Consider the following 288358-nt stretch of genomic DNA (forward strand, 5'->3'; position numbering starts at 1 on the left):
GCAGCCTCACCTTGTGTAAATGTAAATCGGTGTAAGTTGGTAAGCTATATAAACCCCCCCACCCCCCTACAATTTTCATGAATGTTGAAATTAGCTAAAGAGACCTTGTTAACATGTTGATTTATGGTGTAAAGTTGGGTGTTTTGACATGGAGTTCATTGGGGATTGACTCGCTTCTGAAGCCAGCCTCAAGTGGACATTCAAACAACTGCAATTTTTGGCACCTCCACAAGCTGCTGCTTGGTCCAGTCCAGTCCAGTCCATTTTATTTATATATAGCACATTTCAAAAACATGAAGTTACCAAAGTGCTGCACAAAAATACACATAAGCATATACAGAAATATACAGAAATCCACATAAGAATACACAGAATATCCACATAGGACTATACCGAAATACACATACGAAATATGCAGGTCATAGATACAGAAGCGATATGCTCAAGGGATAAACAGACACAGAGACAGGTTGGTCTACTCGTCGACCAGAATCAAAAGCCCAGGAAAACAAGTGGGTCTTGAGGCGGGACTTAAAGATTCTACAGTGGGGGCCATTTTGACATGGGCACCCAGGTATCCATAGCCTAGGGGCAGCTACCGAGAAGGCATGGTCACCTCTTGTTTTCAAACGGCTTTTTGGGACCACAAGCCGCAGCTGATCGGCCAGCCTCAGTGACCTTGAGGGGGTGTATACTTTAGGAGGTCGACGATGTACTGGGGAGATCGTCCATTCAGCCTGAGTGTCATGTTGACATTACTGTCTATCGTAGCTGGAGCTGATAAATACCGTGTCTATTGCAGAGCCATTTGTACCTGGTATGAATGTTAATTGTAACCATATCCAATAAGGACAAAAGCCAGATGTAAGTGGGTGGGGTTTCTATCCAGTGGTAAAGGGTCTTTAGCAATGTCATAGCAAGCATGTAAGCATGCTGACATCAAAGTTTAGCTCAAAGCACCACTGTGCCATAGTACAGTCTCAAAATGCTGGTACAGTGGCTGTAGACTCTTCGACTTGATGATTTATGTTTACATAGGTCTTCAGCATCGGTACAGACTATTTTGCGCTGGATGTCAAATTGTTTGATTTCTCTGGGAGGTGTACTTTACTGGCACAGTTTGAAGGCAGGAAGGGAACTGCCCAGTGGTTCGACAGCCCATTGGTTCGACATCCCATTGTTCCGACCATATTAAACTCATTGTTCCGAAGTCCGTTCCGAAATCATCATGATGCCCTGTGGTTAAGGTCTGGTTAGGTTTAGGCACAAAAACCACTTGGTTAGGGTCAGGAAAAGATCATGGTGTGGGTTAAAATGAAAAAGAAAGTGACAAACTCATAAGCCGTGAGCCTGCTCCGCCTCAAGCCAGTCGCGGCGCACCATACGCCTGCCACGAGCCGTTCAGCACCACAGACAGTCGGACTAATGGGATGTCGAACCAATGAGCTGTCGAACCAATGACATGGACCCGGCAGGAAAATCCTTTCCTGGCTAAGTAAACATCAGTCAACACATAGATATGTGAATAGTGTGCCTTCATCATCTGATATTAGTTTTTCTATCAGAATGCAAATGGCCTGTTCCAGGAGCGGTCACTGAACAGTGGACACGATTATGAAAATGGTGGTAAAACAAATGCAGTCTCTGCAGTAGAGGTCCAGCGAGGCAATAAGTTCCACCAGTGTCAACAAAACATGAAATTTCTCATTGAGGAGCGCTGGGACTTCTCTCTGCAGCCCGGAGAATCTGATCCAGAGTTGAAGCTCACATTGTTATTTATTTCAGCCTTTTCTAACACTGAAATTCAGTAGTGTGGAATACAACAGAGAGGAGGTTAGTTTCTCTTTTTGTCGTGTGTCCCTTTTATTTGAAGGACCTCACTGTGATAAGATTATTGCTTCTATACTATCTGAATAATGAAGGTGTACTGTTGGGAGGAAAATCACAACAGAAGTGTGAAAACATAATGCATTTCGGTAAAGTTAATCATCTGTTAAATGCATAAGGAATTGTTGGACGGAGTGTTCTGGTGTATTCTCCCAGGGCCCAATTAAACAGCTTCGCTTTTTGCCTGCAGCATACTGTAAGTAAGAATGTGTGTTAAGTCTCAGTGCAGACACAGAGGCTTGATGCTCATTTCCATCTTCTTAGATGGAGCTCGTCATGTCACGGTTGTGTCTTTATTCAAACAGGCACCGACAGTGCTCTCCATAGTCCATGGGAATAATAGCCTGAATTCAAAAACAGAATGTACAAATATACATGATAAACAAGAGGCATTTTTAATGAGCACATACATTCTTTTTTCAATGTGAACTTTTTTTTTACAGACTACAATCTGTTTTGACTGTCGGTGAAACAGTCATGGGACAATACAATCAGAGGTGGTCTCACTTTATTACTCAAGCCATCTATCGGGTCATGAAACCAGTACAAAATATTTTCTTTCTATTGTCAATATGTGCTTATGTTTATGTGTGCAAACAGTAAGTATGTGCATGTGGGCATTGGTTTAACAACAAATGAAAGCCAACAGACTTCAGCCATGCATAGAAATATTTTCAACATGTTTTGGCCTGACCTTATGCTCCTTCTGACTTTTCCTCCAGCACAATGATGACATTAGAAAGCAGGTCAGAAAAGGTCAACCATCTGTTGACTTACAAAATCCAAATGGGTCTTCCCTTTATAAAGCCCCTTATTTATATTAGAGCATGAGAGGCGGTATGAAGTCTCAGTGCCTCATTTTATTAGGAAGACTGTGTAACTGTTATGACAAGTATCTCTGACATATAAAGTTCTCTGGAGCTGAGACACAAGGCCTTGATTTTACTCATCAGGCCTCTCTGAGCTCAGAGTTATGAATGAATTAGTCAGGAATGAGGATATAGTATCTTAGCCATGGTAGCAGTTAGGCCCTGGGGATGGCAATGTCAATCTGTTTAGTGGTCGGATCATCACTTTGCTCCGAAGTATCTCAACAGCTATTGGACTGCAGACATTCACAGTGCCAGATGATAAAGCCTCCTGATGATCCCATGTGTTTTTCTCTAGTGCCACCAGCTGGTCAAAGTTTTCACTTACATAGTAAAATATATCAACATCTAAAGATGGTCCAAATGGTTAAAAAAACTGTACAAAATTAATGGTGCCCAAATGATTAATCTTATTGACATTGATGATCCCCAAACTTTTTCTGTGGTGCCACCATGAGGTGGACATATGTGGCTTTGGGTAAGATATCGTCACAACTATTGAATGGATTACCATGACATTTGGTTCAGACATCCATGTTCCCCTCAGAATGAATTGTAGTAACACTGTTAATCCTCTGACTTTTCATCAGGTCAACATTTTAATATATCCAATACTTTGGTTTATGACACACTTTATACACTTCCAAAACTTAGGCCATTCCCATAAACCTCACCTTATGTTTGGTGCTAATTAGGATATGTTAGCATGCTAGCATGTGACAACTTCATTCCGAGCATGTTAGCAGGATTGCCTACACATGGTTCTCAACATGGAGGTGGCTGAGCTGGCAGCTAGCAGCTAACAGGGCTAACTTAATAAACTAACAACACCAACAGTGCTGACAGAGCCAATGGTGTTATCTGGGGGGCAAACTGAATGGTGGGAGTGTCACTTTTGTGACCATGCCGTTTTGATATCAGTGGTAACTGTTGTATGAGCAAATGGCCAAGCAGCGGTGATAAGCTAGCCACTGGGGCAAACTCACAAGGACACACATGCACTTAGCCTCATGCACGCACAGCAAGGAAGGCTACCACAGAGAACAACACACTAAGAACGACCATAACTTTGTTCTCTGCTTAGGAAGCCATCACACAACTTTGCATAACAAATAGTGGTTTGCTGCTATGTTACTGCTCTGAATATCGCCCACGGCTTTCCAGCCTTCGACCAGGCATGTTTTTAAATTTTTACTTGTAGAGGAGCTTGCAACCTTTTCAGTTTAAGTTCAAAGACAAATATGCTAAAAGTGGATTTTATTAAGTATTAAAAACAGTGCAATTATGGACTGTGACTGTCTTTATGAAAACATAGTATATTTTTCTGACTATTTCTTGCCCCAGCCAGTAGCAAATACTTGCACAGTGGATAATACTAACCAGGTGACATTTTATGTGAGAAACAAAAGCAAGTTGCTCAAAAGCTTTTTTTCTCATTTTCCATGATCATAGCTCATTAAATGGTGTTCATTGCTGTGTGTTGTAATCATTCTCCACTGTGACCGGCGCAAATTGACTTCTTATTGACAGCCCTTTCCAAGCCCATATGTGTGTGCTGAAAGCGGAACATAGTTACAGCTCAGACAAATATGGAGCCAGTTTAGTTGCATGATGATGGGCTGAAAATGAGCAGTGGACAGTGAGTACTCACACTGTTTCGTACTGCTGTCAGGTACAGATGATGTGAAATGTCTGCTTCTGTGATGCAAGGGTATCTTGTGCTGTTAACAACAAGTCCTACTGCAACACTGGACCTGAACTAACCAGCAAGATTTAAATGAGAATGCTGCCTAACACTGATTTAATGCAGCTTGAGTTTGACATGGCACATTGTCAGTGAACATGTCTTTTAAACAAAGCTAAATGCAAACAGATTGTCTGAGGTGAGAAGCTCTTTTGTCTTCCACAGCACAATGGATCCTGCTGAGAGTGTCCGTTGATTATTACACCTCATTTAAAACATACACACTGACCCATAGCTGGCTAAGTGGAAACAGACAAAGGGTATTGATTGGATTGGAAGAACAGAACCTCTTGAGAGATTCAACATCTTTACAGGGAACATGCCTGGCTCACTTGATTTGTGAAAGCAGCGCATTGATTTCTGGAGATTACACACTGCTGTTATTCCCTTTTACTTTGTAAAGCAGGAAACTGAATCATCAGATGTAATTCAACACATGTGAAGTCCTAACCTGAACTGAACCTGAATATGCATACATTTTTTTGGGTTCTGGTCATTTCATTTGACCAAGCTGTGTATTCTAAATGTTAATGAAACAAAATAACTACCATTTCATGAGAGTCATATTGCTTTCTTTGGATGCTCATGTTAACCTGAGAAATTACTGGATACATTTTTAAGATTTCATTTACAGATTTCTCACAGAGCATGATGGGCTGCTACGTTCTAATAACACTGTCAGTAGAATGCAGTGGTGCCTCCAGAAATTTTTCATAGGGGTGGCCAGATGGGGCTAATGACAATGTTGGGGCTGCACACAGAAACCAAAAGCCATAACTGAATTTCAAGAATTCAGTTTTGCTGTTAAAGCATTTAGGCAAATTGAAATCTATGTCAATATGGAGAGTTAAGGAATTGATACTAATTATCTGATGTGCATCAACTAATACTGGTGCAGTCTATATTTTGAGTTCCACAACAATCCTGATTTAATGTATTAAGTACCATAAAACTTCAGTTAAAAGCCTAGTCCAATTAAAACGCCCAGTCCCTTTCAGTAGCCAGGTGTAGCTACACATTTTGACAACAAAAGGCCTGTCTCTATTAAACAACTGGTCTAGTTGCCAAGCAGTTAATTTTTATACAAGTTCTTTGGATGTATAAAACCAGATTATTGACTACCCACTTGAGCTAACATTAGTTAGCTGTTTGAATCACACATACAAATGTTTAAACTTTTGTCAGTATGGAGATGCTACACATTGTTAGCCTGGTTGATTTCAGAGAAGATCGCAGGTCATTCAGATTTACCTGCATGATGAAAAAACAAGTGGTGACTCCCTTCCTTCTGAAGCTGTCATAAAGTCAGAATATGTGTCCATTCCTCGATTACCTGGTAAGTGTAAACTGAGTGTAAGGCACAAAATATTTACTGGGAACAAGCCTCAAGTTTAGGGGGAGACTCTTAGGTACCCATAAAATCCATTTTCATTCAGATATCTTGAGGTGAGAGTTGAAGGGACCCCTTTGAAGATGACCACACCAGTTGTTCCGCCAAAATTTAGCCTAGCTTTAAAAAGCTATTAATTTCCCCTCCCAACAAGCTATGCAGACATGGTTGGTACCAAGTGATGCCTTAAGTTCTCTGGTTTCACAAGATATCACCACCTAGCTGAAAAAACAAGCCTCTTAAATACAGTATCCCCCTCCAGTTATTTTTGCCACTGACATCCAAATAATCACTTTTTCCATTTTAAATTTGATCAGCACACTAAATTACAATTTTTCCTCTGTGTAATCACAAAGATTATTGTCAGTATATGATTTTAATACAGGCCTGCTGATGCTTGTCCTGTTGTTTGTGTTGTAGCTTCAGTTTTTCACGAGTACACTGTGTTTGTTTCACCTGTGGGACAGCTTTGGTAGGAAAGCAGAAAGTTTAAATAAAGAAACACAGATCTTGTTGTTCTTGTTGAACAGTCTTGACTAACTTGTCCCTTTGTAAACTTCAGTCATTCTTCAAACTTGGAGTGAGGAGCTAAATATGATGCTTGCCTCAGGAGACTGATGAACTCCCTTGAGTTTTCACTTAATTGCTTTGCAAAATCTTGTCATGTGAGTGAATCACACTGTTGCTGCAGTTGCCTGGCAGCAGAAGACAGCACCCAGAAGTCTCGTGGGATGACTGCTGCAGGGGGGTGCAAATGCAGACTGAAGTCATCTTCCTATGAACTGTGTTTTCACTCAAAAGTTTGAATGCAGTGAAATTGTTGTTTGTTTGTTTGTTTGTTACTGTGCCTGAATCTTTCTTTATGTTTTTCACCTTGATTTTAAAATAAAACCCCTGAGTTTCTCGTTCCTCTGTGTGACTGTTCTCTGCATATCTGCCTCCCTGTTTGTTGCATTTTCTTTGATGGCCTTTGATGAACCCAGTGGAGTAGTCAGAAAAAGCTCCTTTGAAACCTCTTGGGTCAACTCATTATAATCATGTCTACTCAAGCTGACAAAGGCAGAAGAGGGAAACCTTTGAAATATCCTTTGTTCTCCACTGACAGACCAGACAAGGGTGCATCCAGTAGGCCGCAGTGCAGCTTTCCTCACAGGCCGAGAGAGGCATCGCAGCCAATTTGAGGCCAAGTCAATCAGCACAGTAGCAGAGGGAGTGCTGGACTGTTGTTGATAATCTCCCCAGAGAGCATGCTCTATCATGCCTTTGCTTCATTAACTCCCCAACCAATTGTAGTCCAGCCTTTAAGTCCAGCGCCTTTGTGTGTGTATGTGTGTGTGTGTGTGTGTGTGTGTGTGTGTGTGTGTGTGTGTGTGTGTGTGCTCTCATTAAAACCAAAGGATCCCTGACAACTGGGCCCATTAAAGACCCCCAACAACCTGCCCTCATCCTGCAAGAGAAGCTGTTTCACCAAATGTCAAGTCACATTATATACCTCCGGAAAGGTCCTTTGAAAGACAACAAGAAAACAAATGAACATAATGTTAAATGATTCAATTAAAGTACACGCCCAGAATTAAAATGAAATCTTCAAAATGTTGTTAAAAGTCATATTATAAATGTTTAGAGTGGGTGATGGAAAATACAGTGCCTCTCTATATCTTTTGGACAAGTAAATTTACCTTTGACTTGGGCAGGCAAAAAAATTTAGGCTACTTTTTTCTTTGTGTTTGCGTGGACTGCAGAATTCAAACAAACAACTGAAAGCATCTAAACAGTTTTAATATACAAATGATTCAGTAAATGAATTATTAAAATGGCTATACTTAATGTTTTTTTTTCTTTTTTTCATTTTGAAAGGTTATGATTTCATCTGTTTTGAAATTTAAAAAAAAGAGAAAATACACTTTTTACTGATATTTTCTTTTGTAGTCATTTATAAAAATCAGCTGCAGTAAAAAATAATCCTTTGTCTTATTATTCTTAGAAAACATACCATGCACACTTCTCTCCTAGTTGACAGAGAGTCAAGGGAGGAGTCTCTCAACTGCCAACACTGCCACTGACAATCAGCTTGGCAACGACATATCAGTAATCACAATAGCTCTCTCAGTAGCTCTCCTCTCCAGTTAGCTATGTTGATAGTTTAGCTTATCTCAAAATGTATTGTTGGGTCAATGCAAATGATTCAGTAAGAGCAGGTCACAGTTCACTGGGTTGGTGTTAAGCTTACTTTATTGTTATCGACTGAATTATACAGCTGCTAACACTAGCTAGCTAAGGGCCCGAACACATGCCCCATTTTTTGTACCCTCAAATCCATTGTTGTCAGTGTAGTGGTGCAAAAGATGCTCAAAGCGGGAGCAACTTGGTAGTGTTGTGCAAGCATTCAGAAGAGCCAGTTTTAGGGGCCAGAAGGCTGCAGCAGTATGCACTGCATGTCATATTTATTTATATATTTAAAAGGATTCCCATTAGCTGAAGCCATGGACAACAGTTAGTCTTCCTGGGGTCCGAATTTCAGTGCATCATATTCATCACACACATGCTGTACACAAGTGTGTGTGCGTGTGGTGTGCATCTGATTAATTACATAGAAGCTGTATACAATATCACCTCTGTGCTGCACTCTTTTCATCACATATGCACCTTTCATTGTGTTATATTATGTGGATGTAGAAGTTCACTGACACATCCATACTGATACACGTTCAATGATATTCTCATTATCCAATTAATCCTGCAATTAATCCATGAGTTAGCCACCAGGGGCCGTAACCAGGGAGCAGGAATAAGTTGTGGCCAACACTGGACCATTGATCAGCTGTTTAAGTAATGCATCCGTAAATTAAATCTAAATGAGGATTTATTATTGGATTGATGTATGTAAAGGGGGCAGCTATTCCAGTGACGGATGACTTAATAAGTAACTGCCGTTAAGCGTTAGATTTTGGGCAAGGGGACATGATTTGGCCAGCATCTGCTGTTCTGGTGAAATAACTATAAAAGTTGCTATATTTGGTAACTTGACTGTGTAAAAACTCGGGTTTTGTGGAATAAATGCAGTTGCTGAAGAAAGAGACTGTACTTAGGGTGAGCCTTTTTTCCACTGGTAGCCATAAGTGCTATCTGTGTTCATTCTTAAAGGGCAATGTGGGACAAGTTTAACTGCACTGTTTTGTGCAATTTGAAGTTTCCCGATAGCACATACATACACACATACAGGTGAGCAATAGTCCAGGTGGTTTACAAAATGTTACTACTTGCCCCGGAATGTGCCATATGACATGGAACAATCAATAACAGCAGGCAGATTCCTTTTTTTATTCCATTAATATCATCAATTTGGTAAATGTGGGGGAGAAGTTGATCATTTTAGTGCAGGGTTACGCAGAGGTTTACGATCTACCCCATAGACTGCAAAAATGATAGACATAGCTACCGAGACATCGCCCATTGGTTTGTGAGGTTTTGACGACATTTCAGTCGTCGCCATCTTGGTTTTTAGTTTGAGAGGCAGACACTGTGGAGGAGCGAGGCATGGATCATCAGACTGAGACAAAGGACGGAATGTGTTCTCATCCCGACTCATCAAATATAACCGCTTTGTCTGTGGGCTTTCACGTCTACATATTACGTGCTAGTTATCCTCCTGCGTCTGTTGTTGATGACCCAGTCTCAATTTACGCCGGTTAAATGCATTGTGTCTTTTCAAAATACTCTTCTGTTTTCACAGGAACTGTACAGTTTCTGCTTGATAAATGCATAGTCTTTTCAAAATAAACTTACAACATCAGTAAAACACCTTGTATTTACATTTATTTCCTTCTGCAAAAAAAAGCACGTTATTAGATTTAGAAAAAAACATAATGGTTTGGTTCAACATTCACACAGGAAATAAATTGCAGGCTCCTGGGTGAAAGGCCAGAGTTTGTTGGAACCATCCACCTCCCATCCCACCCTATAGGACTTTTAGTCTCCTTATATTCAGTTGTTACCAATGGCATTGCAAACTGCTGCCCACCGGTGCATTTCATAACACCGTTGTGCACTGGTATCTTATACAGACATCCCCTGGCATAGGGTTGGTATTTGATGACTTCAGTCGGTGGCCACTGCGTCAACAACTGCTGCGGCAAGGTGAGAATTATACTTCCGCAAAAGGTGTCAAAGCATTGCACACATGCTGTACACAAGCGTGTGTGTGGTGTGCAAAGCTGTGCGTTGTGTTAGTGCTAATTAGCAAACGTCAGCATGCGACCAGACTAAACTAAGGTGGTACACATGTCTGTTGTGTTTGTTGAAAGTTATTTCATCTTGTATCATCTAACTGCGGAGCACAACAGTTGAGTCATGAAGCCCACGTTCTTTTCGGCAGTAACCTCCTTTGATGTTCAGTCAGTCAGCTGTCAATTAGTTAATTGTATCATTTTCTTCTAACATTTCAGCTTGTGATTGAGTATGCAATCTGTGAAACCTAGATGCAGAACTAACAACTGACAGCCCTAATTTTGCCCAAGGACAAAGATGAGGGCTGATTCTCAAAGGAAAATCCTTGGTCACTTGTGTGCAGTGTGGAAATGCCAGCTGACAATGTGACCTCCCCCCCATCTGCCTCAGATAGCCGCCAGAGAATAAACCACTGCATATGAATTACACCATGGCAACACTGCATCACCACAGAGAGGTTAAGCTTGAAAACTCATACCCATCACTTTAGTATTTACTGGGATTAAAGAACACACAACATTAATTGTACACCAGTCTGGAATCACCTGACAGTAGACACCAGAGTTCGGCAAACTCAACTGTGTAACTGAGAGAAAAGGCCTTGAATCATGACCCTTCTCTCAGGCCTAAACACCACTGTGGTCTGTTTGTCTGAGCTGCTGTGAACCCACAGACAGGCTCACATTCATGTTTTCAGCTTTGTTTGCCCATGTGGGGAGTCGGAATAATGCTCTTTGGCAGTTAAAATGCTTGATCTTGAGATAGAGTGAAGAAGAGTGTAAAAAGGAGGCTTCATCATTAAAGAACACTTAGCCCTTTAAGAAGATAACATATATTAACCTACTTAATTACAATTTCATGTGTTTGCCATATTGATTCCTTCTATTTTCATTCAGCTATTTCAGTCCATGTCACTTGCTTACTATGCAGAAGTTTAGCTGTAGAATCGCAGGAGGAATATTAGTATTTTGCCTAACTAGTACTGCCATCTGCAGGCCATATGTTATTTCTGCAGTTGTCTTTTGGATACTATAAAACTGCGTGGGCTTGATGGTGATGATGCAAAACTGGAGATGTAAGGACAAATACTGAGCAAAGAAAGAAAAGCATTGTTGGGCAAATATGGTAGCCTATAAATAAACAGAAAAAAAAGGTGTGACACCGTGAGACCACATTTCTAATGCTCTCCAGTTCCTTCCTCACAGTAGTTAAATGAAACAGTTATCTCATGCTGTGCTGTATTTGTCCTTAATGAGCTGCTGCCCACTTTGTCCTGAGTGTGGCCAGATGGCCAAAGCACATGGTTTATAATTACAGTGTTGTAGTAATACAAATACATCACTTGAGGGAGCTAGCCTGTGATTAAAATACCGGAAGTCACAGCTATAGGAAGAGGAACCTTTTTTTCAATTGCATAAACTTTATTGAACAAACTGCACGTATCATACATTTTGACAGTAAGAAAAACCACTGCAAAATCCAGGTAAACTACAAAATAAAAAAAGGAAGAAGACAGAAAGAAGAAAGAAACTAAAGACACATTTATAATGGTATAGACTATTTAAGAATCACGGTACATATACAGGCAGTGCACAAGTCATAGATAGGAAACAAATGTCTCTTTTCTAATCCAGTCCAAATTTTAAAGTCCAGAGATTATTCCAAGAACTCCATTCCTTCACAACAATGGAGGAAAAAAATGAGTGGAAAACATGCATTTGTAGCGTATTGCTGCCACATCTCGAAAAACATAATGGATCAGTATTACGTTATAATGTAAAAAGTTTATTGTTTTAACAAGAAGTTTTTCACGTTATAACAATATATTTTCACATTATAACAATATAGTTTCATGTTAAAACGTGAACTTATATTGTAAAAACATGAAAAGTTTACAATATATTTTCATGTTATCCGTGTTTTGGGCCATGTTGATGTCTGTTCATTGAAAATAGCCAAGTGTCAAACCACAACCGGAGTATATGGGTTCACCTCCTCCCGAGACCACATATTGCATTATATTATTATATTATGGAATTTGTAATGTCCTAACAATATAAATTATCACGTTATACCATGAAACTTTTCACGTTTATACAATATAAGTTATCACGTTTTAACGTGAAAATATATTGTTATAATGTGAAAAACTTCTTGTTAGACCAATAAACTTTTCACGTTATAACGTAATACTGACCCATTATTTTTTTTCCTGGTGTGGCAGCAATACGCTTCCGTACATTTAAAATTGGTTTCAGGGAAACTAATTTTTTAGGTTATTGTAAGAAACTGGGCTGATGTTTTTTCTTTGTTTTGTTTTGTTATGTTATGTTTTGCTTTTACCTTATTGTATTTTATTTTACTTTTATTTAACCAGGAAATCCTATTGAGACCTGAAAATCTCCTTTACAAGAGAGACCTAGCCATGTTAGCAGCCAATCAAAACACATTTAAAATGCAACAAATACAACATATGATATAGAAATCCACAATAAAACAACAACTATTCAAACATAGTGGCTTCTCAGGTCTCCATCACCACATTCTTTATGATGTCCTTAATTCATCAATGGATATAAGTGTTTCTAAGAACCTTTTTCACCTTTGTATAAAGGGACAGAATGCTGGTCCACACTCCAACACTGTAGGTGGCGGTAATGCGCCTCCATCCGGTTGCCACCCCACGTAACACCAAAAGAAGAAGAAGAAGAAGCTTTTCCGACATGCACATCCCAGCTGCTCTCCCTGACGCTGTTTCACTCTTACTTCGGATATGAATATTGACAGAAATGTGGATTTAGTGGATTTGAGCAACGGCCTCGAAAATGTTCCTGTTTTTACTGAACGGAGTTCAGCCGTAATGACGTTTCCTGAATTTCAGGTAACGTTACGTAGCATAAGTTGAACACATGTAACGTGAGCCCCTGAAGTCCAATGCGTTTTAGTTATTTATTTTGCTAGAGGAGTGCTTTAAGAGTAGGAACGTCTCCTTAGGAACAATATGATGTCATAATGTCATGTGTTTAGCTTTACAGTGAACTAGTACCTCAATTAGATACATTAACACCTGCAAGTTAACTGTTGTTTTCCACGTCATAGCAAGAAACACACGGGTGTTGTTAATTACATTATGCCTGTGTTGTGTTCAAGTGTCCCAGGTGACTTTGATATTGAGCCAGCATGTTCAGTACCAGGACCCTGACACTGCAGCAGATGGAGAGAGCCATCAGCCATCATGCACTTTATCATTCAGGGGAGACCGGGGATGGTTGTAACAGCACCACTTTCACCAAGAGGGGATGACATATGAGTCATGTAATGCATTGTATGACCCCTTTCTTCCTGACCTTGCATGGGACATTTCATAGCTATGTAAAGAAATATGCAGATTTTACAGCCTAAATAACAACAATAATAATAATACATTTTATTTATAAGCACCTTTAAAGACACTCAAGGTCACCTTAACAGTGAAAGTAGAGAAAATAACAACCGATTATTCAAGTCAACAAGATAAAGAATACAGTAATGTAAAAAAAAAAAAAAAATTAAATAGTATAGTAATAATTACATAACAACAGATAAAGATTTGGCAAAACAAGTTAACGTTGAATAAAACTGCTGTTATTAACCTCCTTCCCATCAAACTATCATGACATGGTTGGTACCAAGGAATTTCTTTAGTCGTCTTGTTGGATATGATACCAATCCTCACCATATCATCACCATATCTTCACTGGAGCTTTAAATGTGCCCAGCCGTCTGCAGTCTCTGAAAGACAGTAATGTTGGCTGAGGATACTGGAGTGGAAGAGGTTAAATCCCTTTGAGGTGTTAATGCCAACTACAGCCAACTTGAACCAACTTCCTAGTTTGTTTTTTAATATAAACACATAACACAAACATAGAATTTGTGTATGTTATGAAGTGGAAATTTTGTGAAAATGAATTATTTCTCAAAAAAAGCTTGTGAAACATACAGTATCTTAACTATGAATAACTGTTATATCTGCATTAAGCTAGTACTGGCTACATATTGGTCTGGCTCCAAGAAATAAATAAGATGTATACAAGATCTTTGGCACTGCCTGAGATACACTGCAAAGACTCTGTTGACATGTGTTTGGAAAAAATGAGATAATAAAAAAAAAATACAATGCATTTTATTTATGGTCAAAGTCCTACTTAAGCTTTGTCTAGCAAACCTAGAAAAAAACTTGCTGAAACCTGGTGTTATCAGCTCTATCACATGAAATACTTTGCTTCACCAGCAGATGACAGCAAATCATTACAGGCTACAGACACATCCTCTGACTCCAGGGGAGGGAATCGAAAATAACTGCCTCTGTAGGACCAAAGGAGCTGTCCTAGTTAACACGGCCTGCTGGCCACGATGCTCCAGAGGTCCTCTCTGACTGCATTAAAATGTAACCAATTTTTAAGAAACATCCTGTAGACATGAAAGTCATCATCATTGCTGAATGTGATAAAACTATAGTTGTATGTGGTAATGCATTAAGTCATTAAAGAAGGTTGATTTCAAGTTCAGCTATTACTTTTTATTAATAAATTATCTCCAGATCATTTTCTCGATTCATCGTTGATGACAGAACAGAAATGTCACAGTTTTCCTAAGCTCAAGGTGGCGTCTTCAAATGTCTTGTTTTGCCCGGTTAGGAGTCCAAAACCCAAATATATTCAGTTTCCTGTCTTAAAAGACGAAGACAAGAAAACAAACCTTCTCATTTAGAAGGTGGAACCTGTGAATGTTGTTTGAGAAACTGACTAAAATGATTTATGATTGTGGTTGATTTATTTCTTGTTATTTACAGTTTTAAACTTGTAAAATTTGTTTTCATTTCCAGTATTCCCCAGATAATGTTCAGGGACCAGGTTGCACCATTGACCCCAGTGAAGTAACCCTTCCTGGATGCTCCTGTCTCTCCCACTCCTGCTTCACTGAGAGCTGCTCCTGCCTGCAGACTCATGGGCAGGCGTACGACAGTGCAGGCACAGTGCTGAACCTTAGCAGGACGAACTCTGGCTACTGCTTGCCTGTGTTTGAGTGCAATGCCCTTTGCACCTGCAGTGATGCCTGCTGTAACCGGGTGGTGCAGAGAGGGCCAAGACTCAGACTAGAGGTTTACAGCACCGAGAACAGGGGCTGGGGAGTAAGAACATTAGAGGCAATCCCACATGGGACATTTGTGTGCGAGTATGCAGGAGAGGTGATCAGTTTTGAGGAGGCCAGACTCAGACAGCTTGCCCAGAGATCTGAGGAAAATAACTACATCATTGCCGTAAGGGAGCATGCAGGTACAGGCTCCATCACGGAGACATTTGTGGACCCTGCCATGGTGGGAAATGTAGGCCGTTTTCTCAACCACTCCTGCCAGCCCAACCTGTTCATGCAGCCAGTCCGTGTGCACTCTGTGGTTCCCAGGCTGGCGCTGTTTGCTGGACGGAACATTGATGCGCAAGAGGAGCTGACGTTTGACTACTCCGGAGGATACAGTAATCAACCACCTGTAGAGATGCTGTCCACACAAAATGATGCTGCCATACAGGCCAGCAGGACAGATGGACTCCAGAGGAAAGAGTGCCACTGTGGTGCCAACAACTGTGTTCAGTTCCTCCCGTTGGATTTATCGATTATCAAGTGAAGTAAATGAAATTAAATGTCGTGTCATATTTGTTTTTATCTGAATGTATAAAGATGGATTCATTTCTGAGAGATGAAGAAAAGATTTTTATCAAACCTAATGCCTCTAATTTCCTTTAAACCCATCCTTCTTTAGTCTTATCTTGGTCTATTTTCAGTTTCCCTTACATCTCGGTTAATTTAACCACTCATTAGAACAAGACAATGCAACTCGCTGATGGCTCCACAAACACAATGAGCTGGATGAGTCATGTCTGTGCCCGTCATTGTTTCCTGTTTGGTCCCCGCCGTGTCTCCTGATCTGCCAGTGTCTCCCACTCAATGTAAGACGATGCAATGAAAACTAAATCTCAAGGCATGAAAAATAAGTTTAATTTTTCTGAAAGGAGAAACTTATTGACACTCCTGTCTGTTCTTTCACTTTTACAATTCATTTCATCTATCGGGGGATGCTTGTTCTGTGCATGACATTTCCCACCAGATTTACAGTCTTGCAGCTCTCATCTTGTCCTGGCACATTGAGGTCCCATTTCTCACACAACACATGAATCTGGAAGGAGCAGAAGCATCATTTGCACTGACAGAGATTGGTGGAATGATGTTCAATAGGTTAAAGGTGGTTTAATAGCCACATTCACCATAGAATGAATCCTTACACCCTTACAGCTGCTGAAGCTAAATGTCATGTCAGTCAAAAACAAAACACCCAAATTCTCAGTAGAAGTAATAGCTGTCATATGTTTCCATCAACTTGACATTTCCGTCTTCATGCAATGCAGCCTCCCCTTGTAGATATTCTCAGCTTCTCATTGCACTCAAACCTCAAGAGAGGTAGGACCAATTAAAAAGAGCCAGGGGGTGTTTTTTATATAGAAACAGCCTTTATTCCCCTGTCAAAGGAGGGGCGAAGGTGTCCCACTTCAGTGTGACCATTCTGAAATCAGGACCCTCTCCGCTCAATCTGCCCTGTTTCTAGTCTAGACCTGCTTTCATCTTATTAATATCCACATCTGGGTTAATTAGGATGGAGACCGTGTTTCATCCAGAAATGGAACCAGTGCTCCAGCCACACTGGGCTTTGAGAGAGACTAAATGGTGGGGGGTGGAGGGGGTGGAAGCCCTCAGCCGATCAGAGGCTGCTGTCAAGATGATTGGTTTTTGTGTCACCCAGCGGGGAGGCGAATGGCGCAGGATGTTGTTATTTCGACCCATATTTTCTCCTCTATGAGGGTTACCTGAGATTTTTTTTAAATGGGTTGTTCTTTGCATTGTGCCTGATCTGATCTATACTCAGGAATTAATAACAAAACTTTAAGAATTAATTTATAGGGCTGGGCAATATACTGATAGCGTGATATGAGACTAGATGTCATCATCTTTATATCATAAGTTTTTTCATTTCCTGGTTTTAAAAGCTGCCTTACAGTTAAGTGTTGTAATTTATTGTAGTTACCAGACTGTTCTAGCTGTTCGCTTTTACCCATGTATCATTATCTCCACATTACAACATAAGGTTATCAAAAATCATTATTGCCAAAATCTTTTGCAAAAGCACCAACTGTCAACACTACAATGTTGTCGCACTATTGATATTGTGGTATTAGGCCAAAAATGTTGTGATATTTTATTTTCTCCATATTGCCCGGCCTTTAAGTTTTACATTTTTCAGAAATATGCAAATTTACTTGCCAAGAGTGAGATGGGAAGACTGATACCATCCATACTATATACCAACCAGTAGCAGCTTAGCTTAGCTCAACATATCATACTTTAGCCCTGGTGCTAAGACTGAAAAAGAGGAAATGCTGATCTGGATCTATCCTGAAAAACAAAGTCAACCACCACCAAAAGCTACTAATTAACATGTCATATCTTGTAAAACTAACATGTAAAAATGAGGCACTAACTCTTCTTGGAGATCTTGTCGTCACGGTGACATTGTTGAATATTTCAGCACATAACCCCTCCTAAAACCACAACGTGTTATTTTTATACTTGGGTTTTGTATGCGTTAGTGTGCTTTAAAGGTGCTGGTTGGTGGATTTTGTCACTGGTAGATAGTCAGGCTACTTTTTCTCCTGTTTCCAGGTTTTGTGTGAAGCTAAGCTAACCAGCTGCTAGCGGTAGCCTCATATTGAACATACAGTCCTAAACGTAGCATGGATTTTCTTATCTAACTTAGGGCAATACTAGGGTGACCATATTTTGATTTCCAAAAAAGAGGACACTCGGCCGGCCACGACATAGCCTACTTAAATGATTACTCGCAGTTCACTCAAAGATGCCTTAAAATTTTAATATATTTAAAATTTATATGTATGGATAGAAAATTCAGTTATATTACAAAATAATATCTCTCAAAGACAGAAATTCAGATAGGCCCCTATAGGGGACACATAGCCTACACACACTAGAGTGTGGTGATCTGAGCCTGACGATACCTGACGGGTTGGGCCAGGTTTGGTCAAAAATGTAGCTATAAATTGTATTTGGGCTCGGGTCGGATTCGGTCAGCTTTCAGTGAAAATGTAGTGTAAAAATAAATAAAATCCTATTGTCTGTCCTGTTTATTGCTTGGGCACTGTTATTTACGTGACAACACCTGAACATAACACACACAGACACACATTGGCTGTTTGTTTCTACCTCTCCCCTCTCTGGAAGTCTCAGACCTCCAGCCGCCCGCCTCCGCCTTGATTAAACGCTGAAAATAAAATAAAAGAGGGAGACAGGTTTTTCCTATTTTATCGTATTTTGTTTTATTTCTCCCTCTCCTCTCGCTGGAAGCGTTGGGCCTCCCGCTCCTGTCTCAAACACGGAGGTCTCCCTCTCCGCAGCTCAGCACCCACGGCGCACGCCCGGCCTGTTAAATAGCCTGTAACCACTGTGTGACACAATGGTCATGGTCATGCTTTGGTCATTAAATAATGTCGGGCTCAGTTCGGGTTCGACAGAAATATGCTGCCCGTGCCGTACTCTAACGCACATACAAACACACGGAAAACCGGACATTATCATCAGTTTATAAACACCCCCCAGATGCCCCGGATGCCCCGGACGGGACGTGAAAAGTGGACATGTCCGGGCAAAAGAGGACGTTTGGTCAGCCTAGGCAATACAGCAAAAAATACAGCTTACCCTGGAAGTCAAATGTTGGAGCTGTAATAGACGTCACACCTGAATTGACCATGTTTTAGTACAAGAAGTTGGAAAAGCAAGATGTTATAAGCAATACCAGATCTAGCTAGGTTAGCAATTGTACAACTGATAACCTATGAAAATGCACATGCAACAGTTCTTATGATCCTACAATTCACATTAGCAGCCCATTAGTGATATTACTTCCTCAATGTAAAGTTATGTAATTAACATAAATTATGTAGGTTAGGTATACAAAGATCAGGTTTAGGAAAAGAAATATGGAGAGGCAATACCTTAAAATCACTCCAAGGACACTAACACGGCTCCTAACACCAGTTTCCTGGGGAAAGTCTTGGGAGAAAGTCCTGTGTTTTGTGACCCATCCACTAACCTAGTTTGCCTCCTAATTAGACCACTTGAAACATCTTCGCTCTTTACCCCGGTCAGTGCTTTGGTTACGTGATTGCTACCTCAAAATATGGGGGTTATGCTAGGCTGACCAAATGTTTACTTTTGCCCGGACATGTCCACTTTTCATGTCCTGTCCGGGGCGTCCGGGGGGTGTTTATAAATTGATGATAATGTCCGGTTTTCCGTGTGTGTGTGTGTGTTTCTGTCCGAACCCGACAGTCATTCTGTTTTGTTATGTCCGAAACCAAACTGAGCCCGACATTATTTAATTACTAAAGCACTGAGTTTGTGTCACACAGTTGTTATGGTTACAGGCTATTTAACAGGCCGGGCGTGTGCCATGGGTGCTCCGCGGAGAGGGAGACCTCCGTGTTTGAGATGGGAGCGGGCGGTGGGAGGTCCGAGTTTCCAGCGAGGGGAGAGGGAGAAATATAACAAAATAAGATAAAATAGGAAAACCTGTCTCCCACTTTTATTTTATTTTCAGCATTTAATCAAGGCGGAAGCGGGAGGGGAGAGGTAGAAACAAACAGCCAATGTGTGTCTGTGTGTGTTATGTTCAGGTGTTGTCACGTAAATAACAGTGCACAAGCAATAAACAGGACAGACAATAGGATTTTATTTATTCTTACACTACATTTTCACTGAAAGCTGACCGAATCCGACCCGAGCCCGAATACAATTTATAGCTACATTTCTGACCAAATCCGGCCCAACCCATCGGGCTCGGATCGGGTAGCCACACTCTAGTGTGTGTATATGTCCCCTGTTGGGGCTTATCTGAATTTCTGTCTTTGAGAGATATTATTTTGTAATATAACTGAATTTTCTATCAATACATATAAATTTTAAATATATTAAAATTATAAGGCATCTTTGAGTAAACTGCGAGTAATCATTTAAGTAGGCTATGTCGTGGCCGGCCGAGTGTCCTCTTTTTTGGAAATCACAATATGGTCACCCTAGGTTATGCACAAACTTACATGAAATACAAAGAATTAAGTGCATTAGAAAACATATGCATATGCATGGGAAAAGCCTGTATTACGCAGTAGTATTGTACTGTAGCTTTCACAGCTGTTGATGCATAAAGCAGCCATCTTGGATTTTGAGGTTGGGGATGATGAGGTTCCTTTGACTTTCTGAGTTCAGTTGTTTCAGTTTAAATTTCCACCTAGGAAATTTCCCAGTGCAAACAAAATGCTCTGTAAACATATTTGCCATGTACAATGTCAGACTAACCCCTTGAACTCATCAAATAGTAATCGAGTGTGATAAAACAAAAGATAAATTCTACGTTTATTGGCATCTGCAAGGTGTATGATTCACCCTCAATCTGGGAGGAAGAACAGTCAGTGCAGCAGTAGAAAATGTAGTTTTTATAATAGATGCTATATATTATTAGAATTACTATACTGCCATGTGGAGAAACGTGGCTGAATGTACTGTAGGCTGTGCCTGTGGCCTTGGAGAAAACTAGGACAGAGATTATGCAGAGAAAAAAAATACCCAAGCATTTCTCAAGCCGAAGGATAGAAATGTATAGAAAGTTCTGGGTCAGGGTTTTGCTCTCTCCACCATCAACTAAATCATGTGTACAGTGGCCTGGTATTTATCTCTGCTACCTATAGATTCAACATTTAATTTGGAAACGAGAGGCAGCCCTTATTCCTCTCAATTTGCGGCCCTGTTTGTTGTGCCTTTGTGATAAATCAGATTCCAATGCCTTTCAACACATGTACTACGAGTATAAGAAAAACAATCTCTTCAAGTGTATGACTCATGTCATTTTTGAGTCAGATGTCCCTGGAATCTCTATGGCAACCGTCAACGTGTACAGGAGGTGATTTGGACAGCAGGGGTTTGGTCGGAGGTGCACGAAAGGCTGTCCTGAAATCCTGACTGTTGAAGAGCTGGACAGCAAATGAATAGCTCCTTTCCAGGTTGGTCACCTAGCAACCACCAGTTAGTCACATGAGGTGAACTTCCCCACTGAACCCGCTCAACACCCCCTCTGTACAAAAACAAGCATGTTAGGGATGCTTTACAATGCAGGAGCACTGCATTTTGAGAATGACAACAGATCATGTATCTATCTCATGAAATAATTCTCTGGAGAAAATAAATGTTTCTAGAGGACTATTGTCCTCATTGTCTGAATGGTATTGGAGGAATATATGTTGGCTGTGCATAGTGGTGGCTTCAGCATGCAAACACAGAAAACTGCTTGAAAAATTGTAAGACCCAGACGTTTTGCAATATTTTGTTTCATACCAGTAGTGACCAGGCAAACGATCAATTGAGTTTTGGTCAGAGAGATATCTGAACTAATATTTCAATTTCATGTTTAAGTTTTGTCACTTCTAGTTCGTGCAAACGTCACCTAAAATGAGACTATCTAACTTTTAAAATAGGAAATAATCATCTTTCTCAGAATATAGTTGAAGTAGCTAGCTAGTTGCTAATGGTGGCTAACCTTAACTAATGTTAGCAAACTTTAAAGAGATATTGCTATGTAACTGAATGTAGTTCATCAGTTTTGAGATTGTGTGACTGTTCTCTCTTTGTTACAATGTATAAAATATATTGCTTGTGGTCTCATGGTGTGTTACATTTTCACAGGGAAGTCGGACGTTCAGAATTCTTAGTCAGAAAATTCTAACAGAAGTCAGATTTCCAAATCGGAAAGTCCAAGGAACCTCATCAACCCCAACCTCAAAATCCAAGATGGCTACTCCATGTGTCAACAACAAAGTTTCAGTAATATACTGTTTATTTTTTATGCTTCTGTCTTATTTGTGAAATAGTCGCACACACAGAACTGTCCAACTTATATCTGGGGATGTGTTGCTATGGTGTGTGTATGTGCAAAATACAACGCAATGCGTTATGAACTGATGTTGCTAACAGTGGCTAACCTGGCTAACATTGGTATTACTAACAACATCTTGGCTTTTCGATCTACTGTAAAGTAGTCAACTCTGGTGTGACATCATTCCCAGCTCCGACTTTTAGGTAAATGAAATGCTGCATTGCTCAACCTGCTGTCAGTTACGTCCCCAAAGCAGGGCTTGACAGTATGGTTGCCAGGTTGCCAGTGACAACCATTTTGAGAAACTGGCGGTCAATTCTTAGCCTTTATTGGTTGCCAAAAATGGCATCTACTTTTCAACCAATAAAAAAACAGCAAAATCTGCACCCCAAAACAAATACATTTTTGATATTAGTTGTATCTGTGATATGTAAATATTTCACTTACAGTCAGAACCTGAACCAGACAATGCTGCATGTGAATTTGTGCATGTACTCGCTGTTTTAGAGACAATGGCGACTGTGTGAAGAGTTCAACTAACTTGTCAACATCACACACAAATGTTCCCTTTAATTCAACTGACCTAGAACCACATGAACCCGAACGAAAGATACGATTAAAAAAATAATGCAAATAAATTGTTCAGCCATTGTAATAAAGCTTTTAATGTCATGCTGAGGTGCTGTTTAACCACATGGTATCTTAACTAATCAAAATATAAGGCAACTAAAAATAGCATCCATATTTTCAGTTACAGCAACCAAAAGCTCACACCATGTTACCAGCCTGGCTTTACCACTTTCAAAAGTTTTTGTTTGCCCTGTGTTTAAACCAATAGTTTGATGTTTTGGGAAATATACACATTCTCTTGTTAGATGAGTTAGATGAGAAGAAGATACAGTTAAGACATGAGAGAGGTACTGATCCTCTCATCAAGTGATGACGATCTAAAGCTTCAAAATGTTGAACTATTCCTTCAAAGCAAATGAGTCAAGATAGCCTTAAAAATAAATGGAAAGCCAGTGTGCTGTTATCTTGTAATTGCCCCTTGTGGCTACAGTGGAAATGACATAGTCTTGCTGTAAGAACAGATATTGTTTCTTATAAACTGGCTGCATTCTTACCATGGGAGCCTTTTGTTGCAGCCCTACTTTGATTTAGGCCAATAAAACTTCTCCCTAAATGTCTTGCCAAATGTAGCTTGAAAGGACAAAAGATACAAAGATGCACCTTATGCTTATGAGACCCATGCATCACATTGATTAAGAAGCGACACGCTATTTCAGGATGAGTGACCAGTGGAGATATTACAACTGGCAGTCCATTTGTTCAAAAATAGAGCACCTCTCTGATGAGGGAGCAGATGTCCTTGCCTTGAATCCTGCAGCCAAGTCAAGAAAAAAAATAAATGAGAAAACAGCGGCGATCTGCTGGGCCTCAGCTGGCAAAGGCATTTCAAAGTCCAATTTCAAACATTTTTTTTGACTCTTTGACTTTGTAGTGATGTATGAAACCTGTTGTTTCTTTGAACTACACGATGCTGCACATTTTCTATGATCTGTTCCTGTTGTATTGACTAAATATTGACAGTAGAACAGCTGCATTAAATTTGTCTTTTGAGTTGCTCAGTATCCACAAAATACTCTAACTGCTTAAACTAGGTCAAATCAAATGCTGAGTTTTTTTTCCTTCAAGATAGAAGTTCAAGAAGCTATTTAGAAATTGTTGGGGCTCTTCAATCACCATCAACACACTAGATCTGACTTTTTACAATAACCCATCCTGTTCAGATAGGGTGTCCAGTGGAGTGGGTTGTGTTTCACAGCTTCGCTTCAGTTAGTGGAAGAGGAAGTCAATGGGTATTTCAAACTGGTTCCTCCCATCACAGATCACAGATGTTAAGTTATATTTAGCTTGGGACACCTGCAGTGGGCTCAGCAGGAAGTTCTGGAGCCCAAGAAGCACCCACCTCCACAGCTGCTCTCACCACCGATCAGACCGTCACATACGTACATATCTTAATTACACCTACGTTATACTCACAGCGCACAAATTCTTTAAGCTGTAGTTAGTAACGTTTATAAAAGTAACTTTTTGTCATATTCGCATTTTTCTAAAAACATTCGAGACAGAATCCTGATTCATATTTGATCAGCACTGCATAGTTTGACAGTGTGACAGCAGCTCATGAGCAGTGACTGACATGACTGACAGCTGTATTACAGACTCCTCAGCTCTGATTGGCTGTTTTCATTCAGGCAAGGTGGATTCTTGTAAATGGCATTAGCAGCACTATGAAAACAAGAAACAACATTTGTCACAGATTATCTATCTCATGTACTACTGTCAGGGTATAGTAACAGCCAACTTCAAGCATAAGTAACACTGCAAAACTGCTTAATTAAAGCTACAGTCTACTTTTATTAAAAAAAATATTGTCATATTTGCTGAAACTGAGTGTGATTTGGAAGATGTAAATAAAAGGGAAACACAGGTATGTATGAATATAAGGTATTATCCTGATAATAATAGGTTCCAACATAACATATCTGTCATTATGTCCCACTGCAGTCACAGTCTTAACTCAAATGATCCCACTGACATGCTCAGTGGAGCGTGGTAATGCATTCGACAGTGGTGCTGCAATTGTGGAAGACACTTACTGTGCATGTCAGGCTGAGACTAATCATGTGTGGATCACACTTCATTTTTAAACCTTGTGCAACAGCTCGCTGACAAATAGACCATCCCAAGTGTTTCGCTGCAAACTAAGCTGCAGCAATCCCATTACCAGTCCTGTCTTACAGCATCTAGCATAGACTTTGAGTTCATCCTGGAAATGTATTGTTGTTTGTTACTGCTGTTATTTAAAACTCTTATGTGAAGCAGCAATATTTCTTTAAATTAGACTTCTTTTATGAATTAAAGGTGAAATGAAGTTAATCAACTAATTTAATTATAATGTGTGCATTGAGGTCAGAACACTTATTGTGCATTGATAGTTTTTTTCATATATTCTGTGAACAATTTAATACTTATGTACACAGACTGATTTAGATAACCAGGCAGGTTACAGTGAAGTGTAGTGAAAGTGAAGAGAAGACCCTACTGATCCTAATGGATTACCTGCATTTAAAGCAGCTTACAGAGCATGTTCTGCAGGTTAAATAAGTGACTTCAGACCACTGCCTCTTTGGATATTGCTCTCCATGAGCAAGACTAGCTCAAACAACCATGTTTAAAACTCTACTTGCATCTGTCTCCATAAATCAAACGTCTGGCAGATAATTTTGGGGACATACAGTATATGTATAGTCTGGCATATTGATCATGCCATAACCAAGGAGATGTTGTGAACTGATCTTCCTTGCTGTGCACAGTGTCTGAATGGGTATTTGATCAGTACCCAGCCTGTTGTAGGAGCCTGACAGAAACATGTTATCATTAATACTATTATCACTGATACACTTCTTTATGCAGATTGGCATACAAGGTTCAATGAATCCAATATACAGCACAGTGTGAAACTTATTTTTTCCTATATTGGTAAGTTATACCACAAAATCACAAGACCTAATTAGAATATCTCTGCAGCTGGTCTAATCAGACTATTTCCATTGGGAATATGCAGGCCATTATGCCAGCATAATTGTCTTTTATTTTTAGTGAGGTAGATCTCTACCTTTTACTAGGGTGCTGTAGCAATACCTGTTGTCTTGCAGGCAAGTCATGTTGAGGGACCTCTCTGTAATAAAGGAGCCTCAGCATGAGTATCGACTTGAAGACTGCAAGTTTATAAAAAAAAATGAGGAACACAAAAAGTCTTCACTGTGTTCTTATCTCATGCCTGATGGTTCAGCTGTGTGTTCTCCTACCCTACTTCTTGCTCAGTGGTTGCCTGTGGTCTGTAAAACAACTGCAAAAGAAGAAGAGGGCGCTTTTTTAAGCAACCTGGTTTCACACAGGGTTTCTTGGGAGGGGCTGATAATTATGTGACAATACTTGGGTCCATGATCTGGGCAAAGTGAGGTATGGCTAACCTCTTAAGCTTCAACTGTGCAACTTGACTCTGAGGGGACATGATGTCATTAACTGTCTGCGCACGTCACAGCCTCAAAAAGGCTGGCACAGACAGAGGATAATAGACTGTTGTTTGTATGACCTTCTTTTCACACAACGATGGTAGGTCCTGTGCTCAGTGTGTAATGTCAAAGTGTGTTTTTACCCTGTACTAATTCACACCATGTAGTTCTGTCCTCCAGTTGTGGAGGTTACGTACTGATCCTGAGACGCATTGTTCCAGTTGTCAGATAGAGCAAATTTGTACAGAATATACAACTGTGGATGTGAGACTGCTCAAGTTAAAAGACATTCTGTCAGTATTCTACATTTAGCTTGAAATTGCTAATAAGCCATTATCTATGGTTCTTGCTCCCAGTGGCATCATGTCTTCAGTGGTTCAGTGTCCCAGATCCAGAACAGCAGTTACAGGCCACCATATTGTTTGTAAAGTTATAGTTACAGAGACGTCCATCTCTCCTTTTAAAATGAGTGGAAATCATATGGACTTAAAGGGTAAAATCTATATGTTTCAACGTGAGCCCTATTTTCCCTTGTTTTTGTGTCTAAGTGACAAATGGTGACAACAGTTTTTGAAACTGGTCTGGTTCTGAGTGAGAGCGCTGCAGCCGGTAGCCACGAAACAGGCTGCAATGTAATCCTTCGGGGCAATTGCCCACCGTCAATGTATGTCCACTTGGGTTTTGGATACACTTACACAGGTCAGGCTGTTCTCGTGCACTGTTCATACATTTGCCTACGAAAATTAATGCACCAAATTTTGTACATATCTTACTTAATCATGAGGCAGCTGTCTTGTAAGTAGGCAGGTTGGGGTGGTGGATGGATCAAAAAACATGGGACTTTTCCCCAGGAGACCAGTGTTCTGAACGGTGTGAACTTTGAGTGAGCTTTGGGTTATTTTAAGATTCATTGTCACCATGTGTCTTTTGCTAAACCTAACCACAGTAAGTTTCCTTCCATAAACCTAACCTCCATAACTTTACATTAGGTACCTAGCGTCATTCGAGGGGTACTTATTCACAGGATACTATAAGATTGTTGTGCATACTTTTCATCCAAACGCAAACTGCATTTTAGGTCATTGAAACTGGTTCAGGGTGAAGATTTTCAGAGACTCTTTTTTCAGTGTTGAATTGTGGACAATGAAAACATTTTTTTGGGCTTGTAACATCAGTGTGCTCAGTTATTTTCTTTGTGAGGCAACATTTTGTACAAATTCAGATGTGAGCTAGCTCAAGCCATGCTAACAGGTAGGTCACTACATAGGTCACTGTTACAGTTACAGCCTTCCTGTAATAGCTTTGTTTTCAGGCTTCTGATTGGCCAATATCTTCTTCTTCCTTTTTGTATGGATTTAGGGTTACGGTCATTTCGCTGCATGTTAATTTGGCATACTCTTGACAGGTTTATTAAGCCACTTGTTAGCAACCGTCTCTATGAGACAGATAAATTCTTTCAAATTCAGTTGGGTATTGGGGCGTCGGTGGCTTAGTGGTAGAGCAGGCGCCCCATGTCCAAGGCTGTTGCCGCAGCGACCCGGGCTCGACTCCAGCCTGTGGCTGTTTGCTGCATGTCACTCCCTCTCTCTCTCCCTTTCACATTTAACTGTCAACTATCAATTCAAAAGGCAAAAATGCCCCCCAAAAATATCTTTAAAAAAAAAAAAAATTCAGTTGGGTATTTACTGAGCTATTCTATGTCATAGAACCAAATGTGAAAATTTCTAAAGCATGGGTAAACCACAGACTGTATTTCAGGCATCGATCAAAAAACCCATCTAAAAAATTCATTGATTTCAAGATAAGGGAACCAGAAGTGCAAAAATGCCAAGTCAGCTCCATGTTTCAGCACTTGTTCCTGCACCACTCTATTACAATCTGAGCCTTATAGTGGACGTAAATAAGAGTTCTCAATCACAACCTGAGCCTGACAGGTCCCGAAAAAGCCTGACTGATCGGAGTTTGGGCCGATAACGTGTGCTGATTGGCCAGGTCGTGCAGGGCTTGGGCTGTGGAAAAAATAAATTTAAAAAACAACAAAATGTTCTAATGTTTTATTTTTATGTGATGATCTTGGACGGGTCAGGTTCGGTTCAAGCTGTTATGTTTTTTGGCCCACTGAGAACTCACATTGACATTGTCAATTGCCCCCAGGGATTACATTGCAGCCTGTTTCACACCTGCTGGCTGCAGCACTATACTCAATACTGGACCAATTTTTTAAAAATATATAGTCCTCATTAGTCACTCAGACACAAAGACATGGGGAAGTAGGGTCCTGGTTGAAAAATAACAAAGTTATCCTTCAATTTCAGATATGAAATCAAGATTGAATATTCCTTCCAAGAGGAATAATGACAACACAAGAGACTCCTTGCTCCTAATATATTTAGCTCTAGTCTGACATTTCTGATGAATGCCAGGATTGGTTTGCAGGCATGGCCCACACAGAGGACCATCAGAGCCTCAGACAAGCAAACTACCAACCATTGTGCCCACACATCCCTGCTTAGGGAAGGCCTGAATCTGCACACAAGAATACTCACTTGAACACATGCACAATGATGAATCTCACAATCTGTGCACCCACACAGATGGCCACTGCATTTTGTCATCCCTCTGCCTCTGGTGCATTCTGAGCATGCAGATGCTGTTTTCGTTAATTTGTTAGTCATGTGTTAATTCTGTTAGAAAAACCAGCCCATGTCTCTGAGTCCACTTCAAGTCAGACCACCAATCGGGATGAATCACTGCTCCCTCCCACCAAACTTGTGCTCTTTTTCATGACCCTTAAGGTATTTTTGAAAAACAAGCTGCTGCGGTCATGCATTGTGTGGGGAAGCCTTCCGGCAGCAGACAAGCTCTTAAGGTTCAGAAGGGTACTATGATGAACAAAATACCCAGAGAATAAAGAAAGCATTGTGTTCATCAAGCTGCAAATCAAACTGTGTCTGACATCAGAATTACTGCTATTCAAAGCAACAGCTGTGTCCAGTTTTCTATATATACAAACCCTTTTTTTTGCTCTGTGGTAGAATGGTAGCCCGTTGTCTGTACACTGTATCCATGACAACTGAGTATTCAGTGATCAGTATTCAACTTCACTTAATGTCAAATTTAACCAAAGCCTGGAAATACTTTCAGTGGAATAAATGGAGGCTTCGTAGAAATTGTGATGTCATGACTTTGACATCATTGCATTTAGACACACATGCTGGTGTCAGAGATTGATGTTCGGATCCACACACACAGACACACTTACTCTTCATCCTTCCTTTTCACATTGATTATGATTCAACATAAAAGCTAAAACTATTTTTTACATAAGAGGTTCTGAATGTACTTTTGGTAGAATTCTTTGATATAATTTGATAATGATAACTGATTGCATAACCAGTAAAAGGAAGAGAGTCTGGTGGTACAGAAAGTGGAGTCACATGCATAATAAGTGTTTTTTAATCCCTCACTGCATCATATCGAGCTGGGTTTTATGTCACCACAAATACAGCACATTAAAACATGAATCACAGTGTAGAAGTTTTTGTTGGCCTCGAGCACAACATAGCAAGCTGCAGCCATTAACATCTCTAAGATATTACTGTGCCTTGTGAAAAGCGGATGTGGAATGTGGAAAAGAAAAGAAGCACTTTCATGGTAATGGATACTTGTGTAACCCCACTTACTCCATTCTTATCATCCCTCCAGATTCTGTAGCTAAGAAACCAAGTTAACAGCTCATCAGTGCGTTTGGTTAATGCAGCTGAGCTCATTTTAGGGAGGAAAGTGCTCTTTCTATTCCTGTGCTTCTTTGTCTCTCGTCCATGTTGCCATGAGGAATAATTAAGTTTTTACACATTTTCAGATGTAATCATTTAGTGTATGCAGGCTTTCATGAGGAAATCTGAGTCTCTTCACTGTCTTGGATGAATAAAGATCACTGTGAGGACAGTCTGCCTACACTGTTTTATTCATATGGCAGGTTATTTGTGAGTTCAGTATCGTACAATGCTTCTGAATATTTCAGCACAAGAGTCTGTTCCAATTCTAGAAGCTGGAAATGTCAGTGTGATTGTAATGGGTCAACTGCAAATAAACCAGATCACTCAAAGTTGCGAGACTGAGGTTTCCACGGCTAACAATACAAACTTGGAAACTTGCTGGTCCATTGGCAAAACCAGAGGATGCTATCTCTTTGTGCAAGTATGGTGCATAGACCCTGCAATAGACTGTTCAACAATATTCGTTAGAGAAAAAAAAAAGAAAAAGAAACAAACAAAAAACATGGACAGCTAAACAGACAGGCGTGTCCTCATCACAAACCTGGAAGTCAGACTGCCAGTTGCAAAATCAGTGTTTCTGACAGGAGACTGCACACACAACTGATGTCTTTATCTTGTGTCCTTTCACACTTGGACATGCACAGCATGACCCTCTCTTTGTAAGGCAACATGTGTGCTTCTGTTTTTGACATTATATACATGACATAATGTAGACATTGACAAAAACCTCTAGTCACATGGATTTGATCAACATTTTTACTACAGTCCACATGTGACACCACTGAAACCATCTGCAGTTTGTCAGTAGAGATGATGCTTGTGATCTAACAGAGCTGGGAGTTCTGTTTTCTACTTTTGCAATTGTTTGATTATTGAGGTGTTCGCTACTGGAGGTTCAGACAAGATATTCTGTGACGCTTTACGTAGATATAGTGGTGCTTTCACTTAAATGCAAACATGGTCACAATAACAATGTTGACATACTGATGTTTAGCAAGTATAATGCTTACCGTCCTCACCCACAGCATGTTAGTGTTAACATCCAACATTTGCTACTTTGCACTAAACACAAAGTACAACTGATGCTGGGAAATGCTATTAATTTAGCAAGTAACTGGTCATTAACCAAAGCATTAAATAAATGGAAACTTGGAACTGATGTTGGCACCAGGGGAAAAGTTAGGGGATCACCGAAGTCATAGGATACATCCTCTGGGGATTGGTCTGGGAGATGTTGAGATTTTTCACAGGATAAGTGAGACCTTTGTCCGGATGACGGCATAAGAGGAAAAGTTTGGGGATCCTACGTCACTGGGACTCATCCTCTGGGGAGCATGAATATCTATAAGACACTTTAACGGCACCCATCCAATAGCTGTCATAATATATCTGTTTATAGCAGTGTATCGGACATGTCACTCCAGATAACAGAGAATGTGAAGTTAAAGTCATGCTGTGTTAAATTTTTTGGGCATGGCGGCCATCTCATGAGGACTGGCTAAGTTGTCATGATAATGAACAACATAAATCCATAGGACTTGGCAGTTCAAGGCTGGATAATGGACTGGATGCACTTCCTCCACTCACACACCTGGACATTGTAAACTATTTTGTTTTTGGACTGAATGGATATACTTTGGTAATAGAGATAACTGCCCATACCTAGCAAGATGGCACCCCCAACCCACATGGCATGATGTAACCTAACCTCACATTCGCTACAAAAACACTGATTCTTTTTTCTTTTTTTACTTTATCTATTTATACATTTTTTTTATTTTTTACTATTTTACAATTATACCAGTGAACAACTAGCAAACCACATTTTGTTGTATGTGTTTTGGAAGGATTACTGAATGGACCTACTAGGCACAGCCCTGGGGCCCAAAGTGGCTAGTTCTCTTTACCTGCAAAATGTCACTCAGATTAATGTCCCGACCAGGTAGAGACTCAAATTGACCACACAGACTCAAACAGATGCAAAGAAACTGCAAAGAAATGCAAAAATAACTACCAAAATGAGCTAAACAACCACAAAGGGACACAAAATTATGGAAAAAGACACAACGTTACCTCTAAAAGACACAAAAGAACAATAAAGAGACACAAAATGACCTCAAAGAGATAGAAAAAAACACCATCAAAAGAGGTAAACCACCACAAAGTGTGTGTATCCTGCTCCTATGTCAGGGAGGTGGTGGGTCCCTTTGCATATCTGTGCTCAGGGGCCTATTGTCTCATAATCCGCCCATGGCTGAAGATAAATAACGTAATGAAATTAAACTGAATTGAATAAGACCACCAGTATCTTTTCTGAAAAAAAATAAAATAAAATAAAATAAGATTTAACAGCAGGCTTGTTCCTATCAAGTCTAACAGACTACATTACCCAGAAAGCTCCGCTGTAGTATAAATAGTAACGAAAGGGGCGTTTCCTCAGTGACATGTGGAGGAGGTAAGAAGCGGATTGTTGCCGAGGACGCATTCAGCTGTCAGAGATAACGCCGCTCAGCCTGCTCTTACCTGGAGTTTCACTACCATGGACTTAACCGAGGATAGCGCTGTGGAAATTATCCTGTGCTGACCCAGTTCTTCACACGTTGTTCTCTCTCTGTGTCTTTGACGCCTTCTTTCATCTCTGCCGGGTAAAGTCCTTCTCTATCAGTAGTTTTCCAGCCAGGGCATTGTTCATTTTGTCACTGAGCTGTGAGCATCCCTGTCAAGGAAGTAGCCCACGCGCTCATTTGTTGCTGTTGTTTTGCTGCAGCTCGTGCGTTAAAAGAACGAGGCGTTTTGACATTTAGTTTAGCTAGCAGAAATGTTTGGGTCCCATTTGCCAGCTCTGAAAACAGTTAAAATGTGTCACAAGACGCTCAAATCAATTTTAATATGATGGCAACGGGCTTTATAGAACAAAATACAAAGTTTGTGTAGTGAATGTGTTGTATGGAGTGGTGAATGTGGGTAAATATGACCTTCAGTTTCATACGGACTAATTGATACTGTAGAATCAAACGTATACTAAATGAAAAATGCCATTAAATCAACTGAGACCTTAATGTTTGGTGTTACATTGCTGCAAGCTGTGAGTTTATATCAAATTTCATGCTAATATTATGGTAAAATTGAGTGTTTTATCAAGAACAGCATCTTTTCTAACAGAAAAAGAGCTGAGCGCGTTGGTCAGGGTGCTGGGTTCACACAGGCTCCTGTTCTCTCGACCTGGACACAGACTGAAGAATGGTGACCTAAATTTAAGATGTACATGTTACACACAGCTAACAATAGCACAGTGCTTGCACAGAGACTTAAGTTTTAGTGGCATGTGTGTTTAATTGTTTTATTTCTAATGTTTAGCAGTTTATTAACTTTGCACAGTCATGGTGTTAATATCTTTCTTTTTTACTTTTTTCAAAATACACATAAGGTCTACATAATCTCCTTCTGAACAAATATGCACGAACATTTATTAGTGCAAAGAAGAAAGAAATACATATACACATCCATGCACACATATAGTAAAACAATTAAAAAATAGATGTCAGAGATGTCATTGAAATTAACACTTCAATTATTAGTCATTGATATCTTATTGACAGCTTATATAGTGTTGCCATGTCAAATAGACTATATTCACCCCTCTCTTCAATTAGAATTAACTTTTTTCTTAATGTAAACGTTTCATCACATCTCTCTGCAAAGTTAATTGGGCTGGTGGGTTTTTCTGTTTCTAGTTTAACAAAATCAGTATTTGTGGCAACAATGTCACAGAACATATGTTTGTTATTTGACAGGTTTATCATAACAGCTTTCACTCCGAACACTGTCAGAGCCGGATCTGGTTCAAGTCGCTTCTGTATAACCAGACAGAGTTTGGTATATATTAGTCCAATAATGATCAATCCATATGCAGTTTCAAAATGTGTGCTCGTGAAGCCGATGTTCATATTGATCACAGGATGGATTTACTGTACGAAACTTCTTGGACAGTCAGTGTTTATAAGTACAGTCTGTGTAATATTTTGAATTGCAACAACCCATGTCTGGTGCATACAGAAGAAGAATGGATGTTTTCTTTGGCCTTTCTCCACCTATCTTCCTTGACTCCCACTCCTAGGTCATCCTGAGCGGCGTTAAGAGCAGGCTGCTAGGCCTCTCTCATATGGCTCAGCGTGGCTGTAAAGTCTATTTGCATCAGTCGGTCATGAATTTCAGATATGGCTCCTGTAATTGAGGGTTGGACAAAAACAATGTGTCCATTGTGCAATCAGGTGGCTAATTGGAAAAGGATGGAAATGTTCTTTCAACAAAACTTGGAACTCAAACTTTTTTTCTTGTAGTTTAGAAAATGTGGGTAAGATCTTGTCAAAAAATATATCTCATATGGAATGTATACCTTTGAGGTACCGCTGATGAAATGTCAAGTGAATGTATTCTTGTCTGTCAGCAGAGCTAATGCCCAACATTTCTGGTATATATGTCTGTATTTATGCTTTAAATTTAAAAGGACTGAACCATTATTAACAAAATACACAGGACACATTCATAGAAGAGCAAAGATTAGCTTAAAAGCTCAGTTATAGATGTCTAATTGATTTTAGGTCATTGCTCTTTTTGTAGTTGTTACTCATGGTCTTACAGTAGATGGTGCTCTGAGGATGGGCTAAAAAATCAGATGTTTTGGACCCAGCCAGCCACAAACAGTCCACAATCTCATGTAAATAATGATGGATCTTGACAATCATAAGAGTTGCAGTTTACAAATTATTTTCAACTTGATCAGCTATTAACAACCTGTGTGTGCAGGAACATGATACCGTACAGAGCAAATGTTTTGTATTTTCAGTTAAATGACAATAGCGGTTCCAGGTGTGTGATGTGACTGGGCTGTGCTGTATGTAGCAGCTGCCCTAAAGACCTTTTGGTGTCAATCTCTTGCAGGTGCAGTCAACCCTGAGGAACCATGTCGGACAAGATGTCCAGTTTCCTCCATATTGGGGACATTTGTTCCCTGTATGCAGAGGGCTCCACCAGTGGATTTATCAGCACTTTAGGGTAAGTCTGCTTGTTTTATGTGGATTGTTTTGACCCATTCCCTGCTTCCACATCCCTGCTGAAGGATTCCAGGTGAGCGTAATAGAAGGATGGAGATTCAGACAGTGTTGATTCACGACGCAGAATACACAACTATTAAACAGAAGAGGCTGCAAAATAAGTTCAGTAACTGTGTAGATTATTACTTCACATTACATTTTAATGGATGGGGCAGTATAATGGATGGATTCATATGATGGAGTGATCTAATGCCTTTGTTTGTTTGATGGCAGTTACTGTCAGCACACCCATTACCCATTTGTTTCCTTCACATTTTACAGTCAATAATAAGTCATCTGATTTCAGTGAATCAACTTGTTTTCAGGCGGAAAACAAGTTTTTTTCAGTCGTGAGAATTTAGTCGAGGTATGTAGAGACAGAGACGGGCATAGATTAATAGTTAAACTAGAGAGGGAGATGAAGAACTGCAGAATACCTTTCTATCTTTAAACACAGTATCTGGACTGAGCCCTCTTTAGACTCAAGCTCACAGTAATAGTCCATTTGCTCTGCTCAGCTGTGATTTATAAATTTAACAACATCTACATATTTGGTGGCAAGTCATATTTAACATAGTGTATATGCGTTTTGTGAAATAAGAGTGTCTTGTAATCCCATGTGGGATGGGCCACATGTTTGGCATGACACAGAAATAGAAAACTTAACTACTGTATAGGGGATTCTGTGGAAGAATAAATTAAAGCTTTTACAGCAAAACCCGATGAAGCTTGTTTTTTCAACTCTGAAGATCCCTTCACTCAAAAATGTTTTTATGCCCCTGAAATGTCAATGCCATTGACTATACTGACTTGTATTTATGCAGAGTCAGTCGCAAGGGAGGTGTTTTCACTTTCCGTTACTGAAGGAGGAGTGTCTGTGCATTACCCTGAAAATCTAAAGATTCAAACGTACTGGGCAAACTAGATTAGCTATGTCACTGATGTGAAAGCCAGTCGCAGTCTAATCACGGGGGAACAGACTTTGACGCAACACCCGCAGCGGCAAAGAAACCTGGAACGTCCAGTGCACAGTGGACTTCTCAGTACAGAGAGCAGACTTTGCATTAGCTCAGCAAAAGTTTTGACAGCAAACATGGTGGAGTGTGATGTTTGTAGATGTAAGCCAGACCCTGGAGCTTCCTTCCACTGTCCACCAAAAACCCCATTGTAGCAGATATTAGTGTACATTTCACAACCATCTACACTGTCAGCCAGTGTTAGCCTACAAGCTAACAAGCTAACAAACAGCATAAACCAGTGAAAGATGCTAACTACACTTAACATTCTGATACATCTGCTAATCATCAGTTTTGGCACACGGCAGACTCCATCTGAGTATTGGTCTGACTGAGGCTGAAAAATGTATTGCTTAATGTCTCCAGTGTCTCTTCATATGCTAACACTAGTCATCTTGATGCGCACTGCTCTTTCACCCATCACTTAGTGCGAGCAGTGTTGGAAAAAACGGAAAGCAAAACCTACCACATGTGGTGGTGGGTGCGGCCAGGGCCAGATCCAGAATTTCTCAGTGAAGGAGAAAGAGTAAATGTGAGCCTTTTCGGAGGATTTTTTTCTTTTTACTTTTTATGTGGGAAAACCAGCTCCCCAGGAAAGCAGCTTAGCCTTGCAGCAAATTTTTCCCGGTTATTGTAGTGAAAATATCCCATGCGGCCCAAAAAGCATTCTCCCCATAGACAGCTATAAAAGAGACATCGATCCCACAGGACACCTTGAAATACAAACAAGGTCAATTATGATTCTTTCTATTATGAAGTTTTGATTCATGAAGGTTTTATATTTGTTAAACTTTCCTGGTTGTCTCCTCGTCTCCCCACATGCTGCTGTAGCTCATTTTGTTATGTTGTATTGTTCATGGACGAACTGAAACTGAAACTTCCACCGTACATTTACTGCCACTTGACAGCTTCACTGCTAATTTTTCCTCTGCTCTGATCGCTGACACCATCACACTCTCTCTTTTGCTAAAGCACACACACACACACACACACACACACACACACACACACACACACTACGCAATTAGGCGCTACATTACTCTTACCAATTGACAACAGCCTGCCAAAACTTCTGTAATTCATCTGAAAGTTTGAAACCACGGTTCGGTTTGATACGGACTGAGACCACGTCTTTTTGTCAGACCATGGTATGGCTGTTTGGTCCGGGGGAGGTTTCACTCCTGTAATTTTGGTTTGGATCAAACTGAAAAGTGTACAAGTCTTGAGCAAACAAGGTAGGTGTGAAAGGGCCTAAGATAGAAGTTAAGTGGCTGAATGTTTTGGACCATCACAACTCGCCGAAAAATGACACGTTTCATGGTCAAGATTTGGTCTCCATTCACGTTAGCGTAGGGCTAAACTGCAAGTTAGCTGCTCGACTGGCAAAAGTCTCCAGTGCACTTGCTCTGTTTGCGTTATGATGTGGAAGCACAGCAAAATATCTAGTAAATTTTACAAATCGAAGTTGAAATTTTTTGGCTTCATGCGCCACTGAGCAACTTTGAAAGGAATGGATGGGGTCCCTGCCTCCAACGCTGTTTCCAGTTCTTTTCGTACAGCTACGGGAAGAACCATATTAAACAAAATACTAATCATAGCAGAGTATTTTACATACTTTACAACATGTCTGGAGGGAGAGTTTATGGTTAATGACTCCAACATTTAAAATATAATTGAAACTGACACCAAAAATTATAATGAGGTGCTGATCACTGGCAATAGACATGATTGTAGAGAACAAGTGTGGCACACTCGGGCTCCATTTGCATTTCTTTTATTTTGATGACGTTTCGGCCTTTGGGCCTTCTTCAAGATCATCATCATCAGGTGTGTAACAAAGGTGTGGCCCATATAACAGATCAGTGCACCTGTGTCTCAGTATGCTTCTTGATCTTGAAGAAGGCCCAAAGGCCAAAATGTCATCAAAATAAAAGAGATGCAAATGGAGCCAGAGTGTGTGACACTTGTTTTCTACAGTAATGACTCCTATATGCCTGTTGCAGCTGCGGTCAGCCTATCAATGGGAAGGTGACTGTAGTCAAATGTCTATTGTCTCTTTATCTGGTTTGTCTTATCTGTGAATACGGAGCAGAATACTGAATTGCTCTCGTTAACAACGCCTGACAAATGTAAATGTGTGAAGAATAAGGCTATTTTATTTGAGAAGTTGAAGATCCTCTTGTAGTCGTTACTCTTTCCTTTATTTCCTTGATGTTCTGTGCTCAGTTACTGTGGCCTCAAATTACCCTGTCTCTTCCGGCTACATGCTGAGCACCACTTATTTAGGTTCCTGACGTCTTTCCTCCTCCCTAATTGTAGGCAACGAGTTAAAAGTGCATCTCATTATGTGCAAATTGAGCAAATCTTGACGTACAACTGACAGTAACAGAATCAGAAAGCTAAAAGATGAAGATAAAAGAGTGGGTGATCATTGATGGGCATGTTCCTGTCCAGCATATGTGACAGCATATCCAACATGTCTGGCTCCATTTTACGAACCTCATTGTCTTGCATCAAGCCTGTCTCTTTCCTATTTTATTCATACTATATTCTGCCCCAAAGGTGTTTGTTTTTCTTCTCCTGGGGCGAAAATGAACACACCTCCTTCCTCTCCTTTTTAAGTGCTGCAATCTTCCTCCTCTTGCCATGTCACTATTCTGTTTACCACTCTTCACCGTGCGGAGCCCTCCTCCTCGCTAGCTCTCAGAAACCATGCTCTTTCACAGTTTAGTGTGATGCGTCACCCACCATGGCAACAAATGTGTGCTCAGCTTTGAAGACTGCCACCATGACAGAGCTTGTTTGTCAAATCTCACATCTAGTGTTGTTATGCCTTGTAATCATATCCCGCCACTGCTGCTGTGAGCGCTCACTGTTAAAAAGACGAGCATAGAGGATGCGTCTATAAATAGCATCATTACATTAGGTGTTTCTTTTGCTGTCAGCGTACTGAATGTGACCCCCTGAGAGACAGCTGCAGTCACCTGGACCACTGCTGGCTCAGAGAGGAAAGTACCCAATGTCTTGATGCTGGGACAGTGGGATACGACCATTATGCTGCATCCCAGAATGCAAGAGGAGGTTATTGACCTTGCACACAGATGACGCTTGAAACTCCGGTCCTCTTTGGACCTTGGCCCATCAGTGCATCAGTGTGATCAAGGCTCTTCATTTCCACAGAGGAGATTCTCACACCATGTGCTTTCTCCCTTCATCATCACAGTGCTCCTGCAGTGCAGGTTATACTGCATGAGCTATAAAAAGATGTAACTGACTGGACCAGCTTGAGCATCCTACTGAAATGTTTTATTTTTGCTGCTCTACTATCTCATAGTATTCCCAGGGGTTTCCCCAGAGCTCCTGGGTATGGTGGAACTACTCATTTCAAAAACATGTTTTACCAGCATATTACTGTAAGTATATTATGTGGAAAGACAAGGTGGAATAATGGTGCTAAATTAGATGACGATGATTTTGGCACAGTTGTTGCATTCTTTCACAAAGCCCAAGTTCCTCTCTTGGGTACAGGTACAATGATAATACAGTCTATTTACGTGTGCCCCAGTTTAGTCCTCAGCCTCAAAGGCATATTTCCTTTCACGATACTCAGTATATTAATGTCTGGGCAGAAATGCAGAGAAAACCCGTTACCTTTGCTCCATTTCTTTATGGCTTCAGAAAGGCTTTTTCCAACCCAGTCCAACCCATAAATGCTGACACCGTATGTTTCTGCTAACCCTGGGTACATTACATTTGTTCGTTTATTAAGTAGGGGATATGTTGAAACTTATCATTTCAACAACACTGTGATTAATGTGAAGTTAGGTTTAGGCACAAAAACCACTTGAGTATGCTTAGGAAGAGATCATGTTTTGGCTTAAAATTGCCCTGATTTCAGGGGCACTTTCACGGCTGTAAACTATTTTAAAAATCACGATTTATCGATCGTAGCGATTCTGAATATTTGAAACTGATTCAATACTTATTTTCCACAGTATCGGTACTATCTTCTCAATCTCCTCTCTCAAACAGCGAGTTGTTAAACACACACTGCTGCAGTGCCCCCACCTTCTGTCACTCACTCACTCACAGTGCTGTCTTCCTCATCACTCGCCTTATTTGCTCTGGTTGCATATAGGCTTTTGCAGCATGGTTTTGTTTTGTCCTTTCTTGCACTTTATTGCATTTTGAATGTGTGACAATCTCAGACCTTTAACATGTGCACCACAGCAGGGATAATATTTTAATTGCTGTAAAAGTTTTAATTTATTGTTACTTAATTTATTGTTTATTGCTGTACAGTCATTCTGCTGTTCTCTGCTACTAACCAAGAAGAGAAATAAAAGTTGTCATTGTCATGTTATAGTCTTATATGAATTTTTTTTTTTTTTTTTTTTTTTTTTTAAATAAAAAATTTTAAATTGTATACCCTTTTTCCTGTGGTATGGAACATGGTATTGGATATCGATACTTTTCAAGGTATTGTATTAAGTTAGAAATTCCAGTATTGTGACAACACTACTGGCAAGTGGCAACACAGTAGTGTCTTGAACAAAAACATCCACTTTTTTTGGCACTACCCCTGCTGGAAAAACCGCAAAGGGTCGCTAAAAACAGCTACATTTGGTGGCTAAAAAGCTGCTGGAAACTCAGTGACAGGTTGCTACAAAACAACCAGTTTTGTTGTTTGTTGGTCTCTAACAGTGGCTTGGCAAACATCTTACTCACAGCTGATAAAGCATCCACTATCCTCTTCACCTCATAGCGAAATAATATCAGTATATATACTACATCACGAAATGTTGATATGACTCATATAAAACATACAAACGTAACATATGCATTGTTTACAGGGATGTACAACGGCAACATTTTATTTTGGTGAGGTTATCCTGTGTGGTGGTGTGCATGTCTCCAGTGGGTTGCAGAGATTTAGACAGTTTGAAACTTTGAACTCACATCTTGAAATTATACTTCTGAACTCTTAAATACTGAACTCAAGAGTTCCAACCTGATGTTTATTGTAGCTACACTAGAAACACTTTCTTTCTTTATCCTGTTTTGTGTTTATGAATTAAGAAGCACAGGTGTTAGTAACACTGTTAACAATGGCTCTTCACTGTCCCAGTAAGCCAGGCCCCTGGAACTGACTGTTTATGTGGAATGCAGCCAAGCTGTTGAATACACCTGAGATTTTACAGCTTTGACGTGAATACCGTTTAACAGGATATAGTAACTGTAATGGTGTCTGTGAGTTTATCTGTCTGTAATTGCTGTGAACATGTAGTGTAATATGTTATTGAGAAAAAAAAAGTTAATCAAGAATACCATGATAGAAACTTGATACTTAACTGACAATTTGGAATCAATGATAGTGTCAGATTTTTTTAGGTTTTGGGTACATGAGCTGTATGAAATGGCAAAATAATTCAAATGTGTGTTGGTTTCTGTTAGCCACATTATTACCTTCATTAGCACAAGGGTTATGTTATAACATTAATGTCAGTTTGATTATTGCTCATGTATAGAAAATGAAAGCTTTTAGAGGGTGAATTGAGTTTTAAAGTCTTAATAAGTTGCCTGTGTTTTGAGTGAATGACTCATTGTAATAATGGCTGTTTCCTCAGGCTTGTGGATGACCGCTGTGTGGTACAACCAGACACGGGCGACCTCAACAACCCACCCAAGAAATTCAGAGGTAAGGCCTCAAAATCTTTGCCTCCAACTTAATGATATGTTGGTCATGTGGTATAGGTCAGGGTGTCCGGCAGTTTAAGTGTATTATGTCAAACATGATCTTTTTACTTATTGTCTATTTTCGAGCGTGATCTTTGGTGTTCTCTCAGACAGGTCAGCTGTAGTTTAGCAGTTGGAGAAGCAGGTGTGCATTTGATTCCCCCAGAGAAAAAACAGAGTTTGGAGAGTAAATGAAGTGTAAAAGAAAAAGAAAAGAAAAACGCTTCACATTAACTTTGCTTCTTCAAACTAATCCAGCAGTTTCATGGTACTTTTACAAAAGGTCCCCACCAAGTATGAGCTAAAGGAATTCTCATCTGCTGAGGGCATTGCTGCCTATTCCAACAAAGACATTTTTGAAAAACACACACAATAGAAGCCTTTAGTGCATCAGTATTTGGTCAAACCATCCAAATCAAGGCTGCACAAGTATATAGACAGACACTGGCTTGTGCCAGAGCTTTTAATTTGGCCGCACATGTTGTAGATGGTTGCAAGTTTTATGGGGCATTTGTGTTACAGGAGTATATATTTAAATACATTCATAATTCTGTACCAATAGTGCTGTTATGTCTACTCATTAGTAACAGTGGAGTAAGCTCCAGGTAAGAACCCCTTTTGCCTTCAGAGCTGCTTCAGTTCTTAAAGGCATTATTTTTGCACGCAGTGATTTTGAAACCATACATTCATGCTGTGACCTTCCTCCTCAACCAAAAGGTGCTTCATTAGAGCTCCAGAGTGTGACGATTTTGTTGCACACGTTATTAAAAATCTGTCAAGTGTGACTGAACATTTTCATTGGTTACACCGGTGTGCTTGACATTTATTACATTGATGCACGTAATGTGGAACCAAGTTCTGCTCAAAAACTTTTAGCTGTACGCTGTTAGCAACATGTGTCAAGGTTAGCATAACAAGCTGATTGGCATTCCAGTCACACTGCGGGTTCCTAGTACGCTACAGCAAAAAGGCAAGTTGTGTGTAAGATGAGGACGGTGTGTCAGGAAAGTGTTTGTGTAGTGTTTGTACGGTGTTTGAAATGTTTCTTATTTTTATAATAAAAAAAATTGAACAAAAATGTAAATGCAACACTTTTTTGCTCACATTTTTCACAGGTTTAAGTTAAAGAGCTAAGACTTTTTTATGCACTCAATAGATGCATTTCTCTTGAGTTTTGGTTGCAAATTTTCTCAACTCTGTGTTAGTGAGCGGTTCTCCTGTTTCCAAGATAATCCATCCACCTGACAGGTGTGACATATCCATTTGGTGATGAAACAGCATCATTACTACACAGGGCTTTCTTGTGATGGTCACAATAAAAGGCCACTCTAAATGTGCAGTTTGATCACAAAACACAATGCCTCAGATGTCCCAAATTTTGGGGAGCGTGCCATTGGCATGCTGACTGCTGTCCACTTAATGTTCATTTCACCACCACAAGCCGTCCCCAATATTGTCTCTGTGAATTTGGCTGTACATCCAACCTGCCACACAACCGCAAACCACGTATAGCCACACCAGCCTTGGACCTGCACATCCAGCATCTTCACCTGTAGGATCACCTGAGGCCAGCCACCTGCACAGCTGATGCAGTAATTGGTGCAGTAATTGCGCCTTGTCCTCACCAGGGTCTTGACCTAACAGCAGTTTGTCATCGTAACTGACTTGAGTAGCCAACTACTCACTGTCAATGGTGTGTGGCACTTAAGAAAAGTGTTCTTGTCACAGATGAATCCTGGTTTACACTATGCATGGCAAATGGCAGCCGGCATGTATGGTGTCATGTGGGTGAGTGGTTTGCTAGTGCCAACATTGTGAACAGAGTGCCCCATGGTGGTGGTTGGGTTCTGGTATAGGCTGGCAAAAGCTACGGACAAAGAACACAGGTGCATTTTATTGATGGCAGTCTGAATGCACAGAGGTACAGTGACAAGATCTTGAGACCCACTATCACGCCATTTGTCTGCAACTGTGACCTGACGTTGCAGCATGATAATGCACGGCCCCATGTTGCAAGGTTCTTTACACAATTCCTGGAAGCTGGAAACATCCCAGTTCTTGCATGGCCTGCACACTCACCAGACACGTCACCCACTGAGCATGTTTGGGATGCTTTTTTTCCCCCAATTCCTGCTAATATTCAGTGACTTCACACAGTCATTGAAGACCAACATTCTACCAGCCACAACCAAAAACCTGATGAACTGTGAAAGAGATGTGTCGCACTGCAAGAGGCAAATGACGGTCACATCAGATACTGACTCATTCTTTGGGGTATCTGTGACCAGAAAATGAAGTGCTAGTCATGTGAAACCGTAATAAAGACAGAACTGCACATTTAGAGTGGCCTTTGATTGTGACTATACCAATGCACACCTGTGTAGTAATGATGCTGTTTAATCAGCAACTTGATATGTCACACCTGTCAGGTGGATGGATTATCTTGGAAAAGGGGAAGTGCTCACTCACACAGATTTTAACAAATTTACGACCAAAATTTGAGAAAAAATGATCTGAGTACATAAAAAGTCTTTGTTCAGTATATGAGAAGAAATGAACCCTTACATTTATTGTATTCTGGTTGCACAGAACTTGCACTGGTACGTGACTCCTAGGGATATGAACAGCACCGTGACTTCGGTTTACTCTTACACTTCTAGTTAAGGAAATACCGATGTGTATGGGAACTGACAAAAAAGGTGATGCTTAAAATGTATCGTTGTGCACAAAAGCAGTGGTGAAAGATTTGTGTGCATCTACATTCTGTGCTGATATGCACCTCTATAAAAAAAAAAAAAAAAAAAAGGGTTACGTCCACCAGTGCATCCATGTCTGGAGCCTTGTTCACTGCACAAAAGCATTGGATTAAAATAAAGTCACTTTTGTATTCCTGAAACCACTTAGAGATGGCATTGGTTATATTGGCACATCATCTGATTGGAAGCAATTATTTAATTGAATAATTGATTTGCCTTCAGACATGCTGCTTATTAGGAAAGAAAGGGCCTGGTGAAACATTTGGCATATGCACACTATTCCATGACCAACAGCTGTGTGTTGTACACAAGACAGGATAGATACATAAACTTGTCCAGTTTTTATGGCAAATTCTGACCCTGCCATTAGTCTGTAATAGAAATTGTTGATCATCTGAAAGGTAATAGCTAATGTAGTAGCTAATGAATGAATCAAATTGGCTGCCACTTTCTAGCAAATCATTTGTAGATGTTTTGGCAGGTATCTGAGGGAAGTTTTTCGTTAATTAGTTAAGACTGCCAGTGTCACTTTCATTTCCTATGAACAGTGTGCTTTCCAAATTGATTAAATGCAATTTTTACACATGGTAAGACTTCATGTAACATGTCCCTGTCATTGTCATAGTTGGTGCACTCTTGAGTGTCATCCTTAAATGATGATAATCACGAAGAGGATGATGCACTGACTGTAGAGGACTGTATTCTGTTTTAACACAATTTGTTATCATTTAACATTTCTTTACATATTATTTGGGTTGGTCTTCAAAAAGCTAAAAGCTGAAAAGAGTTGGTGGACCTTCATTGAATCTCTGAAACAGAATGATGCTGTCTGAAGCCATTCGTGACTGAAAATGGAGATTATACTAAATGCTGTTGGCTGTTTGACTTAAAAGGACCAAAAAAGTGAATGACTTAGAAGAGAAGCCTTTTTCGACAGCATGCTGTTTGACATTGTTGGTTTATATCAGTTGCATGCATGTGGAAACTCCTTATAGTCCCCTCTTGAGAATTTGCAGTAAAATTTTGATATAAAAAATTTCTTTAAAATGGGTCAGTCAGAATACGTTTGTATAAACAAATGAACAGAGTTAAGAATTTGATTACTATCATTAGTACCACCCACAGCAAAGCGGGAACCAACCTGGTGTGCCACTGGCAATGTCTTTGCCAACTCAGCAGGGAACAAAGTAATTCATCAAAAAAAATTATCACCAAAGCAAACAAAAATCGTTTTCCCTACTATTCAGCGTTCAAATCTAGTTTCACACTGCCAGCAGGAGTTTGTAGTTGCATCGCAAACAGCAGTCAACATTTATGAGCGCTGCTCCATGGGCCTCTACCTGTGTGCCTGAAAGATTGTTCTGTATGGCGACTACATTTACACCGATGAAATGTGAGGAAACGCCACAGCACAGTGGTGCAGTGGTTTGCATAGTCGCCTCACAGCAAGGTGTTTGAACCCTATGGTGGGGGAGCCTTTCTGTGTGAGGTTTGCGTGTTCTTTCCTTTTCACCGTGGGTATTATTCGGGTACTCTGGCTTCCTCCCACAGTCCAAAGACATGCAGGATCATTGGTGACTCTAAATTGCCCATAGGTGTGAATGTGAGTTTGAATGTTTTTTTGTCTCTGTTTGTTAGCCCTCTGATAGTCTGGTGACCTGTCCAGGGTGTACCCTGCCTCTCGGCCAGTGACAGCTGGGATAGGCTCCACGACACCCACGACCACTAACAGGATAAGCGGTTACAGAAAATGAATGAATGAATGACTATGTAGCAATTAGGCTGTGATTCATTAAGAACTGGCTTTTTCATTCATATTATTATTAGAATTCCTAGAATATGTTGCTTGTAAAAAAGTGTTTGCCTGAGCCAGTTGAAATCATGGTACACATGCATGTGTGAACACATGATCGTATGGTACCACCACCGCTCCATTTTGAGTCAGGAAAATCCCTGAGATAGACATTTTTATTTTTTTGTCTTAGGGTGAAAAGTTTCCCAACCACATGGCAGACATTTTCAGATTTCTATCAAGACTGTTTTTTTGTTGTTGTTGTCTAGGAATAAGTAATAGCCGTGTAACTACCACATGCAGTGTTTTGATATGTAGTTTCAGGCAGAATGCCGGGCGGAGTTAAGTACCAAGCCCATGTCAGCAACCTGCCATTACATCTTAACATCTAATAACAGGCTCTAACCTGACAGAGCACAGATTAGCTACCAGCGAGCAACTAAAAATACACTATCTTTTGTTTTGTGAAGACCAAGAGCAGTTCTATTGTTGAGTTGTTTCAGCTCTCCTTACCCATTAAACTATTGTCTTCCATGATGCATGTATTGCTTTTACTTTGGACTAATTACAATCTAAATGAATGGCTTCTTGAGGCATGGTGACCTGCTAGTATGAAAGCTGGTTAGGTTGACAAGTTTGACTCATTGCTTGATTAAGTGCCATGCTTATTTACAGACAATGAAAGAATGTCAGCTGCTTTATTTTTCCCTTGCGACACTGGTTCTACACATGGCCCATTCACAAACCTTTTTAACAAGTGTGTCCGAGCTGGGACCAGTTAGCCAAAGAGTTCTGAAGTTGTTTCATTCGAAGAGTTTCAGAGTCCCAATGAGGTAAAACACTGGTATACCTCAAGCTACAGCAAAGATTTCAATAAAGTCTGAAAAGCTAAAAGTCCCATATTGGGACACCATTTCATCTTGGGAGGTCTTTACTCCACATTGGGAACCAATGCCAATGGTCTGTAGGTGCAAATAACCATCAGCCACCTGATGTTGTTAGCCAGTAACATTTATACAGGTTTTAAAGGTCCAGTTTGTAGGATTTAGATTAGAAGCATATATTGGAAGAAATTAAATATAACATGCATAATTATGTTTTCATTAGTGTATAATCATCTGAAAATGTGTTTTCTTAGAATGAGCTGTTTACATCAATATACCAAGCAGGTCATCTTCCACACAGTCTGCCATGTTTTTTCTACAGTAGCCCAGAACAGACAAACCAAACACTGGCTCTGGATAGGGGCATTCAGCCTCAGTAGTTCTCCTACATGCTTGGCACACGGGAGAAGTTTCAGTTCTGCACCATCACTGCTACTAAATTCTACATACTGGACCTTTAAGATCTCTATAAATACACATGTGATGGATGGTAAATGTGAAGTGTCCTATGTACAGCATGCACCACTTTAGCACAGGTGAAAGGGAGGAAAGCAATAGACCGAATCACAGTGTTTCTGTACAGAAACTTCTGTGTAGAACCCCCCCGCATCATGTACATAAAATGAAAGGGAGCTGAGCAAACGCTGTCTTTACTGATTACTTTTTGGCCACCTAAAATCAAAATCAGTAGTTTAAGTGTAAGCTATATTTGGAATGCTTTCAGCACTTAACCTTCTCTACAGGTAACTGAAGCTGTAATCTTAAGGCCACGAGACGCCATTAACAAAAAAAAAAAAAGTAATTAACTATCATTGTCTATCACTGCCTCCATTGTTTAGTATGTAAGGTGAAGTGGAAAAAATATTCCAAATATAGTGTACACTTAAACTGATCTTTCTTTTGGGTGGGTCTTTTTAGGTAGGTTAAAATACGTTTTGCCGCGGCCCCCATGTTCATAGCAGTACATTGTTTAACTTATGTGCCTGGTGCTAACAAAGCAACACATTATATACAGTAAGCACAGCAGCAATGTCAAATGGATTTGACCATCGTGTTGACCAATATATATTTAAAGGTTACAGTTACGGCTGAAAATGACAATAACAATAAACATGTTTGCCGTCTCCCCAAAAGTGGTTTTCCCTTGTTGGGAATCTATCAGAAAAGTGCTAAACTGCATGGTAATTGTTTAGGCTGTATTTTGTATTTTTGTAGTGTTTTTAGTAGAGTGCAGCACATTTTAATGTGTTTCCACACTTAACAGTTTGTTAAGGTCCATTTCAACACCACCAGAGAGCTGACTGCATTGCATTGCATTATTTCTCACAGCTGTCTCTATTTTTCTGGTTACTCTATGTATATCTGGAAATGGTGATTTGTAATGAGACAGCTGCTGTGTCAGTTTGTTGTGACAGTATGCCAGCGTGTGCCCTGTTCATATGATTTTGCAGCTCCAGTAAGTATATGCTGCTAGTTGGCTCACAGCAGGTGCAGAGTATGGCTGTTCATCAGAAGTGGGATTATTACACATGGATTCTTCCTAGAACTGACACAACAGTTACATGACTGCTGGACTACAAGACAGCCTTATTGTTTGAATTGCACACTGTGCCCTGCTGGATCTTAATCAATTCATGACCAAAAGAGGTGTAAACACCATTATTTTAAACAATCTTAGAATGAGTTCATTCATAAATAAGATGCATTTCCTTGTTCTCTCAAATTGATGATCTGCCTTACAGAATTTGCTTTAAACCTACCATAAGGTAGGTTTTGTCTTTCTTACTAAGCCAGCCACTTAAATCAAGACAAAAAAGAAGGTAATACACTGCAGAGCACAAAATTACTTTACTTTTGAACTAACTGAGTCAGCATGCACACTTTTCTGGGCCATATTAAGTAGGGATGCACAATAACATTGGCATGCCCTGGTATTGGTATCAGCTTTCAAAAACGAACCAGCCAACATGCTTTTTCGTATTTAGCACAATGAATGAATATTACATACATTGGAAAGTATTGTATTTCATGTCTCTATCTGCTGGCGGGCCATCACAATAAGGGTATTCATGCATAATATGATGTCAGTTTCACCACAGTAGAGACTTGATGGTTAGTAAAATTAGGGTTTGGTATCGAAATTCGGTACTTTTGTACTTGGTACCGATTCACATCGGTACTACCCAGTACTGATTCACTTAAAATGAATTGGTGCCAAATTTCGGTACCTGAGGTGGAGGTGGAGTGAGAGCGCATGACTTGCACCTCAGACTCAGCAACAATGGCGACAAAAAAAAAAAAAAATGTGCAGACAAAAGTTAACGTGCAGCACTGTTCCTAAATGTTCTCAATAAAATGTTGAAACTGAGAAGTTTAGACTATGGGCCCGAACGACGCATAGTGTGTCCAAATTCACACCCGTTCTTCTCTGTGGATCTTCTCCGCCAAAGTGTGTCATAGCAAGAAGCCACGCATATCACCTGAAACGGCAGCTTTCCGACAAGGCTAAGCACTTGTCGGTAATCCAGTGTTTTCACAGCGAAAAAAATTGATAAAGTTACAATAAAATGATGTATAACAGAGCTTTCATACAGCTTTGCACACACATTACTGTTGGATGGATTACTCGTGAACGCAGGCTTGCACAGAAATGCCACGCATGTTACATGAAAGTGCAGGACCACACACATCATTGTGCGTCATCCCATCACGCTATAAATCCAGATTGATTGTCTACAAAATAAAAACCTGACGAATTTCTTTACAATCCATGATACAGATCTTGTTATCAGTCACTTCATATAGTGAGGAATATTGTATCTTACCACGTCTTAGGCTTGAGTGTGTTTCTCCCTGTCTATCCACATTTGTAGTCCGGCTTTCAAGATGCAAATATCTCCATATTGTCCAGTTGACACTCCATCAAACTTTGTATGACAAGACAAGCGCACTTCACCTTTGCGCACCCAGACAACTGCAGCCTAATTATGCATGCTGACAGGGCTGTAGTCACCATAAACATTGAGGGGGACACGTCCCCCCCACCAATGCCCAAAATGCCCCTCCAATATATAACTGAAACTGAAAAACAAATATTATCTTGGAGGACATCATTGCACTGGGTTGACTATTTTTCTATGGTCTTAGATGTAAATATTGCATGTTTCTTTCAGATAAAACACATTTTTGACTTGTGAATGAGTCAATGGAATTTCTTGCAATAATGAAAAAATGCTGGCAATCATGTCCGCCTGGTACAAACCACATGTTTTGGACAACTGTGAAGTGTCAGAATGTCCCACCATCATGGTTCTTACATTGCCAGATTCCAGAGAGTCTCCCCTCTTCAGATATGGTAGAATATGTCTTTTTCCAACTTGCTATGCTGAGATACATGTAAAAATGTAAGAATTTAGGCACACAGATTTGTTTTTTCATTGATATAAAAATTAATATAAAATACAGGCACATAGAAGGACATGGAATGAGGGCAAGTTTGTTTAGCCCAGATTGTCCTGAAAAAACACAAGATATAGCATGTGTATGTAGCCTTTATAATGACTGTGATATGAGCTTAAAAGTAAAGGCAGTAAAAATACCCCAAAAAGGCCTAGGGCCCATAGGGTTAAAAAGTACTGAAATAAGGTACCGGTACCGAATTCCAGATACCGGTACCAGTACCGTATCGGTTCAATTATGAACGGTACCCAACCCTAAGTAAATTTAGGGAGGGAAAGAAGTGTATATATCTATCAGTATCGGTTGTCAGTCAAGTGAGCTGTTACATATTGGCATATCGGACATTGGCAAAAAATCCAACATCGTGCATCCCTAATATTAGGTTTCATGCAAGAGTGTAATTTTCACAACCACTCAGTGGACGGCATCTTCTTAGAACTGCTCATGCCACTAAAATTAAATCTTAAGTGACAAGACTGGATTGTTCTTAATGGTGTACTTTTTGTGTGCTTATTACACACACACACACGTGCACACGCACACACGCAAGCACGCGACATACTGGTCTGAGGCACTGAGAAAGAGGCATGTTGGCTGCGATTCAAATCATTATTTTTTCTTTGTTGATTTGAGACGAATGTGTGACTTTATGGCCCAATTATTCTGAAATTTTAGTTTAATTTAATACTGCACATTTTAGGGCTTTGACTTTGCTAATTCACACCTGCTGCTGTTTTTGTTGCTCTCATTTTTCTTTGCATTGGTTGTCCTGATTTTGAAGACTATTACCCTGCAGACCTTAAAGATTCAGCATTTTTTTTGACTCACGCACCAGTGTGCCAGTTTTCAACACAGTTGACTTGAACTCATGAACCTCTGGTAGTTGCCTAATATTGCTTTGAAAATGGCTAACTGATTTTACCAGTTCATGTAGAAAGACACTGGGTACGTCCCAAGTCTCTTAATTTTATACTGCTAACTCCTAACTCCTTACTTGAACCGGAAGTCATTTGAGGTCCGCCATCTTTAAGGCCGTCTCATGTCTCTTATTCCCGCCAGTAAGGAGTTAGCATTAGGAGTTAGGAGGGATCTGTTAGATGCGATGAGTAAGGTAACACGAGAGGTTCCTAACAGGAAGTCTTTTTCAGCTTGAGGCCCTGACGTATAAATACCCACCCCTTACATCTGGCTCATTTGAACGAGATGGCGGAGAAACAGCGCAAGTGTACCCGTTACATGCATTCTTTGCAATGAAACGCTGTAATTCACATGCCTACGTGACTACAAAGAGTAACATTAATGATATTTCGTGCAAGACTGTCATGTTGTAATTAAGTTTATTTCATTCACAACCGGTTGTGTTGTTCAGCGGACTGTTGGTGATGTGTGGCTGTTAAATGTGCAGCTGCTTATGTCCAGAACCACACACACACACACACACACACACACACACACACACACACACACAAACACATTTGCCCATCATTAATTGTCCTGCATGTCATGTGAGTGGAATAATGTTTAATAGCTTGTAGGTAATATTAATTATTAATATTAATATTAATATTAATTAATATTATTACTTTCATTAATGCTGTTGTAAGCTACTGTCATTACCGTCTGTCCTACATCCCTCTCTCTCTCTGTGTCTCTCTCTCTGTTTCTCTCTCTCTCTGTCTCTCTTTCTGTCTCATTGTGTCATACGGATTACTGTTAATTTATTATGCTGATCTGTTCTGTACGACATCTATTGCACGTCTGTCCGTCCTGGAAGAGGGATCCCTCCTCAGTTGCTCTTCCTGAGGTTTCTACCGTTTTTTTTTCCCCGTTAAAGGGGTTTTTTTGGGGGGAGTTTTTCCTGATCCGCTGTGAGGGTCCTAAGGACAGAGGGATGTCGTATGCTGTAAAGCCCTGTGAGGCAAATTGTGATTTGTGATATTGGGCTTTATAAATAAAACTGAATTGATTGAGGTAGACTGACGGGTCTGATATGTCTTATTCACTCAGCAGCTGACTTGTTGAATGATGGCGAGTGGATTTAATAATAGTGATAATAATGATGATGATAATAATAATGATAATGATGCTCATCACAGTGACAGTGGCAGGGCTACAGACTGTTCTTTAATTGCGACAAACTTCGGTAAATGACTGAGTAACAATGGTAATACATGCAAAAGTGTATGACCAAAGTCATGACGGTGGGGGGTGGGGGTTACGGCTTTGATCAGGAAATATAATGTGACTTGGGCCGTCTCATGTCTCTTAATCAGCAATCCTCGCTCCTCACTCCTAACTCCTGACTCCTTGCATGTTTTCCTAAGTGGGGGGGACTAAACAGTTAGGTAAGGTGGCTAGGTAAGGTGGTTAGCAGTAATTTTAAGGGAATTGGGACGTACCCACAGAGTAGCACCAGTCATCAGATAAGGTACCCAACAATAGAGCCAACCATCCCCTAAATCATTTTTTTTTGGGCTGAGGTTCCAGATGTGTTGCTAATAAATGCCAGGATACCAGGATGACCATATCATACATGTTCTACCAAGACTGAGGCACTAAAGGTACGAATGCAAGCTGTTACTCACTGTTAGCTGCTGCTAGCTGTACTGACATCATGTATTTAGAGGCCTATGTGCCAGTTTTCTATACTGGCAAGAGTTCTGTAGATTGGGTGAACAGCAGATAGGTTATACTGTTTTATGGATTTAAACAGCACACTGCCTTTCCTTTTGGGCATGCAAAGAGCAGCTTCACTTGTCTGTTTCTAACTGAGCTATTCAAATCATATTCAAACTGTGGCTTCACACTATAAAACAGCAGTAACAGCAGAGGCACCCAGAATAAGCTAAATGTGCTTTTGACAAGTCACCCATGACTATGCAAAAGCAAAAGGAGAACTTATACTACTTCAGATATGCAACCCCTCAAAAAAAGTAAAATGCATGGTGCAACATGTTGCACTGTTTCTGTTATTTGGTTGTGTTGATTATTATTGTAATGAAAATAGTATTATAACATAGTTTCCACATTACATATTATGGCACATTTAGACATTGACACTTAAATTACAGATCATTGATGAGTAAAGTCAGCATTCAAATGATTTATAGGTAATATGAGGACATGTCTAACTCCACCACAGGTTGCGGCTCTTCACTTTTGTGGGGGTGCTGGAGGGGTCATGGGAGTTTGTCCATCCAGTTTACATGTGCTTTGTGGACTTTGAAAAGGTTTATGACCATGTACCCCATGGAGTCCTGTCGGGGTTACCCGGGCCGATGCTACAAGCCATGCTGTCCTTGCATAACCAAAGTAAACGCTGTGTCTGTATACTCACCACAAAGTCAAACAGGTTTTCAATGGGTGCTGGTCTTGTCACAGATTCTGTTTGTGATATTCATGGAGGATCTCAAGACACAGCTGGGGGAGGATAGTGTCCCATGTGTCTCTGCATTTTGCAAATGATGTGGTTCTGTTGGCTTCATCAGTCTGTAACCTCAAGCACACACTGGGGTGGCTTGCAGTCGAGTGTGAAGATGCTGAGCTGAGAGTCAATACCTCCAAGGCCAGAAAAAGGTGGATTGCTCCTCCTGGGTTGGGATTGAGTTATTGCCTCAAGCAAAGGTATCTTGTTCAGGAGAGGATAAAATGAAGCATGAGACTGACAGGTTAATAGGTGCAGCTTTAGAGCTGCTGCAGGCAAGGTTCCAGTCTGCTCTTGATTTACCGGTCCATCTACACCCAAACCCTCATCTATTATCATGAACTTTGGGTACTGACGGAAAGAATTATATAATGGATAGCTAAATGAGGGTGGCAGGGCTCAGCCTTAGAGATAGGGTGAGAAAAGCTCTGACATCCAGAGGGAGCTCGGAGTAGAACTGCTGCTCCTTCACATCGAAAGGGGCCGGTTGGGGTGGTTCGGGCTTGTGGTCTGGATGCTTCTTGCTTACTGTCCATTCAAGGTTTTCTGGGCATGTCCATCTGGTAGGAGGCTCTGAGGTCGACCCAGAACATGCTGGATGGATTACATATCTCATCTGGCCTGGGAACACCCCGGTATCCCCCAGGAGGAGCTGGAAAGTGTTCCTTGGGAGAGGGACATTTGGAATGCTTTGCCTGCGGTCCCTGCAGCCTGGCCCCGGATAAGTGTAAGATAATGGATGGCTATATCACAGGGAGCTGTAGAACAGCATATCTCACCTTTCTTATGTCTCTCTGATCTGAGTGGTTATACATAGATTGCAGTGTATATGTGTGTGTGTGTGTGTGTGTGTATATTTTTATATACTCAAACACAGGTTGTTTGCATGCTGATGCTTTGGTAAAGATTAGTTTGTCTACATGTATCCACAAAGAGTGGAGGAGACCTTTACACATCTCTGTGTGCAAAATAAAATCATCACTTAGTGGGCAGTAATATAACTTTGGCTTGATGTTGTCACACATGTTCCATTTGGTAAATGTGTGGCAACATCAAGCCAAAGTTATATTACTGTTCCATTGTAAATAATATAAAAATAATATAGACACATGTGGGCGGCACGGTGGTGTGGTGGTTAGCACTCTCGCCTCACAGCAAGAGGGTTGCCGGTTCGATCCCGGATGTGGGAGCCCTTCTGTGCGGAGTTTGCATGTTCTCCCCGTGTCAGCGTGGGTTCTCTCCGGGCACTCCGGCTTCCTCCCACAGTCCAAAGACATGCAGATTGGCGACTAGGTTAATTGATAACTCTAAATTGTCCATAGGTGTGAATGTGAGTGTGAATGGTTGTCTGTTGTCTGGCGACCTGTACCCTGCCTCTCGCCCGATGTCAGCTGGGATAGGCTCCAGCCCCCCCCCGCGACCCTCAAGAGGATGAAGCGGTTAGAAGATGAATGAATGAATGAATGAATAGACAGACACATGTTGGATTAGGATGCACATTGTCAGTTGTGCTGTGTACTGCATCTTGATTGTGTTTCAGACTGTGTTTGTATTGTGTCTTGGGAACTTTGCAGGAGTGCTGTGTATGATTTTTATGCTGATTTAGTGCAGGATGTAAACTTCAAGATGTTTTTAAGCAATACTTACTTAATAATACAATACACATAAAATACAAGATAAGGATATTTCTCTTATATTAAGTGGTTCTAATGACAACCATTGACATCAGGTTTTGTGGACTTTTCAGAATAATCAGGAAATTGTTTTTAGTAAAAGACACTCTGGTCTTACATGTGCAAAACAACACGTGCCCTCTTGTGGGTGCCTGAGGATTAACATAGAAGCAGTGTTGTTTGGTCATAATTTTGTGAGCATATGACTGTTTGGAACATATGAAGCATATTGTTACAAAGTGGGAAGGTGAATTATGGTGCAGGAATGTTTTGCCTTTTTTAAACTGTGAAAGCCCAGTTGAAATTATGTGTTACTGCTTTGAGTCCAAGATTACCACTGTCTCTGTTCACTGTGAAGGAACAAACGACAAACTTTAAACTGTCTCTGAAGACTACTGTTAGTAGTCAGATTCAAACTCTAAAGCTTGTATTCTTCAGTTAAGTATTTCTGAGGTGGAGAGGTTTGTTTATTATTTGTGGGACAATCTCTGTTCTAAAGTATAACATTTTCTCATACCAGTAGAGCTTTTTCATAGCAGACGATCAGACTTGTCATATACAGGTGTAACTAATACCATCAGTGATGACTGCCCTCTGTTTATTTGTCACAAAACCCTGCCATTCTTTGTGTGACACTGACTCACTGGCAGGCCTGGAATTTCGTCATTTTAGGGACAGTGCCACATGGCCTTTCACGTTGTCAATTTTTTGAGGGCACAAAGGCCAAAAGCCAGGGCAGCGAGGCCATACAGTAAAACAATGATTTTAAGTCCACGTCCATAATGAATTTAAGGACTAAGGATGTATAACTATCTGTGAAATGAATAAATAAAATGAGCTCAAGTAATAATATTGAGTATAATAAGTAATAATTTGATTTATTTAATAGCACTAAACCCAATGTGTTTTAAATATAGAACAACCAGGTTTATGTATTTATAAGCAAACAATCTTAAATATAAGGTCTAAATATTTTTTGAGTGTACATGATAAACTGATTCACTGAACAAGACTGGCTTACAGTTATTTTTGATGTGTTGTTAGATAGCTAACAAACAAACAAACTACTGCAGAGCTATTCAAATACTGTTTCAACTGGGCCGCATTTCAAAACCTGATCATGTTGGTGGGCCACATTTTTAGCAGCGAGCAACCGATCCACTTTTTTTTTTTTTGCATACATATATATATTTATACACACAGGCATGGCCCTCCTCAACATGATGCAGAAACAGACTAAAAGAGAGCTATCAATGCACAGAAGCATAATAAGTGACATTAACAGTATCTAATAACACACACACACACTATCTCTCGACCAGCATCTCCCTCTCTCCTCTCCTCCACACACACATGCACACACCTCACCTCCTGATGTTTTCCTTATAGGTCAGCTACACAGGTTATAGTTTTATACAGTCCATGGCAGCAACAGTTATGTTTACAACAACAGAGTCACAATTTAAAACCCAGTAATATCTCATTGGAATATAAATATACCTCCTAACATCACAATACTGAGTGAAGAAAGTCACGTTTTCTCAGGATGAAGACAAACATCAGTATCAGTCATTCATCCTGCTCTCTGTCCCTCCTCTACTGAGGACACTCACTGTCTGCAGGTCGGCTGCCTCAGGTACATCTTCAGATAAAGTGTTAGCCTACAAACAGACAGCTTTCATTTTAGTTTGTCTTTAACACCTTGCTGTTAGCGCCGCGAGTGCGATGTGCTTGTGTCGATCGCGATCATAAATCATAATAGCGGTGAATGAGAGACTGCAGACCAAGCAGATTGAAATAGGCTTTCTACATGCTGATCACATGTATCACAAGTATTGGCTTGGCTGGTAGAGGTTTTATTGCAGTTACTCACAGTAACAAGCATAGTTGTCGTCAACTAGAGTAATCTTGAAGTTATATTCCCTTCATCTGCACCACGGCCTCTCTGCTGTTGAGTTTGTGTGTCTGTGTGTGTGAGCGCGCTGTGAGGGGTGACATGCAGAGAGCAGGAGAGAGGCTGCAGAATGATGATACATGAAACCCAAACTTTAAAAAGTAACGCAGATAATAGCAGAGCTTACTATTATTACGGTGTTGATTAAACTTGCCTTGGGTTGTTTGATACCGGGTCTTGGTACTGATCCCTGACAGGGCGTTAGACTGGTGTCAAACTGTCGTTACAGCCCGTCCAAGCGGTTCATGCCAGGCTCGAATCAAACCCCCCCACTGGTGATGTACGCATCGTCTCATTTGATGTTGCCCAATGACTCCAGAATGTCATCACATTATTTTTTTCTCAATAGACGCAGGTATCAAAGCAGTGTTGACAGGAAAGAGGCAGAGGAGAAAACCAGAAAATCACTTGGGGCAGTGTGGGCGGGGCATCAAGGCCACCGCGGCCTTAGGGCAGATATTTTTTTCAAGGGCACAGGGCCAAATGAGGAGGGCACGAGGGTCATGGCCCTCATGAAATTCCTGCCCTGCTCACTGGTATTGCTCACTGACTCTTAAGTGGAATGGAACCATTGTTAATGTTATTAGAGCAGATTTTCCTGTGATGACACATAACAGTGTTTCCCAAAGAATTAAGTCATATCTGTGGTGGTAGTTAATGGGGGTCGTCAGGCGTCTGATCCCAGAATGCCCTGACTCCCCGCTGGATTAGCAAACTTTCTGTTGCTGCCGTTACACAGGTTAGACCCAGCACTTCTGCTGGCCACCAGCCCACTGTGTCCCATGCCGCTGGGGTATGAATTTGAGTTGTTACAGTGAGGCTCTCTGCAGGACAGTTGGGTCTCAAGTGTCCAGAAAATGATTTATAAACTGTGGCTGTGTCTAAAATCACTCTATAAACCCTTTTCATAACAGACATTTTTACTTGTCACAGTAGGAAAAGTACAGGTGTAAATAATCGGGTGTCAGATGTCTGAATTCCATTTAGCTGCTTCAGTTTCAGGTTCCTGTATTGAGCATGCTGGCTCACTGTCACTCTCACTGGGACACTTGAATAGAACAGAGCCATCGTTGGTGTTATTAGTGACACCTGTGCTTTGCTGCTATGACAAGTCAAAATGTTTTCTCTGAGAAAGAACCATTGTTCACTCCTTCACTACTCCCGATATGGGAAACCTGTCCTCACTGACAAGTGTAGAGTCACAACTGCAATTTCACAACCATAAAATGCATCACATTAGACTGTGGGCTTGTAGGGTAAAAGTAGTATTCATACCATGGCATGAAACAGCCATGGTATGAAAAGTCAACATACAGAGTATTAATTCCACATTAAACATAAAACAAAGGACAGTAAGTAGTTTACTCTTTATTAAACAGAGGGTGATTCAGTTGTTCAGATTCAGTCACAGTCCTTAACTTCTGTACCTACAGGCTGGTCTACTCAGTTATATGTGTACCAGGTGTGTTGTAATGGCTGTGAGTTTGGTGTCAGAAGAAGATTGGATTTGTCTTTGTAAAGTTGGTTTAGCAGTTTAAACCAAGTTATACTGTGGACGACTACAACAAAAATAATGAATGCATAATACAGAGCTGCATTTGTTAGCTGACAGTTTAACAAATACATTAATTTACCTGCATTATTCACTTACCAGCCTTGTGCTATAAACGTCCTCTCTGCCAAATACTTTCCTGCCCATGAAATTTACATACGTCCCACTTTATCTTCTTTTTTTCTCCATAACCCCAATTCCTCATCCCTGTCAGACAGATGTTCTCCCAGTGCCCCATTTTCTCTGTTGGTCCTTGGCCTCCTCTCTTCCTGTCCTCCACTTCATGGCCCATGATGGCTAAACTCTGGAGACTCTTGTGTTGGCCACATTTCAGATGGAGGCAGCCACAGTAGCTATTTTTAACCCTGATTTTAGCTCATCAGGTTCCCTGTACCAGTTTGCATATACTTACCTTTACTGTATATGTATGAATACATTGGCGACTAATTAAGGACACAGTTTTAAGATATTCAAGTTCTACATAGTGATGTTTAGTAGTACAGTTTCCTACAGTGTTTACTTCCAGTTTAAACAGAGGAAGTAAAGCTACACAAGGACAAATTAGATTTCATTAACAAATTAAATATCTTTCTCTCTGTCTCCCCCCCCCCCCTCATCAACTGTCCTGTCTTTAAAGCAAAAATTCATTCATCTTCTAACCGCTTCATTCTCTTGAGGGTCGCGGGGGGGCTGGAGCCTATCCCAGCTTACATCGGGCGAGAGGCAGGGTACACCCTGGACAGGTCGCCAGACTATCGCAGGGCTGACACATAGAGACAAACAACCATTCACGCTCACATTCACACCTACGGACAATTTAGAGTTATCAATTAACCTAGTCCCCAATCTGCATGTCTTTGGACTGTGGGAGGAAGCCGGAGTGCCCGGAGAGAACCCACGCTGACACAGGGAGAACATGCAAACTCCACACAGAAGGGCTCCCACGCCCGGGATCGAACCAGCAACCCTCTTGCTGTGAGGCGAGAGTGCTAACCACCACACCACCGTGCCGCCCCCTAAAGCAAAAATATTACAAAAAAAAAAAAAAGTATTACAGTAAGCAAGACAGTGAGTTCTTCATCTTTACAAGATTGCCAACACACCTATCGCACTTTAAGGTTAGCAGAGATTCTTTCCCCCAAATATTGTAAATCAATATATTATTACTCGGCAGCTGAGCAGGTGAACCAGGAGGACTAAAGGCCCTATCTTACATCTGGTGCAAACCCACACACAGTGCAGCGCAACTATCATTGCTAGTTTTAGACAGATGAAGTTTTTATTTTAACTGCTAGCACACTCATGTTGTAAGTAGCTGCTGTACTTGTTCCCATCTGTGTGCCCATGGGCATGTAGGCTTTAAAATGATGACTGGTCAGGCTCATTGCTATTGTTAGGGAGCAGAAAGTGATTGTACCATTGACAGATATCTTGTATGAAGTCAATGGCAGAGTATTTTCCTGTTATTTAAAGGGCACATTATTCAGATAGTAAGACGAGACTACATAGACAGGCTCACAACATGTGTTCACTTTGCTAACACACAGTGATGCACAAATGGGTTGCAGGTGGGTAAAATAATTCATCATTAATAAGGGAAATATTAATTACATTCTGCCAAATGTGAACATACCAGAGTAGAGCTGCGGAGTGCTAAAACCTTACTATTTAAAACTGAACTGAAAGTGAAACTTATCTACGCTCTTTTTACTTGCTCTACAAGGCCGGGCTGAAGAGAGGCTGAGAGTTTGTAAACGGATGTTTTCATATCGTTTTTTTGTTGTCATTTATTGGCCCCCAATCAATTAATATATCAACATGTTTTCCATGGAGGCATGCACGAAAAACGTTTTCTTTAGGAATTGAAAGTAACACTGCATGACTTATTGGTTTACAAATGGTCATTTTGTGGGTGAAGTATTCCATGAATGTATTTACAGATATGTTTGTATTGGTGGAATTTGTTTTTGTTTTTGCAGTTTTGTTTATTAATGTTATTTTATGTTTGTAGAAGGTGTTTTATACTTACAGATTACACATTTACTATATGACTAATATTACCGGTGGACCGATTTTCCCAAAATGTTGCTATAGTCTTTTGAGTTGCGTTTCTTTAACATGAGGTCAGGCAGTCTGGTATTTTGTTCAGAACAGTAAATGATGAGGTTTGGTTTTTCTCTTGTCTTCTTTCCACAGACTGCCTTTTCAAACTGTGTCCCATGAACAGATACTCAGCACAGAAACAGTTCTGGAAGGCGGCAAAACCTGGAGGCAACAGCACTACTGACACAGTCCTCCTCACCAAACTCCATGTAAGTGTCCTCTTTACCTCAGTTTGTCTGCTCTTTGACTTTTGTCATGGTGAAAATAATGGATTGGTGTAGCAGTGACATTAAGCTACAGCCTTGTATTTATGAGAAATGCGTTTGTAGCATCATTCTTTCCAGAAATAGTATTAAACGCCTTCTGTTTCTGCTTGAGCATCTGTGCTCCCTGCTCTGTGTTTCAGCATGCTGCTGACCTGGAGAAGAAGCAGAATGAGTCTGAAAACCGCAAGCTGCTGGGAACAGTCATCCAGTATGGAAATGTCATTCAGGTGTGTTCAGGAACCTATGAGATAAGGTGCTTCGGTTAATAGATCTGCAGCAACGTTTAGCACTATATATGACACTGTGTGCTTGATAATGTTGACTGTAATTATGTTGTAATCGGAGAGCAGTTTTAAATAACTGCTACAGCACAAAGGTGTGCTGTAAAGTTGTCTATTGTAATGTCTTAACTCGCTCTGCATATTGCCCTGAAATAGTTTGCACACAGGTATGAGATCATCTGAAACCAAGAATGGTCATGCATTCCTACTCAGTGATGTGTACAAGGGAGACAGTACATGCAGTGTTGGATGTTGTAGTTGCAGTGAACTGTCATACTAGTAATAATGAGTGCTAATTGGTTCCTGGTTTGCCATAGGAAATTATTTTTCACAATTAACTAATACAAAGAGGTGCACTTGCCTTTTTTTCATTTGGGATGCACCAATATATTCACAGAACATCAGCCAAACATTTGCCTTGTTGACCGCCATTAGCAGCAAAAACACATTAACTGATGGCAGTAGCCGAAGCCATTCTGTTGTGTCACATCAATTTTGCACAGGCAAAAAAGAGTAACGGCAACCCGCTGTCCCGTTGTCACAGGGAAAATAGATAACGTGTTTAGGTCAAACAGAGGTCTTCCTTGGGATGCCTTCTTTGGGAAGCAGTTAACTCTTTATCAATGAGTCAGGGGATACACCCTTTTTTCCATGAAAACAACAAAACTTTGTTTAAGGAGGAGAGCTACTTAATGTCAGCTGTTAGCTGCAGGTGACAGAAACTAACAGCTAATGGAGACTGCAGTGAGTTATGTTATGATTTGTTCAAGCTCTATTCAGTAAAAATGACTGTTGGGCAAGGTGAATTACATGATGTTATCATGATGGGTTCAGTCGTAATCTTGTAAAATGTAGTTTTTGGTGAGAAACTTGAATAAATACAGCTTTTTGAAGGAGAAATTTGTTGATGTTTTTACAGCAATATAAAATTCATATTAGAGAGGAAATTATATATTACATACCTTCTTATACCTTATATTACCTTCATGAAATTTCACCAGGGTATACAGTGTATGGCAGTTTTGTATGTGTCGGTACCCTCACACTGCCCAACTTCCCCTTTACGCCAGGGCCACACTGCCAATGAAGTGCTGCGAAGTGCTGCTGCGAGCCCGTTCACATCAGACGCACATTTCTCCACGCCGGTCGACAAGCGCTTCTACTCCCAGCTGTTGTCTCTGTCACATTTGGGGCTGTTTTTCCATCATGGGTATCTCTCTGTTTGCGTGTGTGTGCCCCAACCCCCACCCCCTATAGCCGGCCCACTCTGTGTATCTCTCTCTCTCTCTCTCTCTCTCTCTCTCTCTCTCTCTCTCTTTCTTGTGGGTGTGTGTTTGTGGGTGTGGGTGTGAGTGTGTGTGTTCATCTCTCTCGCGCTCTGTTTAGATACCACTGACTAATATGTATATAAACACACACACACACACACACACACACACACACACACACATATATACGTCGCATTTGTCAAACGGGGTGTTTTACTTTGAAATTTGTTTTATTCTGAAAATTGACCGGATGCTGTCGCGCAAAAAATAGACCAGACGCCAAAACGATCGCTGCAGGGCCGGCCGCGGAGCTGCACGGCATGGCCGGTGTGGATGACACAATCGGTTAACATGGGTGCCGAAAGGAAACTGGCTTTGCTTCTCGCTGCTTCGAGGCTATTCGCAGCGCTTACGCGTCCGGTGTGGCCCTGGCGTTACAGTGCTGTAACATTATCCCCACCACTTTGAGTCGAGGTGCCTGTTCCACCAGTAGAGACTGGAGACTGACTTCTGGTGGTGCGTGATGTGCACTGCATATGATGAGTTTAGTAAAGAGAGGAGCGCCTGTATTGTATTGTAATACCACCCAAGCCTACTTAAACGATTGAATTTGTGCTTTTTCAAGATTGTGTAGTAAAGTGCTGAATGATTTTAAAACAGTTATGTTTTTTTATTGAGGATTTCTTTGTTTCTCTAGCACAAAAGGGGAATAAATGACAAGAACAAAACATTGGCTCTGGCTGTTGGCCACATTGTTCTTTTAAACATCTGTATTGGTGGCCCGGAATTGCACAATTGTTGCATCATTATTTTGCAGCAAAGCTTCAATTGGTCTACTTTGTGATGCACATTCACTGGTTCTAAAACCATATATTAAGATTAAGTTTGGCATTTAGTCAAGTTGGCTGTGTGCCCCAATAATGTGCAGAGCTTATATGATTCCAGTCTAGTTGGGAATAGATTATTTTTGACAGGGGTGGGAACTGGTGATTAAATGGGTGAATCAACAGAGGTCATGAGAAGCATTTAAGAACAAGATATTTCAAGTGCTTGAATAACTTTGAGAACAAATAGAGACACCAAACTGTTCCGGAGATGCATATTTTCAGTGAAGTGTTTCCTCGAGTCAAGTAGTTCTACACTGACATATTTTTGTCTTTGCTCCAACCTCTTATTGTTTCCACCGTCTGCATTATGTCAGTGATAATGATTACTTGTCTTTCAATCGTGTAACGCTGTTTCCTGTTATGCCAACAGTTGCTGCACCTGAAAAGCAATAAATACCTGACAGTGAACAAGCGCCTACCTGCACTGCTGGAGAAGAATGCCATGAGAGTGACTCTGGACTCAGCGGGAAACGAGGGATCCTGGTTCTACATCCAGCCCTTCTACAAGCTGCGGTCCCTAGGAGACAGTGTGGGTAGAGCGGGGTGTAGGATTCTAGTTAATTGTGATCAGCAAGAGAAATTAAGGATGTATTTTTAGACTTTTCACAAGTTGAAAACAGAAGAATATGAACTCATGTGTAGCTTGGTTTTATAAGACAGAAAGAATTATAGATTAGAAGACAATTAGCCCCAACTGAGCACCAGGTCAGGCTGCAGTGTGCCCTTCCTTTTGTTTAGAGGGAATTAAAAAGATATATATATATTTATATGCACAGATCAGCCACAACATTAAATCGCTGACAGGTGAAGACAACAGTATAAATCATCTTGTGACAATGCAATGTTCTGCTAGGAAACCTTGCATCCTGGCAAACATATGAATGCCACTTGACATGCACTACCTATCCAAACACCATTGCAAAATAAAGTACACCCTCTCATGGCAGCAGCGCTCCCCTGAGGCAGTTAAGTTTCTAATATTAGCTGATGGAAGTTGATAGAGTTATTAAAGTCATGTAGTCATGGACGTAACTTGTTACGCCGTACACCTTAACTAAAACAAGTGTAAGGTTTGAAACACTCTCAGAAGGTGGTATTTTTCTCAGTTGCCTGCCAACATACTGTGGATCTTCTTGAACTTGTCTGAAAACATGTGAAGTCATCAGTGTGAGCAAACACAAATAAGTTACTGATGATCAGACCAAAACTTTTTATTGACTCTTGCTGCTGACATTCCTCTGGTTAGAGAGTGATGCTCAGGGTCAGGGCTACACCTTAATGATTATCTGTCTGATCCTGTCCTTTCACACACAGTACGGTCCACAACTCCCCCTAGTGCGCACCTGGAGGCTAGCATGATCCAGTGTCTCCAGGTCTCCCATTAGCTGGGTGTTATGTTAACCTTGTGAAGAAAGGGAATTGGAAGAATGATGGCTGATATCCTGGGAAGTAACCTACTTTTGGGTTGGAATTTAAATGGAGCGCTCAATCCCACACAGTGGCTCTCAGAGCAGCAGTATTTCATCTTGTTTCAAGATCTTCTCTTGCCCTTCACCAAATGAGTCTGTATTTAAAGGACACCTACATTCTAGTCCATGTTGCATGGTCTCATGTCTTGTTCCTGAGTAGCAGAAACACATTCCTGTTGATTTTATTTGTTTTATCTAAACTGAATTTGAATGCAGTATGAGCCATGTATTTTTTAAACATTGCTCTTACAGGTGGTGATTGGAGATAAAGTGGTCCTTAACCCTGTGAATGCGGGTCAGCCTCTACATGCCAGCAGCCACCAGCTAGTAGACAACCCAGGATGCAATGAGGTATATGAACACTTCCCTTTCAGGGCTGTGCAGTATTGTAGAGAAAACAGCTGATAGCTGATTAACTGGCCAATATCCAACCTCCTACAAATTCTTTTTTTTTTTTTTTTTAAGAAATTAATCTGTCAGAAATTAACAATCTTTGACATTATTAAAAACTGGATAACTGTTCAACTAAACATCTATGTCAAAGTAATAAACACCTAAATGAATATATACACATTGAACTAAACATCAAATTAACCACAAAATATCTCACAGTCACACAGCAGAAGGGACCTGCTTTTTCTGGAGCTGTACCCGCTGATCATTTAACACAACCCTCCTCTCTTTGGCTCCAGTCGGTGATGTACGTCTTTGTGTGACTATTGGAGACTGCGCAGCCATCCGCGACTATCAGAGCCAAGTGCAGTCAATATCAATAGTTATTAAAACATCCTTTTGGTGCCAGTTAATCTGCCAAACTGATAAATCAGAAGACCTCTTGTACAATAAATAAGAGGTTGGATAGATTCCACATTTGCTTTTAAAAATGAAATAGGAAATTGAGGTTTAAAAGTTGGTATTATATAACAAGACATGCATTTCTGTTTTTTTTTTCTCACTCACTTCTCTCCTCTGTCTGTCAGGTTAATTCTGTAAATTGCAACACGAGTTGGAAAGTTGTTCTGTTCATGAAATGGAGTGACAACAAAGAAACAATACTTAAAGGGGTAGGTACTCCAATGTTTCTGTATTACTTATAGTAGTCCATTTCCAGAAATACCTTTGTGAAACACACTTTCATTAACTGGCTATAAATCAGACATATCTTCAAACATTGGACACAGAGTTTTTAAGATGAATTGATTATCTGCAAGAGAATAAAAACGACAACAATATATTGTCATGTGTGGAAAAATGTTAATTTCTATCTGTTATAAACTGTGCATGTATATGTGTGTGTTTTTGTCTGTGTGTGTGTGTGTGTGTGATGGCAGGGTGATGTAGTTCGGTTGTTCCATGCAGAGCAGGAGAAGTTCCTCACATGTGACGACCACAGGAAGAAGCAGTATGTTTTTCTTAGAACAACCGGCCGGCAGTCTGCCACTTCTGCCACCAGCAGCAAAGCACTGTGGGAAGTAGAGGTTAGCACAACATGTTCTCCAGATGAAAGCTAATTTACTCTGTGCTGTTTGTCTCCCATTGCCCCTCTCGTAACTAGCTTAGTTTTAAAAGCACAGTGCCCCAGCTGTGGAAGAGAGTTGGCATACAGTTGTTTATGTTGCTTTAATGCAGTAGAAATAATCTTATTACCATACCACAAATAATGCAGCCTTGTTACAATTTCACATATCAATGCTTTCTTTTTTATGTCTCTTGCATTGCCAGGTGGTCCACCATGACCCATGCAGGGGAGGTGCAGGCTACTGGAACAGCCTGTTCAGGTTTAAACACTTGGCCACTGGGTGTTATTTGGCTGCTGAGATGGGTGAGGTGTGTGTCAACTTCTTTGCATTTGTATCTATCTCACAGGGTTAAAATACTGTACCTATGCATACTGTTTCCTTTCATACAGTAACACAGTAGCATAAAGCCCAGATTTAATCAGCTGATCTGACATGTGACATGGGTGATCTAGAGCCATGTGGTGTAGACACAAGGGTAAATTAGATTTCTGGAGCAGTGACCTGAATTTGAAATGAGTGATGCTGAGGATGATTTTGACATGTGGGTGTGTTTCCCAGGTGAATCAAGACTTTGAGGAGGAGAGTGCTGAGCAGCAGTCCTCGGTAAGACTTGATCTCTTCTCCTCTGAGTGCTTAGCAACGTCACGCTGGTTGCCCAGCTCTTATCGATCTAATCTGATTGATTCTGTGCTGGATCTTTGCTCTCTGCTCTAGGTGGTGGACTTTACACCCTTTAATTTCCAGGTACTGTCATATAATCTTTATTGTTCACAGCAACCCAGCAGAAAAATCACTGTCAGGTCTGCACGTGTCGTGCTGTCTTTGCTGCTTTGTTGCTCAATTTCTCTCTTAGCACCCTTAATCATCAATGCTTTTTTCATCTAGGTTGTGTGTGCCTTCATTTTAGTAGCTGTAGATCACCACAGGGTGTCACCATGGCATCATCTCAGCTGGTGTATGTCCCACTGAAAACCACCATTAGGCGGCAGTGTTGCACAAACCAAACTGACCCAAACAGGGATGTTATGTGTACTTGTAGTTCTACCTGCCAGCAAGGTCCAACAATCCGTAGTGATGACTAAAGTATATTTCACTGGTTTGCACTACTCCAGGAAAGAGTCAGGACTAATCTGTGAAATCTGCTTCAGTGGTGACCTGTAGGTTAAAGTGAAAACATGCCTCCTTGGCCTCATCACGGCTGAGGGTTGATAGCGTGGCTTTATGTGTTTTGTGGACTTCACTGCATTTTGGAGCCAATACTTTGCTCTCTCTCACTGACTGTTTTCTTGCTCTAACAGGATGCTGATAATGAAGCTTTACGAGGTCGTCTGCGAGCTCCACAGGAGAAGATCATGTACACTTTGGTGCCAGTTCCTGACGGCATGGACATCTCCTCCATCTTTGAGTTGGACCCTACCACTCTGAGAGGGGGGGACTCCATGGTGCCCAGGTATAATATACAGTATACCCATGCACCAAACATGCAGTTCTTCTGGTGGGCTTAGACTCATTACAATGCACCTAACATTCAGATATGCCAACATTACTTAAAGGTATAGTAAAGATGTCTTGAAGTCTGGTTGTATTTTTCCTTAGTCAGTATATTACATGAAGTAGATGTCAGGCAGCACTCCCCTATTTTGGAGAATCAGGCAAGAGTAGTGACAAAGACAAAAGGGGTTAGTTCAAATTCACCAAAGTCACACAATAACACAGACTAAACTGATCTAGGCAGCAGTAGACCAGCAGCTTCTGTGTTCTGCAAGTTTTGATTACTTCTTTTGTCAGTCGAGCCTGGTGGCTGTTATAGATTTTTTAGGTGAGACTTTTTTCAGGTGGATAAAACACATTTTGTTGCTGCCCGCCATTCACAGCAGTACATTGTTACATCTGCTTCTCCAAACTCAGGGTGCACCGACTGCTACCTGCTTATGTAAAATTGCTCAGGGCTGTTAAATACGATGTGATATTTAATATGTCAGAGAACCTCTCAGGGGGAACCATGTCTCTGCCTATTAGTGGAAAAAATAACATCAGGGAATTTGGAAATTATGGGGGGAAAATGTGTGAAGTGACAATTATCTCAACACCACAATGTCTAATCAGAGAGACCACAGTGATGTCAGGACTGCAACAAATCAAAGTGGCAGTAGTAAACACTTGACTCATGTGTACAGTTGAAGGGGAATTTGGAACATTGCTAGGAAGGCAGTTTCTGAGGTGATGAGAGTTTGTTTGGTTTTGCAACTAAGGACACTTTTTGTTATGTGTGCTCTGTTATGTCTGGGCTACCAGTTTGTTCTGGTCACTTATTGACGGGACATTCAACTAAGAGACAGTTGCCCAGTTTTCTGTGTTTAGCTGACTCACAGATCGCAGGAAGAGACACTGATAGGAAGGATGTGCTCATGTATGATTTTCATTTTTGTTTACAGACACCAAAAGTTAATTACTTTGGTGGCTTCTCAGTTGGATTAATGTATGCAAAAAAATGTCCCCTACTATAATCGACCATTTCTATCAAATTATAGCCTCACCAGTCTTGTCAAAACATGTACTGCTACTATTGCTACTAATAGAATTCCAAGTTATACAGCAGTCTATAGTCTATATTGTCTTATAATATGTGTGTGCGTGTGTGTTTGTGTGTGTTTTTGTGAATGACAATGTCCTGATCACCTTTGGATGGTGTAATACTAGCCAAGGAGGACAAGGAAAGTCCCGGCGTGGCATGAAACAGGAAGCCATTGTAATCAGGCTGAGAATAGGCATGGACAGTGGGCACGGGAGGGGAAAAACTACATTTCAAAATGCCATCTAAGGCCATTGTTACATGTCTGAGCCAAAACCTCAAACTAGATGTTGCATAAACACTTTGTTTTCACACATAAACGCATCATCTGGCAGATAAAACTTTAATCAGAAATATACTCTTTACTCCCAGTTTAGTTTAAAATGAGTCACACTGAGTTAATGTATTTGATGTATCAAAAATATTTGATAATGATAAAAAAGTCACAGTGTTACCTAGTATAAAAAGTGATATTTCATGTATTCATGGATAAAAGCAGGTTGTTTCTGAACTGTGTTTTTAGGGTGTACATTTGTATTGAGCCTCTGTTTTGTTCCTCTATTCTTGTTGACAGTCTTGTGTGGGGATGAATGTATGGTTCTAAAATTACAATAGTACATTTGTCCCTGTCACCGCATATTAGATAAAAACAGAGGCTCTCCACATTGTGTCAAAGCCTCCATTGTGTCACACAGTCAGGTGCGTGCCTGCATGCTGCAGGCTACTACCGCTAGCTCCGCCCATATCTACCTGAAATAACCCTGTCCCTCAAACTTTAGCCGGGGGGATTAATTAATTCTTCGGAGAACCGGTACACAAAGGTAAGCCTGTTAGCCTCAGTAGGCGTTTACGTAACACCTGCCAGGAATATGGCTACTGTCTGCTGTCTGTCCTGAAGGCCTGACATGCAACACACACACACTCACACCTACGCTAACACATGTGGGGCAGGTATGAAAGACGTAGTTGGCTCAGACTTTACTATGTGTAAAGGTTTAGTGCTTAATGGAGGAGAGATGATACTGTGCAGGTCACTACTGGCTAATCTGTAATGCCACACACTTGGCTGAAGTAGTCATTGTAAGCAGTCTCTCCCCGACTGTGGAGGTTTGTTTACATATCCTGCTCCTGTTTTACCTCTGAGTCGTAAGGATAGAAAGTGATGTACCAACGTACCACCTTAGCATATTTTAGGTGCACATGTCAAATGCAGTGTGCAATAACTCCTGTCTTTGTGATCATAATCTGCTGTTACTGGCACAGTTTGAGACAGGTTTTAATTTTATGACCATATTATCTTCAGTTGTGAGACCGTAGAAAATGGTGGAAGACTATTGGCCTGTGTTTACGCATTTTCTCACCCTAATGTATGTGAAAGTGATGTTTATCATGTTGTAGTTACTGTACTTGTGTAGAAATGACTAGTGACTGTATTTCAGCCTCTAGGTGGAGACAGATGGATGTCATTATGTTTCTGCCCATTCTTACTGTATGTATTTGTGGTACTTTATAAATACACCCAGTCCTGCCAAGACTGGTACTGTCTGAAGACCAGCTGCTGGTTAAATAGACCTGGACTCCAAACAATATTATCGTCTTACTGGAGATTTTAACAAAACGGCATTGTTGACAGGTGTTGATTTGATGTTTACGACAGTCTTTTTTTTCTTTCTTTTTTTTTTTGCCTTTTGGCTTTATTAGATTAGTCACAGTCAAGATACAGACACAAGATGGTGAGGGAGAGGAAGTGGGAAATGACATTGCAAAAAAGTCCCCGACTGTAATCGACCGTTCAATCAAAGTATATCCTCATCAGTCTCATCAGAACAAATATTACCAGCTGTTAGCTTCAAATAGAAGTGCAAGTGTTCTTCCCCTTGAAACTCTTGATCAAATTTATGCACATTTATTGTTCTGAGTATGGGGCTTTTGGGACAAGAAAATCAAAAGTTTTCATTCCCCTGAGAACATAATAGTGCTCGTCACATTTCTTGACAGTTGTCCTTTTAGATTGTAAGATATGGTGTGGGTTTATAGTTTGGCATGAGTGTGGCTCTAGGGGAAAGCTCATGGGGTGTCTAAATTGAAAAGGGTTCATCTGGAGCATCATTGTGCTCTGTAAATTTATTGATAAGGTTCCCACGGTTGTGAAATTCCTGGAAAAGTAACAAAATTAGAAAAACTTTTTTCCTATGCTTGGAACAGGTTCAGAATTAACAGAAAATATGATCATAAAAATCCCAAAACATGTTATGCAAAATCTGTTCCTTACTGTTTACTGATTTAAAATCTAGTCCACATTTAACACGATTCTTCCTCAGATCATGTTAAGAAAGCTGTTAGAATGTAACTACTACTACTCAATTAGATGGTACTCTGCATTTCTCACTAAGAGACAGCAAAGGGTGAGGTTCAAGTCAACCCTCTCTAATACATTGGAAATAAGTACAGGGGCCCCACAAGGCTGTGTAAGTTCCGCCTTTTTGTTTAGATTAAATACAAATAACTGTCAAAGCCAGCATTCATGTAACTACATCATAAATATATGATAATAATATATCAATCTTTAGATCAGAATTAACGGATGTTTTTAAGTGGTGTGAGGAGCATAACCTATTGTTAAATGTCAAGAAGACAAAAGAGTTGATCTTCGATCCCAGGTCAGTGGGCGACCACAGCCCTGTGCTTATTAACCAGGAGGAAGTTGAACAAGTGAGCACATTGAGATATTTAGGACTGTACTTTGACTGTCAGCTTGGATGGACAGATCAGGTAGAGCATGTATGCTCAAAAATTAATCAGCGTCTGCACTCTTTACATAGGCTCAGGCTATATGGTGTCAATAAAGAAATTATGCTATTGTTTTATAGGGCATCAATTGAATCAGTCATCAGATATGATATCGCAACTTGGTTTGGTAACTTGCCTGTTAAATTGAAAGCACAACTCCAGAATTTGATTGGACGAGCAGGAAAAATTATCGGCATGCCACCCCCATCCTCTCTCCAGGGGATATTTGAGGAGACGGTGAAGAGGCAAGGCCGCAAAATTGCTGGTCACCCAAACCACATCCTTCACAGCGAATATGAGTTGTTGCCCTCAGGCAAAAAGGTACAGGGTGCCAAACTGTAAGTTGAATAGATACAAACTGTATCTGTGTGTGTGTGTGTGTGTGTGTGTGTGTCTGTGTGTGTGGGGTTGCGAGATGGAAGGATTGTGGACATCTGGTGCTGTTTCTTATGTTTCTATGTTGATATGTGCTTTTCTCTTGTGTTATATGTAAACATAGGGAAAACAAGGGAGACAATAAAGTAACTAACTAACTAACTAACTAAATGATTGGGATATGCAGCCAGTTGGCAGGAGCAATGTCTGCTGAGCAAGTAAAGTTAGTTAGTTAATGTTAGCAAACACTAGAAGTTTGCTCATCTACAGATGCCTGGGAAGTGTGTGTTTAATTATGTATGGCTTTCAAATCACAAAATACATGGCTCAAGAGAGAGGCAGACACTAGCTTCACTGGATGAAGGTTCTTTATCAAAACGTTTGATGTTGGCAACATGTTGGAATCGGCTCTGGTCTAAAGGGGAAAAGCATCAAGACAACCAAATGACTTTGCAACAAACTGCCAGCTTTTGCATATATTTCACACCAGCTGTAGCTAGGCCAGATATCGTTACCACTTTGTGTCTACTGTATGTGTAGACACAAGGCCATTCCAATCCAGTTACAGTGTCTGTCTTAGCACACTGGTGCAAGAGCCTCATTATTGTGCCCTATGATTGCAATATAGGCCAAAAGTTACATGTTTTATACCTAAATAAAGTCTTGGAAATTGGGTTAATTATTATGGAAAAGTTTTGAAATATATTCATACAAATGTACCCTGTGTTGAGTATCTAATGCATACTGCCCTCAAGAAAATCCAATATCAACCCTACAATGGAGGTCCCCTTCTTAATGAGCCTGTTAAACCTCCTTATATTTCTTTTCTGATTACTCCCACACAAACACAGGTGTAAATAGTGTTTAAAAATGCTCTGAAAAAAAAAAAAAAAAAATAAAAATAAATAAATAAAATTGTGACCCACTAAAGAACAATGTAGGTTCTTGGACATCCTGGTCAAGGCATGTCCAGTAGTCGAAAGTTAAAGCAATTCCAAATCAGGTCCACCCCCAGAGGGACACTGAGGTTGTTGTAGGAATGTAAATATATGACACCTTAAATTGTGCCCTGCAGTTTTATTCAATTTTTTCATTATCACAGACAAATTTCCTCTGTCCCTTTCAGGAGCTCGTATGTAAGGCTAAGACACCTGTGCACCAACACGTGGGTTCACAGCACCAACAACCCCATCGACAAAGAGGAAGAGAAACCTGTTATGTTACGGGTGAGTAGCTGACAGCCAGGTCAGGATGTACAGCACGGCTGAGGTTTTCTTAAAAAGATAAACTAACAGTAATTGATTTTTCCAGATTGGAACATCAGCTGTAAAAGAGGACAAGGAAGCTTTTGCCATTGTACCAGTGCCACCAGCAGAAGTGCGTGATTTAGACTTTGCCAATGATGCGAGTAAAGTGCTGGCATCCATCGCTGGCAAGCTTGAAAAGGGCACCATTACACAAAATGAAAGAAGGTATGTAGAGGCGTATATAAACTCTGGACTTAAAATATTACATTACAATATGTTATATAGCGCTACTATGTATATACTTGTAAATATCTACTGTAGGGATACTGAGATTTCACTGCTGAACTTTGTCTTTAAAGTGGCCTGTGATGTCTGTTTAACTTGTACACTTACTGTATATACGTCCACTCCTCAGGTTTGTGACAAAGCTCCTGGAGGATCTAGTTTTCTTTGTGGTGGACATTCCCAACAGTGGGCAGGATGTTTTGGAGATCATGGTTAACAAACCCAACAGAGAAAGACAGAAACTCATGAGAGAGCAGAATATCCTGAAGCAGGTTGGTCTTAAACCTCAGAGACAGTAACTGCACTAATTTTAAAGTCTATGATTAACTACATTTTTGCATATTTAAACTTTCCATTCCAGATTTTCAAACTTCTCCAAGCCCCTTTCACAGACAGTGGAGATGGTCCCATGCTACGACTGGAGGAGCTTGGAGACCAGCGTCATGCTCCGTTTAGACACATTTGCAGGCTTTGCTACAGAGTGTTACGCCATTCCCAGCAGGATTACAGGAAGAACCAAGTAGGTGGACACACAACTCCACTCTGACCCCTGACACTATGGCCTTCTCTTTGCAGTAATCACCCCCCATTTCCTTGTCTTTACAGGAATACATAGCCAAACAATTCCGCTTCATGCAGAAGCAGATAGGATATGATGTGCTGGCAGAAGACACAATAACAGCTCTGCTCCACAACAACCGCAAACTGCTGGAGAAACATATTACTGCTGCCGAGATAGACACATTTGTGACCCTAGTGAGGAAGAACCGGGAGCCGAGGTGAGGCTCACAGGAAGGGACAGGCTTTGGCTGGTATATAAACTGGCAGAGAAGAAGTGGCTGCGGCCAGTTTGGGTCAGATTTGTTTGTATAACGACTCCTGAGGAATGTAAATGTATGTTAATGAATTCAAATGTGTGCAGAGGAGTATGAGTGGAACTGCTTGTGCATGACCTTGGCACTGGAGCTAATTTGCTGACTGTTAGTGTGTGCTTGTGTTATGTTTAAGCCCTGTCAAGTGCTGTTAATGATATGTGAATCAGGCTGATTCAGAGGTACAGACAAAGGACAGCCTCACAGTTTCAACTGTTATACTGTAGTACTGACAGAAGGGCATCAGTTTTTCCTGTACTTGCTGGCATATGCTGGTAATATAATCTAAAAATTGCCTATGCAATAACTTAACCCTTAAAGAGGACCTACTGTCATTTTTAGGTTCATACTGTGCATTTAAGATTTCTGTTTGAGCATGTTAACATGCTTTAATGTTCCAGTGTTATTTTCTTTGTGCTGTTTGTGCTGGAGCATCTGCATTCACCCTCTGTCTCTTAAAGCTCCCCCTCCCTGTAAAGCCCAGTCTGCTCTGATTGGTTGGCGTTTCTGAGTCCTCTGTATCTCAGCATCTCTGCATTGTCATTGCAGCCAGGCAATGACTGTAACAGTGTACAGCAGCAATTTTCACCATGAAAAGTCCCCAATAAAAGCTTCCAAATACAACCGAAATGAGGAGAAATTTACAACATAGGCAACCAAGATTACATGTTTGCCTGATGCTAGCATGTAGCTGCATGTACGTTAGTAGTGTACTTTAAGCTGGGGAATGACTGTGTATTGTGGCACTTTCACAGTTGAAGAAAATCCCCAATAAAAGCTTCTAAACACAACCGGCACTAACGACAGAATTTAACGTATGATCATCATCAGCATCAGCAACAAAGAGTACATGTTTCCCTGATGATAGCATGTAGCTACATGTAACTACATGTAGCAGTGTAGGCTACTTAATGGAAACACCTGCAGTAGTGTGCCAGGACAGGTGACTATATAAAGAAGTCCAGCACACTGTGATGTCATGCTTTAGTCAAAGTAGAAAAAACTGTTGAAAAAAGAGTATTCAGAACAGTCAAAAGCCTGAGGTTTTTTTGCTCACAGGGATTACTTATACATATGTTTATCTTAATATTTGAGACTTTGGCCATGTTTAATATAGACATCCTTCATTGTAACACTATATTTAAGACACAAAATATGTAAAAGTGTAATAGGTCCCCTATAAACTACTGTCTATGTAATATAATTAAAAAAATGAATCTATTGTTATCTCTACCCAGGTTTCTGGACTACCTCTCAGATCTCTGCGTGTCCATGCAAAAGTCCATCCCTGTGACACAGGAGCTGATCTGCAATGCAGTACTGGACCCTACCAATGCTGACATTCTCATAGAAACCAAGTAAGTCTCCCACTTTTTTATGTATTATTAGAAATCTTTTGCTAAACTGAAATGAAGGTTTTGAAATAGCATTTATGCTGTCCTCCAGATTGGTCCTGTCGAGGTTTGAAATTGAGACGCCGACGAATGGAGAAAGTCCAGTGGAGGCAGAGGATGAAGAGGAGGTCTGGCTGTTCTGGAAAGACAATTGTAAGGAGATCCGCAGTAAGAGCATTCGAGAGTTGGCTCAGGATGCAAAGGAAGGCCAGAAGGAGGACCAGGAGGTGGTCAGCTACTACAGGTGAGATGCTTTTGATTATACTCAAGGGTTGGGTGCTGAACTTGGTATTTTGCAGTGTACTGACCGAATTACATCATTACTACCGAGTACCAATCCACCTGTGCCAAATTTTGGTACCTGAGAGCACATCTGGGTTTGAGCGCTGGGTTTAGACCAGAGGCGAAAGTGCCCTGAAGCCTGGAAGTCAGCCATGTTGCTCCAACACTGGCAACTGAGTTCCATGGAGCCACCAGGTTCTACCTCAGACAGGAGGCGGTAGCGCCCTAAAGCCAAGAAGCAGGCCATGGCAGGAAATGAAGCTCTATGGAGCCATGGGGTTCAACTTCAAAAAGGAGGCTGAAGTTCCCCAAAGTCAGGAAGCTGGCCAGGGAGCTCCGTCAGCTGCTTCGTCAGTCACTTCATCAGCTTCTCAGTGAGCCAGAGCTATCGCTGCAGAGACTACCTTCTGTACTTGTTTCAGTGTCTGGTCTATTTTTCTTTATTATTTTAGTAACAGCCTAGTATGCTAGATGGGCAGCATTAACGCACACAAGCAGACAGACGGAGACAGAGGATTAGCTCTGTGGGTAATTAAAAAGGAGAAGAGGAGCAGAACTGCATTTTAATTCAATTCTGTTCAACAGAACTTCATTTATCTCGAAAGAAATTCTTGTGCTAATGAATGCTTCAAATTACGGAACTGGTACCAGTATCAGTTAAAATGTAAATGGTGCTCAACCCTATTGTGCACATGACAACATATACACAGTAATGCAGTATCCAACAGTCATAAACTAGGAATTTCAAGAATTGCTTGTTCATAAAAAATATGACGTGTGCAACCAAAGTATGATCTTCTGCCTTTATTTTTAAGTATTTAACTGCAAAACATTTTTTTATAAACAGAAATGTCATACAGTTAGAAAGTTATATACAAGGATATTGAATGTGACAATAACTACATTTTTGTTAAAATAAAGACATAATGCTAATAATTCCAAACTCACAGGTGTCAGTTGAATCTCTTTGCCCGAATGTGTCTGGACCGTCAGTACTTGGCCATCAACAAGATCTCTGGTCAGCTGGATGTTGATTTGATCCTGCGCTGTATGTCTGATGAGGACCTGCCCTTTGACTTGCGAGCGTCTTTCTGCCGCCTGATGCTGCACATGCATGTGGACCGTGACCCTCAGGAGCAGGTCACACCAGTCAAATACGCCCGTCTCTGGTCTGAGATTCCCTCTAAGATCGCCATTGATGAGTGAGTGCATCTCATGAATACTTTCAATTGTCTCGTACTGCCATTCCAAAGATGTCCCAGCATCTGTTAGGTGTGTTTCTTCTCTAATTATCCAGCTATGACAACGATGGAACCACCAGAGATGAGATCAAAGAGCGGTTCTGTCTCACTATGGATTTTGTGGAGAACTACCTGAGAGAGGTGGTGTCGCAGAATATTCCCTTCTCTGACAAGGAGAAAAACAAACTTACCTTTGAGGTAATGGTTCTTTGCGGACGGTCTGAACAGATAATTAGTTGCATTGTTTAAATGATATTACAAGTCACGATTTTTCCTTTTCTTGTCCATAGGTAGTGAACCTGGCAAGGAACCTCATATACTTTGGTTTCTACAATTTTAGCGACCTGCTGCGACTGACAAAGATCTTACTGAACATTTTAGACTGTGTCCATGTCAGCACCATTTACCCCATCAACAAGATAGAGAAAGGAGAGGAGAACAAAGGTAACCATCCAGCTCCTTCAGGCTTAACTTGTTTTATTGTACATCAGTTAGGAACCTTTTCTTTTACTACCTTGGATGTTGCATCACTGTACAAAGCGAGTCTGTTTTTTTCCCTTGGTCTCAAACATATTATTCAAGGACGATGCATTTATTTTAACACTGGTCAGCTTCTCATTTTCGCAGCAATGTACAGATACAGAACCTGCAAATAACTGAAAGGTCAAAACCATATCTTGATGTGTATTAGAAAACAAAGTATGACTTACCCTTGAAATGTTTTTAACTATGGGTCACAGTGAAGTTTTGTAAGCAGTAAAATGATTTTGTAAAATCCATTCTAAAAGTGACTTTTTAACCATAGTATTACTCTTTTCAAATCCATCTTCATTTTTATTTTTAATTCCCTATAGTCTCTTGTATAAAAAAGTAAAAACAAGTAAGATCAGTCTTTACAAGTAATCATACCTTATGTAGATTAGCATGTTTGGTAACATTTTACTTGAAGGTATCTACATAAGGGTGACATGACACTGTCATAACTATGACATGGCACTGCCATGTACCAGTCATAAACAATTTTGTCATGACAAAGACATCTTCTGGTAATGTCATCCTGGATAATGTCAAGTTGTCATAATAAGGACACCCCAAACACATTTAATGTCAACTTGTCATGACAAAGACAACTTCTGGTAATGTCACTTTAATTAATGTCAAGTTGTCATAATCAAGTCTTGACGCAAACAATGTCAACCTGTCATTACAAAAACCGATTGACACTTAATGACAGCAGCCATAAACGTTTATGACATGTACATAATGTTTATGACAAGTTCATGACAATGTCATGTCACCCGTATGTAGATACCTTCAAGTAAAGTGTTACCACATGGGTATATTGCTCTGTTTTTGCATGTACTGTAGCTGGCAGTAATGTGATGAAGTCCATCCATGGAGTCGGGGAGTTGATGACCCAGGTAGTGCTGCGAGGAGGCGGCTTGTTGCCCACCACACCAACTCATCAGCCTGAGGGAGATGTGGTGAAAACACAGATTGAACCAGAGAGAGAAGACATCATGGTCATGGACACGAAACTCAAGGTCATAGAGATTCTACAGGTGGGACATCAGGACACTGCTTCTTCCTTGAAAGCCAACACTTTTTGTATTTGCATTGTAACTTTTTATCTTTTCCTTCAGTTCATTTTAAATGTACGGCTAGACTACAGGATCTCCTGCCTGCTCTGTATTTTCAAACGTGAGTTTGATGAGAACAACCCACAAGCAGACAACACTGCCAGTCAGAACGGAACCAATAATGTCGCAGGTCAGATGCCGGGTAAGATGCCACCTGATTTAATGGACTTTTTTTTTTGTCATAGCAAGAAAAGCGTGGTTATAACTGTAAAACTGGGGAATTCGCAGGATCACTATTTGCAAGACTACGACTAGATTCCTTTTTGAGATTATTTTCAATCCTGCCCCAAGTGGAAAATATTACGCCAAACTCTCTTTCATAAATATGGCATAATAACAACTTCTTACTATCTGCAAAAACACATAACTCTAGAAACTGGAACGTGTAAAGGAACAGGGCAATTTTTGATGAAACTTGTTTCGTCTTTGCTTTTCCTGCAAATTGGAGCTATTGTTATTTTATTTTATTTTGTCTCCCAACAGCTTGAAATGGATTTCACTGAAATATTAATTCTTTGATATTTTATAATAACTCTAGGAAATCTTGATTTTGAGAACATTGAAGAACAGGCAGAGGGGATTTTTGGAGGAAGGTAATCTTAGCTTAAAAGTCTTTCCTAAGCTATTTTGAGATAAGGTAACACAAGATAAATTTCATGTAACTTTTTTTCCAATGACTTCTTAGTGAGGAGAATACTCCCCTCGACCTGGATGACCACGGTGGTCGTACATTCCTTAGGGTCCTGCTGCATCTGACAATGCATGATTACCCTCCCCTGGTGTCTGGAGCGCTTCATCTGCTCTTCAGACACTTCAGCCAGAGGCAGGAGGTTCTCATGGCCTTCAAACAAGTGGGTCTTACCACTCTTTAATACTTCATTATAATATCTGCACATGCACACATCTGGGCCAGCACTCATAAATTCACAAGTACAAAACTGACAACAGAGAAATGTAAGGATTTCTGAGATGAAGTTGATGCAAATCCTGTTGACACTCCTCATTTACTGTAAATGTAGGTTCAGCTGCTGGTGACCAGTCAGGATGTGGATAACTACAAACAGATCAAGTCAGATCTGGACCAGCTGCGTTCTATTGTAGAGAAGTCTGAACTGTGGGTTTATAAGAGGCAAGGAGAAGATGGGATGGATGGAGATGGACCTTCAGAATCTGACAACAAAAAGAAGGTATGATGTGCCGCAAATGAAAACATAAAACGTTTGTTAAACTGAGGAAGACAGTGAGTTCATTGTGGAGCCTACCAATGCTGACAGTCATTCCTTTAGGAGTGGCTCCTAAAACCTGAAAATGAGCTAGCATGTTTGCACTTCCAGATCCCTTGTCTCAAAGTCAATGGATTTTTTGAACTGGTCTTTTGTTACATACCTGAAATGAGACCTGTCATTAACACAAGCTTAGGAGACTTTCACATTTGTTCTACGACACAAAATATGTCAGTTAATAGCCTACCTGTGAATTTTGCAATTTTTATCTGTCTTTCAACAGACAGTTGCTAACATGTGGCTAAATGAGAGTACAGAACATGGTGGTGATGATGAAGTCATGTGACCATGGAGTAGTTTGTTTATGGCCTAACATTGTAGCTTGCAGTGTTGTCGATTGCATTTCTGCTTCAAAATGTATTAAAGTGGTGTCAATTTGTGAAGATTTTCTTGCTGAACAAAACGTTTAAGTGTCAAATTCTGTTTGTCACAGAGCTTATTTCCTACAATAATCCAAATTGTTTTAAAAGCTTTAATGTGCTCTCTTCCTCTCACTTGGTATAGTCCTCAAAAGATTAGAAACTACTTGAATTGCTCTCTCCAGCTGATTTAAAGCGTTCTTGTCATTGTCATTGTGCGAAGGTGTTGTAATATTTCTACATGTTACTGTATATCTTTTATGTTTTTTTATTGTGGTTGTTGCTTGACTGTAACGTTTTCTTATGCTGCTGTCTTGGCCAGGTCTCCCTTGAAAAAGAGATTGCTGATCTCAACGGGACTTAACTGATTAAGAATGGGTTACATAAATAAAATAAAATAAAAAATCTATCGGATTTTTGTCAAGGGAACTGGGGCAATCTCCCAAAGCAACTCCAAAAAAAAAAAAAAATCCCTGCAGCAATCTGTTAGTGAAATACTGTAAGATTCAGAGGATTTTTCTCCTTATTTCTTGTTTAACAGGGAGACTCACCTACATCAGACAAGAAGAATTCAGAAAGCACCAGCAGTTACAACTACAGGGTTGTAAAAGAGGTATGCTCATTTGTATATTAATCTTGTATTTTCATGTTGGTGATTTGTTGCCTGTAATTAAAATCCTCCTGCTGTGTCTGTGTGTGTGTGTGTTCAGATTCTGCTGCGTCTCAGTAAGCTGTGTGTCCAGGAGGGGAGCTCAGGGAAGAAGAGTAAGAAACAGCAGCAGAGGCTGCTGAGGAACATGGGAGCTCACAGTGTGGTGCTGGAGCTCCTACAGATCCCTTATGAGAAGGTGCAACACTGAAGCTGACAGTTGTATCACATGCAGAATAATTAGGAAGCATTGCAGTTCTTCATAGCGTTTACACAATGCATTACAGTTCCCCATTAATGTAAAGTAAATTAACAGGAAGTCTTACCGTGTGTTTTCTGTATTAGGGTGAGGATGTCCGAATGCAGGAGATCATGAAACTTGCTCATGAGTTCCTGCAGAATTTCTGTGCAGGGAATCAGCAAAATCAGGCTCTTCTCCACAAGCATATCAACTTGTTTCTCAACCCAGGGGTGAGTAGTGCGAACATCTTGGGTTTACTCGTAGGGATTGATTTCTACAGTTGATGTGGTTCAATTTCCAAAATACAGTAGTACCTTTGTCAAGGAAAATTCACACGTCATTATTAATTTTTACAGACTGTCCTTCTTGTCCCCTCTTTTTCCAACTCTCTTGCAGATTCTGGAGGCAGTCACCATGCAGCACATCTTCATGAATAACTTCCAGCTGTGCAGTGAGATTAACGAACGAGTGGTTCAGCACTTTGTCCACTGCACTGAGACTCATGGTCGTCATGTCCAATATCTCAAGTTCCTGCAGACCATTGTGAAGGCCGAGAACAAGTTCATCAAGAAGTGTCAGGACATTGTCATGGCGGAGGTCAGTTCTGTGATCTTTAGGCCAGATGAAAGAACATTTGTGGCACTAGTCATATCTGCCACAGAGGAGAGAGGAGAAATAAAGCTGAAAAAAGTGGTAGAAAGGGTGGTGATAATGTATGAGGTTTTTGTGATGCTACCATTAATGCTAACTTACAGATGAACTGTTATCTTTTGGTAATAAGACTGTACTCTCTGCTGTGACTCTCCGTCACTCAGCTGGTGAACTCAGGCGAGGACGTCCTGGTCTTCTACAACGACCGTGCCTCCTTCCAGACCCTGGTCCAGATGATGCGTTCGGAGCGGGACCGCATGGATGAAAACAGCCCTCTAATGTACCACATCCACCTGGTGGAGCTGCTGGCTGTCTGCACTGAGGGCAAGAACGTCTACACTGAGATCAAGTGTAACTCCCTGCTGCCCCTGGATGATATCGTACGGGTCGTCACCCATGAAGATTGTATTCCTGAGGTATAGATAATGACTTTTATTTATTTATTTTGAGGTGAATAGTGTCTTATTTGGTATTCAGAATCTTTGTGCACGGAAACAAACTGCTTGAGGGCTAGTTTCTATCCATGGATTACCAGTCCACCCGTGATAAATGTATCTTATTTAAGTGTGTTTGTTTGGATCCTAATAGGTGAAGATTGCCTATATCAACTTCCTGAACCACTGCTATGTGGACACAGAGGTGGAGATGAAGGAGATTTATACCTCCAACCACATGTGGAAGCTATTTGAGAACTTCCTGGTGGACATTTGTAGGGTAAGCCACCATAAATTTGGTCAAAGTGAGTTTGACTATTATCAAACGATGTGGTCGATAGAGGAAGAGCGCTGTTCTGCTTTATATTATGTCATGGGTTTGGGGGACTGTGTCAACACAGCATGCAGTAAATATGTTACCTGCTGCCCACATGCAGGAAGTGTGATCCAGTGGCTGTGCGTCATGTTGATGTCTTTTCTGCCCTTGCCTAGGTGTGCAACAATACCAGTGACAGGAAGCATGCGGACACCATGCTGGAGCGTTATGTAACTGAGACCGTCATGAGCATTGTCACATGTTTCTTTAGCTCTCCTTTCTCTGACCAGAGCACAAGCCTGCAGGTAATCTGGATTGTGTACTACTGCATTTGAAATACATATTACAAACACTCTAGCAGATGCTATTTGAAGTCTATGAATCATGTATGCATATGTTAAAGTTGAACTGTTTGACAGAGGGGAACCATGCTCACATACCACTACATACATATCTATATACAGTATATATATTATAAAATATGATTCTTTCCTGTGCATAGATGGCTCGCCGTTTGTATGTAAGTAACGGTAACTCTCCCCCACGTTTTGTTTCCCAACCCTGTGTGTTTATTAACAGGCTCTGAATCTTAGGAAGTATCTTCTCTGTGTGGGTTTACACGTTCTCATAGCTTAGTCAGCACACAGACTCTGTTGTTCCCAGATCCGTGGGTGTGTTGCACAAGGTTTTGCTGGGACGTGGTGCAGATGATGCATTCACGCATCGTGGTCACTCCTTTTCTTAGACCTTGGTGTTACGGTGTCCTTTCGCCCACAACTTTCCCAGTAAATCATGACCATTACGCCTCATAGATGGCTAAATCCCTTGTGCAGTAACATTGTGATGTAGTATTACACAACTGGCACCCTGATAGCTTGTTCTGTGGAATTGTTTCATTCCGACTTGGCCCCAGTAGAAATGGTTGATTTACTTTCATGTTGGCCTTTGCACATCCTGAGAATTCTGCTTGCTGAGGTTAACCAATAAATGATGACATCATAACCCTCTTTTTCTTGCAACAGGCAGCCATTCTTGGAAAGATAACGGAGGTATTTATTGTATTCTAAGGCTGTGGCCAGCTCATAGATGTTGTTCTTTTGTCATGGTGGGAAAAACAAGTTTTACTCTGCTAAACACTGCTCTGGTGTAATGTGTTGGGATTGCATATGATCATAAACAGTTGTCCGACTGGATCCAAAGCTGCACTGTAGACCCTTCCACCATAGATGCTATAGTATCCTCACATTAAGATCTCTGGCACAAAGTGGGTTATGCGTATATCCTAGTCAGGGAGCACAATTGACACTTATTCAATCTGTATTCACTGTTTTTGTACTCCATCTCTCCTTTGCAGTATTTGTTTTGCTTTGAGTTTTTACTCTCTTATTGTGTTTTTTCCTTTGATTTGCTCTCTCTGTCCCTGTCTTACAGACTCGTCAGCCAGTATTTGTACAACTGCTTCAGGGAGTGTTTAGGGTGTACCACTGTAACTGGCTGAACCCGGTTCAGAAGGCCTCAGTGGAGGCTTGTATTAAAGTACTCTCAGACGTGGGTAAGATACTGGCCTAACATCAATCACCTGTCTCTGCTTTCATTTTATAAAAGGGCATCGTGGCACATGATAAAAACATTAAATATAAATATCTATATTCTTACCTGTAACCAGCTAAAAGCAGAGCCATTGCCATCCCAGTGGACTTGGACAGTCAGGTGAACAACTTGTTTGTGAAGTCCAATAATGTTGTGCAGAAGAGCATCCTCAGCTGGAGGCTGTCTGCTAAGAACACCTCCAGACGAGACTCGGGCCTGACTTCCTCCAAGGACTACAGAAACATCATTGAGAGGCTACAGGTCGGGGGCATAACATGCTGTACTTTTTTCCTTACAATTTTTAGTAGAATTAATTTATTTGTTTGTTTTCCATTCATTTAAATTTATTTGATACTTTAACCAGACGTCATCTGACAGCGACCTCTCAAGCAGGAAGGTGGCGGGATGGCAAAAATAAAACCCACTGGTTAAATAAAACATTGCTTTGTTTGAAGAACAACTGTTCAGTCAGACGTTTGTAACTCAAATTTATTTATACGTATATTTTATATCGTTTATCTCTCTGTCGGCCGTGTGTATTACACAGGCCAGTTTATTAAGGACAACAGGAAGCAGTAATGGCTTGTATAAAATACATTAGCTACACGTGATTGCAGAGTGGTACAACATATCAAGTTCTTTTAGTAGTGGCAAGATGGTCATTTGTGCCCTCGTCAGTCTGGCAGAAAGGAGCTTGAAGTGGACTAAAGAAGGTGCAAGCATGCACACGCAGCCTTGACTGGTTTTGTATTGATTAGATATTCGACCAACTAGTAGCTCCATGTTTATACTAATTTAATTTAGGCCACTTTTACACTAATTACACAAAAAGAATAAATGGCACATCAAATATGTCTTGTATATCATTTATACAAATCATAAATTTAAGATGTTGTAATTAATATGTTAAAATATAATTTATTAATATATTAGATATCAGTACAATTACGCTGTATACACTGTATACAGTTATGTATACATACATGTACTGTACATATTTACCTACTTCATACAGTACAGTTCATAAAGTAGTCTATTACATTACCAATTCAGTATGTATTCCAGCACTCTTTGCACTATTTAATTCTTGTTTACAAATCACAGAAGCAGTTCGACTTGTATATAGGCATTGTATGTTGTTCATTGTTGCTTTATACATATATTATATACTTTTTTCACTTATTTGTAGATAATGTAGTTTATTTTGCCTTTGTTTAGCTTTCTTGTCCTTGTTTTTAGCTGTTCGTCTATTTCTATCTATTGTTCTGAAAATTGTCCTTGAACAGTGTGAAACAATGGACCTTAGTCACAGACAGTGTGTACACACAAATTGGTGCTTAAACGGTGTGTGCAAACTTTTTGCGCACTGATCTGGGATTCATAAATTTTCCTATTAACAGGCATGCAGGCTATAAGATTCTGATTTACAGCCAAGCAGATGCCTTGCTGAAGAGAGCGCTTCTTCAGAAACCACAATAACATATACGTATAATAGAGGTGATGAATGGTTTATCAGATGTTTTTGATTAATAAGACAAGATTAGCTGCAGCTATGTAATTCTCTGGAATAACGTTTGAGTCATCGGACACACCGTCGTCAGTCTGTCCACCATCGGTTTCCTAGCTACAAGGACATTTCATAAGAAAATAGCAGATTGTGCTGGGAAGTGTTTCCTTTCATAGAGAAAGGTGGATGTGTGCTGATTGCAGATAGCGGGCACATGCCTGTCATTTTAAAATTATTTGGATTCACTAACATACGCACTGTAGTAAAAACAAAATTGGCTGGCCGCACATGTCATGAGTCTGACAGTAATTTTGCATGTGCACTTATTTTGTGTGCAAACATTTCTACACATAAAATAGCAAATGAGGCCTGTTGGGAGTGACAAAACCCCGTGAGTCAGATTCCTTGCAAACATACTGGGCCAATAGAGCTGATTCAGATTTAAAAAAAAAAAAAAAATCAACAATGATTCGCTTAAGTTCAGACTGCTTTTATATCTTAGTATATAAAAGTGGTGTGTATGTGTGATTTTTGGTAATATCCCAGGAGTGCAACCAAGATAAAAGAGAAGTGGTTTCTAATTGCATCCTGTTTTTAGTCATTGGCTGTTACACCCTTTTTTCTTGGAAGACATGACTCAGTATTCACTGGAAGTCTGAAAAATGTCTGAATTGTCTGGTTCAGTGCAGCTGTTATCTCTGCTTACACAGGTTAAGGGTGCGGATGAGGAGTTCATATTATTTTTAATCAAAAATAACGATTCCAGTTATGAGACCAACCCAGTCATAACACTGAGTTTCCAAGGTTGTTTTGGGTATTTCATCAACCCATTCCTAGGCAGAGATGATCAGGTTCCTAAAATGTTTTCCTTCCCATTTCTTGGTTGCCTTGATTTAGGGAACAACATTTCCTAGAATGTATGCTTCAACACTATTCATTGTCTGTTCTGTTTTTTCTCAACTTCTAATAGCCCTTTTATTCTGACACTCACTAGACAGCCCACACAGTACTCTAATCATCACCAGACCAGCAGCTTTCATGGTACACCTTCACATATTTACATATTTTCAAACTAATCATCACCAGACGTGACAGGAAGTACATAAAGAAGTGGAACATGGTGGTGCATCAGACACAGGGTTTGCTTTGTTTAAGTACAGTGTGTAGTCTACTGGTTATGTTACTTACTGTTTCTCCAAGATTAAATTATAAAGCTATATTTGGCTGGATTTCTTAGATAAAATATCTGATGTGGATGCATGTATGAAAGATGCTGACAGATTGGAGTCAGAAGCAATCCTTTAACTCTGCACAACAGACTATCTAATAGTTCTCTTAAAGATTTAATGCACTTTAATATACAGTATGTAATAGTAAGTGGATTGCAATTTTTAACAGGAACCTCCCTTGTTCTTCAGCCCATTGTACATAAACATGGATTCATGTCAACATTTCGATATTTGGTCATTTGGTTGTTTTTTTTTTTTTTTTTTTTAAATAAACAACAAAGTTTTGTCAGTCAGAATTTTGAACCTTTCTTCTGATCATAAATACAATTTTATAGCTTGTAAAGGCAGGATGAGAAGCTGCAAACACTTTTTACCTATACTCTGGTCCTACTAAGTGCCACTCTCCCTCATTCAGTCTGTGTCTCCTTGAAGCTATGAGTGACAGTTACAAGGCAGAGTCTGGACTATGGGTTTTCATCTAATTTCCAATAATCAGAGTCATGGCTTTCAGCATATAAAAACCTCTTAAAACCCACTGGGTTACTACTGGCTTGGTCTGATTCTAAGCGACCTAGCATTGTGCATCAAAATATAACATTAAATGTTTACATTTTTGTCAGTATGGACATGCTAAACACCGTTAGCCCAGTTAGAGTCTTCTTAATTCAGTGGCTCAGTTCAATATACAGAGACGATGAGCACCATGAGTTGGTTATTCCCTACCTTTAGAGTGGTCCTGAAGTCTGAATGTGTGTCCAATCCTTGATTATTTATATTCGTTTAGTCTGTAAAGGTCCATCTATCAAAAGAATCAAAAGGTTTTTCATAAAATTAATCCAAGTTGTGAATATTTTCATGTGAAGTCCGTTACCAACTGTATTCTAACTTTGTTAGTTAAACGGGCCACAGCTCTTCAGACATAAACAATATTTTTTCATCCTCCTACATAGTGTTATTGGGTATGCTGGTTTTGTTACCTTGTTGACTAAAAAATAAAAGTGTCTCTGAGCTTTTCTTTGTATTTTATCTTCTTTTTTTTTTTTTTTTTTTTAACCTTAGGACAGCCCCCAGAGTACAGCATGTGCTTCTAGTCTGAAAAGCCATTGGGCTCTGTGATGTATCTTTGCTGCCACCGTACTGCAAACTTTGAAGGCATATTTCTCCAAATGATTTCTTGGTGACAGTCATTATGTAATGTGACGCATAATATGTTGGGGGGCAAAAACTGATATCATTAGAAAACTAAGAATGTCTTTTTTCCAACAGTGTCTGGGTCCGGACCCCAGATGGAGAGGGATGGCAGGTTAATAAGGGGGATGCACTTTGGTCATTTTGCTAACAATGGGGATGGTGTCCCACCTCAGATTGCAAGAATGGACTTTTAATTGTCTTTATCTTTATCTTTATCTTTATCTTTACCACTGGATTTCATTACAAAAAGCCGCAATAAAAAGGATGTAAAATCAGCAGTCAGAAAGTAACAATCAAGTGTAAAGCTTCATTTCCTGGCCATGTCTAAGCTCTGTCTGTATGTCTCTTTCCTCTGTAGGACATAGTGTCAGCGCTGGAGGACCGACTGAGGCCGCTGGTCCAAGCTGAGCTCTCAGTGCTTGTTGATGTCCTACATCGTCCAGAGCTACTCTTCCCTGAAAACACAGATGCTCGCAAGAAATGTGAAAGTGGAGGATTCATATCAAAGTAAGTGTGGTTTGTTCTTTGGGTTTCATTTTACCATAAAACTATGTTCTAATTAATTTACATTTTACATACAACTTAGAGGTTCAGGACTATTAAGCTTCCTGCCATGAGCACACCAGAAAGCCTGCTGATTTTTCAAACCACTTTGCCCATTAGTAAAGTAATTTTGACCAAAGAAAAAGAAAGAAATCAAGCAACATATTCACTATAGTGGATACATTAGATTTCCCATCAGCCATAAACCAGAAGGGTTTTTGTGTGTTAGCAAAATTAAAGAAAACAAATGGACTAACCAACTATGCAGGAAAAACATGTAAGAAATTCTGAAAATGTGAGATGCAGTGGAAATGCACAATAGTAACAAAACATATGCAATAAATGTAAAAACATATTGTTGAGCCTAACTTAAACCACGGACATACCTTTAAATTTTGGACACCAATATGCTGTAATTTATTGTGTTTTGTTGTGTCTGATAAGAGCTCAGATTGGATTACAGGAATCTGGCTGGATGTATAGAGCCGCAATCGTTACAGGGATTATCCTGCTACTTATGGCTGCCATTGTGGACTACAGTGGTCTGTGGAAAAGTGTGTCAACCCTCACTACTTAATGTTAATCCTTGAGCTTTCTATAGGTCCCTGAGAGCTCAAAAACGTCGTCTCTGGTGTTGAGAAGTTTTCTAAAAGCACTCTAAATAACCTCCTACTTGGTGGTTGTCTGTAATGTCTATTTACATCCAAGACATTTAAGTGTGCTGTAAGGTCCATATCATCCAAATCTGTTGTTATGGGCTTCAAGAAGATCACTGTATGAATGAAATCAGTAATAAATTGTGATGTTCACAGGAGTTGAGGTGTACTGTGGTCAAGCTACAACCTCCATGGCTGAAAAATGCAGCCAATGTGGAAGTACAAAAAACTGCAGTTTCTCTAACGGCCACTTGAGGCTGGCTTCAGGAGCGAGTCAGTCCTCATAGCCCCCATGATATAATGCCTGACTTTACAGCGGAAAGAAACATGTTTAGAACTTGGGACAGTTTTGGTCTCTAAAGCTAGTTTTTCCGTACGTGGGCTGAATTTTTATATTAGTCACCAGTTTAAATGTTATAAAGGGTCAAAGTTAGGCATGATTAAGGATATGGCTGCTTTCAATAACAGGCGGGTGATATTCGTTGACAAGTCCCTGCCACGAAGTTGGTTAAGTATCGTAACCAGGGCGTAACTTCACATAGACAAAATCTAGGCATAAAGCTGTCATTATTTCAGTGTGTTTTCACTTCATTAAAAGTTAATTGTAACATTATGGTCCCCTAAAAGAGTCTTGTTCAGTGTTTTGTTGTATTAAAAGACCCTTTAAGGAGTCAGAAGTTTTTCCAATAAGTACATTATAGTACATTATGTTCATATGGTTTTAAGCCTGTTCTTTTGTCTTTCGCTAGCAAAAATTAGCATTAGCATTAGCATTATCGCAGTTAACCATAACTGTAAATGCACCATGCTAGCCAAGCTAGCAGCTAGGTTTAGGGTTAGCTCCACCCTCTCCTCCCAGTATGGTCACTTCTGGTTGAAAAAAAAACCTAAGATAGCAACAGCCAAATGTCAAACTCGAGGCTTCAAAAGAGAAGTCCACAAACCATTGGGTGACATCACAGTGGCAACATCCATTATTTTATCCAGTCTACTCACTTTTCTTTCTCTTTCTCTGACCAGACTGATCAAACACACCAAGCAGTTGCTGGAGGAGAATGAGGAGCGTCTGTGCATCAAAGTACTGCAGACACTGAGGGAAATGATGACAAAAGACCGTGGCTATGGGGAGAAGGTACAATACCCTCTGTGATCCTGTTTTTCATCATCTGCTTGTGATCATGCCCAAAATTCACCCACACATGAGATAAAAGACTTTACTGACTCAGGATACAGTGTCCCTGTCCCACTGCACCAAACTTACGTAAGATCAAATAACGGTAAAGTAAATGAGGAGGCTGAGCTGTCCTTGTATGCCTTAGGTGTCTGTATAGCACACTGAACAGAAAAGATCCATACGTAAGTCATCAAGTCACTGCAAACAGGGCAGGTTATGAGTACTTGGTTTGGCAAACACTGGCACATATTTAATAAAAGATTAGTTCCCTTATTGCTTTCTCCCCACTATAACATACTTATTTTAACCCAAACTATGATCTTTTCCTAACCCTAAACACATAGTTTTGGCACCTACACTTAACAAAACTGTGACTGTTTTACAACATTTGATATCTTCTAGCCTCCTGGTAGGTACAGTTTTCCTTGTCTGAAGCATTATAATTGTGGCAATAACAACTGATAATGGCCATTTAATGAGCTGATAACCTACAAAATGGGTGGGGCTTAACATCACACATGCTTCATCTCTTTCAGCCATTTTACACAACATTCATTGGCTACTAATGAAACTAATCTTTTATTGATTGCTTCAACTTTGTCAGCTTGTTTTAACAATAGCAGTATGTCTTCCCTAGACTTTAGGACTGGACTTTTGGTACATGAAATTGAAAGCATTATTTTTACTTCTGATGTAAAGGCAGGTACTGCAGTATGTTTTCAAGGTACTCTGTGGAGTTTCTGATGACTAGTAGCATGTTCTTATGTTCTGTTTGTATTCAATGCATGTGCAATAGTACACACATGCAACAGGATGCAGGCACTACCAAAAACTGTTGACAGTAAAGGCAAAAGAAAGGGAAGAAGACAAAGACTGATAATGTAAACAAGGATATAACAATAATGTGGAGCGGAATGCATTCAAGAATATGGAAATGGATGGAATGAATGGAAATACACAATAACCGTTTGTTAACAAAACCTCCACAGGGCACCTTTAATAGGATAGATTAGCCTTCATTCATGAGTCACCCCTCAGCACATCAAGCAAAGAGGTGTATTGAATATACAAGCATACAGAATATTAACATACATTAAATACAACATACATCCTCTTATATTACCAACATGGCATGCTCTGAAGACCAATTCAAATAGAATTCAAAAGCGTATTTAGAGCTAAAGAAATATGTATTGTATTGTGGTATTATTAAAAGTAGCTGAATGTGCCTAGGAAAACAGGAGGGTAGCCCTGCACTGCATCAACATACCTAACTGTAAGCAAAGGAAGAACAACTAAGCTTTTAAAAGGGAACCTATTTTAGCCATTTCCAAAGCTCTGTTTTTTGGCACAAACTCAATAAAACACTTGCTTACTACTCCAGAGACCTCGCTCCAGCTGCACTGACTGGAGCAGAGAGTATGAAGTTTAACATAGCAGTGCAATAGAGTGCTGCAAGAATGAGTCCTAAAACTGTAGAATGAGTTTGCATCTTTGCACTCCTTGTTTCCTCATCTTGAAGTCAGTGGTATTTTTTGAATGGGTTTTTGGTTAGATGCTTGATATAAGATCTGTGGTTAACACAAGCTTAAAATACTTTTGGGTTTTATTCTACGGCATAAAATACGTCAGTACCCACTCAAAAATTTTGACGCTTTTAGGTGTCTTTAAAAAGGCAGCTGCTTACAAGTGGCTAAATGACAGTTAAGAAAGTCATCATGCTGAACACGGCTCAGCAGCCTCGTTTTGGTGGGGATGTTGAGTCATCTGACCGTGGTGGAGTTAATTTATAGCTTTACATTAGCTTTTTACTTCTGGTGATTGCATTTACACTTCCGAAGAGATGAGAGTTATGTTCAAATGTGAAGATTATCTTGCTGAACAAAATGTGTAAGTGTCAAACATTTGTTTGCCACCAAACTGATGACTAATACAAAATCCAGTGGAAAAATCCCATTGGATTTTGGATAAGAGAACCAGGGTGACGCTAACTTCTGGGTTCGCCTACAAAAATAAAGTTTAGGCTTTATTTCAGTTTATACATGCTACAACTCCTCAGAACCCAAGCTAGTGTCTTTCTTGCCACCTGCTGATTAAGGTGAAGGGGGTTAAGTTAAGGGGGTGGTGGGGTTAAGTTATCGAACAAAGTAAGCCTCCCGTTGGAACTTGCACAGGCTCACTTAAGGTGGACTGTTAAAATGGATACTTAGATTATTTTTAGTCATGTCTGTGTCACCGCGGTGTGGGGAGTGCTACCAGCTCCAGGAGCTCTGCCTGTGCCTTGAACAAAAATCCACTGCATGATGCAAAACATGTCATTGATGTCATTGATGTTGTGTTTCCCATCATCTGATGGTTTTTGGCCACTGCTGGATGGGAAGCTCCTGGAGCTGGCTGCACCTCGAGGCACCGTATACCATTCATTTGCACACACTCCCCACACTGCAGTGACACAGACATTGTTTAAAATTTTAGCAGTATCCCTTTAAGGTAAGTATCCCTTTAAGGAGGACCAGCTTTTATCATTGTAGTGACCATCTCAGCTGTTTCTAAACAGATAATGGAGAAATCTGTGGAAATTGAGTCTCTCCTGACAACTGTTGATCCCAACTCAAAATTTATTTTGCTTGTAATTGTTATTCTGTGTTAAATTATTACAGTTGGGTTAAGATTTAATTATTATGTGAATTTAATATTGTTTTGTATTTATTTGTATTTATATATTTAAGTATACTTTAAAGTGTTCAGGGACAAAATATTGTTCAATTTCGTGTTTAAATTTGCCTTTGAAATTGAAAAAGCCATTCCTTTATGTCGTTGACCGTCGTTTTGTGCTTTATTTTTATTTACTTTTATTTTAAAAGTGTCGGTTCAGGCATCGTCACCACCAGTGACATTTTAAAAGCATTGTTTTAACACCAGTGTCGGAAAAACCCAAATGATACCTATCTGTAGACTACAAGTGGGAAGCCTGTGAGTGGGCGACAGTATTTGTACTCATGAGTCTCTTCTAATGGCAAAGCAGATACATTAAGTACATCTCTAAAATGCAGCAACTTTTTTGTTCATCTACGTTTACTTTTACTTCCTGGTACGTAAGTTGTCTACTGTTTTAGAGACTAGAACTTCTGTATTTCATCTGCTTACACAATGACAGATGACTTTAAACATCCATACAAAGCATCTCACACTTTATTCATGGACATAAAATATTTTAGAACATTTGCATTTAAGCCATGAAGGAACATGAGTTAATCACAGAGCATTCACAGTCCACTTCAGTCAATATGTTTTACATGTGGTTGAGTTTAAAAAAAGGTTTGCTGTAGAGGGTTGTGGAGGTTGAAAACATTTTTTTTTTATTTTCAACCTCATGGAAAATGCTTATGTAAAGTATTCACCCCCACAGTCTACTTTATTTTTTAATGTTAGACGTCATCAAACCACAATGGTTGTAATCAGGATAAGCATGTTTTATTTATAGACTGATGAGCGAGAATTAATACTAGAGACAGGTCATTTTAGGTAAGACATGTATGTACCTGGAAGATGCATTCAGGGAGTGGCAGAAGAGTAGTTCTAAGGTTCTGAGTGTCCCTCAAGGTAAAGCAAGGTGAACGACGTAAAGCAGGAAGGAAAGAATGTCACATTGCTGCAAATTATAGAACAGACTGTCCTCGAAAACTGAGCCTTGCTAAGAGGAAGACACTGTTGTGTAAACTCACAGAAGACTTCAGCAATTGTTGAAGACATACAATGTGTACTACGTTTTTACAGTTGTATAATCACTGTGTTTGCTGCCTCTTAACATTTTTATAGACTTAAAGGTGGTAAATACCGTTTTTAACATTTAAGTCTTTTTCTGTAAATCAGTGTCAAACAAGCTTTGTATGTGATTTCAATGTTGTGAATGAAAGTACGAAGGCAGGGGGTGTTTTAACAGTTATTAACATGCTATCCTGTCACATCACTTTTTTACCTAACTTGACATGCTGCGCGTTTGTAGCTCACTAATCTAGCTCTACTAACTTTCTGCTCCCTATACTCTTTCTCTTGCAGCTGATTGCCTTTGATGATGAAATGGATGTGGCTGAGGTTTATCATTTTACTTACTATCACGATGTACATTTGGTTTGTCTCCCACTAACAGCATTAGACATGCTTGTGCTGCAAGTAGACGGTCGACCATCACATTCTCATCAGTGACACCTGTTGGTAGCTCAGGCTGCATCCACACTAATATGTTTTTGTTTTAAAAAGCATAACTATTGCTACCATGACGCTTGGCATCAACACTACTCTGGCGTTTTGGAACCTCTTAAACTGAGACTTTTGAAAATGCTGCTGACCCCGTTTTAACTCCAGGGTTGTGTTTTAGTCTGCATGGGTGGACCGTGGACACTGAGACTTTTGAAAATGATGACGCAGGCACCCACGTTTGCGGGTATTTCTTTCCCACACAAGTCCTTTTCACAATTTGCTTTCCACCGCCTCGATCACCTTATACTCATGGGTTACTCTCAGTTAAAGTTCCGCCTTTCCGTTGGGCCAAAACAAGAAATCTCCGGTCTTACTTTTCGCTATCTTTGTAGGATTTTCTGTAACTAAGCAGGCAGCGGCAGAGTAGAAAATCTGCCTCCAGTTTACCTGCATGCTCAGTGTACGTAAATGGTCATGGTCATTACTTGTTGAAATGGTGCTCAAACACTTGTGTACAGAGATCATTTTTGTTTTGAAAGTGCCATTTTAAAATGATAACGTATTAATGTGGATGTTGCCTCAGCCCATCCCTCCTTGTGTTGTGCCTGTAAGAGTTGCTCCAGATCCCCATGTTAGAAATGTAGCATACTGCTAGCATGTCCAGCTCGCATTATGCACATACCTGTCTGTTGTGCCTGTAATGGTCGTGTACTTACTTGCTATGTTGGAGTGCACTCTTAGGTTTTAGAAAAAAACAATTTTACTGAATACATCTGGAAAATGCAGGCATACAGCATTTGAACCTATTTTAGGTGTACTGTTGTTAATCCCCTTCAACAGCTTTATGAAGTCTGTTCAGTCCCATAGCTTGCATGTTATAACACCTATCTGCAGCTAAGATTGCTCATCACAAATTACGTGGGACTTTTGGGCCCAGGAATTTCCGTAGAGGGACAGAGGGTGATTTCCTTTTTTCTTTCTTTTATTCAGAACACAACAACCTGCTGGAATTTTGTCTCTTTAAACTTCATGCTCCTGTCCCATTAAGGAGAAGTGTGTCTCAGTCATGCAATTTCATTTTTCATTATTGACTTGCCCTTAATCTTTAGTTCATAATCTTGATTACTGTTATTATTATTACTACCAGTCAACATCAGTGAGATGTTTCTGTTTTTCTTGGTCACTCAGTCTACATGGTGCACAGCCCCCTTTTGATGGATGGTGGTGGCAGAGCATATTGTAAGCCCTTTGCCACCATTACAAGAGCAGGTGTGAGTGTATATATAGCTTGGGATAGTCCACCATTAGTTCACTCCAACAGAAAGCTCATAACACAGAGGGGCTGGACTGTGTGTGGGGCGGTGTGCATGTCATGCGCATGCATTGCAAAAATATGTTTGTGGTCACGACCTGTAGCCTTAAGGAAGTGGATGAAACAGGTTTCTTCTTTCTGTTTGTGGTATGTCACAGGGATTATGGGTGTGATTACAGAGAAGCTGTATCTCACATGTCACTCGTGACTAATGTCATAGGAGGGGACCTATTCTAGACAAGGCTATTCATAGTTTTAGGAGAGTTGTTTTCGAAACATTTAGTTAAGCCATTAGTTTTCCTTTTTGTTGGCTTATTTTGTAGGGGTGATATTTTTTAAAGAACAATAATTACAACCACCAATAGATTTTGGCTTAGTTTTAGAAAGCTGTAATAACCAAAAATTGTTTTTAACACCCAGAAATTTTGTAAAAAGTGATCTGTGTGTCCACTCATCTGGACTGCTGGGGTTCTCTTTACTTAGACTTAAAGTTGGTCTGCTCTACTTGACCGAAATAAATTGATTCAGAACCCCCAGAAAGGTGGCTCACAGCTCGAGCCAAAAACTAGCACATTTTCCTTGACCTGAAGTGCAAACCATGACATCAGTAGGCGTGTCTGTAGGTTGGACAGAGAGGATGGAAAGTCAAGTGCGAAATCATTTCCTTATCATTAATAGTTGGTCCATGCATATCTTCTGGATAAAACAAATATCTGTAATAACAGAACAAACGCTTGCTGGTGATAAATGCGATTGTCTATCTTGCTACTACTGTTTACTTCTGTGACGCATCCATGATTACAATAGTTCCATGGCTCAGTGCCTCAAAACTGGTGAAAACACAGGCTGCTTCGAGAGATAGCACCGAGGCTCCCTGAATCCTAAAGAGAACTGGTTCAAGAACCAGAGCCAATCTAGTGAAAAGGGGGCATTGTTTTTTTTTTTTTTTTTTGTATTTATTGCTTTTGTTTGATTAGTTTTTCTTATTTTAAAAGTTTTTTATTTGTGTTGCTTTGCTCTCAAATCAGTTGTTTTTTATTGTAAAACTCATACTTAATTACTTTATTTAGAAATATACAGTAAAATTTGACAGAACAGTCCTTATTCAAGGTCCGCTAAGTTTTCTGCTGGAGCTTTCAACCATATCACAAGGTCTTCATCAGCAAATGGAGCTGCCATGTGATCACAGTAGCTGTTACAATTTCACTAAAAGATATACTGTTCAAGGTTTCCCTAAAAAGCAATGAAGAGACTCGTACAGAAGTAAACCCTCTCAATCATCACTTATTACACACTCTTAGTGTGTGGGGGTGTATCTTTCCATATATTTCCACTCTGCCCTCTCCCTGTATTTTCTTATTTTCTTCTTATTTTCTGTGTTCGGGACGTTTATGAGCATGGACCCCCACAGTGCTCAGGTAAAGTTGTTGTAAAGTTGCCAGACTGAAAGCAGCACATGTCTAAGAGGCACGATGCTGAAAAAAATGCAAATAAAGCGAGGCGAAATACCAAAGGAGAGGGAATCTGGGTTTGACTTTTACTTTTGCTGGCGAGCGAGTTTACAAACAGTAACTGACAGTCCTGTATAGTATACCTTTAAGGTTAAGTATCTTAGTCCATCCTTGACTAACCCTGGAAACATTAGTTTCACAAAACAGTCGCAAATCAATGTCTTCTTTATCTTTTTACTGGAGCTTTTGTAGATAAGAAGTCCTAAAGGTGCTATAGAGAAAATCACAGAGGCTACTAAGCTCACATGCCAACAGATTAATCTCCAATGGAGCAAACTCCATGGAGTCAATGGAGTCCACTGATTAGGGGTGTGTAATGTGGTTGAATGCTCTGGAGAAAAGCTAGTCTGTGGACTCCGTGTTTGGATTGTTTTACAAACTTTGTTTGGCACAGCACCTTAAAGTCCCTGTAAAATGGAGGTTAAATTGTCTTTAGCTTCTGTGCTGTGATGTATTTCTCAGTGAAACTGTATATCTGAGCGTTTTACAATTACAAGAGGGATTTAAATCAAATCCTTCTCATTTGATTGGATTGCTAAGAAGTGGGCAGGCTTAGAGTTGAGTGCGATACAGAGCTACAGCGGACTTTGCTGCGGACTGTTGGCTCCACATACACACCCCTCGCCATTAGATCAGTAGGAGGACAAGGGAGAGATGAATGATTTAGACCTCAGCCACGTTATTTTGAAATGAAAACATAGATTTTGCCTAATATGTAAACACAGGGGGCACGGTGGTGTGGTGGTTAGCACTCTCGCCTCACAGCAAGAGGGTTGCCGGTTCGATCCCAGGCGTGGGAGCCCTTCTGTGTGGAGTTTGCATGTTCTCCCCGTGTCAGCGTGGGTTCTCTCCGGGCACTCCGGCTTCCTCCCACAGTCCAAAGACATGCAGATTGGGGACTAGGTTAATTGGTGACTCTAAATTGTCCGTAGGTGTGAATGTGAGCGTGAATGGTTGTTTGTCTCTATGTGTCAGCCCTGCGATAGTCTGGTGACCTGTCCAGGGTGTACCCTGCCTCTCGCCCAATGTCAGCTGGGATAGGCTCCAGCCCCCCCGCGACCCTCAAGAGGATGAAGCGGGGTTAGAAGATGAATGAATGAATGTAAACACACATCTACTCCTATGTCTTTCCATAATGTTCTCTTAGCTAGCTACTACAACCCACCAACGGTGAAGTGCGGTTTTATATAACTGGTGTGGCCAGTTAGTTACCCAAAGTCTTACTGGACTGGACTTTTTACATATATTTGGCATAACAAGAGACAAATGTTCAGTTAAACCAGGGGCATGGGAATAAAACCGGGAAATTTTCATTTCGTGGGAACTTCAATGTTTGTACACCTTTAGGGAGCTTCTCTTGAAATAATTGAATTAGTCAAACTGAAAGTGCACGTTGTCAGAGCAGGACAATAACCAGCAGGAAAATAACACTGAAGACTAGTCACTCAATCCAGAGTGTGGTGAGTGCAAGGGAAGTGAGCATGATGTTAGTTGGGGGGGAATGGAGAAATTGTCTGAAAGGGTCTTTCCAGAGTTACCAGGAAGCGATCTGCTCTCAGTCTCTCTGTTGTGCCTCTGTCTTTATTTCCCTCCTTCCCTCCCTCCCTCCTTACACATGCCACTTGGTGCTGTAGAGATGGAAATCCCCAACTTCCACAAAAACAGGGCTGTTCTCAGAGACCGGCGCTTTGTCTCATCAACTCCTCCCATATGCATTTTAAGAATGTACACATACTCCCTCAGCCCCCCCACAGCACATGCTGTATGTCACTCATTCATGCACACACTCACGTTAACACCAGCAAACAGTGTTCTGACTGACGGCTGGCAGCATGTGTGTGGATATCATTCAGGTGGGAGACAGTCAGGCCAAAACCCCAACTTCCTTTTAGCAGGAGGAAGATAAACTGCCACGATATCTGTTATGCAACCCCAGTGTTTAGCCTGCTGCTGCTCCCTGACCTACCATCACACACCCAGCTCCCACCCACAGGCCTCGAGGAATGACTGCAGCTGTCAGTTTCACTACTGTCTGACAGACCCCATCATACTTCGAGTTGTTGCATGCTCAGTCTGTGGGTTGGATTGCGTGTGTGTGTGGGTGTGTGTATGCAGGAGGGGTGATGAGAGAGCAGGATAAAGCACAGTGACGGTTCAGCCATTAGCAGAGGTTATCTCATTCCTCCAAAAATAGAAATGTGATAAAATGCGAGCCCGGGGAAAACAAGACATGAGCGGCCTGCCACTCTCATTGTCAGGCCTGATCATATCAATCCTTGCACGGGTTTATGTTTTCCTTTACTTGCGTGTGAGCGTCTTTATTTGTGAGACTGTGGAAGGTCAGAGAGGTCAGATGAAGACGATGTCTCGGTCTTACTGTAGTGATGTAATACGGTTTGCTGAAGACGGTGCTGAGGTTACATAAGGGACTATTTCTATGCTAGTGTGGTGGTGGTCTTTGTGTGTGTGCTTGAATGTGTTTCTGTTGCTCTCCGTTCATCTATGTTTATCTCCTCATTATCCTGACCACACTTTTTGTTTAGCTCGAGATTTCTAGATTACTGTTTCCTTTTTTTAACTCGTGCATTTTTCAGACTACATCACTGCTGCTCCTTTGACAAATATTTGTCCATTTTACTTTCACTTTGTCAGCCTTGTCTTTCTCTCCTCTACTGTCTTGTCTAACTTTTCCAGTATGCAGCTTATCTAGCTGCCACTCCCATCACTCACTCTGCCAAACTGCCCTCAGATAGACTCTGCTTGTCCTGGTTTATCCTCCTGCCTGCCGCTGTGGGTGAAATCAGGAGACTCTGGGCTGTTGTTTTTTTTCTCAGTCAACAGGGGGAGCTGCAGACGTGCCACAGCAACATGGAGCGCTGGCCCAGTTTCCTTAACTTAATGCTGCACGATTCTTGGGCTCCAGCCAGCTCTCAGGAAGCAGTTACATAAGAGCCAACAATTTTCTTTCCCTTTTTTTTTTCATCTTACTCAGTTTTCCTGGAATTTTAAACTCTCCACTGATGTGTGACCTTCAGTGGTAATTGGCAATAAAAGTGCAGCAGAGATGTCTTTTAGGAGACAGTAGCTTTGGTGCACCTCCACTTAGGCAGGGGAGGGGGTGGCATTGGAAAGTTTGGGATTCACTTTGGGTGGTGAGTGTGCCCTTCAGCCAACATAACACCTGTTAATTGTTTGACGTTCGCCTCACTTACAGGCCAATTCATACTATCAGCAGAGTGCTATTTAAACCGTGCTTCTGGCCTTCTTCCTGAACACTTGTTTTCTTTATCATGAACAGCCAATTTCCTTTATAGCTTCCCAGTGAGGTGAGGTAAAGCAGTGCTCACAGTGTCTGGCTGTTGAGGAGTATGGCGAGGATCTTAGTTATGTTATTGTAAACAGAGAGATAGTGTGACTGCTGGCTGTCCATCAAAAGGTGCAGCATCCCCGGAGGAATATACAGATTATTTTGGGCAGTGACATCACCTTAACTGCCTCTGTTTCCACAAATGCCCGGGAAACTAATTGTGTTTATTTGTCTGTGGAGGTTTAATCACACATTCTGGAGAGCAAAACAAGTGGAACTGATGGTAACAATTATGGGGTCAAGCCGTCCAGCTGATACACCTTTTTATACGCTTAAAAAGATTCCAGGCGTGTTGTTCATGGTTGTCAACACTGCGAATGAGGTCATATTGCACATATGACAGTTATCATGTTCCACCAGTGGTTAGATTTCGAACTAAATTTGAAGAAGTTAGTGCTGGTGGTGATTATAGCTTCAGTTGCATTCATGAGGCATCACCGTTTTTCTGTGGAAATCAAAGTGTTGACGTACAAGGGGGCTTGTTATGGGGAAATTCCTGTCCAGTTGCACAATGAATCAGCATAAACCAGCATGACTGGGTCACAAAGGAAGGTATAGTGCATGCCCATGTTTGTTGTGTAGTTTCCCACATTTGCTGCCCTTTCTGCAGTGAGGTTTTGTGTGTGTGTGTGTGTGTGTGTGTGTGTGTGTGTGTGTGTGTGTGTGTATAGGTTGTTGTTGTTTTTTAGCTTTCTCAGTTAAATGGGTCGTTAACTTCTTCGTTGTTAACAATTTGAATGCCTTTATGCTCTGTAGGCTATTACCAAATTGTATTTTATTCTTTTGCTTCATTTTAAATTAAGTTTATGAATTTAAGAACTTGTGCAAAGTGACAAGTCACTCAACCGTTAACTGATTTGACTGTTAAGTTACTCTCTTCAGACTGGTACCTTTTATTTATGTTTCATTATTTGGTTGTCAATTTTTAGATTATTTTTTAATTATTGTTATTTAATTGTTTTTCTTGCCATTGGCTGCAGCAATCAGCAACATTTTATGTTTATGATTTTACTTGTTTTTCTTTTTGACCCCTTTTTTTACTGAATTGTTGAACCTGGTTTTTTGGCTTCAGATTTTTTTGAAAATGTACTGAAAATGAGTTGTTTCTATAACCCATGGCAGCTCTTGGCATATAAACCAGCATTCACTGTTCCAGGATTAGTTGAGCTTCTTAATCAGATTTCGGAAAAACGTGACATTTGGTGATTAGGTCATACATGTTTTGTTTTTCTTACTACTGTCGTATCACTTCTGTTTTTTTTTTTTTGTTGTTTTTTTGAGACAAACTTTTCAACAGATAATTCTTATGTGGTCTTTATAACAACAGACATGCACGCTGAGATGAATGTACATACTGGCACACAGATGACAGTGCATATTTTTGCTTTATTTGCCCTGACCTATTGTCATGTAGAGTGACAGCCAGACAACAACACTTTGCAACAAGTGGTTAACAGTGAACCACAATACTAAACACGCCACAGTAGCCGGAGGTCTATAGTGTGGTGAAGGTCAACACACAGTGTGTCTGCTTTCTTGCTGCACTAGGTTAATGCTGCTTATCATCCATGCTGTCCCATCAGACTAGCTCCATGAAAACACATAACACGAGACACTGAACTAAAATAATTCCCCACATACTGTAAGCAATCCATTATCACCAAGGTCTCAACTTGTTTTTGTCCGCTTCCTCTCTGCCCCCGGCTCTGTAAGTCACGCACATTTATGATGTGCAGACGTGCATGTGACTGAGCAGTAGAAAGCCAGATAGAAGCGTCAGTGAATAGCAGCTTTTAGGGACGAGAAGTTTGTTAGAGTTTTTAAGGAGGGTGCTTCTCTTCGGAGGCAACATAACTAATTCAACATCTTCAAACTCTGACTAACATCATCCTTTTATTTCCAATCAGCTGGCACCTCCACCCGAGCCTGAAGTCCCTGCTGAGGTGTGTTAAAGACCCCTATTGGCGTGCTGCCAGCTAATATGGGTCACTGCTGATCAAAGATCATCCAACTCCATCCCATTACACTTGTGTCAAACATCTCTTTATCTACATATAGATAAGAGTCACATCCCATCCCTGTGTTATATCTCCTCTTTTGAGGGCCCCCTTTGTGCATATAGCCCTTTGTGTAGCTTCAGTTATGCTACATATCGACCCTTGTTTGCACCGCCTCCCATTTGTCCACTCATCCATTCTTCCCTTGCTCTTAGTAGTAGTACCCTCTTCCTCTTGGTCTTTGAGCAAATTCCAGTGTCCTGACCTTCTCTCAGTGGGGTGGGTGGGTTGAAGTCATGGGTGAGGTGTTTTTCCATGCCAGATTGGTGCTTACAGTGTGTGTCAGTAGCTCACGGCTCTATTATGTAACCTGGACAGAGTTTTTTTTTTTTTTTCGTTCTTCATTCTCATGGTTTGTGTTTCTCCCCCTCCGGCAGCTTGTCATTCTCTTATGTAAATAATTTGGACTCTTTTGCCTCTGTGACTGTGGAGTTATGAGAGAGGCACCACAGGCCAAAGACGTCAGTGTTTGATTTCCATACCAGACTGTTAAGAGTGGACATAAATAAGCTATGAAATGAACTTTAACTAACTCTGTGTATGATGAATTAGAATGAATGTCAGTCCGTCCTTGCACGAAGCCTTGCATGACTTTGACTCAACCTCACGTCTTCCCTGAAACAACCACTTCCCTCTTAACTGCGTGATCTAATTTGCACCCAGTTTCCTGCATGCTAGTAGGGTAACTAATTTGCACTGTATTAACACCCTGTTTTGTTTTCTAATTTCTTTCCCAAATTTCCTTTCCGACCCTTTCTTTATTATTTTTATTTTTTTTTTCTTATGTTATTGCTTTCTGCTTACTCACCTCACCTTTAAGGAGCTTGATCCCAACCAGCCACAGAAGCAACTGGAGGATCAAAGGAGGGTAGGTACTGAGTTTGGTTTGCTGTGGTCTGGTGCAGGCCTCCGTCATATTGATGGGTGACAATTGACTGACTGTTAAGATGCACTGCTTCCACAGCATGGCGCTCACTCACTCCCCTGTCAGTAATACGGACGTTAACTTTGGGTGTTCATCTCTTCTTTGATGGCTTGTGATATGTTTGGCCCAGAGGAAAAGTATAGGTAACTGTGCTGCACAAACTTACATCAAACCAGTATGGGGAAACACTGAATGTTGCCTTTGAACTTCACTGACTGAGGTCAGAGGGCAGAGGTCATATACAGAGATGCAATGTGCTGGGTTCTTCAAAGGTTGATATCTTATTAGGATTAGACTTCAAGTCTATGGCAAAGCTACTTTTATGGGTAATTTAGTTTTTATGCCTTGGTGCTGGAGGCATGATCTTACGCATGTGCATTCATCACTTTCTTGTGATCATAATATCTCAGGAACGCCTTGAAGGAATTCCTCAAATTTGGCACAAACGTCCATTTGAACTCAACAACACATAGAATTTGGAAGTCGAAAGTCACTGTGCGCTCACAAAAATTCAAACACTGATTATGAAACATTTTACACAAATGTCTAATATGATAAAATGATGAAGTGATGACATTTGATATCCAAAAGGTCAAAGGTCGATTTCACTGTGACATCATAACGTCCTGTAAAAACCCTTTTCTGTCCATTATTCAACACCGTGTATCAGGAAGAGAAGGGAAACCATTTGTTCAGATACTGAATTGGTGACACTAATCTCAGGTGTCCACCTTGAAGCTGTGCTGATTGTATAAATCTTCTGTGTTTTGGAATTTGTAGCTTCTTTGCAGCAACATCCATATTTGAGGCATTGTCCTCTGGGATGGCTACATAAGAGTCCGGACAGACATGATGTAAACTGTAACTGCAGCTCAACTGTTTGGCAGAGGCATACATACGAAAGGAGGCAGTAATTGTAGTTTTAATATGTTTTACTTTCTTTTGTTAATACACAATGTCTTTACATCTACAGAAATTTTAAAGTCTTTCTTTTATTTTATTGCCGTGAGCTTCTCCAAAGGGAATCTAAGAAGTTCTTCCAAAGAGGCGTGTATGTGACCTTGTTACTTTTCACAGCCTTATAATGTGGGCTTTTCGATGTTGGACATCAAACTATTAGTAGGATTAAGTGTATTCTTGCATTCATTTTCTAGTCTTGCACTGCTGCATTAGAATATTAAACAGTGACTTTTGGGTTCCAGCTCCATTTCTGTGACATGGTAACTCATATTGGACTTCTTCTCCTAACGTCTATTTTCACCGATAGGGCGAAGCTCTGCGGCAGATCTTGGTCAACCGATACTATGGGAACGTCAAACCTGGCCAGAGGAGAGATAGCCTCACAACCTTCAGCAACGGTCCACTGTCTCCTGGAGCACAGGGAAAATCACCTACAGGTGTGTGTAACAATACAGTATCTGTGTGTCTGTATGGTTATGCTCATAAAGATAAGATGATTCTGAAAATGATTTACTTTGAAAAACTGGGTCAGTGCTGCAGCAAGGTTAACACACAAAGCACAAAAGAACTGAACCAGACACTAAAATAGTTTAGTTAAAAAATACATCTAATAAATAAACAATTATAAATAATAAATAATGTATTATAAATAAATGCTAATGAAAAATATGAAATCTTTGAACCTTAGTCATGCCATTTAAACTTGAATTAAACTGAAAACAAAAGAAATAGCAGCTGGCCTAAACTGTTGTACTATATAGTTTCATCAGCCAGGAAACAGTGACTCCATCTGCATGCACAAAATACTCCAGTTTTTGTCCTGATTCTGGAAGGACAATATACCTACTAAGCTGTTTACATGCAGCTGTGCATACTCCAATTAACGTATCCTAATAAGTTTATTGTGTCAAAAATATGGAAAAGTGGAATGGCTGTTCCTTGTCCCAGGATTTTTTTCAAAATGTTCCACCAGTGTTCGACTTGTTGAACCGTGTAAACACAGCCTCCTTCTCAAATTCCTTCAGCTACCTTCTTGAAAAGGTCAGTGTCGCGATATTTGCTCATATTCAAAAACCTCTTGATATCGAGGTCCTTCATAGTAGGTGTGTTTCTTCTTCCGACCAGAACTATGGGCTTCTTTTTTTTGGGCAGCATCTCTACACCGGCCTTATAAACTGCGAGTTGGTTTGTGGACAACTGTCCATGAAAACACACAGAGCTGACTGTAAACTGACAAGAGGCCAAACTGCCAATCGAGACTCCTATTACGAATGCACATGTCCAAAGAACGCTCATAAAACCTGATTAATATTAGCTAATTCCACATGTCTTAATGGGAAAATGCTATGTTGGGAATCAGGCCTAATTCAGAATTATCCAAATGAAATATGCTGTTTATATGACCTGCATCAAATTCGGAATATTGTCATATTAGTAATAATAGTGGGATATTAGTGCACATGTAAACATACCCAACCTTCCAGAATGCTGTTTTATTAAGCTTTTATTTTTCAGAATTGCTTTATGTCGTCCAAGAAAATCTTTTGATCCAAATGTGGAATCTGCTAAAAGACATAAGGCACCAGAACATATAAAGATCTGGAATGATGATCTTTATGATAATCCATGCAGATGTGGAGTGTTTTTTTAAATGATAGCATATCATGCACAAGGCATTCTCTGTTTCACTGATTAGATGTTATTTTTTAGTCAAATCTATGTGGTAGATAATCTCTTGACAATCAAATGTTGATTTACACATGAATAAATCTGTTATATTCATGCATTTGTTAGTGAAACTTGTCCACATTGTGGTTTGAATGAGTTAGAAGTTCACAGGAAAGTGTTTACAGATTATGTGGAAGTTCGAAAATGTCTGTCTATTAGTTACACAGGTTACAAAGTAGTCATAGTGACAGACGTCGCTGACAGTTTCCGCAGGGTAGGAGTTAATGCAACATAACCTTTATGTGGGTCAGCATCACTCACCTAGACAATGCTATGTTATATACAGCAGTAAACATTTTAGGCCTATGTGCATTGGGTTTACAAGGACACATTTCTCCCTCAATCTTTGTTTAATCAAGACTGACATTCACAAATGTAATAGATTGTCCGTAACTGACATTTGTTCATTCCAGCGAGTCATTCCGTGTCTCTCATCACAGCTATGACTCATCGTTCATCTCTAATGCTTTAGAGCGGAGAGGAAAAAAAGGAGATCTTATTCACAGCCATAGCCTTGTACTCCTTTAAGCCCTTGGACCTCAGCTGTGCTACTGAGCATACTGGCTCTCTCCTCAGCGTAACGTGGGCTGTGTTGTTGCCAGGCGACCAGAGAGCCAAGCTCTGTCTAGAATGGGATGTGTTGTTGATTCAGTGGCTCGCCCAGCCAGAGATGGCTCTGATGGGTGCTGTTATCTCACCACCGCTTCCCTGGCTGGCTGTGGTAGCCAGCAGCAGCAGCAGCAGCAGCAGCAGCAGCAGCAGCAGCAGGAGTTAAAGTAGCTCCACGGATTACAGAGACATCTGATGTTATTTGTGCGCTATGGCTGAGTGGATAAAAAAGACACCTGTGGTTCATTCTATGCTGCGCACCTCCTTTGATTAAATGGTGTCTAATATAAATCTAATTAAAACAACCCCTGCACTTGTTGTTTAAGGATTACTTCACACCCAAAATGGTCATGTATATATCACTTACCCAACCCCTTATATGTTGAATTCATGAAGACTGAAGTCTCCATGGTGAACAAAGAGTCCAAATAATTCTTGATGAATCAGAATTAAAGGGGTTTGCATTTAACAAATGCAAAACCATATCAAAACATTTGTTTACACACTCTCAAAAAACTTGTGCAGTTTAATCCAAGTCTCAGTTATCCAGTCGTAGGCTCAGTACTTCCCAAACCCATTCATTTAAACTAAAATCTTACTATTTAAAACAATTCTGCATACGGGTAGTGCACCCGGGCAAGCATGTGCATTGGAACTCTGCTCCTGCATTTTATTGAGTTGATGAGGCTCGCTACTCGTCCGTGCGTGAGACTGTTAATGCAAGAATGTTTAAAATAGTAACGTTTTAGTGAAAATGCACGTGTTTGAGAAGTACTGAGAGTATGAATGAATGAATGAAACCTGAATTATACTGCGCAAGTTGTGTGAGAGTTTGTAAACAGACATTTAGATTAGTTTTGCTGTTGTCAAATGTAGCTCCCTTTTAGTTCAATTCAGCAAGAGTCTTTTCAGTATTTGGATTCTTTGTTCAACGCAGAGACGTGAGGAAAAATGTTCTCTTCACAAGTTCAATGTAACGCTGGATGGGTAATTGATGTAAAAAAGATCATTTTTGGGGTGCCACTATATGTAACATTTTCATGTAATAATATCTCAGATTCAGATTACTTTATTAATTACCCGTAGGTAGATTTGTTTTGCAGTTTTTGGAGAGCAGGCATCCATAGTTTTGTGAGTGAAATAATCCTGGTGAAAACTGTTGCAGTCTGAGTTGCTTGCAGTCCTTTAATTTCCCCTTTATACCCTCACTGGATCTTGATAATCATTCCACAGCTAACTTAGCATTAATCAAGGAAATATGTTGATTTAAAGAGGAACTACGGCCATTTTCAAAATCCTTACATGTTATCCCTTTAGTCTAAGATAGTCCAAAAATATTAGTTAACATGCACAGCTCTCTCCCGAATCCAAAAACTAGCGTGCTTAAGCTCAAATTGGATATGTCATATGGTATACAGTCTTGAGCTGCTCCATAGACAATAATGGTGTAAGATGTTCAAGATGATATTAAGAGCACCCAGACGAATGTTCTGACCATATTACATGTTCTGTTTTAGAGCTGAGAACACTACAATAGAATGAAGTTGATTTTTAATGTCAAACAGAAAAGAAAGAAAACAAACATTCTGTGGATCCACAAACATTTATTTCTTGTTATTAGCAGGCTATGGCTAACAATAACACTACCTTAATTTGTTCATATTGTGGCAACACATTAGATATGACTATAGAGATTATGACTATAGATTGTGACCCATGTTCTGATATGATGTAACCTGTCTGAAGTCTGAATACATCAGTGTTGTAATGTAGATGATAATCATTCACACTTCTGTGTCAGTAGTTGTCAGCTCCGGAGTTGGAGGTCGAGGGGAGCTGAGTTTGGCAGAGGTCCAGTGCCACCTGGACAAAGAAGGGGCTTCCGATCTGGTAATTGATCTCATCATGAACGCTACCAGCGACCGAATCTTCCAGGAGAGCATACTGTTGGCCATCGCTTTGCTGGAGGGTGGAAACACAGTCATCCAGGTAAAGTGCGGGTCACTGGGTTTAAGAGAACTAAGCACAAACAGCTCAGACAAGGGTGGATGTGAAGTGTTAATGAGGACCAACACTCACATGTCCAACCCGCAATTAAATGGGGCTACTAAAAGCATTCTCTACAACGAGGCATGAGCAGAATCTTAACACGAGGATGTTATCTCCGGGCTTCAAAGCCGTGGCGTGAAGAATTTAAATTATTCCCCTGGAGGTCCATTGCTGTCAGGAGAGGCAAACGAAGTGACCAAGGATGCTTTCAAATGGGAAAAGAAAAGAGATTAAGTTGTCAGTGTAGCAACCTGGGCACATTTTAAAAGCAAGACTTCAGAGTCGGGTCCAGAAAGACTCCTGACATGTTTGAACTTATTGACATTTTGAATTGTGAAAAAAAAAAAAAGAAGGGAAAGTGAGTTTGGGCAACGTAGAGGAGAAAGGGAAGTCAGAAAGGAAGAGCAACAGTAGTCTGCTGGGAGAGGTCAAAGCTGTACAGCCAAACACGTCATAGCCTCCCTACAGCCAGCCGGGGGTTGCTAAGGCAACACTAACTCTTTGCGAAGCTCACAGCAAGCAGGTTGAGAGGAGAGAGAGCTGCTGTGTTTGCAACTGCTTCATTTCAGCTTTGCAGGGTGATGTGTGTGTGTGTGTGTGTGTGTGTGTGTGTGTGTGTGTGTGTGTGTGTGTGTGTGCAAGTAGGCTTGTATGTCCTCATGCATGGAGTAGAATATGTGCATGCATGTATTTCTGACCAAGTGTGTGAGGGCGTGTGCTGCTTGTAAGCCGTCTGTCAGTGTATTCTGGTTTTGTGGTTTGCGTGTGTGTCTGTGCTCCTTTGTGTTCTCTTGCATAAACAGGCCTGTTGCATAATAGGCTCCTATTTGCATGGTGTTGCTACGAGTGGGTGGGAATCTTTGGGAATCCTATTGATCAATCCGATTCTGATTCTGATTCTCACTGTCAGGATTGAATAAATAGAAAGGGGTGCACTATTTTCAGACTCTTCCTTCACTGAACAGTGATATGAAACATAACTTGCAGGTAAGCTAATTTAGTGATAAAGGTCCCTTTCTAATGACAAGGGAAACTACGAAGAAAAGTGTGGTCATGCAGGTTTTAACTGCACAAATGAACTTCATTAATTTGGATGCATTTTACTGTTTGCAAAGAATATTAAACAGCTTTACTGGTTAAACATCTCTGTGCACACGATGTACACAAAGGTACTGACATGACTCCTGTTACATAAGCTGCTGCCTGCCTCTCTGCCTAGCTGATAGACGGCCAGAGCCCTGGGCCTCCTAACATTCCAACCGGAGCCTAACTGGGTCATGCTCTGCTGGTGGAAAGATGGCAATAAAAGGTACAACCCCTCAGAGACCTCCTGAGAGAGAGCCAATAGATTTCAGTAGCTCTGTGGTGCTACCTGAGGAAAAGCCGCTCCTTACAGCAACTCAACGATTAAAGGAATGATCGCTGTTTTTCCCAACGCCAATGTAAAGTCGATTTTAACTAACTTACTATCAGAACTTTGATGTTGTAAAAATAATCTCCAGAATCTATGCCTGATTGTGCGTTTATAGATGTTTGTGGTGGAGCAGCATGTCTGCCTGCTGAGCCCTGTTAAAGCTGTGGTTAGTAACTTTTCTAGAAATAACTTACTGTCATATTTAATGAAACAGTACTATATCCTCACAGCAGTACATGAGACAGATGATCTGTGAAAATAGTCATATTCCTCTGCATGTGAACGAAAACAACCAATCAGAGCTGAGGAATTTCTAACGCAGCTGTTAATCATGTCAGCTACCACTTGGGAACTGCGGTCAAACTGTCAAAGTAGGCAGCGCTGATCGAATGTGATTGGCAGCTGCATTAGAGACTCCTCGTCTCTGATTGGTTGTTTTCCGTGCATTATAGCAAATGAGAAGCAATAGCAGGAGGAGGAGGAGGGACATGTTTTTTTTTTTTATGTGGATGTGGATGAAGTGACACTTTAAGCAAATATGACAAAAGTTATTTTCATTAAAGTTACCAACTGTAATTCTTAATTCTTCCATTACAAACCAGTTTTCCGTCTCTTTTCTATGGATCTGACACCCCACATCTCCGTTCTTTATATGCCTGCTCACCAGCATTTTGCTCTGCGCTCTTTAAGTGTAGTTTGTGTTCTGGCTATGATTTGGATTATTATGTGAAAGATAAGATAATAATGGTAAATGGAATATGATGCTGGAATCTTGTCACGCCGACCACACATGGACCTTTAAAAGGGAGCTGTAGTTCAAGCAGTTTTTACCTCACGGGGTCCCCCTACAGACAAAAAACGGTATTGTCTGTTACAACTGTCAAAAAAATCTTTCTGTGTGTGCATTTGTTTACAAGCCAACAATACCAGTGAACTTCCTGAAGCTGGCCATGTAATGCGCGATCATCATGTTGATTGATTTATTTATTCATTTTCGAAACTCAGAAATAAGTTGCTCTCTGCATGTCAGGGCTGACCTCCTCCTCACAGTGCATGTGCGCGCGCACACACACACACACACACACACACACACACACACACACACACACACACACACACACAAACAAACTCAACAGAGTGAAGTCAGACAACAGCAGAGAGGCTGCAGTGCAGATGAAGGGAATATAACTTCAAGATTACTCTAGTTCAGGGGTCTGCAACCTTTGCCATTAAAAGAGCCATTTTTGACCAAGAATAATTTGAAAAAATCTGTGTGGAGCCGCAAAACATGTTTGAGCCTTATAATCAAGGTAAATAGCCTATTAAGTCTAAATTAGCATATACTTAAGGTCTAAATAAGCATTTGTTAATATGTTTTACCACAAGGTGGCCACTGTGCAGGGCACTATTTATGATTGTTTGGTACTTAAGTTTTGCAGAGCTGGCAGTGAGCGCAAACAAATCTGTCCACACACTACTACATTCTCTATTTTATTCAATTTACGTTTTTGGATTTGGCATCCATAGCTAACCAGCCACTGCTATCGAGGTTCAGCAACATTTGGATTCATAGAATGAATTTCCATAGAATTCTTTTCTCAAAGGCTCAAGGAGCCACTGGACAGGGGCTAAAGAGCTACATGTGGCTCCTGAGCCACAGGTTGCCTACCCCTGCTCTAGTTGACAACAACTACACTTGTTACTGTGAGTAAGTGTGATAAAACTTCTACCAGCCAAGTCAATACTTTATCAGTACATATGATCAGCATGTAGAAAGCCATATTTCAATCTGCTCTGTCCGCAGTCTCTCATTCACCGCTAATATGATTTACGATCGCAGTCAACACAAACACATTACGCTTGCAGTGCTAACAGCAAACTGTTAAAGACAAACTAAAATGAAAGCTGTCTGTATGTAGGCTAACACTTTGTCTTAAAATGTACCTGAGGCAGCCAACCTGCAGACAGTGAGTCTCCTCAGTAGAGGGTAACAGCAGTAACAGTGCCAGGTCACCACCGGTCGGGCATCCCTCCTCCTCTTTCAGCTCTCACCAGCGTGTGAAAGCTGGGCCAGTATTAATCCTTGTTCGAGCTCTTGTTTTCTCGCTCTCCCATTTTCTTTTCTTTGTCACCTTGGACAACACCTTCACCTTCTTCCTTTTCTTTGTCACTTCAGCCATGACAACCACGTCTAACATTGTTCACCTCAGTTCGGCTACGCAACTCTAAAGAGAGGAGGGGGATATTGATGTATGCCGTAAAGCAGCCAAATTTTGTAGTCCTTTTTGTGTCTGGGTTCCTACCCGAACCCCGAAACTGCTTAAGTGCCAGTGCAAGTGAAACAGACGCTCTCAAGCAATGACAGAGGTGCCATTCAACCTATTGTGAGTTGATGTACCATCACAAAGATCTTGGTTATATTTTTTGAGGGCTCAGAAACTCCAATGTGTTGCTTTAAAATGGACAGTAACAAATTTAAATGGAGAGGTTTCGGTTAGATGTTATATTTTTCTTTGACACGGGTCATCCATGCTGACATTTTCTGGGTTACTGTAATGTAACTCCCTTATCCCCTCCTATTTCAGCTTGTCCTTGGTGATCAGATATTAGATAGTAACCACAATTGGATGATATGAAAATAGAAACCATCACCCAAACTGACCTGCAACCCCCTCCTCAGGACAGATCAGCTCATCTGACATATGGACTAAGCTGTTATTTCATGTGTGCTGAACTTTTTTAGGTCAGGGCGTGATGACGAAACAGTGTCCACTCTAAAAGTAGCCTGTAGCCTTCATTTTCAACAGGGTGTGGAACTTGTTTGTTTGCTTTGTGCACCTGAGGCCATTGTAAATGTTTGTGGAGATCTTTCTTTTGTTGGAGTGAATGTAATCATGTAACAGTTACTGTACTGTATAAGGAAATAGCACCGAGTTTTTGCGTAAGTTACAGAGAATTTCTACCTTTGCCTGTGACTGTGGTGTTGACTTCCTCTGTGCTGGTAGAAAATAACCCCAAAGTGAACTTGATAGGAAGAGCAGTTTAGTGGCTTAATCAGGGAGGAAGGAAAAAGAAAAATCAAGAAGTTTCTTGTTTCAGAATTTAGGTTAGGTGTTTTTCTCCTTCTTTGGCATGGTCCAGGGACAAGTGAGCTTTGTTAAGGATCATGTATGGTCTAGAGTGAATTTACAACATATCAGCAGATGCACCACGTTTCCCTGTGTTACATAACGATGGGTTGCCTGCCCCTTTTTAGGACAGAAGGCTTCTTGTTGTCTAAATGAAAAGCAGGACAAAAACATGCCCACAGATTTTCTCCAAGCAGTCTGTTTATTTGTTTTTGAGTTAATCCAGGGTCGTAGCCTAGCCAACAACATTTCTGGGGAAAAAAAAGTGAGAGAAAGATGGCGTTAGGTAGTTTCAGAAAGAATTCATCTAGGGCCTACAGCTCAGTGCTAGCTGGACTTGATATGGCACCCCTCAGGGACAGGATAAGTGTGTTAGTGACTACAAAAAGAAATGGGTCAGGACACAGTTCTACCAGGCCTTCTTCTTTTGGCTTTCTCCCTGCATGATGTGTAAGAGTAACACACTGAATAGGCCACTTCTTCCCTCCCCTGAGTTGTTTATCTGCTCCAAAATAATTAGACACTTGGCCATGACGCCACACAGTGGAATATTAGATTGCAGGTTCCAGCCCTTTCTTAATCATCGTAATATTAAATTCTATTAATTGAATTTGTTGGGTTGTCTGGTGATACCCTTTATAGCCACAAACATGTCATTCAAATACTTTCATTGGGCTGTATTTGCAGACTAAAGATTAGATTTCACTCACACAGTTACTGGTTGTACCAAAACAACAACAAATTGCACTTGTTTGTCCATGTAGAAAAATATACAATGTAAAATGCCTTTCTCAGAGAATTTAACCCAGCCATACTTGGTTTAAACTTTTTTTGTAATTCCTTATTTTGGCATCTGCCAAGTGGCAACTTCCAGGGCTGGAAAATGAAGCCAATGAGGAAGTGCAAAAAACTGAAGTTCCTTAAATGGCCACATGAGGCTGGCTCTAGCAGTGAGACAATCCCCACAGAACCCCATGTCAAGGTAAACTTTATTATGCCCGAGGGGGCAATTTACAATGTTACAATGCCCAAATCTACAACAGAAAAAAACATGTTTACAGCCTGTTCTAAAAACACGATTTTGGTCTCTATAGCTAATTTCATTGCCGAAAACTGTATTGGGGGTGATTTTTTTTTTTTTTTTATAGAACTCACCCAATTTAATGTTCTTAAGCCTTCAGTTTACTCATAATTAAGGGCCTGGCTGCTTCAAGTGACAGGTGGGTGCCGTCTCACGTCACTACCACAGCGACAGGGTTGGTTAGATAAGGTAACCATGGCATTACCTCAGAGTGTTGGAGTAGCTGTGGCTGTTGCTTTTGCAGTGTGTTTTTAGTTGATAAAAGTTAATTGCAACATTTTGGTCACCTCAAAAAGTCTTGTTCAGTATTTGGTTGTACTAAAAGACCCACTCAGTAGTCGGATTTTGGATTTTTCTAGTAAGTACATTTTGTGTGAATGGTTTTCGCCTTTTTTTTTTGCTAGCAGAATTAGTGTTAGCATTATCAAAGTTAATCATAGCTGTAAATGCGCTGTGCTAACCAAGCTAACAGCTAGTGTTAGGGTTAGCTCAACCCTCTCATCCAAATATGGTCACTTCTGGCTCCACAAATCCAAGATGACAACGGCCAAAATGCCAAACTTGAGGCAACAAAACAGGATTCCACAAACCAGTGGTTGATGTCACAGTGGCTATGTCCATCATTTTAAACCGTCTTGGCATCTGCTAACATACTGAAAATGATTATTTCATTATTCTGTTTTAACCATACTCATAACTCAAATCCAGGCCTGCTTAAGAAGGTACAGCCAACCCCTCATACACACAATGTGTTCATTACTTCTTTCGCAGTTACCAGTAGCAGTTGTTGCTTAGCTAATCTCAGAATTATATGTGACTTAAAAAACATGAAGTAACAGTAGAAACCTAAATAAAGTGAGTAATTGGTGACTGTTTTAACAGACAATAATGTACTGACTTGTGGGCAATTTTGGCTTTGAAGAAATCCGTTAATATGAAACACTACTTGACAATGGTCCAGACATATGTCAAATTATTGTCCTACATGACTTTCCATTAATAACGTTAACCTGCGTAGATTGTCATGGACAAGCTAACATGTTGTGCGACACGTACTCTCCCACTCTCCAGGTTGTTGTTCTGCCATAAGCAGCAAATACTGACACTGATAGCGAAACTCTGCCAGACATGAAGCACACGTACTGTATCATAGCATAAAACTAGACTCTTGCATACTCATCTGTGCATCCCATTAGAGCATGCACACATACACACGCACACACTCCTGGATAAACTTAGAGGCTTCGAAGCTTATTCCAAAAACAGCCGTTTGAGAGAGCGTGTGTGTTTGTGCGTGTTATGTAAGAGAAGATGTGTAGACGCTCTGCTCCTCCCAGCCCACCATCCATCTACTCAGCGCTGTCTTCGTGACCTCAGATCCTTAACTGTCACAGGACCAAACAGGTGCCACCGCTCTTACTCAATAGGCTTGTTGTGGCACGCCGACACCCTCAGCCACTTCCAGGCGTGAATAACCCCCCCCCCCCCCCCCCCCACCCCTACCTCTGCACGGTTCATGTTCACTTTCCAGCTACCTCTTGGAAAGCTTTAAAAAGCCTCTGCAGAATGAGTTTCCAGGCAGCAGTGTCATCAACATACCAGCTCTCTTCTAACTACAGAGTGAGCAGGGGATTCTCCTTATAAAATGTGGTTTATAGAAGTTTAATTACTTCAATCCTGCCCGCTGCAGCTTTTCAGTCAGATCAGTGCATTTACATTGTTGTTGTTTAAGTCACTGGGTACATTTTACACTTTGCTTGGCTTATTGCCTGCACAGAATCTTGACAACACACTCCTGCATTTCACTTTCATTTCAACCTCCTGTCTAGCGGTGTTGTCGTAGCTTCAAAGAGCAGATCTCCGTGGTTACCAGCTGGGCGGTGGCAGAGTACGCCACCCGAGCCTTCCAATAAGCACAGAGATGGCTTTGTCACTCACCAAGGTGTCAGGCTGGAAAGGCGGGAGACGGATAAAAAGGAAGAGTGAGCTGGTGGTGTAAACAGGCCTTACATAACTGGCCCTTGTTGATGCCAGGAGCCGGGGTGGCAGCTGACAGGGAGTGGAGAGAAAAGTAGGAGCGCAGAATAATCAGAAAGGAGGCCCCCGCTGTGCCGCCATGTTGAACGTGTAGAATAGGAGAGTGAATTATGAATCGACCTAAACCTGCTGTGTTGAACATGACTGACAGTGGCAGGATCAGCAGAGCTCCCAGAAGGCTTAGTGGCTCTGTAGTGGGACACGTAGAGGGCTAAGCTGCCTCAGGGGGAAAGGCTGAGGCTGATTGGCTGACTGACTATTTTCTTTAAGAAATGACTCAGCAGTCAGTGGGGAGAAGTGGGGGATAAGTTAAAGTTACACATCGTTCAAAATGGTTATTGAAGTTGTTCTCTGAACCGGCTTTCTTATGTAAGATGTGAGAAAGTCTTTTAATCCTGTTCCATCACATTCAGCACAGATACTAAACCTTTTGTTGGTGCCTTACTTCGAGACATTTAAAACCTGTTTCTCTACTTGTATAAAGCCCTCTTTAAATTAAAGTAGTCAAAGGGTAAAGGTTGCATGTTTTCTAACACAAGCAGCCATACAATAATTCAACATGAAATACAGTCTGTTTGATTGTGATTTAACCTGTGTGAAACTATGCTGCAGACACAGTTTGATTGGTACTTAAAAGTTTGATCCCCAGCCCTAGTTTAACTGACTCTGCAGGCAGAGCACGGGGCAACAGTTGTTGCATTCTGTTCCTTTCGCCCAGAGCATACATGACAGACAAGTCAATATTAAACAAAAGACAAAATTATTCCCTTCACATCAGCGTTGAAATTGAGTTTTTCTGGCCACAGTCATGAGGTCTATTTAATATGGTAATCTTGTAAAGCTGCTATCCTGGAGCTGTTGTTTCTGTCTGCTTGCGTAAGTCTTCTGCTGACTCTTAATCAGATCACTATCAGCGAATGAACCCAACTTGTCAACAACATGATGTTAACAGCTTGAAAAACAAGCAAGGAGACACTGTTGAATAAAAGAGAAAAGGGCAACAAGTTGGATTTGCTTAAATGCATTAAGTGTTGTGCGTCCCTGAGGACTAGAATCAGGTGGTTCTGCAGAGATTGTCACTAAATAGATTTTTATATTTTTAAAGATTCTCTATGCAGGTAAAGTGCAGTGCACTGCTTATCGTTTCACGGTTTGTCTTTCCCCTTTTTCAGAAACCTGTCTGAGTTGAGCTAAACCTGGAAAGAGTCTTACGTAACATGCTTTCAAAACTGCCCCAGAATCTATGTATGTGATAACTCCTGCTTGCATTGACCCCCCACCCCACCCCCACCTCTCCTCCCATTTTCGGACCATCCCTCCTCCCTCACACACCACACACACACACTTCGTGCCGTTCTGGCACTGAAAAGTAGGGCAGGGTTTTCCTCTCTCCCTTCCCCTCTCCCTCACCCCGCTGCTAGCCCTCTGTGGGCTGATGTAACAGTGTTAGAGCTGAGGCGCCGTGTGCCCTCACTGTAACCACTCAGCTGATTACAGGTCTTATGTAAGGAGGGATTGTGGAGAGGAAAATGGGACAGAACATATGAGCCCTTTGCAGGAAAAACAACAGCTCCACGCATGCATGGCTTTCAGACGAGATTGCCCTTTGTGCGGTTCAGCAGAGGCTCACCTTAACTTCACAAACCTCTTACTCATGCTGAATCAAACTTTTTACTGCTGCATAGTTTAAAAGATCATAAAAGCAGAAATTTGTGGTCGCTTTCCAATCACACAAATACTTTTATTGCAATGCAAGTGAGTCACATTCTATGAATGTGTTTTCACAGCTGTGTACCTGTGTGCATTTTGTCGGCATGCCTTTGTCTGTGTGTCCACAGCAGGGTGTGTGTGTGTGTGTGTGTGTGTGTGTGTGTGTGTGTGTGTATTTGTGTGTACTTTTCCTGTTGTGTGTCTGTTTGTAAGTGTTACTGCCTAACATAGTCCTCAGGGTGCCAGAACCGTGTTGTGTTGTGGGGGCAGAGAGCAGATGGTGTGAAATCAGGTGAGCACGGTGAAGCCTTGCAGCGTGTCTTGCACTGTGAGAGGAGGCTTATGTAACTGCTTCAAACAGAACCTCTGGCTGTCAGCATTGCCTAGAAACCACAAGAAAGACAATGACGAGAAGTGGCAGCAAGAAGTTAATAAATAAAAATTGTCCTCCCACCTTCAAGACTTTGAAACCCTGATTCTCCGATCAAGTAGAATTTTGGAAAGAAACATTGCTGATAGAATGTTGGCGTTAAAAATCAACCATGATGAATCAGCATTTTGGTGGAACATGAGGTTTAAAAAAAGAGAGCAGAAAGTGATGTGTAAACTCGTCCATCTGGAGCAGTAAACACACTTTAAAACACAGAGAAGTGTAAGACAGAAAAAGTGGAGTACAAATAACATGCATTGTCCTCTTCTTGCTTATTTTTCTCCAGCGGTCATTCTACCATCGTTTGACAGGGGACAACAAGTCCGAAAAATTCTTCAAGGTGTTTTATGAGCGCATGAAGCTAGCTCAGCAGGAAATCAAAGCCACTGTGACAGTTAATACCAGTGACCTGGGCAGCAAGAAGAAGGATGAGGAGCCACCAGACAAAGACACACCAGCACGCAAGAAAGGTTAGGGGTCAGGTCACAAATTGGAAATGTTAGATCAGATTCTAAAAGGGTAACTTTGGTATTTTCTAAGCTGGACCCTATTTTCACATGTTTTAAGCAACTGCAAAACTGGCTGCAATGTGATCCCTGAAGGCAATTGAGCACCTTAAATTTATGTCACCTGTGCTTGTTTTTGTGTTCTTGACATCATTATGGAAAGGATCCCTACAGACACAGACCTTTTTAATTAACCAGAAGTGACCCAAATGTGCCATCTTGAAACCCACTAGACTCTATTTAAATAAAGAGTGATTTTAACTTTTAAAGAACAAGCATTTTTTTCCCATCTAACTGAGTGAATTAAGGGTTGATTTAACCAAACCAGCATTAGTGATTATTAGAACAGTGGAAATACTAACCAACACAAATTTTGTGAGTTTTGTCTTGTATCTGTTGACTGTATATTTAAATGGAGTACGGTGGGTTGGTGACGGCAATATTGGGGCTGTTTTTCGATAAACAAAAAGGATCTTACTCTTTAACAAAAAGGTCTGTCTCTGTAGGGATCATTTTCATAATGTTGTCAAACACTTCTAATAACAATCTGAGCCTGTCAGTGACAAAAACAAGCACATCCAGTGGACATAAATTGACTGTGCTCAGTTGCCTGGAGGGATTACATTGCAGCCTGTCTCACTCAGTACTGGAACAATTTCAAAAACTTGTTGCTCCCTTTCGTCAAAATGGAGTCCAGGTTGAAAAACAAGAAAGTTAATCTTTAGGGTTGTATGAGATCATAAAACTGTCCAAATAAACATCTGTTGTCTTCTGTGTACATGGCATGTAGTCTGTCTGCATACTCAGTCTCTAAATATGTATTTAAACAGAACCTGCCACATCAATCATTCCATTTATTAGTTTATTTATTCTCATACATTTCTTAGACATTTGATACAATATTGAGTCAGAAAGCCTTTTTTTATTATTTAAGACTTGATAATGAAACATGATAATATTTCCCTACAAAAAGTCTATGCACACAGGTGATCATACAAATCAGTACATGACTTTGTGACCTCTCAAACACAGTGTCATGTCTCCAACGATCTGTGTTTCACTCACTCTCCCATACCTGCGTTTAGTCAAAGATGTGCCCGTAGTGGCAGTGGTGACCGAGGAGGTGAAGGAGCAGCTGGTGGAGGCCTCCGTTGTCACCAAGAAGGCCTTCACGACCTACCGCCGCGAGGCTGAAGCCGAAGAGCACCAAGCGGCCGCCGATGGCACTCCCGTCCCGACTGCTGATAAGGGTCAGGAGGAAGGCGAGATGAGTGTCATCATCACCATCATGAAGCCCATCTTGCGCCTCATGCAGCTGCTCTGTGAGAACCACAACAGAGATCTGCAGGTCAGCCATTACACCAGTTTGTTGTTGCTGTTTGTTTTGCCTAAACCCCTGCCGCCCCCATCCATGACATGTTTCCTGACCTGTGTTCTGAATTTCTATCACCACACTCAGTTATACAGAAACGAAACCATGTAGAAAATAGGCACCATTTGCAGAACTTCCTGATGCAGCTGTTTCCATATCTGGTATGTCTTGGTCTGGTTTCACTATGAGGAGTGTGTTGGTGTTTAGTAATGGCTTGATCCAGCAGCGCAGACACAAGACTTCCTCCTTGCATTGATTCAGTTTGCACCGCAAACCGGGGCAGGCCTTCATTAAATGATAGTTGGCTCTGTGCAGAATCACTCTGTCTCGTCCATCCTGCTGACCCAGCGTGGGTGCAAGATATTGATTTCCTGCTAGCCATGCAGCACAGATGATCAATTCATTGAGATGTTTCTGTTCCTTCCAAAGACATGAAGTAATTGTCTGGCTGCCGTGTAGGCTTACATGCTTAAAACAAAGACAAAAGTAGAATGAGCCTCGTGACTCTTGATGTGATACATTTTTTTCTCACTTCAGAGTAGAATAAGGCATTTGCTCACAGGTTTGGCTTGCTGATTTGTAGCTTAAAGTGAGATTCTGGGCCTCATGCAGCAACATTGTTTATCTCTTAAAGGTTCTCTTAATTTTGCCATCCAAATCTGCTCTTACCCAGGTATCCTGAATAATGAATCTCACCTCATGAGTATCCTATTAGCATAGGTAACACCCCTGTAACACTATATAAGGCAGGTGTTGTGCAAGATGCAAATACCCTGGTATACGCCCAAGAACTGGAGAGATGCCATCAAAAAAGGCTGTAAGACAAAGAACTTCTGCAGCAGTGAAATCAACTTACTGTTAAATAAACTTAAAGTAAACATGATTTTCCAGAAAGTCAGCACTGGTGTTACAGGAAAATCAGAACCCAAAAAATGTCAAAAGTTTTGTGATGCTGTAAATGCTCGGTCAGCATCTGTTACCTAAGTAAAATATTAATACCACACTGTAAAAATACTGTAACTTGTAAAAGTCCTGCATCAAAAAATGTTAAGTAAAAATGTGTAAGTACAATCAGAAAAATGTATTTGAGTATTAAAAGTAAAAGTACACAATGCCAACCAAATTAAATTAATTTAGTAAATCAAAGCAATTAAAAGAATTTAAAGAGAATTTAATTTGTAAAATAACTTGTAAATACACAATTACAGTGGAGTAAAAAGTACAGTATTTCCCTGTGAAGTGAAGTGGAGAAAAAATAGAAAGTGGCATGAGATTAAAATACTAAAAATAAAAATACCAAGTAAATCAAGTAAAGTAAATTTACTTGGTTACATCCCACCACTGGTCAGCAGATTCACACACTGTTAATGAAATTAAAAGACAAGCAGTGCTCTTGGTGATCTGAAACAGGTCAGCAGTAAGTAAGCCATTTAGAAACTAAACATACGCAATACGTACGTACATACATACGTATCATCCCAGGGTTTTTATAGTCTTAATTATGATCAGTGGACCATTAGCGTTTTTTTTTTTGTTTGTTTTTTGTTTTTGTTTTTTTAAATTTTATCATTATAGGTACTCTAAAACATAATGATCTGGACAACAATTTGTGGACTGCAAAAATGAAATGTTTTTCTCTTATCTTGGTTAGACCACTTGTAAAATTTCTCTTACAAAATCCCAGAATTGAATGTGTACTAAGAAAATAAGAACAAATCGTCGATAAAAAAAAAGTTAAGGGGATTTTGTTCATATACTGTTTCCTGCATGGAGCCCACAGATATGCCTAGTTAGTGTAAAGTTTATCTCCATCCATCTCCAGAACTTTCTGCGCAACCAGAACAACAAGAATAACTACAACCTGGTGTGTGAGACCCTTCAGTTCCTGGACTGTATCTGTGGCAGCACCACAGGGGGACTCGGGCTGCTGGGACTCTACATCAATGAGAAGAACGTAGGACTCATCAACCAGACTGTGGAGAGCCTGACTGAGTACTGCCAAGGTCCCTGTCATGAGAACCAGGTGATAAATGTACACTCAGAACATCAGTATACAAGAACACTTTGAAAATGTACTTTCATCAGTATTTTTAGTCTGCAGTTCATCTGTTTTCATCCGTCTTTTTTTCATTTGATGTGGTTTTCTTGTCAGGTACTTGAGCAAATTATCCTCAGCTTGCGTCAGACTGACTTTTTCATTTTAGTCATCATACTCGTGTTATTTTGAGGGGGTAGTACTGTAATTAGTCCGGAGCATTTCTCTTTTCATGCCCAGCACTCAGCTGCCACACTAAAGCTATTCAGTCACTTGTCTTTCTTCAACAGCGTAACAGCAGCCAACTCTGGGCAGCGTGCCTGTGTTTGTTCTTTGGTATGGATTAGCATTGCTTGGTCTTCTCACATGATGGTGGCATCCTCTGTTCAAGCCGCTGTGGGGTCATTTTATGGCAAGTGTGAAACTGGCATGACTAAACAGACAACTGGCTCAATGTAGTCGCTGTTTGAACTGATTTCAGTTCCCTCAAACAGTGCTAGAAGGGGCGACTGCCAGACTAAACAAAGCTCTTTGTTCATTTCTACAGAGAGGAAAAAGACAGAGACAAGTGGTGGAATTATTTTTGTTTGTGTTTTGTTTGTGTGCTATTAGTATATTTGTTAAATGGCATCAGCATACTTTCTCCAAACCATTTGGCTGCAGCAAGCTACTGTTTAGTTTTAGGGTGTGGCATATGGTTGGCAAAACAAACTCTAACTACTGAGTACGAAGCTAGTAGTCATGACACTTGTTCACTAAATATGAAATGTGACCCAGAAAAGAAAAGAGACAAATAGGCCTGCTTGTTAAATATTTAATTGTTTATTAGAATTTAAATCTGGAATCAGGGCTGTACCTGACTCAAAATTTTGCCAGTTGAATCAGTTTTGGCTGTTCAGTAGTATTATCGGATTATTTGTCCGTTTGTTATGCCTCTGTGCTGGCCATAGCAAGCACCAGAGGCATTATGTTTACGGGTTGTCGCCCATGTGTCCGTCTGTCCCATTCTCGTGAATGCGATATCTCAATAATGCCTTGAGGGAATGTCTTCAAATTTGGCACAAATATCCACTTTTACTCAAGGATGAAGTGATACAGATTTAGTGGTCAGAGGTCAAAGCTCAAGCTCACTGTGACCTCATCTGTCATATTCTTGTTAACGCTGTATCTTAAGAACACCTTGTGGGAATTTCTTCAAATTTGGCACAAATTTTTATTTGGACTTAAATAAACTGATTTAGAATTAATGCAATTCGATCTACTTGTACAGTCTGTACTGGATAATTACCGACACCAGGATTCTTATTTGGATAAAGCAAACCAATGAACGAAGGTAGCTCCTAGGGTATGGTTTAAGACCTGCAAAAGATTTTACCTTGAGAAACATGTGAAAATGTTGAAATGGGTATCATTTGATCCAGAGTTTATACCTTCCGGTCTAGACATGTGGATTAGGCAATGGGCATAAAATGGTGTAACAGCTTTCTGCACTATAGCTAATGGTAATGACTTACAGTCTTTTGACCAGATTTCAAATGTTAATAACCGTGGGAAAAAGATTTTTTTCAATATCTCCAGGTCAGAGATTACTTCAATAAAGAAATTAAACAAATAGAGGACAGTAAACCCAATTTGATTTATATATTCACTGATGTATACAAGACAAAAGACAACAGACATCTTATATCACGAATATATAATAGATTACAAAATTCCAAACATTATTCTAGTTTCTAGGTCAAACAGAAATGGGAGAGGGAATCAGGCCTGGAGATATCTGAGGACTTTTGGAATGATATTTGGGAGGGACAAACGAGGACCACCAATTCAAGATCCTGGCAGGAGTTCTGCTGGAAAAACATAATACGATATTTTGTGTCTCTTAAATTGAAATTTCTACAACAGGGGTCCCAGGGGCGGGATGAATGCTGGAGGCCATGTGGTAAATCAGTGGTGGACCATTTTTATATTTTTTGGGGATGCCCACCTATTTATCCATATTGGCAAGAGATTGACAAAGAAATGAGGAACATCTTTGGAGTAGAAATTGACTGTTCTTTTGTCATATTGTACTTGGGCAAAACCCCAGACAATCTCATGATCCAGGACAAATACCTTTACAAAGTACCTTTGGCCGCAAGCAGGAAAGCCATCACACGGAGGTGGCTACAGACAAGCCCCCACCCCTTCAAAGGACGACTTCTTTAAGACCACGATTTGATCAATATATAAAATATTGGAAAAAATGGACCGTATACACGAAGGGATGTAACCTATTGACTGGTTAGTTGAAAATCCCTGTTCTGTACCTTTTTGTGGCTCCTACCAACCTCTTTTCCCCAACCCATGTTTTTTTGTTTTCTTTTTTTCTCCTTTTTTCTCCTTTTCCCTTCAACCTGAAAACACTAATAAAAATAAAGTAAAAAAAAAACAAAAACTCAAGAATTCATATGCTAATTATGACAGTATTTCACACCAATGTCTAATAGGATAAAATGATGAAATGATGACATTTAATATCTAAAAAGGTTAAAGGTCAGCTTCATTATGACGACATAATGTTCTACAAAAATACTTTTCCGGCCATTATTCAGCGTCATATCTCAGGAACAGAAGGGGAAATATTTGGTCAGATATGAATTGATGACTGTAATCTTGGGTGTCCACCTCGAAACTGTGCTGATTGTATAGATCTTCTGTGCTACTGAGTGGCAGATGAGTGTGAAGCATCCATGATTTCACAGACATGAAGGGAAAAGACTGGTGTGCAGAGGTATACAGCCACATGGGGGTGATTCTGGTTTCCATATGAAGTTTGAGAGTTTGAGCAGGGTTCAGTGGGACATTCAGGGTAATGGCGACGTTCACGACATATAGTAAACAAGCCAAGTTAGCTCTCCAAGGCAATACGTGCTAACTACACTAACGACAGATCAGAAATGTGCTACAATTTTGTTTTGCGGAAAACTAGTCACCAAACAAAAGCAAGAGACTGTATCCTATTAAGTTACTGTGAGCTGTAAATTCCCCACCTCCAAGCAGAAGGAAGAAGAAAACATTATCTCGGAGCCTGACTGGGCAAAGACTCTTTGCTTCTGGGCAGCTGCCTCCATCTCACTCAGACTCACCCTGGATCTGCGTCTGCAGCTGCCTGTACCAGAAAGCAGTGTGAAAGTGAGGAGCACTCACTCTGCAGCTGCATCTGAGGACGGAAATGTTACCAGAAGTACACTAATCACTGACTGAAAAAACAAACTGCTCGACTTGAAGAATCTTAGTTAACTGATAACTCTCATCTTCGTCTTTCAGGAAGCAGCCCTATCTGGAATACTGCAATATTGACATCTAATATGACTCTAGAGCAACAGATTGTTTACCTGATCATAACTGAAAATACCAGCCTGCTGTATTACTGTGTCAACCGAGGATGCCAAGAAAACTCCAGATATCATCAAATATTGTATTGACTTGTTGAGTGTTAGCCTGTTTAAAAAAGTCCTGTCAATCACAATTCTGTCTTTACTAATAATGTTTCTACTGCTGAAAAAGAGGAACTTTCCTGTTCCGGTCTGCTCTTTGACCTAAGCTTGTTTCATTTGTTCCTCAGAACTGCATTGCCACTCATGAATGCAATGGTATTGACATCATCATTGCGCTCATCCTCAATGACATCAACCCCCTTGGCAAGAAGAGGATGGATCTGGTGCTAGAGCTCAAAGTGAGTGATCATTGATATGAAGAAGTGGAAAAACACTTCTGGTGTTGCATAACAGGCATGTTAGTCTTTGTTTTAATTCTGTATGGTATGTTTTTCTTATTTCTGTTAAGGATTTTGGATTGCTTAATATTAGTGAGAGTTTCAAAGCATAAGCATTGGATGTGACATTTAAAGGGAGAAAGTAATCATTGAATCGTAGAGTTACTGTACCAGTGACATCACTGACAGCAGCTCTAACAATCAAGTCAAGGTTATCAAGTCATTACATGAAATCACTGACTGAAGAAAGTCTTGAAACAGTGTTGACTCAAATTGCCAAAATGTGTTATTACAACACAACATCATAAAGTACTCCACCACAAATTAAAAAGGACACATGGCAAAGTTAGAATATTTACAGTTTGATTTCCTCTTTAATGGTCCTTGGTTTACTCCCTGTGTACAGTTTGGAATGCTGAACATCACACAGAAAAAAATGAACCTAGGTTAATTGTGTTCTGGGTGTTATTTATACTCTCATCTCGTCATAGAATAATGCCTCCAAGCTTCTTCTCGCAATTATGGAGAGTCGCCATGACAGCGAGAATGCTGAGAGGATACTGTACAACATGAGGCCTAAAGAACTGGTGCGTGTCACATCATGCAAATCCTCTTACAGAGTGAAGTGGATGTTACGTGACAGTCTGTATTCTTGCAGGTGGAAGTGATCAAAAAGGCCTACATGCAGGGTGAGATAGAGGTAGAAGAGCCACCAGAGGGTGAAGATGGAGAGGAGGAGCACTCTGCATCTCCACGCAATGTCGGCCATAATATCTACATCTTGGCACATCAAGTAAGCCGCCAACTGTCCGTAAAATCAGCATGGAGACAGACACACCCGTGAACAAATGCTGTAGCACATGCATTGACACATAATACAGCACATAGCCAATGGATTTTCGAGGCCCTGACTGTTACTGTATGTTTGTTTCATTTCCTGTGGCTACCACAGACATGTGATACCTGCCATTCTACGCTCATCTCTTTTTCAGCCCTCAGGCTCTGCGCCGCTCAATGGCAGAGTGTCTGTTCAAACCACAATTTAGTAACGACTACAATTATAGTTGTGTAACACCCACTGTCAGTCCACACCCTGCAGCCCTGTGGTTGAATGGACGGAACATTGTGCATTCAAAGGAAAAATAAATAGCATGCACTGTACCCAGCTGTGAAGTACCAGCAGTGTTGGCTCAGAAATGAAGCACATGCCAAGATAACACGTGTACACATGCAAGGCAAATCATTTTGAAAACAATAGAAACAGTCTTTGTGATGATTCATTGATCTGTTTATCATTGATTTGATGGTGTTTGTTGCCATTTCAGTTAGCCCGTCACAACAAGGAGCTGCAGGCCATGTTGAAGCCAGGGGGGACATACGGAGAGGGGGACGAGGCCCTGGAGTTTTACGCCAAACACACAGCACAGATTGAGGTCAGTGACTAGGTCAACGTCTGAACCAAACTGTGCCACTTTGGATCTGCTGTTGTCATTTTCATTTGTTGTATTTGATTCAAAAGTTTAACTGAGGAATGTTCCCAAAATGTCACTATTGTCTGTCCATTACGTTGCATGTTTTATAAGTCATTCGTGATAGCTGCAAAAGATTGCCACATGTTTTGGCATCACAGCTGAATCACAGCATGTGATGTTGTTTTTGTTGGCCTGCTTTCAGTCTAATGGCGTTACTTGACAGATTGGCAAGCACCTATGGCATGGTTGCACATTTTCCTAAGAAGAAATGTGGATTGTTGACAGTGTTCTTGTCAGTTCAGTTAGCCACTTTGCAAAGAAAACAACCCGTTGATATGCAAAGTACAGTATGTGACAATAACCAGTTTGAATGAATAACTGATCTATAAACGCTTGGTGCTAATGTAGGGATGCACCGATATATTGATCAAACATCAATATCAGCTGATATTCGCCTGGTTGACTGCTATCAGTTTTTTTGGCAAATAAGAGACAGTCATCAATGGCAGTGGCTGGTGTTTTTTCTGTGTGTCAAATCAGTTTTGCGCAGGATGAAAAGCAGGGCTTGAGACTAATGGGGTTTAGTCATCATGCATACAATATAAAGGTGTTTGGAAAGAATAGAGATCACTTGGTGTTTCCCTGATAATGAAACATTGTGAACAACAAATCCCTGTTGCAGTCAGCAGGAGAGAGCTAATTGATGTTAGCTGTTAGCAGCTGGTGGCCAGGACTAACAGCTCACTGAGGTTGCACTGAGTTACATCATGATGTGTTCATACTCTATCCAGTAAAAATGAGTATTAGGTAAAGGTAAATTTTATCATGAAGTGTAAAAATGTAATATTGTAAAATTTAGTTCTTTTTGCAAGAACGTGAATAAATACCGCTGTTTGAAGAGGAAATTTGTTGATGTTTGCACAGCAACATAAAATAGATATTGATGGTGTTTGATGTCGTGATATGAGAGTAGATATTATCTTAGGTTTTGGATATCGTAATATTGTAAGTGCTGCCTTTCCTGCCTTTAAAGGACGCATTACAGTAGAGTGATGTAATTTTCTGAACTTACGACTGCTCTAGCTGTTTTATTATTTGCTGTAACCCACTGAGCCATTATATCCACATTTTTGATGATTATTTATTTTTTTTAATAGTCAGTCCTGCAATATTGTTGTAATATGGATTTTTAGGGTTTTTTGTTGAAAATATTGAGATATTTGATTTTCTCCATGTCACTCACCCCTGCTATATAGTAATATGGCTTCTGAAGCATTTTCTTTTAAGGTTTTTATCTGTGAATGGTTATATTAGAGGTTATTTCATAAATTTCTTTAGTTGAATTTTTGCCCATTCAAAGAAAGCTTAATGAAAGGCTGAATGACTTTAAAACAGTTATTCTTTATGAATAAGTTTTAGTCAATTTTCTGCCACATAAGGGGGTATAAATAACAACAAAAACAAACAACAACAACAGACAGTGTGTGATTGGTGGCTGCTTCTGTGGTTGTGTCCAGATCGTACGGCTTGATCGCACCATGGAGCAGATAGTGTTTCCTGTGCCCAACATCTGCGAGTTCCTCACCCAAGAGTCCAAGCTGCGTGTCTACTACACCACAGAGCGGGATGAACAAGGCAGTAAGATTAATGACTTCTTCCTGCGCTCTGAGGACCTCTTCAATGAAATGAATTGGCAGAAGAAGCTGCGAGGTACTCAAGAGGCTACTGGTAACACAAACAGCGTTCCCTGTGCGTCTTTTTCCTAAACTCTTTATCTCCTAATTCCTGGTTTATATGCTGTCCTTTTGCATCCCTCCAGGCCACTGAGAACCCTGCCCCTCCCACCCCCTGGTTTATATGCTGTCCTTTTGCATCCCTCCAGGCCACTGAGAACCCTGCCCCTCCCACCCCCTGGTTTATATGCTGTCCTTTTGAGAAGCCACTTTCACATGTACACTTCTTGAATATAAGGTCATTCAACATGTTGACAAAATTCCCCTATGTGTCATTTTGGCAATTTGTCAAATCAAGATCTAGTAAGACTTTCCAAACGCTTCCTCCACACCTCCAGTGTGAATCAAAAGCAACAAAGGCCACATCCGCCAAAGAAAAAATGTTTCTGTTGTCACAATGGAGACATCATCATTAAAAATGATAGGGCAGGAAATATAAAGCATTGTACATCTATTTCTGTGTTGTAAAACATGTTGGCAACACTGAAAGCACCACAGATAACCAGCTGTGATAAAGACCACACAGCGACAAGGGCAACAACAGCCGCACATGCTCTGCTCTCCAGGGTATTCCAGAAAGCAGGATTAGTGAAAACTCTGAGTAAGTTAACCCTGAGATGAAGGAAACTCTGGGTTTCCAGTTCCTGAAAGAGAGGTAACTCAAACTCTGTGTCAGTTACTGCGTTAAATGACTCTGTGAACCTAACCTGCTCACTGGCAGGCTCCCCTTAATAAACCCAGAGTTTCTCTCTGTCTCTTGCTCCTTACAGAACCTGACAGGCTGTTTCATTTCCTCATTGATTCAGTCCGTATCAATGTCACATCAAAGCACATTAATCAGGAGACGTTAACTATATGTCGGAGTCAAAATCCTGCTTGGATATTAGTCTGCTGCTCAGGACTATCTAATGTTACCATTTTTATACACTGTAGGTCCTTTTGTGCAGTGTTGTTTTGCACTTATATAAAAATATTACACTATATCAAATCTCAGCTTAAAATCAAACCTCTGCATATCGTTTTTTCTAATGCTGTGACTCTGCGCACAAGGCAGCTGTCAGTTTGTTCGAGCAGTTCCACTAAAATGTTTATTGCACATTATGCAAATCTGAGTTTAAAGTGTAAAAATCAGCAAGAGGTTTTAGACACTTGGGGAAGATTGGGAAAAAAAATCTTCAATGTCCACTCATGTAGAAATTTGTCTTCAGCTTCCCATAAGACTAAAGTTGAACATGTATTTCAGATGTAATGTTGGCCATGGTCTAAGTGATGAATTGGACATTGAAAGAACTGATGAAATGGACAACACTGAATGAAACTTTCACATGTTAACTTATTGACACAAGCTCTTTTGCTTTTCTAAAGATAAATGTGCACAGTCCACATGTACATGTATTAATATCTTAAGGCACACAGGATTTAAATGGAGGCTCTGCCTTTTATTCACTTGTTGCCATAGTGAATCGTTGTATCGCAGCTCCATTGATAATGGCTTTTTTCATTCACTGCACATGAGCTCAACTCAGTGTGAACATGCTCTGATCAGCTGTTCTGGAACCGCTAGGTTCAGAGTTTGTTAAACCTGCTTTCTGGAATAGACCCAGCGTACTCCAAACATGAAAAAAGAACTCATCCACATAGATGTTAGACCCTCAGGTCTAACCTGTAATTTTACATTTCAGCTGTACCATTCGCACAACTTTCAGGTTTTAGCTGCAAAATCAACAGCAGGTGAGCAGGACAGGATTTCAAGAGCCAAAACTTGACCTTGACATCTTGAACCATTCATCGTTTGGCATCATCACACTGGGTAAGACAGGCTTAGAAGGCTTAACTCTGAACCCTGGAGGGATGGAAGTGGAGAGAACATGTAAACCTTGATTAGTAACATCAATTTATTTAAATTACAATAAAGTTACAATAATCAAGGTCATTAATTAAGTTCGTAAGTTTATTAAAGGCTAATATTGAAGATTTTCTATGTATTGTAAATGGATGTTTTCCAGCAAGGAGAGAGTGATGTCAGCTCTGTGAGTGTGATGTAGTGGATGATTAACATGATGGGTGTGGTCAGTACGCAAATTGTTGCCCATTGCAAGCCCATTCACAAAAACATCTTCCTTTTTGAATGACCATGCGGTTCCTGTAGCCTGTTTATTTACTTTGTAAGGAGATTACTGAGTCAAGTTCCTACATTTAGTCTTTCTGGAATCAGACACCAGAGAGGTGAAGGCAAGAGAAAAAAAAATTCTGGCAGGATGTAGTAGTACAGAGTACTAACCTGCACACCATCCCTCCTTTTAGTCTCCTGCTACTGCGCATAGTTAATGTAGAGCTAAAACTTTGATCCATTGATGAACTGGTGGTGGTTCTATGGATAGAGCACAAAGCCTGTCCCTAGTCTTTGTGCTGGGACCGGGCCAACGGTTGTCACCTATGACATCACAAGCAAACATGTAGCCCTTTTTCCATAGTTGGCTTGACTCAGTTTGACTTGGAGTGTCATCCTAACGCATCAGGAACAAGCAAGGCCATTGTTTTGTCTGTGAACCTTAAGTATAAAAGCTCACAACGGTGTAGGCCACTTTGTAGGGTACAGCTTAGGCTCTATGTAAAGCTTACATAGAACTAGCACCCAGCCCAAGCCTATACCATCTTAATGGGATTAATTGGTCAGCATGTTTTATCTACCTGCCAGTCTGAGGTCATGCTTCCCTGACCTTAAATACCATAGTCGTGCAGGCCTGAACACTAGGTTAAGTTTCCCTTTCAGCAGGGCATTTTCTTGTTGACCCCTCGGTGACTCTGTCAGCAATGAAGTTACTTTTTTAGGAGCATGTTATGGCCTATCCCATGGCAAGGCCTCAGGGAAGATGGTTTGTCTAAAATGTGCTAGCACGTGACACCAACCACCTCTTTCCTATCTAAATGAATCAACACAGCTGGAGACCATATGGTTCCGCTGGTGCTAACCACTTGTCGTGAATATAGTGACTTCTGTTGCTGAAAGTCCCCGCCCGCGGTTCTCCTTTTCTAATGAACAGACAGGCTCAAAATAGCACTTGCATGATACTGATCTCCTGACGGAGGTCTGAGTAGGCTGTGTGTGTGAGTGTGGGTAGAAGTGTATGCATGCAAGTTCATGTGAAAATTATGTAGAGTGTGTGAAATGTGCATGACAACTGTTTCTTTTTTTTTTACTTAAGTAGATTAAAGTTTTGCTTAGTTTTGGTGCTGATAATGACTTTTAAACCACACAGACCTCTTCTGATTCTGTTTGTGTTTTTATCGCAAATGTGAAGTACTCCCTGATCAACTTCAGAGTGATTCAAATCATAATCGAGTTGGTAAAACTTGGCAAGAAGCTGCATTACTGTGGAGAAACATGTCAGACTTTTGCCACTACGATAATTAATTTCACACCAAGCTACAGTTAATTGGAAATGACTTAGTAGCAAAAAAAGATTGATGCATTTTGCTCTTCCATGGTGTGAAACACTGATCAGTCACTGTGTGCTTGTGTAAACTGAAGTGTTCAGTGTAATTATTAGATACATTGTGCTTGGTGTATTAATATCGAGATGTCTGCATCAGCTCGCTGCCGTGCAATAACCTGTGTGAATTTCAATAACTGTGTCCTGCAGCTCAGCCCATCCTGTACTGGTGCTCCAGGAACATGTCATTCTGGAGCAGCATCTCCTTCAACCTGGCTGTGCTCATGAACCTACTAGTGGCCTTCTTCTACCCTCTGGAGGGTGTCCGTGGAGGTCAGTCTGCTTACGTCTTTACCTCTCAAACATTTTCTGTACTTTAGCCCTTCAACAGTTGGAGAACAACGATTTGTTGTTAACTTGTGTTTGTGTATATGTGCACAGCGGTTAACACAATTAGTGTGACTATTACAGCTCAGGAAATGAGAGTGAGTGACACAAACATTAACTGTGCAGGCAAAGTCAGGGGTGGGGCAGGAGGCATATAGCACTTATTGTGTGTTACCAGAAACCTGTAAGCAAAAATTAACAAAGAAAAATACTGTGTCATGGCATGTTGAGCGCTTTATTTTACCCTTGCATGTTTATGTGCTCCAAGTTCAGCACCTTGCTGCCAGGTAAAAAACATCTGGTGGTTCAGCATGTATAAGAGGAGGCTGTCCTCAACTGCCCAAAGCCAGCTGTGAAATTAAAGGAATACTCCCCCCCCCAACGATCATTTGTATATCAGTTACTTACCCTGTATTATGTTGAATTTGTAAAGAAAACTTACTTTTTCTCACATGCCTCCTCAGTGAGCAAAGAATCCAAAAATGGAGAAAATTCTTAATGAGTTGAAGTAAAGGGGGTCAATGTTAACAATGGCAAGACCTTATTAAAACATCTGTTTACAAACTCTCACACAACTATGTGTAGTATAATCCAAGTCTCATTTATCCAGTCGTATGCTCAGTACTTCCCCAACACATGCATTTTTGCAAAAACCTTACTATAGAAAACATTTTCACATGAACAGTTTCAAGCACACAAGATTAGCGCACCTTGACAAGGACATGAATTTCATCTCTGCTCATGCATTCCATTTAAATCCTGCCTTCCAGTTCATTCATTTTCCAGGAAGTGACAGGTGTTGGTGAGTGACAGCAGAACTGTCATTTGACTCCACCTCTTTTACAAATCAAAGTCTGTTTAAAGGTGTTGGGGAGTACTACTGACTATATATGTAATTAATTGATTGGTTTTTTTGGGGGGGCAAAAAAACTGTCAAAATTACGGGTTATTTTATAACTTGGTCTTGGTCTTTTCCGACAACTTTGGCAAATGAGACTTGCGACACAAAAGGTTCCCTTCTCCAAGTACAACTCAAGTTTTTCATAGTCCTTCAGCTGAAAAAAAAAAAAATCACAAATAAATGTCATTTTAGTCTAGAGAAGTCTGCCTTCCTCTACAATTTTATTAAGTTAATAAAACAAATCCAGAGGTGTGGAGTAAAAAAGAAGTGAGCTTACCAGACTTCTTTAGCCTGGCTGCTCCGCATCTCTGCTGCAGGGAAGTGGCCTGGGGCTACCTTAGCTGCTACAAGCATAACGCACCCAGATCTCTGACCAAACTGTGGCTGGTAGGTGCCTGGTTTTGACGAAGAAGAATGATTTATGGAATAAGAAACATGATATCTGTGGTTGAGCTGCACTGATTTTTATCTCTTTTTTTCCCCCCGTCCATCTTGAGTCGATCAATTTTACAGGCATACAGTGCTGAGGGTATTTAAGGACTCTGCTCCGACAACAATTTAAGATCTGCCTTAAGCCAGCTTGAAAAAAAAAGAAACTGCAAATCCAAAATAGTCATGAACAAGTTTCTCAATCTGAGAGCTGACTACAAAATATGAAGTGCACTCAGAGGAACATTTGCTTTCCAACTGGACACTTTTGATGAATGCCTCCTGATGTAGCATTGCATCCTAGCGTTTGCAGTCCTACAGTACATGTATTTATAGCAGTTGGCATGTAATCAGATCACATACGTAAGATGCATTATTAGTGTTAGGTATGTAGGACTTTACAGAACACTATGTGCTCTCGTGCTTGTGGTTTGGGTGTAGCCTCACACCTTCCTAACCAAAGTGAGTTTCACCACAAGTGGAGGTGTGATGAGAATGTAATCCTAGCAGAAGCTTTGGATGAATTTTGGTGATCTGCAGTGCCCTCACAAAAGACCAAGATGGATTTGTTACTAATTAGATCCTGACCTGTTCATTGATACTGTACTCTTTCTGAGCTTGACACTCACACATGACTTAACATGCTATCGGATTTCTGGTCTCATTCTCACACTAGTCTTGTTTTGAGTCGTATTTTTCTCCATATGTGTCACTTCTGGTAATTAGGTGTACATCTGTGAGTGTTTGTGTGTACAGACTTACGTAAAAGCTGTGGTCTCCCCATAAGGCCAGAAACTCGAGCAGGAAACATAACACTGCCACTGACTGGGGAATATACCACTGAAAGTGACACCTATCTGATAAGAGTCAGATTTACAGCAAAAAAGTCAGACGTCAGACCTCTTACTTAACTCTCATGTATTCCACGACATTGCATACTTTAACTGATCTGTGAACCTGTGTCAGAGTTGCCATAGATTGTGTCAGTGTTTCAAGCATAAATGGACACTTGACACCAGAACTGAAATGACACAGTTTTTCTCTTACCTGATGGTTTTGTTGTGAGTTGCCAACTGTCTGCCTTCTCTCCAATATAACGGAACTAGATGGCACTTGGCTTGTGTTGCTTGAAGCGCCAAAGATATACATTTGAAAAACTGAACAGCAAATTCTCTTTGCAGAAATCATGACCTGGTTACTCAAGATAATCCACAGACCTTGCTGTGAGCAGTTTCATGCAGGAGCTATTTTCTTTCTACTGAACCACACCTGTCAACCGTATTATCACGCAGAAGGAAGTGTACACCCTCTCTGCTGAGCTGTTTCGTTAGCTTGCTCAGAGGTACTAGGTGAACTAGCAGTAGATGCGCTGTTCCTTCTGCACAGTGATACAGTTGCTTTTAAGTTAAGTCCCAAATGTGTGCTTTTTGGCACTTTGAGCACCATGAGCTACGTGCCATCTAGTTCCATTATATTTGAAAGAAGGCAGACATCTCCAACACTTGGCATCTCACACCAAAACAATCAGCATTGATGTATAGCGTTTCAAGTTTTTTTGCTTGATGCGTTTCTAGGTCAGGGTCATGATACAAGCATTTCAAAGTGGCCACCACTGGAAGACTAGACCAGACTTTTAATAAATACACCCCATTATATCCTTAAAGTTTGACATATGTGTGAGAAAAATTACGAGAACCAAACCACTCAACAAACATTTACTACACTACTACAGCTACTTTTTAATAACATAACAAAGTTATATTTAAGTGCAGCTGTAGTTTAACTGCTTCTTTCAAGTATTTCAGTATCCCATCTTTCTGTCACTGTCATAGTTGCTGTCTTTGTAAGAATCAAAAGCTGACAGGAAGTAAACATTGACCCAAAATTTGTCCTAATCTATAATAATTTCTTCAGTTGGTTAGAGTATTACCTGTCAAATTTGGGTTTTTTCATACACTTAAAAAAAGAAGCAAAAATGAAACATTTTTAATCATTTTCCAACCCTAAAGCATTTTAGATGTCATGGTGACCTCAAATATAGTTAAATGAATACTGATAAAAAAAACAACATAGAGCTCAACAGCTTTTTGTATGCATTGTCATCTGATAAAATCATTACGCACAGAAACCTTGCACACGAAGTCTGACGTGTTGTATTCATTGCGAAAATTCGCAATATGAGACAAAATGGAAAGACAGATCTGCTCCCTTGTTTCTCTTCACTGGAGTTCCTCCTCTCCAGGCAGTTGCTGTGCTACTCGTGCCTTGCATTTGGCACCGGGGTTATCTGATTTATGAAATAATACTGTGCAGCTATTAAATTCCACTCTGCTGTAAGCATCATCATTGCTGTTGTGCATTTCTGGAAAGGCTAATGTTACCCTCTCTTTTTGTTGTGGAAAATTTCAAGAAGGGCCTAGTTTCTTTTCACTTATTTTTCATGCTCGTCTGCTGTCCACCTGTGCCCTGTTCCTCTCTTGTTGTGGATGTAACATTATGTGTCTCACAGCCATGTTTTCTTCACTGCTTCTCAGTCAAACAACTCTTTCTAGTCTTTTGATGGACGGGAAAAAAGGAGAAAGTCAGACCTGTTTCGAATTCTTTAATGACAGACAAAGGTTTTAGAGTCAGCATGTAAATGTGAATGACAAAACATGAGGTGGTATTTATTTAACGTGCAAGAATTTCAGACAAAATAAAAAACATACTTGGTGTGCAAAGGCCTTAAGTGTGGATAGTAGAAAATTAACAAAATTCTTTGTTTAAAATAAGATATTATACCAGAAATGACAAAACAACAACCAGTAATTCAGTTCCTTTTGTGGGATCTACATATTTGACCCTGTTGCCCCAACCATATTAACCCCTGATCAGTCAGGCTCTGTCATGTGGCCTAAATGTCCAGATTTAGGTTGGGAAAGTCTGGTCTGGTGTTGGGTCACAAGGTGTGACAGATTACTCAAGAGATAAAGTTTTCATTTAAAAGCATCTATCTAAGTGATACCAGTTCCTGCATGGCAGGAGGTTTTTCACAAACCAAAGGAATGACTGACAGACTGGAGCATGTTTTTCATGCAGTTTCAGTTTTCTGTTTGTTTTGCCGTCTCTTATTCCTTTCCTTTTTTTCTCAGTTCTCCTTGAGGGCAGTATTTGTGGGGATGTGAAAAGCCGCAGCCGTTAAGGCCTGCATTGTTTCAGTGCAGAGTAGCAGAGAGAAGACACACATTGTGATTCGCATAAACTTTCAATTGTTCTGTCTGGGGTCAAACGGCGAGGTCGCTTTTGTTTGAACTTCCTCACAGCGGTATAGAAGAGACAAAAAAAGAGGTTGTTAGCTTAGCTCCAGAAACTTCATGTGGTTTTCAGTGTCAAAGGTCTTCTGGGAGCTCAACAGTTCGCTCCAGGACATACCAATGTCTGCTACAAACTGAGGGTGTTTATTATGTGAAAAGAAGAAAAAGCCAGTGAAGTTGATCGTTAAGTTAATATTTGATATCTACACAGATGCATACACACATACTCATACTGTGTTCTGGATTCATATTAGCTCAGAAGTGGCCTGTTAATATTCAAGCCAAGCTTGTAAACCTTAAATGAACCAAACTACTCCAGCGAACTTCATTTGGACAAGTTTGACACTGAGACACTTGTATTGCATTAAAGGTATGCTTAATTTGCAGATTGTATGAAGAACTTAAACACCAAAATCCTCTTGAACATTATTGTATCAGCTGCACACCTCACTCAGATGTCTGTCAGAGGATGTTTTCTCTATGTGGTTGGTTTGAAGAGAAACTGTGGTTGGGACATTTTCCTAGTAGTGGCCAGATAGGCTGAAGTGCAGAGGATAATGTTGTGGTTCAAGTCAGGTGCTTGTTCGACAAGTAGCAGTCAGAGTGCCAGAGCCTCCACCCTGTCACAGACGCTGCTTGAGTGTGACCGTGCATGTTGACACAGTGGCTATAGCTCAGACACTTGCCACCAATAAGACAAACTCGTATATGTAAAGTAAAATCGCAGTTTTCATCATGTGGTAAACATCAGGCTGTTTGAAGAATTTACTTTGGTGTGGGCTCAATACCACACACCCCTTGCCCCTGCCAGTAAGCCCTTACCCCTCTGTTTTGTGCATTCATGCCTGGGGGCAGGATGTCCCGATCCTTGTTGGGATAGAGGGGGGAGCCAAAGTGTTCGAGCTACATGGTCCCTCAGAGGTTTTTCGAAGGCACACTCTAAACTGAGTGTAATGAATCTTAATCAGAAATACTTAATTGATGCCCAAGGGGAAATTGTGATACATTACATTCGCTCCGATGTGAAGAATAGAGAATTATAGTAATTAAGAATAAGAGTGTGAAAAATAAGTATGAAAATATAAAGTAATCAAATAAAATAGATATGTGCATTACGCTACAATGTTAACACTACTTACTTAAGATATTAAGAATAACATTTATATTTGTAAGTGTGTAAAAATATACAAATAATTGCACATTACACTGCATAAACTAGTACATTCATGCATCGTTATGTGAATTGTATGTTGAATAAATATACACATTAAAGAGGTGAGAAATCATCAGTAAGATGGCTGCACAAGCAACAAAAGAAACGTGCAATCTTCTTTTGTTCAGATGTAAAAATTACAATAGTCATTGTATTATCTTAGTTTCATGTTGTTTCATTGTATAATGTACTTTTCTTTATCACAAGCATTACAAAACAATCACTAGTTGTGTGCTGATGCCTCAGTAGCTAACTAACTAGCTAGCTAACATTTTATTGTTATGATGATGATGTGCCTGACACTCCAACGTTTTGATATATTTCCATGTCACATTCTGCACCTTTGATGGCATACTATGACACCCGAAATGTATGTAAAGCCCATTATCGCTCCTTTAATATCAATGCAAACTGGAAGGGTTGGAACACAGCTGCTAACGTTAGCCTACAGAGCACTGCTAGTGGCTGGTAACGAAGCAGTGTTCTTTTTTATCTGAAGACTTGTTTGAACGATTGATAGTGGGAAACTTAAGCTGTGAACAAATCACTAGCATTCATTATTTTCTTTTTCGTTCAGATAAATGGTAAATGTCATTATGATAATACCATTATTGCCATAGTCAAGTCTGCTTATTTAAACGCTACTGATGACTAGCAATTACCTGTCAGGGTCTTGATGGGTTGTACCATTTCATAAGTGAAGCTTTCAACTACTGCTTCTCATAACTCTGTGTCAGAGGGGAATAGGGACACTTAGAATCAAGGGATAGGGGTGAAAATAAGACAAGGGATTGGAACAAATTGTAAGGAGTTTACTGTAAAGGTCAGTCTGTTTATCATCTTCTAGTTGCACAGAAAGCAAGTAAGAGAGATGAATGGTCTTAGACTGTAGATGTGTGATGTCCAAGCTGCTGTGTCTGGGTTGGCTGCCAAGTCCAAGCACCCAGGCGGCATGTTGCGATGCAGTGCCCAGGACCATCCCCAATGAATTTAGCTGGAGCCAAGTGTATTTTTAGCCAACCGGGGGTTATGTAACAAGTACCTGTCATGTGATCTGTACACAGAGAGGCGAGAAGGAGGAGGCCTCAGCAGGGAGCGGACGGAGGGAGATGTTCAGCATGGTGTTCTAGGTGCCTCAGTGAAAAAGAGAACCTGACTGACCTTTTCAACTTGATAAATGCATTTGTATGTGAACAGAGGAATAAGATTCAGACCGAGCTGTGTCTGGTGAGCTTGTGATAATGCTTTGCCAATCTGCAATAATGGATGTGGAACCTGTAACTGTAATTATAAGCAAAGAGCACTGCTCATAATATAAATCCCCAAACTATTGTGGTTATGAATGAAAACACTGGGATATCTTTGTCACAAATGGTAGACACATTAGCTGCAGTTGCACATTTTGCTTCTTCTTCACGAGGGCATGTAATGACACAAATGTGTTGTTCAGAGTTGTGTTTTTGTAGTTGCAGTGACCTTAAAGGTAGAGAGAAGCATGAGAACTAAAAGTAGATCTTGACCTTTCTCTAAAAAACATTCTCGTCATGGAAATAAAATATGTAAAGTCAATATGAAAGAAGGCCTTTCTGAAACGAGCGGGCCTGCTCAGCATACCTTTACTGCAACTGAAAAACTGTGCATATGTGTTGATGTCACAAATCTCTCTAAGTGTGCAGAGGAGATAGACAAAATCACAGTGTTTGTTTACAGTAACTTCTGTGTAGAAAACACCTGCGTCAAGTCCATAAAATGAAACAGCGCTGACAAAACACTGTCTCAGCTGGTTGGTTTTTAGCTACATATAAAAAGGCTGACCTAAAACATGAGTTTCAGTTTCATTACCTGGAAGGTAATGTTGTTAGCATGGTGTCATGGAGATTCAGTCTATTGGAATGAGGCTGTTGAGATTTATTGCTACATTGTCTGATCAAAAGCACCTTTAGTAGTTTTTTGTAAGATTCTTTTCTCAAATGCTCTCAGCCATTTTTAAGTGTCTTGTACAGTTGCAGAGGAGTGGCTTGTCTTACCCTGAATAGCTTCATTAGCCTCTCATCATCCTCAGGTACCCTGGAGCCCCATCTTTCTGCCCTGCTGTGGATGGCCATGCTGGTTTCTCTGGCTATTGTCATCGTCTTGCCTCAGCCTCACGGTATCCGGGCACTCATTGCTTCCACTATCCTGCGCCTGATCTTCTCTGTTGGCCTGGAGCCCACATTGCTCTTGCTGGGGGGTTTCAATGTAAGTGTGTGTCAGTGGGCATTTGTACAGAAATCACGTGCAGTATCACGTTTAGATATGCTTTATTGCCCAGAGGATTGTTGACCGGAATTGGCCTTGGCAAATGGTACAGTCACATGCCAACATTAACTAAACATTAAACTTACTGATACAGGAGTTGTAGGAACAGAGACTGCCAGTAGTGTTGCACGGCATCAAGCATTCAACCAGGTGTCACATTCAAGTGAACATGGAGACAGACTGGTTTAACAGTTGAGGCTGCATTGCAGCTGCTAATAGAAATGTCACTCATGGCTGTTGATGCAAGAGCCTGGGAGGTTCTACACCAACCACATCCACTTTATTTTTAGTAATCCCAACAATAACACAAATCCTACCCAAAGGTACTAATACTGCTGTGTAAACCTTCCCTTCTTAGTTTGAGTACTCATGCACTTATATGACATCCCTGCTGTCTCTCCTTGTTGTCTCTGTGGTGTCCATTATTCTCCAGTTATGTAATAAGGTGATCTTCCTGACGAGCTTCGTTGGAAACCGTGGAACCTTCACGCGTGGCTACATAGCCATGATCATGGATGTGGAGTTCCTGTACCACCTGCTCTACCTGATTATCTGCAGCCTGGGGGTCTTCGTTCATGTCTTCTTTTACAGCCTGCTAGTACGTGAGCACACACAACATATGACCTTAACCATATATACACAGGTACCCACACAGACATAGAACACCTTATCCCAAGGGTGGGGATATATTGATGTAGAACCAAGATGCATCACTTGCACTCCCATGGCCATCCATACCTCTCTCTCCTGGACGATAGTGTGGGAGCAGGCGAGGCAGGTGTTTTTGTATCAGCAGGGCTCCAGACTGCAACCATTTAGTCGCATTTTGTGACTTGCAAATATTAATACAGGGCTTGAAGTTCTCCGGCACGGTGCCGGATTTCCGGCGCAGGAATATTCTGGTGCAGGAATATTTTTTCTCGTGAATATTTTATTATCTTGCCGTAGCAAAAGTCATTTAACCAGTCGTTTTAAAGCAAAGCAAAGTGATAGTTCCAACTACCAATGGTGTATCACATTACTCAAGGTAAACAAGGAGTTCTAGCCAATCAGAGGCAGAGTAGGGCGGGCCTTAAGTTTTCAGTCTCTCATTCAGTCATGCCACACCGTCGCGGAACCAAAGCGCAGCACCCAGCAGCGGAGGCAGTTTTCAATCGGCGCCCATGTTAACCTATCTGACTGAGTGTCCACATGGGCCGCTGAGCAGAGCGGAGTGCCCGCGGAAGCTCGCACACTGTAGCTCTTCAGTTCGGCATCTGGTCTATTTTTCACACGAGCCGCGAGCGCTTCTGTCAAGCTGGATAGAGCGGATCGTACCAAACAGGAAGACGAACACAGAAAAGACGAGAGAATCCGGGCAATTTTCAAAATAAAATAAATTTAAAAAATAAAAGCCTGTTTAATTAAGAAATAGAGTGAGAGATATGAAGCTACAGATGAGTTGTCACTTGCTAATTAGCTCAGTCAGATAGAAGATGGTCCTTGATGTCAAAGGTTGTGAGTTCAAGCCTCAACTGATGTAAAATGTACATTTTAATGCAGACGTTCTTGCTGTCTTCCTATTCTGCCTCTTGTTGCTCAGAATTGCCTAAAATTGCCCGGCCCCAAGCATTTTGTATTAGCTGATGACCAAATTTTCCTTTTTTGATGAAGTGTTCATATTTCATCATTAAAAACCTTGAAATTGTTATTCTGGGTTCTTGAAGTGATACTTCATTGATACTCTCAAAGTGCACCAGATTCACTTAGACGTCAAATGTTCGAAAACACTATTTCGAGGCCATATCGTCCAGTCCTACCTTATCCTAGGTAGTGGCATGCTAACAACAATGTCCAACTTGGTGTATGGTGTATAAGTTTCATTTTGAATTTGCTTTGTAACATAGAGAAACATGGGATAAAAATGGGATTTAGATTCCATTTGTTGTTGGCAGTGACATTTAACAAAGGCAGTGTCCTTTGTCCACTATGGCCTTTATTGGCCCACATGCTCACATTTATACACAGAGTTCTCTCTTTTTTTGCACATATTACACATACACTTAAAGTACACACATCTCTCTATTCGCCCTCTTCCCAGCTCTTTGATCTGGTTTACCGAGAGGAGACCTTGCTGAACGTAATAAAGAGTGTGACCCGCAACGGCCGCTCCATTGTTCTGACAGCCGTGCTGGCTCTTATCCTCGTCTACCTCTTCTCCATTGTGGGCTACATCTTCTTCAAAGACGATTTCATTTTGGCTGTCGACAGGATACCCAACAAAACACTAGGTACGTTGAAGTACAGGTTGTTGTTTTTTTCGCTCCTCTACTGGGAAGAACATAAATAACTTGCCCCTCCTGACCCAGACAGTCAAGAGACTGAAACATGAAATGTTTTTCTGCAGCACAAACACACACGGTGGTTGTTTGTGAAAATATATGCTGTCAAAGTGAAGCTATGGAATACAAAAAGTGTCCAGTTTAATATTCATGCATTTACTTTCATGACCATACATCGCCCACAATGTGTCCATATGTACGTCATAAATATTTACTCTGAAAAAACTTAATTGGACAAATCTTAAAATTGTGCAGTTGCATAATGTCTTGCTTTCCCAATGGAACAGAGCATGGAGCCAGTATGGTTGGAGAGTTCTTCTCTGGTGGAGTGTGCCAGAAGGAAAATGGGGAGAACTGTTCAACAGAGGCTGTGATGGATGGTAGGTTGACAAAAGTGAAACTTTGCGCGTGTGTTGGTTGCGTGACTGGGCTTTAGGGTCAAAGGGGTCTTTTAAGTTTGAATCCACGTGTTTGTGCATACATGTTTCTCGAGATTCCCAAGTGTGTAAGTAAGCTTGTATGTATGTGTGAGTATGTGAATGTCTTTATGTCCCCGCAGACGACTCAGCCAGAGGAGATTCGTCCCACTGAGCTGCAAGTCTGAGTGGTGGGCTGGTCATGGGATTAAACCCAGTGGACCAACTGGGGTCTTTCAAGGAGTTGGGTGAAAAACTTTAGAGTCATTGTTCATCTCAGGAGACAGAGCCTAAGACCTGTTGCAGGGGCCCAGGGTTGAAAGGTCACGGATTAATTACCTTCGGGTACAAGCAGGTCAATGAGTCCACTCAGTGATGTTGCAAGCAACGAGTTCATGCAAACCTACTGACCTTGATGGGAAAAGCCCCCAGTCAGAGACGAACACATGCACCACCTTAAAATCGATCAGCCAACCATGTCGAATCCTCTCACTGGTGTGACCTCGTTTAGGCTTCTCTATCCATCACCACCAGCCTATCTAATTATGGTGGTCCCGTGACTTGTTTTTGTGTGGATAGTTGAGAAAATTCCCAGACATGTTATGTACTCACCAACCCCCCTGAATTTGGCTGATGATTAAGTATGTAACAGAGTATGAAATGAAGGTTCAAATGCCATGTATGGCATGCTTTAACAAAATCAGTCAGATATAGCAATGGCTCATTTCAAGATAAATGTGGATTTGTGTCAACATCTTGATTTTTGGTCATTTTGGGGCTTTGTTTGATTTTTAATAAAGAAAGTCTCAGCTTTCAGATTATGAATCTCTTATCGCCAAATTCAGACAATAAATACAGCTTGGAAAGACATGTTGACAAGCTAGCAGCGAAGACTTGTTAACCGCACCCTTGCCCTACTCAGCACCACTCTCCCTCCCTTCCTCTATGTCTTCCTGAAATTATGATTGAGAGGCTTAATGTTAATAGTATAGTAAAAAATAAGGCAGGGTCCAGGACTGTGGTTGTTCCTCTGATTTCAAATAAACATAGTCAATAAACATAGTCTCTTGAAACCAGGTGGGTTTTAGACAACTTCTGGTAATGTCACTTTGATTAATGTCAAGTTATTATGACAAAGCCATCTTCTGGTAATGTCATCCTGGTTAATGTTAGGTTGTCATTATAAGGACATCCCAAACAAATTTAATGTCAACTTGCTATGACAAAGACATCTTCTGGTTAATATCACTTTGATTAATGTCAAGTTGTCATAATCAAGACAACCCAAACAGTGTCAACTTGTCATTACAAAAACCAAATGACACTTAATGACAGCAGTCATAAATGTTTATAATATGTACATAATGTTCATGACAGGTTCATGACCGTGTCATGTCATAGATATGACAGTGTCATGTCAATCTTATGTAGATACCTTCAAGTAAAGTGTTACCGTTTATTCACATTTACCGGCATTGTAAATCCCTACCTCTGAAGCTGTCATAAAGTGTGAGTATGTGTCCAGTCCTCAACATGGTTGGGCCAGTGTGAAAATTTTCACACTGGCTTGAAATTAAGCCAAACACCGGACCGGACTCTGCTGCTTGAATTATCAGCCTTTCTGAGTGTAAAATAATGATATTTACTGGAAAAGACATACATTATAGCCAACAGTAAGTAGCCTAGCTTGTTATTAGCATTTGTCATATACTAGAAACTTTCAGCTCCCTGGTGATCTACCTCCAAGCAGCTGCCACTTAATTTAGGTTTTTGTAGTGAAATAAAGAGGTATTGTTTAAATAGTTCCTCATTTCAACTTCAAATGAATCACAAACCGTTCCTTGTCCATTGCGGCACTTTTCAAAGCAAGCAACAGGAATGAATAGAAATACAGCGTCCCGACAAAAGCTCAGCTCAAAACGTTGCCTGCAGCCAGTTCGGACATCTTTCATCAGCTTCACATTCAAACCATTGTCATATTGGCACAGTTACAGTTTTCTTGAGAGACTAACTCTGCCATGTCTCCTCTCGTCACCCCAGAAAACACATGAACTTTGTTGTAAACAAACAGCAAGCACTGTTTATGGTGCAGTAAATTGCACAAAGCCTGTCAGACACTAATGGCTCCATTAGGCATTCATAAACATAATATTATAATCAGGTTGTCATATTGCCTAATAATCAATGCAATATGAGTTGGATTTAGTGCTGTGACACTGTCGACCCAACCATAATCCTCTATTATTTATATTACTTCAGTCCATAAGGGTTCACTGATCAAAAGAATCAAAAGGGTATCCATAAAATAAAATTAAAGTCCATTGCTAACTATGCTAAATTCATCTTCCTGCCCCATGTTGTTAGTTATGATTGTTTTCATTACCTCGCTGGCTACAAAATAAAAGTGTCCCCAAGCTTTTCTGTATATTTTTAACTCCGGGACAGAAAAGTCACATTCAGTGTTTGTTATATAATAGATCTAAAGTCTTCTATTTTTACTGTAGCTGTAATCTGAGTGGCCTGTCCTCTTTATGGATTTAGGTTTAAAGGCATCATTGACTGGTAGCACCAATGCAGCTGATAGCACAGACAACACCTTTGTCTTTCGCCTGTACAAGAAATCACTATCTGACAGTATTTGTGTGTCTCCATAGCTTCCATTGCCATCCAGCCGTCAGCAGTGGTGATCGAGGACAAGGAGAGAACATGTGACTCCCTGCTCATGTGCATTGTCACAGTATTGAGTCATGGCCTGAGGAGTGGAGGAGGTGTTGGGGACGTCCTTAGGAAGCCATCCAAAGAGGTACTAAGCACAGGAACATAACAGCAAGTCGAGTTTGGATGAAGAGATTTAAAAAAGTATTAAACTTCCAAAATGATACTTTTTTTCCCCTTTAGGTCTTACAATTATTGTCTACAAGCTATTGTATGATAGTTCACTTGGACATCTTACCACACACACACAGATGACATTTGGGTTTAGTTAAAGAGGATGAAGTAAATCGATATAAGATGTTAAAAAGTAAACTTTTTGATAAAGACTTGATTTTATTTTATTAACCCTAACTTCAAAAAGACTAGATCTGCTGGTAGGTCAGACAGGTTGTGTAGGGGACTTTCATAACTTCAAATATGCCAGAAAAAGCATTAATGGTACTTATCCAGGATGAAGACAAGCTTGTACACTACCACCTCAACATGTGTTAAATCTGCAGCTTGACCCATAGAATGAGGGCATGACTCATACAGTACATGCTTATGTAAACCTCAGTTAGCTTAACGCTCATATGAATTCTCTGTTGCGATTTCAGTTGTGCCAGGTTGTGTTTCACACCCAAGGATCACTCCTGTACAGAGTACCCTGTATAAAAAGAGGGCATCATGAGTCACTCCAATCTGTTATCCCAGTGACAGCAGTGAAATTTGATATAAATGGACTCAATGCTTCCATAAACATAGCTTCCCCCCTCCAGTTTTAAATAAAACTTGACACCTGATATATTTTAGCAATTAAACTTGACAGCTCACAGCTCAGTTGTTAGATTTACCATGTTTTATAAGATTCTGTTCTCACTTTAAAAAAAAATACTCAACAGATCAGTGTCAATATGCCTGAAGGATGGGGCTGTAAGCTAAATTCTTGATATTCATATTACTAATAATTATTACATGGTTTTGTTGAATACTCTATTCTGACAGCCTTCAAAGGTCCTCATATTTCTGAAGAGCAGACTGTTGCTATAAACAACAGATTGTTGCTTTGGACGCAATTCCGATTATAGACGCTAAGCATAAGCAAATAAATAATTTTTTTAATGAATGAATAAATAACTTTTTATTAAATTCTGTTACATGCATCTGGAGAAACAAAGATTATTTTGCAGAAACTGTCTCACTCAATAACAGAAAAAGGAATAGGCTGAAGCCCCAGGCTTATTTTTGACTATCCTATACCAACCAATGAATGACTCAGAATATCAACAATATTTAAGAAAGTAGATAGATAAACACATTACATTACTCTAAATTATAATCCTCAGTTATTTTACATTTTGTTCATTTTACAATATAATCCACAAGCATTTTACATTTAAGTTTTTAAAAAAAAACAAAACAAAAAACTCAACAAAGAGAAACACAAATTCAACTCTGCACTAAGTCCATATTAAAGTTTGACTCCCAAAACGGAAACACATCTTTATTTTACATTGGTTCTCACTTTACATGTTTCATAAATAAACAACCATCTTAGATTATAATTTACTTCTCTTAATTAAAAACATTTTTGAATGTAGATAGGACAGCTTTTGTTCACAACTCGTCAAAATTATTACCAAAGTTTTTAAATACACGGTGTCTAGAAGTTTCAAGTTGTAGGATGCTATAAACAGCTCATTAGTAGATTCACGATAACCAGCTTTATGTATTATTCTGAGAGCTCATTTCGTTAGGTTAATCATAGGGTCTATATTTGTTTTATATGCATTCCCAAAATTTCAACACATTAGGACATATAAACAACTCCCTTGTTTTATAAAGAACAGCAATAGATTCAGATCATTTCAGTTTAATATGTTCTATGTGTGGCCTCCAATATAGTTTATGATCTATAATCACCCCCCAAAAATTAGTTTCATATACTCTTTAAATTTCAGTACCATTAAATTCAGTTTTATTTCACAATCAATCAATCTTTTGTATGAAATTCTTGATTTCTGTCGTAAGTTGCTACGTAATGAGTTGCATCATGTGCAGGGAGCAGGTCACTGTTGTGAAATGAGCCCCTTTAGGATGATTCAAGACCGCTCTGTTTTGCTTCAGGGTCACGCATCACCCTGTCAGATTTCATTTTGCAATAATGACCCACTTGCTCTACATTATCCCTTACATAAATATGATGAATATGACTATATTTATTTAGTGAATATTTCTCTGCTCACCTAAAATGACATCAACATCTGTCATTTTCTATAATGCCAGTTAGTGAGATAACATTTTTATTTCCTGATATTGGTCAACATGCAGTCTTGTTGGTGTATCTGTAAATGAGTTAAATCCATTTTGCTCATAGTCTTTGAGTGGGTGTTGTAGTGTATGGTATAAGGGTTTTGACTGTTGGAAAATGCAAACTAGCAACCCTATTTTTGAATTTCTAAACGGCACATATTCATGCTGTGACAGAGACATTCCCCGCATGACACACTTACACCTTTTCTCCTGTTTGACTCCAACAGGAGCCCCTCTTCGCAGCCAGGGTGATCTACGACCTGCTCTTCTTCTTCATGGTCATCATTATTGTCCTCAACCTCATCTTTGGTGTCATCATCGATACATTTGCCGACCTGAGGAGTGAGAAGCAGAAAAAAGAGGAAATCCTGAAGACAACATGTTTTATTTGTGGTGAGGAAATAAATAGAGATACATCTTTGATGTTCTGCATTGTAATATTGTAAAATCAGTTCAAAACACTTTTTATAAGACTGTTTCATTACTGTCTCAGTCACTTCTTTTTAACCATTAGAGGCATTCTGCCTGCTCAGCAGGTTTGTCAACATTAGGAGAATGTGACTCAAGACCTTTGACACATCTTTTTCCCATCATCACTGCACAGTAGTCGTACTCCCTTCTTAGAATCTAATAAGGCGGAAATGCCCTGCAGTTCCATTCGAGTTGAAGCTGCAGTTGATACTTGACACACTGCTGTGGAGCATTAGTCGTGCTGTATAGTTAGCAGGTGTGAACGCAGAGGTTTGCAGATGACAACGAAATCAAGAAATATCCAACGAGTGGTCTGCTCCGAGCCTGCTCTCGTACTGTATGAGCATGAGACTGCTGTGTTGCAGCTTCGCATCAGGCCTCTGTGCAAAATGGGGGCTGTTTTTCTGGGTAGTATAAACAACGAAACGCCTCCTCTTCCCAGAATGAATGGTTAGTCATGGCAGGTGCTGCTGTGGAGGAGGAGTGTTTCTTCCTGTTGCCATTTGGGTCTTGACCATGTTAGACTGTACAGTCACTCAGACACTGGCCTCATCTGTCATTAAACAGTCACTTATTGGCATTTTATCTGAACAATCATTGGTCAGTTCTGGTCATTCTGACTACTTTGAGTTGAGCAACACAATTAAGGGTTATTCCTCTTTTGCAACAGCACTGTAAGAATGCAAATGGATTACAGAGATTTGGTGTGAAAAAACAATACATGAAACATTTTTAGCAAATCTCCCCTGACCTGTTTTGTCTGTCCATTCCCTCGTGACCCCATTTCCTCTTGTTTTCTCAGTCATCCTCTTTTAGGTCACAGGAATGATGATGTCATGTTTCCACACAAAGTGTATTTCTTCACTCTTCCAAAGAAATGAGAGCATTGTGTTTATTTTGTGTGTGTGTGTGTGTGTGTGTGTGTGTGTGTGTGTGTGTGTGTGCGCGCATGTGTATGTGTATGTGTGTGTGTGTGTGTGTGTGTGTGTGCGCGGGCGTGTGTGTGTGCGCGGGCTGCATTTGGGGTTGTGTCCTTTCATTTTTAGGTTTGGAGAGAGACAAGTTTGACAATAAGACGGTTACCTTCGAAGAACACATCAAAGTCGAGCACAACATGTGGCACTACTTGTTCTTCATCGTCCTGGTGAAGGTCAAGGATTCCACAGAGTACACTGGGCCCGAGAGCTATGTGGCTGAAATGATCAGGGTAAGGATGTCGCATGCACTTTGCTTTTTAACTTTTCAACAGCCCTACGTACTCCTTATCTATGGTACCATGTTTATGATTAAAAAGTTGATTACAAGGTCATGTTCAGAACAAATAAGATACACCTGCAGTGCAAAATGCTTCAATTCTTCAAGCTCCCCCATTTAAAAAAAAAGCTCAGTCCCATTTTTTTGTTCCTGCACTTAACAATTCATGTGCTTCACAGACTGCACACTCAGAAGCACTGTTCAACACCGTTTCAGCTACCGTTGTGGTCTTTACTGAGGTTAACCTTTACTCCTAAAGTACAGTGTAGGCGCTGTGACTTCAGCGATCAGGCTCTATTTTGGATAGAGTTGATTACTGCAGCCTTTTGTTTCTCTGCATCAGTGATGAAGAGCAGTATTTTCTTTTTTTTTCTTTTTTTTTTTTTTTTTTAAACCTCATCTGTCCCAGACTCCCAGGACTGCGTTATGTAATCCTTGCCTCCGTGACCTTGAATCCTTCCAAAGTATTATCACATCTGTCAGCTTTGTGAATGGAGAATTAACATTCAGACAGAGTCTGCCAAAGGCATAAAATGTGTTAATCCCCTGAAGCAGCCATGCCTCGCTTTAATCATTAAACACACACAGGTCTCACTCTGCATATAACCTCATGATGGGCAGAGCAGGACGTAGCCTCATGGTTTTTGTAAAGCAGCAGTGTGAGAATTTCTTCTTTAAAAAAATTACAATAGAAAGTAGTTCAAAATACTCAATGTCAAAAAAACATTCAGAATATTTTTAAAGTATTAGAATATTGCAGTATAAATAAATACATAAGTAATGGCATGTGTATTTTACTTGGAGAAATTTTATTTGAAGGTGTTTTTTTTCTGTTGAAGTCAACAGCAGCAGACAAAATAGTTGACACTGATAAAAAAAAAAAATCAAAATGAAATCAAGATCTGGTGCAAGTTCTAGCAAATGATATTTATCTTATATCAAAAGTTGTTGAAACCTTAACTAATATTTTTTTTTATTCTGCATTATGAATACGAAACGAGAGCAACAGATACAGATGCGCGTGCCCAATCCGACCTTTAATGTCTCAAGTGATTTAACCAGACAAACTCTTTGGAAATCTTTTTCAAAAATGAAAACCAGACAGAAAATCGATTGATTGTTTTGATTGTTGCATCATACTCATAGCCTGTGAGCGATTAGAAAGTTTTTTTTAACTGCCACAGGAAAGCCCCTTCTTCTGAAGTGGTTGCTTTACTGACGCACTTGTGCTGCTGTCAGTTTCTGACACAGTTTCTCAATAGATACCATGTTAACACACTCCCCTGGCTTTTTCCTTGATCTGCTACACTCAGTCTTGTGAGGAACCACCTAATTTGGGATTAACCCCCATCCTCTCCCGTTAACCTTCCAACCCACTGTGCCAAATTGAGTTTGTTGAGGTCACATTCTGACCAGCAGGTTTAAGGGGCAGGCTGAGTGTGAAAGACCCCGATGACCCATCAGCTGACCCAGTCATCCTTAACATTAACTCTCAGCTTCACATACAAGTGGTAGATGCAGGGCCTCTTGTTGTCTGAGTTGTCTGCAAAGACATTTATTTTGTTTTTGTTTGTTTGTTTTAATTGATAGTGACAGGAGAAACTCAGACAGGATATGTACGGAGAGAGAGGAGAGAGAGGGATGACATTCAAGAGTTAGTTTTTTTATATACAGATTTTGTAACTGAATTTAAGATTTATGAGGTTTACAGGCTTAGCAAAAATGTTAACAGTGGGGTTTTTTTTGGTACCATGGAAATGTAAAGTGGTTGTACTGGAACAGGAAAGAAAATCACAATCACTTATTGTGTGTTTATGTGCTTTGCCTTCGTAATGAAAATGCACCATATGCCAATCTTGTTGTCCATCCAACACATTTCTAACACATATTGCTTATTTATTAAGCAGTAGTATTTGTGACTAATTTCATCCATAAGGTATGTGCTAGTAGGCCATAGACTGTAGAGATAATAGATGTCACCCATTGGTTTGTGGACTGCTGTTTTGAAGTCTCGAGTTGGGCATCTGGGCCCTCGCCATCTTGTTGTTTGTTTTTTTGGAGCCAAAGGTGACCATATTTGGACAGGATGGTAGAGTTGTGGAGGTGTGAGAGGTAGATCTGATTCACAAAGTGCTGTGACACCTCGCAGGCAGCCCATCGCCCAAAGCGGCCCACCCTTAAATATCTGTAACTTTAAGCCTTCATAAAATGTAAAAGGGTGAGCTATAAATATAGTTGTCATGAATGTTGAAATTAGCTGAAGAGACCAAACCATTTTATTTTTGACCCAAGCTGTAAACATATGTATTTCTGCTGTAAAGTTAAGCATTTTAACATGGGGGTCTATGGGGATTGACTGTTTTGGAGCCAGCCTCAAGTGGCTGTTAGGTGAACTGCAGTTTTTGGCACTTCCACATTGGCTTCATTATTAGCCTCAGAAGTTGCCGCTTGTTGTAGGCCATGTACTGTGGTTGTAGAGGATGTATAGTTTTTGTTGTTGAACTTACATACTTAGTGGTTTAAGTCAGGTGGGCTGAAACTTTAATGAAGACCCAAAAGTGCAGTTTTAAAAAAGGCCCCTCACACTGTATGTCCAATTAACTTGAATTAGGAAACACAAGTCAAGCTAGTCTGGCGACCTGTCCAGGGTGTACCCTGCCTCTCGCCCAATGTCAGCTGGGATAGGCTCCAGCCCCCCCGCGACCCTCAAGAGGATGAAGCGGTTAGAAGATGAATGAATGAATGAATGTTTCAAAACAATGTTGAACGAGGTGTGTGAAGTTATTTTTGAACTGCTCGATAGGGGGCACCAAAAGTTCTAAATAAGTGCATTGGCCTGCCGCAAAACATGGCCAGAAGTCAATGACCCGTTTGTCCAAACATCACTAAATTCTGTGAATATTTTTAGTTACGCTGTTAAAACATGTCGGGATGACGTCGTTACAGGCTAAGAGTGTTGTCCGTAACAGATTTGGTTGTAAATGAATGAGCATTTGTCCGACTGTCATATAACCTGTTAGTTGTTCATGTGTCGGAAACTGTTATTTGACCCACACTGTTTGTGGTGTTGAGTAGCGATTATATCATAAAACCATGCAAATGTTCACACAGCATGATAAATGTAGAAATCAAACAAACAGCAGAACACTGCAAAAATAATTTTGGGTCGATTAATTACTGTTGTTGGACAAAATTGTGTTCAGTTAAATTATTGACATGCCCCTATATATTTTTTTGGTTGTTAGATCTTACTGCTGTATCTCATTCAGTTTATTACAGATTTGTCCCACACTGTTTATAAAACACAGTTTATAAGCCCTGTTCCTTCCAGCTGCACTGTATCTTGCCCACCATGTTTCGATTTATTTGATGCTGCAGTAATGTGGAAGAAGCAACAGGACAGAAGGGGGTGTAGAAGTCAGATCACTCTGACAATGACTGGGACTGACGTCAATGGTGGAGGGCTCTCAGTGAAGTGTCACATCTAAGGTGTAAAAAGATGATGCTTGGATCACACTCATTGCCCTCATTCTCACTGCATTCTCACTGCAGGATGCCCCAGCTCTGTGAGCCGACTTACAACCCTGCAGCCACAAACATTCAAAACATCAGAGTATAGCAAAATATGCTGAAACCATATCTGTCTACGTCTGTTCGGATGTGGGATGTTTTTTTGGCATTTATTTGAATATTTGTTGACTGAGTGGGCTGTCAGCTCGTCAGGTGTCTTGCGGCATGACTGTGACGTTTTCTGTTGCTGTTTTAACCACACAGCATCCTGTTTCTCTCTCACGGCCATGCGGTTTTAATAATGAAAAATGTACTTCCGTCATTTCCATTGAACCAGCGTGATGTCGAGTCTTAAGTCGTGGCTACGCTTCTCAGTTTACTGGAAGTGTTTTCATTTGTAAACACTGTGGATGGAAAGAGGGCCAGGGCTGCTGGCGTCAAACAAACACACGTGCGCTGTTGGCCGCCAGGCAGGATCTTAAATGGGGAAATGACCTCTGTCATGTTGAGTTCATATTTTTTGAAAGCATATGAGCAGAACTGAGTCTGGGAAATACTGTTGACAGATTTGTTTTTGAGATCTGTAACTATTACTTCTCTAACATTCCTTTTTAGAGTAAGTAAAACACAAAAATAGAAACTATATATTCTTACTTAATTTCACATTTAACACATATTAAGTATATCGAGAAGAGCCTCGGCTGCGTTCAAGCACAGTTAGTGTATGTGTATTTTGGGGGGGTGGGGGGTGGGGGAGTGGGGGGTGGCAGGTGAACTAGGTAAATACAGCGTCTGTCTCTTTGCATTCAGGAAGTGGAACTTGCTCGCAGCAGTCCTCTCCTCCTCTCAGAATGACTATGTGCTACTCATCATCTTAGTGTTGTGTGATTCCCCTCGGGCTGCCGTCTGACCCAGGGCTGGTTTGTGGTTGTGACGGCCACCTCACTCGCCCCTAGGCCTGCAAAATCAACCACTGAAACCTACGGGACTTTTCCATAGCAGTTCTTCTGCACTGCGCTGTTTCTAGCCAGTGACCTCGCCGCTGCACCCTCGCTTTTCATTCATGCTGCATTAGGACAGATGGTTGAGGACACATGATAGAGACATGGCCTGGGTATGTTGTGAGGAACGCTGTGTTCCCATGACTGTGGTTCATTTGGAAGCAGGTTCAGACAGCACACAATAACAATGGCATGTGGTGGTCAAGTGCCGAAGGAGATACAAGTGTGAAAGAATGCAGCTGAGCTGCCCTCAGCCCTGTTTGAACTCAGCAACCTCTGAAGTCACTGCTGGGTTTCATGTCTCTGCCTTTTTTCTCATTTATATACAAATAATTAAAGTTGTACATAAAATGTATTTTTCCTTATCATAATACGTACTTTATCTAAGTTACTTTAATCTGTACTAGTTTAATGGAAAAGACCAGGAGCCTCCTGTAAAACTTGGAACAAGGGCTTCTAAGGTTAAGGCAGTTTTATTTGTCAAGTTTCTGTCTCTTTGATTTTTCATATTGGAAACTTGGAAATTGGAAAATTCAACATTCGAAAATTAATTCATTTAAAAAAACAAAGTAATGCATATTTGATGTATTCTCCTCCTAATAACTACCTCAACAAATTTTAGAGGGTCACTGGATCAGTGTTTGAGGCTTCATAGAATATTTACTATACTCCTTTGATTTTACTCTTAAGAGTTGTACTGCTGTATTTGTGTAACGTCTCTAATGATCTCTCATAGGGTAGCAAATAGTGATTGTTTAATTACTAATTGATTTAATATTCCAATATCAGAAAAGCAGTTACTTTTCCTTAAAGTTATTATCATTAAGAGTTGAGCGCTGGCTGTTTGGGGACACCCATGGTTACTGGTGGTTTCAGTGAGAGCAGTTTAATAGTACAGGTCCCAGAATTCTGGAGGCAGCAAACAGTCACTGAGCAACTTTTTGATAAACGGTCACGCTCACCTCTGACAAATACATTGTATTTCCTGTGACTGCGTCACAATAACACCCACCCTGGGTTTCATCAGTTGAATGCTTTTAATGTACAGCAGCAGAAGTGAGAAATGTTGGATTTGCATTAGCAGTAACTTCACACAGCTCTGATACAGCACTGGGAGAGTGAACATTAACAGTGGAGATACCATTGTGTGATGAAACAGGGTGGCCAAGGGTCCTCAAAAAGTACTAAATTGTCCTAAATTCAGATTGGATTGGCTTTACATGTTTTTATCGTCAGGTCAGTGCGGGAATTTCTTGAGAATTTCTCGGCACTATGGGAAACATTTTAACAGGAAGGAAACATTATACAACAGGGGAAAAAACTTATTTGTCTGTCTCTATATCTTTATTTATGCCTTTAAATCACAAAATGAGTCTGCATTACTAAAATGAGGCCATGTTGCCTGGCCTGCTCATGAGTTTATTTTTTCTGTCTGATAAGCACACAGAGTATCATCAGTGTCATTTTCACCTCACTGTTCAATTTGAAGTGACATCAAAGGTAGAGTGTATTTTCACTTTTGGTGTGTGTATATCCATCACAAGTTTGGTCTTAAATTTCATTCAAAAAAAGTCTTACACTTAACTTGTTTAGACCTGTAGACACCCTGTTGAATACATGCAAGCAACGTTTATTTTGAATACCTTGTACGTAGAGCAGGCGCCCCATGTACAAGGCTGTTGACGCCGCGGCCCGGGTTCGACTACAGCCTGTGGCCCTTTGCTGCATGTCTCTCCCCTTCTCTCTCCCCTCTTCATGCTCTTCTGTCCTATACATTAAAGGCTTAAAAATGCCCAAAAACATATCTTAAAAAAAAAAAAATGTGTAATTTTATGAAAATCTGACTTTTTGTTGCTTTTGCTTCATTATTTCATCATATATAAAATACATACATTAAAATTCCAGCCCGTAATGATATCTTATTGAGTAATCACACACCTACCCACACGTAAAACTCTCTGTTTATCAGTTCATATCATCATCTGCCCAAAGTATGCCACAGTTTAACACCTTAACCTCCAGTCAGAATTTGCTGGTAGCTGAGAGCTTCCTTCATTCTGACTTCGCAACAGTTACTTCAGAGTTATGAAAAAAGTGGTAAAATCTAAACATTTAATCTGGATGTTTACTTGGTTGCTGTTGACATCAGGGTGCCCGCAGTACTTATCAAAGGTGTTGTTCATGCCACGGGAGCCTAATCTCAGTAGAAATCACAGTTAGAGCCAATATTTCAAGTGTTTTCCTTGGTTAAAAAAATGTAACCCATCATCCCACACTTCAAAAAAAAACAAAAAAAAAAACGTTACTACACACATAACCAGCTCATTTCTTTACTTCCAGCTCCAGTGGCTAGAGGCTCACAGGAGCAATGAAGAGCTGTGTGTTGATCTCAGCGCTGCATGTGAGGCGATGCGTGTATAATCAAAAGAGGAAGTTTCTTTCTCCATCTTAGTTTACAGCTTTTCGTAAGTTTTGTTGTAAGTATGGTAAGACTAGATGCAGCGGAAATATATCACCGATAAGTGAACTGCCTGTTCACAGTGATTTCAAGCATGCCCTCATATCCCATGTGATTGTAATATGGAAAGTCCCTCATGTTTAGTTTGATTCTGCTTTTAGAGTACACTTCAAATCACTGCACACAGCCAGAGACCAAACAGGGCCTACAGTTATACTGATCAGACTGGGCTTGACAGTTGCTCACACTTGATGCCATTTGTGTTGTAATGTGTGAAGAATTCTACATTATATTAAAAAAGAATAATAACTTATTAGAAACTTGCAAAGGCTACATCAGATTGAAGAAAGCACCATGAAGAATGTGATATATCAGTTTTATTGTGTTCATGTTACCGGCCATAACCATTCAGATTTGTGTTCACCAGGAGCACAACTTGGACTGGTTCCCCCGGATGAGGGCCATGTCGCTGGTCAGCAGCGACGCAGACGGCGAGCAGAACGAGATCAGAAACCTGCAGGAAAAATTGGAGTCCACCATGAAACTGGTGTCCAACCTGTCGGGCCAGCTGACGGAGCTCAAAGAACAGGTCGGTTAAAGTCAAGTGAAACGCTGACAGACGCAAACACTGTGATTGCGGGGAAAACATGAGTGACAGACAGGTTTCTCTAAAGACGCTCGAGGTTTGTTTGTTTGCCGCTCTTTGCCCTTTAGATGCAGCGCTTACTGAATCCAAAAAGTGGTGAGTCATAATCCTTACCGCAGCCCACGAGGCTCTCAATCTGATTTTATTGGATTAGTTTTATTTGGTTGTGTTTTTATTGATTTATTTATTCACTGAATAAAGCCCTTCTCAATATTTAGATAACTACAAATTCAAAAGAGGGATTTCCTTCAAAATAGAATAACTTTAAAAGACTTATTTTTGTACTAAATACACACTTAAGTGCTTCTAAGTTGTGTAAGAATACATTCTGCTGATATAAACGCAAATGAGGCCTAAATTGCACAACTGCTGTAATCCACTGTTTCTAGTAAACAGAATAGTAAAAATGTCTTTACCCTTGAAATGAGAACTATCTGTGAGGAAGTGAATGTTTCCGAGACATTTTGACCCAGACAGAGGGAAATGATTATTGTGTTGCAGCAAGCTGTGAAGGGCACAGTAGCATCGGTCACATTTCAGTCTAAATCTACATGTGTCAGGCCTGTTTTTAACTTAATTTATTAACAAACAGTTCAAACAGTATGATTTTCCAGACGTAAAAATGCCGGTACATAAATTAAAATTCTCAGGAATTGTTAGACTGTCCACTTTATGTGCTTTAAGGATATTTTCTCTCACACGTCCCTCTACGCAGCATTATTTCTCCTAGAACACTCATCACAAGACCACTTTGTCTTCTCACTTTTAATATTGTTGTGTTTCACTGTTGAGGTGCAAATAAAGTCAATTGTTAGCAGAAATGCCATTCGTGTTCCTGCTGGTATGAAGGTTAGCACCTGTGTTATGACTCATGTGTCTTGCTTGATCTCTGAAATTTCTTTTGACTGAGTTTCAGTATTAGTCGTTTGTATTCAGCTGCTTTCGTCAGAGGACGCAGCAATGTGGATGACGAGGCTGGATTTCAAAAGAATCGGCGTTCGGCGGCGTGCAGAGTTTGTGCAGCATTTGTCACCTTCTGTAAAGTGATGTGAGAGAAAGAATCGATGAAGACTGTGGATCAGAGTGGCTGCCAGCATGTTCAGCAGAGGAGGATGTCTGTGCTAACAGAGTTACAGGTGGGATGAATTTAAAAAAAAAAAATCTCTTTTCTGTTCTCTTCAGATGACAGAACAGAGGAAGCAGAAGCAGCGGATTGGCCTGTTGGGACACCCTCAGCACATGAACGTCAACCCCCAGCAGCCCGCATAAGGTCAGGTGACACGGCCCTGAAGCAGCTCACAGTGTCGGCTGTTTGTCTGGACAGAGTGTGCAGTCCTCACTCAGATTGCTCATCATGTATACTGCACTGAGTGTAATTAATAACGGTAGGGAAACACTGTAACATAGGTAGTCATAAGGCGATGTGTAGCTCTACCCCACGCACGTGTTACTCCACACAGTAACACTCACCCACCTCGTTCTGTTCAGTCCAGTTGGAAACGGTGCCAAATGTTTTCTATGTAGAAATAAATTGGATTTCTTAACACATGGCCTTTACTGGTTGAACTTGAAACATGCTAAAGCTGACTGGACAGGAGGAATTAGTCCCCTTTTGTTTGATTTTTATTTTATTTAAATGTTTTCTATTTCTGGCATAACAAGCAGTATTAAATGTTGTGCAATATATTAACTTAAATATGCAACCTCATTGGTGTGTGGATTTAAGTTCCATCAGTCATGTCTTATTTAAAAGCGTGGGCCAATTTGTATTGTCTCTGGATAAATTAGGGAGTAGTTGGTTTTCTTTACTTGCGCAAATATAGAGATAATATTTAATAAGCTGGCCTCCTCAATTTTACTGTTTTCTTTTTTTTCTTGAAAATGTGCATACTCCTGGAGTGTCAACTGCGCTCAGTAGAGATTGTGTGAGAGCAATATATACAGATAGTTTCTTTCACCTGTGTAAATCCAGTGGTGTCATATCTCAGTGCTAACTTATTTTATGATAAATTTGCTTTCTTATTTATTTGGGGTTTAAGGGACATTTAGAATATTTGACTAGTCGGTCAGATATACTGTGTTTATTTATTCAGTAACACTCATGCTATTACAATTTGCTCAGGAGTCTTTTACTGTAATAAACATCATTAGCATAATTTCCTGTCTCTCAGTAAACATGTTCCATTGGTGCCTGTTTTTGTCTTTGTTTAAAGTCTGATTCATGTTCGCTGCTGGTGCAGAGTCACTAATGTTGATTTCCACTGAAATGTATTAGCTGGTTCTCACGCTACTGTTAGGATGATCTCTTTTTTTGGACTACTATGTGTACATAAAGTTTGTTGCTTATCTTTGCTTTTGTATAGAAAAATGAGATGAAGGAAAAAACTGTTACTCATGAATGATAAGATTAACTCAGAATCTAAGCGCTGTCAATTTGTATATTAAAGTAGAATTATTTATTAAAATTGATGTAATTATCCTTTACTCTGTTGTGTTTGTTAATTCCTGGTGTGATATTATGGGGTTATTTTTTTTTTTTAAATGAATTGTCCATGTAAAGTAATTAGTTATTGTTTGATAATGTTCAACAATCTGGTTATCTCAAAGTGTATTTATACACCCTTAACCAAATCAAACAGGTCCAATATACACACTGTAACTGACCTTTTAGTCACTGCTATATGCCACCTATTAATAATGTACATTATATTCCATACAGGAATATCAGCCAGTGTTTTCCACTTCAGAAATCAAACTAGAATATGTCCTTACATATACTTTTGGCTTTCAGTGAAACTACCTCCGTCAGCAGTGCGAGTTGAACATGTGTAATCGGTTGAATTGTAAATGGCATATATCCTCATTCATCAGGGGCTTTCTTGAAGATGCTCTGCATGCTAAATATTGATCAACAGCTTGTCTTCAGATCTGTTTTTCAGTTGCACAGCATAAAAATATGCCTCATGACTGTCCCCAGCTTAGTGCGCAGAGTCAAGACACTGTTTTGTGTTGCGTGAGACTAAAACTGAAGTAATGGTATGGCTATCAGTGTGTCACCAAAGATCTTAAAACTCATATTTTCTTAGATTTAAATGTCGGTGCAGTGTGGAAATGAAAAAAACATAAAAAACTGAATCAAATCAAATCTGCTCATTATATAGGCTCGCCTGCCATATTCTTGCCGACTATAATGTCCTCCACAAATTTATCGCAGCTTGAAATGTTGCAGCAGTGCAACAAGAGCTCCAGTCAAGAACTCGTGAGTTGGGCTTAAGCAGTATAAGCAATAGGCTAACATTAATTCTCATTATTTTTGATACACGGAGAACGTCTCGTAGAGCTGACTGTGCTGCTGCCATTTGAATTTGGATGTAGAAAATGAATGTGTGCTACATGACACTTCACAGCATCAACATGGATGAATACAGGCAGTAGTAAAAAGCAAAATAAGCACAAGTTACTTGTACAGTACTTAAGAATCCCCATTTCATGCTACTTTATCATTTTGCTCCATTACACTTTATTAGAAAACAATGCACTTTTTACTCCAATACATTTAATTACCAGATATAATTCTGAGTTACATTTCAGATTAAGATAAAAGAAAGGGTCATTTTATACAGTATGATGCGTTGTTATTTAAATCAAACTACCCAACAGTATATGAAGAAGTTAACATGAGCTCCTCTAGACCAGCTATAACACAGCTTATGTATCTGGCCTGATACATCAATAATAATAATGATATATCACTGACTGGGGCCATCATGAACCTTTAGTTTTGAAGTGCAATTTATTTCTAATACATTTTGAATGACTTTTATTGTAATGGAGTATTTATTTTTAGTGTGACACTATTACTTTTACTTAAGTAAACAAAATATTGGGGACAAAATGTTCAGATGCAGTGGCATTATAAAAAGTGACATTGTATATTGTAAGTCAAATGTGACATTCATGTGTATCATTATATAGACGTAGGCTATATATATATTTTTTATGTAAATGTAGGTTCCTCATAGGTCAGAAAGGCGTGGGAAGAGCAGGACCACTCATTGCCACAGCCACAGTATCTGTTTCCACGGAACATTCAAAGCAGACAGATGTGTCACACACTCTTTCCTTATCGGGATTTCAAACCACTATTAACACCGTCAGCTTTTCCCGCTCCCTCGTTTCCGGCCTGGCGCTCCCTCCTTCTCTCTGGCTGCTTCGGGACGTCGGCGGGTGGAACCGACCGACCAGTCGGGCACTCTCGGTATTCTGCGCGCGTGACGTCACCGGCAGGGATCTGCTCCTCGGCTCTGTGCCGGCCATGAGGAGCTCAACGTGACAGCACACGCTGGGAACAAGCAGCTTTAATACTATCAGTACAGCAGCCGGCACACAACAGAGAGAGCGCCCCGCTACAGACACACTGTCATCCCGCCGCAGGTGCACGTGCCACGCAGCAAACGGGTATGAAATTACACGGTGTCAACAGCCCACTGAGCGCGTGACACATGCCGTATACCTAGGCTACTACAAAATGTAACAAGTTAACACAAAAGGATGTGAAAAATCAAACACTGAAATGTATTACAAGACACCATGGATACTTAGTGTTTGACTCATTATTACATCTTATAATTGCTCCTACTCCTCACACCGTATGTGTGTATATACATTTATCTTTAAAATATACTGTATGTAAATTTAAAAAGGTGTCAACTCTTTAAGTCATTAAAGTTATTAATAATTAATGTATGGGCTAGTGGTTCTTGTATTAGCTTAAATAACTTACCTAGTAACTACTAATAACCTGTGGTCTGTGGTCCCAATTATGTAATTGAGGTTTTACTTTTTCGACTTTTTTTGTGGTATTACTGCATTGCTGTAACAGGGCTTGGGTAATTAAGCTTATATATATAGGCTATAATCAAATTTATTTATGAAATAACAATAAATGTATTTATATTTTTTTAATCTAATTACTGATTTTTTTTTATTTTGTAACAGACGCTACAATGTTTTCAGTAATTATTATTACAGTGCGACATAATTGCAGTTGAAGAAACAATAATTCTCCGCTTCCTAACTGTCGCCTGTTGCTCTACTTTCTATCTTTGTAAACACGGTCAGCTCTGCAAACACGGTGTGCCCACTGTGAGCCGGAGCATGGTGGTACACGGGACTCGGCCCCAGTGGAGGAGTACTACAGAAATGGGTTGTACTCCAGCAGCAGGGCGGGGAGAGGAGATGCGTGCATGCGCGCGCGCGTGCGCCCGTGTGTGTGTGTGGCGCAGGGAGGGTGAGGAGTTGAAAGCGCCGTCCAACACGTGAGGCTCATGTGACGGTGTCGAGTCTGTGTCTCCAGCCGAGAGACGTGCCTGCAGTCACAGGGTTTATTTAACACGTAGTCAAAACCCACCCAGCTCTCACACATTCAAGCGGGCGTGGAGCCTCCCTAGACATACTATCGAGTCCGGACCTCAGGGTGACAACACTGCGCAGTGCCCAACTCCGGCTCACAGCGGGAACACACGCACACACGCATACTGGATAACAGGAGATACTTTTTGCTTTATTTTTGATTCTTGTGATTGTGTATGAAGTGCGACTGCAGAGATACATTTGGATCGTTTTAAAGGCTTTTTGAAGTCATTTCTTCGGGTTTCACAGTTAAGCAATATGGAGAGGATTACCAGCGCACAACCACCTCCAAAACACCCATCACTGGATATAGCTGACATGCAAGGGTAAATAAAATATTTCTATTTCTATTTATCCTGTTCCAGTCTATCCTACTATACAGAGCACTTTGTACTCAACCCTTAACCACACTAAAGACTAACTAAATTTATCTTTTCTCCAAAGAATCGATTTTCCCATTTATGTGTACAAACCCAGGAGGGGCATGAAGCGAGATGAGAACAAGGTAAATTCAAGTTCAGATATTCCAGTCTTTATCAGTTTACACTGCGCAGCCCTGCATTTCACTGACAACATTTCCCCTCTCCAGGAGACATACAAGTTGCCGCACAGACTGATTGAAAAGAAGAGACGTGACAGAATCAACGAGTGCATTGCCCAGCTGAAGGATTTGTTGCCAGAACATCTTAAGCTTACAGTGAGTATTATGTTTTACATATGACATGTCCACTAACAGACAGGCCATCTGACACGCCACATGGTTCTGCTGAGCAGTTTGCTCCAGCCTTTGGATTCAGTTTTGGAAGCTCAGGGGGAAAAAAAGTTGCACATTTTAACAGTAAAGTAGAGATGAACATTTTATAATTTAATAATTTATTTTATGAAACTATTCTCTTAATTTTAACAAGGTTTTGAATCTTGATTTGTTGTTGAGAATTTTGCATACGGGGATTGCATGACTTCCCGGGTGTTTGATGCTTGTCCTGTGTTCAGCTGCAGAATGTGTTACATAAGAAAGATCAACATGCTTATCGAAGGTCTTCCTGTTTTAGACGCTGGGTCATTTGGAGAAAGCTGTGGTGCTGGAACTCACTCTCAAGCATGTGAAAGCCCTGAGCGGCCTCTTAGAGCAGCAACAGCAGAAAATTATCGCGCTACAGAATGACCTGCAAATCAGTAAGTTTGATACCATGATGTGTGTACGCAATATACAAACATGCAGCAACAGAGTGAGCGCCCTGCAATCTGTTGCATCTGTCGCTTTACGGTACAATGAGCAAAGATTATTTTTTAACCTTGTGGTTTTGATCGACCAGGTGATCATGGCGGTGACAGCGCAGAGAGCAGCGAGGAGATGTTCCGCTCTGGCTTTCACTTGTGTGCAAAGGAGGTCCTCCACTATGTGGCCAGCCAAGAAAGCAGCAGGGACTTGACTCCGTCCCATATCATCAGCCACATCCAAAAGGTAGCCACTGAAGTCCTGCATCATCAGAGCAGCCCACACCTGGACGAGAACATCCCTCAAGCTTTGGAGAAACCGAAGAAACCTGCTGGAGAGCCCCAAAGGGCATCCGAGGGCCCAGCTAAGAACTGTGTTCCCGTCATTCAAAGGACTTACCCCCATGCAACGGGGGAGCAAAGCGGCAGTGACACAGACACTGACAGCGGCTATGGCGGAGAACATGACAAGCGCGACCCCAAAGCCCAGTGGTCAGAGAGCCATGCGAAGGAGGAGGTGAGGGAGCGCAAGCATGTCATGTCAGAGAGGACAGCCGGTGCCTTCAAGCAGGAGGGTGATGAGCCTCGGGCCAAGAAGTCGAGGTCTGACTCCTCCGAGGACGAGATTCTCTCCAGTCATGCGGCAGGAGGCGGCCCTGGCAGCTACATGAGCTTCTCCCCCAACCAGCCCCCGTTTTGTCTCCCCTTCTACCTCATCCCCCCTGCAGCTGCAGCAGCGGCAGCCTATCTGCCCATGCTGGAGAAATGCTGGTACCCCGGGGGCATGCCAGTTATGTACCCGGGCATGAGCGGCTCTGCAGCGAGCCTGCCCCCAGAGACACTTTCCTCGTCTTTGGTGATGTCCCCAAGGGCAGGGTCTCCAGCATCCTACCAGAACCCCGCAGACTCCCCTGTTCTTCACAAAGCTTTAAAGCAGGTCTCCCCGTTGAACTTGGAAACCAAAGACTAAACAGTTTCTGTTGGAAGCTTGCCCTCTGAATGTTGATGGGGTTGAATGGTTTCACCCGTTGAAAAGAGCGTGAACTCAAGCACTGGTATCCCTTCAAACCACAGCCGTTGTTTGGCCCATCAGAACATTGACCCCAGCAAAGACCCCAAATGGTCGCCGTCGTCTATCATCAACCCCTCACACACCGAGACAGGACTTACATGGACAACCTGGAGTGCCCATGAGAAGGCTCTTAGATCACCTGTTGCATGGCTCTGAAACACTGTGAAGATGATCAGCTTAGAGACGATGAGTGCGCCATAGATCGCAAGTTTTTTGTGTAAGGTTAATTTTTTTCCGCACTCAATGAATGTTCGAGGTAAACACAGAATGTAAGGCACAGATAAGCCCCCCAAAAATGATTTGGACCTCCATTTTGCACACGCACCACTCTGTAATGAATGTAAAGATTGAACAAAAGCCCCTTGTAGATGCTGCTTGAATTCTTATTACCTGCTGTAGATCTACAAAAAGATCTACCCTCAGTGTTTGTCGCTCCTGTAACTGCAACAAACCATTGTTCGGACTAGAATGTTAACAAAAGAAATCTTGACGAGACGTCACAAAAGACATTGCTCCTTTGACCCTTCAGTTACCTTGCAGCTAAACGAACACAAGTGTTCAAAGAATTCAGGGTGTTGTCACTGTATGAGGTGTGTCACTCATGTCTGTTTAAAAGTGATGTGGCCATATGTGCTTTTACGATTTAGTTTGTGACTCATGACATATTTGTGCATCTAGATGGAGTTCTTGTGAAGTTATGTCTTGTAATTATTTTGGTTTATACTACTCGTACATCTCTATTTTTGATACGTGACCCACTGAGTGTATTTGCATCGCTACCGTAGGAAGGTTGAGGCAGTCATTTGCTGTATGCCAAGAGAACGTGTACAGTATGATAGCATTGTGCTCAACCACATTTGCATCTTGCCCACAAATTCCCTGTCAAGTTAAGGCCTGATCTTAGCTCATGCTGTTGCCTTTACTCGCGTAACGCAGACACAACGATGGCAGGTGTTTAAATGTATTTTTGCTTTAAATGTTGTGTCTGTGGCAAAAAGAGTGAATGTAAAGTTCAAACAAAAATAATAGTTTTGTATAGAGAGAGGTACTTGGGATTTTTATTTTGAAATGTAACAAAAGGTTGTTTGTTGTACATATTTTGTATATAAAGTATTATTGATATATATTAAAATATTAATAAAGCTTTTTTTTCCCCTGTGGAATTTGTGTTTCACTGCCTGATGGCTTAAACGTGTTGCAGCCAGACGACCTGACAGCTCCTCATAACAACACATACTTACATAACACTTACATAACCCATAAAGCAGCAGAGCCTCTGTAAATCAATAGCATGTCTTAGATTACAGGCTGTAAACATTTCAAATTGAAAAGCCTTTCTAAGGAATTAACTGTCGGATGTTTGTGAATTTTATTTTACATTTATGAATTATTGTACTACCTTTCAACCTTTAGCTCATCACAACTGGAATAATCACAGACAAGATTTTGCTCACTAAATACTTTAATAAATATTATGCACATATTATGCACTGATAAAAGCTGATCCTGCAAATCCATAACTATTAATAGTTATTTAATTTATTTCAAAACTTGAGGCAGTAACTTTTTTGTTTTGTAAAAAACAACTATAAATTCACCAAATTTTTATTCATTTACTTTTTTAATTTTCAATTTGTGTTATAGTAGTTTCTTTCCCACACAGTTTATACACTTTTTATACTGTATGGCAGCTACTGTAACAATACTGAAAGTGTGCTGAGTCGCAGAAGAAAAAGCATCTGCCAACTTGAGAGCACCGCAGTGAATGGAAATGATATTTGAGGTTGTGGGAGAAAGGACTTTATGCCTCTGATTTACTTTCATATTTAATGATATGGAATACCTGCGTATGGGTGTTGTTTCCTGGGTGGTAACTCTGCTGTAGTTGTACAAATAGTGAAATTGAAAATGCCTTTATCGTATGCTTGCCGCCTACCATTCCACCCTGAGAGGTGTGGAAATGTATGTTTTCCTTTTCTTGTAATCACAACAGTATTTTGTAATTTGGTCCGCAGATCATAGAAATAACACCAACACAGTAATTTACTCTTCATGGGCCTGTTGAAGGTCCTGTTGTGCTCAAAATGCACTTCCAGCGCCACCTTGTGGAATTAGTGCTTCATACCACACTGGCTGTCACATTTTCACACCAAGGTATAAAGCTTGGTTAGACTACTGATGAGATGCTGCCTCAGGAAACCCTGACTGAAAAATGTCGGTAACAATTGAATTGAGAATTGAGAAGATTGACAGATGACAGAAAATATAACAATAATAATGAATAATCAAGGTACATTTACACAATAGGGTCTCTGCATCTCTGTGATCCCACGCCGGCTTTAGTTCACTTGTACAGGATAGATACAATGTATATGTGTATATAAGGCCCCTTCAAGGCACATTTGTCAAAGCATAAATAAAAATACAGTAAATAAAAATATACATGTAGAAAAGGTATATAGACAAAATAAAAAAAGACTGATAATCAAATATTATACAAAATCAATCTGAACAAAATGGAGGTTGCAACAGAACTATTCAGGTGACAACATTTGTATTTACTCCCACCCCCCTTAACTACAACATATCCCACCACTCCAAACTACTGTGCTGTGGCTGTATGTTTGGCTCCAAGATATGTCAAGACTCTACTCTGAGTTGGATTCCTTGGAATGTATCAGAAATGGTTACTGAGTTATATCTCCAGCGCAAGTTGGATGGTATCAGGCCCATCAACTGTAGCTTTACTGGAGTGAAATATATTCTATTAAAAATTTTAAGATTGAGTCAGTTTTGATCATATATATTTAATATTGTGCAGAATTAAAGGAATTCAGTTGACTACAATACAAAGACAGAATATTTAATGTTCAAGCTGATAAACTTAGTCTTTAAATACACACACATATATGTATATATATATATATATATATATATATATATGTATGTATGTATACATACAACATGTTGGGACAGGAGCATCTTTACCACTGTGTGACATTACCTTTTCTTTTAACAACATTCAGTAAGTCTTTGGGAACTGAGGACACAAATTCTTGAAGTTTTTAAAGTGAAATTCTTTCCCATTCTTGCTTGATATGACTTAAGCTGCTCAACAGTCTGCAATCTCTGTTGTTTTACTTTGCGCTTCATATTGCACCACACATTTTCAGGAGACAGTTTTGGACTGCAGTCAGGCCAGTCTCATACCTGCACTCTTTTACCATGACGCCAGGCTGTTGGAACTTGTGCAGAATGTGTCTAATTGTCTTGCTGGAATAAGTAGGGATGTCCCTTAAAAAGATGTTGTCTGGATGGCAGCATGTGTTGCTCCAAAACCTGTATGTACCATTCAGCATCCATGGTGCCTTCACACAGTGCCATGCACAGACATTTTGTGGCACAGGTGCTCAGGTGGAGAAAAAAGGCATCCTTTCCACACTGTCGCTGTGGCTGGGAGCCCGAGTGATTTTTCTCCTGGGCGAATATACGCTCAATCGCCCGTTTGCATTGACTTTGTATGTAAACTCGTCTCTAGCGAGAAAAAAAAACAGGTTCAAAGAAGTTTTACCATTTAGTTAACACTTCTGTATTAGATGTGATCAATGTGTTTTTAACAGCCAATATACCAGAGGAAACGCCTCTGTTGTTGTCGTTGGTGTTTTTGTCTTGTTTTTTCACATTGTATGTTGTTGATGTATAGTGAGGTGTTTTTTTTATTTCTTTTTTTGTCATGCCTTCTGTCTATTAAAGGAATACTCCGACAATTTGGGAGTTATGCCCTTTCATTTTCACATTGAGACAACATGATCAATATCTTTTTTGTGTCTGTACATCCAGTGGCTGGGTCCTAGCGGTTAGCATTGCGGCTTAGCTTAGCGAATACAATTGAAGTCTATGGGGGTCAGTAGCCTGCTTGTAAAATTGAACAAATAAACGTTACAGAAACCCTGAAGCTGGCATTTCTGCACATGCATTTAAAATAAACATGTTTAAACATTTATTAAAAAAAAGAGAGTCCTTTTAAGTCGTTTTAGAAGAAGTCTGATACACGGAACTATAGTGTGTTTAACACTAATGAAAAATACAACCCTGTTGGGATGCTGTGTGAAATCTGGATAATTCAATTCAGTTCAATTTTATTTTTTCATTTGCATTTTTTTTTTGTTTTCAATTGGTTTAGTTTCAGTTAGTTTTGCAGATTGGGTGTGTTTGTTCAAGTATCGTTTTGACTGTTTAAAAATGTTTAACTGGGTTTTTATTTTTTATTTTTTTATAATTATAATAATTATAATTATAAGAAGAGGTTTTTGTCAGGGGCAAGATTTCAGACATTCAATATGGGTATTACAATACAGACATGTGTTGGAGTCATGAAGACATCCCTTTCCACCCCATTTTTTTTTCTTTTTTTTTTTTTAACAGCCAAACAATGGATCAAATCACTTCTTGTTATCTAAGAGGTTATTAGTGACAACACAGAACCACAGAATATTAACCAACTGTAGTTCCCCTCAGCTCTGGGGAACGGTTCCGCATATTTCAGTTCATTGTTTTGGTTCATTTTACCACCCACAGCTTTCCTGTACACTACCTCCTCAGCAGCAAACAATAAAAAAAAGCAGTTAGCTGGTGAACATAGTGGACCATTTAGCAGTTAAGGAGCCAGATTCTTTTCTCAGGAGTTAATGCAATCAGACCAGAGCTAATTGAGGAATGTATATGTATATGTATATCTTACCTGTAGATATAAATTATCAGCTGTTAGCTCACAGGTTCATCCTATCAACATTACAGTGTAGCCTGTGTGGTTAAAAAATCATGACAATGTTGTTTACAGCTTGTATCTGCTGCCCACATGTGGCCAAAGAAATGGGCTCATGCTTTAAAATCCCAGAGGAGCAATAAGGTAACTGACACAGTAGTCTCGCTCACCAGACCTTTCTCAAGAAAAGAAAGGTCTGGCTGGGACGACTCTCACTTTAAAATTGGAGAAAAAAAAACGCCCCGGCTGCTTGTATTTCTTTCAACCAATCACAATCGTTCTTGGCGGTGCCACAGCAACGGTGCGCTTGCAAAAATATTGCCGGGTGGAAACAGGTTTTGGTGTAACACGCCCACAAAAATATCACCTACAGGACGCTACTGGAGGTGGTAGGGCGGGACTTCAGTGGGTGGCTCGTTCTGCCCAATGAGAGGCTGATCTTTGCAGTGAACTTCCACCCACTCAGACTACTGACACAGTGGACGAATGGCAGCTACATCCACATAAGAGTCTGGGTGCTTCTCATGATGCAAAGCACATGTAACTAATCAAAACCATTGCGGCGAGTCTCACCATTAAGCTACATGCACCTTAAATCAGTACCTTTATTAATATTGTTTGATTTCAGTCATCTTCAGTTGGTTCACAGTCTTGCCTGAATGAATGAATGAATCTTTTACTGGCTGAAAGAGGAATCATTGAGCCCAGGTAGAATGTGGCCTCTCTGCAGCCTCACTGCCTTAAATTCTAATCCTAATGGCTGCTTAAAAAAAAAAACACTGACACCAGTGTGGCACTTAGCAGTGGAAAATATTATAATAAGATAAACCAAAGAAATTGTTATTGAGATGCTGGCTGATAAATGTCAGATTTTGAAACTTGGTGTCACAAAGGAAAAATGCTGGGTGACTGTGGAGCTGAAGTGAGAAGAGGTGGCCTCCATGGTTATTGTTGCTGAGAACAGAGTGTGCTGTGATTCAAGAAGCAAGGAGAATTGGCATGGCTGAGAGGCTGATTTCTGATTAGGCTCAGCTCAACACTTCAAACAGACACATCACAAGCACATGAAGAAACATCTCCACCAACTTAAAAGAACACGTGCAGCATTTAGAAAACAATCACCAACTTGACACAAAAACATCAGTTTGACAAAGCATGCCAACATCAACGTAAGATTGTGAATGATTCTCAGTGCTGTGCATGTGTTGACTTTGTGAAGATGTTGTGTTACATCTATTCGGAGTGTGTTGAGGGCTACAGAGTACTTAGTGAGCACTCATCAAAGAACAGGATGACCTTGAAATGGAAAAAACTCCATTCATCAAACCACAGCTTTCAAAAGATCCTGAATCAGAAGCTCGACAACACTATAAAACTACACAGTACACACAATAGTGCCCCAGGAATGAGTCACAAAACCCAGAAATGAGTTAGTATTTTAGCACTCCTGGTTCCTTCGTCTCAAAGTCAGTGTTTTTTTTTTAATGAGTTTTTGGTTAGATGCTATCTGTTTTCAACACAAGCATAAGAAACTATCACATTTTGTTCTACGTCATAAAGTACGTCAGTAAATACCCAACTTGTGAATTTTGAAGCTCTAATGTGTCTAAAATAAGGCCGTTGCTAAGTGGCTAGATGTGACTACAGAACACATTTGTGCCAAACTCAGCTTTACAGCCTTGCTGTGGTGTCCACGTTGAAGTCATGCGGCTGTGGTGCTTTTAACTTCTGGCGACTGCACTTAGGCTTCAAAAATCATAAAAGTGGTGCTAATTTTGAAGATTATCTTGCTAAACAAAAAATATAAGTATCATGACTGTTTGCCACAGAGATTTTGTCTATGCAATAATCCAAAATTGGATTGGTCAAACCAAAAGGGTCTGTCTCTGTAGGGATAGGCTACTTTTCATAATGACACTTTGAATAACAATCTGAGCCTGTCAATGGCAAAAACAAACACTTTAAATGGATGTACACTGACTGTGCGCAAATACTCAGAGTGATTAATCTCACTCAATACTTGACAAATTTCAAAAACTGTTGTCTCTTTTACTCACTTAGACACACAAACGTGGGAAAATTGGGTCAAGGCTGAAAAATAACACTGTTACTCTTTAAATTTAAAAATCCTTCACATGGCACTGTTTGATTCTGTTATAAAACAGTTTACAGCTCAAAAAATTGCAAATGCTTTTTAATAAATACTTTTTATGTTATCCAAATATGACAAGACATACAGAAAACCTCATGCTTATCACATTTAGTCAGTGGAGTGCACAGTACCTTGATGCATTTCTTTTGAAAGGTTAAAGGTTATGTTTTAACTTTATACATCAAGTAAAACAGCAGCTTGTGCTACCTACAGCTTCCCTCTTCTTACGATTTGAAAAAGAGGGAAGTATTTGTGTTACAAAAAAAAATATTTGGGGGATTTTTGTTTTTAATTCCAATGCCTTACTCTCTCTCTCTCTCTCTCTCTCTCTCTCTCTCTCTCTCTCTCTCTCTCTTTCTGTGTGTGTGTGTGTGTGTGTGTGTGTGTGTGTGTGTGTGTCTTCTCATGAAGAGGAGTAGCAGCGTTTTTTTCTGGATCACAGAACTCTCCAGTAGTTGTTGAAGCAGGATTTAGTAACATACCATGTAGAGGAGTTATGATATCTGAATGCTGAGGTGCTTGTGGAAAACTGTTATTATTAAATACTGTAGATAGATTTTTTTTTTTGCTGGCATTCAAGCCATCTGTCAACAGCCAGTGGAACTTTAACACATATAACTGGTTATAAAACAAGCTCAACTACATTTTATTTATGCTGCTGGTGGTTTTCACAGTTACTCATTGGGTGTGGTTAGGTAGATTCAGTCTAGGCAGCAGGAAATGACAGTCACTTGTCCCTGTTTACAGCCATCCAGCATGATGCAGTCAAGACATAAAATATCTCTCTTTCTTATTAGTTTTACCTTTCTGTGCTTTTGCTGCAAGAAGCTAAAAACAAGTACTATTTAACCAACCATTCACCACTGTAGCGGGTATTGACCCAGAATTACAGAGTAGAATTTGTCTCCACTCCAAATCATAAAGCAAGAAATTTTTGACAAAAAGCTCAGATCATGTAAGTGTTTCTGCATGCAATGCATATATAAATATAAACAGGACTATTTATGCCAAAATGTTTTTTTAAGTTTACAATCACTGTTTTGACTCTTAGTTGAGTGAGCATTCTCTTTCACTCTTTAGCCTATATCTTTTCAAACTGGAGTGAGGAAGGTTTTGATGTAATGCATTTAAAATAAAGTGGTTAAGCTTATTCATAATGTTTCCATTAAACTGTAGGCTAAGTTGACATTGAAGTGTCACAAAATTAAGACACATCGATCTAAAAACTTTTTCCTGCTGCTTTACATTTTAGCTTAATTGAAATGGTGATGAATAATTTGGTCAAAGATCAACAAAGCTCATTTAGTGAAGACAAAAATTCTGTTTGGTAAGATTAGCATGACTGCATTCCACTGCCGAAAACAATCAGATTTCCGATCGGAATTTTTCAAAATGGCCGCTTCTCCGCCATGTTGCTTTCTCTTTTGACCTGCGCTCTACCTCTTGCTATGACACTCTCCGCTCGTCCTCCCCCTCCCTTCTTGTTGTGAGGAAGCATTTCCTGTGCGCCAGCACGGGAATGTCGCCGGTCGACACGCAAACTAAAAATGATATATATTGAAAAATATGCGAGATGTTAGAGGAGCTGATCGGCTTAATCAGCATTGTGTCATCTCCTCTAGTAGTGGCTTGGGTGAAACGGACATTTACGGACCTGTAGAAGTTACGCACTATAGCTTATATATAGCTTATTACTAGGCTATTAATTATTTGATGTGCATAGACTTATACTGGTACAGTTGTGTTCCACCACTATTCTACTTTTAGTAATGTTATGTATCTATACATGTGTTAGGCCATCCATTGTTCTTTTAATAGACTGGTTGTCCTTTTCCTTAAAAAGACAAACAGCTTTAATTTGATGGACTACATTGATTATAGCGAACGAAACAATTAGGCCTACTGGGAACAAGTTCTCTCAAGTTTAACCAGTTTTCATTCAGATATCTTAAGGTGAGAGTTCAAGGGGCCCCTTTAAAAATGACCCTGCCAGCTGTTCCCTCACCAAAATTTACCCTAACTCTGGAGTCTTACTTAGCCTCCTTGCACAAGGTATGCTGACATGATTGATACCAATGGATTCCTTAGTCTAGTCTTAAAGGGCAACTGTGTAAAATGGGTTGAAAACTGTTGAAAACAGTGACATCAGTGGTCAGATTCTAGATTGCAGGGCTCACTCACTCACCCCTCCCGTCGGGTAAATGACGGTGGCCTCGTAGGGACAAAAAGCCTTGCGCAGACGAGTTTTTCAGGAGTAGTCTATCTAGCGACGAGGTAAATGTTTATTTAGTAATCTAAGCCATGTTACGATATTGTAATGAATCCCTCACACGCAGGTGACCAGAGTAGCATTCGGGAAAAAGGCCTGTTTATTTGAGCACTCCAAAAACTCCGGTAACACTCCAGGGGGTAAAAGACTCCGTCCCAAACTCTGACTCTTCTAGCGTAACATACACACTCCATACATACATACTTGTTTACAATACCAAGCGGGCACCTCCTCCCCTCTCTGCTTCGCCAATCTCCAGCTCGCACACTGACTGACAGCGTAGCCGGTAAACAGAGCTCAGCTGTTTATTTAGATTAGCAATATCTCCAGACTATAGTTGCTGCAATGGACAACTTTGAACGCGATTTTGAAGAGTTTCTTGTAGCGGACACAGACCCAGAGCCATACCTGTTTGAGCCGGAGCATACAGACGAGAAACTTGGATGCTGAGCGGGCGAGAAGTGAGGCTGAATCCTCCGCTCCCATTTGGCTGCACAGAATGGGATTCGGTGCTACTGCTACCATCGTTGGGGAGATATATCATCAGGAGGAAAAGCGCCGCAGAGAGTGCATCACAAGGAGTGAAGTTGCGTCTTCTTTTCCTCGCAGATGACGGTTCGGGTTCATTCTCTCCTGTTGCATGGTAAGTGTGGTCCATTCGCTTTATAACTTTATAACTAAAAAAACTTTTCACTACTCTCTATCGACGAACTACTAACACTCTCTGCTGTTTCCTCCTCCTTCCGTCCTTCCTTCCGCTGTCTTCGTTGGTTTATTTATACACGCGAAACACGTTCTCTGGCTGGCTGGATTGTCCGCTAGGGCTGCCGTACATACATGGCGGCGCAAGATGGCGACCTCTCTAAAGCAAGGTCCTTGCTATATATATATAAGCATAATTATAAGGCTACGAAAACCAAACAAATTTTATTTTATTACACACTGGCCCTTTAAAAATGCAATATTGTTGACCTCCAATTATTTTCTCCAGAGAAGGCCAGTGGGGGACCCAGAGATTGTTTCGGGGTGGCCATGCTATTTAAGCAGTAGTATAGGAGAGGGAGTGCTGTTATACTGTACATCTCGGCCGGCGGCCTCGTACCTACGACCGAATCACAGCCGTGCTGATATTCAGTACAATAGCACGACCTCGAGTGTGATATTACTATTGTACAACAGTTCTACTAAGTGCCATTTATTTACAGTAAAAAGCAGCAACAGGATATTATTAGTATATTTATTTCATGATTTATTTAGCTTTGCCAACACAACTAGTTCTGCAACTGGACTGGGACTGGACTGCTGCATTACTAGCTTGTTACTTTGTCATGTAGGCTTCATATGTGTGTGAAATTAGAGTCAGTTCACAGTCGCTTTGGTGCCATATCTGATGCCCATGAGTTAACAGCTTCATAGCACGTTGCGTCGCGTTTTGGTGTAATATGCACATACCTGGAGATTTACAGTTAAGTATTCAGGCTTCTTTCGTCCGTCGTCCTTTTCTCACGACCATTCATTATATATATCTGTTATTTTAGGAAATATGTTTCTCGTTTCGGTGCTGTTTGTTCTGACAACTGTTAATGTCGACAAATGTATGGTTAACGGCTCAGAACACCTGTGAGCGGAGTGATACATGCATGGTTAAAAGTCCCAGTCCACACTCTTGGAATGCCTCCTGTCCAATCAAATTGCTTGGTCGGAACGAACTGTTGTGTGTCAAATAATATGACACTGACAGTAGCCATTTTACACAATGAGTACTTTTATTAGTTTAGGTACAGTTTGTTGCTTTTATGCGGTAGTTTTACTTACGTAGTTTTTTCTGTGTCTATTATTGTCACTCCTTATAAACCAACTTTTATTCTGAAAAGCTCAGATCGGAAGTCTCGTTGTTGTCGTAGCCTGAAATCCCAAGCACTCCGGTGTCAGTGCCAGCCAGTGGCTTCCTCGGACTGGGGCAGTGATGATGGTGCGGGCTGCGGTGCTGCTGCTCGGATGGCTCGGACTCGTAGTGTCGTGCCGGGCTCAGGTGGTCGCTCCCCCCACACTGAATATCAGCCTGGACGAGGATCCAGAGGTGCGATGGTTGCCTCTTACCAAAGCCTTTGACGTAGACTACCTGAAGAAAGCTGCCGCAGAGGTCATTGAGTGAGTTCTCCACAGCCTCTTTATCGCTGTTTATTTGTCATATTTAACAACATGAACTATACATGAATAACTATACATAAATATTGTACAGTTCCTATTTCTAGAACCTTGTCATTGCGGTGTAATGCTACGTTAACCAGATGTTGCAGAAGTTAGCCATTAACGTTAGTTAGGAGTAGTGTAAAGCTAACATGTTTATAAGTGATTCATACATAGGCTATTGAAAATAGGATTGTCAGGATCGAAATATAGACATTGTTAGGTAACTATCAGGCCACAGATGGCATGCTTTCACTTTCTGTTTGCTACTTTATCAGGGGTGGTACAAACAAAGAGGAGAGTGAACTGTAATCATCAGGAACAATACCACAAATAACTACAAAATAATAGCTGTGTTAAACTAGTGTTAACTTAATATTGATGTATTATGTCAACCTTGAATCAGAAGGTAAACTAACATCTGGGTTAATTAGAATTCTTACATGTATCTCACAGTGGTTGTGCTGAGGCAGACATGTTTTCTGTACTTTCTTTGTTTCCTTAGCTCTACAGTCCCAAAATGGGTGCATCATGCATTGGCACCTGTTGTGACAGCCTTGGCAAAGTATGTTCCTCAGCCATATGCAGGGGAGATCCGTGGCATGGCCTCGCACTTGGGAGGAAGCATCGCAGACGTCGTCATACTCAACTTTGCCTATGAAGTATCCGCGTATGTATGTTTTTAGATACAGTTACACATCTATAGTAGAAACCTGTGTACAATGCAGAGGCACACAAGTGTGCAGGATTAAGGTGAAAGCCCTCTCATGCATGCAAACAAACTTTATGCATTCCTAGATTTTGCACTAGCATCGTAGCTCAGGACAAAAATGGGCACGTGTACCATGGCAGGAACCTTGATTATCCACATCCTGTTCTGAGGAATCTGACCATCAACATAAATTTCCTCAAGAATGGAGAGGTACAGTATCTATTCATGGCATTTAAAAAACTAAATGTCATAACTCCTGAAGCTACACACCCATATTTTTTAAATCCAGAATCAGTAGGTAAATTTTGGTAGGTACAAAATTAAAATTCTTTGCATAATGATGGCAATGGGAAACCATTTTGTAGTTGTTAATGTGACCCATCTATTCAGGTGGCGTACAGTGGAACTTCATTCGCAGGCTATGTCGGCCTGTGGACGGGACAGAGTCCTAAAAAGTTTACCGTCTCTGGCGACCAACGAGGTGAGACCACACTTCTCCTCTGCAGTCAAGTTTTTACAGAAATGTTTCATTACTCTGATTTTATTGATTGTTTTCATGTTGTATGTGTGTTTGTGCTCATTAGGCACTGAACACTGGTGGAACTGGTGGAAGAATGTGGTGTCTGCCTTCCTCTTTCGGAGGTCCCCAGTCAGCTGGCTGGTTAGGGAGGTGGGTATTACGGAAGTTAGTATAATGAGGATATTTACAGTGTGAGGAAGTGAAACTTTTACTTACTGTATGCAACCAACAGACACTGGAGGAAGCAGAAAACTTCCAGGATGCTGTGATGCGTCTCTCCAAAATTCCCATAATCACTGGGGTGTATTACATCGTTGGTGGGGTGCGAGCAGGAGAAGGGGCTGTCATCACCAGAGACCGAACGGGCCCCGCTGATATCTGGCCACTGGATCCCTTGAATGGAGAGTAGGTGAAATTAAAGATCTGAGGAGAATCTGGTGTACTAAGGTGTTTGTTGAGTGTGATTGCACAACTGGACCCAAACCTAAAATTGTGTGTTTCTGTTTTAGATGGTTCAGAGTGGAGACAAACTTTGACCACTGGCTTCCTCCTCCAGCCAGGGATCACAGGAGGTGAGTCATCTCACATGATAATTATTCCACAATATCGTTGCTGTTACTGTTATTACACTGTTGTTATGTGTTAATTTTGTAGAGAGGCAGCCAACAAAGCACTAAATGCTACTGGCCAAGATCACATCAACATGGAGACACTTTATCAGGCAAGCATGGACTCATAAATCAGCATTTCAGGGGACCAAAGTGCACGTGATACTGAGACACAGTGTGCACAGCATATTTTGAAAGTCAGAGACAGTGTATGGATATCTGACAGAGTCTGTTCCTACAGGTTCTGTCGCTGCCTCCAGTGTGTAACGGGTAAGGCGAATGTTCTCTGTTCATTATGCTCTTATTTGTGTTTTAAGGAATCACATGTCTCTTCACGTAGCCAAAATGAGGCAGCTGCATACCAGTTCCTGTTCCCCTCACCCCACCTCAGCAATAATGTTAACTGGCCTTAGTTTGACACCATACTTTAGCACATAGCTGAGTCTCAGTCAAACCATTGGAAGTTTAACATTTTGATAATATGCTTGTTATTTATAGTTATAGTCTTAAGAAACCTTTATATAGCTTGTGTTAAAGGTTTATGCTTTGAATAACATTTGATAGTATCTATTGTCTGTGTTGATAATCCCCAGAATAACCGTTTACACGACAATAATGAGTGCAGCAACCCCAGAGCAGTACAACACAGTTGTAAGGCCACAGGTAATTACATCTATTAAATCTTAAATGCACGTAAAATGATACTCAGTGAAGGGGTGAAATGTCATTGAAGATGACACCCTCTCTCACTCATCTCTCTCCATCTCTTTCAAGGGCTGCCAACCGTCGTGACAGGCCTGGAGCATTCAACACTGCTGCTACAGAGCGTCCTTGCGTGCCTGAATTTAAAATCATGGTTACATGCTGATTATGATCATGTGGAGATTACATAATCAATGACATTAGAGGGGAATCGGACTCAAGCTTTTTTAGGGTGACAGCGCTTTTCTGCCTCTACTAAAAAAAAATTAATACATTTTGTTGCCTTATGTACCTGCAGTTTATATGTCTCGCTTAATAAAAATTATTACTTTAAAGGTTCATTAAGTAACTCATTAAGTGAGAGTGACATGAGACAGATAATCTGTGAAAAAAATATTGTGTTCCTCTGACTCCCCCCGGTGCTACTGATGGTATTCACAAGAATCCTGAGCAGGAACAACCTATCAGAGCCAGGAGGAGACTCTAACGCAGCTTTCAATCAAGTCAATCACTGCTCATGTAATCGCTGCGCCACTCCTCAACAGTGTTCAAGTTACAAGTTACAAGTTGCAAGTTATTCTCAAAATGTAGTATATCACATATTAAAAGTTTCCTTCATTTGAAAGTTAAGTTGCTGAATTAGAGTAATAGGTTACTTATTACATTACTTTTGTGTTACTTTAACCAAAATGAGCTCAACGGAACTAATAGGCATTTTAAATAGATGAAGGTCATGTTGTTTCACAGCTGGTGATCAAAGCACAGAAGCTCCAGTTTATTACAGTTCATTTCAACAGCGAGATTACCACTTTGTGTTAGTAATGGCGCAATAATATACAACAATGAAATAGCCTAAACCTTTTAAAATAAATGAATAGACACAGGGAGGGTCAGGCAGAGGATCAAAGTCTGATAATTATGAGATATGATACATATGATATGAAATTCAATAGCCTAAACAAACGTTGAGGTTAGCACAACAAATGGAATGGCGTGCAAGTAAGTTGCTATGATGAGTTTAATACACTGAACACTTGTGCGTAAGAACAGGACTGTGTGCCAGGGCTGATCTGCAGCTGTCGAGGCTATGATTGGAAACACATCCAATATATACTAACATCACCCAGATGTGCCGATCATTGTGATGTGGAAAAATCAAACAGGAGGCCAGCTCCTTACCTGAGCAGCTTTCAGGCAGCTTTAGGATGCAAAAGCAAAAGAGGATACATTGTAGGTATGTGAATGAAAACACACTGAATTTGATAACGCACAGACACACGACACACAACAACCTTCAGGGGATATTTTTTCTGTTGGTGCACTGCTAGAAGTAGAGCGATGTGAATCAGTGTGGATGAATGAAAAATGAAAACAATTAACAGCTTATTTTTGGTGGTAACATGTTATGTGACATTGTAAATATAATGATACTACCTATTACCTGTTGGTTACGTGTTTGATTACTTCGTTACTGCTAAAACATATCACTGTAAAGTGTTACTTTTGTAAAGTGTTAATACCAACGCTGCTCTTGAAGCACTCCAAAAGCCAACACTTAGCACAGTAGTTCTCAAATGGTGTGCCATGATGCCAATCCAGGTGTGCTGTGGGATTTTGTAATAACCACACATTATTATGGCAATATTCATCTGGGCCTATACAAAACGTCCTGAGTGGGACAATGGATCACTTTATTGTACAGAGCATGCACAGGGAAGGGGGGCTGCGCAGCGTATGCACAAGAAGTTATTGAAAGCTGCATTAGAGACTCCCCCTGGCTCTGATTCTGACACAGTTGATTCTTGCAAATGCCATTAGGAGCACTAGGAGGGGTCAGAGGAACCTGATTTTTTTTTTTCAATTGTCTGTCTCATGTACTGCTGCTAATATATGGTGACAGTTTCAGCAACTATTACATATAAGTATTTTCAAAATAAAAGTTATCTGCTGTAGCTTTAATGATTGTGATTATGTGGAGTCAGCTGAGGAGGGGCTGAGTGACAGAATTCTGAATGACACTGATATACAGTATAGGTTAATATAAACATGGATGGAAAAGCCCTTCTATCTGACACCAGGACAAGTTCTGTGGTAATTGTGCCTAAGGTGAAATGTCTCTGAGATAAACCACTTGTCTGGTTAACTTATTAGAGTCACTTACTTTTTTTTTTTCCTTCACTTGGGCTTCACATTTGCACTTTTGTTTCAGTCATTCCTCTGAGTGGGCACCAAATTCACAGTCTGCCTTTTGGACACTGTTAACAGGTACTGTATTTGTAGAGTATATTTTATGTAACCAGCCAATGATACACCATTAATAGACTAAAAGGGTTGGATAAATAAATACATCTGCCATGCATGTTTTACAGCCATTATTATCACAAATGAGGAGCACATGAGGAACAGTAGGTAGCTGTGAGCTACAGAAGTTTATACAGCCAGGGAGAATGGAGGTATTGTGTGTGTATAGGTTATTTTATCTTTTGAGAGATACTTGGTATGGGCGATCTTGTAAATTAGACAAGGATTTTTCTATAGACCTGACTCACAATAAAGCCCCTTAAATTTCTTCTTGAAAACTTTTACATTTCCATCCACAGAGTGTAATACTAAGATGTAAAGTAGAAGACTGCCAACTGAAATATGGATTGCCGAAATTAATTCCTTACAGTTTTCATATACTGAATTACATGTTGGTTGACAAACAAGACTTTTAAAATGTTCGCGTAAACTTATTTTTTATTGTCATTAGCTTTTAACGTGCTACAACTAATAGATCAAAGTCAACATGAATGGCTCTGCATATACCTCTCAGCTGTTGTACTATTACTGTCATTTAGATATTCATTTAACTAAATGTGCATGTAAACGTTTTAAAACAGGGAAATAAATATGATTTTAAAAAAAAAAACAAAAAAAAAAACACTCCTGCTGTCATATTGACTGATTCCTCTTTACTTGTATTTAACCAGGAAGTCCCGTTGAGAATGAAAATCTCCTTCACAAGAGAGGCCTGGCCAAGGTAGCAGCCAATCAAAACACATTCAACTGCAACAAATACAACATGTAATGAATCCACAATAAAACAACAATAACTATTAAAACATAGTGACCTCTCAAGAAAAACAATAATTAAATCAAATTTGAAGCCATGCATAGCTCACATTTTAAATGATCAGTGTCATATGTAACATATTCTTATAAATCTTTTAAGTTGCATGATTTTAGGGGTCAAACCAGCGACCCATAACTGACTCAGGTGTGTTGTCTACAACTAGACGTTGTCCTGGTGCCACAGAGCTCTACAGTTGTGGATGGCCAGCAGCAGTTTCTCACTACATATAGACCTGCAAACTCTAGAGCAGTAAAAAGTTGACAAGATCACGTAAGAATAAACAAATATAACACTATAATATACTTTAACATTTCTCTTTATTATTATTTATCCCTCACCATTTCATATTGAACAGGAGAGATGCTGATAATGCAGATTATTTTTTGACTGTATAGTAATATCATAGACCTTTAAAAGTCAATTTTGAAAAAGTAGCTAGAGACTTAAGGCATTATTCCGTATAATGCACATGAGGAATAGACTCATAATTAGTAATCACTGCAACTGATAGGCTGCAGTGACTCAGGCTTGATGAAACACAAAGTGGTTATTTGAGCTCAAACCAGGATCTCTTCTTAATGCATTATGTAATCTTTTGTTTATGAACAATAAAACCAAACTGCAAAATCTGAATTAAATGGAGAAGATGTTAAGGCTATGATAAAGCCAGTAGTGTGATCTAACAAAGTAATAATATTTTGTTACAATACTTTAGTAAAGTATTTGTACTTTTGGTAGCCCGTGTTTTACCACGTAACTCCCCGTGTCTTACGGCGTAACTTCCCGTGTCTTACGACGTAACTCCCCGTGTCTTATGGCATAACTTCCCGTGTCTTATGGCATAACTTCCCGTGTCTTACCATATACTTATTGGGACTTTCATGGTAACTCTCTGACATCTACATGGCATTTTAGAGGAACCTGTTGTGTAGTTTCGCTTGTCTTACAGTAGACCTGCCGGGGTCTTACAGTGGAACTGCTACTGTCTTATGCTGTCACTCCCAGTGTCTTATAATGGAACTTCATGCGTCTTACCTTGCACTTACTGGGACTTCCCGGGTGACTCTCTGACATCTACCATGACATTTTGGGGGAGCCTATATGGTTTAGTTTCACTTATGACTTACAGTGTAACTCGCTATGTCTTACAGTAAAACGTCTTACAGTCCAACTCCTTTTGTCTTACCATGTAGGCCTACTTATTAAAACTTATAACTATAAAATCAGATATGATTTACAGTTTTAAAATACATGAAAATCATACTGCAATATGTAACCTGTTTAATCACACAATGACAACTTCAGAGTTATAAAATATCTTTATTCTTTACCACGCAGACACCTGGTACTTACATGCTAAGTGCCCAAGACTTCTCCTGTAAGTACCAGGGACTGGGTTGTATTGTAAAGTGCACACTGTTCACCCTTCCTTACCATGCAGGTACCTGGTACTTACACTCTAAGCACCCGAGACTTCTGCTGTACCTACCAGGGACTTCCCTGTAATTACCAGAGACCTACACTGTACTTATCAGGGACCGGGCTGTATTGTAAAGTGCACACTGTTCGCCCTTCCTTACCATGCAGGTACCTGGTACTTACACTCTAAGCACCCGAGACTGTTTATTTACCAGTATGCACTTTGCCTGGTACCAGGTACCTGCATGGTAAGGAAGGGTGAACAGTGTGCAATTTATAATACAGCCCGCTCCCTGATAAGTACAGTGTAGGTCTCTGGTAATTACAGGGAAAGTCCCTGGTAGGTACAGCAGAAGTCTCGGGTGCTTAGAGTGTAAGTACCAGGTACCTGCATGGTAAGGAAGGGTGAACAGTGTGCACTTTACAATACAGCCCGGTCCCTGATAAGTACAGTGTAGGTCTCTGGTAATTACAGGGAAAGTCCCTGGTAGGTACAGCAGAAGTCTCGGGTGCTTAGAGTGTAAGTACCAGGTACCTGCATGGCAAGGAAGGGTGAACAGTGTGCACTTTACAATACAGCCCGGTCCCTGATAAGTACAGTGTAGGTCTCTGGTAATTACAGGGAAAGTCCCTGGTAGGTACAGCAGAAGTCTCGGGTGCTTAGAGTGTAAGTACCAGGTACCTGCATGGTAAGGAAGGGTGAACAGTGTGCACTTTACAATACAACCAGGTCCCTGGTACTTACAGGAAGTCTTGGGCACTTAGCATGTAAGTACCAGGTGTCTGCGTGGTAAAGAATAAAGATATTTTATAACTCTGAAGTTGTCATTGTGTGATTAAACAGGTTACATATTGCAGTATGATTTTCGTGTATTTTAAAACTGTAAATCATATCTGATTTTATAGTTATAAGTTTTAATAAGTAGGCCTACATGGTAAGACAAAAGGAGTTGGACTGTAAGACGTTTTACTGTAAGACATAGCGAGTTACACTGTAAGTCATAAGTGAAACTAAACCATATAGGCTCCCCCAAAATGTCATGGTAGATGTCAGAGAGTCACCCGGGAAGTCCCAGTAAGTGCAAGGTAAGACGCATGAAGTTCCATTATAAGACACTGGGAGTGACAGCATAAGACAGTAGCAGTTCCACTGTAAGACCCCGGCAGGTCTTAGAGGAGTTACGCCGTAAGACACGGGGAGTTACGCCGTAAGACACGGGAAGTTACGTCGTAAAACACGGGCTGTATTATAAAGTGCTACCCTCACTTTTACTCCACTACATCTCCCAAATGAAATGTATACTTTTACTCCACTACGTATCTACGTATTGATGTAAAAGTTAACTTTTTTTTTAAATAAAATCCTTTAAGTTGTGACGAGGACCTCATTTTTCATCAACTGTAATGTAAGCTCCATTTTTAAGCTGTGACATATTTAGAAGAAATAAACTTTATAATCCTTGGAATTCTGACTGCTTGCTTTTTAATTAACAGCATTTACTTGTACTTTTACTTTCAATCACTTCATTACATTTATTTTTTTGGATATTATTTATTAATATATTTATTTTTTAAAAATATTTTTGTTATTGATGTTCATTAAATATCAGATTTGAGACTTGAGATTAAGACTCAGGTAATATTCTAATAGGTGACTTTAACTTCTACCAGTCTTTTTCTGGTAACATATCTGTGATTTAATGCCTTTCAGGTACTTCATCCACCACTGAATGTAGCCACTAACTACATTTTCAGTTTTGTAAGTGGTTCACCTGATGGGCTTTCTTCTTTTTTCATCTTTAATTGTTGTTTGGTCATTTATTTATAACACTTGTGCTTTAGTTTAGTGTTATCTGTGTGTTTTATGTTGTTCTGCATTGCAAAGCACTTTGTTCCCCTTATTATTATTATTATTGTTATTATTATTATTATTATTATTATTATTATTATTATCATTATTATTGAACTAATTCTTGAGGTTGAGATTTTTAATAATTCATTATTGATAACATTTTTTTATTCCTCTTCTTCCTCCTCCTCTTATCTGTATACAGTCTGTGATTACTACTCATGTTTAATCGTGATTTTATACCTCCCAGAAGTGTAAAGTGATCCTACGTCAGGTTCCGCTTTCATTGTGCGCGCTCTCGTGAGACTCATGCACTTCCCGGCAGGCACGCGGGGACAGCAACACTTGTCAGCGGATCACATGATATGACAAAGCAGCTAGCTACTTCCTGTGTAGACTGATAGCCAATTCACATCTAGACGGCCGCAGAGACTGCGACTACCGTGTCATCCAAGATGCTGGCCCTCATAAACAGGCTGTTGGACTGGTTCAGGTCCCTCTTTTGGAAGGAAGAGATGGAGCTGACGTTGGTGGGACTTCAGTACTCCGGAAAGACCACATTCGTCAATGTGATTGCAGTAAGTAGCTAGCAAACAAGCACTGTCAGTGTGGGCCCCGGCTAATACCTGGGAGAGGCTGTGGGCGATATATATGATATAAACTGTATGTAATGACCACAGCATTCATAGGTTATTGTTCCATAACATGCACAGGAATGTGTTGGTGCCTTTTAAATGTCATATATCGCTGCGGTACGAACACTAGTAGCGATGTGACTCAGTTGTTGTTTGGCTAACTAAGCTAGAGTGACGAAGTTCTTGGTATGACTGTGCGCTTACTTATGAAAGCGGTCATGTGAACGGAGTTGTCATTGCTTTGTAATAGCTGCCGGTGTGTCAACATCAACTGCATGTTGCCTACACGGGCCACTCGTCAACTTTGTAAACAGCCCGTCTTGTCTACGTCATCTAGCCAGGGTGAAGTGAAGCGGACGAGGCCCGGAGCCATCATACCCGCAGGCTGCCAGCTGTCTGTGTTATTAGGATAGGTCACATAGGTGGAGAGCTACATTTGCTTTGTGTATCCTGCTGTAAGGCAAGCCAGCAAAACTGAATTCATTATGGCCGTCGGCTCCTGTGCGTTCTCCCTCCCATAAAAAATATTCCCTTGTTGTTGAGTCCAGATTTATGGCACGTTGTCACATAGCTAGCACTGCCAGTATTAAAACTTTATGATATCTTTGTTTGTTTGTGTGTCTCACTTGTTTATCGTGCCACAGCCTTGAGTGGGTGTGGGGTTATATTCTGTAGTCCAGTGTTGTTTATGTCTGTGTTTCTAGGTGATAGAGCATACTGCAGTTTTAAGAAGTCAAGTTGAAGGCCACAGTACTCTAGGCTCCCCCTCCCTTGGATTCATCTCAAGAGCTCACAGTTTTTCCGGGTCTGCTGTGGTCATGTGAGGTGATCTGTGATTAGATTTGCACAAAGCTGCCTTCACTTTGCAAGACTGCCGGACTGAAACCAGGCTGTATATGAGCGACACAATCGCAGCTATTAAAGTCATCTGGCGTATCTGAATTTCTTTCATATCTGTTTCTATCAAAGCAGGTTGCGCTGGTTTTAGTGGGTGGCCCCACTTTTAGGTTAAATGCTTTGTATGGCACTTCTACGCTTGTGGAATGTTTGGTTACAAAGCACCGTCTGGTTGCAGGAAACTTGATCGGAAGCGAATGTATGCTGATGCAGAGATGCCATCATCTTAACATGATTCATGGAGTAAAATGACAATTGTTCAATTTGAGGCTTCAGGCAGCTAAAAAAAAACTTGTAATCATATGATTTCTCAATTTATTCTGACCCCATGCACAGAAATAATTCACATCCACTAAGCTTTTCATGTGACTTAATTAAATGAAACCATACTGACTTAATTACATGAAGACATGTTTTTATTTGGTGATACTGATGCAGAGACAGTAACATAGTACTGAATGTCTTTACACAAATGGTAGAAATTAAATAGCACCAAGATTGAAAAGAGACAAACTAGGTGCTTGTGAGTTTTTGTAATACCTTTTCAGCACTATATATTTCACATGCTAGTTGAGATTTCACTAACATGCTTCCTTTTGTTTTACATTTGTCTCGTGCAGTCAGGCCAGTTCAGTGAAGACATGATTCCCACAGTTGGTTTCAACATGCGGAAGGTCACTAAAGGCAATGTGACAATAAAGGTAGGCTAATAAGCCAACATTTCCAGCGGGATGCTTTTACTGTTCAACTCTATTCCATTTTACACTGGACAAGTGCCAGCGTAGAGCCCTTTAGTCTGAACTGTAGAGCAGTAATGGTGCAATGATTGGTTTATAAAGGGAGCGAAATGGCGCAGAGGCTTTTGCCCTGCTTAAGACTGTGTTTTTGATTCTATGCTTTCTCGCCTCAGATATGGGACATAGGTGGACAGCCTCGCTTCAGAAGCATGTGGGAGCGCTACTGTCGAGGAGTCAATGCTATTGTGTAAGTTTGTGGACACTACAAAGTACAGCAGGTGCCTTTGTGAGCAGAATGTACTATTTGTCTTCCTAAGGTCGCTGAGAAACTGAAAGTGAATTATTTATACATACTAATACAACACAATGCTTAGGCAATGTCTTTACATTTGGCTTGGTATCTCTTCATTTACATGTGTTCTTACAAAGTTAATCTTGTAGTAAGAAGTAAACATTTGGTTTTCACTTATGATTTAGTGATACAGGTATTTTAGTGCTTCCAAACTCTCTAAGTAGTATTTCTCCCCCCCTTGCAGTTACATGGTGGATGCAGCAGACCGAGACAAGATAGAAGCTTCCAGAAATGAACTGCACAACCTTTTAGACAAACCACAGCTACAAGGAATTCCTGTAAGAAGACACTTGTGGTGTTTGGCCCAAAAGCTCCTGATGTTACAGCCTCACCTTGGGTCATCACATTGATTTCTGAGGAACTAGTGACTCTGATCACAAGCAGGAATGAGGCTCAAAATTAGTAATCACTGCAGCTGATGGGCCGCAGTGACTCAGGCTTGATGAAACACAAAGTGGTCTTTTGAGCAGAAGCCAGGATTTTTTAAATGAGTTTTTTTAAATATCTAAGCGGACTGGATGATTGACTTGACAGGGCTCGATGTGCTAAATCGATAGGCTTCCAGCTGATGTGACTTGACACCACACACACACACAGTTTGTTTTTTTCCTAACAGTAACGATTCTGTGATGGGTGAAGCACATAGCTGAGAGAAATCCTTTAAACTGTCTGACCACACTGTGGGATAATGCTGATACATTGCTGTGTTTGATACTGATCAGCTCTTTTTCTTTTTTTCAGGTTCTAGTACTGGGCAACAAACGAGACCTACCCAATGCACTTGATGAGAAGCAGCTCATTGAAAAAATGTGAGGCGCTTGAGACATACAGATTCTTGTTGATAATCCTGCACAAACTTGAGGACTTACTTCTGACTAAAGTATCCTATAGTCATAACTGGTGCATGATTAATCATTGCATCAAAGTATTATGTGAGTCTTTCCAAGTGGTGATCCAACAGTGATGATGTCAGACACTTCCAATATGTTGAATTATACACTGTATGACCAAAAGGATGTGGTCATGGGTGTCCACATACCTGTGTTAAATCTAAGATACCCAATTCATAACTCCTGTGAATAGCCTCCTCAGAGGAAGGGACGCTGTTGGTATCAGCCTCTCATTTTGGAATAAGATGATCAACAGTTACATGTCATCACAGACCACAGACTTCTGGCCATACGGTGTAGATGAATCATCAGGAAAATAGTCTCAACTTGGGGATACTCCAATTTAACTGGACACAGATGTTTAGAATGCAACGATTATTGGTAGGTAGAGATGTGCTGAGTTGTCCTAAGTTTCAATTGTGGGCAGATCCTGGGTATATTTAATAGACCGGTATGATCTGAAATACTCTCTTCTGCTTACTGCAGAACTGCTTCCCTTTGCGACAGCCTACAGTGCAAGCATTTCACTGTACGTACGAGTGAAAATGTAGAGCCAACATCGAGTTTGTCAGAATATACAGATTCACTAATGCCTACCATACACTAGAGGCCTTCTCAAAGACTGAAGTCTGACACTCACATCTAAAGACAGTGTGAGTTTTGAGTCACACACTTAAAGATTTTGCAAAGACTGGGGATACGTGCGTTTACATGGAGTCATGTATTCGTTTTGCATTCGGGTTGGAAGCCCTACCCGAATAGAAATGCTCTTTGTAAACACCTCAACCCGAAAGAAAATCTAATCGGGTGCACAGGGGTGGAATATTCCTTTTCAGAACCCGAATGGAAGAAGTTTTCTGTCTTGTATACACCTCCTACCCGACTCCAGCCATTCCATTCTTTCTGCACATGCTCGTTTCCTTGCCCTTCTGGCGCGATGACGTATACAGCGTGCATAGCAACGGGCTGAGATAGAGCAGTTGGGCTCGTTGCACTCACCGGTTTCCATTCGCCAAAGCACGGTCTTCTATCTCCCTTCTTCGACCTTCTACCTCCCTTCTCCTCCTCAACAGATGAAGCATTAGCAGAACAAGGTTGTTGTCGTACTGCTGCTTCAAGAATATAAGCAAAACAAGCCCGAAAAAGGCACTAATAACGGCGTCGTCAAGCATCTTGTTATCCGGAAGAGGACTACAGTGTTTTCTTCCGGTAAAAGTAAACACGTAACATCCGCCCCGCCCCCTATCCAATCAGAAACCTTCCCTGCCCCAAACCTTGCTCAGACCCAAATAAACGTGATCAAACTGATCTCCCATGTAAATCCTCATTCGGAATGAATATTTCCCATGTAAACTACCTGGAAAAACTTTAATTCCGAATTATTTCATTCGGATTTATTTCATTCTGTATGAGAAGCCATCATGTAACCACACCCAATATAAACCATGAAGAAAAACTGGGTTTTCATACAAACTTTACATTTTGGATGTTGTCACCTTACTTTGCTACCAGTCTCCATTGATTAGCTCCGCTGATTTAGTGGGAGGAGACTGTGGGAATGTGAGGCAAACAGTTTCAGAAATCAAGATTTCTCACTAAACTAAGTGCTACTTGGTGGACCAGATACACAAAGAATTTAACAGGGACTCTTGTTCACTCCACAACTCCACCAGTTTGTCCTCCTGTTCCACAGTACAAGAAAACCAAGACTTGTTTACGCTGTGGCACCTCCCCAGAGACCCTTCCATGTTTACCGTTTGTAGATTTGCAGATCCTGCCCTACTCTCCCTATGATTGGCTAGTACTTTTTACCTTCGTTGGTTTGTTGGATTGGCTAGGTTTAGGCAAGAGAAGTGGGATTGGTTAGGGGAAGGGCCATTCCTTCGCTATCCTGGGATTTGCAAATTCACTCACTGCTGGAGAGAGCACAGCTATTGCTTGCTGACAATTATCACATCATTGAACATGTTTGATTTTATTTGAACGTCAAGACGAGAACAAGAAACACTACACTAACACTAACAAATCTGTTATCTCATCACTCTTTTTAATTAGCAAATATTAGCGTACAACAACATTGAGGTAGCAGCTTCTTATTTTTAGTCAGTGCTGACTAGCACTTTGCTGGTTGGAATGACAGATGTTTTGATGGAAGTATTGGATCAGCGGAACAAAAGACTTTCAAAAGTCCTTAGAGGTTTCACATTTCCTGCTTTCCTTTTCTCAGGAATCTATCTGCCATCCAGGACCGAGAGATCTGCTGCTATTCTGTCTCCTGCAAAGAGAAAGACAATATAGGTAAGAGCGGATCAGAACATAAATGATTCTACCTCCAATAGCATAGATGCAGATGTTTAATGATATGTGGCCCTGCTGAAGTCATAAAAAGTCATAATATTTCCCCCTCTGCAGATATCACGCTGCAGTGGCTCATCCAGCATTCAAAGTCACGGAGAAGCTGAAAATGAAGCCCCCCGCCCCAGTCGCAGCTCTGGCCTCAGCCCCCTAATGGTCATGGGACCTCGACAGCCATCCTTTCCACTGCCTCTGTGAAGTAATCCAGCTATCTGCTCACTACTGTCACCACCTGCACCACCCAGTACACTACCATAGATGTGCAGCCCCTGTACAGCACTACCGCCCTCCCAACTATCTGGAGTCTTGAAAATTTGTTTCAGTACTGTGCTAAAAGAAGGATTGTCCATACCCATCATGCCTTATTGCGATCATAATGGACATGCTCTGTGTTTGAGTTTTTTCCTTTTTTTCCTCCTCTTTTCAAATAGCCTTTGTTCCCCTCGACAAGCATCTAATGATGTGTGCTTTTCCCCAGCTACACCAGGACGGACCTCCTCTAATCCCATATTTAAACAACCGTGCTGTGGCTTGTCAACATTTGGTGTTTACGTGACAAGGTCGTGATTGTAGTTTTTAACAGTTATTTGCCAAATGACGATGGTAGCTTGTGCTAATACCTTCAATTCTTGATCAAATCTTCACAATGTAGCCTGCATTTAATTTGCTGGTGTATGAAAGTATCTATTTTATTAAGTGACTTAAGTCAAAGTTTACACATGATGTAATGATGAATAGAGGGTGAGACTATGAGTGGTTGTTGTGTCTGAGGCAAAATCCTGAGATAGGTCAGCAGAGATTTAAGTGCCTTTGGCTCAGTGAGTGTTCCAATCAGACAAATATTGCCCAATGCGAATCCTAACCCACTATTATAAATAAACACTTGGTACAGACGCAGCATAAATCCCTTGATTACACTTAACACCACCCCTCGACAATCCCATTTTATGTTCTGTAATCTCATAAACACATTACGATGTCTGAGAAAAGACATTACTGTGCTCACGATGAAAAACAAATAATGACGGATGATGCAAGGTCAATAAGAGAATGTTACATTTGGTTTGGTTGACAGGTAATTTGAATGCTCACCTGTAGCCTGCGACACTTTAATGTAGCTTGAAATGTGGGCTAACTTTTTCTTGCAGTTCTCAGGTTGTTAAAGGATTTTTCTGTCATTTTTTTTTTTTTTTTTTTTTTTAAATTTAAGACAGTATGGGTGCGCCCAAGTATCTGTTTCATAATCCCTATTTTGTTCGGGTTGGATAACAGAAAGCCAGTGTTAGTCATGATGACGGAGCTTACGGAGAACAGAAGACTCCTTTAGTTCAAAGCGTTGGGTGCTTGATGTCACCCATGCCTTTGCCACACCCTTGTCTGAACCCTGATGTCTTTTGTGGAAGCCTTAGCAACCTAAGGACAATGCTGTCTCTTAAAACAATGTATTGATTGATTTCCTTTCAGCGACAAGACAATGATTTCGCACAGGTTTGATCACTGTATATTAATCTGCCCCTTGCTTGGCCAGTGCATCTTGATCAATTGCTTTTTTCTGTGTGTGTGTGAGTGTTGCTGGATCGGGGTGAGTTAACCCTGCTGCTTCAATGCTGTATGTAGGCCCACATGGCTTCTGCATTTCACTGTAATGTTTTCTACAGATCCACCACACGCTCTTGTCATCTCACATGTTGTTCTGTGTCTGTTGGTGATCGTCGTAACCCTAAGTGTCGATTGTTGGGACCACAGCAGCAGTGAGGGGCTGTAAAAAAAAAAAAAAAAAAATATTTGGGTGACTGTGTGGGTAATTTGGGGAAAGCTTTGTTACCTGTGTAATAATATAGCCTATTTGCAATTTGTATGTGCATGTGCTGAACTTATTCACATTCAATTGCAGACTTTGTAAATAAGATTAGCATTTTTATTCCAACAAACGAGCTCCTGTAGATGTCATGCATTCTTTCCCTGTGATTGCTAATAAATTTGTTTTTATTTTTAAGGATTTTCAAGTGTGGCATTGAAATTCTTTGGGAACCAGCCATGTCAGTTTGTCACCACTAGGTGGAAGCAGGGGACTTTGGGAGGATTATGGGAACAGAGGGGAGCGCAGAATCTCGACAGTGCGGTTACCTGAAGTTGGTGCATCATAAACCTGCTTTCCTCTTTATGCATATAGTGATTATCACAGGGCAGATATCAGTCTTAAGAGATTTAGAATTGCACTGTGTATATGAGTGGGATGTGATAAGTCTCAAGTTCCAAGTCCAGATGAAGTCCTGAGTCCTGAACTTTGAGATCTGGGTCCGTTACAATTCATAATGTGCTCTTCACCAAATGAAATGCTATCTTAATAACAGAGTAATATATGGCATGTAAAAAATCATGAATGCTTTTTAATTGTTTTTACTTACTTGTTAAAACAAGTTTATTTCAAATTGTTGCATCTCTAACTTTAAGTTTTGACCTGCATGTTTTGCATACTGCACTTTGCCTTTTCTGTAGTTTTTATACGCAGTTATCTTTTATTATTTTTGTCAGCTGGCAATAAGTAATGTAACATCTTTATTCTCTCCTGCAACTTGATTGGATGCTGTCTGATAAGTTCAAACAGAGTGGATCTGAGGAGTTAAGTGTCGACTGGCTGGGAATGAACAGTGTTAACGTTAGCTGATTCAGGAAATGAACTGATTCCTGGCACATACTTAAATAACATACTTTTTAAAATTTGGGTTTGGGGGAAGGTATCAGGTATTCTCAAGACTCAAGTCCAAGTCCAAGTGAAGTCACAAGTCTCTGGTGTTTAAGTTCAAGTTGAGTTGCAAGTCTATTTTGATTTTGTCGAGTCTAAAGTCACCGGCTGAATCCAAATGTCTGGAATTCACCACACTTGCAGACTCGTGGAATTCGTGGGTGTGTTCCCAGAAAGTCCAGGAGTATTGAGGGTTGTCCAAATCCGCAATTCATCAAGTTCACAAGGGTCCTCAAGCAGACCTTCTGTAGGCTTCCAGAGAGTCTGCTTGGGGTGAAGACTTCAGACTTCCCAGACCCACAATTAATTGTAATACGGACATGACATACAGAATGAGCTTATTTAGACATTTCTGTTTTTGAACGTGTGTGGCCTGTTATATAGAGATGTATGAATATCATCTTGTTAGCCATACATAAGATTTATATCTTGTTATCTGCAGGGACAGATGAGCAGACACTACTCATCACCTTGCATGAAGAATATGACAGCAGCGATCGCCTTGTACATGACTGTAGTTGTTGCTTGAACGTTTCCATAGCAATGAGTGAAACAGACTTGAGGCCTGTCTATCAAGCGGCTTGCAGTCTCTGCCCTCACAGAGTTAATGTGATGACAGTGAACATATCACTGGATCTACAACTAAAGTCTGTGAGGGCTTGAGTCTATTAGGATTCAACCATCAAATTTTTGACTTCAGTCCAACTCGAGTCCAAGTCATGTGACTTGAGTCCACACCTCTGGTGGAATGACTGATTCCAGCTCAACTACTGTCACACAAGTTCTTACTTGAAACTTCACAGCACATTCATCCACAAATCATTTCATAAGGAGGAGCTCACCAGGCAGCTCGCCTGCACCCACAATTCCCTGGATAATTCCCGTATGCAGGCTTCACTCTGTGCTACCTTAGTGGAAAGATATGGTTCTGTATTTTCCATTAAGCAGCTATTGTTACTTTCAGATCCCATAATAGATGATTAACACCTCCTCAGTGTTTCTTGGCAGAAAAGCGGCTATTATGCAGAGAAATGTAACACTGTGTTTAGCAGAATGTTAAGAGAAGCGCAGGGAGTGTGTCACAAACTAGGGGGCAATAAAGCAGGCCGTGTTCTCACAGCTGGAGCTGCACAGAGCCGTCGCAGAGAGGAGGCCTGTGCTGTTAAAGCAAGAACACCTTAATTAATCTCATTTCTTAAACACACCTTTTATTGAACAGCTGCTGCCATTTACTGTGTACCTGGGCTGGGGTTAGAGCGTGTGGATGGATCTAGGTGTTATCTGATGAATTCCATGGGTCAGTCGAGACCATGGCATGTGTGTCCACATGGGAACTTCATATTTGTATGCATGTGTGTGGTTTACATTTGCAACGACCGCATGGGATTAAACAGTGGTTACAAGCCTGCCAAAGGGATTTATGTGAGGAGGTCACGGAGAAGACCCAAAGGCGTGACACACTATTAATATAGTTACACTCCATTACCAATGGGCTTGTTAGGTAATACAACATGTTTTGCACCTACCACCTGTCACAACTGTGCTATTTGCATTCCTTAAGTGTCCAAACGCGTTGGTCAGTCTTATGAATGACCATTCATCACCGAAATTACATGCTATAAACTGAATTATGGAATATTCGTCCAGACGTGATTCACTCCCTCATAGTTTTCACTCTACTTAATTGCTACAGCCCTGAGCTTAATAAATCCTCTCTAAAACCTTGATGGATGTCATAGATTATGAGAATGTAACTAAACTTTCAACAGGGCTGCTCATAATGATATAATCAGGGACACATCTGCATAGCACTGTGGATAGTCCACTGTATTATAATCCACTGTGGACGAGTTTGAGCTTATATAGTATCCTCACAACCTGAAACCACTTTTTTTTTTTTAACTAAAACTAAACTAAATATTTAAACTAGGACTGAAAAACATTTAAGGTACCTAAAAAAGAAACAACTGAACTTAAGAAAAAAACAAAAACTAACTGACACAATATTGTGTACTTACAATGATAACTAAAATCAAATAAAAATATGCAGGAAAATGTCTTCAGTTTTTGTCAACACAAGCATGTGGAGGTTTTTGTAGAGACTGGGATGGCTACATGACTTTGGGTCGCTTCACAAAGTGTTGTGTTTATTCGTAATATCCATTCCAAATGAATTAAATTTTACTCCTGACACATACCCCCTGTATTATAATTAAAAAAAAAATTAAACTAATACTGAACTAATAAAGACAAAACTAAAACAAAACATTTTAAATAATAAAAACTTAATTTAAACAAGCAAAGCTGCTGTGGAAAAAAAACTGATAAAAAATAAAAAACAAATGAAACATACAAAACTATAATAACTCTACAATAATGGGTGACATCATCTATTTAGCCTCCAGTCTGTGGAATACCTGCCTGTCTAATGCACATTAATGGTTCATGACTGAAGCTGCTGTGTCTTACTTTAAACTAGTTCCACTCCTGTCTTTCCAGCAAACAGCTCTGGACAGCCTCACTCAACACTCAGTTTAGGAAGGCCATACTTTACTTTTGCTAAATCATTTGACAGTGCTGTAACAAGCCAACACATTACACCCAGTTTATGCAGTCTCATAATCATTTCTTTCACACATCCTGTGCAGCAATGTGCAAGAGAGAGGTCCTCTTGTTATCTGTGGAAGTCACCAGGACTTTTTTTACAGTCTTTATTGTCTGTCCAATCAAATATCCTTTCACTGGACTTTTTTTCTCTGCTGGTGTGTGTGTGTGTGTGTGTGTGCACATGCAAGCACGTAAACTGAAAGCATTAGTAACTACTGTGCTATCTCTATCAAGGCTGTAGCATCCCGATTTACTTCGTCCTCTCTCTAAACTCCTGTGTCATTACAGGGTTAGAGGTAGTTACGACGAGCCCTTGTTATGACTGTTATGCTAGTTACTTGTTATGCACCTGAACTAGCGATGACATGATCAAATAAAGACTTGACATTGGATAACACCAACATACATATCACCCAAAAATCATCATTGTGTATAGGAAAAAAATACCATAGAAAATAAGGAATTATTCGTTTAATGTAATAGTCTTTTAAACCTTATTTAAAGTTTATGTAGAGTACACATTAATTCAATATTTTCTAACATATTTTGTTTATTTTACAAGAAAAGGAACCCATGATGGAGATGGGTTTACCTTTTAGAAGGCATATAAATGGCAACATTTTTAATTAAATGTGAATTTTTCACATTTCAAGTTCACCTCCAGCAAAAGAGACAGACTAATTAGTGCTACCTATATTCGTATTATTTTCCCCGTAACACACTGTAGAAAGACTTTGCCTTCTACAACAGCAAGCTCGCTCTGGCATTCTCACACAGCACATTTTGGCTGCACTTGCTGCCTGCTCCAAACGGCATGAAAAAAACTTTGCTTGTAAGATCAGCTGACTTTAAAAAATCCGAATTTCATTTTTTTAGAAAACAAAAAAGAGGCGGTGGTGGATGATGTACCCGAGAGCCAAACTTGAGTAAAAAGTACAGGTACTGTATCTTTACAGAAAGTGACTTTGGTAGAAGTTGGAGTCATTAGATATTAGAATATCACTTTAAGTAAAAGTCTTAAAGTATCTGATATTCACTGTACTTTAGAATCAAAAGTAACTGTATTATATTGAATAAAATTAAGTAATAAAAGAAAAAGTACAAGTAAATGCTGGTGATGAAAAAAGCAAATGCTCAGAATTCTGAGGATTATAAAATACACAGGTTGCCTACCCCTTCCCTGTGTGATAACTTGTAGGCTGAGACCACTGATTCATGAGAATGTTTAGGACATAGAAATACATAGATACTGGAGTAAATACATAGAAATGTATTAGCGTAAAAGTATACATTTTATTAATGAAATGTAGTTCAGTTAAAGTAAAAGTTGACAGAAACATGAAAACTCAAGTAAATGGATACTCAAAAAATACTTTAGTGCTGTAACAAAGTATTATTACTTCATTCAGGTATTCATTCAAATATTTTTCCAAACTCCCTTTTCTTTTTTGCGTACTTATCCAAACTGAAATGCACGAAAATCAAATTCCATATATTTCCATATGGCGTAGGAACCCTGCCATTACAAACTGTTTTTATATCTTCCAGACAGACCTGTATTAACATTTAGTCCACTTGCAGCATTTAGACTTTGAGATCACGATGTTTATGATGTACAGCATTTACAGAGCCCCCACAGAGCATCTCACTAAATCCCCAAGCTGAGAACATGGAGCTTTCAAGGTGAAGGTCATTTCATGTCTGATATACAGCTTCAGTATCAGTCTGACTTTTAAACAGCAAGATATTAAATCTAAAATTCAGCAGAGAATTACAAAGCCAACGCAGCCTCACTTGGTGGAATCTGACATGAAGCCTTAGGTGATTTCCTCTTTTTAAAATATGTTTTGCTCAGTTTTTCAATATGTGTGGCATTAAAACAGTCATCCATATCAAAGACATGATTTCACATCGACCCGGGCAGTCAGTTGTTTATTTACCGCTGTTCGCCATTAAGCTCTCTTTGTTCGTGTGACAGCGATGACATCAGAGCTCCACTGTCTTGAGCTGAGCTAACTGTGGGGTAATTTGTCCCGGGATCTAAAAGCATCTGTTTTACGACACATAAATAAGTTGTTCCAAAGTTGTTAAACTATAGTTTGGGGATTAGAGGTTTGAAGCCCAAGCACCAACAGGCATCTGCAAACACTTCATTCAGGTCCCCGTGTGGACCATAATTTGGCACTAATCACTGTGTGTGGAATGTCACATGATTCATACAAGGCTGCATGGCACATATCACCATCCCTTACTGCTCTACACCCTGTAAAAGGCAGATGCTGACATGCACACACACCCCTGTAATAGCCCAGCTTAAGACTCCATAGAGACGAATACATTCCTCCACTTAGCTGGCTTACACCAGTCCTTTATTGATGTTTTTGGTGCAGATACAACAACAGTGAGAGTGTTTGACCTTGTGTGATATTCAGTTCAGCTGTTTTTACACAATCTGATTTGATTTTGCTTTTTCCCCCATCACATTTTAATGCTTATTTCTTAACATGCATGTATTTCTTTTTAAAGGTCCAGTGTGTAGGATTTAGGGGGGATATATTAGCAGAAATGGAATATATCATTCATATCTGTTTTAATTAGTGTATAATCACCTGAGACTAAGCAATGTGATTTTTTTTTTACCTTAGAATGAACCATTCATATTTACAAATGGAGCAGGTCACACGTTTGTTTTTCCTAGGATTCTGAAGGCATGATCCACTGTGTCTTTGATTGGCTTATCTAACATTCTCACTGTAACCCTACCCAACCTCACTCCTCTTGCCTAAACCTGACCAACCTGACCAACAAAAGCAAGGAGTACTAGTCAATCAAAGGGAGAGTACAGTGGGTCATGCCTTTGCCATACTAGCAAGAGAAAATTTGAGAGCAGCTTCTCTTCCACAAAATCCACCATGTTGTTTCTTCAGTAGCCCAGAATAGACAGACCAAACACTGACTCTAGATAGGGCCATTTGCCACATGCTTGGTACACAGGAGAAGTTTTAGTTGGTTGCAGTCTGCAACCTCAACACTAGATGCCACTAAATCCTACACACTGGACCTTTAATATAAATAAAACTGGAAATGTAGCTTAGAGTAGCAGCAGGTCAGTAGAAGCCCTATCAGTGGAATGGCATTTTGGATAAAGGTCTGTTGGTTGGTCCACCACTTAGATCCAGAACGAAGCTGTGTTCAAGACCACTCCCTTGCTTTTTAATTTGATATTTGCCAGGTTATGTAAGAGACACTAAATAGTTTATCCAATAGTAAGGAGTAAATTGAGTTTTGAACTCAGCAGTCATTTTCTCATATATAAAATGCCATTGTGAGATGTTAGCAGAAAGTCCAAACTATGGACAATAAGTTTTTATTCCATTGTAGTATTTTTGAAGGCATATATACGTATATAGCCAACACGTTCTCACTCCGACACATATCAATGTTGTCATGTTATATGTTGTCATGTCATGTTATGTTATATTTATTATATTTACCTGCAAGAATTTCACAATAAAATTCTGTATGTGGTTATATATCACAATTATAGCCTTTAAGGTGACAATAATGTAATTTATTGTGAAATATCACAGTTACATAACTCTCTGGAAATAATTTGCAGTGTATGTTTGGTGCATACCCCAGAAATAAACCTGGACACTAGAAACTTCTTGGCATATGTACCAGGTGAGCAATTCTTATTGGACTGGACTGTATAAGTGTCATCTTGGGGATTGTCAATACAGATCTCATAATACATCCATAACTTTACCGTGGCAAATATACCCAGTAAACAGCAGCATTTAGCATTGTTGTTGTTGTGAGCATATTAGCCTGCTGATGTTAGCATTCAGGAAAGCACTGCCATTCCATTGTACAGATCATGTAGATGATAAAAAGATAAGCATAGTGTTTCATAGATATAATCATTATGTGTTTTTTGGTGTTTTTGATCAATAATGAAAAATAGCCTTTAAAGCATTGAAAACTTAGCCATCTTTCATGTTTTATAGTTGGAACACTGAGGTTTTCAGGAGGCATTGCTTTAGTTTGAGTGGCTGTGAGCCATAACAGAAAACCACTGTTTGAGTGTCAGAAGAGAAAGTTATTTTTTGATTGTGGGAGTGCAGAAAAGCTGCTGAGATGTCCAAATGCAATAAATCCATTTCCACTCAGTTCGAGTAATCTTTCAGGTCCATTCTGTTATCCGGCGTCCTCTCAGATAGCCAGCTCTCCTGTGAACGCTTTCATACTCTCACCTCCCTGCCTCGGCTCTGACACTCTCCCCTCCCCAGATTCCATTAAAAATCATAACTTCAGCTCCTGGGGCTCTGATCAAATAGGGTGGCTAATGCATTTTTCCTGCGTTTTGATTTTTTTTCGCAATGTACCTCATATTTACATATAGATTGAGTATTTATCATTCTGCATTTTAAGGCAGATTCACTGTAGTCCACTTTATTAAACCATGTTGGATTTATGTATATTTAATGAAAAGTTGATGTAGGGAGTGTAATTCTTTGAACAAGGGAGTATACTTGGTATGTGGGGTGAATAGTAATGCAGGGGCTGTGAACAACTGAACTTGTAAGTCTTCAAATGTTGGTCCGATTTGGTCAGTTTTTTTAATAATATAGTGCTGTTTGCACCTCTCAATAACTGCATTGTTCCACCAACAACAGGTAGCACATGACATATCAATCTTCTGTTTCTTTATCCTGCTGTAAAAGCAAATGGAAGTGACTTATGTCATTAGCCACAACACACAAGTCATACAAGCTGGAGCAGGTTAAATATGATCCATATTCCCTCTGGTCCCCTGTCATCTCTCTTCCACTGGGATGCCAACCACACAGCTAGAGTCCAGTTACTAGCATTAGCAGAGTGAAAAAATAGTTTGACATTTTGGGAAATACACTCATTTCCTTTCAAGATGACAGCAATGGTACCACTCTCTCATCTTTCTGTCAAGTATGCTACAGGCAGGAGGTGGTTAGCTTAGCTTAGCATAAAGACTGGGAATATGGGGAAACAGCTACTTTGGCTCTGTCTAAGGCCTCCTGTCCACCAAAGTGTTTTTCTTACTCAGCTCAGGCACTCAGTAAGAAACACCCAGCTGGAAGTGTTTGAGAACGCTTTGGAGGCACAGCATTTTTTTTAGCCGAGATGCTTTGGTTGCGTCTGGTGCTATAATACAGAATATCCATGAAAGTAAACATGTTGGCACAAGGTAGAGTACTTGCTGTGGATGTGGGGAAGGCTGAAGCATGCAGGGAGAGAGGATGGACCTGCCAGTCTGTGTGGGTTCATGACGGGAAACAGACATTTTTATACATAGTTTATTAACAGATTTCTCTTCCATTGGTGTTCTTCAGCACTTGTACATGTAAGATGTCACAGTTTGTCTTTGCAGTATTTGTCCTTCCTCCACTGTGACTGAACAGCTGAAGTGACAGTGACGAGTGCTGCGTTTTACCCAAAGTTGAACATGTTTCAACTCTCAGCGCTCAGAAAAATCTGCTCAACCAGCAGTGCTAAGCACAGAATTGACACCCAGCGTCTCGTCATGCTGCTGGTGTTTGTAGCACAGCAAAGAATTTAAAAAATACATTGCCCCCAAAAAAAAATGCTTTGGTGGACACAGCACCTAAAGGTAACAAAATCTGCATACTAGCACAAAAACAACAACTTCCTAGAGTCTCACAGTGATTAAGACAGTTGCTGCACTGGCCAAGAAATAGACTAACCTTGAGTAAATGCTATTTTTAACACTTGCTGTTAAGATTAAACAAATGAAATGTAATGTGTCAATTAGTGAGCTTTTTAGGTGCTGATATGTTAATTATGTTACCTTTGAAAAGAGCCAGGCTAGCAGTTTCTCCTTATTTCTGGTATGCTAAGCTAAGATAAGTGGCTGCTGGCAGTCGATTCATATTTGGAATGGAAAAAACATCAGAGCAACATCAATCGTCTCATCTAACTCTTGGTGAGAATGAATGTATTTTGCCGAAAATGTCAGATTTTTTTTTTTTTTTGTCCACTAGATCAGTGGTTCTCTACCTTTTTCCTGACAGAGACCCCTAAACTCATGTCCATCAGGTCACAGACTTCCATGTGATAAGATGTGATGCTTCAGAGACCTCCATCTGAAAAGATTTTGGTTACTGAAAATGATTAAGACCAGAACTCTATAGTTGACAGCTACAGTTGATGAGATAACCATGAATGAAATGAAACCTGTGATGAGAAGAGTCACTCTTATGACTGTTACTCACACTGGGCTCACTTCTATAGTGAATTTAATAGTCACCCTGGGGGTCCAGAAAAACCCTGGACCCCTGGTTAAGAACCACTGTGCTAGAATAAAGTGTATCCAATCAGAAACATGGCAGTATTGTTTATAAAGGGTACTCACTGTATGTTAATTTCTCTATGCACACAGTTTTTGTCTTCTTATGTTTCATAAAGTGACTTGTTGTGAGCCATTTTAAGTTGCACTTTTTAAACATGCATACTAGCATACATTAGGTATGTAGGTTCAAAGACTGTGTTGTATTAATGTTTGTGATCTTGTATATAATGTTATTTATAATGCACCTTGATCCCAGAGAAATGCTCTCTCATTCTGCCTTGCACAGACATGTGTGGTATAATGACAATAAACGTGATTTCTTGATTGATTTATTAGTGTAACTCGTTCATTGTTCTCTAAAACTGAGCCTCAAACTGAGTTTAATTAGACTGGATTATTCATTAACGTACTGGACCCTAGGTGGTCTTTACACTATACAAGGCAATTGTAAAACGAGGGAAAGAAACATCACTAAAATGTGTCTTTTCTGATAAATGTCCAAATCCTTAAAAAGGATGTTCTTGCTGTGAGCTCACAGCCTTCCTGGCTGGAATTTTGAGGAATCTGCTGCTCTTTGTTTGTGTGCAGCATCAGGTATGAGTGTGTTAAAAGGACTTTACAGGGGCCTTTATCCTCTAGTCACTGTGGCTTCAGGATGACAATGGCTGGAAACCCTGTGGGCTTTGAATACCAGGACAAATGGTGCACTGCAGGCTGGAATGTTGAGGGAAAAAAGATTAACAATAGTGGTAAAATAAAGTAGTGCAAACAGTGTATGTAAAGGCTCAGCATTGAATGCCACTCTCAGTATGTAAGGTTTTGGTATTTCAAACTCAAACTTATAGGTGTAGTTTTGTTCTACACTGGAGAAAATTTTACTTCTATGAGCCTGAGTGCCAGAGAGAGTTAAGCACCATCCCCACCACCCCTACTCCTCTAAATAAGGCCTTAATGAGACTTTGGATTCAGTTCAGTGGAAGGGACATATGTTCCTTTGGGCCAGATGAACTGGAAGCCTGGTGACAGCTGGATTCAGACCAGGTAACCTGCCTTTGATATTAGCATACCCTTTCCTCTGCAGGTACCTGGCCTTGGCAGACATCGTGAAGCCAATCAGATGGAAGAACAGCCTTTACCTTTGTCTGATCCCCTGCCAGGACACCTTCTGCAACTTTCCCAGGGTCAGAGCAGACACAGGATGATCATGCATTCATCCTTGCCACACATCACATTGGTTGTGCAGGAATGATGGAGTTAATATAGCTCCAGATGAAAAGTGATTTGTGAAGAGGCCTCCAGTACATGATGTCATTTTGAGAGACAGGTCGTGATCTGTTGCTCTTCTTCTGGCTTAATCCTCTTGACTACATTTGTTTAAATTTTTCTTGTTCATTTTTTTTATTACATGATGGGAAATATCCCTTGAGCAACATGATTTACTCGTGCTCATTCAGTAGAAGCAACAGTCTTCCCTTTGGGGTTGCACTCCATTATAAATTGCGAAAAGGCCTAAGTTTTTCTAATGAGAAACAGCTGTTGTCTAAGCTACCTCAGTCACAGGAATAGGAAAAATAGAACTTTGGCAACTTTCAACCACCTGCCTGAACATACACTCTTTTCAGCTACAAGCAGCTTGCAGAGATGAACACAGAAAAGTGCACTGCATGACAGCAAAGTCAGACTAATACATATTAGATACTGAGTTTCACTGTGACGCCCTTTTTCCTTCCTATAACATGTTCATGTTTTCCACACTGTATTCTCTGTGTGTGAGAGTTTAATGGATTGTCCATTTTAATTTCACTGACTTGCCTGCAATGGTTTCCAAGTGGCAGTTTTCCTTTAGCATGTTGATGTTGAGACATTTCCAAAGCAAACTTTCCAGTCATTAATTCCGTTGCCATGTTTTGTGTGAGGGATTGCCAGTCCAACCACCTCTGTATGTGTTATGCTGTAATTAAAGAAGTGTTTGAACCCATTCTGATGAGGAAAAGTGTTTGGATACACAGGAGCGGAGATGAGGCATGGCAATCACAGCTGAAGAAAGAATTACATTCTTTGACATAGCATGTTCTCCACACTCACTCTGCTGCCAAGTTAAAAGCATTTCTGAGAGCATGATTAAAGTTTGCTTATAGAACAACATTTGAGCTCAGCGTGTGCATGTCTTTGAGCAGAGAGTCCCTCTGTCAAGACACATGATGAAGCAAGGCTGGAATGCTATTGTTTTACAGGAATGCTCTTTCCTTGCAGTTGCCATTTGACTCAGAAATGGGGACAAGTTGCTATTTCTGGTGGTGTAAGACTTCAAGTCATTGTACCCAGCTACAATGAGCACATTTCCCTCTGAAGGTGACACGTCATAGAGGTTGGTGGCAAGCAATAACCTGGTGTCCTAGGATATGCAAGGCTGGGACTCAGTAGAAAGCACTGATGTCAGTTCTAAGTGAAACTCCACAGCCACAGAGGAGTTATCACACTGGCTGATATTATTGGTAAAGGACTAGTTTGACTTTTTGGGAATTACGCTTATTTGCTTTCGTGGCAGGAGCTAGATGAGAAGCTTGATACCCCTACGATAACTGCCTGTCAAATATGAAGCTACAACCCAAAGACGACTTAGCTTAGCATAGCATAGAGACTGGAAACCAGGCCAACAGGAAGTGAACCAGACTTCAAAGCCAATTTGGCATACTGGCCAAAGTGTGTAACTATAACTTCTGAGTTCATTCACATAATGTCATTGGGCCCAAAAGAGTTTTTACTATAGGCTTACACTGGGAAAGAGAAGTCTGTAAATCAGTGGATACATTATTTTTTGAGTGTCACAACCCTTGTGAAATTACCTATTTCACCCTCTGGATTCAATCCATTAAGTGTGATAACATTTTGAAAGTCTTAAGCCTTTGTTGATCCAAGACAATTTAATGATTTTTATCCCCATTCAGGTTAACAGAGGGCTAAAGTGGAAGTTAGCTGCTCGGCCAGTGGAATACAGCAGCTTGGTTCACAAAGTTTTTAGTGTGCTTGCTCTATGGACCCCATGATATGGAAGATCTGGGTAATTTCACAAGATATACCTTTCTGGGTTCTTGCACCATTGTGCAACATTCACTTTCAGATATGCCAGGGGCCCACCTCTAATGCTGTATCCAGTTCTTTATGAATCCATGTTGGAGACAGATGATCAACTAGCTTGACTCTGTCATAACAGAATTCATCTATCGGCCCCTCTATGGTTTTCTAATTAACAATCGGTTAACAGTTTCATATAGAAAGAGAAGTGTAAAAATGGCATGCGGTCTTAAAAGGACGTGGCCAACGTAGACCGCAAAAATCACGTCCTTCGAAGGCTACCACCCTTAATTGAGACACAGCTAATTTATGGTTTTACAAGGCAGGAAGGAAGTACAACTGGCATAATCCCCTCATTCAACCACAACTTGTTATTATCACACTTCAGTTTTTGTATTGATTAAAGAAAAAGATACATTGTGCTATTTAGTGAGCTGTGTCACCTTTGGATATTACCTGGCTAACTTTTTCTTCCTGTTTTACATCTTTACACTTAGATCATTTAAGCTAAATTAAGCTAATCAGCTGCTGGCTGTAGCTTTAAACTAGCTAGCTTTAACAAACAAACATAAGAGTGGTGTGGATCTTATTTAATCCAGACATCAAGGCAGTGATTACCATAGTTCCCAAAATGTTGAACTATTCCCTTATTATGTTATCATTTTTAAAATGAAACTTTCAGTGACAGTCTCAATGACATACACCAGATGCCAGTGACAGGGCCACACACTTCCACTTCCATAACTTATCAGAAACATTAAAGGGGAACTTTGTCCTTTTTCAAAACTCATACATGTTATCCCTATGGTCTAAGACAGCCCAACAATATAAGTCAAATTCCAAGAAATGGTAAAATTCAAATTTGCCATCAAATATAGAACTTCTCCACAGACAATGAATTGGGATGACACTGAGAGCACCCAGGGGAATGTTCTGAGTATATGGGGACATTTTCTGTTTCAGAACTGAGAATACTACAACAGAATAAAGCTTATTGGGGTATAAAAAAAACAACAGACACTCTGTGGGTCCACATCAGGCTCCCATTTATTGACTACAGAGGAGCTCCAGACACTTCATGACATCATACGTTTAACACGTCTTTGGTTGCTGGCTTGAAGAGAGTAGCTCATGTTCACAAATATTGATTGAACTTTCCTAGGCCATGGAAATAACATGTTGGAATTCTTAATTTAGGTGTTCCCCTTTAAGCAGCCACTGCAAACACTGAGACAAACAATGAGCTCACTTCCTCTCTGGGTTAAAAAAAAAAAGTTGCTTGTGGTTTATTTGAATAAATGTATGTTATGCATGCAAATCAATTTAACGCTTGGAAAAAATATTATCCTCCAACAGAAGCAAACCATATTTAGCTCCCTAACCAATACAGACCTGGTCCAATCCTGTCATGTGCAACTCCAAGAGGCTAATTCTGAGTAAACAGGAGAGGGAAATCATTGTTTGTTCCCGTGAAATTGGTTATATTTTCTTTGGAGCAATTCACAGACAAGTTCCTGGCTTGAGACCACAATACAAAGCAGTGTGGATACAGACAGAGCAGAAAGCAAGAGAGGTTGTCCATACAAAGGAGGCAGTGAAGAGGCTTTTCCAGGTGAAGATGTTTGCACTGAATAATTAAATTTACAGGACTGTGTATTCACAAGGTTCGTGGCAATCTTACATTTCAAAATAGTTTTTTTGCGCACATCCAATCCTGTGGCTTTCATCTGAAATCAGATCTCCTTTTCTGCCTGAAAATGTAACATGTTGTATTCACACATCCTTTTCAGACGGGACTTGGAGATGGTATTTTCTTTCATTTCCTCGTGACACTGGCTTTGTCTGCCTTTGCGCAGGCTTGACGTGTGGAATGTATTGTGTGACATTTGCAGTTTTCCATGGCTTATTGCTTTCTCATTATGGTATGAAGGTTCTCTAGTGTTGGCCTGCCGTCTGCAGCCGTGGTGGTCCTCTTAGCTGGAGACGTGCCGTGTCCTCGCTATTGTCAACCACAATCTCTACCCTTTTACCCAGAGACATGGCACCTCTACCTCTTAACAGGCTACGCGTCACACACTCCCACTAATCTCTATGCATGATTCCCCCAGAGAGGGTTCACAGCCATCTTTGTTCTTCCCAATGCTACCTCTCGAGAGCAAGAGGCTCCGTGCATTCCAGCAGCGGCTGGTCATTGAGTCGTTTCCATTGAGGCAGGAGAGCATGGGTCCAGCTCTGTCTCTGGACTGATGGATGGCCTGTCTGACTTTATCTGAGCAGGACGGACGCTGCGTTGGCTGGGGCCCAGAGATTGTCACTCCTGACTGCTTTATCAGAGCCTGACTTATAGAGCTGTCATCCTGTTAGAGCAAGGTTCCCAGGCACCTCGTCCAGCCGTTCCCCCCTCCTGTCTGTCATGTTGCCATCCAGGGACCTTGGTCTGCCTGCCTGCCTGCTTGACTGGCCAGACGCCTGCCTCACACCCACCCAGGGACAGATACATTAACAAACTTGTCTTGATTCATCAGCTCCACCCTTGAGTGTTAGGCAGCCTGTTGTAAGAGCCTCTCTTTTGCCAAGTGGTATTAACTCCAGATGAGGTGTGGATGTTCTTATTTTAGATATAGACAGGCCTTAAGCGTGGATAAATGACGTCTCTGATGCAATTTCACAAGACATCCACTCATGGCGTCTCTTCCTCATCTTGTAGGCTCAAGAAACATGATTTTCAAACACTTTTTTAATAGCACTGCTGATATGTTTCTTTATCTAGTGTTCACACTTCAAACCCTAAATGAAAAAAAGGAAAAAGATGGCAATTTCTCAAACATCGTCTCAAAGGCTGAGCCCATGTTTGAGCTTGCCATGAAACCACAGTGGAGTTCCTTCCTTATTCTCACTTTGATGAGCCATTGGAGAGCTTGGGGGGAAGCCAAGTGAAGTCTGGGGCCTCTTGCACATTCTGATGTTTTGTTTCAAACAGAGCAGCTTTTGTTCAACTGTCAGAAAAGGAGCGCTTCACAGTGTGTCAGAGTGTGTTTAGTAACCACAAACACGCGGCATGTGCTCATTTATTTTATTTTTATATAGACACAGTTAGACGTGTGTTTCATACTGTTTCCATGGGTATCATCAATCAAGAAATTATGGGATTTTGAGTGTGTATGTGTCTGTCTGTATTTAATAAGCATCATTAAATTAAAAGGGTTAACCTCAGGATGGCTTTTAGGATGTGCCAGAGGTTCAAAGATCAGACAGAGATTATCATCACCAGATCTCACCTCTGACTCCTCTCTCAGTCAATAAAATACAACACCCTGTGGGGTAACACTTTAAAGATGGATCCGTGAACAAACTATGATTTAATTAATCTATTTTCAAGATTGTGTCTCCTCAACCTAAACCAGGCTTAGCCATATAATTAGATTAAAGAAGCTAAACTGCATGTGTCTATCAAACTGCATGTGTCTATCATGTTAGCAGCGTGGCTTAGGGGACTGCAATGACAGTGGATTGTTTGGTCCATCACTTTGGTCCAGACTGAACCCACTAACCCTTAACAGTAATTAAATGTCTTGTAACAGACTGACATTGTCTTTGGAAGATGATTACAAATGACTCTCTCTTGACTTCTCATACCACCACCCTGAGGTTGATATTTGTGGTTTTCCATGGAATACCTCATGTTTGTTTGGTACACAAATTCATGTCTCCCTCAGGATGAATTGCAATAACTTTGCTGAACCCCAGACAATAACATAATTAGGTAATTTTTAAAATTCGTCCAATACCGATGTATTCTCTAAAAACGGTTCATATGATATCCACAACAAATGCATGCACAACAGTTTGTATGGTATCCTACGAATTAGCGGCCCACGAATTACGTTACTTCCTTAACATACAGCTACGTAATTTATGTCAAGTTACGGAGGTTTGGTTTAGGCAATAAAAGTTACTGTGGTTAGGTTTAACATGGTTGAGTGTCTTTAGGTTTAGGCAAGTAATGTTACTAAGGTTAGGTTTAGGAAAAGAAAGATGTTGAGGATGTACCTTTAAATGACTCAAAGTTCACATAGATCCGAATACGCGACTCAAAGGGAAAGTCCAGGGCGAAAATATTTTTTTTTGTGGCCCATCCACCACCCTAACCTGACTCCTTCCAAGCACTCAGGACTGCTTTTTTGTTTACTGCCATCAGCACATTGGTCACCTGATAGCAGCCTCTGTGGGATAAGTACAACTTTGGGTTCATTGCTTTTCGTAAGAAAAGCATACATAACATTTGTGGGAACAGAATGCCAATGCATAACTCCAGTGACCGCTCTGTGTATTCTGTATTACTGCAGTGGCAAGTCACAGTGTATGCTGCTGCCAGCTGAAAGTGACAGCATGTAGACATTATGACTATCAAAATAAAAGTGTTCCATGGTTAAAAACAATTCCTCCTACTAAGCATAGAGCTGCCAGTGTTTGGGTTAACAACCATATTAATTGGTGATTTTCAGCTGAATTCATACATGGTTACTCATAATATCCGTGAATGGTTGGCATACATAATAAACAGAACTAGGCTTATGTGTTCAGAATTGATTATAGTAAAACTGACTGAGGCTTTTACGAGGACACCTACATGTTCTGTTTGTGTTTAGCTGCTGTCACTGGGAGAAACCACGACGCATTTGGCTGAGTCACCAGTTAATGCGGTCAATCATTAACTCATTAATCTTGACTGTAACATTAGCCCACTAACATTAGCTACCTTAGCTAAGGGGTGTTAATGTAGCTGAAGTTACTTGTTTCACGATCAGTTTGACATCAGTTTAGAAGTTTACCATAACTGTTGGCGCAGCTGAGAACTGCACAGTTTCTTCCCCAGGTTGTCAAAAGTGACGTGGGAAATGTCCAAAATTGTATAGGCTTCTTCTTAGGGAAGCTTGCATTCAAAAGTGCGAGTAATCCATGGAAATGCCACCATAGCAATGGCAAATTAATTCCAGCACTTCGATTTTGTCTCTACTTTCGGATTTGTCTATACTTTGGTTTTTGGCCCAAAACCTGCAAAACTAATGAGTCCTCTCAGCTAGGTAAAAAGGTAAAACTAAAACATTAGCATGTTAGCATGCTGTCATTAGCAGTTAGCTCAAAACACTATTGTGACTGAGAACAGCCTCATAGAGCTGCTAGTGTGGCTGTAGGTGGTCATGCCAAGTTCACACTGGACACGAGGTAGTGCAGAAACGCATCAGTTTTTGATGGAGCACTGCCTGCTTCCTTTTGATGTCCATGTGCCCACACTGCACATACAACATTGCATTCACAACTTCCCACAGTTAACTAATAAAGTAGTGTCCATAGCATGTACGATAGTTTGCTAACACTCCCACAATCTATTATGTCGCATTGTGAAGACACAATAAAGACAGTTGCATGATGCTTCACCTGTTAGCAATGGAGCAAAATGATGATAACTGTGAAGTGTTTGAAAATCTCTCATCATAATATACTTACTGTTGTGGGCCTATTAAATATGGAGTTGTGAATGAGTGAATGAAAGAGTGATTCTGGACACAGCAGTTGTCTTGTTTTTATCCGGATGTGTGAAGAATAAGGGTAAAAAACACAGCTTTGTCTTTCATAGTGCTGTTTTCCTGGGAGACCGCAGCTCAGCAATCGTTAGTACTTTGCAGTAATGCTGATTGTGACCATCAAAACTGAGACAACAGGGACTCGTTAAGACCACTCAGCATTTTTCATCCAGATGTCAGCTCATAAGAGCGCAGTCAGAATCATTTCCACAAGAGGCTTCCATGTTAAGAGAACAAATAGTGACTGCAGGTTGTTTGAGAGTGTTTGTGCCTGGTGAAGTGTAATCGGAAAGACAGACATTTTTTTGCTACAGATTTTTGAAGTATGAATGAGTATGTGTGGGTGGGGGATATGAAAAGTGTAACCCCCCCCCCAATATTTGTGATGATCATTAATCTAATGCTTCCAAAAGCTGAAAGAAAGCTAATTTACTCTCCTTAATAGTCAGTGTTTAACCCATTCCAGAACACCCTGGATGGTCACTGATCCCCCTGTTTAATACTGTTTTACATCTACATGTCAACTACCAACAGTGAACACAGCATCTGTGAGCGTGGCTTGCAAAAGCTTGCCAATGTTTTTGGACATTTTGTATTCTCTGCGCACCCTGCACAGTTGACTAGGTCTGCTACACAGGTGAAAAAAAAGTCAATGAGTTTCACTTTGTCACTTGCCTTTTGACCAGCCAGGTTATCATTGTGCTACTAGTCAAACACATTTGCTCGTGAGTGTACATTGTCTGTGGTGGAAGGGCCTTATAACACTGTATCCTATGTGTGTTCTGTTTTTTACTAAATATCCATCTTGTCTTACTATATAATGACAAAAACTCTGTCTGTGTGTCTGTTCCATGTTTTTCTCCTCACTGACTTAGTCAGTCCATGTGAAATTTGGCACAGTGGTAGAGGGTCATGGGAGGATGCAAATGAAGCAATATTACATCAATTGGCCAAAGGGGGGCGCTATAGCAACCGATTGAAATTGCAAACTTTGAATGGGCATATCTCATGCCCCGTATGTGGTAGAGACATGAAACTTTGCACAGAGATGCCTCTCCTCATGAGGAACACACATTCCTTCCTAGGAAGTTTGACTGATCTGCATGAAACTGGGTGAACATAACCTAGGGACCAATATCTAAAGTTCCCTCTTGGCAAAAGTTGGAAGACTTACTAAAACTGGGCTTCTATAAGGCAATGAATATTGCAGAGGGCGTGGCTCATCACATAAAGGTGTATAACATCTCAAGGGTTTCACCGATCACCACGCAACTTTGTAGGCATATGACCACACATAATCTGAGGGGACCCCTCCATTATTGGCCCCATCAAACAAAATGGGGGCGCTAGAGAGCTAATTTCTTATCTAGGTCGAACCGCCATATCGATATTTACTAAACTTGGTAGATGTAGAACAGGACACCTCAAGGTGACTGGAGAAATTTAACTCTAATTGGCAACTGGGTGGCGCTATAACAACAGAAAAATGGCTAAAATGCGACCGATCGCTGTGGCTGCAATCGTACTATCAAATTCACAAAAACTCTGTCTGAATACATTGCTCTTCTTAATGGGTTCAGTTGACTATTTAATCTGCAACTTCCTATGACCTGTATCCCAAACACACACCATGTGAAACTGTATGTGGGCAACTGTGCACTCAGTGGGTATGGACTAGTATAAATAAATATACATACTCACCGGCCACTTCATTAGGTACATTTATACAAGCTAATGTGATCCAATACAACAACTTTGCCATAAATTCTGCCATTCCAAAAAAAAAGTTCAGTTTTGTCAAAAAGTATTAAAGATCCAATGTGTAAGATTTAGGGGGATATATATGACAGAAATGGTGCATAATAACAATGTAATAATAGTGATGACACTCAAAAAACATAGTTCAAATTATTGTGTTTTTGTTACCTTAGAATGAGCTGTATATGGAGTGGGTCCTCTTCCACAGAGTTCGCCATATTGTTTCTGTAGTAGCCCAGAATGGACAAACCAAACATCTTTGCTGCTGCTCTTCCTGCCTTAGGCTTATCATGTAGGTGCATGGAAGGGCAGGGAGGTTTGCTCTCTCTGCCTCAGGCTTTCCTCATTTGGACATGGAAGGACAGACAGGTGTGCTGTCTCTGCTTTATGACTTTCCACACAGGCATGTAGGCATATGGAAAGGCGGAGAGGTGTGCTCTCTTTGCCATATGCTTTCCACGTAGGCCCGTGGATGAGTCTTCCTGCGTAGGCCCGCTTTCTGCGTATGCCCGAGGAAAGGCAGAGAGGCCTCAGGTCAGAGCCATACTGCAAATTTAATAATACAAATGGAAATAAAGTTTTCAAGAAAAGACAAAGACAGGAGGGCTGCGGCATTCACAAAGGTAAAAGGTGTTAAAAACTGCAGGTGCTCTTTGGTCCTTGGCGAGGAAGCATAATGAGGAAAAAGAAGAAAATGCGATCCAAGGCACTCTGGCAATTAAAAAGCTTTATTAAAGAGGCTAGTTCATGGAGAACAGATAAAAAGTTACCTACATGTTTCGGCCTCAGTCGGCCTTCGTCAGGGCAAATAGGATAAGAACAAGTAACAGGACATGTATATATATACATAGGTGAAGATCATTACATGGATCAGCCACACCTGTGGCACTAATAAAGCTCTGGAAAAACCCCATAGAGTAGATCCTGAAGAAAGGATGAGAAACAAATTAGCAAAACCAGTAGATGGCAGTACAGAAGACAAAAAGGTAAATGAATACATAAGTACATAAGTAAACAAACGCCTGTAAGGAAGAGCATACAACTAGCTCAGTAAGTAAGGTTTGTTTTCCCAACCGGGAGGCCAGGGTTCAAATCCCAGTAAGAACACCATATACGCACATACTTACACATCACAGAAACGACACAGAATCCACTGAGTCATTCAAGCCTGGGGATGTCAAAGCTCTAAGTGTGGAAATCCACCGACTCTCCTTTTGGTTGAGGACTTTCTCTCTATCCCCTCTGCGGGCTGTTAAAGGGATGTGATCAATGCCAGAAGCTGTAAAAGACACAGATCTGCCATTATGCATCTCGTGGAAGTGTTTAACTATAGCATAATCAAGATCAAGATATCACACGAGAGGGAGTGATGTTGTACTGTGAGGCCTGCGGCCTCGTGCCTACGACCGAATCACAGCCGTGACGATATCACAGTACATCGGATGACCATATTTTGATTTCCAAAAAAGAGGACGCTCGGCCCGGCCATGAGATAGTCTATTTAAATGGTACTCGCAGCTTACTCAAAGATGCCTTATCATTTTAATATATTTAAAATTTATATGTATGGATAGAAAATTCAGTTATATCACAAAATAATATCTCTCAAAGACAGAAATTCAGATAGGCCCCAATAGGGGACACATACACACACTAGAGTGTGGCGATCCGAGCCCGACAGTACCCGACAGGTCGGGCCGGGTTTGGTCAAAAATGTAGCTATAAATTGTATTTGGGCTCGGGTCGGATTCGGTCAGCTTTCAGTGAAAATGTAGTGTAAAAATAAATAAAATCCTATTGTCTGTCCTGTTTATTGCTTGGGCACTGTTATTTACGTGACAACACCTGAACATAACACACACAGACACACATTGGCTGTTTGTTTCTACCTCTCTCCTCGCTGGAAGTCTCGGACCTCCAGCCACCCGCCTCCACCTTGATTAAACGCTGAAAATAAAAAAAAAAGAGGGAGACAGGTTTTTCCTATTTTATCTTATTTTGTTTTATGTCTCCCTCTCCTCTCGCTAGAAGCGTCGGACCTCCCGCCTCCCGCTCCCGTCTCAAACACGGGCTGAGCACCCACGGTGCACGCCCGGCCTGTTAAATAGCCTGTAACCACTGTGTGACACAAACTCAGTGCTTTGGTCATTAAATAATGTCGGGCACTGTTTGGGTTCGGACAGAAATATGCGGCCGTGCCGCACTCTAACACACACACACAAACACACACACACAAACACACGGAAAACCGGACATTATCATCAGTTTATAAAAACCCCCCAGACGCCCCAGACGGGACGTGAAAAGTGGACATGTCCGGGCAAAAGAGGACGTTTGGTCAGCCTAAAAGTACAACATCACGAGCTCGAGTGTGATATTGCTTTTATACAACAGTTCAACAGTTAAATAAGCAAGGCTGATTAAGAAATGTTGAAAAATGAGGACAAAATAGATAATTTAAGCATTTTATTTGTCTTCCGCCAACAAAAATAGTTCCCTTAGGACTCCGCTGTCACCGTTGCTATGTAACGCAGACATGGTGCACCAGGCAATTACTCTTTATACACATTTATCAGCACATTTCCATTAATTGTGCAGCCGGTGAAATAAGTCTCTGGTGACTGCATGGTGGACCGTGGCTTCACAGGCACAGCCGACTCTGCCTTCTGATCTGACAGTATGTTGCTTTTCTCCAAGTCATTGAGCTCCGCTGATGAGCTGTTGTATAAAGAATATATATAACGTGCGTGGTTTTACAATTAATAAAGTGGTTATTTGTGAAAATCTTCTTAGAAATAGGATGTGTAAAACCTCTAGATTTAACCACTACACCTGTATCGCATTGCTTACAGTGACCACATGGGAAGGTGCCATGGGGCACCTTAGGCAGCCTTCTAAGTGGTTCCTTCACAGCAGGAAGGTAGCTTCGGTTAAGTCTATCTCCCAAAGTAGGTGCTCTCTGGAACGTAAACACAGGGGGGTCTGGGAAAACAGAATGTAATAAAGAACGTAAAGAAATAAAGTTTTCTTTGACAAAAGTGTTCCTGACTGAATTGATGTAAAGTTATGGAGGTTAGGTTTAGGAAAAGAAACATTGTGAAACACTGGACTGCTTGGGTCTGCTTCCTTCTTTACTCATGTCAGCTCACTGGTTATGTGATCCCAGCCTTCCAAAATACATGGGTTACATACAAATTGCTGGCTCATTACATGGTGCATTACTTTTCATAGGAAAACACACTAACAGTGCATAGCATAAGAAATAGATGCCACTAAATCCCACACACCAAACCATTAAAGTTTATTATTGAGGTTGTTCTGCAGTGGTGTGTTGAACTGGAATGCATTATACTGAGAGGTGTTCCTATTATGTTGTCCACCCCATGGACATACATGAGAGTTGATGAATGTTAGAAATGCCTTTATATATATATATATATATATATATATATATATATATATATATACATATATATGTGTTGTATCTAGCTATCTGTCTGACCATTCCCTAAAATGTGCCAGACTGACAGTGTGTTGCAGCTTAATCAACTGCCGCAATCTAACTTGATGTGTGAACATCTGACAGTATTAATACAAAAATTGCTTCTCATGCTCATGTCCAGTCCTGTTTGACTATGTGGGCCACTGGGCCATTACGTTATCATGCATTTATAGATACACTATGACCCTTCCCTTAAATTTGATATACAACACTAGATTGGATTTTGAACATCAGCAATCAAATATACCGGCAGGACTCCAGTAATAAACTGAGAATGGGGCCCAGAACAGGGCCAGTGTGTCAGCCAGAGTCATTCCAGGCAAGCTGGAGTCTTTCCTGTAGCCCCCTCCACAGCTCTGCTTTCCATCTAACCTGGATCATATGCCTTTAATAGTGTGTAATCTCTTAAGGGCTGAGATTTATGTCCTCCCCCTCTAGAGTCGGGGCCAGGGATATTTGGGAAGAGTGAGCAAAGGCTCCTGTGGGAAGGAATGATCAACCTTCTGTAAATTTGTGTGAGAAACACTCCAAACAAAGCTCTTTTCATCCTGCATGACTGCTATACAAAAATACTGTATTTAGGAAAGTGATCAAATTTTTCATCATTCCTTTCCTATTTGTTGTACTACTCCAGACCTTCAGATTAAAAATATCACTGAGCAGGTAAAAAAAAAAAAAAAAGGTAACAGATGTAGACAGCTTGGCCAGGCCATGAGTCTACAGTTTATATAACCATAGCTGTATTGCACCAGTTTGTTCCCTGTAATTGTTGCTGTGATGACTCTGTGAAACTTGGTATTGTGTTAGATGATGGAATTTGTTTGGAGACAATACACATTTGTTGAACTTATGAAAGAGAAATACACCCCGCTGATGTATGACATCTCTCTTCTGTGGGTCGATATTGCTCATAATTTTGATCGACTGGCTAGTTTCTCAATAAGCTGCTGTGTCACTGCTGCCTCAGGGCGCACAGGACATATTAGCTCTGGGAAATCAAGAACAAATGTAAGGCAAGTGAAGAGTAAAAAATCCTTTAATAACTTATTTATTGATATGGGGCATATGGTATTAATTTGCCCTCAGAAACTGCACTTAAATTTCAGTTATAGTCAGATTAGTTTTTGAAAAATGTAACTTACATAAGAAGAAGACTAAAAGTCAAAGGCCTTGCTAGTTCTGTAAGGCTGTACTGTCAAGCTAGGCTCAGCTTTGGTAGAACAAATGAAGCACTTAAAAAACTAATCCAAGCCAGCCTGTTGAGCCAGGAGAATGTTACTTGTAATGTCCGTCGACAGCACATATTATTCACTGCAGGCCCATTTCTTGACCTGCAACATTAACTAGGATGTTCTTAGCATCAACCTGTCCTTACATTTTTTTCCCCTGTGAAATCCTAGACTTTCCTTATTATAGCTAATACATAAATCAAAGATTGTTTTTATCTTGTGAAAGCAACACAGTCCTGATGAGCTAAAAGGTTACTGGATTAATGGTATGGGCAAAGTACTTATAAGGCTGCAATGCCTTTGATGTCTCACCTAATGCAAACGTCATGATGAGGGACACACATGTATCACCTTGAGGTGATGAGTTTTTGGCTGAAATATAGGAGCCACACATGAAAGTAGCTACGTTAAAATTAATTTACCTTACCTCATTCTGCTGCTAAGGTCAAGCTTTTAAGTATCTGCATGTCCATCCATCCAGTTTCATGTGCTTATCCGGGGCTGAGTCGTAGGGGGTCTGCATGTGTTCTAAGGTAAGGTAAGAAACTGTGAAGATGATGTTATTTTTTACTGTTTTACACTGCCTTACACTAAGGGCTGGGTATCCGTACCTGATACTTTTCAGGTATTTACCAAAAATGCTCCAGTGCCAAGAATCAAAACATTTCCAGTCAAAAGATACCTGCATTTGATCCTTTTTACACCAGGGTCTGATCACGGACCGTCCTGACTCCTTGCTGGATCAGCAAACTGTCTGTTGCTGCCAACTCTGGAGCCATTTTCCTCGGTGAATGGTCAGTTCAACATCTGTTTGGTTAGCATGAGCTAACACAGAAGTAGTGGCTAACATCCATCACTGAGCCATTAAATAGTCCCAACAAACTGGCTATTGCTGCCATCTCAAGAGTCACTCTCCTAGACGAATGGTCTAGGAACGAATGGACGAAAGTTACCTAAACATAACCTCTATAACATTACGTTAATCATGTTACTTTAGGTAACATCATTCGTGGGGCACTAATTTGTAGGATATGATATAAATTGTTGTGTGTGCATTTTTGGAGGATATCATACGAACCGTTGTATGAGGATACGTTGTACCAAAATGTGGGCCAACCGGAAATACAGGCAGGGGAACAACATTTTCAAAATTGGGCCCCTCATCCAAACCCTATGGTGGGGGGGGTTTCCCCTTGCCAAAATTTAGTGTTACTTTGGAGCATTATTTGGTCCCCTTTCCGACAAGATAACATAACATGGGAGTATCAGATGGCACGTTAAGATGTGTTTTAATTATAAAATTATATTTATTTATTATGTAAATAAATGTATGTAAATATGCATATACCTTGTATGGCTGATGATTTAAGTAAACTGCTGCACTTGATCCCATTTAAGAGTCAACCACAGAGCTTTTCATGGGCCCCTATTGGCTTTGGGCCGGGGTCATCTGTATATAGGCCTGCCAAAACGGTAGCTACCATATATTTTTTTTAATGATACCCAGCCATACTCACAGTGAATCATCGTAAAGGTACGGTGCTGTCACTGGTACTTGATACAACAATTACAGAATAAATTCACGTTTGTCAACTGCACACTTAAAACTGAAATCTGAGTAGTAATCCACCATTTTTCCCAAATGTAACTGGGTATAATTACTGGTGATTATCTACAACCTCCAATAAAGTACACAGTAATGTGTCTTTCAGTGTATTTCTCGGTAATAATTCTTTGTGTTTAGGATTCATAAGTTTTCCACTGGACAGTTGTCACAAAGTTTCTATTGATCAGAAACACAAAGTTTTTTATTGAAATATTTTCTTTATCAAGCTGTGAGGGGTCAAAGTGTTCATCCCTTTGCCTGGGGCTCTTTCCTATGTTAAGGCTTAGTGGCTCTCTGCTGTCATTCAGCCAACAGAGACACAATATTGATTTTAATCAGAGCCAATGAGTCAACACAAAATCTCATATTTTTGTTTGCATCCCGTAATCCTTTTAGTGTGAAGAAATGGAAAATCAATATGTAGACGGTCCTTGCACTGGAATATCATGTGTAGTTTAATATTAACAAAAGATTTGAATTGAGATGTTATGATACAAAGGAATTGGCAGCCATGTAGGGGAGTGCTGGGGGGAATGTTTGACTCTCAATAGAGATTTTCATTTCATAATACATTATAATTATTCATCTTCTAACCGCTTCATCCTCTTGAGGGTCGCGGGGGGGCTGGAGCCTATCCCAGCTGACATTGGGCGAGAGGCAGGGTACACCCTGGACAGGTCACCAGACTATCGCAGGGCTGACACATAGAGACAAACAACCATTCACACTCACATTCACACCTATGGACAATTTAGAGTTATCAATTAACCTAGTCCCCAATCTGCATGTCTTTGGACTGTGGGAGGAAGCCGGAGTGCCCGGAGAGAACCCACGCTGACACAGGGAGAACATGCAAACTCTGCACAGAAGGGCTCCCACGCCCGGGATCGAACCGGCAACCCTCTTGCTGTGAGGCGACAGTGCTAACCACCACACCACCGTGCTGCCCACATTATAATTACCATCATTAATAATTAATTAATTAATAGTAATTAATAGTAAATGAATGGTTAATCAAACTTAAGTTAGTAGTTATTTTGCCCTTGACAAACAATGAATAGATGAAAAAAGTAATGCTATAAGTTATGGTATTTTAAGAGTTTAACATTATAACACTTATATCTTATATTAAGTATTTGTTAATGGTAAATAATTAGTGTATTAATCATCTATAAACTTATTTGGGTGCTATTAAAAAAATTGCTATGTGGTGATGGACCGGATAAATGAACTACATAGTAGTACATAGAGTTAGTATAATCATCAGTTGCAACTTTATAATAGCATCCAAGTAACATTTATAGAGAGCTTACAAACGAATTATTAACCATTACTAAACACTTAATATATAAAATATTATATAGTGTACAACAGTAAAAAAAATAAAATTCCATAAATTATAACATTGCTAGTAGTTATCAAACTATTCAACTATTAGCTAAAGTTTAGTTAACAGTTAATTTACCATTTATTAGTTATGATTATTATAAAGAGTTACCTTCATTTCTTTTATTGTGTCTTTTGTACGTCTTCAAAAAATTACAATTGTTTTTACTGAAATGGTGGAATATTTTTGTTTTTCGCAACAAGGAGCCAACCTTGTGGCATTTTTGTTCTGTAAACATTAATAATATTGTCATTTTGATGCTAGGAGATCTGTATAATGAGAATGCAGTCCTTGTTGTGAAGCGTAACAAGACACACACCACCTGTTTGTTCGCAGCATCTTGATGCTGTGGCTGCGTGTCTGTCCACAGATCTGACCCGCGTGACCTGCTGGAGCGCCCAGGCAGACAGTGCCACCCTCTGCCAAGGTGACCTGTCACCACAGGCTTTTACACAAGCCTGCCATGGGTCTTACGTTGCCCAGGGGAGCTGTAAAAGTGTTAACACCATGCTCACTCTGCACACTGGTATTAGAAAAAGGCCTGGTTACAGGAATAGCCACCTGTTCTCTTCTGGTCTGGGATGAGTGCCCCGAATGTCCCCAAGGACCCCTACTCTGACCACAGCCACCACAGTTACACACTGAGAGGAATGGCAAAGCACAACAAACACACCACTGTGGTCCACAATGTACCTCCATTTGTAGTTTGTCACTTGCAAAAAGTATTTCAGTGCAGTCAGACAGGCTTCCAACAGAAAACCATTTACATAAACCAAACAAAAGAGACCTCCTTTCTAAGTCAGCAGTGATAAAACCCATTATTTAAATTAAAAACTGAAGCATTTAAAGTTTACTTAAATTAACTTCTGCTGCAAAAGTTATCTGTGGCAGGAAAATACCTGAATGACTGGTGTCACCCTCCTCCTCCCCTCCACACTTACATAAACACACAAACGCGCTCATCATGTTTCATGTGGACAGCTGCGACAACATACAGATGTTGGCTGAACCTCCGGCCAGTGAAGCTCCAAGTTAATTGTTTCCATTTACTTTTCAAAATAAAGATGGCGAACTGTGTTTATTTTATGCATGATGGCTGATTGTAACGTTGCTAGCGTGTAATGTATATTTAGAAGACTGACTCGAGACTAAAGCAGGATTTCCTCAGCAGTCTTGTTATTTATTTTCTCAATCTCTTAAGTGTGTCATTACACTGTTTGTCAGATTCAATTATGGCTGTATCATTGGCTAATTGTTCCAGCTGTTTTTCCAGTTCAAAGCCATTCCCCAGTCTAATAAATAATTAATCTGTACTTAATTTTTCTGTCATCTCTGCTGTTTTCCATGTATGGAACTTTCTGGAAAGTATTACCAAGGAGGAAATGAAAACAAATGTTCTGAGCCACCACACCTTCTTTCCTGCTTTTTTAAAATTGTCAGCTTTTGACATTGTGCCTTTTTAAACTTGTAATCATGGGCAGGTGCTACACCCACTGGACTAGATCTAAACTATACCTGAAAGACTGGTGACAAATGATAGATATTTATCCTGTGTGTAGAAATCCTTTTAAGACAATCCAACCTTTTAATACTTACAATGTTCTGGCTTCAGAGCGGCACCTTTTCATTGTGTTCCTGTTCTGTGGTTTCAGTGTAAATCAAATGGATTTCAGGGCCTAGGTGTGAGGAAAGGGGTGCAGTCCATTTTAGATCCCATGGTCTGGGGCCAATGTCATCCTCACTGCAGCTGTTGGTGGAGGCCTTCCTTTATAGCCTATTACCTCACCATAACCGGGTTATGAAAATATCATCACTCTTTATGCATGTGCATAAGGACAGAGGGTGGCGCTTGACTCGGTGCTAAATCGAGAGTCGTGATGGATCCTCCTGGTCACCAGCAGCTCAGTGTGTCACTTCTAAGAGGTATAAAACTAACAAAGAAACAGCAGTGTACAGCAGTGAATTGTTGTGTACGCTATATGAAAGTCACAGAAGTCCAAAAAATGTGTTGTTTATGTCATTTTCAGTCAGGCATTACGAAAGAAAATGAAATAAGGCTAATTTGAAGGCTATTTGAAGTAATACTATATACATTTATATACATTTTTACTCTCAGACTGGTCATCCACAAAACGATTTGAGTCCGTTTCTTACCCGATTTTTGAGCCGCACGTCTAATTTTATAGTCAGACCACATTTCAGCTTTGTCGGGTGTGCAGTGTATGGGGGTGAGCAAGGACTGATCATAGTCCGATCAGCTGCTCCTAACCAGCTGTTGGATGTTCAAGTGAATTTCTGACATGTCAAAAATTTGGTCGGCGGCTATCTCCCACAGTTGAAGCAGAGCCATGAATTGATTTCCCAAGGTCAGTGCTTTCTTTTGTTATTCAAGCCAATATACAGCTAGTTTTCTGGTGCTGCTAACTTGTTGACTTGTGTATGTGTGTGTGTGTGTGTGTGTGTGTGTGAGATAGAAAGAGAGAGAGAGAATCAAAACTTGGAGTGACCTACTGTACTTTTGCAGAAATTGACTTTTAAGCTCTTTTTGGGACATCTCTGTCTCCATTCTCGTGAGCCATACCTCCTGTAGCATTAAACTTTTGCCCTTCAAACAAATCTTTATTGAAAATTTTCAATAGCCAGAACAGTCTGCATAGGCCATTTTATTGTTAATGTAACTTGTACAGTACAGTGTTAATTTTGTTTGACAAAAACTATGATGATGATTTGATGTCAACAACCTTTTTTCCATGACAAAAATGAGATGATGATGAGCTTAAAAAAAACACTTGATAATAAAAACTAAGATGAAATCTGTGCTTCATATTCGCTGATAAAACGAGACGTGATGAAAATGTTAGTGGTGGACTATCAGACATTGAAAGCCAAGGACAGCCTTGCTCATAATTATCTTCAAATACTGCATGAGCGACAGGCTGGCAAACTCCAGTAAATAGTCAGCACCAGGATGTTTCGCGAGTCCCTGAACGGCAGTGGAGCAAGCAGCAACTTCTTCTGCACTTCTTCTACTTCACATCTGTTGATCCAGGAATCCTCACAAATCTGGACTGTCTTGGGAAGGTTTACAGTCTGATGCTGTTTGACAGCAGGTAGGAGGCTCAGTTATCTGTGAGTGTAACTGTGCTGTAAGTAAACAGTCTAAACTCCGCAAAGTTTTCTTTGACAAAGCTAGTTTTATTACCAACTCTGTGAGAGGACACGCCTTTAAATCTCCAGACTAACATGTTGCAGATTACAAAAGAATTCAGGTTTTTATTATTTTTCTGCTTCTTCCTAAAATGTAAGTGGAAAATATATCTAAAATAGCTGTCAAAATTGGCAGTGTGAGCACCCAGGTCATGGCTTAATGATACAAGCACATAAATCATGAGGTTTAGCTTTACATCGCAGATGATTTATTCATAAAGTTGGAGTTGCATTTAAACAATAACATTTCTAAAACTGCCTCAAATTGTACAGTGTATTTCCAGCTTTATAGGCTAGTGCTATTTATCTATTTAGAGTGTTTGGTGTGAGTTGGTGTGAAGAAAAAAAAAAAAAAAAAAGCCAGCTGTATCACTGCGCTGAATGACGCACGCGTGCACTGCCAGCTCACCTAGCACCACTGAGCTAGCTAACATTACAGCTCAGCTGAGGAGGGCTTCTTTAATGTTTACATCTCACACTGTCATGAGCACAAGCCTCTCATGTATGAGTAGTTGCATGCCTCCTTATGCTGCAGTTGCAGCTCAATGCCAAAATCCTCCTCATAGCACTTTTAGAAACAGCTTGTTTGCTCATGCAGCAAGTGTAGCATGTGAGTCTCAAAGGGGGTCCCAGTTGCTCTCTGTTTACAGGTAATTATGTCAAAAATGGGAATTTTTTTCCCCGAAATTATATTCCAAGTTTTTCAACAGCTGTCGGGGGGAATTACTGCTCTTGAAAAGACAGCAAAGGAGAGAAAGTTACGCGCACAGGAGTCAGATTTAAAACAGAGATATGTATGACAGTTGTGATATGTGCCTCATGAAGAACTACCATCCATTAGTTATAGTGCAGTGTGAGAGTGCCTCACTGCGTTTCTCCAGACCTGTTCTCCTCTCCTCTCCCTGGAAGGATCCTTTGAAATCTTTTAAAATGCTGCAGGTCCTCACCTCCCTTACTAATAAATGTCAATAACATCGCCTCAGTTTGTCTCTGTGCAGCACAATACAACCTGGACCCAAAAATTAAACTTGGCCTCCACATTCTGTCCTGGAAGACTTTTAAAACAGACTTTTTTCTGAAGCGAATTTTTATTTTGCACCATGCAGGACCTCACAGTTCAGTGAAACTTAGAGTTAAGTGTCAAAGCTCTAATGCCCTGTCAGCAGCCTCCACATAAACAACATGAACAGGCACGTGGCCTCGCAGCACTGTCGAGCATAAATAAGACAGAGGTTATGATCTGGGGTCCAGACGCATGTCAGCCGTGGTAGTGAATGTGTGCTGGTGGAGAGGTGAGTAATAGATTGTCCAGAGATGGAGAGAAAGAGGGAGCACAGCATGCTGTGGCTGCATAAACTAAGAAATTGCGTGAGTATGTATGTTTCTGTGTGGCTACCAGTCAGTCAGCTTGGTCATGAGAGGTCAGTCTTTTCTCATGTCTCAGGAGCATAGAGGTTTGTCACTCTAGTATTCCCCTGTTAATGCTAGTATCTAACATTCAGTCCATGACACATTAAATTCACTTAAACAACAGTTGTGCAGTTTGAAAAAGCTCACAGGATGGATGTACCATATTCTGATTTAACTGGAAGACAATATTTACAATACTGGAAAAAAAAGTAAAATATGTCCGTAGCAGATAGTCAAGGCAGCACAACCTAAAACATGAAACTTAAACATTAATTCATATGGATTTTATCTCATTGGTCCAGTTTTCATCCCAATGAAATGCACATTTCAACAGAATTTCTGAAAAAAAAAAAAAAAAATGCATTTACTAGACCGCAGTTTGTGTCCCATGTGAAACCAAAAGTCAGTGCTGTTTTAATGTAAGGTTAAGTAATTTATGTATGGTCGTTGTCACTCAGGTGATGGATTCATGTCACATTACAAAGCAAACATACTTATTTTAACCCAAAACATGATCTCTTTTTTCAAACCTAACAAAGTAGTTTTGTTGCCTTAACCTAACTGCGACTCACAACATTAACCACATGTTACAATGTGTATCAGCTATGCGTCACGTAGAGATGCTAAAGGGTGCCCTGTGCGTCACCATCAGATGCTGAGGGGTGTGACAAAGTGTCAGTAGCCTATTTGATGACCTGGGAATAAGAATGGTTTGGAATTTCCCGTATTCATTCAGATTTTTTTTTTTTTTACAGATTGAAAATGTGGATAAAAACAGGTGGATAAAATGCACTTATTGACTTCTTTAGAAACAAAAGAGCTTCATGTTATCTGGAGACAGTATACATTTACTGGTGAAAGTTGATTGCAATTTAGAGTTTAGATCGGGCCCAAAAAATCCAGCCCGACCCCACCCAAGCCTGTGCATGCTCTGTCCGAGCCTGGCCCACCCTGTCCCTTGAACTGTAATTATGAACCCAAGCCCGTTTTAAACCCGACATTTTTTTTAAGGATACGAATGTGGACATTGAAGGCTGACTCTCATCTTTCTTTCCATGACAAGCCTTCGTCATGTGCCTCTTAAGTGTCGAGGTACCCGTCTTTTTGCTGTCATATACCAGCATCATGCTGCACTTGGTACACTCGACGAAGCTGACACACACGTTGTCACCGTCGACAACTCACATGTGCGCGGCCAGTGGCGGGACCCGGCCCACGGATCAGGTCGGGTCCGGGTCGGGTTCGGGCAGAGAATCTAAGCTCTATTGTAACTTTAGTCTTATTTTGGACATCACTTCAGTAAGTTGTGTTCACCACAGAAAAGAAAATGCCGTTATCTGAGGACATGGCGACATTGCTACAAGAAGTTCAACCACATTACTGTATCAGAATCACTTTATTTGGAGTTAACCAGCCCAGTCACCGCAAGAAAATGTCAATATTGTACGTTTCTGCAAACCACAAATAGGCCTATGTTACATTTGTGCGTTTCACATGCATCATATCAGCATCTCTGAAGTGACATGTTATATGAGCTGGCTCTGTCATCTGGAGGTGGAGACAGACCAACGACAGTACTGGCTGTGTTTTAGTGACCTGTTCTTTTTTTCCAGCAGCTTTTAAAGGGCCAGATACACCAAACTGACATCAAAAAACAATTGCGGGCGAAGGCCGACTGTCACCTTATGTTGCCTGTGTCTTGGCCAAAAAGTTGCACTTGAACACACCACAAAGAAGGCAGCCAACGGCCAGCTAGCACTTGGGTTCTGCCCCTGCATGAGAGGAAATAACTCTAGTCTGTTTTGTCATTCAAAAAGGCAAACTGGAAGACCGAGAGGATGAATTCAAGACACTAGCTAGCCAGTTAGCATATTAACAACACAGACCTATACTGAAAGAACAAAGCATATTTACAGTGCACTAGTGAAGAAGAACACAAAAGATCAGACAAAAGATTAGAATAGTAGTAATCTATTCTATTCTAATCTTGTCTAATCTGACAAGTTTTGTTTCAATCTCATGGCCTCTTGACTTAAGTTGTTTATTTACTTTCCTCACTTACATTTTTCAGAGTGATGTCACTCACTGATGGACTCCGCTGTCTGTGACGTCAACTCAGCTGAATCAGCCGATAAAAGCAGACAAGGGCCGACTAACGTCAATGGTGTAGGACACGCTGCAAAAACAAGGGTGGCAGATGCTCAACTGTGGCCCAGCATTGACCAACAGCCGACCATCGTCTTGGTGTGTTAGCGCCCTTAGGCACCAAATGTGTTTAGGGACCTAACTCCACAGCGTTGATGAAATGTAAAGAAATCTAAAGTTTGAACTACTACACAGTAACATACAAATGTAACATAGGTCTATCCATGGTTTGTAGAAACAAACAATGACAACATTTATTCTGGCGATTGAATTGCATTAACACGTCTTTATGTATCATCTGCATTTAACGTGACTGTAACACAGCCTCATATGTTTGAACTACAAGATTCAGATCTATCTGTACCCACTTTTAAGGCTGCTGAAATCTTTCACTGCATCTTTCCATGTAATATGAGCCAATAATTATAAGAGTTTCCAGCTATTTCAGCTGAGCTTGCTGCTGAAAGAAAGTGGGTGATCTGACCTCGGGGCACTAATTCTTCCCTCATGCTGTACTGACATGTGACTGCTTACTGTACATCCATCACCTGCCATGGGATCATTGTTAATACTTAAGAGTTACATTACGTGCTGGAGGTGCCTTGTTCTTTGTGACTGGCTTCATGTGGGGCCTTTGGTGCCAGTGGGCCTTCTTAACTACCATGTATAAGTACAAACTGTAGCATTCCTGCCACCTGTGGCCTTAAGCAGTGAAAATGACATAATACAACAAGGCATTATGATGCTGTCTTTCAAAAGACCACCCACTCAATCGACTCTATAAAAGAAGTTTTGAACTTTGAAGCAGTATCTGTGTCTCTGTAATCACATTGTGGTTCTCGCTTTGATTTCTATGTCCCCCAACAATGTGACATAGTAAGCACATTATGTCACTGACCTCATGGAAGCCAACCATGACAATGTACTGTAATGTCATCATGGTGGCATCTTAAACTGCATTATGTGAACACAAGTATAATAATGTCAAAATATTTTTAGAGTTCATGCCTAAATGACCTCTTTTGTGTAATATGTGATATGTGTGGGTGATGCTGAGCAGCTCATGTGCCTCTTGCTGCTCTTGTTGCCATTGTGAAAAACAGACTTTGAGTAAACTGGATCCAGCATCTCCCAGAGCCGTCCATCCAAAATGAGAACTTGTCCGATGCATTCACTCAAAATGTTTGTTTTCATCACGATAAGACAAAACAAAAGATACATATCTTTTACTCATGATCTCATCACAGTCCAAGCTGATTGAACCTCTCTGCTTTGTTCACTTCCCCCCTGGAGACATAAAGGTTACATATTTTAAATCTTGGTGTGCATCTTGATTGCAAAGAGGGGCAATCCTGTCTTTCATCTTTCTGAATGATATGAAGCAGACACAGACGTCTGTAAAATCAGCAGCGTCTCTCTAGTGGTATGACAGTTTCAAGATGTCTGATTGAGTGTGTTTGTTTGTTGTCTAAACCCTTATCTTTCTGTTTCCTCTTATCATTTGTGTCAAGTGTGTTTCATGACAATGTCTTGTCCTCTGGATCTGAGAACCTCACAACAGCTGCTTGAACGTGTCACCACTTTAGAGTAGATACAGATAAACGTCACAATAAGCAAATATAAGGACTGTGAAATGCGTAATGTCTGTGAGATGATCCCTGAATAGATGTGCGTACACACAGTGGCTCATTTGAGAGGATCTGGTTCAGGCATCCATGCTGTCAGAACATGGTTAAAGATACTAAGTGTCATAGAAATCTCAAATTATGGCACTTCTGACAAATAAAGTAGTAAAAAAAAATACAGTAAAACCAATAGAATATTAATTTACAAGATTGGCCCATGCAAGCTGCTCTGTGTGTGGTGCTTTGAGCTAAATGCTAACAACAGCATGCAAAAATGTAGTTTATACTTCTGCAGCGGTACGTCGATGTATTCTGTGGAGGCTGTTGCGGGCATCTCTCATTTGCACCAGCCATAGCACATAATCACTCTGTGATTGGGTATAGCGTGTTATTTTCAGCCCAGTCTCATAGCATGTGTATGAACCCTTAACAACCCATTATGTGGTCCTAGGCATTAAATGTGTTAAAACTACATGCTGACGTCATAAAACCAATGCTAATGCAAAGTCACACAAATTAAGTATAAAGAGTGACAAAGTCCGCGTAGGGTGGGCGGGTCAAACAAACATGGACTTTCAACCAGGAGACCGTTGTTCTTGTCTTGTGTGAAACCAGTTAAACGTAGTTAAGTGACTGTATGGACTTAATCTAACTATGAAAAGTATTTAAGTTTACATTACATATTTACTGTAACCTACGTACTTACTCTGACTGAAACCACAATCTTGTTTTTTGTTCGCTAAACCTAACTAAACAGTCACTGTTTATAGCAGACTTTGAATTGGAGTTGTTTTCGTGTTTATTCATTCATTCATTTTCCATAACTGCTTATCCTGTTAGGGGTTGCGTTGGGGCTGGAGCCTTTCCCAGCTGGCAGTGGGCGAGAGGCAGGGTACACCCTGGACAGGTTGCCAGACTATCACAGGGCTGACACACAGAGATAAACAACCATTCACACTCACATTCACACCTACGGACAATTTAGAGTCACCGATTAACCTGCATGTCTTTGGACTGTAGGAGGAAGCTGGAGTACTCGGAGAAAACCCACGCTGACACTGGGAGAACATGCAAACTCCACACAGAAGGGTTCCCCAACCCTGGGGTTTGAACTTTCTTCTCTGAACCAGGAACCCTTTTGCTGTGAGGCAGCAGTGCTAACCACTGTATCACTGTGCTCCCATATATCACATATAACATTAGGAGGTTATTAAGAGGTCATGTCCATTTCACATATTTCTGTGAAAGGCCCTCCGCTCCCGTTTGCTTGATAAAAGGGAGAAGCCAGGACAGCACTGTATAGAAGACACAGAAGCTTTCATTTTTGGGTACACTCTCCATCTCCTCTGCCCTCTCCTTCCAGGAATTATGATTTTTTTTTTAATTAATATATATAATCTCTAGATAAGGGATCATACAAGTGAGGATGTTCTAACTTGCTTCGCTAGCCTTTCTTCAAACTGGTCCATACATGTTGTTTTGGTAACGGATGTGAGGTAGCTATCTTGAAATCTCACCAATCCGAAATCCAATCCCAAGTCCCAAGTCAAACCTCTTTTTTCATTATTATTTTTGTTTTTTTGCCTTTATTAGGAAAGGTGGGAGAGGAGGGCATGGCATGCAGCAAAGTGCCACAGGGCTGATGGGAATGTTATCAATGTGGTTATTAATCAAAGTTTTAGGCAAATTGGAATTTGTCCTGAATATGACATGAAAGTGCAGTTAAATGATTACCAAAGTTGTTATTCATTCTGAGGGGAACATGAATGCCAGTATCACATTTCATTGCAATCAATCAAATAACGATGAGATATTTTCCTAAATAAACAAATGTCAGCCTCATGGTGGCACAAAAGGGAAAGTTGGGATCATCTAAGTCATACTGATTCTATCCATAAAGCTGTGCCACTAAAACTGTAATAAAACTACTCTCTCAAAGTCCTCTAGTCTCATTTTTAGAGTCAAGTAGATTATATGTAACTACCATCACTAACATTTAGTTTTACAGACTTCAGTTCATCATTTTCTATTTTATTTGATGTTGATGTGTAATGATGGTTATAAACTTGTGTCTAAAGGAGACACATTTCTCTCCATACACCATGAGCTGAGTTTGAGTAAGAAGTGACACACAAGGATAAAAAAATCTCCAAGCTGTACCTACTGGTGTATGAAATGTCATTTTGCTTGTCCCCTGTAACCTGTGATTACACACTCCAGAGTGAGGCACTGAACAGGACCTGTTTTCATAAAGACTTTTCCTACAGGGGCACTGCAGTTTTCCTTTATTAAGCTTTAAAGTTAGAGAGGAAGGAGGATTGTATTTCCCTCATACTGGGGGACCAGTGCCAGGCATGACTAACTCTGGGTCATTTAAAGACTTTGCTCAGTGTGTGCACACAGCATGCGTGCATGTAGGCATACACAAACTTGCACATGTGGTCCATTTGTGCATTGAGACGTAGTTGCATGTGTAAACACAATTATTTTCTTCACTCACACTTTGCAAAGCACTTTTGCTCTCTTTGAAAAGCTAATTAGGGTTGTTTTAAAAACCACAGTCACTGTAGGTTTAATATCCATGATGCATAACAAAAGTCATTTTGACCTTTTCAGACTGTCAAGTTGTTCCAGCCACACCCAGCACTTGAAAGAATGCCAGCATTTTCCTGCCCTTTTAAAACAAATCTGACATGCTCCAATTTATATGGCATTAAAGTTGATATAATAGGACAAAAAGAGCTCCTGCTATTAAGAAAGGATGGATTTAACTAGATCTAACCCTTGGATTCCATCTTTTAATAGATTTTTCCACCTCAAAGCTGCTTAAGGAATGTTTGGGGGAAAGGAATTTCAATTTACAGAAATTCAAACCAACACAAGAAATGGTACACTTCCTACACCTCCCAGCCCCCCGCTGGGTAGCTAATAGGCTAGGAGTGATTGACAGGATAGACTCATGCCTTCTGCCTCTCAGACATCTTCTTGTTAGGATGCATGGGTTTCTGCACATTTCAGTTTTAAATTAAGGAAAAGGGGAATGTAGCTGCAGTTTTTCTGAGATTCTGACATATAATCCTTTTATCTTTGGCTCAATGGCACCCTCAAAGGTGGGGCAGGGTGGGCTGTGGCCACCCCTAACAAAAATAATTTGAGGCTGACAGTGCTGTCTTTAAGAGTCTATGACATGCTCATATTTTAATGAGCAAAGGTGGGGCTGTCTTGTAAACTTAGATAACCTCAGGCATACTGTAACACTCTAAATTTAGGCTAAATATCGGCATGGCTATTTTTAAAGGGGTCGCTATCTGAATGAAACTGGGTTCTATAGGTACCAACAAATCTCCCCTAAACTTTAGAAGGCTTGCTCTCAGAAAAAAAAAAATTCCCTTACAGTTGAGTGTTAATTTCCTTAACAAAAACTATGACAAAGAGTGAAAAAATAGATTTTGATAATAAAAAGTATGACAAAATCTGTACTTCATTTTTGTTAACGAGCTGAGACTGGATGAAAATGTTTATGTTGGACTATCGAACATTCAAAGTAAGAGGAGAAGAGAGCAGAATAATAAATTATTCTCGGAAACGTATTAGAAAAAGGTCTTCAACTAAAAAGCTGAGAACAGTCGTGCTTATAAATATCATCTGATGCCATATAAATGGTCTGGAATTGGAGCGTCGACTGGCTGTTAACTCTAGTAAGCTGGCACCAGGATGTTTTGCTAGCCTGTGAGTTGTAAGCTGTAATACAGCAGTAAATAAGCATTATTATTGAAGAATTATCATAGTTATTTGTGGTGTCAGCGTTTTTTGAGATATTTTTTAGCTTTTTCAAATGATGATCGGTAAATGTGTGCTTGTAAATCATTTCTTAAACCTGTCAAAACTGCTGGAAAAAAGTATATTGTGTATTGTGTGTGTGTTATATATATAAGTGTGTACTGTAGAAATCATTTGCAGTTGTTGAAATTTTGATACATCCTGTCACATTTATTCTAATTTCTGATACTTGCATTAACCTCACTGGATTAATTTCAAAGAGAAAAAAATATTTTGACGAAAAATGAAGGCTAAAGGGTCTTGACTTTTAATTTTCAAACTAGACTAGAACTAAGGATAAAAATGACTAAAAAGTGACTAAAACTCATATGTATTTTTTTTGTAACGACTAAGACTAAATTTGAAATAGCTGCCAAAATTAACACTGTTACAGTCAATGTACTCCTTCAATTAAACTGTATATTTGCCTTTTGAAGTAAAAGAAAACCCTGCCTATATGAAGAGCAGTGAACCACCTAACATGTATAGATGCATAACAAATTAAAACATGACTGCTGTGGAACTCAAAATGTTTACCATACTGTTATTAGTCTATGCACATCATCTAATTAGTAACATTAATGGTAAAATAAGAGATCAAAGTCTCTGAGTATGCTTTTACTTAACTCTCCATATTGACATACTTTTCAACTAGCCTATATAGTTTAACAGTGTAATCAAATTCCTAAGATTCAGTTGGGGCGTTTGGTTTTGATGTGCTACCCCAAGATTTTCTGTGGCCCTGTCTGGCCACTCTTATGAAAAGTTTCTGGGGACACAAACCATACATACATACTGCAGCTTTAACAATACATCTGTAGGTTTTAGTGAATAACCATGAAAAAATCAAATCTACAAATGCTCAGAAGTGTTAACCACCAGCTGTCCTCATAGCCTTTACCACTGTCTGATTCTACAACTCTTCTATGTGGAACTTCAGTTGTTTGTCCCTCTTCTTTTTGTTCTAATGTTTCACTGCCTTCTGTTATCCTTCCTGCAGATGTCAGTCCCAGGAGGTTTAGGGGCTCCACACTCTGTTACCTGCTGACACTAATCTACACTGAAAGTCTCCAGCCGCTACAAGACCTAACAGCTAGCTGCAAAAAGCTTTTCAGGTCCCCCTGTACGTCCATTTCTTTCCAACTGAGTGGACATACACAGGACTGGTATATTCCTCTGTAATGTAGCTTACGTCGGTGAACTCTTGGAAGTTCTCACTACGTGCATGAGTGCATTGGCAAGTATGGATGTTTTTACTACAGTTTTCTGGATTTTAGAGCAGCAATAAGTCATTATAATGGTTCTAGTAAGACCTCTCAGTGAAGCACATGTGAATTCAAATTTGGATTTATATACATATTTACCAGTGAAGCAATAACATGTGAGGTTAGTAGTCTTTTTGTACATATGCAAAGTGTCACATGAAAAAATGCTGTATGCAGTAAAGCCAATAATATAAGTTGGATGCTTGTTCTTATGTTTTCCACTCTGGGGATCAATAAAGGCTTTTTTTTAAAAAATATTTTTATCTGATTACACTCAATATCAGCATCCCCACGTGACACAAACTCCTTTAAACTTCAGACAGTGTCAAAGAGCAAAAGCATGGTTTGTGTTCCCACTGTGGACAGCTGACAGAGACTCCTCCTTGTCCCCCAAATCCCTTAGTGTTAAACTTCCAAGAACTCTGCAAAAAAACTTCCACAAGTGTTGTGAAAGTTGTGTTGTGTAAATATGTCAGTGCACACAAGTGGTGCTCACAAGCATCGGGGAAGCGTCTATGCTGATCAAAGAGCAGCGAACACTGTTGTGAAACAGACGAGCTTGTACATAAAACTGATGTTACGTCATCGCTGTTTGGATGATTTTGACTCTTTGTTTACAAACAGTGTGTCACACAACTGGGGTCCATTAATCTGTATTTTATAAAAGTTGGCTTGAAAAAGTCATTTTTTTGTCGTCACTGAGATCAACATCAAGTCAACACAGGAACAGAAATGACGACAATCCAGACATCCTGGATTAATCAGCGTGGCCAAAAGTTCATTTTTTATTTGTTGCTATACATGTGGAAATGAGGCTGATGTGATGACAGCAACAAGATTGCTAGATCACAACTCATCATTGGCCATCATCGTCCAATTAAAAGCCCACATTCCTTGTTTCCCACTGGATTCAAGTTTTCCATAATGTTTTATTTGAACAACTACAGTAGTAATGGAAGAAGACATATTGCATCTGTTCTTGAGTCACTATTTAGCTCTGAATATTTGAATTGTCTTGAGTTGTTTATTTGAACTTATTGCCACTGTTTGGAGTGTTCAGAAAAGTAAGTGTTTGTTTATGGATACTTCTTTGTTAATTTGGTTTGATGGGCCTGTTATGGTTAAGGTGAATTTGGTGAATCTGGTTCATTTTAAATACACAAGATGAAGTGTTTTATTTTTGGCAGGCAATTCTATAATGTGTCCTTTAAGAAGAGAACTCACCAGTGGCACATTTGTTGTGTTGAAAGCTGGTGAAATGCATCAAGCAATTTGTCTGCTTGTTGCTCTAAATAGCATAACCACAAAGTAATCAAAACAGACTTAGTCTCACAGAAATAAATGAAATGACCACGACATCTCAACACTGAATTACGTGGTGGTGGCACATTATGTGTTAGAATTACATGTCAGCACCACTGAAACAATGTTAAGTTGTTAAGTTAATCAGGTCATTTGTCCTGGGGAACACACTGGTCAGTGGTTCAACACCACCTTGCACTGGGCGGAGGTTAATGTTACGACCCCATAGGTAGTAGTATGCTGATGATATACAGGTGTACCTGCCTGTTAGATCCACACACCCTGGAATGATGTGTTCACTAAATGACTGCCTTACTGATGTTAAAAACTGGATGTCAAAAAATTTCCTTCAGCTAAACACAGAGAAAACAGAGATTGTTGTCATCAGGCCCCAGCACTGTACACAACGAATTCTGCCTCTAGCTGGTGCAATCATGTTGTCATCACCTTAGAAATGTTTTCAAAATACAATCCATTTTAACTTTTAAAGACTAGATAATTTTAGACACCTTCATCACTTCACGCCTGGATTTCTGCAACAGCCTCTGTTCTTGCTTGAGTCAAAAATCTATTGATCAATTCCAGACTGTACAAAATTCAGCTGCCAGGCTTTTAACCAGAACTAGGCTGACCAAACGTCCTCTTTTGCCCGGACATGTCCATTTTTCACGTCCCGTCCGGGGGGTTTTTATAAACTGATGATAATGTCCGGTTTTCCGTGTGTTTGTGTGTATGTGTGTTAGAGTGCAGCACGGGCAGCATATTTCTGTCCAAACCCGAACCAAGCCCGACATTATTTAATGACCAAAGCACTGAGTTTGTGTCACACAGTGGTTACAGGCTATTTTATTTTCAGCGTTTAATCAAGGCGGAGGCTGGCGGCTGGCGGTCCGAGACTTCCAGCGAGGAGAGAGATAGAAACAAACAGCCAACGTGTGTCTGTGTGTGTTATGTTCAGGTGTTGTCACGTAAATAACAGTGCCCAAGCAATAAACAGGACAGACAATAGGATTTTATTTATTTTTACACTACATTTTCTCTGAAAGCTGACCGAATCCGACCCGAGCCCGAATACAATTTATAGCTACATTTCTGACCAAACCTGGCCGACTCATCGGGTACCATCGGGCTCGGATCGCCACACTCTAGTGTGTGTATGTGTCCCCTATTGGGGCCTATCCGAATTTCTGTCTTTGAGAGATATTATTTTGTAATATAACTGAATTTTCTATCCATACATATAAATTTTAAATATATTAAAATTATAAGGCATCTCTGAGTAAGCTGCGAGTATCATTTAAGTAGGCTATGTCGTGGCCGGCTGAGTGTCCTCTTTTTTGGAAATCAAAATATGGTCACCCTAACCAGAACCAATAGACATAATCACATCACTCCAGTTGTAGCTTCTTGACACTGCCACTATGTTTTAGACTTGATTTTAAGATTTACTGATTACTTTTAAAGCTCTTCATGCTCCTTCACTGAGGTGTATCTCTGACCACTACATGCTGTACACACCAGAATATACTTCGAGGTCCTCTGCTATTTCAATGGAAACCCCATTTTTTTCTAAACCTAACCAAGTAGTTTTAGTACCAAAACCCATCTGCTGCCACCACATTATTTAAGCACAATATGTGCCACTATTATGTAAGGTGGTGTTAAGAGGTCATGGCCATTCACATAATTCTGTGAGATCACATTAATCGAGACATGAAGTGACACTTTATAGTACTATTGAAGTACTGCCTCTTTGGTGATAAATAAATAGACTGTACTGACTCTTTAGGTAAGCAGAGCCTATTAAACCCAACCATTTGTATTTGTAATGATTTCTTGATACACCAAAATGATTTCTGCTGGTACTAACGCTTTGTTGAAAGTGAGGGAAGGTTAGCTTCTGCCCAGCAACTAAATGCTCCAGATGTCATACAAATGTAAAACATGACACGTAAAGGCTTCTGTAAGGCTTTACTGAGCTCGAGCAAGTTTTAAGCTTCTGCAAGTTGATTTGTATAGTGCATTGAAATGAAAGACAAAGCCATGGCTGCCTTGAAGGGCAAAAAACATGTTCAGCAGTTAACAACAATATTTTATGTTTGGAACATGACTGGTGGGGATATAAAGAATTTGTGATATATGGCTAAAACATGTAAGAACCCTGGTTTGATCTTTTAAGAGAAACCAAGTGGCTGTCAATGCACAATTTTTCTCTGTTTCCAATACAAATAGTAGTATCTAAAAAAAAGGAAAGTTTTTTTTGTGCTTTCCAGAGCAGGGTTTTTGGATTTGGGGAAATCATTTAAAGGGAAATTTCGGTTTATTTCAACCTGTCTCTATCGTCCTAAATTTGTTTCTAGTGACTAGTGACATAAAAATAATAGTGAGCATGTAGGTATTAGTGAGTGATATTGGTGAGTATCCAGCTGGGCTTTATCTAGAGCCCGCGAGATATATTTCGGCTGCGCTTTGGAAAGCAGAGCTAAATGGTAAACAAACATGGCAGCACACCGGTAAGGTAAGACAACACGTTTACATGTCGTTTTCTATATGTTCTCTGACATTTGTCCTAACGATATGAGGCGGTCTCTGTGGAAAAAAAGCTTGTTTAGTGGACTAACTTTGCACTTGAAGGTTGCCCATTCACTTACGTTTTAACAGGTCTGACACTACTATGCGCCCCGGCTGTATCTAGGCTAACGGCTAACATGCTAACTATTATTTTTATGTCACTAGTCACTTGAAACAAATTTAGGACTATAGAAGACAGATTGAAATAAATCGAAATTTCCCTTTAAAGGTTCTGTAAGCAACATATAGAGCATTCATATTGCAGCAAACAGCTCTGTGCTATGCTAAAAGATAGTGGAGTAATGGTGTCCTGAGCAGATAATGAAGTCACGCTACCTTGATGTGTTGTAATCTGAGCTTCCCTCTACTTTGTTATCGTAGATGGTCCAGCTGCATGTGTGTAACCCACTGGCTAGCTAATCGCTGCCGATCATCAATGCACTTATATAGCACTATGCTGATAATGCTTTCTAAAGCATAGTGCCCACCCTGTATTTTCCCCTAGGTTAACACCCTTTGTTCTGTCAGGACTGCTGCCGTTCTTAACACTGTTCTTACTGTTGGCACCATTAGCTACTAGCTCAGGGACCTCCATGTTGAGAGCCGTGCAGAGACGATCCCAGCTCAGCCTCTGAATCACAGATATGCTCTTAATGTCGTACACAGCTCCTTTCATTTACAGAGATGATAACTCAGTACAAAATGGTGACAACAAAGCTATGAATGTGTTTGGTGTTCAGAAATGTGTTGGCAGGCTGCAGCTGCAATTGGAGCCTAATTTGTCAAAGCAGAGCTCAATCAAGTCGGGTCAGAGGAAATGCCATGTACCCCCTGCTACTAACTAAATGCTCCACCTCTCTGTTCAGTCAAAATATGGTGAAGGAGCTCACATCAATAAGCAGTCCTGGTAATTAAAAATGATTGACATGCAGCAAGGTTAATCCAGCAATTCCAGCCTTGCATAAAATGTCCCCCTGAGCTGTTTTGGGCCCTGGCTCCAGTCCACTCAGGTCCTGAGCGCATGTGGCCTCCAGATGTGGCTCCTGGGATGGATGCGGTCAGGCGCGTGGATGACTCTGTGAAGAGAAGCACTCAGCACAGATACAGTGGTTAAAACACTGACACAGTCACATCCCTCATGTATGTCCCTTAAGGGAGTCTTGGAAAGACCCTGTAGATTTCTAAGAGAAAGACATGTGGACTGTAAGGGAAATGTCTGTACATTAACCCCAGACAGCTTCAAACTGAAGAACTACACCTTATACAAATCCAGAGATAGTGTGTTGCATAATCATACAGATGACAAACTCAACCTTGACTAGTACATTATTCAAGTAATGAGTGATTTGTACTAGCCTGTGCACATGGTCTTACAAATTGGATAAATATGCCCACAACGTTAAATTCTCTAGCTATAAGCTCATCAGTGGTGTGATGACATCAAAGGCTTTAGGCAAGTCTGTGGCCATGACTCTTCACTAAAAATGACTTCTTTAAATGTTAAGTACATGAATGATGAGCAAGTAATGACCCAGTGTAAAGAATGATCAATCTTTTTGATATGACAACAGGATTATGGTATGAGTCTGACTTGTGACACATCATTAACCTACGGCAGACATTATAGGGGTGGAAGTAATCAATTACAGTTAGTCTTTGTTACTGTAACAAAGTTTTTTTTTGTATACTTGTACTTTTTTGAGTATTTTCAAAAAAATCCTAATTTTACTTTTAAGTACTTTTTAATACAATTATAGTACTTTGGTAAAACACACAGTTTCATGACATCAAAAAAAATAATGACAAACTATAGCGGCAGTAGAGGAGAAGCTGCTGGTCTGGCTGTGGTGGCAGGAAGGCAGAGCTCAGGGTATGCTGCGCTCAGCTGACACTCTGGAAGATCTACATGTTTAATGTGTACATTCACTGGCTGGGTGTCAGGGGATGCAAGGGGTGTGGAACAGCCATCTCACCTGGGCCGGGGCTAACATTAATTGAATAGTACAAAAAATGCACAGCAAGGCAATCAAATCAAAGATCATGTCCTTATGGGGTATGGTTATGGTCAGAATTACTGTACCTCGGCATATCTATATATATCTACATATATATGTGGCAGAGAGACTGGGACTGGTTATATTAAGCTTCAAGAACAAATAAGGAGAGAGGTGAACTTTGCGATGCTCAAGTCTCATTGAATGCTGTTACCACAGGTGAGTAAAACAACACACTTACTGAACTCTCTCCAGATGGGAATGTCAGCAAAAACTGCGTTGTCTACTTACTTAGCACTGTGTGTGTGCACTATGTAGTGTGTAAAAAGTGAACAGCTCTTTTATTGCTTTAATATGTGTTTGAGGCTGCAGCCATTGTGGACTTTATATTGCTAAAACATCTCTGTGTTGTCTGCTGTTCTTCTGTTGGTACTATAAGAAGTGTCAGGTTATCAAATTTATGTGGCTTAATAATGCTTGTTGCAACTGTTAAAGTGTATACATCTCTTTTATTTTTTGTTGGTAGTTTTTATTGTCTGAGTTTTGTCTCTTTTATGGTTAAGCCTGTTAAGGCTACACTGATGAAATAGATTGTAGATTTAAAATTGCAGTTGTATGCAAAGGAAATGTAATTTATTGTTAGTTTGGACATAAGGGGTCATGTTGCTGATGTTGTTCCTCTGGTGCAAGTATTCACATTTCATGCAGTTTATTTTGTAGCCCAATAATGTTCTTTAATTTAATTTAACCGTGCTACAGTAGAGTACCATCTTTACACCCTCCATTGCCTCTTTCACTTTTAAAAAAGAAATGCAGTAATATATAAGGCAGAGTACATTTTAAATGTCCTTCTGTTTACTGTAATTTTGTACATTTTCACACAAGTACTTTTACTTCTGCGTTCTCATACTCTTTTCATCTTTGTTTGCCTGAATCACAGACTGTTTAAAAACTGCAGCAAGCTTTAATGAACACAGATTAACCAAAGTTTTAGATAAAGTTTTAAGTTAACTGAAGCTAATATGATGGCGTGTGTCATTATGAAACAACCCACGTAAATGTAGCCACAAAATAAAAGCTGAGACAACTTATATGTCCATGCCACTCTACATGCATGGTTTCCATTAAAATTAGATTTAAATTCAGAATTGCATTGCAGAGCTAAAGTCCCTCTGGATTCACTTAAAACATCTTTTAAATGATGCATACGACATCTTGTTATCTTGGGCTGGAAGATTCACTCCTTGTAATCATAGCCTCAACTGATTGGTGGCCACACCATATCTATTGTATTATGACATAGGACGGTTTCCAGTCGCCTCTCTGTCAGCTCTGCTAAATTTGAGCTAAATTTGTGCTAAATTTAGGGCTCTTATGTCTATTTTGCAAGTCTTGGTGGTGCTTTTTGTGGTTGGTGTTGATGGTGATGATGTGTGGTTGTGAGTCACTCATGGGGATGAGGAAATCAACTCAACATGGACAATTATAAAGTAGCAGTCAACAATGGAAGAAGATGCAAAAAAAAAGGACTAAATTACAGTGCATAAGTTAAAGGAGCTGATGGGCTCACATTTTGCTGGAGCTGTACCTTGTGAAACTCCATGTGACAAATAAATGATTGATTGATTGATTGATTGATTGATTGATTGATTGATTGATTGATTGAAATTTTCTATACAATTAGTCATGTTCAGATTCATAGGGAAACAAGTCAGGTGTTTTGTTCCAGTGCTTCTCTTGTCTATTCAGTACCAAGACCACACAGAAATAGAAGCCTGACCATAATTGGTGGGTGTATGTGTGAATGTGTGTGTGTTAGTACAGTATATGCTGGCACTGCCTGTAATCCTGTGGTCAAGGTTTAGTTATTTGGGAGGTTAGTGGGGTGAAGCCTCATCAGCATCCAAACTCGTCACAGTTTTACAGAGAAACGTCCACAGTGAGTTGATGATTCTAGAGCCAAAACCTCTGAATTGGAAAAGTATGGGCTGCCCTCAAGTTATTTACCTGTGGTCTGCCACAAGGAATGCTCTGCTACCATCAGGGTTTGTGGATTGAGGGACACAGGATATACTTATGGTTAAATTTTACCAGACACAGTGGTTAAAAAGAGAAATGGAATCGCAGAGAGGAGAGGAAAGAAGCTGTAAAGAAAAGAATTTAGGAAGAGAACAAAACAATCAAGCTTCTTTGAGAAGCTCCTTGAGTATGATGTCTTGCTGTGCACCCTTTTAAACATTCTTCACTGTTATATGCCTTTTGGACCGAGATGAAGGATGCTGAAGGCAAAGAAATCGTAGCTGTCATTCACCCCTGTGATGAGAGCATAAAAATCTAAGGCCTTTTCCTCTCACTCAGACTTTGGAGTTTGGACAACTGGACAGCACCCTCAAGTCAGAGTTTGCAGCTCTGTTTGATCATTTCATGCAGTTTTTGCTAACCCTGGAAAGACTCAGAGACGTCCTCGCCACGTGGGTGCATCCGTGTTTGAGAGAAAAGAGTGCACATATCTCTGATCTCGACAGCAGTCCCCAGAGAACAGGTTTTCATCTCTATTCCTGATAAATCTCGGAACAAAAACAAGAGATTCTTATATTCTTCAAAGGAGGCTGAGAAAAATCTATAACCCGTCTGGGTGGAGCCTTTCATCAATATCACATGAGGATCTCACAGTGTTCTCATGTGAAGCTGGCAACGGGGTTTTGTTTTTCTACTGCAGCTCTGACCGCAGAGGGCTGGGGTTTTGTGCGGAGCTGTGGGAATGTGGCAGTTGAAGATGTAGTGTGGACACTGAAAACAAAGTAAGTCTTGACAGGTTGAAGGTCCGGCACAATGAAGGGATTGTAGGGGTTTGCCCACAGTAGCAGTTATTTTAATTGGCTGAAGCTGGATATCAGCAGCAGTAGCAGTAAGTTCTCCTTCAAAGAAACAGATCAAAGGTTTTAACATCACCTGGATGGCTGGATGGATGGATGGATGGATGGAAAAATTAGTAGTAAGAGACACATACGTGCATGACGTACCCAAATCCTAATGGACCCTGGAAAATTTGATAATTTTGGAATTATAAATACCTGATCCATTTTTGCCAACCCAAGACCAGTTCCCAATCTATTTTTTGTACCTGACAACGCTGTTATTGCCGATAAGAGTGCAATTTCATTGCAAAAATATCTATCTTGGCTAATACAACATACTGTTTTTACATATGTCTTTGTCTATAATGTTTAATAGCCTTATGTTTTAGATGTCTATTTTTAGCTCATTTTATTCTATTGTCACTTAATTTTGTTGGTGAGTTGCTGTAATGCCTTAATTTTCCCAGCTAAGGGATCAGTTAAGTACCTGAGTATATTGTATCCTCCTCTGATTCCCCGCTACACATCTTTCCTAAGCTCCATGATGCTGCTGCTCGATGTTTTGTTCTTTTTCATTTACTTTCATTCTTGTAATCTGATCCTAGATCAGCCTAATCATCACACATGCTGCTCTTGTGATCAGCGCCAACCATCGATCTTTTCGGATCCTTCAGGTGTCCAACAAATAAGGATAAATAGATCCAGGACCCTTGGTAATAGAATAGGAAATGACCCGAACCTGACTGACCATAATAAAACTTAAGGTTAAGGTTGGGTCTCGGGTAGACTCATGACACACTATTAATTGAAAGTTTATGTTAACTCGGGTTGGTTTTTTTTATAATTGCTGTAAATCTACAGCAGGATTTCAGCATAACCTTTCTCTTTAAGTACAGTGCTTTACTGATAATACAGAATATAATCTGATGAATTAGGGAGGGAGCATGGAATGGAGCTGCTGCTCCTTTGTGTCGAAAGGGGTCAGTTTAGGTGGTTCGGGCATCTGATCAGGATACTTCCTGGGCATCTCCCGTTAGAGGTGTTCTGGGCACGTCCAACTGGTAGGAGGCCCTGGGGCAGACCCAGAACACGCTGGAGGGATTACATATCTCATCTGGCCTGGGAACGCCCCAGGATCCCTCTAGGAGGAACTGGAAAACGTTGCTGGGGAGAGGGACGTCTGGAATACTTTGCTCAGCCGGCTGCCCCCACAACCCGGCTTCGGATAAGCGGTTGAAAATAAACAGATGAATGGAATCTGTTAAATTACACTCCATTGGTTGTTTTTAACAGAATTTATTTTCTGCCAATCAAATGTCCAGTGCATCTTGAATAACAGTATTGTGCAGTATTATTTTAATTTTGGGAGGCACAGTTTCAGCTGAGCTGCGGTTGTTAAGTTGGATCTGTTCTTGTCTTCATGTGTTCCCATCTTACTAATTATCAACTGATTAGCAAGTTAGTTAATAAAATAAATTAATTTAATTAATTGAATTGAATAGATGCTTGTACTTAAGTTGATGTTTACACCAGATGTTGTCCTTTAAACATGCTGCAGATTTTTAAGCAATTTCTTAGTAAATGCGATTTTCTTTTTACATTCCATGATGTCTATATCCACACATAAACATGTGACTGGCTCATACATGCTTGCATGAACACACAAAAGTTAGTAATTTTGTAGGCCTAAATATCTTTCATATCAGTTTTACCACAACTTACACAGTCCCCGCTTCCTATGTCACAAGTCTGCCTCTGCTCTCTTCCATCAGCCCTCCAGAGGTCAACTATTATCTCTCTGTTCAGACTTGGCAGCAGTGTTCACCAAGTGCAGCCACACCTGTGTGTCTGTCAGTGTTGTGACCTCCGTGCAGCCCTTCAGGTATACACAAAGACATGCACTGTATGACCCAGCATCCACAGAACAAACAACTTTATTCACTCGCTCTCCACCTTTTTGTTCTCCTTCTGCTCCTTCGCCCACCTCACAGGAGACAGACACCGAAAGAAGGTCATTATCTGGCCGAGTGCTAAATGAGCCATTGCTGACAATGATGAAAATCACAACAAATCTCTCATTACAGGAAGCACCAGTCCAGTGGACAAGTTTGGGTCCCGCAGGCACGACATTCTGGTTGGTTGACCTGGAACTGATACTGTTCAGGGGACGGTGAGGATGGAAATCCTTGGGCCTTACAGGAACAAAGTGAGGGAGAGTAGCGTAAAGACCTCCCGTGTCAGATTTGTGCTGTGACGGTGACCATTTATATTCCTTAAGTCTTACTGCTTCAGAACACTTCCTGGTATAATCTTTATGCTCTGGTAGGCACATTGTCATCTTGCAGATTAAGCATGGAAAGAATAACAGCACCTGACCACATATTACATACTGTATCACTTTCTTGGTGCAGTCTATTGCTTCCTCATATGTTGTGTCCTGAGAGAGCAGAGAGGGGACAGAGTGCATCGGCCCAGTTATGGGCCAACAGAGCTCGGTATGTGCAGAATTTGTACAGAGGTTTGTGCGTCTGAGTTGTGGCGTGACCTCTCTCTGGGTCTCATCAGGCGTCTCCTGGGCTGAGTCGAGGAGGCTGGAGGGGACCGGCACTTCACCATGGAGGAAATGAAAGGGGCGAAGGTACCAAGTCCCCGCTGACCTCTATCCCTTTACATTGTCACTCAGAATGACCTCAGAGAACCTGCCTACAACTTGTATGTCTGTCAAAGAGGCCCCCCTCCGCATGTTTTAAATACTTAACAGTTGCTCATTTAAAAGGCATACAGCACACTGTGGGGCTTTCAGATGGACTGGATAGGAGGAACAAGTCTGCTGTCTATCAAAATGAACATTTCCTCTCTCAGTCTGACACATGACAAAGTAACACCTGTGTGATACTAAACAGATCCCACAGCCACACAAAGCAGCGAAGCTGTTTGGATTTACCAGTCGTACACAAACACACCTTCACTGGCACATGTGCACTAAGACCCCAGGAACGGAGATAGGCTGTGAAGCAGTTTTGGTGTAGCGGCCCAACGGGGTACAGAGTGCTGCAGGAATGAGACCTTACATGAGGAAGTGTGTTAGCATTGTAGCACTTCCAGTTCCCTCGTCTCAAAGTCAATGGGCTTTTGGTGAGATGCCTGAAATAAGGTCAGCTGGTAACACAAACCTAAGAGATTTTCAAGTTGAAACACATCATTAAATACACCAGTTATGAATTTTGAAGCATTTACATGTCCTAAAACAACTCACACACCAGAAAAAACATCTCCTCAAACCACAGATACATCACATTTGCACATTATAATGTAGCGGTTAGGTTGAAACTTTATGCTTCAATAACACTGTGGTTAATGTGCGCTTAGGTTTAGGCACAAAAACCACTTGGTTATGGTTAGGAAAAGATCATGTTTTGGCTTAAGATATTCAGTTTTGGGGGCAAAAGCCACGTAACAAAGAAGCTATGTCTCTGTTAAAAAAACACAAACCACCCATATTTAGTGGCTAAAAAAAAGCTAGATACACAGCAATGACTCACTAAAAAAGAAACTTTTTTTGTTGTTTGTTGGTTGCTTAGGTGTCATGCCAAACACCATCCCCTCCACCTCCTGATGAAAAAGTCAGCTCATATAGTACGGCACTTTATAAAAGCTGATATACAAAAAACATAATGTATTTGTGATTTGCAGAAATGAACAATGCCAACATTTTCTTCTGGTGACTGGGCTGCCTAAAAAAGATGGTTGCAGTCAACAGCTGCTGTGTTGAAGTTAATTTATACCCTAATCTCAGATTGTATTTACCATTCAAATATTCAAAAAAGCTGTTCATTTGTGATGATTATCTTGCTGAACAAAACATTTAAGTTTTACAAACCCTCGTAAAGCAAGCATAAGAGAAAGTTAAGAAAGCATATTTACTACTATAAACCTTAATAATCCATGTCCAAATAGTTCAGCTTTTTGTCAAGGTAACCAGGGCAACGCTGACCTCCCATTCAACCTACAGAAAAGCATCATCCCTGCAGCACTCTATTGCAACTTTTCTATTCATCATGTGATGTACAGTCCACAGGCCAGAACGTTTCTTTTTTTTTAATTCAAAAAACAGTCAGTTACAGTTTAGAGGCACAATGCTGAGCACAGACCCCAAAAAGCTATCATGGCATTGATGAAGCAGCAGTTATCATCATTTTGCATGAGTAACAGAGTGAGTCAGGTAAAGTAAATATAGTGTAAATGGTTCCTGTTCCCTGCTATAGGGTTAGGGTGGTGCACAGAGGGTATGAGTTGAACCAATGGTCTTGCTGTGTGTGTCCCTGAGTAAACATGGAGTCATTAGCCACTTCCTCCTATGTCTCCTCTGCATAGCCATGGCCACTTGACCCTCATAAAAGTGATGAACAGTGTGTCTAGAGATGCTTACTTGTGTTAACACTCGCTAGGTTAGACTTTCACCTTATGGAGTACTTTTACTGTTGGCTCACCTCAGATTGACAAAGACATACAATAACTTCTCAAGCTCACATGACCTGTCTCTCAGTGCCTCCTCAAATCAGAATTTAAAAGCTCTCCTGCTGTCTTAGACTCATGAATGGGTTTTAAGACGTCTCAGGGCACACTGGCCCATCGCTCAGTAAACATATGACATTGGTTAATGCACAGCCAGGATAGTTTCATGGGGTTCACTGTAATGCTACACCACAAGTTGGAGGGCATTAACTCTGCTTGTGTGACTTTAATGGAAACGAGGGAGAGTGGAGCCTCCACCTTCGAGCCCTCAGTTCTCCAGTGTGTTGGCTAACAAGACTGTTCAAACATTTTCCTTCCTTCCTCACAAAAAGCATACATTTCCCCTCAGTGTCCGTTAACAATGACTTTTATTGATTATAGCTGTCAGGCAGTTTTCTTTAAAGCCTGTCGTGTAGTATGGAGGGATGTGGTTAATGTATATAAATCTATATAAACACTGATAATTATATCAGCAACACTATATGACTACACTGTATGTTGTGTACTTAAAAGAGCTTAATTTACCCTTCATTAAGCTCTGATCCTGTTAGTTACTGTTGCTATGCCTGTCAAGCTTTCCATTCTCACACAGCACACATGCAGTTTACAAAGATAATGATGGTGGATATACCTCTACGTCTGTCTGTGGTAGATAAAAGCAAGCTTCTCATTTCCAGCCAGCAAACGTCAGTTTCATCAGCTGAAAAGAGAATTTTCACTGATAGATTTTATTAGCTTGAGCTAGCTAGACCAATGGTCAGTGCTGGTTTAAAATTGAGGTCCCTAGGTATTGGTAACCCACTCAAATAAATGAAGTGAATCGATCCATCCATCCATCCATCCATCCATCCATTTTCAATCGCTTGGTCTGGGCCATGGTGGCAGCAGGCTGAGCAAAGTACTTGAGACGTCCCACTCACTGGTAGTTCCCAGGCCAGATGAGATATATGATCCCTCCAGCGTGTTCTGGGTCTACCCTGGTGCCCCCTTCAGTAGCCCGCAAACCTCTGACAGGAGGCACCCAACTGCTCCTTGGATGCGAAGAAGCAGCATCTCTACTTCAAGCTCTCTGGTTGTCTGAGCTTCTCAGACAGCTTCTCACAACTGAGCCCAGCCACCCTGCTGAGGAAACTTATTTTGGCCGCTTGTATATGCGATCTCAATCTTTCAAATTCAAAAAACCTAAACATTCACATTCCACAAGCCCGCTACCTACGCTATGGCAATGAGTGGCAGCTTACACTACCCTATATTAGCTTAGCAAACAATATTATATTCACTTCCACACTACAATAAGCAACAAGCTATTCTGCAAGAGCCAGCTAACTTAAATTTCACTAGCTATTTCACATCCACTTGGCTACAAGATGATTTCTTTGCAAGCTATATTACCGAAATGAAGCTCAGTGTAAGTTCAATCAGGAAGACTTTCTTTGTGCTCATCCATTCACAATTCTCCCTATTTGACTATGGATTCATCACCTCTCAAAATCATACGATCTCTTCGGGGTCTATCGCCAAAGACTTTTTCATTCTTATTTGCATATGTTAATAAATATTCTTTTTACTATAAAAAACACGTTTCTCCTGATTGAAATGTCCATAGGCATAGCTCTGCTCATTTGAGAAGACTGTAGTTTGGCCTTTTCGCCCAACCTACTGGGTGACATCCATCTCTGTTGCTGATATCTACTTGTTGGTTGCTAGGTGAAATATACAATGCATTGTGGTATAGTTTAAATATTGTCATCAGCATAGATTTTCACTAGCTAGCACAGTACACTGTGGGAACTAACAAGTGCCTTCAGATGTTTTCCAAAAATTTGAACTACTACAACTTAACTATGGAAAAAATGGCTGAGCACGTAGGCGTAATAGCACCCTAAAACATGAATAGTGATTGTTTCCGAACACATCCTTGGTCTCCAGCTGACTCATATACAACAAGATGAATGACTCAAAGTCTGAAAAAGAGTCTTCAATACACACTTGTTGCATACATACATGAGATATGCAGAAAGACTGATGCCAAGGCTACATGTCTTAACAAGTCAGTGCTGGATAAAGACAGTTCGCCCTAACCCTAATGTCGTACAGTATTTTTATTGTACTTAAAAAATTAGTTGGAATTATTGCAGGGGGCGGCACGGTGGTGTGGTGGTTAGCACTCTCGCCTCACAGCAAGAGGGTTGCTGGTTCGATCCCGGGCGTAGGAGCCCTTCAGTGCGGAGTTTGCATGTTCTCCCCGTGTCAGCGTGGGTTCTCTCCGGGCACTCCGGCTTCCTCCCACAGTCCAAAGACATGCAGATTGGGGACTAGGCTAATTGATAACTCTAAATTGTCCATAGGTGTGAATGTGAGCGTGAATGGTTGTTTGTCTCTATGTGTCAGCCCTGCGATAGTCTGGCGACCTGTCCAGGGTGTACCCTGCCTCTCGCCCGATGTCAGCTGGGATAGGCTCCAGCCCCCCCGCGACCCTCAAGAGGATGAAGCGGTTAGAAGATGAATGAATGAATGAATGAATTATTGCAGCTTTATAATAAAGTTATTATACTTAGAGTATTTGTTCTAATATAAACCAACATCCTCACCAACTGATAATCTATGTAGTTTTTACAGCAAGGGCTAGTCATCCCAAAAAATAAAAACAACCCATCTCATTTCTAATCTTAGTTTTCAGTTCTGACTCTTCACTGATCTATTGATCTATTCAGCATCACTGAAGGATTGATGCGTTCACACCATATGCACAAGTTGCACTGAACAATGCAGTTATTTTTTAGGTGGCACTCGCCCAGAGGCTGCAGTACCTCAATAGCAGCACACAATGACCTGGTTTTCTGCCAAGAAACTCAACTGAACTCTGACCTCCACAATGTGTGTCCGAAGACATTTCAGCATTGACAGAAAGTCAAAGTTATAATGATGCGGAATTTCACATATGGAAGAAAATATAAGGCTGAAAAATGAATATTGCCAATTCTGTATTTCATTGTACAGTGTACCTTTACTTTGTTTTACCTCTAACTATGCAGGCTTGCAAATTTGGTGATAAAGTAATCCTGTAAAATAACCACTAACAATTAGGCCTTGTACACTGGAATCATCGTCATTCCCTCACTTGAATGTAACTTTGGTGAGCAGTAGGCCAGCATGGTGGCAGACAGCCTGCACCATCTACACCTTAATTGCCATCTATCACTTTAATGATGGAGTAACTTAACACTAAACAGCATACCAAATAAAGACAAAGTATCCCCACCCTTACCTGATCCAGTAAGCAAGCAGTGGTAGGAGGGCTCATTACGGCTCACACGGGGCACAGTGTCATACCACAACTCATAAAAAAACATCGTCACAGCAGCTGTGGGGCGACGCAGCTCACTTACACAGGCATTATTTATGCTGGGGATGTGTATGGGGGTGGTAAGAGCAGTTTGGTGCCCTGTCTGTCACGCTACTGGAGGGGTTCAACCTGGGCTCCGTTTTATAAGCCTTCGGTGCCAGGGGCCCCAGCTCATACCGGCGTGGGAAAGGAGGCTAACCATCAGGTTATGTGGAAGTTTTTTTATGGTGCATTGTCCAAAGTATGAGTGTAAGTTGGCGTCCCAGAGACCATGACCTTTGCAACCTCCATATACACACATAAAAATGGCAAAATCCAAATATTGCTCACAACTAAAGCCTCAAATCTTCCTACTCCTTGTTAATTGTACCATAAGCAAAGACGGTAATTTATGTGCTTGTTGGACCTCTTGATCGTAAGCTCTTGTTGCTCATCCCTCTCCCGTTTCGGATGTGTTCAATCAGAGTTTAAGTATGTGTGTGTTTGTGGTATGAGCAACACATCAGTGGGCTTTATGAATCCACATCTTAGAGCCTCATTTGATTTGCTCCAGGCCGCCACTGAATCATTCCTTTTTTGGTGAATGACTCAGCAGTGACCTAAACAGAGGCATGTCAACCCCATATCCGCATTATCACGGTGACTACTGAGGAGTCATTTTTTGTAGGAAGTAACACAGAGTGGGATAAAAATGTAAATATGTTTGCATGGATTAGAGCTGTATTAAAATCACAACTTCTCTCTCCACTGCTGGAGAAACAGGACTAATCATCAAGCAGTGCTATTATGATAAGAAACTTGCATTAGTTGTGTACAGTTGTGTGACAACTGTTACATCACCACTTCTACATATTCTTTTTAACCACCTTTCAAATGTCAGTGATGGTGTGAGGGCAATTAGACTTTTTCATAATCTTAACATTTTTTTTTTTTTTACCTATGTTTGTAAGACCATGGGACACATAAAGTCCTCTTTTGACATGCATAATTAGTGTTGCCACAATGTTATTAGTCAAATGCATATTTAGTTAGTGCACACAATATGTGTAGATGGTGCATGTGTGTTAATATGTGTGAGAGATGAATAAGGAAATTGGGTAATACTGTATTTTACGAGACCATTACTTCCAAATAATATCCCATAGAAGTTTATGTAATTTGTTCCTGGTTATCAAGAAAATAGATTCTAGACTCTTATTAACTAATTAGCTCTGCTGAGTTTTAGGCCTCATTGACACCGCAAGTGCTCGCGAATGTAGAGTCTGTAGGCAAACCCCGGAGATCTTGCCTCTGGAAGAAGAGCAGAAGTGCCCTGGTTTCCAGTTGTAGGCTGTTTGTAGTCCGCGTGATATTGACCAATCACGTTTGAGCCGGCTGCAGTTGTTGCCAGGTTAAACAATCCGTGCAGTGAACTAACGAGGCGGAACATAATTGGCGTCACTGCAAACTCTGAATCCATCGCAATGATTCAGCATATTTACTTATATATAAACGGAAGTCGGAAACGGAAATTCGCCTCCTCCGCCCAAATCAAACTGGAATGCCAAAAAATCGGGGGTCTGCCCCCAGAGGCTATATCGCTGTCTGCTGGAAGTCAGACGCTGAATACAGCCGATGGGTTCCGAGAATGCTGTTTACTTGCATTTTCATTTTGGCTAGCATGTTAACAGGTTAGAGCATTCACCCTGCATCCGTTCTACGCGCTGCTCGAGTGAGTCGTGCTGCTTTCGCGAGCAAGCTCGAAAATAGAAGAGATGCTGATTTTTTTCCCGCTAGCCGCGAGTAAATGGTTGCTGTATTTAACCAAAAATCAACATCTACGGTGGCCAAGAGAGGTCACAACACACGCAAACTAGTGTTTAGTAGTAATACAAAGCAGACGACGCATCTGCTCAGTTTTGGTGTGAATACACATGTGCTGCCGCTACACTTGTGGACTGCCGCGTGAACGCTTCGTGAATGAATTGCTTGCGGTGTAAATGAGGCCTTAGCCTGGTCTCATAAGCCCCTTTTCCACTGCACAAAAAGCCCGCTAACATCCGCTAACATCTGGGTTTTAAACGTAATGGGAAAAGTTACAATTGGCATTCACACCCTGGTCAAATGACTCTGCAGTAGTCAGGGGTATTTATCGGCTCCGGCTCTGAGGCTCCGGCTCGGCTCTGCGTTGCCTTTGCATTGGCATTATTTTCATGCTGCCAGCATGAAATTTTAACACATTTGTGCCCACCACCACGGAATGCGTTGTTTTGTTTTAATTTGTAATTTGTTTTAACAATAAAAGAAACACACACAATAGACATAAAGCACCCAGTGCCATTTACAGAAAAAGAAGGAAAGACAGGGGAGTATATCGAGAACAGTCCAAATCTGTCATGCGTTGGAGGTTGTGTGCATTTCTGTGGGACTGTGTTGTGAGTTTATAAGTAGTTGTTGATTTCCAGAGAAAAATCCTCACAAGAACTTTAAACCAAAGTAAATATCAATAAAAGTAATTTATATGTGGAAACTTTACTCTCCTTAATTGCACGTTTGTCTAGACAAACTGAATAAATCAGTGGGAAGTGAACCAACTGAACACTGTCTGTCTTCACCTATGTCTGTACATTACATAGGCCTAATTCTTACCAGAGAACTTTCATGGAAGTTATTAGAGGCTTGTGAACCTGTAATATAAAGTGTTACAGAGATTTGTAACATAATATTTATCAATGTTTATGTGGGGTGTTTTTGAGCTGCGTCCTTCCCACATCCGCCGCCCACCCCCAAAAGGGCAGTTGTCTAACAGATGAATCTCTCCTTCCTCTTGCCTTTCACACATTCTCAACACTGATTCAAAGACTGTCATGATTCATAAAAGGAATGAGGTTTGCTGTGTGAAAGTTCAATATTTAATTTTAAATTGCATGATTAGTTACAGTACTTCCAGAAATTCTTAATTAAGATTCATGCTTTGAATTTACAAGAAACTAAAGTGGGTAATTAGACCTGGGAATAATTTATGAGGATACATCCATTTACTTGATTTTTTTAAACATTCAGTTTGTATCTGACAAAAGGTTAAACTGCATATCTGTCAGCATTTTGTATCTTCAAACTCAGTGGGGTTGTATAATGTAATTTAAATCATTGGTGTGTAGATCAAAAAGTACAACCTCATCTTTTCCCATAAATGTACATACCATTTAAAAGTGCTACACTCTTTTTAGAGTGCGATTCAGATAAGGGGATAGGACATTTTATTGGTATGGCTACAAAGCACACAGAGTGGCTTCTATCCTAGCAGGTGTCTCATCTTTCAGAAGTCCCATATGTTCACTCCATCAAAGCTAAACACTTGGGCTTCCCTGTGCTCGTGGAAGTGCACTGAGAGAGTTAGGTTCCCAGGGTAGAGCATGGAAATGCCTTTAGCAGGGTGTGTTCATGCACCTGTCAGGGGTACACTGGAGCATTTGTGTGCTAAATGCACAGGTTCAAGACAGGTTGTAGACTGATGTTGGGACACATTTGTTTTAGGATTTAGATGTTTTTTGCATCTGCTTTAAGAGCTACTAATAAAAGGCAGAAATAGTCCATACTACATGTTCATAAAATCGATAAATACATTCAGAGATTAATTTGCACTGCTATATTGTCAGTTTTGGTGGGTATAAAAATTGAGTAATATTAATGTGTGGCATAGTCCAGCTTATTCTAAATCCGAAGTCGTCGCAAACCACCACTTTGTGATTTTTGCGTCAACACCAGACGCCAGAAGACACCTTTCTCAGCAATATGATATGCGGCCAGGTGGCATCAGTATGTAACGCAGCTGGATGTAACCTTTCAGTGTTATGATATGCTGCCAGTCGGCCAGGATGGCACCTGTTGCGGCAGGATGATACAAGGCCGGGCAGTGTCAGTATGTATCATGATCAGTCTTAACATTTCACTTTCTATGATACACCAACGGTCGGCTGAAAGGGCACCTGTCACAGTGGTATGATACACCACTGGACATTGTCAGATTGAAATGCTGTCAGTAACAACATAATACAAGGAGTTGGAAAGTCCATATAGGGTGGGCAGGAGGGGTGGTGGATGGATCCAACAAACCCCTGGTTTTCACATGGTAGCCCGGTGTTCGCTTCCCAAATGCCGAACCGAGATGTTTTTTTCTGAAATTAAACCAAGTGTCCTGGAACTTCAACAGCAGACACAGAGGGACACCTAGTTCGTAACATGCAGAAGTGAAAGGCCACTAGCAAAGTGGCAATATGTGTTGACTTGGGATGAGAACATGTTGCGTATTCTCTGTCATTTAGCTAAACTGTTTTATATTTTGAAAAAATTCACTTGGATTTCCTTTTTTTCATATTATATTATTGTATGAGGACTTTGTTGTGCTCGATGCTTTTTTATGAAGTTGCCACCCACATGCTAAATTTGCTAGGTTGTAGGAAAATGCTTTTGTTTCCCCAGATGTTTTACATGAGTCCCATCTGCTGATCTATATTACTCTAGGATAATCTTGCCAACTGCCACTTATCTGTTCCTTACCCTAAACAATCAAAGAGATCCCCTGAGCTTTTAATTCATCTGCGTTGCATCATGGCATACATCTGGGACCGCTTGTTTGTGGCATTTGAAGCCTCTCCGATGAGCGGATGGAACCTGAGACCATGTACGTTCCCATGAGTTCATGATGTGCTTCATCTCCCCTGCTCCACCATGCTGTTGAGCCCAAACCGCAGCAGATGTTATTGAGTGCACATTTGTAAATATTTACCCTGGTGAGGAGCCCATGAAGCTGAGGGAGGTGCTCAGTCGATGGTGATGCTGACGGAGCGGCAGATATTGGCCTCTGAATTAGCCCGTGTTTTCAATCTTGGAGGTCGTGTTGAAAAGGCACTGCAGCATTACAGCACATTCCAATTTCACAGAAAAGGCTTGGAGGAAGTTTAAACCTAAACTATAGGAGACGGTCATTAGGTTTGGTTGTAGAACTGGCAGTTATATGCTCTGAACTGAAGCCATAGCCGGAGGGGCTAAAGTGGAGTAATAAGCTTCAGATAAGTACTCTTATAGTGCCCCCTGCAATGATTTCACATTACAGTTCCTTGCTGAACTTTAGTGGTTGAGATATACTGATACACACTTTATCATATTAACCTTACAGCTGATCAGGCTGATTTGAACGGCTAATGTTGGTTTATGACTGTTCTTTTAAACGAATGGAAGGAAAACCTTTATTTAACCTCTCCCAAGAGAGCACGCAAGAGCCATGTGCTTTAAGAACAAGGAGAGGAAGGGGGGTAAGGATTTACTTTTAGTCTGATATGAAGTCTGACCTGCTGCCAAGTGATATATCCCAGGAGAGAGGGGTCAAAATGTGCCGCGCTGCTCACAGCCCCCCGTCTTTCTAATGAAGATAAAACAGGCACGCTGCACTGCATTTTGCCTGGATGCAAGCCATTACCACAGCTAATTGGTAATTACTAGATTAATCAGTAAAGGAGGTACCTTTAAAGGAGTCACTCAAAGGCAGGTCTTTCAATTTGTGGAAGTTTAGTATTAAATGCTTGCTGTGTCTGGACTCTGATTGTGTGCTGGTTGCAAACAGAAAAATGTTTTATGTCTGCACAAACAGAGCGAACAAAACATTCTATTTTATCACACGTAAAATATGTCTTGTAAGTAATTTTATACGCAAACATAGACTTACATGAATGTTGTTTGTGAGGGGAGCATTCGACATGCCTCAGGAATGTTCAGAGCATTTCTGAACTGCCTACATGGTGTCAGACATGATCTTGCATGTTGTGTCCATGTAGCTGGCAGAATTCCTTTGCTTGCTGACACGAAGCTCCAGAAGGGAATAAAAGCATCAATTATGCATTATTTGAATGATTATACAAGCATACGAGATTAGGAAGTGCACTGATCTTCCATGTTGCAATAACAGCCTGTCTATGTTGGTACAGCACGCCTCATTAGCACCATTCCCACAGCTGGATGTGGGCTAACAAGATAGTCGACATTCACTCTCTAATTAGCTCCTCTGGTACCCCGCATTCCCCTCTCAGAGCTCGGCACCGGGCTTCGCTATCAGGCCCTCGCTTTGCTTTGCCATGCAGGGGGTGAGAGATATTGATTGTGCTTCTTTAATGATAAATTCCCTTTGTGCTACGGAAGCCAGTTAGTGAGGTCTGTAGTACTTGGCAGACCTTTTCTCTGAGAAATGGTTTTGGCAAAAGAAAAATATCAGGGCATATCCTTGGAGTTCTGAATCAGGAGAATCGGAGGCGCCCTGTGTGTTGTCTGGAATTGGCTCTATAGGGAGGAGGGTCAATAGTTTGGCTGTGCACAGCAGGCAGGAAATTTTCTAGTAAATTATCTTAAGAGTATTGACTTTTAATGCCTGATGAGCAAGACTGAGATGCTCATACTTCCACATACACAGTTCCTGCAATGTGTTCTCATCCCAGGTCATCAAATATCGACACTCCCAAGTTGTCAAACAGAGATGCTTTTGGTGAGTATCATTTGTACTGGGATGGAATTTCTGAGTACCCAGTCGAAAAGTTTATCTGGAATACCCCCTTTAGTTGGATTCCCAACTCAGAAAGTTGGAGGAACCTCACTATCCTTGACCTCAAAATCCAATATGGCTTCTCCTTGCATCAACAGTTGTGAAAGCTGTAGTTATATGCTGTTAATTAGTATTTTCGAGTGACTTAAGTACATGTCGGACGAACATCAGTTGTGTAATGTTATGTTCAAAGAACATCAGCTTTAGGGTAAAACAGCACTGACTTGGTTTCACATGAGACACGAATAGTGTTTGTTTAACCCATCCACCTCCCCTCCTGCCCGCCTTAGATGGGCTTTTTGCTCTTTATGCTACATCCCGGCATCAGTTAGTTGGAGTGAGTTAGTTGGTTTTTGGTATCACACACTGACCTGGGAATGAATCTGGGCTGGTACCTACATCCTTGTTAGTGACAGGCAAGTGAGGCAACCATGCCCTACCAGTTAGTAAGTAATTGTTGGCAGGTCAGACTTGACAGGGGCAGCAATGGGCAAGAGAGGAATGATTGGTTGCAAAGAGAAACGGGAATGAAGGGGTTAAGGGGGCACATGGAGGGTCAGAAACTGGGTGCTGTGAACAACTCGGGGTGAGCAACCCTTTCAACCAGGGTGTCGGGTGTCCCCACACAACATGCCAGCGTTTATTTAGCACCAGGCAACAAGTTGTTGGGAAACACAATCTCCTTGCCCGCAGCTGGCCGCTCCTCCTTCAGAAAGGGCCGCCCTGATCTTCATGGCGTCTCCCTGCTCTCTTGTCTGTCTTTCCCTGCATGAAGTCTCCCTTTAGGTGACGTGGGACGCCTCATATAGCTTGCCACTCCGGCTTTTCTACCATGGTCAAGTCACCACCTCTCGTGTTACACGAGATAGTGGGTACCCTGTCAATGATGGCTCAAGGGCAGATGCAGAGCACTGCGTGAAGTTGTAAGTGGGGTCATCGGTTACTTTCCAAGTATGGCAGTTTGAAAATACTCCAAAGAAAGGGGAGCCTGTGGTGAACCTTCCTGTTCTATGTTCTATCTGGACCTGTTTCAGCATATGCAACCAGATCGTGTACATGTCACCACAGATTCAGAGTAACACTTTGGCTGACCAAAGGCACTGATCGTAGAAATGTGGTATAGTTTTCAAATGATCTGTGTCTTATTTTAGAGAGGTAGTTGACCTCTCAACTATATATTCAATATCAAAACTGTTCACGTAGCCAACATTGATGTAGGATGACATAATTGATTTTAAAAAAGCAAATCACCTCATGCTGTTAAAGCGACAAAGTTATACCTCTAAATACTGTTTTCCACCCCTCAACACGGATTATAGAGTGGAAACAGAGGCTGTGTTAGCCAGCCATCACACAGAACTTGGACAGGAATGACCTTTTGGCTCACTCATATCTCATTAGCATGCTAACATTGATTAGAAATTATCTGTGTAGTATTTGAAGGCTTAACTGTAGCATGGTGTTGTTTGGGGCGGCATGTCAGACTCACGCAGCGTCGTGCCTGGCCTGGTTGATTAATGATGGGAAAGGTCAGCCAAACAAGCTCCCTGGCTCTCCATTTCCAGACAACAACCAGAGGTGTAGGGTTCACTGTTTTCAATCAGCGCTGGATTTATCAGGACTGTGTTATCACGGCTGCGTGTTGCAAGTCTCAGGAACAATGACGTGGCTGTGAGGCATACCCCCTTAATGGACTTTTAAAATGAAATCTGATGACCAGAATGAAACATGGGTGACCTGATATATTATTGTAAGACTATCTGGTCTAGATAATTTGTGATGCATTACAAAGTGTTTAGAGTGAAAAACATGCTGTTGGTCAAATAATTACTTTAGAGATACAACTTACAATTTACAATTGCCAGGTGCAGTGAAAGGCACAGCCATTAAAGTAAGAAAGTGATAATTAATAATAATTATTATGAATAGATTTAATAACTATAGAGCTTTTTTGGCCATGTTAGGGATGTGTCTGAAAGAATGGCAGTGTCTGTTGGTTCACCTCTTTGGTTCATACTATAATATCTATCCCGTTTTCATTCCCAGTTCGTCGAATAATGGCGCTCCATTATGCCCCTCGGGGTAATTGAGGAGGCATCAGAGAGATGTTGTCGTTTTGACATGATCACATGATGTTGGGTAACTTGTCCCCAGAGAGCAGGTGAAGTTTAACAAGCTGGGGCGGCAGCTGGCAGGGACCCAGAAAAAAGGCCTTTCTGTTATTTAGTAGGCTTTGCTATGAAGTCACGTTGTTGGCCTTATGTAATATTTCAAAATAATAATAGTATTAGAAAAAATGGTAAGAGATTTAGATTTTTTCTTTTCTTCCCACATTTGTGGCACCCCCTATGGATCATGGTAACCTTAGTGTTCGCCTAGGCATCAAAAGTGCTTGTTCAGGATCATGTTTTGGGTTAAATTAAGTACATTTGTTGGGTACCGTAACGTGACATTAGTGACATCAGTGACATCAGTGACATCAGTGCACAATGACCAGATGTTAATTATGTAACGTTACATTAACACACTGGGGACTTTTGGCTTCACATGGGACATAAACAGCAGTCTCCTGGGATAAAGTCCAGTTTTATTTGACCCATCCTCCTTCTCTACCTCCTGCCCACCCTACATGGACTTGCAGACAAAGCTGCTAGCATGACTTTTGACTCTAAAAAGAATACTTCACCCACAAAATGACCATTTGTGTAACAACTACTTGACACATGTTACGCTGAGTTCACAAAGGAAACTTTGTTTTTCTCACTTGCCTCTGTGGTGAATGAAGAATCCAAAAAAGGCGAATATTCTTTATGAATTGACATAATGTGGGTCTACATTTAGTAGTTAGTATTAGTATAACAGAACACTTCACAACTGCTGTTCCTGCTATTCAGTAAAATATATTCATGTTAACGATGTTCATATGTAACAAACCACATTTTCTCAATTACTGTGCTTAACCCATTGGTGTCCACAAGTGAAACACCGGATGTCTTCTAGCACAAATTTGAAGACATTTTTAAAATCTGGCCAATCATTTGGCTGAAAAGTGAGTTTTTCTTATCATAATATTTTTTAGTCTTTGGGCACACTTTTTTTTTTTTTTTTTAGAAAAACGTAGAAAATGCCCTAAAATTGCAGGGATATTTTATTATATTCAGTATACACATGTGAGGAGCTCCTAGTTTCACACAACTATTAATCATACAGCAGGTACATTTATATGAGGAGCAATTCTCCATTAGTTTGGTGGATTTCAATGCATTTTGAGGAACATGTCTGTTTGCTTCTATTAAACCTCAGATCTTGCTTCTGAGATAAAGACTGACTCTCAAATACGTATAGGAAACTCTGTCTCTCTCTCTCTGTCTGTCTCTCTCTCTCTCTCTCTCTCTCTCTCACTCTCACTCTCACTCTCACACACACACACACAATATGGAGAAATTTGCATGAACCAACAGAAGTATTCGAGTACTGGAGTACGTGGAGTATCATTCTCCACGTACTCAAAATGATTTCAATAGATGTATGCGCACACACGCACACACAAACTTGCATAAACCAATAATGGCACTGAAAAATTATTAATAATATTAATACTCAAAATAACTTTAAGGCTTGTGCAATTCTACAAACATCGATGTATACATTAAAACACAAGTTTAATTTGCATTACAATGCTGATTGGGATAATTCAGTGGCAAGGGCCACTCATGATTAACACTGTGAAGAAGGCTTGGACTCATCTGGGGGCACACTGTAGTTAAAAATTGCCCCTCTACAATGCATGTGACTGGCTTTGGTCACACCAAATAACTTTTCATACAATAGAGATGGTTCAAGATTCTCAACTCATGTTTGCTGTTCTTCAGTCAAAATGAACTGCCGCTGTTGACACATTATTAGGTCAGGCTTGGTCCACATGTTGGCATCTTTTGGGGCACTGACTGAGTTCACCTTTTGAATATGGCACTTTTTATAAAGACAAAGGAGTAAAGTTTGGCAACATCCAGCTGCATACAACATACCTTCAGAATCAGAATAGTCACTGTCGATGTGTTGTCCTATTCATCCAGGAAAATTCTCTTTGATTCAGTGTTTCACAATTATCAGGTCAGCAACAGTATACAGCTGTTTCCCTGATAAATTATCAATCGTCCAAAAATCCTCATCATCTCTGTCCTCTGCACTGTGTCCGCTCTCACTGGCTACAGTTACATGATGGCTTCTCATTCGGAATGAAATGAATCTGAATGAAATCATTCGGAATTAAAGTCTGTCCAGGTAGTTTACATGGGAAATATTCATTCCGAATGAGGGTTTACATGGGAGATCAGTTCAATCGCCTTTACTCAGGTCTGCGTAAAGTTTGGGTCAGGGAAGGTTTCTGATTGGATAGGGGGCGGGCAGATGTTACGTGTTTATGTTTACCGGAAGAAAACACTAGTCCTCGCTCCGGATAACAAGATGCTTGACGACGCCGTTATTAGTGCCTTTTTTGGGCGTGTTTTGCTTATATTCTTGAAGCAGCAGTACAACAACAACCTTGTTCTGCTAATGCTTCGTCTGTTGAGGAGGAGAAGGGAGGTAGAAGGTCGGAGAAGGGAGATAGAAGACCGTGCTGTGGCAAATGGAAACCGGTGAGCGCAACGAGTCCGACTGCTCTATCTCAGCCCGTTGCTATGCAGCCCGTTGCTATGCGCACTATATATGTCATCGCACGAGAAGGGCAAGGAAACGAGCGTGCGCAGAAAGACCGGAATGAACTTAAAGAGGAATGAGTGTATACATGCACACAAAATTCTTTCATTCGGAATGACAAACGGAATAAACCACCCCCTTTAATCGGATTTAATTTTCAATCAGAATGACCGTTTACATGACCACTTTTAACCAGAATGGCCGTTCATTCCGATTAAAAGTGGAATTAAACTGTGCATGTAAACGTACTGACTGTCAGGTGGTTCCATGAAACATTCTGCCACATCCACATCCTCTGCTTGAACTTTTAATAACCAGCTGTACAGTGTGTTTTTTCTCATGAGTCATTTTCTCTCCATCTGTCCTCTGACCCGACTCTGACCCCGGCAGATCAGTGGGTTAGAAGTTCAAGAGCTACGTCAAAGGCCTAGTTTTGTAAATACAGTTTCTCAGTGCCCCTACTGGTTTATGCAAGTTTCTCTTTATTGTGTGTGTGTGTGTGTGTGTGTGTGTGTGTGTGATTTAAACAGAAAGAAATGTTCCTATATGTATTTCAGTCAGTCGTTTAAAAAAGGCAAGACCTGAAGTCTAATAGAAATAAACCGATGTGTTCCTCAACATGCATTAAACCCACTGAAACTAATGATTTCAGTCCCTACATTTTTTTTCTCGTTATTCTGGGGCATTTTCTACATTTTTCTAAAATACAGTAGTACCATGTGTCAAGATTGCTCAATTAGATAAAGTTCAACACATTTTTCATTGATGTAGGCTAGTGACTCAAAATGCGCTCTATCAAACAGTCGAGCGGGACGTTAACACGGTGTGATTTATGTACCAGATTTCCAGACATTATCCCCAATTTCCACATACTCCATCTGCGCTGTGCAGCGATGGCACATACCCTCGCCTACTGGATGCATTTCTGGAGTGCCGTGTAGCGGAGCCGCAAGCTCACGTGGTTACTGCGAAATCACGCGATAAAAAGCACCTTTCACTCCCAACACTCCTGCAATTTCACACCACGTCCTCTCCTTTTGGTTTGTATCCTTGTAGAAAGGATGTGTGGTGTCATACAAAATACTGTGGTTTTCCACTTCAAGTATGAGTTTCTCCTCGTATATCTTTCCTCAGACCCTCGCACTGACTGACAACTTGTGCGACAGGATGTGACGTGATTTTTAAAAAACTGAGTTTACATTTTGTAGTCCATGCATTGTATTGTATTTTGGAATTTACCGGATGCTGTGTGTGTTCCGTTTCCGGATTAATGTGATCTGTGCTACATGGCTTGACGTGCTATGGACGCACAGTTGCTGAAAAACAGACTTGGCGCAAATCTCTGATGAAGTGGAGAGCCATGGTGCTTCTTGGACGCTCCAGAGACGCTGCGCTGCGCTCCCTGTCGAAATGAAGCTATTCACTAGAATGAGAGCGTATCTGCTGCACAGACGGAGTATGTGGAAATTGGGAGTTAGAATAGTCAGAACAAATGTTGTGGCATACTAAATATAGTCTTTGAGCACAAATGGGTTAGTGGGGTCACCTCTCAATACACTAGTGTGCATCTCACGCACTTCTAGGGACTAGGTATCATTAGGATTTTGTCGATAGCATACTACTACTATTATTGATATTCCTTATCAGTTCAGTTCTTTATCAATTTCCTAATGGTTTCGTTTTTTAATGTTACTTAAAAAAACAGAACAAAATGTCAACTGAAAATACTAAATATAACAAAATGTCATTTGTAGAGCAGCAGCCATTATTTTTGCAACAGCAAAGTCACTACATAAACTCAATAATATTTCACTAGAAAAAAATCTAAACACTGAGTAACTTTAAGAGAGAATGAAAAACACAGACATCAGTCCACAGTCCACTGCTGCTGAGGTGATTCACTGCCTTCAGGTAACGTTAGCGCTGGTAGAGGCAGGTGTGCCTCAGCCAGCAGCTAAGTTTACAAGAACATACATGGCAAACTAAGCTAAACAGTTAGACTACGTACAGACATCTTTCATTTTATCTTGTGTGTGTGTGTTTGTGTGTGTGTGTGTGTGTGTGTGTGTGTAGTAGCTCAAGCCCAACACAGTGAGGGGGGGGAGAGGCTGCAGCATGATAATTCATTACATCAAAATGCTAAAAAACACAGATAAGAGATAGAGAGGGGAGTTGTCACTTGAAGTCAAAGACATCATATTTAAGGTTATGTCCTGCTTATTCAACAGTTGTTTTTTAAATTAAACACACTTGGGGAAGATTTGAATTACTGTTTTTACTCTTAGTTCTTATCATTTTGGCGCTGGTGTTTTTCCTTTGGTGCTACCTAAAACCTCTTTGGGGTGCACTAAAAATTCATTTATGGAGGAAGAACCCTGTATTTGACACTGCACTTCCTTGCGTCCTCAGCAATACACCCGCCAGTCATGAAGTCGATTGGATTAACGGCTGTCAAGAAAATCAGACAGACATAAATACAGACAGAGAGTTCTGCCATTTTAGTTAGATGTGCAACACAATAAAACAAAGCTTGATCAATATTATTTATACTCTGGTTCAATTGTTGTTAAACATTGTTTCTCATTTCCCGAGCCTACAGTGGTGGCGGCATAGCAATAAGTCTCTGCACAAATGCACATGTATTAACAGCAAATAAGAAACAGATATTTAACATCCTCCCAACTTCCAGGAACATTTCAGGAGTGCCATTTTAATGTTTTCTTTTGCCTACAAGCGACACCTCATCAGTAGTTTCTCATGAACCATACAGTTTCAATCACTACCCCCATATGAATTCTATTTTCACCTGATAATCTGTTAAGCGACAAGCCGTTTGCGGATTTCCAGTGGAGACCTGATACTGCGAAGGTCTGTGAAAAATCACGCGCAAACAGTTGTCTGATGAAAAGCAGATGTACAGAAACAAAACAGAAAGTAAGCTGTAAAGATGATGTACTATGTGGCAAAACCCTTGTGGTCATATGACCCATGTGGCTGACATACAGTCATAGCTTATGAGGGAGATAACTGAGAGGCTGCGAGGTTATGGGAGGCCTGAAACCTGTGCGTGAGCGGTTTGGTCAGACAGGCTCCATGTGCGAGTGATAAAATTGGAAAACCATCCAAACAAAAGACATAGGAGATGAAATCTCTATCTGCGACATTCTCACATAATGATAAGGCCGGGTCCCATGTGTGCCTGCAGTGTCTGACAGACTGGGGTCAACTTACGGCAGTCAGTCACAGCAGCAAGACAATAACCACTGTGAAAATACGGGATCATTTAAATACAGTATATCTTGGCTGATTTTCTGCATAATAAAGATTTGAATGTAACCATGTGGAAAATAACTACCTCTACTCTGGAATATCTTTTCTTTCTGAGGCTATGATGAAGAGAAATTATTAATGCTTGTGTGTGAAAGCAATGCGGGTCCATGCATTCCCCCTGCAGAAAACTATTGAGAGCTGCAGCAAATGGTGTGTAGCCACAGCCCACAAGCAATCATGGAGATCTAAGTCAAATACCCCTATTCCCCATCATGGCACAACAAAGGTTTTCCCAGCAGCCACTTGGTATTCCGTGCGGAGAACTTGCGTGAAGATGCCTCGACCCACAGCGGGGTGAAGCCTCCCCTCTTTTATATCAGGCATTGTTTTACATATGTCTGTCTTTTGTTTTGAAGTCCAGAGATTAAGACTCACCAGGGACAAAGCAGGTAATCCTCAAAGCAATACAGGCAATTAAGGCGATTAAAAGATAAGATCAATTTATGACGGATGGTTGTTTTATGCCAGTTATCATTGGGGATATAAGTGAGGGCTCTGGAGACTTGCAGGTAATTAACAGGGCTTGATGGGTGTAAACACCAAGCAATCACACGGGAGACGATGGAGTTGTGTTTTGTTCATTTATTCACACAAGCTGAGTTCACAGTGTTTTGACATGGTGCAGACCTAAGACGTACAGTAGATGGCTTATTTGCTTTGACAGGATGTTGAACAAACATTAGCATTTGGTGACAGTGGGCATGCTCAACTGCCAGGAGGGAGTGTTCTTGGTAAAGCCTGCTTTCAGTCTACTGTAGACTGTGTGATGAAGCAGTGGCAATGTAGGTGCCAGACATTAGATTCTCTGCTGGTGTAGCCAAGGAAGCCTGGCATGCTTTGTGTGGTGGTCTGTGCAGAAAGAAACATAGCACTACCAGTGTGCCACATACAAGCCCAGTACCCCTAAGAATTACAGCCATATTGGACAGATTCACACCTCACAATCTACTGTACTTGTAACAGCAGCATACACCCAATACAGGCTGTTCTCATTCACTGTTCATACCCTACAAAAAGTAATGCACTATAATTTGTATAACCTAAGCAATGTATCCTCATGGAACAGTTGCGTATGATACAACATTTTATATGATATCCTACCTATAAGCTCCTCATCAATGACATTACAGGGGTTTTGGAGGTGAAACATGTACCTTAGGAGGTACCTTAAATGACTCAAATTTGACACAGTTCAAAACACACGTCTTCTGGGAAAAGTCCATGGTTTTGTGACCCATCCACCACCTAAGACTTCTTGGGACCACTTCCTTGTTTTGTCCCATCAGCGCATTGGTCACGTGATCACAGCCTTTCAAAATATGTGGGTTATGCATGAAACTGGCTCATGATTACATGGGATGTGTACGAATTTTGGTGCATCACTTTTTGCAGGAAAATAAGAACAGTTTATGAGAACGGAACGAATGAGAAATTTATGAAGAAGGCAGTCAGGATAGGGGATGGGTCAAACCATCCATCCATTTTCTAACTGCTTATCCTCATGAGGGTCACGGGAGGGCTGGAGCCTATCCCAGCTGACGTTGGGCGAGAGGCGGGGTACAGCCTGGACAAGTCACCAGACTATTGCAGGACTTCCATGTAGAGACAGACAACCATTCACGCTCACATTCACACCTATGGACAATTTAGTGACCAATTAACCTAGTCCCCAATCTGCATGTCTTTGGACTGTGGGAGGAAGCCGGAGTACCCAGTGAAAACCCACGCTGACATGGGGAGAACATGCAAACTCCACACAGAAGGGCTCCTGCACCTGGGATTGAACCAGGAACCCTCTTAGTGTGAGGTGACAATGCTAACCACCACACCACCGTGCCGCCACGGTGTCCAATAAAGGCAAAAAGCCCCCAAAAATATATTTAAACAGAAAACGTAAAAATACATGGATTGAAAATGAACAAGATTTAATCGCCTTGCAGAAAACAACTCTATGCTGTGTAAAGATATCATGGAGTAATGGCTTCCTGAGCAGAGATTTAACTCTTAGTTACTTTACTTCTCTGTTCTCTGTTGTGGTAGATGGTCTGCCTGCGCATGCATGTTAGTGCATGTAATTCCCTAGAGAGTAACCCACTGGCTAGCTAATGGCCACCGCTCTGCATTGCGCTCACAAGGTGGTTACTGCTGATAATGGTGTCCTAACCCATGGTTGCAGAACCGTGTCTTCGTGGAAACGTATGTGGCATCCACCCTCAATTTAACACTGTTAGCTCTGTTGCAGTGGTTAGCACTGTTCTCTCTGTTAGCACTGTTGGCAGCTAGCTGCTGGCTCCACCACATCCATGATGAGAACTGAATGCAGACAATCTCTGCCCCATTGTCGTGCTCTGAAATTCACATACAGCTCCTTTTACCATATTGTAGTTGCAGATATGCAGATGGAAGCATGACTTAATAAATGAAGTTTGTCATGGAGGATAATCTAGGGTTTTTCAGAATCATTCAGTGTCGACATTCTTGTCTGGCAGTAGGGCTGCACATACATCCTGATGATCCTACCTCCTTCCTGAGCTGATAGCTTAGAGATGGATATGGTTAGGGTCCACCTAATCTCAATTTAAACTAAACTTTACACCCTGATTCTGTTCTGTTTCCAGTGCCTCCAGTAATGCAAGCCATAGGGTCTGCTGGCCTGTTTTAAAACTGTACAGAAAGCAGAAATCAATATTCTAGGTCATGGGCTTATTAGGAATCACTGCATCACAAGAGCACCAACTGGTTTTAATAAAGTTCAGGATGAGGCCAAATTCATTCAGTGTGAGCTGAAAAAGTTCAAGAACCTCTAACACTGGAGACTGGGTTCCCTCACTGTTTATGATTAACATTTCCAAAGAGAAGCTTGGGGAAACTGTCCAGGCAAGTTTATTCATTGTACACAACCTCTAGTGTTTTCGGATGGAAATATGCAGATTCCAAAGGAGACAATACAATACAGCTGTATATGTGCATTGCTTTAGCAGATGCATTGTGTTGCAATGTTGAGGTTGTGGATATTTGATTTTCAGCTGCTTTCACAATGACAGTTAACACATGATTAAAACAAATACTACAGTAAAGCATACTAAAACACTCCAGTAATCCAGGCTTCCACCCTTTCCCAGTTTTATTTAAAGAGCCAATTCACCCCCAAAACAAAAAGTCATACTATTCCTCTTACCTGTAGTGCTATTTCTCAGTCTCTTTTGGTGTGAATTGCTGAGTGACGGAGGTATCAGCCATAGAGATGTCTGCCTTCTCTCCAGTATAATGGAACTAGATGGCACTCGGCTTGTGGTGCTCAAGGCACCAAAAACACACATTTGAAAAACTTAAAAGTTACATAATTAATGGTAAGTTACAGAGGTTAGGTTTAGGAAAAACACAGTAAGGATATACATCAAAATTATTCAAGTTCACATGGTTCAGACCTCTGATGTTTTGTGACCCATCCACCAGCCGAACCTGCTTCCTAGCTGGACCACTTGGGACTGCTTCCTTCTTTACTCCTGTCAGCATATTGGTCATATGATTACAGCCCTCCAAAATAAGTGGGTCATGCACGAATTACTACTCATCATTTGGTGGGATATATACAAATTTTGGTGCATTACTGTTTTGTAGAAAAACATACAAACGATGCATGAGAACAGCCTGTATTGTGAGCAGTTTCATGGTGGAAATATTTTCCTCTTACAAAACTACACCCCCCAACTGTATCACCGTGCAGGAGGAAGTGTGGATCTACTCAAGGCTGAGAGGCTCGTACTTGAACAGCGCAAGATGTAAATATTAATGGCACCCTCCTTGGCTGAGCTGTAACGTTAATTAGGTGAGCTTGCAGTTTTGGTGTGCAGTGGTTGGTGTAGCTCAGTAGAAAGAAAATAGTTACAACAAGGTCTGTGGGTTATCTTGAGTTACTGGGTTATGATTTCTGGAAAGAGACAGTGCTGTTGAGTTTTTAAATGTATTTCTTTCTTTTTTTTTTAGTCACTTCAATCACCAGTTGAGTGCCATCTAGTTCCATTATATCGGAGAGAAAGCAGACATCTCTTTAGCCAATATCTCCAACACTCACCAACTTGCACCAAAACAATCTAGATTTCAAAAATAGCACTACACATGAGAGAAAAAAGTGTCTCCATTAAATACAGGAAAAGCTAGCCTTGTGTCTTGAACACATGATGAAATGACAAGGTCAGTGGGCCCCGCATGCTGAACTTTGGTTCGGCCTTGAAGAATTTGCTTTTCTTTTAATCCAGTTTCTAACTGCTTTATCTTATTTGTCAGAGGTAACTGATATTTCTGTAATAAAACATGCTGCATTGTTGAAAAATATCCAAGCCAGAAGCACAGGCAGCCCAAACTGCCATATACAGTATAAATGTGAGCCAGTGGGGGTAAGTGAACTTTGCATGCAGAGTATCATAAATACACTAGCGTGCCTTGGATTCAGTCTTGAGTTGTTTTGCCTTCAGAGCACGCCTGACTGATAAGAAGGGAGAGATGACAGGTGTGATAGCAAGTCCCGTACTCCCAATTTAGAGTTCAGCAACTGCAACTGAAAAACTGATCTGGGCAGACTGGGAGCATTTATTGACTTCTCAGATACAAGTAACAGTCTCTCAAGTGATGGGAGGAAGAACCGTACAGGTACTTTTTCATTTTAGACTTAAAAGAAAATGTGAACTTCAGTCAGTTCACTTCATGTGCTCATACTCGCTCGAAGAAGATGTTGGTATTGTACATTTCTGTAAAACACAGATAAGTTACATTGTGTTATATGCATGATAACAAAGTTTGTAAAGTGACATAATATATATGCTGACTTCATTATCGGGAGTTGGAGAGGATGGTGGAGGGTGTGTCACCAAAGCGAGATGGCTGCCAAGCTGCAGACCAGTATTTAAGATCAACAAGCAACAAAACCAGTTGTGTTTTAGTCATTGCTGTGTTTCCAACAGCTTTTCAGGCTCCAAATAAGTGTGTATTGTAGCAATCAGTCAGTGTGTATCCCATAGCTTTTCAGGCTCCAATTGTGGGTGTATTGTAGCAACCAGTCAGTGTGCATCCAGCATTTTTAGGCTGCAAATGCTGGTGTTTTGTAAAAATCCATTGGAGTATTTCTCATGGCTTTTTAGGCTCCAAACATGGGTGTTTTGCAGCATCACATCAGTGTTTTTCTAACGTTTTATTAGGCTCCAGATGTGGGTGTTTTGTAGCAACCCATTAGTGTGTTTCCACCAGCCTTTTTAGACTCTAAACGTTGGTGTTTTGTGGCAACCCAATGGTGAGTTTCCAGCTGCTTTTTAGGATCCAGACATGGGTGCTGTGTAGCATTCCATCAGTGTGTTTCTAACAGTTTATTAGGCTCCAGATGTAGGTGTTTCATAGCAACCCGCCGGTCTGTTTCCATTGGCTTTTAAGGATCCAAATGTGGATGTTTTGTAGGGACCTGCCTGTGTTAGTGGGGATAGTGTCATGACAAAGCACCCATGGAATCAGCACCTTTGATAACACCAGACATTTTGGGCAATAATATACTATCTACCTTTGTTTCCTGTTCTTTACACATGGGAGTTTGTTTAAAATCTGCATGATTGTCTGCCTGCACATATTCTTTTCCTGGTTAATTGTTTGCTCAGTATAATTATATCATAACAGAAAGAAAATGATTGACAGAACCACAGAAATAAAACTTTCCCTTTAAAGTATTGCTAGAGTTTGAGAAATGACTGGAGTCCATGGGGCATCACATAGACAAACTTAGACACCTCCGTCAGTTTGTTCTGGGAATATCATTAACTTTTCCATGATTGAAATATGCATTATTTAGTAGAACACCTTATATGTAAGCCTTTGCAAATATTTCCAAGGCGGTATAGGAGGCGATTTGTTTAGCTTGACAAAGATGGTGAATGATTTAGTTCCCTCTGAGAAAAAGTGAAAAGGTCTTTGTGTACGTGTGTGTTTTCTCCGTGTGTATGTATATGTTTGAGTGGATGAGAGTGCATTAACCAGACCCTTGGGTTTGACACGTCTCCTTTGGAGGCGGGAGAACAGGGACCAAGGCCTGTCACAGCGCATTTAGCTGCTACCAGCTTACATTAAAATCAGCCAAGCTCTGCTCCACATCGACTGAGTTTAACTCTGCAGACTGCAACCAAAGGTCAATGTCTAAAAGGCAGATATCCACTATGCTGTAATATGATGACCCAAAAAGAATGCAGCCACCTTTTCTGTAAATGTAAAACACAGAAAGCTGCTCTGGCTTGTCCTTCCAGTCACACAGCGTGGAATTCATGCCTATTCCCTGATGAAAGTAGGATGTGGAGGCTAACTCATCTAAATGCTAGGTCAGACCTTCACTATCAAGACTGTTTATCCACCCCTCCCCTCATCGTGACCTGGCACTTTCTCAGAGTTCACTTCTTTAAAAAGCTCCATTGAGCCTCTGCTGGCGTGAAGCGACTGGACCTCTGCTCCAGATCACACAATGTTGCCTCTCCTGAAAAGTTTCCATTTATAGGTTTTGGGGCCCCGTATGTTGTTATTCAGCCTCTTTTCCTAATCATGCTGTGCTGTTTTGCCAGCGGTAGTATTTCCCTACATCTGTTTCTGATTCTTTGGGAGGAGGCGGGAAAACAAATGCATCTCTATCAGTAAAGATTTAGAGGGAAAGGCTAACTGAGATATCGTAATTTTGGTATCAAATTACCCATTTAAAAGCCTTTAGTTCAAGAAAGAGTAATGGTTTACTTCAACTCATTTTCTCTCAGTTTTGATTTATGTTGGGTGTTTGTAAATTATTTAGCTTCACTTGCTTTTTGCAAGACTTTACGCTCTTCAGAACACAGTTATACCCTGTTATATCTCTCTCTGGCTGTAGAGCAGGGAGGATAATTTCTTTAAGGTCAAATTATTATTAATATTATTAGTATATTGGAATGATTTTTGTCCACTTGGGGGCAGCAGAACATCAGTCAATCAATCAATCAATCAATCAATCAATCAATTACTTGTCACATGGAATCATACAAGGTCAGCTACAGTGAAATGTGATCCCGTCAGCTCCTTTAAGTTGTGGTTTGTAATGTAACATCACTTAACAAAACATCACATCCATGACAGATGTTGAATGCATCACTAGCGTAATGCTACACATACTAGCATACTACACTAAGTTGTTATCAAAACAAGTTAGCGTTGGCTTCAAATGGGTGAAAGTCCCATGCTTATTTTACCCATCCACAACCTCTCCCACCCACCCTGCAGGAACCTCCTCCATCTTTATACAACGTTACAGACTTTGTCCAGGGTTCCACATCGACTGAGTTTAACTCCTACCTTCATGGAAAAAGGTGGGAAAATCGTGGAATTTCACAGTCCCATTTTCCAGGCCTGGTAACGTCATGGAAATCAGACAAAATATTGAAAGTTGGGAAAGTCATGGAATTATGTAGTGCGTACTGTAAGTGTTACAGGAATCTTCTTCGATAACCTTCACAGAGTGAAACATTTATTTTTAGTAGCTGTTGACGTAATGTAGCTCTAATATGCGTTGATGTGTGACATTTTGTTTACCATCACGTATGTTTCTTCATTTTCTTCCTGCCTTCCGTCCTTCCTTTCACGTGTGCCAGCTAGCTTCAATGATGTTTGAAGAGAGTTAAAATCTGATGTGTTTGACAAATGCTGGGTAAGTGAGGCAAGAAAGAAATGTTATAAAGGTCCTTGAAAACTCATGTAAAAGTTCAAAGTGAAATTTTGTCCATGAAAATGTGTGGGAACCAAACTTCCCCCTCCCGTAATAATTTCTACGGCCACTAGAGGGTACCACCTCAGAAGAAACATAACTGTGGGTTATAAGCTACTTGCAGTCAACTCATATGGCTAATCATTGGCTATTAAATTTTTTCAGTAAAAGCGGCCTGTCAGGGAAAGATAGTGATTTTGGTTAAATACCAACAAAAAAGCTAACAATAAAAAATGATTACTGTAGTCACTATAAGTGAATAGTGCATTGCCTATTCTGGCATAAAACAATCACAATATATTGTCAGTAAAGATTTTGCTTATACGTTCAGTATGAAACCTTTTTGCGACTTGCTGGGTACATTCTGTAGTTACATTTCCCCATTATGTTATTTAAAAAAAAAATTTTGCTTGGCATTATGTTTCCCGGGCGGCACGGTGGTGTGGTGGTTAGCACTCTCACCTCACAGCAAGAGGGTTGCCGGTTCGATCCCAAGCGTGGGAGCCCTTCTGTGCAGAGTTTGCATGTTCTCCCCGTGTCAGTGTGGGGGCACTCCGGGCACTCCGGCTTCCTCCCACAGTCCAAAGACATGCAGATTGGGGACTAGGTTAACTGATAACTCTAAATTGTCCATAGGTGTGAATGTGAGCGTGAATGGTTGTTTGTCTCTATGTGTCAGCCCTGCGATAGTCTGGTGACCTGTCCAGGGTGTACCCCGCCTCTCGCCCGATGTCAGCTGGGATAGGCTCCAGCCCCCCCGCGACCCTCAAGAGGATGAAGTGGTTAGAATGAAGATTATGTTTCCCTGAAAAACATATTTGCCGTTTCAAATTAGTTGCATATGAACCTAATTTCTACAAGACAGGGATGCTCATAGACTCACTAACTTTAAATCTGGAATGATGCATGAGGGAAACTGGGAATAAAAGGAGGTCTTTTCATTGCAGAGCCTGTTGTGCATCAGCCAAACTGATGGTGAAATGTTGTCACATACAGTACTGAAAACAAGGCACCTCCCTTCGCCACTGTTGTTTGATCTGACTCAGCTCATCCCCAGTCACTGACCTTTAACTATACACTTAGCTGTGAACAACAATGACCTTATATATATTTATTTATTCATTTATGTTTGGGTCAAGGTGACTGAATTCTTTGGTTAGAGTGTATACTGGTAAATATAAACTTGGATAGTATCAACCGTACCACCCTGTAGCCTTGTCATTGTGTGAATTCTCTGCTACACAATATCAGGTCTTGCTACTGCATCACACTGCTGACAGTGTTGCTCATAATTTTACTCAACAGTTGTTGCCCTTCCACCACATGCACATCTGTATTTGATGATGCTTTCAAGCTGAGTTCAAGGTAAGGTTACTACAAATTACAAGAAAGGTCACAACATTTTATTGCAGAATGACAACTGGTATTTTAACTGAAGACAGTGAATTACAGCCATGCCTCCCACAGAGGAGAGTGGCATTCCTATACTGAGATTATCTTTTACTGGCCATTCCATCTTTTACTCTTAGAGCAAACACTGATATCAGCTAACCACTGCTCTGCCCACATTATTTCTGCAGAAGGAGTATTGCAGCACACAGGGACTCCAGCCAGTCACCACAGCATCCTGTGTGACTTCCCTTGTGGAACAAGTGTTGCTTCTAATTGCACCCAGGAATATGGGTGAATGAGGGGATTCAATAGAGCAGTGTTAGATGGTGCCCTCTGCCAAGCAGGCAAGTTTGGATGACATCAGCTTGTTCATTTTAATTACCCTCTAATCCTCTCTGCTTTGAACAAGGCTCATGCTAAGCCCGGCGGTAATGGGCTGTCGTAAGCAAGAGTAGACGTGGTTTAGGCTTGTTCGGATAATCAACCAGCTGATGAAGAATGGAAAATCTGGGAGGAAGAAGCAGACAGTTTCTTTTTCTTTTCAACTCTCATGAGGCCTGCAGATTTTGTAAATCAGAGTTTGTTTTCTCAGTGAGTGAGGGTAGCCAAGGTGTTGAATCTACCCTAGTGTTTATGTCAGTATATTTAACGATGCATAACAAGGGAGATCCCACTGCTACCTTTATGAGCAGAGGAATCTGTTTTGAAACAACAGGAAGGACATTTTGAGCATCTGAAATCAGCCAGTTCTCACCTCCAGGTCATCAAATACTGACACTTTGTCATGCCCCTTGTGTGATATTGTTACTAAAGGCACTCTTTAGCGTCAAGTACCTCCAGTGTAAACCAATCCGCAGCGATACGTAACGCTGAGAGTAAGCTAACAGATGTAGTATAAAGAGCAAGACAGTCCGTGTAGGGTGGGACAAAGGGGTTCATGTCCTGTGTCAAGCCAAAACTCATTCTTGTTTTAATGTAACATTGCATTATATACGTAAATGATGTCACTCGTGATGTATTTACATCACATTACATTAACAAAGGTAACAAAGATACTTCACATCTCTCAAATTTTGTGAATGCACCTTGCACCATTGTGGTGCTGTCTTGCTGACAAAATCTGTTCACAGACAGACATATAAATACCTGGTAAAATACTCAAAAGCCTCTTTTACACTGCCAGATTTTTGGTGAATGTTGGGCTGTTTTGCAGGCAAGCTGCGAGCGTTTAGACACAGAGCCGGATTGGCGAGTTGATTCGAGGTGCTCAACTCTCTGCCTCGTAGGGGTAAACATATTGGCGGAACCTTTTTGGTTTAAAAAGAATGAGGCGCCCTCCTGCCATGGGAGGGGCTGTTGATGACTTGTGGGATGAGCTGTTGATGATGCCGCAAGTGTGACCCACTGGCGGTGGACTAACAGGAAACAGCTGATAGCAGGAATTAGCCAGCAGCGAGTAGCAAGAGGGAAACGCAAACCTGACAGACACTGTAAAGATGAGTAAATGGGGAGACAAGGAATCGCGCGCCCTCCTTGTCCTCGCAAATGAAGAGGCCACTGATCGTCAAATGACGGGGACGGTGAAGGACGGGCCAACTTATGAGAGAATCGCCGAAGGACTGACCAGCCGCGGCTTCCCTCAGAGTATGTCACTGTTTACGTCACGCTGAGCTACACGTTTTGTAACTTGCTCACGCCCCCCATTGCCCCGAAAAAGGCGCATTCTGTATACACAAAAGTAGGCAGGCGGCATTTTGCTGCACTTCCCGATTTTGTTTTTATACTGCCAATGCTAAACGAAGACTGATGGGGCTTTCCTGCAAATTTGCACAATTACTGACATAATGTGTAAGGACAGAGTTGAACCAAACCCAGATGCTGACATTCATTGTGATGAAAAAGAGACAAATGTTTGAAGTTAAAATCTTCTGCAGGGCTGTTGCGTAGAGCTTGTTAAGTGGTGAATTCTTTATTCAGATTATAGATAAATTATCTATTATTTTCAAAACAAGCACTTATTTACTTGTAGAGCCCTGCTCTGTTCTGTTGTGCAATAGGACAAATGTGCAAAGTTTAAAACCTTGCACTGCCAATGAGGTAATATATGTAAAACACATTTTAAGAATTGTACTCATTGTTACTTTGGTACAAAGCTATGTAGCTGTGCATACAGAAAATGAAAGTGGAAATAGCAGGAGGCAGGTCAAGCTAGTGCCTGCTGCTACACACTTTTTACAGTGTGGTACCGTTGATAGATAGGGGACTACCCATTGGTCCGACAGCCCATTGGTCCAGCATCCCATTGTTCCAACCATATTAAACCCATTGCTCCGAAGTCCCGTTGTTCCGAAATCATCATGATGCCCTGTGGTTAAGGTCTGGTTAGGTTTAGGCACAAAAACCACTTGGTTAGGGTCAGGAAAAGATCATGGTGTGGGTTAAAATGAAAAAGAAAGTGACAAACTCATAAGCCCTGAGCCTGCTTCGCCTCAAACCTTTCCCAGCTGACCCAGAGCAGGTCGCGGTGCACCATCAAGGTAGAAATATGCCCGCTGGGAGCCGTTCAGCACCGCGGACCGTCGGACTAATGGGATGTCGGACCAATGGGCTGTCGGACCAATGACATGGACCTGATAGATAATGGAGGCTTAGACTTTCATACAGCATTTAGTAAAGTAATGCCATGCAGCTTCTTTGACTGGTAGTAGAGGAGTTATAATTTTACTTTGCAAATCCATGGCATGCATTGTTATGTGGCTACTCTGTTTTGAAACGTTAAAGCTCTCTGTAGTTTAATAACCCTAAATACAATATACAATTGTTTCATCTCTATTTGTGGTACTAGTGTTCAGATCCCCAAAACGTTTATGTGTTGCATTTACAATGTGCAGTGAAGCATTCACTACATGTTCTGGCTGACCTCTGCACACTGTCTCTTTAACCTTTTAAAAGGGATGAAAAATGACAAACATTTTGTGTTGGCTGAGGAGCCAAAAAAGCACACAGAGTCCAGTGAAAAGTAGGAATTTGACCTCTCGGAGGTGTTCACCTCAGATGATATCGTAACAGCTGTATTCATCTTCAGAGTGAATGTGTGAGGGATGCTCTCTTTTGAAGTGTGAAGGGGAGAGCCAGTCAGTCTTTGCAGGTCAAAGTAATTACAGAGCGGCTTGAAGAGAGAGGTCAGAGAGGTCGGGGAGAAGTGCCTGTTATGGCCCGCTACAGCCTGACTGCGCTCCAGAGGTTACTGTTAATACTGTAAACACCTTTCTGTGTTGGTGAAAACCTGAATTTATCATGATAGTCTTACTTTGACATCCTGTAGACAGAAATATTTTTGATTTCCACATAAAGGGCTGTTTAGATTCAAGTAACTAGGACTATAATAAGGGTGTTAAAACAGTGTAACATTGTAACCTACAGAGAGAGCAGCTCTCACACATGTAAACCACAGTCTGTAAACATGTGATCTGCTTACCTTATGTAGCTGATTAAAATTAGAGTAGTTCCACACCACTGCAATCTGTCCAGAGTGTATCTGGAGAACTTTGTCTCTTGATTGACTTGGACAGAGCCCGAATACTTGCCAGTTTTAGAAAATGTTTTTTTTTCTCTGTTGCACTTAAGAAATCAGAAACAAAAAACACAAAAATATGAGACAGATGTTTTATTCTGTGGTTAAGTGGCTCAGCTTGCTGCTCCCCATATTGTCTGGAATCTCTCAATGGGGGCTCATGTCCTGGGCTACTATTGCCCAATTGTTACCACCATGGCTGCTATCAACTACCTGCTTTTCATGTTCTCATTCCCATGTCATCAAATACTGACACATTGTCACAACCTTCTGCATGTGATATTGACGCTAAGGGCACCCATCAGCATCTTTATGAGATGCACCAGACTTTCAACTAACTCCGAAACTCAAAAATTGATGCTGAGACTACAACTGACATATTATAATGAGCAAGAAAGCCTGCGTTTGGCAGGAGGAAGGAAGGAAGGTGGATGGGTCAGACAAAACCGGACGTTCACCCAGGAGACCACAGATTGTGTCTCGTGTAAAAAATAAAGGGTCAATGTTGTTTCAATGTAACATTACATACCTTTCATACCTACGTTCCGTGGGAGACAAAAAGTCACCATTGTCTCCACGCAACATTATGTAATTTACGTATGTCGTGCATTGATGTCACTCGTGACATTTTTACGTCACATTGCATGTCATGACAAACTTAACCCAAAACATGATCTTTTTTCTCAACCTAATCAAGAAGTTTTATTGCCTAAATTAATTACTTGATAATTAATGAATCACAGCGTGTTTACACTGTGTGTTAAGGAAGATACTCTAAAGGGTGCTCTTAAGGCCCGAACATACTTGGGTGTACTCTAAGGGGAGCGGACTCCGCGAGGAATGTCCGCAGTCATTCGGGCTTTCATAGTCGAGTGCACTTCCGTGTTGTAATTTCCTGTAAAAATGTACGTGAAAAATCCCCACGCTGTGAAAAATACATGCCAAGCAGTCACTGGTGCACGGAGTGGAGTCCACGCGGTCGTAAAATCTGAGCTTTGCGCGCACAGGGCTTGCAGACGTCCACTTTGAGTCCGCGCGGACCTCCACGGGGTCCGTTCCGTGTACGTTCCGCCCGAGTATGTTTGGGCCTTTAATGTTACTATCAGGTACTGAGGGGTGTGACAAAGTGTCAGTATTTGATGGCCTAGGAATGAGAACGGGTTGCAATTACTAGAAGTTTAAAGCCTCAGCTGAGCTCACGGAAATATGTGAAATGACCAAGACAACATTACACAGCATTTTGTGGTGGTGGCACATAATGTGTTAAAATTATGTACCGGCACCGTGGAAACAATGCCAGTGTAATGTTAATTATGAACAGTAACAGTTTCAAACATATGGTGAACTTTTTGAAATGCAGATTGGTAAGAGTCAGGGAAAAAAATCTTGGTTATGTTTAGGAAAAGATTGTGGTTTCGGTTAAAATAAGTAAGTACGTTGTTACGTGACATAGTTATGTCACTACGTCACATAACCTGGTGTACTTACAGTGCATGAAGTATAGAAGCAGGTAAAGTTAAAATAAGTCACCACTGACTTTGGGTTTCAAATGGGACATGAAGAGCGCCCACCCCAACCTCCTCCTTACGTAGAACTTCTTGCTCCTTAAACTAACTATTGCGTGCCATTGTCCAGGGAATTCCAAAGGATCCTAATTGACCTTCCACTGGCAATGTTCCTGTGGTGGCAGCATGTACCATACCACATTGTGTACCACCACCACATAATGCAGCGTTAAGGGAGGAGGAGACCGGGCTATAAAAACCGCAACATCTACAGAGAAGAGTTCATTCATTCATTTTCCGTAACCACTTATCATGTTAAGGGTCACAGGGGGACTTGAGCCTATTCCAAATGACACTGGGCGAGAGGTGGGGTATAGGTTGCCAGACAATTACAGGGTCAGTATGTCTTATGGCCCTTGATTTAGAAAGCAAATCAAAATGAAAACATGGAGATATTGTAATCAAAGTATCTCAGTATCCACGAGAGTTTTCTACACACTTAATCTACATATGAAAACATGTTTATGTGAATTAAAAAAACAGTTATTAGAGATTGCTTCTGTAAAGATATAAAGAAAAGATTAAAGCTGTATTTTATGTCTGTTTTCGTGTGGAGTTCCTTGTCAGTGGTCCATTTTACTGTCCTGCTGTGTGACAGAGCTGCTGCTGCTCCACAGCTGTCTCTTGGATTTAAGACACTAAGATGAAACACCGTAACATGTGTGCCAACCATGAGGTCAGTGTGTGGGAAAGCATGACAGTCTGTGTGTGAATGTGTGTGATAGGTCATAACCCTGGACTGCCCCAGATACCATGAATAGCCCTATGACAAGCAGCATTTTAGCACGTTCATAAATCATTGTTGAATCAATACAATACAGTCAGTTCAGGTTCATCACCATTGAATGTTTTCTGAAGCATGTATGTAGTACTATAGAGTTTCTGCCTCAGCCAGAGTGCAAATATAAAAACAACTTGTCAATGAGTGCCTTAATTCTTTTGCTGGAGAGCTCAGTTTTGGGCACCCAGATGACATGTGTCACCAATACAGCCGACGTATTATGTAGTCCTCATCTTTTTTTCTGCAGCTCTCATTACGTGAGGCTGAGACCCATAAAAGAAAGAGCAGGTCTGGGCCTGAGATGAAAGGGGATGTCAGTCACCATTCGCAACAAGGCTGCCCACCTGCTTCAAATACCACACAGCCAGATAGCTAATGAGATACCTGACTGGATTAGCAGAGGGATGCTGGAATACAGTATTTTATTAAGGGTCACTGGTGGCTGCTGATTGCAGTCCAGCTCTGGTATTGAGCGCTGGCAAGACATGGATGCAGGACAATGAGGTGATTATCTGTCACTGAATAACGCTGCCAAATACCAGCAATGCCATGTTGATTGAACTGCTATCAAATGCCAGGATCTGTGGCTCTGGGGAACAGGTGGTAAATGCTTATCAGAGCCTCAGAGGACCCTTCCAGGTCCCCACGAGTATGCAGAAACCTATCTTATATATGCGTTTACATGCACAGAGTAACCTTGCTATGTATCGTAATGCAGTTAAAAAACACCAGCCCAGTTGCCGGAAGAAAATGTTGGCATTGTGTGTTTCTACAAACCACAAATTCGCTACATTTGTATATTTACATATCATATAAACTGACTTTCAGAGGTCTAATGGCGTGAAACTTGGGCAACATGCCTGCTGAGCTGTAGACCAATGTTTGAGACAAACAAACAACAAAACTGGTTGTGTAATAGCAACTTTTGCCACTGAACCAGGGTGATTTTTAGGGACCCATTGCTGTTTTCCCAGTGGCTATAGTGCTGCAAAAAGTAGTTGATTTTAACTGACTCATCTGTGTGTTTAAAGATGGTACTGTGACACAAAACAGCAGGTATTTTAATGTTTTTTGTGGCTAACCACACATTAATCACAGGGTTGTTGAAATGCAAGGAAAGATAAAGTTTGAACTAATCTGCTGTGATAATGAAGAAATGTAACGCACAGTGCCAACATTTTTGCTGGCAATTGGGTTGGAAACACAGATCTTTGGGGTCATCTTAATTCTCAGGTAATGAGTGGCTGACCATGTTCAAAGATAATATCTTCTTAATTTCTTCTTTCAAACTTTTTTCCTCAGCACTAGGAAGTGAAATACATGTAGGAGAGACAGTGCAAGTTCTTTTTTTGGGAGGACATGAATGAAGCTACATCCCCTCCCCAATTTCTCTTTACTTATTATCTTTCCTTGCATTATGCAATTGGCCAGCAAGGGGCTCTTCTGGTTTCCTTGAAAATGTATTGATGTACAAGAAATAATTTGATTCGAAAAGTGGTATCTGTTATTACTGGTTTGTTTTTATTTCTAATCATTTACCCATTTATTTCTTTGTATTTTCTATATGTGTGTAAATGTATTTTCATTTTGTTTAAAACATTTTTTTATTAAAATTTATTTTAATCAATTATTTTTTCTATATTTCTTCTGGCCTAATATTTTTACCAATAGTGGTTTTGTCAAGGGTTAAAATATACTTTTTTGTCCTTATTTTTATTTATTATACCACGAATACCATCTCTGCCTCTATGAATAGTCAAACAACAAATGTTTTATTTCTATTTGATCACTTTATTTATTTATTTTCAAAAAAGGAAAACAGAAAACTTTGTAGTTATGATATGCTGTAAGATTTGCTCAAACTTTAAAATCTAAAAAAAGGGGATTTAAAAAGTGTTTTATAAAACTGTGGCTTTAAGTGGATTAAGTAAATTTAGGACAGGTTCTAGCACATAATGCCACTGACAGAGACTACTTTGATTAAAATGTTTTTTTTTTCTGGGTTCAAACATTGTTGGACACATTTGGGAAAATGTAAATACACAACTCAATAAAACATCTGACGTCAGCCTCGTCTTTTTTTAGACATTTTAATGTGGAAAACTTATTATATCTTGAAGTACCTTGCGTTGTTGCCACACTTCTATTAGTACCTCCCCTTTAAAACATACACATTTAGACATCCTGATCATGCATGTCTAGTCTACCCTTGGACATGTCTGCTCATGGTCAGGCTGAATGTTTGGCAGGTTGCAGAAATGACAGGGTGGTGAATAATAGCTGTTTATGAGGGGGAAAAATCAGCTCTTCAATACACAGACTGTAAATTATCATTATTATTATTAGGAGGACTGTTACGTGTTCATGTCAGGACAGACTCTGCATCTCTGTTGAACTGATTTCACATCAATGACACGTATCGTAGCCCAGGTCTACAGTGTGATTTACAAGCCTGGTCTGTTGCTGTGTATCAAATCAGGCATGTGCAAGAGAACATTTATAAATACCCATAAACCCATAAACCCTCTCTGATAGCCTCTTCTGTTTAGTGAGAGGCACCAGCTATTTATGGGAGCTGTTTCTTTTCGCTAGTAAAAGTTAGATTTCTCATTTAAAGATGTGTTTTTAACTGTGTACACTGGATTAACACATATGTTTCAATCTGTCATTAATAATTCCTATTTAATTTAGTACAGTCCTATGGTACCAGTGTTTGCAGCAGCTAACCCAAGTTAGCTGTAGAATTTTTCAATTGCTGCAGGCTTACATGTAGTGGTGAGTGAAGTAGCTGCTCAAAAATGAATACATTATTTAAAACAACAACAACAACAACAATAACAACAACAATAACAACACACTGACCCTTTTCACACACAAACATTAGTGTTCCAAAATAAAAAAAAAATAGTTTTTTTTCAAGGTTGATTTTTAGTTTTAGTTCAGGTCAGCAGCTTAGCTCTGAGACTAAAACGGTTTAAATTATTCAGATGTACTTTTTAAATTTGGCTTCTTAAAATCACAATAGAAAGGCAACAGGATTAGTGACCTGCTGATTTTGGCATTGCTTTTACAAACAAATAAAGAGCCAACCGTGTTCTTCACGATCACCGGTTGCTATGGGCACTTGACAATTAAAGCGAGGCTGAGCTGAGTGCTGCTAATACTGCTGAAAGCAGCATTAGCATGGCTCTGATCTAGCACATGAAAGCGAGACGCGCCAGACTTGCTTCACCCAACTGGAGACACTCACATGGTCTAGACACACAATGCTGGCAGAGAATCCAGTCCCTTTAACTATGGGGTGGTCACCATGGATACCACATACTCATCACCAATTTCTATTACTCTCCACATGGCACTGTGTGAAGGCCACACTACCTCAGAAATGCAACTCAAAGCATCAGAAATGAAAGCTTTGACTCTTCATGCGGGGTGAACTATCACAGGATGGAGGTCAGGATCAAACTGACTGTTATTAACTTCATCTTGTCATGCATGAGCCACGAGTATGGCTTTGAATATGATGAAAAATTGGAGGTATAACTGGATTACGAGGGATTTGAGTTTAACTTGATCTGACACATTGTTAACCCTGTGGCATCCCTTCAGTATCACAGTCCATGTGTTACTACAGTCCTGCATATACGCTCTCATTCATGAGGTCTCCCACATGAAACTGCACTACCCTATGCACACACTACAACCTCAAAATGCCTCAATAATTCACAGCCCAAAGTTTCTTTGCCTGTTTCTCCTCTCTGTTTTTATCAGATATTCCTTTTGCTTGGTTGCTCTCCTGGGAGCAACAGTGCAAGGCTGGAGAATTTCAATCTGGTTTATTCATTTTTCCCCTCTTCCATCTCCATGTCAGTCTGAATCAAACAGTGGCATTTCGTCAGCTCCAACTCACCTAACCTGCAATAGCTGAAGTTGTTTTTTCATCATCAGCTTGGCATAGTCCGATTGTCCACTTTCCAAATTTGTGAACATGGCCTTTGATTGGTCACACAGACTGTGGCATGTCTTATATGCTCATAATGATCATGCCAAGTCTATAGAGGCACCTGACTGCAAGTGGAATAAAATGTAGCCTGACATCATCAGGCCAAATCTCAAATGTAAATTAGTCTGGAACCTCTCAGTTACTTGGATGTATGAAGAGAACTGCATGGAGTGTTGGATGCCAGGCCCCATTTTTCCTATAAAAGTTGCTTGGTGGCCCATGAAGCCAAAAATGTTTGACCTCCCGGGTGTAAAATTACCCAGATCTTCCCCACTGGGGAAATAGAGCAAGTGCACAAGAATTTGCCAGCCAAGCAGCAAACTTCTGCCAGCTGACCTGGCTACTTCCAGTTTAACTTTCCACTAACATGGGGATAAAATTATTTAATCACTCAGCTCTTCTAGACTTTCAAAATGTTATCAGGGCTGAATGGATCAAATCCCTACAGTGAAACCATTATTTTGCATAGGTAGTGATACCCAAAAAATGTGTCGCTAATATACAGATGTCTTTTCACCCCAGTGTCTGGCAGATGCATTTGCAATTTGGGCTGGCGATGTCTGGCTACGCAGTAGCAGCTACAACAGAAAGTTCCATAACAACTGGAATTATCTTTATTGTTTTCAAACAACGCATTGTCACTGTCTGAAACACGACCCATATTAGAAAAACTGTTGTGATTGGCCTGTCACTTCTCAAGTTGCTGGAAATCTGTCCAAAGCAGAGAGGGACCAGATGCATCTGCCAGAGCAAATAAAACATGAGATCACAGATTTGTCTGGTTTCCAGGACTTTGGAGCTCAGTAGTTGACATGCATATGACCAATGC

The 288358-nt window shown here is 40.5% G+C and overlaps 5 protein-coding genes and 1 long non-coding RNA gene across 11 annotated transcripts; 5 read left to right on the forward strand and 1 right to left on the reverse strand.

The window, feature by feature from the left end:
- Window positions 1-12828: 12828 nt before the first annotated feature.
- On the forward strand, window positions 12829-15874 carry setmar (SET domain and mariner transposase fusion gene). Its single transcript, XM_049581763.1, has 2 exons — window positions 12829-12998; window positions 14982-15874. The coding sequence occupies exons 1-2, from the start codon at window positions 12891-12893 to the stop codon at window positions 15777-15779; spliced, it is 906 nt and encodes a 301-aa protein (XP_049437720.1). The 5' UTR covers window positions 12829-12890; the 3' UTR covers window positions 15780-15874.
- Window positions 15875-32464: 16590 nt separating this feature from the next.
- Window positions 32465-162515, forward strand: itpr1b (inositol 1,4,5-trisphosphate receptor, type 1b). 6 transcript variants are annotated; one of them, XM_049581621.1, is made up of 62 exons: window positions 32465-32648; window positions 34945-35058; window positions 41740-41810; window positions 61539-61654; window positions 61852-61938; window positions 64518-64676; window positions 65869-65967; window positions 66597-66680; window positions 66948-67094; window positions 67339-67443; window positions 67695-67739; window positions 67851-67880; window positions 68435-68586; window positions 74000-74099; window positions 74185-74345; window positions 74536-74677; window positions 74767-74925; window positions 75012-75184; window positions 76516-76635; window positions 76724-76915; window positions 77904-78155; window positions 78251-78392; window positions 78485-78638; window positions 79563-79756; window positions 79838-79976; window positions 80373-80427; window positions 80520-80685; window positions 80854-81021; window positions 82018-82089; window positions 82187-82324; window positions 82471-82596; window positions 82763-82963; window positions 83182-83433; window positions 83606-83731; window positions 83944-84072; window positions 85199-85319; window positions 85434-85618; window positions 89643-89791; window positions 91504-91615; window positions 95717-95752; window positions 103955-103990; window positions 104925-104972; window positions 106297-106426; window positions 110128-110315; window positions 120462-120645; window positions 121767-122029; window positions 123876-124076; window positions 127696-127806; window positions 128337-128432; window positions 128504-128638; window positions 129171-129278; window positions 130835-131066; window positions 134695-134817; window positions 142770-142945; window positions 143439-143603; window positions 145086-145275; window positions 145614-145706; window positions 148397-148545; window positions 150977-151142; window positions 152267-152427; window positions 159871-160032; window positions 161272-162515. In XM_049581621.1, exons 2-62 carry the CDS (start codon window positions 34967-34969, stop codon window positions 161356-161358), a joined length of 8355 nt encoding a protein of 2784 aa, XP_049437578.1. In that variant the 5' UTR covers window positions 32465-32648; window positions 34945-34966; the 3' UTR covers window positions 161359-162515. The 6 variants fall into 6 exon arrangements, with proteins under 6 accessions (XP_049437578.1, XP_049437608.1, XP_049437588.1 ...); XM_049581651.1 differs by having other exon boundaries at window positions 130835-131027; XM_049581631.1 differs by having other exon boundaries at window positions 110131-110315.
- Window positions 162516-165396: 2881 nt separating this feature from the next.
- On the forward strand, window positions 165397-168954 carry bhlhe40 (basic helix-loop-helix family, member e40). The gene is made up of 5 exons (XM_049581740.1): window positions 165397-165827; window positions 165946-166006; window positions 166091-166198; window positions 166554-166677; window positions 166818-168954. Exons 1-5 carry the CDS (start codon window positions 165760-165762, stop codon window positions 167687-167689), a joined length of 1233 nt encoding a protein of 410 aa, XP_049437697.1. The 5' UTR covers window positions 165397-165759; the 3' UTR covers window positions 167690-168954.
- Window positions 168955-178861: 9907 nt separating this feature from the next.
- LOC125892027 (N-acylethanolamine-hydrolyzing acid amidase-like) lies at window positions 178862-182048 on the forward strand. Its single transcript, XM_049581752.1, has 11 exons — window positions 178862-179128; window positions 179673-179837; window positions 179966-180089; window positions 180270-180360; window positions 180464-180549; window positions 180632-180804; window positions 180909-180971; window positions 181054-181120; window positions 181249-181277; window positions 181601-181670; window positions 181782-182048. Exons 1-11 carry the CDS (start codon window positions 178944-178946, stop codon window positions 181797-181799), a joined length of 1071 nt encoding a protein of 356 aa, XP_049437709.1. The 5' UTR covers window positions 178862-178943; the 3' UTR covers window positions 181800-182048.
- A 6379-nt stretch (window positions 182049-188427) lies between these two features.
- On the forward strand, window positions 188428-195957 carry LOC125892040 (ADP-ribosylation factor-like protein 8B). Its single transcript, XM_049581774.1, has 7 exons — window positions 188428-188670; window positions 190245-190325; window positions 190535-190608; window positions 190898-190991; window positions 191455-191522; window positions 193831-193901; window positions 194016-195957. Exons 1-7 carry the CDS (start codon window positions 188548-188550, stop codon window positions 194063-194065), a joined length of 561 nt encoding a protein of 186 aa, XP_049437731.1. The 5' UTR covers window positions 188428-188547; the 3' UTR covers window positions 194066-195957.
- Window positions 195958-216797: 20840 nt separating this feature from the next.
- LOC125892073 (uncharacterized) lies at window positions 216798-225533 on the reverse strand. The gene is made up of 3 exons (XR_007449696.1): window positions 225399-225533; window positions 217206-217357; window positions 216798-217002 (listed from the first exon to the last, which is right to left on the reverse strand). It is a non-coding gene; the product is annotated as an uncharacterized LOC125892073 (long non-coding RNA).
- Window positions 225534-288358: the final 62825 nt, after the last annotated feature.

The sequence above is a fragment of the Epinephelus fuscoguttatus genome, linkage group LG1 (assembly GCF_011397635.1).
Source record: "Epinephelus fuscoguttatus linkage group LG1, E.fuscoguttatus.final_Chr_v1".
Lineage (NCBI taxonomy): Eukaryota > Metazoa > Chordata > Actinopteri > Perciformes > Serranidae > Epinephelus > Epinephelus fuscoguttatus.

What these genes read in the sequence shown, in the direction of transcription:
- LOC125892040 (XM_049581774.1), top strand. Translation starts at nt 188,548, where the DNA reads ATGCTGGCCCTCATAAACAGGCTGTTGGACTGGTTCAGGTCCCTCTTT. An exon ending in AAGGCAATGTGACAATAAAG is followed by an intron (nt 190,326 to 190,534) that starts GTAGGCTAATAA and finishes TTCTCGCCTCAG; the next exon opens with ATATGGGACATAGGTGGACA. An exon ending in CGAGGAGTCAATGCTATTGT is followed by an intron (nt 190,609 to 190,897) that starts GTAAGTTTGTGG and finishes CCCCCCTTGCAG; the next exon opens with TTACATGGTGGATGCAGCAG.
- bhlhe40 (XM_049581740.1), top strand. Translation starts at nt 165,760, where the DNA reads ATGGAGAGGATTACCAGCGCACAACCACCTCCAAAACACCCATCACTG. An exon ending in GATATAGCTGACATGCAAGG is followed by an intron (nt 165,828 to 165,945) that starts GTAAATAAAATA and finishes TTTTCTCCAAAG; the next exon opens with AATCGATTTTCCCATTTATG. An exon ending in CAGAACATCTTAAGCTTACA is followed by an intron (nt 166,199 to 166,553) that starts GTGAGTATTATG and finishes TTCCTGTTTTAG; the next exon opens with ACGCTGGGTCATTTGGAGAA.
- setmar (XM_049581763.1), top strand. Translation starts at nt 12,891, where the DNA reads ATGAATATTGACAGAAATGTGGATTTAGTGGATTTGAGCAACGGCCTC. An exon ending in TGACGTTTCCTGAATTTCAG is followed by an intron (nt 12,999 to 14,981) that starts GTAACGTTACGT and finishes TTTCATTTCCAG; the next exon opens with TATTCCCCAGATAATGTTCA.
- itpr1b (XM_049581621.1), top strand. Translation starts at nt 34,967, where the DNA reads ATGTCGGACAAGATGTCCAGTTTCCTCCATATTGGGGACATTTGTTCC. An exon ending in GGGGACTCCATGGTGCCCAG is followed by an intron (nt 68,587 to 73,999) that starts GTATAATATACA and finishes TGTCCCTTTCAG; the next exon opens with GAGCTCGTATGTAAGGCTAA. An exon ending in AAAACAAACTTACCTTTGAG is followed by an intron (nt 78,393 to 78,484) that starts GTAATGGTTCTT and finishes TCTTGTCCATAG; the next exon opens with GTAGTGAACCTGGCAAGGAA.
- LOC125892027 (XM_049581752.1), top strand. Translation starts at nt 178,944, where the DNA reads ATGATGGTGCGGGCTGCGGTGCTGCTGCTCGGATGGCTCGGACTCGTA. An exon ending in TTTGCCTATGAAGTATCCGC is followed by an intron (nt 179,838 to 179,965) that starts GTATGTATGTTT and finishes ATGCATTCCTAG; the next exon opens with ATTTTGCACTAGCATCGTAG. An exon ending in ATTTCCTCAAGAATGGAGAG is followed by an intron (nt 180,090 to 180,269) that starts GTACAGTATCTA and finishes CCATCTATTCAG; the next exon opens with GTGGCGTACAGTGGAACTTC.